Here is a 259,218-nt window from a genome sequence, read left to right on the forward strand (position 1 = left end):
CCCTGTATTACTTTGTGGTATATATATGCAGTATATATCTATCTGAACAGATATTTACAGTAGATAACGTTTGAAATCATATTACGTAGTTATCACAGTTAAATAGCCCAACATATACAATAAACCAAAGAAACACCTTTTCTTATTGACGTCTGTATTTTCCCTGAACGTCCTTCGATGAGTAGCTCGACTGAACCTCTACTGTACCATATGAATCAGTAATGCCACTAAATACTGAATGACGCAGGCATCAAAAGTGGTGCTGAATGAGCTGGGTGGTTGTTCTTGAGCGTTCTCTCACCTTCAACTGTAAGCAGATGAGGTGTTTTGATCTTTACTATTTGACTTTGTCTAGTTGTAATTGCTCCATCAAGATTATTAACACTTTTTTCCCCTTCTATCTCAGTTTAGTGCTCTCTAAATATACCCTTCTCGTTACCTTGGAAACTAAATGGCGCAAGTAACATTCAGCTGTGTCTAAAATTATGTTCTGTTGTAATCTAATAATACGATGCCGTATCTTGACTTTGAATGTCCCTCCCTTTTGACACCAGTGGATGTCAAAATACCGTCTCTGCTGACAGAATATTCCCCAACATTTGATCTTACGGTCTATTTTATTGTCACAAACTCTTGGCTGAATCACAGTTTTTACATGAATCAGGAGGTGAACATGGGTAAGGAAATGTTACTCGTGACTTTATTTCACACTGCACTTTTTCAAAGTCAACATGCTTCTTGAATGATTTCTATACATGTGAAATATCCTTGAACCTTTCTGAGTTGTGTATTTTCATTTTGATATCTTCTTTCATTCTTAACATCTTTTAATATAAAGAAACATCATATTCCTTACACATACTACAGCAGTCACATGATTTGACTGATGTCTATATTTCAGATTTCATGATGATGTGTAAACTGAATAGATCATAACTGCAAGTTTGAAAAAGGAAATTAATCTGAGGATGTGGCATAAAGATCCAAGCCAGACATCTCTGTCCTGCTCTGCATCTATGCTTCAGACTAACAGCTTAAAGTTATATCAGCCGCTCCAGTAATAATGCGGGAAATAAATTTTTTAGAAAAGGCAACGCCGCTGTTTGTTTACGTCAGTTTTGATCTATCAACTATCATGAGGAGAGCAAGGAAAAATCAGTGGAATTTACAGTTATTTCAGAACACCGTGAATTTTGGTACAAATTATTGTGTTCTGGATACAATTTTTACTCCATTAAGGAGCATAGTGGAGTTATGTGACAATCTGTGTATGTTTGTCCTTCCGTCTGTCATTTCGTCTGTTAGCAACGTGACTCAAAAACAGCCTAACAGTTTTGGATGAAATTTTCAGGGAAGGTGAGAAATAACACAAGGACCAATTGATTAGTTTTTTACAGTGATGCGGTTTATAGTCTGGATCCACAGATTTGTCAAAGATTTCCGTATCATTGTGAGATAGCGACATGGAGCCACTGTAACTATGACAAGAAGTGAGCACTACATCTGCTGCCTGCTGACGATCACATGATTCCAATCCTACTACAAATCCACGGCTGTGGACTTCTCTATCGGAAATCAAACAATGACTGGAGGAGCACTGCGTTCTCTGAGTGCTTTTTTTTTTTTTTTGTTAATTAATAAAATTGTCACCCCCCCCCCCCCATTAATTTACATTGAATAACTCATTTCTTTTAAAATGTCTACAAAACAAACATGCATTTGCTTTGTCATTATAGAATATTAAGAGGAAAAGGCCAATTTTATCTTTTCAAAATAAAATCTACAAAAAAGTAACAAGTTCAAGATATTTTCTGAAGCAAGCATACATTACCAAAGTACACCTCTACTTCACTACATTTAAGAGACAGATATTTCAGTTTAACAGCTCATGATGCCACATAATCATTTACTTTGCATGTCAGTACTGCATCTACTGACCTTATAAAGCAGCCGGTCTCCAACATTGTTACCACTTTTAATCCTTTATCAACTGATGTTAGGAAATAATTCAAGTAATTACAGGTATTGCTATTTGCTATTACAAGTAAATTGTAGCAGTGTAATAGGTAAAGATGTACCTGGAAAGGTTTGTACCTATTTAATGCCTTTTTCTATCATGCACTCACACTGCAATGTTTGCTTTAATGGTTTATTTGTGGCAAGAGTGAGATTGTCGATGGTATAATCAGTGTAACTGTTCGATCTCTCTTTTAAATTCTTTTTTTCCCTTCAATTCAGTGTTTTAACTCGTGAAAACAACATTTGCACTCTTTGTCCGCAGGTGAGGACGATAACACAGGTGATTACAAATTACTGTTATCTTTGACTGCAAATTTTGAATCACCATGGAAACAGCATCCCCAGATAACAGTAAATATACTGTAAGAAGATGCTGTTATTGTAGATGAGGATCAATCCATGAATTGACTACGTGGTACATAACTAATAGCTACTGTTGCTGAATCGTGCCTCTGAAACTGCGGGTGGACACAGTGAGCTTCATCCAGCCTGCTGTTTACACACCTGTGGCTGTTGCATACGGCCGTTATTTCACAGCTGGATTCATTGCTAGACTTCAACAAATTAATACAACACTGTAGCGCCTTAGAATGCATATACGTCATTTTAATTTTGCAGGTTTGCATTGCATGCCGTCCGCATTTCAGTTATGAGTGTGTTTTGCTTTTTTGTTGGCCTCAAAAATAGATTTATTTTTTGTTTTTGATGATTGATCGAATGGAACAATCTAGGATTTGAAGAGACATTTTTCTCAGTGTTTTGGCATTCAAATGATTAATCAGGACAATAATCATGTGAATAATCTGCAACAAAAATAATCACAGTGCTGTGTGTTCGGTACTCAGATAATTATCAAGAGACCAAATACCAAAGATGTCGTTTTTTTTATCTTAAAGAAGCAAAAGCAAAACACTCAAAGGGGGGAAAAAACTACTCAGTTTTTCAACATCTTAGACATCTGTAAACTGTCAAAGTGTGTTTTGACAGACACTCAGTTTCTGCCTGAAAGATAAAAAAAAAAAAACAACTATAAAGGCAAATGAATAATGTGGACTGTATTTGATAAGTAAATGTCACTCTTTATCATGTGACAACATGAACTAGACATGGTTTTGGGGGAAATAAAGCAAAAGGAAAACGATGTAATCACTTGGAGATAAAACTGGTTTGTAAACGTGCTAAAAATAATCATAATATTAAAAATAAAAAGGCAATCTGTCAATAATCTGCTAATATTATGTGTCTGCTTGTTGCAGTTTCTCTGGCATGATCAAACACTTCATGACGTCACTTCTGGTAGGTTGAACTGGGAATGTGACTGTATTTGTAAAGTTTTTATAGCAAACACTTTAGAGATTGGAGCAGACTCTTAATAGCTGAAACTTTTGTAAAAATTGCTCAATTTTCCTCTTTCTGTTATAGTACCAGCATTTGTTGCTTTTGAGGGAATACTTTTCTTACTTGAAGAGTTAATGATTTTAGGTTGAAATTTGTACTTAAGGGGAAAAGGTTTTCTCTGATGTGACCACAGCAGAAAGATTTCCAGTCTTTGAATTTCAAATAACATGAAATCAGTTTTGCTGTTACAAGATGATTCTGTCAATGAATGTCATCAACCATCAAAGTAAATAAACAGGCGATAACATTCTACCCGCATCAATTAGTTTCACTTAATGTGTTTTACATGAGATATAGTATTCAGTGTGTGATATATGTGATATATTTTAATATTTAGATATTTTTTAGGAAAATTAAAGAAATCTCTATCGATAAGTATATAATAAACAAATGTTGGAAAACATTTTGCATCCAGATGCTGTATTACCCTCAAAACCTATTCTGTTTAGAGTAGCAATCATTAATTATTTCACCAATAAATAAATAAATAAAAATCGAAAGCACAATCAAAAGCCACAATTACCACCTATGGCTTTATGCCTCCACCAAGCAGTCAGTGACAGTTTAAATCTGTGTATGTCCAGAATTTTATCATATATTTAGTGAAAAGTTTGAAGAAATTTAGGAAAAAATATTCAGTGTACTTTTTTGGCACAATGGAAGTTATCACTGCGTTGACATATATGGATCTAATGATTAGCGTTCAGTGACAAAATGTTGTCTTAACATCACACATTATTTTTACAGAAGAGTACATTGGGCTGATTTAGAGCTTCGTCACACAGTGCGGTGACAATTATCTGAACTTCAAGATGAGCAAAACCAGTGAGTGTGTGGTGGAGGCAGCAAAACTATCTGTAAAATCACCACACTTTAAAGGTGGGCATCAAGATTAGTGTTTATAGTTCCAACCAAATACAAAATATGGTAACAGTCCCTCCTTCTGTCCCTGATTCTTGGTGTTTGTTCACTAATGGCCACAAATGTTTTGGATTTTTTTATTTTTTTTTTTTTGGCAAGACGTGTAAAGTTATAGCTTAGTAATTTTATTCTATTAGACATTTGTGTGTAATTTTCTCATAATTACAGGATGAATTCTTGAGTTATGGTCAAAAATGTGTTCATCCTTGAGTCCAAGTGGATGACTGTGCCGAATCTGAATCTTTACTCCAGGCGTCCAATAAATATTCTCATGAATGGGACAACCCCAAACCAATTATACAATTAGACAACAACAACAATATCCAAACAATCTCTGGTTCCAGCTTCTTGAATGAAAGGAGGTCCTGCTCTTTCCTTAGATCAAAAATCAATGTAAGATGAATATCTCAATCTGAAATTGCATTGATGACACTATTAATCAGTTAATGAAATTGTAAAGAATTGTTAGCTTCAGACATAATACTGTTGATAGAAAATAGTTGCACGCTAACATGAATTGTAGAGGATAAGAGCTGATGGATACACAACTTCAATAGTGTTTATGTTTTAACTTTATTCGTATTATCACATGTTATGCTCAGGTTTAGTGTAATAAAGATTTTTTAATGAAAGAATGATAATTTAATTCTAGCTTTTAAACCAATATCACAAAATTCTAAATGCAGAACTTATACGAATGGTATTTTCTAAAAGCATGACTTTATCTGGGACCTACATGGGACTTGAGTTGAGGTTGGGCTGTCCTGAACCTTTAATTGACCTTTGGGATGAAAAAGAAAAAATAAATTCATATCCTAGATATCAACAGGCTGTGATAATGTATGCAGTGGCAAATTCTGAATTGTTTAAAACTACCAACAAAATGGAAAGAGAGAATTGAATCAGGTGCAAAATGAAATGAGAATAAACAGGACAACTGAAAGAAGAAAAATGGGCTGTGGGCTAAAGCATGAAGCAGTAACTCAGTACATCCTCCTGTCCCCAAATGAATGACTTTGCGCTACCTCTGGATATTCATCTACCCCTGACTGTAGCTTTTTGTTGTCTCCTTCTCTGGCAGAGAGAAGTGAGCCGGGTGCTGTGACCATTAACTCTCAGTGTGAGGAGAGAGACATGCATCAGCCTGTGGCTCCCCCTCTGACAGACTGAAGAATGTATGAGTTTCACAGCGTTCCAACAACAGACCGAGGCAGCCACAGAAAACTCATTCTGTCCACATCTTTACTCCCTCCCTCCTACTTCCACTACCCGCCCATCTCTCCTGCTCCGCCTGCTATAAAAAGATTCCTCAGTGAAAACACGGAGGTCAAAGCTATTTGAATAATTTTTGTGATTGACGCAGGGCCTGCAGGTCTCATGGGAAGCAGATCCAACTGTGAAAGAAGACAGCCATGTTGGATAATAGCGTGAGTGCGCAGCCAGGGGCTACTATTGCGTTTTTGCTGACTTTCAATTTGAAACTTAGTTCAAGGGATTAAAACACGACATTGAAAATATTAATGACAAGTCCTACCCTCTGTAGAGTTCAACCAAATCCATCACCTTTGAGCTGCCAGGAATAAATCGGAGGTGTTTAGTGTATCCTGGAGCAGAAGCTGATCACAGCCTCTTAGTTATGTCTCAGCCATCACCAGAGCACCACTTGCTGTGTCAGGTGGTGTACAGGGTGACCTGATGTCAGCTCACTTACTCAAGAGTCTGGAGCTGAAGGAGACACAACACTGGTTGTCTTGCCTTCTCTGGCAGCCGTTGGGTTTTTTTTTGCACCTGCTTATTTCTGTCTGGCTACAGAACAAAGCCTGCCACAAACTTCCTGTCCAGGGCGAGAAGAAATCCAGAAACTCAGGACAAGTGAGAAGTAAATCATTGACACTCATAGGTGTATTCAGAGAGCTGGATATGGCGCCTTGCTGCAGAGTTACTATGTTGATCACTTGCAATACAGCAACAAAAAAAATCCTCACTATCACTCTGCTGCACGGAGAAACAATGCTTGTTGTATTTCTTTCAATCAGTCACATTGGGTGCACCTATGCGAAGGATGCAGCTTCAGTGTTTCCTCAAAATAGCGTAAGGTGGAAGTTTTGGGGAACATTTGCATGCAGGGAGACGAGCATTGTCATTAAAATAGATAATTCACTGCAACAGAAAAACTGCCTAACTGCTCTACTCAAATCCTCAACAAAACTTGAACTTTTCATTGTGGTAGTTTGCTGCTCAGAGGTTGTTGTTGTTTCCTGTAGTAAAATGGACTTTGAAGAAGTAACATGTAGATAGTAGCAGGCAAGCACAAAGTTGCCTGGAAAGAGCGGCCATTGACACGTTTATGTTCAGTCAGACTACCAACACTATAAACACTTTTGGTTTTTAATCTGTCTAGATGTTAATCTTTAGAAGTTTCATATTTGTGTCTATAAATGCTGTTTTTGATTTCCATTCTCCTAATGTAAAAAAGCTGAGACATTGTAAGATGCTTTTTAGGAGCTCTTCTCTTCAACAGCTTCAGTTTTGTGGTCAGCATTTGCACAAGTGTTTTGTAGCCCAAACTAGGATCTTCTCTGAAACCCTACCCAGTTGTTTTGTTGCATGATCTTACCTCATTTTTGAAAATAAAAGCGACTGAAAACGACATAAAACATCAATTAAAAATGAAAGCAGACATTTGAAGGCTGTCAGGGGAAATGGTACCAAAAACAAGTATAGGGCAGCTGAAAACACAATAAAGTTTAAAAATAATGCAAAATACTATGAAAAAATGGCCCCACACAGGACTAGAGTTGCAGTATCCTTTATTTGGTTAAAGTCACCACAACCCCTCCAACTCTCTAATGTGAACTCTGTTGCTCATTTTTTGTGCAAAGCTAAAGATCAGAAGTCACATTACGGGAAACTTGAAAGTCATCTGATGCGGTCGCAGGTAAGAGCCAAAAAATGTTAGCATCTTACAATTTTACAGTCTTTAACATGGAACTAATGTGTTTTGTACTATTTCGTTGTTAGACTGCATTATTAGGACTAACCTGGTTGCTAAGTGTTTGACTGGATAGGTTTTTGACCCTATTATCCTACAATCAATTATCGAAATATCCCTGTGTTATAAAAACCACGTTGAAGTAAGTTCACTAAAGACTTCAGAGGACATCCAAGTTGGATGGAAACATACCTCCTTTCACCATAACCTCCCAGGATTGGCACCTGGAAAAGTAGCATACTGATGACTTTAGCAGCTCCTTCCAGGTCATAGCGGCTGCTCAAGTGTATCGTGCATCAGTTAACTTGACCTTCATGCTCCATGTTTGCTGATAGGAGTGCCAGCTTTGCCTAGCCAATTTGCATATTGAGATGCAGTCACAATGCACCCAGAGTAGAGATCCTGTGAATGCTTATTAGCACCAGGTGTAAATGCAAATGTCCAAGATCCGATTTTGTTATCTAGATAATAAACCCAGAAACAGCTCATATGTTATGATGCCGACATCCCTGGGGGAAGTCTTTTTTTTGTGTGAATCCAGAAGAATGTTTGGGAAATTTCACTTGTGCACAAATATTATTCCTCATATGCTCAATGTTTTTTTCAAAGATGGAAGCTTCACTGGTGTGTGATTAACTACCACCAGGTGCTGCAAACTAGCAAAGACTAGCATCTGTAATGTCATCTTGACTTTCCCAATGATTTGTGATTCACATTGTCCTCTTCTAAAATCAGATCATGTTTCGTTTCATAGCATGTGCGTTCCCAGGGGAAAAGGCTGGCATTTTTCCTATATACTGGTAAAATAGCAAAACAAATGAGAGAGAGAAAATTATACTGGAAGCACAAAAAAGCCTCTCCAAAAAACAACTACCTTCAAATCGGCTTGTAGGAGGTGAGATGGCAAAACCTAGAAACCAGGAGCTGTCTGTAATCAACACCAATGAGGCGATATATTGGATGGTGGCAGCAGAATAAAATCACCACCCTCCAAGTAGGAGTGCTGTATATGAGTAAATCTTTCCAACCCCCCCACTTACTGCCATTATCCCACCGTAGGGAAAATTGCATGTCTGGGTTCAAGCCTGCAATATTCCCAGCAGTCGTCCATTTGGCTCTTAGAGAGGCTCTGCTCTCTACAACGACAGTGAAACTGAGGTCACGCACCAAACAGTCACCCTGGGGTTAAAATGATTGAGTTTGTGCAAGTGTAAATTACTCTATAACACAGGACACCTTCACTCAGGCCTTTAATGGATGCCCTCCTAATCTTTTTTTATGGTCGTCTTATCAGTGTGAGCCCCGTCGGCTCTGGGAAACTGCTATGACAATGTAAACACCAGACCTTTTTAATTCAGCACATCATCTATCCTGACTTTTTGGCCCATTTTATCTCCCAGCAACTCACAGTTGTACACACGTGGACAAAATTGTTGGTACCCCTCAGTTAAAGAAGGAAAAACCCACAATTCTCACTGAAATCACTTGAAACTCACAAAAGTAACAATAAATAAAAATTTATTGAAAATTAAATCATCAAAATCAGCCATCACTTTTGAATTGTTGATTAACATAATTATTTAAAAAAACAAACTAATGAAATAGGGCTGGACAAAAATGATGGTACCCATAACTTAATATTTTGTTGCACAACCTTTTGAGGCAATCACTGCAATTAAACGATTTCTGTATTTGTCAATGAGCGTTCTGCAGCTGTCAACAGGTATTTTGGCCCACTCCTCATGAGCAAACAGCTCCAGTTGTCTCAGGTTTGATGGGTGTCTTCTCCAAATGGCATGTTTCAGCTCCTTCCACATATGTTCAATGGGATTCAGATCTGGGCTCATAGAAGGCCACTTTAGAATAGTCCAACGCTTTTCTCTCAGCCATTCTTGGGTGTTTTTGGCTGTGTGTTTTGGATCGTTGTCCTGTTGGAAGACCCATGACCTGCGACTGAGACCAAGCTTTCTGACACTAGGCAGCACATTTCTCTCCAGAATGCCTTGATAGTCTTCAGATTTCATCGTACCTTGCACACTTTCAAGACACCCTGTGCCAGATGCAGCAAAGCAGCCCCAAAACATTACTGAGCCTCCTCCATGTTTCACCGTAGGGACAGTGTTCTTTTCTTCATATGCTTGGTTTTGAGTCTATGAACATAGAGTTGATGTGCCTTACCAAAAAGCTCCAGTTTGGTCTCATCTGTCCAAAGGACATTCTCCCAGAAGCTTTGTGGCTTGTCAACATGCATTTTTGCAAATTCCAGTCTCGCTTTTTTATGAGTTTTTTTCAGCAGTGGTGTCCTCCTTGGTCGTCTCCCATGAAGTCCACTTTGGCTCAAACAACGACGAATGGTGCGATCTGACACTGATGTACCTTGGCCTTGGAGTTCACCTTTAATTTCTTTGGAGGTTGCTCTGGGCTCTTTGGATACAATTCCAACGATCCGTCTCTTCAATTTGTCATCAATTTTCCTCTTGCGGCCACGTCCAGGGAGGTTGGCTACTGTCCCGTGGGTCTTGAACTTCTGAATAATATGAGCCACTGTTGTCACAGGAACTTCAAGCTGTTTAGAGATGGTCTTATAGCCTTTACCTTTAAGATGTTTGTCTATAATTTTTTTTCGGATGTCCTGGGACAGTTCTCTCCTTCGCTTTCTGTTGTCCATGTTCAGTGTGGTACACACCTTTTCACCAAACAGCAGGGTGACTACTTGTCTCCCTTTAAATAGGCAGACTGACTGATTATGAGTTTGGAAACACCTGTGATGTCAATTAAATGACACACCTGAGTTAATCATGTCACTCTGGTCAAATAGTTTTCAATCTTTTATAGAGGTACCATCATTTTTGTCCAGGCCTGTTTCATTAGTTTGTTTTTTTAAATAATAATGTTAATCAACAATTCAAAAGTAATGGCTGTTTTTGATTATTTAATTTTCAATAAATTTTTATTTATTGTTACTTTTGTGAGTTTCAAGTGATTTCAGTGAGAATTGTGGGTTTTTCCTTCTTTAACTAAGGGGTACCAACAATTTTGTCCACGTGTGTATATATGTTCTGGCTGTGTCAGAAATCATCCACCTCCCTACTCCCTACTCGCTATCTATGGACCACTATATGGGTCAATATATATTTGTGGGATTTTTTGTAATATCGTAGACAGGTTTCATAGTTGACATTTTTGCTGTTTTCAGGCCTAAAATCAACATGGCCGCCTATAACCAAACACCACATGGTATTCTTACAGAAAGATTCTTCTAAATATGATATATACAATAAATTAAAACTGAAATTGAAAGTTCTTTATAAAGATATTGTAGTAAACCTGTTGATGGACGATAAATCCATACTTGACTCACACACTACTTTATATTAAATAACTCAGAAAGTCTTGGAGTCTTGTCAGCCTTTTCTTCAAGAGGAAGTGACATCATGTGGAGCAGGTCATGTGATCTGGAATTAACACACTTCCTTGAGAGGTGTTTTTGTAATGGGTAACTTAGTTGAAAGTGATTTCTCGGTCACAGATACAATCTATTATTATATTTTCCATATAAAGTTTGATAATTTGCCAAAAAAAAGAAATATCTCTCATGATTATCTCAACTTAAGAAACAGAACGCAATCTAAACAATTTTAGAATAATCTCATTTTATTATTGTTTAGCTAATTAGAAGGTGGTTGTTGTTAAATTTGGACAGTTATTTAGTTGACATTTTAGTGATATCCAGTCATTTTTTTTTATTAATAAATGATTGTTTCCATCATAAATAGTTATGGAATTTGTAAAGACATGATCATATTGAACATAAAAAAACATTAGTTTGTTTACTCTTAATAAAAATATATGCAAGATATATCCCATGGACTTCAAAAGTCCTTCAGTTATATATTGACCCCAATAGTGAACTATGCAGGGAGCACCTCGAGAAAACAGCATTTTGGACACTACTCGGGCTATTAATTATGTCGCTTGTTAGCTGCGGTTTGTGATGTAGCAGCATAGCACAAACACATCAAACCCACAGTTTATTACATGACTATAAAACAGATAAAATCACATCCAACAATACAACCTAAACGAGACATTACTTAAATTTTAATGAAAAATTTTCACGCTCTTGGTCTTGTTCTCCTTTACACAATGCATGATGCTACATATTGCTTGGTTAGTGACCACTGTACACTACTTTTCCTGGTGCATTGTGGGATATTTTGAGAGTGCTATGTAGTAACTGAACATTCAGAAAACACTACAAAATGGCAAACACCCCATGCAGTGCACTATAGAGGGCATAGTGGTTGATTCCAAACAGCCACTGTGTTGCTTTTATCTTCATTTCCCCAAAAGGAAAATGGCAGCTGTTAGGATTCAAACTTGAACTTAGGTGTCAGTTTAATTTTACATTACAAGTGATATCCTTGGAAACAGTAGCTGAATAGAAAGAAAGAAATTTTACAGATATTTGTGGAGGTTTAAAAACTCAGATAGCATCAAATAAATGACTGAAAGTAGTGGCAAGGTGATGTTCTTGGTGGGCTTTTTTTATTGACTAAGAAAGTTTCTCTCAGTTGGACTTTGTCAGAAAAATTCGTATTATCAGCCCTTGTGCAGTCCTTGTAGAGAATTCAACAAGTCCTTCAAGCAGAACAGAAAAATACCAGACCTAATAAGTTTAGGAAGACATTGGGGTTTAGGTGTGTCGTCCTTCACTGTCATGGTGACAGTACCTGTGCTTCCATAAAAATGTCAAGTGAATTTGAGGTGAATTTTTGAAATGTGGCATTTTTCTTAAAGGAAATGTGAAATAGTTTTTTTTTTCATTAACTACTTTGGACTTAATCAGATAGGTTGTGTAATGTTGTCAGAAGGTATCGGTACAGGCTCTGCTGTAATAAACGGAGTAGAAGAAGCAAAACTGGAAACAAAACCAGCTGTTTTACAGCCACCAAAAATCCTCGTAGAAGAAGAACTAACAGACAAAGGTTTGCCCATCAGTGGCAGCAAAATGTAAAGAAATTGTTTTCAGAAAGGCGAGTTGTAATTTTTTCTTTCATGTCAGCTGGTATTGGTCATGTTTAATAATCAGTTATGCAAGCTAAATGTTTGTACATCAGAACACTTTCTTTTTTCCGTTATGGGCATTACCTCTTTTACAAAAAAAAGTACAAAAAAAGTCATCCCAAGAAATTATTTTTGTTCAAATTTTGTTGATTCCATTATTTTTTTCTAATGTGATACTTGCACAAAATGATGCCATAGAAAACTAAATTTTCTCCCCCTTCTGGTGGTGAGACGATTTACACAAGCATTACATTAAATTATAACGTATGCCTGCAGGTGAACTCTTTCTGGATTTTTTCTTAACCCTGAGTTGCGTTTTTATTTTGAGCATCTGAAACTTCACTTGGACACTTCCTAGGTTTATCTGGCCTGCGTTCCAAAACACTCATAGCCCTTCATCAGACAATATTGTGTATACTGTAAATGTAGTGTGTTTTTTAAAAACTTTTTAAAACATTTTTGTTTTGCAAATGCTGCGTTAAAGTCTCGACTTGCATGTACAGATATGACCTTTTACAAGGAATAAGACGTATACTCTGTGTTGCCATTGAGTTAGTGACTTACACTGCAGGCTACATCTCAAACTCTATCTTTCTTAACATATATTTGCTTACATTTTAGGGAATTAAGTACCACTGAATTAGCTATGAAAAGTTCATTTTTACTTTATACAAGTGTATATTCTAACAACTATCACTGAACAACTTTGCTACGAAAGAAAATATGAAATCCTGATGATTTGTGTCATGATTCTGAAGCCTCTTGTTTCTGCAGGGGTCTGAAGTTCATCAGAGAATGATATCTTTGGACAGTCTAAGTCTCACTGAATTAAAAAAGACGTGCTCAGATTACTGTTTCGCCTCCAACTGTTGATGATAGCATCAACAGTAACACGCACTGGAATTCTTTGTCTGATTTACTTCAGTGTCTCTCTTAAAGTGTGAACACCTCTTTGACAATGTGGGTGGAAACCACAATAATGGTGCAAAATTACAACAATCATCCCAAATTATTGTTATGCATTATGTCATAATAACGAGATTGGTAGTCATCTTTCTGTTTTTGCTTTTTTGTAAAGGCAGTGTACTTTTGTATTTTCCATACATAGACTCATGAACAGTTTTCAAACATATTCACTTAAAATGTAAAAGTGTCACTTGTGTATAGGCAGATAACACTAATGCTGGCCATGAATGCTTAATACTTGCATATTACTGCAGGTTGGACCTTTACAGAACAAAATGTGCTCCTGCAAAGATGTTTAATCAAGTGGCCCCTAAATGCATGAATGTCTTTTTAGCTTTTCAGAGCACATTATTACCAATTACAAACACACAGAAGATATAGTTTTTGTAGACGTCAGCGCAGCTCATTATATTTCACGTTTCTGCAGTCTAACTTGCACATATATCACTATAGCTTCACTTAACAGTAATGCTCAATACCCAATGGATAAATAAAGGAACTCCAGTGTTTTAAAGACATTACATTCATGATAAAGTGCTTTTAAAAGCAAAACAAATTGAAGCAGCAGGGAATTAAAGTTGAATGAAAACATTATGGATTGTTTCTGCAATGGGATAAAACCATATTTACACGATATATAAAACAGTATATTGATCATATTTGGGACTTTAATGGAAGAATATACATTCACTTGCCAAGTTTAATAACAGTAATGAGAGCTGCTCTTAATTTCTATATTGTACATGACATTTAATCCATAATCATGCTGATCGCCCACTTCTGCTTCCATTAGAGTAAACACGGTTTTACTGTGGACACCTGGGACCTGTGGGATCCTAATCATGCTGCAGCTCTCCATAAGGGAGGAGCAGGTGATGTACGAGGCTGGCTGTGCTGCTGGATATATACGGCCCACAGCTTCAACATATAGAGGCAGGGGGGACGGGTTAGAGTGTGATGTGTTTGTGACGAGACCACTGGAGAAACAATGTGTGGGTGTGAGAGGTTCTTGGCTGGTGTCTGTGCTGCTATAAAGACGAACATGTGTCAGCCCGGGTATGCTGGCTATTCTTGACAGGTGATGCACTTTTGGGTGGTTGTGTGGCATCAGGAATAGACCTGTGGGTGTGTGTCTTCCACGGCTTTAGAGTGTTGTGTTGGCTCAGGCCCCCAGCATCAAGTGCAAATGGTGCATCCCCTCCTCTCACAGCTTTAGCTTCTGGGTCCAAACAGCTCATTGCACGACTCATGTCTGCCACATGCCAGACACATCAGTGAGGCTTTGGCTCAGCGAGGGCGGATTTTTATTTATTTTTCTCACGCACAGTCTTAAGTTCTCTCAAAAGTACTTATTTTCAAATGCGATAATAAACCAAACCGAGTGCATTTAATCAAGCAGGATGAATAAGTAATTAATGACAATAGAATTGACACATTTTTAAATTATTTAACCTGTTTATAGAGTTTTGAAAGTCTGCAGAGAGTTGAAACGTCACACATTCAAATGATCTGGAGGTTAAACATTGCATCCACAAAATGGTTAAATGCTATCAGATTACACAATTAAAATGATCATTAGCTGGGCCAATATATAATTGAGTGACTTTTGAAGTCCATGGGGTATATTTTGCATATACTTTTATTAAAAGTAAAAAAAAAAATTAAAAAAAAAAAAAACCTTAATGATTTTTATGTTCATTATGATCATTGCTTTACAAATTCCATAATTATTTATTATGGAAACAATCATTTATTAATTAAAAAATAACTAAAATGTCAACTAAATAACCGTCCAAATTTAATAATAACCAATAACCAATTTAATTAGCTAACCAGTAATAAAATGAGCTTATTCAAAATATTTTGATTGTTTTCTTTTTATTAAGTTGAGATAATCATGACAAATATTTGTTTTTCAGCAATATATCAAATTTTATATGGAGTTTTATATGTCCGAGAAATCACTTTCAACTAAGTTACTCATTACAAAAACACCTCTCAAGGAAGTGTGTTAATTCCAGATCACATGACCTGCTCCACATGATGTCATTTCCTCCTGGAGAAAAGAATAACAGCTTAATGTGGCTGCAATATGAATTATCATATACAGTATAATAGGAAAACACTGCCAGAGACTTTTGTACAGCACAATGAATGTGTTTACTTTTCTGACAATTTGTTGATAATACTTGCAAATAGGTTTTAAATGCAATACTTGTACCTGAAATGGAGTATTTTCATTGTGTGATCTTAGTATTTTTATTTGTGTATGCAATCTGAATATTTCTTCCACCTTCATTAGATAAACAACTCTGACAAAACGTCTTTGCAGATGACTGTCCCCTTTTTATCGCCAAGGCTTTCTTAGTTATTTAATATGAAGTAGTGTGTGAATCAAGTGTGGATTTATGGCATATCAACGGGTTTACTACAATATCTTTATAAATAACTTTCAATTTCAGTTTTACTCAATTGTATATATAATGTTTAGAAGAATCTTTCTGTAAAAATACCTTGTGGTGTTTGTTTATAGGCGGCCATGTTGATTTTAGGCCTGAAAACAGCAAAAATGTCAACTATGATACCTGTCAACTCCGTTACAAAAAATCCCACAGTTATACATTGACACACCTGTAGCTGTGAAAAATATTAGTAACGAAACATGTTTTTCCATTTGCTCTTGGTGGTACTTAGAGACTGTTTCGATGACATTTAACCAGGTTTAAAGCTAGAAGTTAGCATTAGTAGTGCTTCATTTTTGCTCATTAGACAGTTATCCAACTAAAACAAAACACACAAAAAACAATCTTATTAAGAATTACTGATTCTAAACAGACACAAACACTGTACTTAAGTGTAAATTGCAGATAAATGTATTTCATTTGAGTATTTCCCTTTGTGCAACTTTATACTTTGACTCCACTCATCATGGAAGCAAATATTTTCCATTACATTTGTTGTCTGTATTTAGTTACTTTTCAGATAACCGTTTTTCTTTACTTTCCTGTCTAGTGAAAAAATATTTGGCTACCGAAGATGAATTATTTAATATCCCTCTTGGATTAGCTTAAAATGTCACAAAGATGAAATTGGGGCTGTTTTTCTGAACTCATGAAAAGTTGACTTTTTTTTTTAGAAACATATGGATTTGACATATAAACATAATGAAGATTTTATAGAATATAGTGCATAGCTGGGCTGCACAGTGGAGTAGTGGTTAGCACTTTCACCTTGCAGCAGGAAGATCCCTGGTTCGTGTCCTGGCTTTCTTGGGATCTTTCTGCATGGAGTTTGCATGTTCTCCTTGTGCATGCGTGGGTTTTCTCCGGGTACTCTGGCTTCCTCCCACAGTCCAAAAATATGCTGAGGTTAATTGAACACTCTAAATTGCCCGTAGGTGTGAATCTGATAGTGATTGTTTGTCTGTATATGTAGCCCTGTGACAGACTGGTGACCTGTCCAGGGTGTCCCCTGCCTTTGCCTGAGTCAGCTGAGATAGGCTCCAGCACCCCCGCGACCCTAGTGAGGATAAAGCGGTGTATAGAGAATGGATGGATGGACAGTGCATAGCTGTAGATTAAAATCATTAAAAATGAATTCAGTTCTAAACATCAGTAAAATGCAACATTAATGTAGCTGTAATATTAATCATCATATACTAGTAGGAAAACACTGCCTGAGACCATTTTACAGCACAATGAATGTGTTTACTTTTCTGACATTGTGTTGATAATACTTGCAAATAGGTGTTTGAATGCAATACTTGAAATAGAGTATTTTCATTTTGTGATGTTAGTACTTTTATTTGTGTAAACAATTGGAATATTTCTTCCACCTTCATTCGATAAACAACTCTGAGAAAACTTCTTGAATCTTGCAGATGACCGTCCCCTTTATATCATTAACGACACATAATAGGGTAATTAGCTTGCTGTCTAATTCAGAACTTTACTGAAATCAGTTGCGATCTTTGCCAATTTACATTAAATGAAGGCCCCAAAAGAGTCCAATAATAGATGCCAGCCATGTCAGAAACCTGTATGTTTCATGTTTGTTGTATCATCTCTTTAATATCTGTAAAATATACTGCTCTGCTGCGATGACAGCTGAATCTCCTGAGCAGCGACAGCTCCATTATTCACCGTTATTAATAAAAATGCACTGAACAGTGCATCGAATTGCATTCACGATCGAAATCCTGTTTCCATTTTCATATGTTTCCAATATGCCATAGTTATGAATGATCTTGCTGTGCCTGTAAAAATAAAATGTTCTCAGTGAATGTTGTGGGAGGTTTTATTTTTCACCTGCCCCACCTTACTGTTGTGTTCAGAGGAGAAAGAATGCAGACAAAAAGAGGTAAAACGCAGTCAGTTTTTAGAGATTTACTCTAACGTGGTGAAAATACAGTTAGTCCAATCAATAATATCGATAATGCACAATGTTATGTTTATTTTTTGGTTGTTTAAATGCAACGACTCGATAGATAGATAGATAGATAGATAGATAGATAGATAGATAGATAGATAGATACTGTACACATAGACAAATGCACACTTTCACAGTCTCTCAGATGTGAGAAAGGCTCAAGTGTGGCTGCGGCACACAAAGAAGTTGAAGCAGAGAAATGCCACAGCGCACACTGAGTGACGTCAACCAGGAGGCCCCGTGGGGATGAGGTGAGTCAGAGCCAGGGCCGCGGCCTCGCCAGCTCTCCGCAGCCATGAGCGCGTCATCACCAGTCTCACTGACACCCTCTCACATTTCTCTGCATCTGCTTCAATGTGCCTCTGCCTCCCTCCATCCCTCCGCCTCCTCAAGAGGATCTTCACATCCCTGGCATACGCCAGTCCTAGCTATGCTTGTCTGTCTTTGTCTCTCTCTCTCCACACTTTGGGGTGGGTGCTCATCAAGCACGAAATGTTTTATATCTAATTATATCTTTCTTTTTATATATAGAGTCAAAGAGGGAGGATGCTAAACAAAATAGGTAACATACAAGAGAAGTTCCGAGGTTTGTCATCAAGTGTTGGCTGAAAAAAGGATGTTTGTTTTTTTTCAACATAACTTGATAATGTGGCAGTAATAGCTTTGTATTGACAATGTTCAGACAGTATCTCGTTTTGGCGGTGTGAGCGCAGTGACTCAAACCTTTGCTGTCTAACTGTTAGTTATACAAAGAACAGCACAGCAGACCGGCATCCTCTTAATATCTGGCGGACCCAGCCATGTTCAGGTTAAGAGAGCAAAAGCTTGTGTATCTCGGCAGTGAAGGTTTATGCTGATAAGGAGCTCATTAATGCAGGCTATACTGTTAGTGATGGATCGGGGCCACCACATCTGAGCTGGGATGATTCACCCATCACTAGCAGAACAACACTTTAAATATGTTTGTTGAACCGCTCAGACACAAAGTACCCCACAAACCTTCATCGCTTAACCCACCCCAGGGCCTTTCCTGGCAGTTGTTGGCCAGTCAGCACTGACTGAAGATAACACGGTAAAAATAAGCAGAAACGTATCTTCAGAAGAGGAATTACTGACTTCTATTGATAACAACTTTCAGGCTGACTGTTCCTTTATAAGACATCCCAATTTACAATAACAAAACAACTTTTGAATAGTTGATAAATATATAAATGTCAATAAATTAGTCGTAATTACAGTCTTGAAATGGCTGCTTTTAGTGTATTTCAGTAACTAACAGGTCACAGCAGCGGCGAAACTGATAATCACTTAATTTGTACAAGTCAATCATTCTCTGTTTCAGCTTCTTTTTTTAAATTCAATTAACTAAATATTACTGGATTTTAATCGCATTATTTCTTGTTCCAATTGTGCATTTGTTTCTTTAGTGTTTTCTAGCCCTTTAGAAACAACTTTAACTGATTTTTCGAGAAAATAATCGCTAATTGCAGACCGAATCTCCTTAAATGTCAAGTTAATGTAGATGTTCACAATGATTAAGACATATGGAGGTAAATCCCCTTTTTGTAAGTGATTCTTACAAGTTTTCTTCCTACCAAAGTGAACATGAGTGTGGTTTTAATTATCAGTTAACACAACCTTTCCCGATGTGAATTTTCTACATTTAACAGTGAGGAGCAGAACATGAGAAAATATCAATTCTGCATCTTGTAGAAAGCAGTTTTCTTGCTTAGCTAGAGGAGAAAATACTCTGAAATAGGCCAGAGATTTTAATCAACAACTGTCAGAATCGGACTTACTGTGATTTCTGTCATAACAAATGAAACTTTCACACAATAGCTTTTCTATATCCAGCATCCTGCTTTTATACTCAAATATACATATATATATGTATATATATGTATATATATATATATATATATATATATATATATATATATATATATACACACGTCGAGCATTTTTGAGATGCATTTTGGCAGAGATACCAGTTGCTCTACGGAACAGCAGTGCTCCGGTGTCACAGCACACACGAGCCTCTGGTGGGGAGGATTGCAGCATGCAGGGGGAGGCTGTCAGATATGGAGAAGCAGACTTAATTTTTGTATTGGTTGACGCCTGTCTGCAAGCCGCCTGCAACGTGTTCAAGTTCCATTCATGCCAGGTGGAGGCATCGGCGATGGGGGAGGAGGGCTGAGGTGCTGGTGCTGGTGCTGGTGGAGGGGGGGGGTGCTGTTGGGTTGAGAGCGGGGTGGGGGAAGTAGCTTGCCCGGAGAAAGAGGTCTGCACCACATACAACATTCAAGCGAACATCTGACGTCAGTACATCAATAATTAACGCATTTTATTCATAGCCTGGGAGAAAAAGAATCAATTGACAAATCACATATTCACTTTGAGTTACTTCAAACGGTGAGACAATTAAAATGCACAATGTGTCTGCAACCCGTGTGTGTGTGTGTGTGTTTGTGTGTGATGCCATTTACACATTTTCTATATATAGCCGCTATGTTATTTAGGATGTGTTTCCTAATATATGGCAGAGGCAGGCATAGAAAATCGTGACTCACTTTATTCCCCTACTCATCTCCCCTCGCTTTCTCATTAGTTATGAGGTGCATTCAGCCATTGTATCTGTCCCATCTATCATTCTTTAACATGGCAACTTCCCCATTTGTTTTTTTCATTTATGGCTGTAAGCATATTCACAGTTTTGTTCTGTTTTTGACCATTTGTGGCTCACTGAAAAAGCTTCACCTGAGAAGTGTTTGTGGAGGTATTTATAAAACACAAAGCAACAACAGGAGATTTTGTTTTAGTTTCAGATGGTTATTTATTTTTAAATAACTTCCAGAAATCCCTCTCAAAGGATCTCAGTTATTTATAATATATCATTTTTTCCGATCAACTAAATAACCAACCACTCAGGATATTGTTTCTCAACATACCTGATAACTTTTTGTCAGCACCATCCTTATTGTAGGGTGTAAATAACTACTAGTGGTGTTGAAAATGAACTAAAGTCTGCTACATATGGACAATTCTGGTAACAATGTTCTCAGAATTGCAGAAAGTAACAACAATGGCAATGAGTGCAATATGCGCACTGTAAAAAAGTATGTAAATTTTTTTATATAACATTTTGGCAGAAAATAAAATAATATAAAATAACCATGCCATAAAAATATAGTTTGTAGCCTGGCTCTGTGCAAAGGTAGCATAATCTGCATGTCAGCCCTCAGCAATTTTGCCAATTAAACCCTTAAACCTTGTTTGCTTTGTCCATACCAACCAAAACGAATAAATGCTGTTTTCACTGGGGGCTATGTGCTTAGAAAATGCCTGCTGCAGTGACATTGTAAACAAATATTTTGGCTATTATGCAAACTTGACAATTGATTTACAGTGCAATGTGTTAATTAATGAGCATTAGAGGTGCTGGTAGGCAGATTTTGTTGCCTTGGGGCAGAGCCCTACTAGATGTTTCCCAATTTCTATGCTAAGCTAAGATAAACAGCTATTGGCAGCCAGCAAGCATAGAAATTAAAAAAAGAAGCTCATGTGTAAAAATGCAACCACAATGGCCACAGCTATTAGTTCTGTGCATGACAAGTCATGACAAGCAAGATGCCAAAATGTCAGTGGTGTTTCAGTAGACTTTTCTAACTAGAGCAAAGCCTGAACATCAAATCAATATTAAAGCTGACTTCATTATCTTGCTGAGCATGTCCTCTGTTTTCCCTTTCTGACTGTCTCTGCCCTCCTCTGACCTAACCTGACCTCAGCTCTGTCTTTGCCAGTCGCTGCATCCTGACCTTTGACTTCTGAACCTCCCAAGACACTTCTGGATGCTCGTTGTGAGGGTTAAGAGCATGTTATTATTAGGGTTAGACTCTGGTACCAAGCTTTGTTTAAAGGAGAGAGAGTCACTGCCTCCTCCAAGCTGCATCAAAACAAGGTTCGAACTGATACCCACAGGGCTAAAGACAACAATACAAAGTACAGAAATGCGGCAGTGACATATATATATATATTAGACAAAATCTAGAGGAATGTGACTTGATTAGAATATATTAGATGAACACAACCACTGTGTTGAATCCTTAAGGAAACTTATTTGGATGTTGAAGGAGAAAAATCTGACTGTTTAATGTGCAACTTCTTTGTGCATCGTAAGATTAAGATCTTACTCTCTGTGATCTTAGTTACAGCTGAAGTTAAAAGTAGTAAATGCTATATATGTTAGGTACTGCATATTATAAATATGTGAATACATTCAGCACGAAACTGCTGCCACACTGAAAATAATAATAAAAATCATTCAGTAAATGTTAAATAGATGGGGGATTATTGTGTGTTCAAAAATGTGAAAAACTGTGCAGTTTGTGATGTGGGAATTATGTATAGTTTTGACGTGTTTTTTAATTAGTATTTTTTACAGTAAACATGTCAATTATAGGTATTTTTCATACTGTTACTTGATATAACTTATAATTTTAAAAAACAGGAATGATCTGTAAATTACTTAGTATTTTACAATCTTTGTAGTAATGTAATGTTTTTTTTCTTTCAAATAGTCACACAAATCTGTAAAATAATGGCATTTTTGTACATGTAAAAAAAACATTAAAGTGTAATTTTAGCGTCATTTCATGGTAAATTGTTCCAAAAAAAAATCAACAAATTACCATTTGCAAAAGTACAGATGTTTGATACTGAGATTACTGTACAGTTTTGGCCTGCAATATCTGTAAAATAACAAGAAAATGTAAACAAAAATTATGATAAAAACCATTTAAACCTTTTTTTGCAGTGCAGGATTATGTTTATACTATATTTGTGGACTGCACTGAAGTCATAGAAAGCCAGTCGGGTTGGTGAAAGATTATCAAAGCTTAAGTTTGGAAGCAGAGAGTTGTGATTTTGGTTAAATACTAAACTTGTGTTTAACTTTGATTTCGACTCTGCCAGTAGTGAACTATGACTACAATCCTTCTCTAAACAAATCCTGTGACCAACATAGAAATATTAATCTTGTTTTAGTGTCCAGTTGAATATTGCAGGGAAAAATAAATGCAATATTCTGTCAGTAAACAGTCTGCAAATTTATCCAATATCAGTATTTTACAAACTGCCATATACTGTATGTTCATTAACATGCTTCCTAACATAATTCGAGCGGTGTTGTATGCTCTTTTGCAAACAGTCAGGGTTGTGTTTAGGTTGCTGGGTTAGTGTCTGTGGATCTCACTCTGCTTTATCTATCCTTCTTGTGGTCTCCTGACATCTTCATGATTGATCCAGTTGGGATTTTGTCGTATCTGGTGTTTGTGAAGGGTCTTAGATTTGTAACTGGTTTTAAGGTGTGAATTAAAGAGCACAAACAAATAAAATGCACCTTTTCTCTTAGAACACTGTCTATGCCTCACCTTTCTGTCTGTCCTGTGTTTGTTTTATGTTTCACTTGGGTGTGCACAGCCCTCAATGGCATAATGTAAGAAACAGCTTGAAATAAACATGATAGGTTAATTTGCCATGAGGACAGGTGATGGTCACAGTCACAAAGAAGAAAATAAAATTGCATGAAGCTTAAGCAATGACACCATGGTTGGTTGGTGTCATTTTTGAGCGGACTTGCAGACAAAAAAAAAAGGGTTGTGTTTTGTCATCACAGTGTTTCTCTCTCTCTTGATTTTGACTGGCATTTGGCACATGTGCTGTGATTGATTTGAACTCTCTTTTCAGCTGCCTTTGCAATCTGGCCTTGCCTTTGATTAAAGTCTGCTGCTGCGTTTACCTGACAAAGCCACCCTGATTTTACTATTCCAATCTGAATCAATAATCTGTGACAACCTCCTAATTTCTGACGGATGCAGAGTGAGATTAAGTCAGTCTCGGACGGAGAGACAGAGGGCGATGGATGAATAATGTGTGAGCTCTGCGACCGGCAGGGTGCCTGTTTGTTTCGTCGGACTGACTGGAGGAATAATAACATCACTCACCTGCCCTTGAAATCTGTCAATTTTGTGCCCTTGACCAATTCCTCCGAGGCTCTGATCGACTGTGGCAGCTTCCAGGTCGTGTTTGCAAACAATAACTTCTAAGTTCATGTGGGAAAGTTTGTTCAATCTATGAATCGGGCTCATCGGGAGGAACTTGTATTCATAAAATTTGGACACTGAGATGAAGTCCAAGCTGTATCTTTGACTCTGTGTGAGGCTGGCCATGCCACTCATGTCAATGTGCCATTCTCTGACTCATGGTGTTGCCTACAGTGGGGGAGGGAAACTCAGGAGGCAGCGAGAGAGAGAGAGAGAAGACCAAGAACTCACATACTGAGAGTGGGATGAAGTGTTTTCTCCCCCTACTGACTGAAAAGCTTGCTGATATTTGCAGAGGAAGATTCACATAGATGCACACGTTTTAAAAGATCCACATTCATTCATTTGTATTGACATTCCCCTTTTTTTAAATTGAAGCTTTGATTTGCCTTTTTTTTTTCTTTTTGCCTTGACCACAACGCGGATTGGTTTTGACAAAGAGATGACACTTGACAAATTATTTTGTGCTTTCAGAGAAACAGGGCTTTTGTGCTGTGTTTTTAAAATGACCAAAGCTAAACTGTGCAAAAGAAAATTGCAAAATTGTTTAGATTTGAAACATCGTCAATGGAAAGAGAGGACTTTATTTAGAATTAATACCTTCAACTGTAATAGTTTAAGACTGCACTTGTATCCTTGACATTTGTGAAAAATAAAAGACTATAACAACCTATTTTATATATTTTTCATTTATCCTGTTGCATTCAGCAGTTTATTAAACATTGCACATTCAGTCACAAAAGTTACCCTAAAATTTCAAATTTCAGCTAAAAAAGCAGAAGCAATGGTATGGAAAGACTGTCTCTGCATGCAGGTGTGATTCATTATAGAGGACCACCTCTATATGTATGTGTGTTTACATATACAGGTGGTCCTCGACTTACGTCACAGTTCCATTCCTACAGATTAATGCAAGTTGAATTTCGTCATAAGTTGGAACTCCAGTGAAAATGTAAACAAAGCCATTACTTGCGTCACCATATGATCAGTTCTTCAGAAAAATCATGAATACCAACGGCTTTAATGCGTGTTGAAGTCATTTTACAAAAATAGCAGCATATTGTAACAGACTGATATTGTTGTTGATGTTGGTGTTTCAATGTTTATTGATCAGTTAGATATTTACCTAATGTCAGTGAACGTGCCATGTTGTGTTAGCTCACCTCTGATTGCCTAAGAGTCACTAGTTAATGTGTGTCCAGTGAGAGAGAGCTGGGGATGGCGGCTAATTCTGGAGCTCAGTTACTGTTTTTTTTAAAAAAATGTAAAGTTATTTTGTCTTTGGCTATGGCCCACAGTATCCTGTGTGAAGGTTCAATAAATGACCAGAGGATGTGATAAAATCTCACTTGTTCATCACTGAGGGTTGCTACAATACGTTGCACTGTTTTTACAACTTGACCGATGTTCGTTGGTGTTTCGCCCTGTTCCAAGCGTTTTATTTTCTCTAATTTCACTTCCATGGAGACGGCTGTCCTTTTCTTCGATGCACTGCCATCAGAAGAGTCTGACTCACACTTGGGAGCCATATTGAAATGCAAAAAAGTTAGCAAATGTAGCACAATCTAAGGTGGTGTACAACCGGAGAATGTAAACAAAGCCGTCTTATAGCGCCGTGTGACAACGCATTTATCTGCTCTGCTTCCCAATGAGTTCCACGTAATCAGTTCTGACATAACGATGAAATTTGTTGAGTGAATTGGCAAAGATGCTAATGTTTTTTTAACTGAATTATATTTAATATGCAGTATTTGAATTCACTTTTGCAACCTACTTGCTGCAAAAACTGGAGGCTGTAATGTAGAACTATTGGCTTGATTGGTTTAAACTGTTTTCATTCAGAGACAAAAGCTTTGCTTAAGTATTAAAAGGGCCCCGGCTAAACATGGCAAATCACAACTGAATATTTTATGTAGGCTGTTTTTAGCTTTACTTATTTTGAGAAGTTGAGAGCTTCTGTGTCCCCTCAATCACCCCATTGCTTAGAAGCATACTGAATTCATTTGAAAATTAGTATAAGATTGCAAAATTTTTCAATATGAATGTGACATGTGTCCATCATTCACGACACAAACTGCAAATTACATTTCCCTTTTTATATTGGCACTCCTGGCCTTCCATACTGGACATGAACAGTAAGATTTCATCAGCTCTGAGCATCAGCTGATGTCAGAGCTGAAGAAAACAATTTAACTCTTACTTGTTTTCCAAAGCTGACTCTGGCAAATAAAACAACATTTAATTCATTGCATTTATTTATTAAAAGCTTAATGTATTCATTTGAACACATACAAACAGTTTGGACCTCATGATGTAACTTATTTTTGTGAAATGCTCTTAAAGTCATTCAATGTTTTTAGTTAATAATATGCTAAATGATTTAACTGTAGAAAATATAAACCAAGAAGAACTGATGGCCACAGTCAAATCCTGTGAGTCAAATCTATAAATTTATTACTTTTAATTTGTTGGCTGTGTTTGAGATAATACGTACTGCAAAGAAGGACAACAGAAATACTTTTGACAGAAGGTGTAACAGAGTAATTAGAGTGAATAAATAGGGCAAAGCAAATATCACAAATGATAACTTTAATTTCGCTTTGCAAGTAAAATATAATCTGGCACAAAACAAATGCTTTTGTTCATAAGACTCTGTTGTTCTGTGTCTGAGGCACCACTTTAATGTATCATATTATAATTTCCCATTTCTACTTAATTGAGCAACAAAAGGAAAGATGAAATCCCCAAGAGCTCGCAAGTTTTCAGGGTTTTTATTTTATGTTTAATAAAATAGCATCGCTGAGTTTATTTAATAAATTTTGTTAATTAAAATCATAAAGAGGAATGTTTTCTTTTTTGTTGTTGAACATTCTGGGGACCTGACTTTGAGAAAAATACATTCAGCAACAACAAAGAAAATCGAGAACAGATAAACAAAAGTAAATCTGGAAAGCCAGTGGTTTGAGACCCAGTCCTATTGATCTGTATGCTGTGTGTGTCATCTATTTTTATATTTAATTTCACTCTGTGAAGACTTCTGCATCCGTTGTTTTGAAAAGCTCTGTACAAATACATTTGTCCAATATTAACTTCAAAGTCAGACAGCAACACATTTCCCTCCAACCGTCCTTCAAATACATTGTTTAGTGATTCTTGCTGCACACATTGCTTGACGTGACTGTTTTTTTTTGTTTTTTTTGTTTTTTTTCAGCATGTTGGATTTTGCACATGTCCATGTGAGCTGAAAGATCTGGATGTCAGTAGAAAACCAGGAGTCAACAGGATAATCCCGGTAAATACTTTCCCCCACTGTGAGGATATTACAGGTGAGAGACGAAAACAAATCTGAAATCCTTCCATGTCTGATGCAATTTCCCCAGATTTTTTAAGTCTTACGCTGTTTCCATTTGGCTTCCGCACATAAACACAGCAGTCCCTTTGTGCTGCTGCAGACTGGTACACGTGCAAACAAATACAGCTCATCAGCAGGTGTGAATATAAATTTTTTCTGGGATTAGGAGAACAACTCTCATCTACACACAGACACACACACGATTGTCTGCCTGTGTGCTCACGGGCACGTCAATGTGTACGTTACGTGTTTGTATTTCGATTCTAACATGAAAAGGCACTTCCACACCCATATATTACCTTCTAAAAATAAAGCCATGACGTCAAACAACAGTTATTTCAGTTGGTCAGTTAGCGTTCCCCCTCCCCTCTCAAAATGCACTCCATAACAGGGCAACTTTCAGGCTTTAAAAAAAAATGTGCAAAATGTTTCCTAGTAAACAAGCAACACACAGTATAAACATGTTGTGTTTTATATTCTATTAGTGATCCTACAATGCAAAAGCAATTATGTGAATGCACAATTTTAAGACTGAAAGCAACATCTAAATGGATATTTAGAGAGAAATTCACAAAACAATAAACGATAATAAACATTTTCTTTTCTTTCAAAAAAAAATCTACATAGTGTAGCACTGTGCACAGCTGTACATACTAAAAGCATGCATTATGTGCTCCCGTCCTGCTGATTTACTACGAGGCTGAAGTGTGGAAACAAGTTTAGAATTGTTGCCTTGATAAGTATTCACATCACATATAACTCTCTGCAGTGAGGCTTAGATATGAGTCATAGTCTAGAATGGTAGGAGGGCACATTAACAGACTGACTTTTTATTACCACCAAAACAAATGTCTTCAATGAGAGGAGGGATAGCTGTGGACCAATAATGAGGAACCGCCTAATTAAAGAAAATATTATTGTACATACGATTAAATGTTGAATTAAATGATAAGTGGTCAAGCTGGAGCAGTGACCAGGCAGAGGCAGAAAGAGATCCGAGCAGATCAGTGAAGGTTTTATTTCACACCACAGGACAGACTTGTCCACTCACAATGTCATTTTAAAATCATACAATCAGCATGTCAGATTTGTTTTCACAGCATAAAATCAAATTTTAATTACAGATGCTGAAATATGCCAATGGTCAGTGGTTAATATCAATCAGTTATTAATAATTTTATTGATATTACTATTGATGAGGTGAAGCACAAATTTATATTTGAATAATGACATTAAAACAAAATATATTACTAAGGGTTTACATTCAAGATCTTACCTATAAATTATGTAGTGACTTGTTAAAGGAATTCAGTTTTAAATGAAATTCCAAAATACACTTTTACAAGCAAAGTTCTACATTGTGTTACTATATGTAAGATTGACTTTTTTAAAAAAAATTTTACCCACACTTTTAAGAAACCTTTGTTTGACAGAACAACATGCAAATAAATATACAAAATATGCTTTAAATTGCAGGGAGATATTAGGAGTTTGATCATCTTCATTATGAACAGAGCACGTCTGTTGTTTCCTTCACTGAGAGCATGCATTTAAAGGAAAGAATACATAAAAACACAAGCTTGGATGCATTATGTATGTTAGAATATGTCCATGGGAGAAAGTATCATAAAGAATGAGCAAAATGGAACTTAGACCCAAATAGAAATACTTAAACTTTGAATCAGTGAGTGAATTAATGACACTCAACTCAAATTTTTCACATAAAAAGTTGAGCAGGCCTTGAATTGTTGTGATTAAACATCAGTGAGGAGCACAACAAAGCAGAAACTACTGGAATTAGAGAATAACTACAATCTGCTGTGTAGTTGTCTGAATCTGGCCATGGCTATCACTGGTGCTGGATCTTCATTTGCAACTGGCCCTGAAAAAGCTATCTGAGACTAGTTCTGCTCCTTTATTCTTCTTTGACCAGCTTTAAAACAAGAATGTACAGTACTGTTAATCCTTAGTCTAGGCATTTTATCACAACCAGAGCGCTGAATGTGTTTGAAAAGAATGCAAAAAGTTGAGTTAAAACATCTAGTACTCTTTCTTTCCCCATCAAATTTCTTGTCTGCACTTCTTCTCATCTCTACTGTCCAGCTCCTGAGGATTTGCTCTGCAAAAAAAAAAAAAAAAAACACACAGAGATGTGCTCATACCTTCCTAAAGCACAAATATGTGACCCTCAACCTGATTCCACTAATGATCTGCTAAAGCTTCACTCTTGAAGGAAACATCCTTCAGGACTTTAGTATGGAAGCACCACTGTGAACGTGTAATGTCCTGTTTAAGAGGAATTCTCAACTGGACAAAACGGAGAACAAAACATGAAGACAGGGAGACGTAATCCAGACACTTAATTGTTGACTTCTGTCCAGACAACTGTTGAACAAGACACATCTGCCTCCAGATATGCAGAACATGCAGATGTTTTAGAAAACTAAAAATGAAGTGAGGATGCTATAAAAAACAAAGCAAATCATTTTATTTAGCACTTAGCTTTATGCACACTGCACTAAACAGAATAAAATGTTCATCCGTTCATCTTCTTCCAGTTCTTTGAGGTTGGGTCATGGTGGTAGCAGACTATGCAAGTCATTCCAGACTTTCCTCTCCACATCAACACTTGTCCTTGTGGTAGATTCAATGGTGTTCCCAGGCCAGATGAGATATGCCATCCCTCAAATGAGTTCTGGGTCTACCTCAGGATCTCCTCTTAGTTACACATGCCTGAAAAGTCTCCAAAGGAAGGCACTCAGGAGGCATCTGTATCAGATGTCCAAATCACCTCAGCTGGTTCCTTTCAACGTGAAGGGGCAAAGACACTGAGCCGAGCTACCCTACAGAAGAACATTATTTTGGCTCCTTGTATGTGCAGTGTTATTGTTTTGGATGCTACCAAGAACTAATGACCACAGGTGAGGGTTGGAATGCAGATCAGGTAGTAAATCAAGAGCTTTGCCTTGCTGCTCAGCTTCCATCCATCCATCCATTTTCTATGCACCGCTTTATCCTCACTAGGGTCGCGGGGGTGGGGGGTGGGGGGTTGCTAACCACTTACTACGCTGTGCAGCCCCTGCTCAACTTCCTTTTCACCAAAATTCTTTGGTCCAGTGCCTATATTACTTCTACAATCCATATAAGCCATCTCACCCTCCACTTTGTAATCACTTGTGAACAAGAACCCAAGATTCTCGAACTCCTTTGCTTGAGGTAGCAGCTCCCCCCTCAGCATGGCCTCAGACTTGGAGGTGCTGATCTCATCTTCACACTTGGCTCCAGAGTTCCCCAGTGTGCCCTTAAGGCCTCAGCTTGATGAAGCAAACAGAACCATGTCATCTGCAAAAAGCAAAGATGCAACTCTGAGGTTTTCAAAACTGACCATCCCTCCCACTCCAGCTATACCTTAAGATTAGGTCCATTAATATCATAAACAGTGGAGACACAGGGCAAGTTTGATAAAGATCAGCACAGACTGACATTATGCTGAGAATGTGAACACAGCTCCTGGTTCAGTTGTACAAGGACCAGATAGATCGTAATAATTACCCTGGTGCAACCTACCCCTACAGTACCCACCACAGGTTTCCCAGAGATACGTGGTTGTAGACCTTCTCCACGTCTACAAAACACATGTGAACTGGATGGTCAAAATCCCATTAAGCCCTCAGCAATTCCCCAGAGTAGAGCTGGTCCATTGTTCCACAGCCAGGATGAAATCTACATTGCTCTTCCAGAATCCAAGGTTTGACAGTAGATTAGAGGTTTCTGTCAAGCATCCTGGAATGAACTTTTCCATATAGGGTAAGTAATGTGATACCCCAGTAATTGGAGCACACTGTCCAGTCTCCAACCAAAACAGGCCAACAGAGCCTTCAGCAACTCCAGGCCAACCATATCCCCACCTGAGAAAGTGCCCTTTTTGTCGTCCAGGTCAGCAGTTCTCCCTCCATTCTGTGTGAAAATTATTTGCCATTGAAGCACCAGTGTCCCCTGAAACAAATACAAACAGTTTTTTTTCGACAGGTAGGCCAAGAATATTAGAAAACCTGCCTCACTTCTTCTATGAACTTGGCTGCCTCAGTGTCTTGTCTCCTCGTAAATCCAGACTGATTCCATGATGTACAGATTTGGTCTCTGTGTGCATTAAACCATCTGTGGCAGGATATCTTATTCTTCTTCCCATTGAAAATTCTGCAATTCTTTATGACTCTGTTAGGTTTGGAGTAGGTGCCATAGTGCAGAATGAATTTGGGATCAGTTAGATGCCTATCTGATGGTAAATGTAAGCTGACTATCCACCACTGGACTGTCGGTCCACCCCCACCCATCATATTCTTTGACCTGTCACTAACCCATCATCATACATGCTGAAATTTACCAAATAAAGAAATAGAATTAATCTTATTTCCATTCTGTTGATTTTACTTCTGCAGCCACAGCACAGCCCCCCAGTGAGGATCAAGCTCTGTTTTGTCTTCATTCACCACCAAACACACCACCCAAAAGATTGAAGAAAGCATTAGATGCCTGGATTTGAAGCTGGATTTTATAATAAACTGCTACCAAACACCTTCCCTTTTGTTGATATGAGAACTAGCTTTAGATCTGAGTCTGACAGTTGTTTTACCCTCAGGGGAACAGACAGGATTTAAGTGCAGAAAAGCATTTGATTTTACAAACTGTAAAAACACTTTCACCAGTCTCAGTCTTCAGTTTTAGTATTACAGAACCAAAACATTTATTCAGTAAATCAAATGACTGAAAATTATTCTGCAGACATGTTATAATCAGTTAATCCACTTCAACAACTTTTCCCATTTGACTTTTTTTCATGTAACTCCATAAACACAAGAGGATACAGTGATGGCAGAGCAGGTATTCCAAACAGTGATGACAGTGACCCTCAACACTTAGCATTTTGACAGTTACAAGACGGAGCCTGTAAACGTTTAAATTCCTCTGAGCCCATGTAATAGCGCCTCAGATATTTAAGAGATCAGAACCTGTTTCCTTTTGTAGAACAAAGGAAGAGCTCTGCTCCATATTCATCACTGTTTTGTTAAGTCTACTGCAATTTGATGCCACAGAAAAATGTAAATAGTGAAACCTGCTATGAACTGCAGGAGTCAAAGCCAACAGCAAATGGCAGTTTACATATTTTAGCTGTGAGAAACATATTTCTGAATGAGTCTTAAGTAAATATGTCACGTCACATGCGTCAAAATGACACATTATAGTGGAGCATGTTCAATGGCCTAACTGACTACAATAAAACAGTAGGCCTGACGTCTTCCTAATGTTTTCCGGTAACTTCTTTTGCAGGTAAGTCTTACTGGATGGCAGCTATATACACCCCACCCTCCTGGGACTGTGAGCTCATCCTACAACTGCTGCAATTATTTCCTTTGAGGGTTTTTTTTCTGCCAGTTTTAATGAAGTGAGATCATTTTGAATTGAATTACGTGTGTTTGAAAGTCAAACCACTCTACAGTGAACATCAAGATGAAAGTAATGATCCATACACAAACAGCCAACGGTATAATCCTTAAAAGTGCCATCTAATCCACATTGTTCACATCCCATAACAACACATAAAATCACAACTTTAATTTGCACATTTTCTTGCCATAAGTTTTCTTCACAACATACTAAAACACAAAACATTACTGACCTGGATGACAAATCACTGGAAAAAACACTGAAAAGACTACTAAAGCACTGCTAAACACTGTAAAATGAGATTCAGAAAGACAGCTGACTAAAAGTTCCTCTCCAGGCATTCATGAAACCCCCAAGAACACATCTCTGTGTTCAAAAAGTACACATTTAAATGTATTTTTCTGCCTTAAACTGGTTTAGATCTAAATCTACACCAATGTAGACTTTAGAGTGTCCCCATCAGTGAAGTTCCTGCTTCTCTTTCCACCCCACCGCTGCAGCTCTATGACACCAGCTCACCTACAGCTCTGCTCAAATGCTGTAAAAATATTTGGCTACAAGACTAAAATATGCATCAATCTCATAAACTGTTTATCACCTTTTTTGTGGAGTTTAACAATGAGAATAAAGGCAGACAAATTAGAAAAAAACAAACAAAAAAAAACCCAAATGCTATGAAACTAGTCTGCACTTCATAGTGGCAAGCTGCAATATTGGAGTAATTCAGCTGTACGTGTTAGAATCTGAAGCTGATTCCAAAGTAATATAAGGACACGGAAAGCTCCACCTGTGAGTTGACAGATCGGGTTCTTAGGTTTGCTATGTATGAAATCCTGGTCATCTGAATCTAGATTTTGGAATCGTTGCTACACTGCAGCTTTAAATTAGCTCAGCCATCACACTGATTGCTTATTTTACTCATGATGTGTCGTCTAGCATATAAAAAACACCACATGGATGTGCAAATAAGATAAAAGAAAACAGCTTGATTTTTATTGAGTGGGGTCAAAAACACAGTTAACATGCACAGTGGAGCAACAGTGGGCGGTGTATTGACACCTTTAAAGGATCGCTTCATTACAAAGGTGGTTTTGAATGTCTGTTGCGTAAGAGTAGTGACGTATGAACTGACTGGGCGTCTATGTTCAATTGGCAGGACACATGGCTGGTTGTTTTTCTTCCACTATACTGTTTGCATCAGAAGAAGCTGGGGAAACGACCAGACGGAAGGGCAACTTGTGAAACACACTTTGCTTTGACCTGGATAGCTGGTTATGTGTATACGTTGTACATGCAATGGGAAACGTGTCTTTGTATATGCGACCGGAGCAGTTGTAGCAAGACTGTGAATGAAAAAAAGAGCTTGTAGCTACAGGAGGAGAGGAAGTAATAACTCTTACCGTCGGGCACTTGGGAGATGCGCGAGGCCTCATTATCTCCCTAAACGCCTGAGGCTTTCCGATGTTCTCACCTTACACCCACCGCTGACCTATGACTCACCAGCCCCGCTGTCCTCATGGTAAAGCACTATGACATTACCTTAATCGCGAAGCATCGTGTTGGAAGGTTGGAGGGCAAACCCCCGGCTCCTCGTCATTTATCATTTCCCCCTCTTCTTATAAGTGACGTATACACCACTTGGACCGTGTTCATTTGGGGAAATACTGCAAATACTATGCATTCTTCAAGGGTGACGAACAAAAAGAGCCACTTCGCTTTTATTTATATTCGCCAGGCTGCGCGTTGGCAGCAAACGTCACTGAATGACGGAACACAGACATGCATAGAGACTGAAATCACGCCACAGAGATAATCAGTGGAGCGACTTTTGTCAGAGAACTGGTATGTCCCTGCACAATAATGTTTCATTAGCTGTTCGAGTTGAAGTGCGTGCGTATTCTCCTTTTACCACCTTTTACTAAGCGAGGCTCCAGACTCACAAAGCAGCAAAGGAAAAACTTTCAACTTTCAAATCTCAGTTTTAGGCCGACAAATTCTTACACTGCAGCCTTAAAGATTTGGGTCACTATTTTTTATTGATTTTAGGCATAGAACATCCTTTAATCCAGTCAGGAACTGCATCTTTCAATCTGTATGCCACATTTCCTAATATTCTTTGTTCAAATCACACCAACACAGTTAATGGAATTAAAAAGTAACACGAATAATTTATCTTGAGACTGTTAAGAGTAATTGCTCTTGACAAAAAAAAAGTAAAAGGAAAAAAAACAACACCAAAAAAGGCACACTAGCAGTTATTGCTGGCAATTAGGTCAAATGCAAAACTGGTTAAATTCTATATTTATTCAAAATGAAATCCAATGTGTCTCTGTAAACGTCACACAGTAACAACAACTGAATTGGTGATTTATACAGTTATTTAATTAAAGAATATCTACTATATTTACCCATTTTTCATCACACAGGCCAAATTTTACTGGCATTCTGCGATAAAACAGAGCTGAATTATTTCCTTCAGGTATGTGAGAGGTAAAATTATATTTCTACCAAAATGGCAATCAGCTTTTTGAAACTACAAGCGAGTCCTGACATCTCTTGACCACTCTGTTTCTAAATGTGAATTTATTCCATTTTCCTCTAAAACATTAAGTTGCTCAGCCTTCATGAAGTGATCATCTTTTGAGTACCATCACACACTCCTGCAGACTTGAAAAGAGGCTGCGAAAAAATGTAGTTTTATCATTGATGGAAAACCGAGGCTACAGTCACCTTGAGCTCAGGCAAAAATAAGTTGCAATGGTGACAAATTCTCACGGGAAAAAAAAACACATTCATACACAACCTCTCAAATAAATCCTGGTACATAATCCACTTCTTCACTCTCCATCCGTTTAGCACAGAATGCTCACAAGGTTGCAAACAGGATCGTTTGAAGGCCGCGTCCTCTTATGCAGAAAACCTTAGGGCCAGAAGTGCTTTTTGTATCATTTATAGTGCCAAAACATGTATCGGTATGGTTGTTTAGACATGGAGCCTTTAGTTGTGACAATTTTATGGCAGTAAAGTTTGAAAGAAATGATTACATACAGCAATTTATTCCTCAATTAAGAAAACCCTACAGAAGTGATTTTTGGAATGTCATGCAGACAAACTACTCACTATTTTAAAGAAATATAATGTTACAGAAGATGTAAGATGGTTTAGTGAAGTAAATTTAAAAAGCATAGCTAGTCTAATGAAATATTTGCTGTCTTTATAAACTTGTCTGGGGATGGTAAAGCTCATGTAATTTAATATGACTTTAAAAGAACGTGTCTTGGTTGTAGTCCTTTTCTGTATTTGCCAGTACACTGCAAGTCTGTATGTCTCTGCTGGAAGTTGTAAAGAAAAAAAACAACAACTAATAAGTACACAACATATCTGACATACTAATGGACAATAAAAATGTGATTATGCTTGATTTAAGCTGACTAATGTTCGTAGACTGTGTTCTGAAGTTCAGTTCTTCATTCAAAACATTACAACTGCAGTTTTCACACCTTTATTCATTACAAAAGAGAATCGTTCTGTTGGTGAGGAGTTATTACAATAGCCGCTAAATGAGATGCAACAAGGGATCCAGCCATCTTTGTGGGTCACCTTGCACAGGAGTGTGTCTGTTTCTCAGAACCAGAGGTTTTCATCTCAGCCAGAGGCCACAGACTCCACATTCCTTATTTCCAAACCTCAATTCTGCTGATGACTCATCCCCCCCCTGCCTTATTACAGGGAGCTGCTCTCATCGTCGGACTACAGGATTGCTTTACTGCACACACCTTATAATGAAATGGAGAGGCCGATGCAAAAAAGGTGGAGAGCGGCGACAAATTGATTGTAAACTGCTTCTGAATATCTGTTTATACGACAAAGGGATTCGGATGTCATAAAGAAAAATATGCTGATCAGATCATGCAGATGAAATGAGAACTAATATTTCTGAATCCTGTAAACGAAGCAGGCAGTCGGATCCGTGTTACAGAAATACCTGGAAACGTATAGGAGCTGCTATTTTGGGACTGTTTATTATGTTACTCAGATTATAACAGAGACACAAAGATATGAAAAGCCAGAGGTGTTCCCAGAATCAAAGCACTACCGTTGTCTGCGCAAATCACTGTAGACACACCCTCGATTTACGTCGCACTGCCGTCACAAGCCTCCAAAACTCCTCACCAAATATAACCTCCTCAGAATGGCAATTTCATGTTATTTTGAGACCTCCTGTGGAGTTTTTAAACATGAGATACAAGCCAAGGCTGTGGATTGTGAGCTGAATATGAGATGAGTTGGTGGAGACCAAACCGGAGTTTAAATGAATTGAAATTCATCTAGTGCTCAGAAAAGACATGCAGAGATTTTGATATTTAAGCAACTAAAGCCTTATTCACACAGGATTAGTATTACCTCAGGGCCGATGGTGATTTTTAAAAACTGTGGAGGATGTCTGTGATCTTAATCCTTTGCGAATGCGCCATGTCTGTATTTTGTAAAGTAAGAATTCCACCACAAATTACTTACCATGTCCTGTTTTCTGCCTCTTTCCCGGTTAAATTATGGACGCTGCGGTGGAAATTATTGACAGCATTTTAGGTGCAAATGCTGGAGTAGGTCTATACACAACAGGCCTATGGACCATTTGCAGAAATGGCAAAATCAGATGAACAAGAAGATTGAAATTTTGGAGGATATTGAGATGGATGACGTGCGTAGCAACATGCGATAAGATACATTTTTCTAGGCCTGTCTTTGAACAGGCTTAGTACAAACTCTCTGATGGCCCATTATCCCGACAACGCTGCCCACCATTCTCAAGTCACATTGCTGCTTTGACATATTTACTGTTGCCATGACAACTACATACCATGTTAAAAGTGATCATTTTACCCCCAACCACAAACTTTCCATGAACCTACCCAAGTGTTTTTTGTGCCTAAACCTAACAAGACCCTAACAATAGCGTTCTTAACACATAGTCTTTTAACAGTGACATATAGGCCTAAGGGTTTTGGAAAGCACAAATTACGTCGTCCTGGCGACACTGTCGGTTGGACAGAGCAGGTGTCACATCTGTGACCCATCAAACGTGCACAGATTTGACACCATATCTGGGCTGTAATGTCAGTAAATTTAAGTAAAATGCAGACTTCGCTTATCAAGTTACAATGCACTGCAGGAAACATAGACATGGGAGGATGATTCACAAATTGCCAGAAATCCCCTGGTAATTCTAATCCCATGTGAACAGTACATAAGTCCCTTATTATTATTATGAAAGGAGCAAAGGAAGAAATCAGGTCATACTAGAGTTACAAAGGTGTCCCAAGCATGAGGTTGAGGTGGATGGATGGATCAATAAAACGTCACACTTCACCTTGACAGACTCCTCTTCATTTCACATTCCACCGACTCTCAGTGTTGTTTCTCCAGAACCAGAATTAGTTTTCTTCCCAAGTAGATTCTCACACACACGTAATACTAAGTGTTAATTATATTTTGAGGCATGAATCATTAATCATGTAGTAACTGATTTTTCTCACCACTTGAGGGCAATGGAAGCAAACTGTGAACACAATGAGGTCAAACTGACAGGAAATTGCTTAGTTTTTTTAGTTAACAAGACAAACTGGTTGGCAAAATGTTACTTAATAAACATTTAGGAACTGCAGAGAAACGTTTTCTTTTTTCTTTTCAATCTGAACTCTGCTAACCAGCGAGTTTCTAACTTTATCTGTGTGGGAATTGGTGCCAAGCAAAACAAGAATGCTACAAAGTTATAAAGACGGCACAACGATGAGCTGAAAGTCGCTAGAAATCTCTGTAAAAGTTGGTTGATTCAGATGACAATTCTCTCTACGTTTATCTCTCTTCATCTGTGAGTATGAGACACTGTCGTTTTATCCATTACTGATATAAAAGCATAAATTCTAACCACTTTAACCATGTTTGTTATCATACATACACAGAAAAATAATGTTGCTAGCCCCACCAATAAGAACATCCGCTCAGAAAATGCATTTATTGTCTAAATTTGAGGATTTAAGCCAGGAATAAAACTTTGATTGATTAATAATAGTGTTCAGTATTTGCTGTCTGTGTAATTATCCAATAAAAGTCAGCAACACTAGCCAAATTTACAATATACTTGGGCTGTGTCTGTTTTGGGGTTTCTTCTGCCCTCTAGTGGTCAGAAATTGAATAGTGCAGCTTTAAGTGCAGAACTCATCATGTCTGTGATCACCATTAAATCAATGCAGCCAAAATTAACATCCACATCTGCTGTCCACTCTGCGTACATCTATTATTCATGTTATATAGTACTCAGACATGAGAGAATTCAACTTTCCAGATATGCTTTAAACACACTGCTAGCTGCTGCCTGCATCGGTTTTATCGTCTTGTTTACTGTATTCTCTTTATTTATCACTGGCACATGCATAGGGCCCAGTATGCTCAATAACCCTCATTTTTCTCTTCCTTTATGATTTAATCAGTGAGTGTTGGCAGGAGCCTAATAGCAAGGCCAGTGATGAGTCAGCCAGGCTGCAGTTTTGGGAGCTGGAGGTGAGAATAACACTGAGGGGAGGAGGAAGGCAGGGACAGAAAGAAAACACAAGCAGAAAGGAAGACAAGGAATGAAAGATATCATTGTGAATAACACTGAATTTGGAAACAGTTTTTTTTTTTTTTTGACTCTCGAGTACAGCTTCTAAATTGTTGGAAAGCAAAAGGAGTGTTACCTCCCCGAACACCTCATTAATAGTCCTCCTTGAAATGTTTAACATCATGATGACCGGTAACCTTTGAAATGAGCAGATGTGCTCCATACATAGATCACTTTCCACTCCAAGGATGCCTTTCCTTAATCAGTAGTCTGGGCCGGACCCGCTCTCATGTTCTGTGTTAACAAAAACAGCCGGACTCGTTTAGGATTACATGAACGTAAATGTCAGTGAAAATGTTTCCTTCTGTACGCAGCTCGACACGCTTATATACCTCGCCCTGATTGATGAGCCAGACTTGTTGCGTTCCTTCCATATCCCAGCAAATACCATCATGACAGGAGTGCTTTCCATGCCTGTGTTTACTCTGCAGCCCGAGGTCTTTATTCCCAAACATTACAATAAATGTAATGTTAAATATGGAGCCATTTAATAGCTGACTGTATTTTCACTGCCAGAGGCGTCTAGTGACATTGTTTGGGTGTGACGCGACACAGTTTAGACAGTGTGGTATTTTCATTCATAACACTCCACCTTTTCCCGCTCCTGTTATTCAAGTGAAGAATTCAAATATGTTCGAAGAGACCCCTCAGCTGTTCCGCTTTATAAAAGACTATTTTTATATTTCACTGACAACTAAAACTCAAAACACAAATTTGGAAATCACTCAGAGCGCCCATTCGTTAATCTGTACACAGACAATAAAGCTGCACCTTAAACTACATGGATTTAAGAAAACTGTATCTCTTATTTCAAAGAATGTAAGGAGATATACCTCAATATCATTTAAAAATTGCCAATTTTTAAGCAAGTAAGGTATAACATAGGTGTAAATAAATTAACCAAATGATGACTGATTTACATTTAGTTGGTTTAGTTTCAGGGTCCTGGTTTTGTTAATGATGGGCCACTGTCATAGCAAACAGCAGCATTATTGGGTCAATATGTAATTGAGAGACTTTTGAAGTCCATGGAATATATCTTGCATATATTTTAATTAACAGTAAAAGAACTAATGTTTTTTATCTTCATTATAATCATGTTTTCAAAAATTCCATCATTGTTTATTATGGAAACAATCACTTATTAATAAAAATGACTGGATATCACTAAAATGTCAACTAAATAATCATCTAAATTTAATAACAACCACCTTCTATTTACCTAAACAATAACAAAATGAGCTTATTCAAAAATGTTTTGATTGTGTTCTATTTTGTAAGTTGAGATAATCGTGACAGATATTTCCTTTTTGGCAATATGTCAAATTTTATATGGAAAACAGTTAATTGTATCTGTGTCCAAGAAATCACTTTCCACTAAGTTCCCCATTACAAAACACCTCTCAAGGAAGTGTGTTAACTCCAGATCACATGACCTGCTCCACATGATGTCATTTCCTCCTGTAGAAAAAACTGGCAAGGCTTTCTGACTTATTTAATATAAAGTAGTGTATGAGTCAAGTGTGGATTTATCGCATGTCAACAGGTTTACTACAATATCCTTATAAATAGCTTTCAAATTCAACTGTACTCAATTATGTACATAATATTTAGAAGAATCTTTCTGTAAAAATGCCATGTGGTGTTTGGTTATAGGCGGCCATGTTGATTTTATGCCTGAAAACAGCAAAAATGTCAACTAAGTTACAGAAAGTCCCGCAATTATATATTGACCCTGTTGTTAAAAGTAACAACTGTACTTTTTACTTCTATGACACGCCGAAATGTCCTTCAATATTTATGGGCTTATTTAATTAAATGTAAGCTGTGTTTAATGGAGGGAAAAAAATAGTAAAGAGTCTGATTGCACATTTCTATAGACAATTTTCACAACAGACATTTGAATTTGTTATACAGGAAAAAACACACTTGTAACTGCAGTGGGTTTTTCACTCCTTTAACGCAATTTGGTCTAAATTTATCTGCACTTTCATTCACTTCATTTTATTTCCTTTATTTATTATTTTATTGCATTTGCCTTTATCTCTTGCTTGCTTTTATTTTTCTCATTCTTTGCCTTTTAAAGCTGTTTTAGTCAATGATTGTTAATTATTTTATAAATCTGCATACGTTTGATTCAACTCATCTGTGCTGTTTTTTTTTATAATTTATTTTTTCAATGACATTTTTATTTCACTTCATTTCTTACATTTGCCTGTAAAGCACCTTGAATAACTCCTGTGTATGACAACGTGTCGTATAAATAAACTTGCTGTGCCTCTTCTGCTATGACACATCAAAATGTTTCTTGTGAAAAAGGTCTGCGAGCTGCAATCAGAATTCTGTAAACAGGTTAATCATGGCACTTGCTTGAGAAACAGTGAGCAAAGGAGTTATTTGCACTGATTTTTGTTTCTGCAAATGCCCAAATAAAGCCCTTAAATCCTGTTAGATGCTTCAGGATCCTACAATAGAACTCTGTCTTGATGCCAAGATATACCATCAAAATGACCAGCATGATCTTTGTTGTGATACAGACCTGATACACTTGAGTTTGAAGACTGTGGGCTCTTCCACTGTGATGGCTGCTGTTTGGTCTTTGAGTTGGAGCCACAGAGCCACATCTGGTCACCAGTGATGATCCTCAAAGTGAAGGTTGACTCAACTGATTCTTACCTTTGTTTTAGATTGAACTCTTTCAAGCTTTTGTCTCTCAGATAATGTTGTGTGGTTTCTGACCCTTTTTAAACACACGATGTGTTGCCAGCCTCGTGGACAAAGTGTATTAATCCGCCATTGAATACGTCGTTTCTTTTCAATATTCTTCTATTTTGACATTTGGATCCAGGATCTACTGTGCATAAACTTCTTCAGTCTACAGCCATCAGTCCCTCCAGTTAAATATCAATCAATACTAGACCAATAGATGATGATAGATGATAAATAGATCTGTATGGATACCATACCTGTCCATCCTATAGACTGTATATACAGTGGACATAGCATCTGGCTCCAGAATTGAAGCCAACCCGGAAGTATCAAAAACTTGCAATATCACGCCGTCCGCTAGGGTTGGCTCCAAAAAGCTTTTTCTCCATAGACCCCAATTCATTTTTGGAAAAAATAAAATTTGATAGACGGATTTTCTACAGCTCAGGATTTTTTCCCGTTAGTTTTCATGATCAAAATGAGAGATCAGGTGGCCGATCTTAAAATAAATCAATACTGAATTTTAAATAAATCGTCAAAGTTGACAGAGCAAGGGGGCGTGGCTATACTTGATAGACAGCAACAGAAGCCTCTGCAGTAAAATGTGGGCGGGATAAGAGAGTCCTCAGCCAATCCTGCCCCGAGTTGCTCTCCGGTCCAGTCTGTTTGATGACGCTTTTTACGTCACTGGCTCCAAAAAAATCCAAAACGGCGACCAGGAAGTAGCAAAATCCGGGCTTCATTTTCTCGGCATTGAAACCAACAGGTGACGTCACGGTTAGTTTACGCCTGGTCCATCCACACAGAAAGATGTCCAGACATACCAATGTATCCATCATTTATAATGGGTGGAAAGAGATAGATGGATAGATAATATTTATATGTGTCTATCATCTATGTATCGATCTTTCCATTAATGATAGATGAAATGTTGTATGTTTCACTGTTGTGCTTTCTTTGTGTACTTGTTGTAATGTGCTTTTATTGTGACCAATTGTCCGAAGTTTCACTGTTAAGTTTTTTTTTTTTTTTTTTTACATACCTAGGGACTGTGGATGCAAATTAGCATTGTTGCTATTTACGTCTATTGCTGTCTAAATAGATGTTCATTAATCAGTCCTTCCAGGATGAATTCACAGCAGCTTTTCTAAAAAACTTTGCGATGTAAGTTCCGATGTTTTAAGCGTATTTGTTGTGATGGAATTGCGGGAGACGGTGACGATTATTAACAAGTTGCATTTTTTCAGCTTTTAGAACACGTTTCAACATTTTAATTGACAATATTTATTCAGAAACTGCTTCTTTAACATGCTCCAACACAAGCTGGTACACCACAGTGGGAAATTAGCTGCAGCCAGATACTATTTGAACATGAAGTGGTTGGTAGATTTAAGCCACAAAATGATGATTTACTATTGAATGAATCACATTTGGACGTATCTGTCAGTGGCCTATAAAGTTAATTTCACATCCTGACACACACATACTCACACACACACGCTCACAGCTTGTCACGTCAATTAATTAATCTAAGTTCCCTTCATTCTTTCAGAGCTCTATCAGATCTGGATGCAACAGTTTCTGTCACAGTGATTTGTCTGGTCTGTGGTCCGCTCGTTTCACCATTCTCCTAATATGTTTCATGGCAGAAAAAGATTGTTTCTAAATTGATGATTTTTGCTTGTATTACACCACAAGATCGCATGGGTGCAAAACAGTTTACCTCCGCTTACTTGAAGAACATCAGGGAATTGTGTTTCACGGTCTTTAGCAGTAATTTTGTTGGTAAATGAGAGACATTAGTATTGCACATGTCTACATCTTCAAACCATAAACAAGGAAGTGAATTCGGTGACATATGTGCATTGCATTTGCGCTGGGGGCTGCTATGATTGGTGGAACTCATGGGAGACTGACCAAAATAATGGAAAAGTTGCGGTGATTGGACAAAACTGCAAGGTCGCGCAAAATTCACGGAGACTGGTTGAATTTGCGTAGACGGTTGCATTTCTGGGGGGACTGATTAATGCGCACTGTCCCTATCCAATAAATAAATAAATTGGCAAAGAGATGTGTAGATATCGATCAGTTATGGGAAAATCCACATAGAGGATCCATTTGTATTGAATAAATGGTTTTCAAAATAATTTTCTAGCAAGTTTTAGTTATGGTCTTAAATAACCATCTGCCTGTCACAATCAACCCCACGAGTGTCTAAGTTTCTTTCAACCATTTTTGGTGAAACTGCACAAGAACTATATGCCCTAGAAACAAACTTTGAGTATAACACAGCTATGCTTGTGCAGAAATGTGATTCATTTAATTCTAATATTTTAAAAACCATTTAGCCAAAACTAAAATATCTTAGGTTGTGTCTCACTCTTTTACAATATACTATAAAATTATAATCAGTGCAAAAGAACTCAAGCTTCTCTTCATTCATCAGGCATGCACAATGACAATTTTAAGGATTTTTTTGTTTTTCATTGTTTCTGACTGAAAAGGTCTGAAATAAGGTTAAATAAGAACAGCATCATTATGACGGCAGCAGCTCTCTTGTCCAGGTGAGAGCCTCCTTCTCACTCAGCCTGCACATTTCAGGGTAAAAAACTCCTACTTTGTCCTTGAATTTTGTTTCTTTTTCCTGTTCAGTAGCTAACTTACCACCACCCCAATGAGCCAAACCAGATTTCTTACACTTATTATAAGGTGGTGCTTGCTCATTTTAAAGCAGCCAGAACACTTTATGGTGAATTTCTTATCCGTGCAGCCAGTGTTCACAGGGACCTGCATGTAGCAGCTGTTTGTAAATTGATATGAACCACGTTAAATCTGGCTGTTATGCAACTCCAAGCTGAATATCATAGTTTTTTTCATTATTGATAAAACGTTGCTGACTTATAGGAGTAAAAATAGCGTGAAAACATCTGAATTCTAATTAATTACGTATCCAGTATGTGAGCATGAAATGTCATCACGACATGCAGTGCCTGTGAGCTGACTTTCAAAGAAAAGGAGGATGACGCATGAGTCTAGGTGCTGAGTGACGGACAGAAGTACCAAAAGATGAGATTGAGAGAAAAGGTTCAGTGAGTTGTGAAGGAGGCAGCTGGAAAATATCTGAGCGTGAAGAGACGGAGTGACGCTGATTATTCTGTAACTTTGATGTCTAACTTTAGCTGTTATTCAAATGTAATATGTCGCTCCAAAAACATCCACCCTAACCAGCCGTTCAGCACCTCTTTCAAGACTTTGGTGGAACAAGAAAATCTCCAGTTAAACACAGGAAACAACACCACTTATTTCCCAGATTTCCTTCTTCCAGGAATATAATAGAAGTGATTGTCAATAACTTGAAACGAGACAGAGTACAAACAAGTACAAAAACATCTCACTCCTCTGCAGGTGTCTCTTTTTTTTTTTCCAGTAATGTTAAGAAATAACCCTGTTATACTTCTTCATGGGAAATTGCTCATTAACACTGATGTTTGTGGACTAACACAGATACATTACCTTTCACAAGCTTGATCGTATGACGGAGGCAACACATAGAGGTTTTGACTTTGAAATGAAGCTGAACAGTGTGTTTGGTCAGAATACACCACAACTGTACTGATGAAAAGCACATATGCAAATAATGTTGCTGTAACAGCCAGGTCAATATATAATTGTGGGACTTTTGTATCATAGTTGACATTTTTGCTGTTTTCAGGCATAAAATCAACATGGCTGCCTATAACCAAACACCACATGGCATTTTTAGAGAAAGATTCTTCTAAAATATTTTATATACAATTTAGTAAAACCGAAATTGAAAGTTATTTATAAAGATATTGTGGTCAACCTGTTGGCATGCGATAAATCCACGTCTTTATATTAAATAACTCAGAAAGCCTTGGAGTCTTGCCAGTCTGTTCTTCAGGAGGAAATGACATCATGTGGAGCAGGTCATGTGATCTGGAATTAACACACTTCCTTGAGAGGTGTTTTTTTAATGAGTAACTTAGTTGTGAGTGATTTCTCAGACACAGATACAATTAGTTATTTTCCATATAAAATTTGATAAATTGCCAAAAAGAAGTATCTGTCATGATCATCTGAACATAAAAGGAACACAATCAAAACTTTTTTTGAATAAGCTCATTTTTTATTGTTTAGCTAATTAGAAGGTGGTTGTTACTAAATTCAGACAGTTATTTAGTTGACATTTTAGTGATATGCAGTCACTTTTTTTAAATGATTTTTTCTATAATAAATAATTATGGATTTAAAAAAAAAAAGACTTGATCATAATGAACTTAAAAAATATTAAATTTTTAATTTTTTTTTACTTTTGATAAAAATGTAGTCAAGATATATCCCATCGACTTCAAAAGACCCTCTAAAAATGCCATGTGGTGTTTGGTTATAGGCGGCCATGTTGATTTTAGGCCTATCAAAGCAAAAATGTCAACTATGTTACAAAAAGTCATATATTGACCCGGGTGTTTGAAAAGTTTTACAGTTGGAATGGAGTGTTTTGCAATATCAGCAGCTGTCTGATTATTACGTTAAGATCAAATCAAATACTATATGGAGTTTGAAAACTCATCATTTCATTCCTCTCTCTTTTTCTGCTGCATTTTTCTCATGTGTGCCTGGGAAAATGTCCCAACATGCACTGTTTGGTAAATACTTCAGTGGTGCTTGTCTGTCAAGTTCTTTCTTTCATTGCTGCTCTTAATTGTCTGTCTTGCACATGCAAAAATACAAAAAATAACAAGAGCTTCAATGGGAGATACATACAGCAGAGCTCGTAAAAAACAATCAAATATAATAAATATTGCTTTCCATTTTGTGAACATGTGCACCTGTGTGCATATTTTTCAGTAGCATCAATAGGAGCATTCAGATCTGACACTGAGAGTGTAGCTCACATAATAACACCGTCATATTTACGTCTTTGCTGAACAAATGCCACCTGACCACCTGGGACAGCAGCAGGTCCCAGCACTCCTGAGGCAGCCCACAGATACAGCAGAGCCAGGTAGTCGTGGCAACAGGTGGACCTCCAGGTTGTTTGTTAGTAGCTATACAACATTGGAATACACCAAAAGACAGTGAACATATTGTATGTATCGATGATTTATTGTCTTTTTGTTTAAGGGGGCTTTAAAGTGAGCAAAGTTACACAGGAGGTGTCCCAGTGTCGGTGCTTTATCTGTGTCTCTAATTTTATTTTATTGCAGTAATTACCTCGACCACTGCTGTTAAGTTAGTGTGATTTCTTTGCAATTTTTGCAAATGTGGCATTGAAATATGTCCCATATAAAAACACTGATAATGTTCATTAAAGAGGCCAGCAGTCAGTGTGGGTCAAAATGCCATCACAGGCTACTTTATTAAAAATTAACATAAAAAATTCAAGGGTTTTGCTGCAGGGGGTGATGACACACCAAACAGCAGGTCGATGCAGTGGGAGTGTGCTAGTAATCAAAATTACCTACAAAATAAATCCACATTCACACCAACAAGCAACTGAACCTCAAGTCTAGTTGAACTGAAACCTATGTTGCCATGGGGACAACATGCAAACTCTACACAGGACCCAGGACCTTCTTGCTATGAGCAACGATGCTAATGACTGTGCTGCTGTGTGTCCAAAGGACTCACTGGATGAATCCTCAATCCCACGTCCCTTATTAAACCTGCTGCCCATCCACATTGGTGTATTCTCTTGTTTATCCTGATTGGTCTGTGTGGGTAGATTGTACGTCGCTGACAACCTCATCTCTCTCTTGTTAGTTTGGTTGCACCTATTAGGACAATGAATCTATGCTTTCTGCTTTACCTGTGTGTAGACTTTGCTCTGATACTTTATTTTCCATCATAGATTCACTCAACTGCAACGTAAACAGAAGTGTAATCGTCCAGCGTAACTAAAAAATACCTAAAAACACCTGCAACCTGAGTGGAGCCTTTATTTGAAATTCTTGCATAACCTGATGTGTTCATATTAAAGCTGCGTATCTGGTTCTGTCGGACATATGCTGATAAAACAACACATTCTGTCACTTAACTGAAAGTAATGTTATTCGGATGGGTTGCTCATACAGTGGTGTGAATTATGCCAAGTGAACCCACATATTTTATGTGGGTTCACTTGGCACAGCTTGGTTTTTTAAACATCCTCTGCACTTCTCATCATTAGAGGGCAGAGAGAGTTGTGGGTCCAGAGCAGACACGCAGTGAACAAGTTTTTGCTCTACGGGAGCAGCTTGCTCACTGAAGAACTCATTAAAATTCAACAGTCAACTGCAACAATTTACTTCACTTATACTGTGCTGCTCATATGTGCGATCCACCATTTGAACAAATCAGATCAGTCTTTTCACATCACGATGGCTTTCCCTTTCAAAGCGATGCTGTTTTTATTTTTTCTTCTTCTAAAATTTACCCACCTCTTCATGGCTAACAGATAAATAAATCACTGTGTTAAACTCCCAGAATGAGGGATGTTCTCACATGGAACCATACAAGTCCTTTATTTCGATCTGTTTGTGCTTTTGACTTGTGGTAATCCAAAACACTGCTGCTGGGCATCTTTAGAATTCCAAAATTCCTTGCATATATTTCACCAGAATTTTGGAAAATATGTAACTTTTTTTTTTCCTAGAAGCACATTTTTTGACTATTACCATCAAAAACCCAACGCAAGACTAAATTCTGAGTCTCAAAAGATAAACTTTATTAATGTGTTATCAGAGAAACTCCCATTACAGCAGCTAGATACAAATAAAACATAGTAATAAACATATGTACGCTACCAGTCAAAAGTTTGGACAGACCTTCTCATTCAATGTTTTTTCTTTATTTTCATGACTGTTTGCATTGTAGAATCTCACTGAAGGCAGCAAAACTATGAATGGACACTTATGGAATTATGTAGTAAACAAAATAGTGTAAAATAAGTCAAAACATGTTTTATATTTTAGATTCTTTAAAATAACCACCCTTTGCTTTGATTACTGTTTCGCTGTTTCTTTGCATTCTCTCCATGAGCTTCATGAGGGAGTCACCTGAAATGGTTTTCCAACAGTCTTGAAGGAGGTCCCAGAGATGCTGAGCACTCGTTGGCCCTTTTCAGCCCGATCTCACGAGGATTCGTGAAACTGTCACGTAAATTTTTGTTTCGGCTTCGTGCGCACCAACACGATTTCGTCATGTTTTTCGTGCCGCTCACCAGGAAATGCACACCAATGTATTTTAAACGGCGGACTTTTCGTGCCACTCAGAACGTATTTCAAAAGAATGTGTATATTATATTTTTAATGTAAAACCGCGGCGAATCCAATGCTATATTTTGCATGACATCGTCCCTAAACATAACCCTAACCATAATCCTAACCATAACCATAACCATAACCTAACCATAAGCCGGTGGTACACTTACCAATTTGCATAGGAATTTCAAGAATGTCCGGCGGCCGGCGGCCGCAAACGCGATCACACAAGCAGTATACGCCGATGGACAGCTTAGATCGCCATGAATCCGCCGGTATAAACCACTTTCAGATGTGATTACCACAGCGAAAAACATTTCGTGGTGAGCGGCACGAAAAACATGACGAAATCGTGTTGGTGCACACGAAACCGAAACTAAAACTTACGTGACAGTTTCACGAATCCCCGTGAGACCGGGTTGCCCTTTTGCCTTCACTCTGTGGTCCATCTCATCCCAGACCATCTGGGTTGGTTTAGGTCAGGTGACTGTGGAGACCAGCTCATCTGACGTAGCACTCCATCACTCCATCACTCCATCACTCCATCACTCCATCACTCTCCTTCTTGGTCAGATAGTCCTTACACAGCCTGGAGGTGTGTTGGGGATCATTGTCCTGTTGAAAAATAAATGATGGTCCATGTTTTGACTTAATTCACACTTTTTTGTTTACTACATAATCCCACGTGTCCATTCATAGTTTTGATGCCTTCAGTGAGAATGTACAAAGTAAATAGTAGCAAAAATAAAGAAAAAACATTGAATGAGAAGGTCTGTCCAAACTTTTGACTGGTAGTGTGTACGTACAGATAAAACATGATGAGTAATGTACCCAAGTGCAGCCATGGTGTGAAGAATTGCACTTAAATTTATACAGTGACAGTGCTACATTTGTGTTATTGCACTTGAAAGTTTTATAGAGAAAAGACCAGCACTGTTGCACATTAAGAGCTTTAGAAAAAACACTGTGACATTTTGCCCTGAGAAAAACACAAACACAAATTCTGTAATGCAACTCTGCAAAATCACTTGAAGTTCACCTCAGTTTAGAATCCTAATGCCATTCAGCAGTAATTGCTTATTCCAGCTCGAGTAAATGCAGTCAGTACTAACAATGTACATAAACTTTGATTAAATTTATCAGCTGATTATGACGTAGCCCAGCTCCCTTTTCCATGAGGTCTACTGGTGTAACCGCGTCACAGTCGATGGGCTTTCAGTCTCTCAACACAATGAATAAAGACGTAAAATGTGAGAGAATGCGCTGTACAATGCTTAGAAAATGCACAGATATTCTAAATGAAACATTGTTGTGAACTTTGAAAGGTCAGTTAGACAAACCAAGTACGTTCTGCAGGTTTAGAGCGGGGCGATCTACTTTTGTTGTTTTCTCTATATTCAAAAGGCTATTGACAGCTGAAATCCTGACCTTCTTCAGTCTACTGAAATTCAGCGTTGATGGGGTATTTCATAATGCTGTGGAAGCTCTTTATAGAACAGACTGGTTTCCTTTTGGTGTGAAACAAGAGTACGTGCTGTTAGACTTGTGGATTTTGCAGTCGGTTTGTTGTTGAATTAGTTCTTCTGGCAGAGACTGAACACGATCATCGGGGCCGGTAAATCAATCAGATCATGCATTTTATTTATATAAAAACAGATATCAAAGAGTCAGTTTGTGCTTTTCAGTTCTCAGAGAGGTGCTACATTTAAGCTTTGCCTTAAAAATCTCACTTCTCCTTGTAGGGCTCAGAGTGGCTTTTTCTAAATAAGGTTAAGCCCTGAGAAGCTGCCGATGACACTACATTTAAATATATTAAATATACACCCACATCTTGTACTTGTGCAACAGTGAAACAATAAGAATAAAATGTCCCATAAAATTGTCATTACATGGCGATCCGGGAAGCATGTGACATCAAGATAAAGGGCGACATGTTGTGTTTATTGGCTCACAACAGACTTATTAAACAAATCTTTTACTGGGATTGCTTAAATAACTGTCCATGGGCAAGGAAGTTCGAGGAAATATTTAGATTATCATAGTGTTTAATAAGTAAAATAGTCAGAAGAAATAGTGAGCAAACTGAGAACATACTGTGTCATTAGTAACTTACCATCCTGAGCAATATGTCACCGTGAACCTGGGCAGAGCTCAGAGGTCTGTTTGTGCTCAGTTCAAATCTGGCGTCCGGCCGTTGGCTGTGCAAACTGGACGCTTCATTCAGTCCCAGAGGAGGACAGACAGTATCATCTGTGTGATTTGGATGAGGTTGAAAATGAACTGCATTTTATATTCTGCTGTCCTGTTTTTTTTATTTATCATGAACTTTGAGTTAAACTTAGCAAATGAGCAAAAATGTCAGCTCAGTTTTTCTTAAATGCCTTCAATTTGCTCAGTTTAAATTTCATATAATGTGATTGCCTCATTTTCCTGTTTATGACACCTAAATTTAAAACATTTTTCAGAATTTTTATACTTTATTAGCATGAAATAGAAGCCGTTTGTTAGATTTTACCTTCTCCTTTCAGTGATTTTAAAGGCTGTTTTTGTGTGAATATTTTTCCTCTGACCTAAACAAATCATGAAAAGCTTGAGTAAGAAAAAAAAAAAGCATTAGCAGGCCAGATCTTGCTTACCAGCTGACTATTGGTGATGCCTGTTCTAGGAACACAGGGACTTGTTACATCTGTTGTTTGGATGCTGTCACATTTAACTTTGCAGCCTCCACTATTTCTTGCGTGTAATGCCAGCAACGTGGGGATTCAAGTATTTCACATTTCTATACTCTATAATTTTGGATAAAGCATTAAAAATTGGAATTATTAGGAGCTGTAAAAACCTGAATTGTTGGAGCTGCACAATGGAACAGAAACAACAAGAAGAAGCAGTGCAGCAGATTATGTCTTTAGGTTTCTTTCTGCCACAGAGGGGAACATAATCACCATCAAAACTTCCTCTATGGCTCGTGTGGGGACCATTCTTTGGTATAGCAATCTGCTGCAAGCTTCACTGTTTCAATTTTACAGCACAGAAATAAAGGTTTCATTCTCCTATCAATCCGTGTGAAATGAGCTCATGTATTACCACTTACTGGCTGCTCACAGGCTTGATTCACTGCAGAAACATGCCACTAATAATCAATATTTCCACAGGTAACGCCATCATTATCTGCATGTGGAAAGGATTGCTCATGTAGTGACAAACCAACTGAGATTTGTCAGTTCAAATGTGAAAATGAGCTTCACATAACCTTGTGTACGGGGAGACTGCTGTGCAAAATGTGTGTGTGTGTGTGTGTGTGTGTGTGTGTTGTGGGTGTATGCATTTGTGCTGAATGACGCAGATCATCGGTTGTGAGAAGCAACTTCCAGAAAATCTTGCAGAGAAAGAAAAACAAAGGAGCCCTTCTTGCGATTAACAGCTGCAGATATGAAAGCAGACTGATTAAAGCGTGCAATGCTCTGCGTTATTGCAAAATGTGCAGTTGATTAAACTACCGTGTTGAATATATGCATGGTGCTCATCATCTCGCATGCCGTTCTTGCCTTCTTTAGTCCCTCTGCATTTCCTAGCTTCACGATTCCTTTGTTAACAGCACCTCATCAAAAACAGAAATGCCTAGAGGTCTTTGGGAAAGCCTTGCTTAACGGTGCTGGCAGAAATGTGTGCGCAAGAGAGATCCAGTGACGTGTTTCAACCCTCTGATGTCTCTCATGGAGGACATCAGCTGAGAAATTATTAATTAGTTTTGCACATGAGTGGTGGGCTGGGAATACTTTCTGCTATACTTAGGGCTGTAAACTTTGGCTTCTATAGAGTTCTATGTTTTTCTCTCAGTGGACAGTGTGGCTTGTTTACAGCTTTTATATTTAACCTGTACACCCCTTTCTGTTGTATTACTGTAATAGTTTATGGTAATATTAGTTATTTTTACATAGAGTGATGCCTGGCTGAGAGAAGAAATCAGTCTATTTTTTTTTATGTGGCAGACAAAATAACACTGAATGACAAAGGAATGGAACTTTGCAGCAAGTCACAACAGCCAAACTGGCCACAGGAGTGACTCATGTCAGTCTTGGTTTAAATAAAGATAACACATTAACAGAGACGTTTTCGACACGAAGCAACTAACGACGGTCCAAATTAAAAACTGCAAAATGATTCAATGTGTGTCACCGAGACAAATCTCAAAAGTCTGCATGAGCCAAAATTGGACAAACTGTTCTGGCAAAGAGGTAGAGCAGCGACATGTTGAAGCCTGAAACAAAATAATCTCACCCAGACAACATTTTTCAGTTATATTTCTGTGGCTATTTCTGTCATTACTATCATGTTTTTATGTTTTACTAGGGTTGCAGCTGAATGCTATTTTACCCATGTTGATATATTTTAACTGTTGTACTATTTTATAAACACACTGAGCTGCATTTTATGTACAAAATATAATAAAATAAATTGGTGGCTAAAGTATATTAAATTATTAGTTACTTCTTTTAATTTGTTGTTTGTTTTTAAAAAAAAATTGACTATCTAAAAAACATTGGCATATCGGCCCCTCTTTGTCACCAAGTTATTTTCTTGTAATTATAGAGCTTCGGCATTGCCATAGCTAATGGGGATCCAAACAAATCAAATCAAAAAATAGAGACTGAAATTGAGACTTAAGAAAAGGCAGTCGGAGGCACTTGGTTGTTATATAATTGGTGCTAATGTAAAAAGTTGTACCTGATGTTCACAACTGACTAAATTATGTCAATGGTGCAAGTAGCACCTGCATTGCCTAAACCATCTAAGATTATTATGTATTAGGAACAGTGTCTTTAAAGAAAAATGACACCCCTGTACAACTGAACTTAATTCACATTTATGATTGAAATAAATGTAAGATTATGTTGTGGTAGGAAATATTTCAAATTTGAAAGAACCACAAAGACCATGTTGAAGGTCGGAAGGGTGGAGGAGTCATAAGTCTGGGATGGGACCCTCACACAGAAGATCGGCTTCACATCCCATGTGTGACCATTATTCTTCCCCTCACATTTCGTTCTGACTTTCTATTTACTTATGTTTTCCACTTGTTGTTTAATTTTGGTTCAGCCTGAAAACTTGTTTATTTGATTTGATTTGATTTGATTTGATTTATTTCTTCTGTAAAGTTGGGCATTTTAACCAGGCGTGAACTAACCGTGACGTCACCCGTTGGTTTCAATGCTGAGAAAATGAAGCCCGGATTTTGCTACTTCCTGGTCGCCATTTTGGATTTTTTGGAGCCAGTGACGTAAAAAGCGTCATCAAACAGGCTGGATCGGAGAACAACTAGGGGCAGGACCAGTCTATGGGCGGGCCAGACTGAAGCCAGCCTGCTGAAAGCCTCGCCCTAAAGGATCCATCAATCATTCCAGACAAGACTGTCTATCAAGTATAGCCACGCCCCCTGGCTCCGCCAACTTTAACGATTTATTTAAAATTCAGTATTGATTTATTTTAAGATCGGCCACCTGATCTCTCATTTTGACCATGAAAACTAACGGGAAAAAAATCCTGAGCTGTAGAAAATCAGTCTATCAAATTTTTTTTTTCCGGTGATGAATTGGGGTCTATGGAGCAAAAGCTTTTTGGAGTCAACCCTAGCGGACGGCGAGATATTGCAAGTTTTTGACATTTCCGGGTGGGCTTCATTTTTGGAGCCAGATGCTACGTCCATCTTTATATCCAGTCTATGATTTTAACATGTGGGTCCGTGAGGATGAACTAATTTTTGAAGCAAGGCTGAAGTGGTCATTTAAGGAATTGCAGTTTTTGGTACATGAGTGATGGCCTCATTTTTCAACCCTGAAGGTTGCAGAACAAAAACTATCTGGTAAGGTTTTGGAAAACATATAGATTGAGTTAAAACTGAGTCTTGTACAGCATTAACTATAATTTAAAAGCCCGGTTTAGGCCACAGACTGCATATAAAGACAAACAAAGCCTCTGTGATGTCACTCTGGATTCATTGTTTTAAGCCCGGAGGTTGTCACATATTAAAACTACTAGGTTTAGAAAAAAATACCATTGTTTAACATACAATCCTTTTACAAGATGTTTAAAACTTCTCAAACATTTTCTGGGGCATCATCATATCTAATAAATTATTTGTTTGGCTAAAAAGGAGCAACAGAAATCAATGAAATGAATAGAAAAGATATGCTGATTAGACACGTTGGCAATATGTCACAAATGAAATGAAAATACGTTCTCCTTAAAATATAATTTAGAGTGCAGGTTTTTAGGAGACAGGGCTGGAGGCACAGACGAGTGATGCTACTCTGCCTATAAGGGGCATCAGATCATCACTGTATGTGTTGTTTGAGCAAGCATCAGTGCATTCTGTCATTTATAGACATTGGAGACATGAAAAATACACACAAAACACCCCATCGGCTGGCATATTTGAACCCCACAACCTTCCCTCTGTGAGGTGCCAGGGCTAACTGCTGAGCTGCCTGCAACAATTAAGATGATGTATTAATCAAAATGTTTGATGGCACTGTGCAGTCAAACAAAGGTGACATTTTTGCATAGATAGATAGATAGATAGACATACAGATAGACAGATAGATAGATAGATAGATAGATAGATAGATAGATAGATAGATAGATGGATAGATGGATAGATGGATAGACGGATAGATAGATGGATAGATAGATAATTTATAGCACAAAACATGAGTCTTTTCTTGGCAAATAAGAAATGTATATGTAATCTATACATATAAGCTTCCAGGACACATGCACACACACACACACGCACACACTATGTTTTTCTATCATTGTGGGGAAATACCATTGACTCCCATTCATATCTAACCCCTAACCCTAACCCAGACCAAAACAATGCCTAACCCTAAAGAAACGTTTTTGCACTTTTACTTTTTTCAGTAACAACAATATGGCGAAGAAAACACTGTTTAAACTTGTGGGGACCGAAATGAGGTCCCCACAAGTGACATTGTTTTCGGTTTTCCTACAGTTGTGGGGACATTTGGTCCCCACAAGTATAGCCAGCACCTGAGCACACCCACACACACACACACACACACACACACACACACACACACACACACACACACACACACAGTCTGTTATCCTATATTTTGTTTGCTGAAAGTGCTTTACCAGCAGCATGTAAAAATAGGTTTGTCTCCTTCAGAGGAAAATGCCTACAGTGCGATACTTTGTTCAGATGTTCAAGTAGTTTTATTCATCTTCACATCACTGGGCCAGCTGTTCGAATCGAGCATGATTGACACACAGTGATATGTGAACACACTAAATGGACTGGCTGATTCCTATATTAATAGTAGTATGTTTTAGCGATTGTGTCCACGTGTTTGGAGGGTGTGGTGACTCATATCTTGTTGACATGGAGACCAAAATAGCAGCCAAATGGAGGAGGACATTCAGTCTACCCTTGAGACTTTGCACGATGGTGAAGAAAATGGAGAAAGATAGAATGAGAGGAGTGACAGAAGGAGAGAGGATAGGAGAGGAGAGCTTAGAGAACTATGAAGGTTTGTGTTGTATAAGCCAACGGTGAGTCACACTCACTGTTTGAATCTTGAGAACTAATAGAAAATCGTTTGTTTTCTCTCACTAGGGAGTGGGTTAACTCTGCAAGGACAAAAAAGGAAATAGGGTGATTTGAGAAACAAGAAGGAGTTGTCTTATGCAATGTATGTCAGGGTCATTGCAGAACGATGGGATTTGGTACACTGTGTGCATTAAATGCACTTCTGAGGCAAGTATTGTATTCATGTAATGCAATATGTCAGTACTGCAGTAGACTTTACCACAACAACGAAGAACAGCAGTCGAACCATTTTCAAGTCGTAGGCAAAACATATTTAGCCTTGATAGCAGAATGGCTATATGGATGGTAATGCTGATCTGACACTCACAATACATCCACATTTAGTACATGAGTTGAATTCTGGTGATCGGCTGGCTTTTCTTCAAGTGCCATCACAAAATTATTCACATGTATGGTTTTAAGTGAAATATCTTCAAAAATATTGGATGGATTATGTCAGTTATGTCAGTTATCTGTAAGATGCATGTAACAGGCAAAGATGTCGCCTGTTGGTTCGTATTGGAACTGAACTGAAACTGATGAAATCTTTTTTTGTTGTTTTTCTTTTCTGAAACCCTTGTTTTTATTTTTGTAAAAAACGATTAATCCTGGGGTCCACTTGTCTACTCCACTATGTAATATTAATGACTCCCCAGTAATTCACATACCCACCTAGCTACCTTGCTCACTGCAATCCTTTAAACTGCATCTCCTTAAGCATGCTAGTTTCATGCTTTCATGTTGTGCACTCTCTCATTTATACACTTGAAAGACAACATGCATCATACCAGTCTTGAGTTTCCAATGACTCTGAAAACTCTGAATTTTCAATGATGGAATCAGTGAAACACATGCGTCTTTGTCACAAAATCACTCAAATATCAGTTGTGTATTTCGGTTCTGATACAGATTTATTAAAGGCCTGCAGAAAATGTGACAAAATCTGCTGGGTCAAAAATATATATACAAAAATACTAATATTTGGTTAAATATCTTTTGGTCATTGTTACCTCAACAAGGCACTTTTGTCAGCCGTCCACAAGATTCTGGTTGTATTTTGGACCATTTGTCTTGACAGAATTGATGCATTTAAACTAAATTTGTTGGCTTTCTGACAGAGGCCTATTTCTTCCAAAGGCTCTTGATGGCTTTTAAGTTAGGATTCTCAATTCTGGCCTAATTAAACCATTTCTTTACCATTTTTTATGCATAGTTTGGGTCCATGTCTTGTTGGAACACCCAGCTGGGACCAAGACCCAACCTTCTGACTGATGATTTAAGGTTTTCTTCAAGACTGTGGAAGTAGCCCCCCTTTATCATTTTTCAATTTACTTTGTGTAAAGCACCAGTTGCACTGACAGTAGAAGAGCACCACAACATAATTTTCATTTTTCATTTCATTTCATTTTTTAATATACATAATACTGCCACCACCATGCTTGGCAGTATTATAGGTTTGGTATCCTTATGGTAAAGGGCCTCCCTCACCTTCTCTCTTCCAAACATATTCCTGGTCATTGAGGTCAAATAGCCCAGTTTTAGTTTCATCTGACCATGGAAATGTCTTCCAGGAGGCTTTTTCGTTGTAGTTCTTTGACTATGAACACTGACAGATGTTTTCCAGCAGCTTCTAATTCATTGCTGACCTGCTTTTTCATAATTCTTGGTTGACTCTTGGCCGTCCTGACCAATTGTTTCAGCAGCAGGTGATAGTTTGCATTTTCCTTCTGATCAGGGCAGTGATACAACTGTACCATGTACTTAATACTTACAAGCAATGGTTTGTGTAGATAATTGTGGGATGTGTAGCTCCTTTGAAAAAGGGACTTTCCTGACTTGTTCAAGTCAATGTTTGCTTTTTCAGATCTTTGCTGAGCTCCTCAGATTTTCTCACTGTAGTGCTTTTGGCTGAATCTAATGATTCACTCAAATGGGCCTCAGAGGAGTCACCAGCGGTAGTCAATCGTAGTAACTCTCGAGAAGTTATAAGTTCATGCCACTAAGAAATTTTGATGAAAACAGCTTTCTACATCACTAAAACTGATTTTTGGCCCTAGTAGGAACACAGTACTGCAAGGTGCATACGTAGTGTTTTTTGATCAATATGTCCTGCAGTTTACATTAAAGTTCAGAGATAGCTGGGTTCTGCATTATTGCACGAACCAAGTGATACACTGGTAACAAAAGTTAAGGTTTGTTTTGCTAGAAAGGATGATAATGTGTACTTGTTATATACGACGTTCTTCAAACTTTCTCAGGTATTTCATTTCAATATTTCCAATCATGGAGAAATTTAGAACATTTTACACTTACAATTTTACTAAACAACATCAGAAAATGTAATTGCAAAAAATTTAGATAAGTGGAAGTCATTCTAAAATATTATATATTGTATTTATCTGCACAGTATTGATGAGTCTAACTTTGTACATCTTCCACTGAAAAACCAGGAGATCCTCCACAATGTCAACCTCAGAGAGTTTACTAGACAGCTTTTGCTTCTATTACTTCCATCCATCGATAGTAAACAACTAAATAAGATTGGCATTTCCATTGTCAATAATTTTAGCCCAAACTTATAACAACCTTTTAACTGATTTTCATTCCCCACCCCCTACGTACCGCAGCGCTCAAATTACAGCACTATTTCTTTTCATTGTCTACAGCCAGACTTTGTGGGTATACAAAAGGAAAGCAGCATGGTTTTCTGGTGCTCCATCAATCGCAAATGTAGCTCCACAATGAACAAGCAGGATAAGCCAAACCTCGCCATCAGCAGGACTTTCAGATTGAGAGGTTGAAAATTAATCTGACAGCATGCTTTCAAAAGACGGCCTGGAGCTGCAGGACACACATAGGCTAATATGTGTTTCTATGTTTCTCTTGCCTCTGTGGTTTTCAGTTATTATGTTTTGGGACTGTTTGGGCAGAATTTCACACTGGGCTGGTCTTTGTGGCTGAAAGGGTCCACATTTATTTTATTATCAGCTGGGTGTTTTTTCTGGTTGTACACTATGAATATTTTTGACTGGTGGCAGCTTGTATTGAATCCTGTTGCCAGAAAATGTGGCAGAGCTGATTTATTTAAAAGCACAGATATTGGAGTGTAAGAACTAAATCACATATCAAATGGCTGTCAGGTGCCATACAGAGGTAAAAATTCAGTTTGTCAGTTACAACTGAAACAATAAATTAACTGATTGGCTGATTGACAGAATATAACATTAAAAATTAGTTTGTTCCTTTTTTAAAAAAGAAAAAGTGCAAAAAAAAATAAACTTCTTCAGACTGTTCAAATAGGAAAAATTGCTGGTTTTGTCAGTCATGTATGATCACAAATTGTGATGGGCATTTTCCCCTATTGTCTGTCATTTTATAGACCAACTTTAATCACTTTTAATTAACTGAAAATTAAGCTAGCCCCCATTATAAATAAACTGTTGTAGCATATTTTACATTGAATAGTTTTATCTGCTATGGATGCAGGAAAATAAAATTGGATGGCACCACTTTCACAATAGAAAATTTTGGAGTAAATTAAGGGTCACCAGAGGGCCAGTCAACTCCATCATGGATTTTACTGTCTTTTTTTCAAAATTTACAGCAGTGAGCGTGATGAAGGCCCATCTTGTTCATCTGACAGGATACTCTAAATCAGATATGTGTCACCAAGTGGTGAGAAACAACAGCGAGCACTGTACTGATGCTAGCTTGCTCAGATACTAGAAGATAGCTTGAGGGGACAGTATCACAATGAGCATTTATACAGACAGAATGGATGAATGACGAGACCACATGGACTGATCATGCAAGAATGCCATCGCTGGACATGCATTCTGGAAGATTTCAAAGGCTAATTTGGGGATAAAACATTTTAACTTTGTGTCACCATGTTCTTTCGCTGAGAGCCTTTATGCAAACTGACGATGGAAAGATATGCGCTAATACGTGAGAGTGTCTTCATCAACTTATATCCACTGTTTTCAGATTAAAAACCTAGAACAATTTGTCCTCTTTTGCTGGTAAGGCATTATATCCATGAGTAACTTTTAATGAGAGTGGTAGCTTTAGGCCTTAAGACTTAGACGCTTCTTTAGAGCAATTTGTCCTCCATTGCTGCTGAGGAATTATATCCATGAGTAACCTTTAATATGAGAATGTTAGCTGTAGGCCTTAATAATTAACATTTCTAGGTCACCATATCCACACGCCTCATCTATCTGAGTCAGTACAACCCAATCCATTTTCTGTTTGGTTCCATGACTACAGTTTTATACTAAACGTGGTAACTCTTGGTTGGGCAATATAAAATTGGTGTAAATGACACTTATGAGCATCAACAGCACATTGAAACTTGAATGGCTTCAACTGTGTGTGTCCTCAAAGCTCCCTTTCTTGGACTCCAAAACACAGCAATGTCCCAAGGTTATTTATATAATACTGTCTGAACAAAATGACAAGTGCTTCATTACCTTGAAACGCCAATGAAGACCTTATTTTCATGTGTTCACTTCACAGCCTGCACTGTTTCTGTGATCCTTTGCCTGACATGCTCCTTATTTGTCTCAAATACGGTCACCAGACAAAAGATGCTTTATTATGGCCTGGAAATGACGAACATCGCGCATCCAAGGCTGTTCTGGAAGAAGGTGATCATTGTGACCACTGACACTCCTCCAAGGACAGATAGATAGCGTCATCTGGCGTTATGGTCACACTATCCCATAGTTGCTAAATAACTGTTCAAGCCTTAGCATCAAATTGTCCCTTAGGGCTTGCTTTTCTTATTGAGCATCGGAGGTAAAAGGAACAGCCTAGCGGACAGACACAAAAGGTGAAAATCATTGACATTTTTTTTTACAGCATACAGTATCTTGTGCAATAGCAAGACAAATAAGTCCAGCTTGACCTCAGCAGAAGAAGATAGGCCTGTGTGAAAACCAAGGTTGTGGTGTGAATGACCAAGAAATAAGAACGATAAGACATACTTATCTCACGCTGGAATCTTAGTCATGAAACAATTATGGCAAATTGGATGCACATATTGCACTGTATATTCAGTGGTAGCCATCGGCATTATTGTTGGATGACTGAAATTATGTTCTTCTATTTGAATGGCCACACTGTATAGGCTGTTTGTCCCTGTACCTTTTAATATGGCCCATATGAGTGTACTGGTGTCAAGGAATGGGCCATAGATTTCACATCTGAAAAATGATGGAAAATAAATAATTAATCTTCTTATGATGTGACAGGTTTGGTTAGCTTTAAAAAAAAAAAAAAAAAAGGTCATGGTTTCGATTAAATTAGGTAGTTTGTTAAGGTTAGAAACAACAACACTTTTGGTTTGAAATGGATCTCTTGGGCTAAAGACAAATGTTTTTGTTGACCCATCCATCCACCTTGACCTCCTCAAGTGACATTTGTGGCTCTATAACAGTTTCACCAACACCCTCCTCCCTGTTACCCACCATAATTGCTACAGCTTTGTAATGTAACGTGATTTTGCGAAGCTGCTTAATGTTGTAACGATTGATGGGACGCTTTTTAAAAAATCATCTCACTAATTAGATTCTTTACATTTAATTAATGGTGATTAATGACATTTTTGTCAAATAGCAATATTTGACACAATAAGCAAAGTTTATTGATTTAAACCAATTTTGGTTGACAAATGAATCAATAATTAGACATATGTATTTAAAATTTTTAAATTTATAAAAAATTTTAAATGGTACATATAGACAAAAGTGATTTTGATGATTTGAAGCCTAGATTTAGCTAGGTTCTTCCACCGTATGGCACATAATATAAGCATAAATAGATCAGGGACCTTCAAAACGTTTAAAATATTTTCTTTAAAAGCTTTTCAGATTTTGACCACTAGAGGTATAAAACTGCAAAGTTGACACGACCATGGTACAAGAGCAAAGGCAATGTTAAACTCTCATGGTTTACTGCCTGTATCTAGGCTCAGCTTTAGAATCTATAGGCAACACCTGCCTCGCTTTTACAAGCAGTGCTCTGGACTTCGACCACTTTTTCATGAAACAGATCCGTCTACATTTTTACAATGAAAAAAACCCACACCCATTCTGGTATGCAAATTTCTTGCTACCCAACCCCCTTTTCATTTGCACTACATTTTAAAAAAAGAAAAAATTAAATCGTAACTAACTGTCCTTGTGCTGATCACATGGATTTCATTACATGTGAATCCACGTGAACATGCAATTTATTATTTTTTTCTGCTTTTACTGGCCTGTCATTTCCCTGTAAAGTTTACAGAGAGATTATTTAACAGTTACATACCCAGCGAATGCAGAACAACATTCATTTTTTATTTGGAGGCTTTCTGGTGACCTTATGAACACAAATTCATATTCACTACCTTATTTTTCATCAGAATTATCTGTCTCTTTAAGCTGCTAAATACTCGATGTGTGTGTTCACCAGCTAGTCACTAACTGTGGCTGCTGTGGCCAAAAACAACACTGTTGAGAGTGTTGACAGTAAACCTAAACAAAGAGGCTACAAAGCCCTGCAAAACTGAAGACAACTGCAGAATTAGGTGATAATTTTCTGTGTGTTGGACTCTACAATCAACAACTTTCACTACGTGTAATGCGATGACACATGCTTAACGTGAAAATATTAATTAGAGCATCTTTAACGTCAAAATGTTGCTAATCTGTTGAAGATTAGCTTCTCAGCAGTTTAATCTAGAGCAACAGCTGATCGTGTTTAATAGGATTAACAAATGTTATATGTGAATTTTTAAGATATAAAATAATGACTAAAAATGTTACATAAATGTAGTGGAATTAAACAAGCAACATATGAAGAGTTGATAGAGTCAAAGTAGGTACAAGTAAGTGCAGTTACTTTCTGTCACTGGATGTTCTTTATTAATATATTGTAATCATTACAGTAGTTTTATCACTATTTTAATCTGTTTGATTTTCCAGTTTATTTTGGATGTGTATGGCTTAAAATAATCATCCATTCCCTCTTGTCCTGTTTCTTCTCGTGCATGGCTGTTTCTTTATGAGGACACAGATGAGTCTTTCTGACAACAGAGGTGACATTTGCTACATATGACTTAACCGTGCCTTAATCTTAATTTCTCATGTGGAACATATTAGCATAATGTTTTCCTCTCATTGTATACTCCTGGGGGGCAAAAGTCATTACAACCAAGTGTGAAAGGAAAACAGTTGGGAGCACTGAGAAAATCTAACCACTGTGGGGTACTGTTTCTCTTCATAAGAATTTGACTATACCCACAACTGTGTTAATAAAGAAACTATTAAAAGAAAATAATGGCAACTTTCAGCTTAATATATGTGTGACTTCACAGAGATATTACAGCACATCCATATGATATTCTACACATATTAAATAATTGTGGATCTTAGTGCTTGCTGACATATAGGCAGAGAAACTCTCAAAGCATTTTTTTATTTACATCTTCACACATGCATCTTTCACATGTATTTCTTAGTAAAAGTGACAAATTAAATATTTTTGTTACGTGAAATCTGCGTTTAGAAGATATAAAAGTATAATTGCTGATCTAAAGGAAATACATTCTGATATTTAGCCAACATACCTTACCTGTGATCACCAGATAATGCAGTTTAGTTGAATGGTCACAGAGTGTGTTTCTATTCAAAAAGCCTAAGTGGAGAAATTTAAGGAAATAACATAAATAAGTAGTTCTATCACACCTGACCAACATCCACAATAAGCTGTACAACCAGATTCTGTGTATTTTGTTCCTATTTCCCTCCCCCAAACTGTATGTTCACGTCTGAACCAGTGCCCGTCTTTCACAAAATCTAAATAGATTATTAAATAAGTAACAATGGGTTGCTGACAGTGTTCAGTGAGATTATATAAAGAAACACTGCCCCTCAGTGCATGTTTTTGTCCATGCCAATAGACACAAACATTATTTCACAATTTCACAGTAATAATGTTCTATTAATGACAGAATTTACAGTGGATTCCTTTGGATCATTTGGAGAAAAATGATAACCTATTGATAACTTGTGTCTGTGGCACAATGTTCTCCATGCAGTTGCCTAAAACCCCAGTCTAGTGGGATAGTCATTGTGTTTTGGTCTTATACCTAATTTCTCACTCAGTTCAACTCAAGTGTGAGAGCTTTACCTACAACTGCAGTGTTTGAACATTAAATAAATGCTGACTTTTACAAAAAACAGTGAAGTGAATAAGTGAAGATTTTGTGTTTTTTCCTAATGTAAAAAGCACATATATTGGTCATGGGTTAGCATTGCTGTAATAAATCGATTCTTTCTTACATCTTCAGACATCAACAACTAGATTATGCTCGTTTGTCTACTTAGATCTAAATAAAGCTGATGTGAAAACCATATTTTTGGGTTGAGTGAGGAGGTGCAGTATTTATATTTATATGCATTTTGAGCTGCTGTGTGTTTTTTGTTTGTTTTACATCTTGCATGTTGTTTGCTAGTGAGGAAAGCTTTCGAGACTTACTGGATCACAGCACAACCCTTTAAAAGCAAACGTGCAGGGCTGATTATTTGACTGGCCATGATTGATGTCACACTGCAAAGCACCCCACTGATAAGGTGTTGCTGGTAATCCAATACCAGTTTCTATAAGTGCTGCAGGTGCACCATATGCCTCTGGCTACAAGAATACCAAACATAGTCACCACACCCTGTGCACCTTGTGCCTTATCTGGTTGACTGTCCTTTCCTCTATGCACCACTGATTATCCCATAATGTGAAATGGAGAGATGCTTTGAGTGTCAGGTACTGTAAAAGTAAGTAAAGTGTGAATAAGAGCAGTTTGTTCATGGTGGAATTTTTAATTTCGTGACTGATGGAAATCAAGTATAAAAAGACGAATTACTGTTGACAAGGGGTGAATGCACTAAAGTTTCTTGTCCTATTTTATGCTTGCAGTTAGCATTGTGCAATCAAGTGCAATCACTATCTATCACTATTTTCAAATGTATGTACAGGCATGCATCTAATGCAATAAAGTTACACAGCATGTCAGAAAACTGGTATAGTTTACTCTGGCACAAAAGAAGAAGAAAAAATGAGGAAAAAACACATAGAAGTTGTTGTTGCTACATTTTTAGGAAACAACAGATGCCATTAGATCAGAACAATGAATGCAAAACCATGCCTTTCCATAGCTAAGTAAAATTTTGATGATATCCATTTTATCCCCCAACATGTAACTGCCAATGAAAAATTCTCCGATGTGTGTACTACAAGATTCAGTTTGTCTAGTCCATGGTTCATATTTTGTTGGTTGGCCTCTTTGGTAACATCAAGACTTCAAGCTGTCAGACATCACGTTGGACCTCGTTGTCTTCCAATCCTGTAGAGGATCACTAAGATTCTGCATTAAATTCTTAAAGTTGTGACATGTAGTCATCAAGAGTAGAAAAGATTTCTATGATCATTTAATGTTTTAGTCAATTAATGATAACAGTGCTGTTTTATTTAAGTGGAGGTGTGAGTTAGTGCATATTGCCATAAATTTGTGTAAAAGTGATGTTTTACTATTACTTCGTTAAGTGTTGTATACGTAGGTATCCACTACTATTCAAAAGCTTTAGCTCTAAATCTGAAGACACTTTTGATGTATAGATTCTTCTCCATCACCCAGTATGATCAGGAGATCATCTGACCCACAGACTGGTCTGACCAGTTCCAAATTCATTCTGCAGCTGAAGACAGCAACCTCAAACAAACCGCCAGAGTCCTGAAGAACTAATTTTAGCAAGAAGAAGAATGAAGAGTCTTGCAACAGACGGTTCAGCTCCCACAGAGTCCTGATCTTAACATTATCGAGCCGGTCTGAAATCACATGAAGAGATGGACGACACTTAGATGGCCTAAAGCCACATATGTACTGTGGCAAGTCCAAAAAGCAGAAAATCTGCTGAAGAGAAATGGTGTGGTCTCAAAAAGAAAGACTGGTTAGACCGAATAATAATTTGATTTAGGTTTTTTTCTGTTTCCTGCACTGTGTATGCAGTTAAAGCTGGGATAGGCAGTATTTTTTTTCCGTCAAAGTGCAAAAATTTCACACTAACCTTTGAGCATATTCTAATTCAAGTTGTCCGAGAGGAAACGAGATCTCTTCCTTTGTTTTAAGGCTTTAGAAAATCTAGCCTGTGTCATGAGACTTTGGCAAATCACAGTTCTTTTCACCCAGATCAGATGACATAAGAGCAACAAAGTCGACAGTAGGAGTATGACATGGTAACGTAAAAGCTTCAACAGAGGACGATCATTTGGGAGATCAGGGTTTGAATCCCATGTGAAGCAGTTAGTGAATGTTGACTTTTAGCTTGACAATTTTTGCCTGTTTGAAATGCGTCCCCATGCTCCTCTGGTGGGAGGGGTTAGAATAGACAGGAGGGAAGAAAGAGCTGCAAGAGAAACTGCTCTTTCCAGATTTCTGCCAAATACAGCATTAAATGACAAATAAATGCATTTAGAAGTATCCTGAATTTACAATCCAGTACCATTTTATATGCTATGTTACATAAACTGTGAAATACTTTAAACTATTAGTAGTCAGTGCACATGTGCCTACTGGAATGATGTTAAGTTTCTGCAAAATATTCTGTAGAAAATCTGGTTGTCCAAATTGAATACATCACGTGTAGCTGGTTGGCTCTTTAGAGCAAGCTTATGGTGAATTAAATCTTTATTTAAATAACGCACAACACAAAACACATCTTAGACCCGAAGCCAGCATTTAGTTTAACAGTTCAGCAGGAGCAGTTGGGGGTTGACTGTCTTCTTAACCAGATGTCTTTGATGTCAGCTGTTGATTCATTAAGCTCTTCATTATTGTGCTTTCCTGTCTGTTGTGGGTTAAAGGAAGTAAAAGGTAACCCTAAAAACAACAATATGTAATCCCTCGAGGCAGGAAATGTTAGACCGTGCATTCTTCGCTTTGGTGTATCTTTAATCTTGAGCACCTTCCTTAAGTTTAACAAAGCCAGAGCAATTTTTGTTACATGTCATGTCAAAATACCACTGGAAAGTCATGACCACAAGGCGCTGGTGTTTGGAACTGACTGTCATCCTATAAAGCACTACAACATGTATTTATGTATTAGTATTTTGATATTTCCTGACATTCCCACTGATATAGCATTTATGGATGCCTGGGTCATCTGTGCATATTTCAAGTGATGAAAACTCAATTTTATATGTTGCAAATCTCTTTGTTAAGCATCCAACCAGTCAGTTCTCATCACATCAGATTAGTGAGGAACCGTAGCATTAGAAGCACAATATTATAAAAATAGTTTTGTTACATTCTTGAACCAGCAGAGAATATGGAGATTCTGTCCTATAGAGTCCTCTACACTTTCTGCATTACATAATATCTACCAGAAAAAAAAAGATTTAATTTAATAAACATGAAAATTAAATCCTGTGTTGCAAATGTTGATTGCGTTTTGAGCAACCGGCACATTTAAAGTTGTCACACAGAGCAGCACAGACTTTATTATCAACTTTCTTATACTCTGTACTTTAGAACTTCAATGGGCCTTCACTTTGCTGCTGTTCAGGTCAGTTCTGTTTCCAGTAGAGAAGCCAAATCTAAAGCCCCAGTGTGCTGTAGGTAAGAGTCCTCGCCAACACAGTCATATGATTTATTCTAAAAATGCATGGTCTGTCATTTCAGAGGTTCTTTTATACAAATCAAAAGTAGATAGACAATGGAGTAAACAGTCTGCAATACTCATCTCTGTATTGAGTTAATGTCCTTATGTTTGAACACTGAACTTGATATTATATTTACGCACCTTACACACCTATAATGAAGTGCACACTTTCATATTATATTATGAAATTTCTACTATTCTATTAAAGTGACACCTTTTATCTCGTGTACTGGCTAATATTATTCAAGCTTTAATAAATACTATGTGAATCTGTTTAAGCAAGAACTGAACTGGGCAAATGTGTTTCAAGATCTGGACTGTACAATGAAATGTCAGTTATGTGGGTTTCTGTATTATTACCTACTATAACTGTAGCTATTGTAAACGCCAACGGAACTGATAGAAACTACTTTGAAGGTTGATTTTTTTTCCTGTTCTCAAATAAAGTTGCGCAATCAGTCATAAACTAACTGACACACTTAATAACCTGTATGGTGTAATATTTTATATGCATGAGAGGTGAAATGTGGCCTACAACTGCTACCACACAGCAGAAAGTGCACTCAAAACCCACTACAAGAGCAACATTTGAAATTGGTAAACAATTGTTTATCCAAAAATTAGCTGATAATTATCCACATTCACCCTCCATACATATATGAGCAGTTTAACCTGACCTTTTTTGTGTAACTCATATAATGCAGTGTTTAGCAGGCTTAACTTTATTCTATGTAATGCAATCATGATACATGAACTCGAACTTGAATGTGACTTGAATTGTGTTAATACTTATGCACAACGGCTTTTAATACGTGTGTGAGCGGTTGTAACTGTTTTTTTAAGTAACTCGGAGGTTGCAGTGCTTGGCCGGCTCACTTTGATTCTATGTGAAGTCAGCATGGTGCATTTATTTCCAAATGAAGCTGCTTAAGCAGTCACAAACTAACTGAAAGACTAAAACCTGCATGATATAATATTTTATATGCATGAGAGGTCAGATGTGGCCTACAACTGCTAAGGCACAGTAGCTAGTGCACACAAAACTCACTGTAAGAGCCACATTTTCACTTGTAAACAACCGATTAGCAAAAAATGAGCCAACAGTTTTCCACATTGACTTTCCACACTTGTGTGAGCAGATTTAGCTGACTTTTGTTAGTAACTGCTGGAGTGCAGTTGGCAGGCTGCAGACTGGCTCTATTTTAACCTATGCTATGTGAAAATGGTGCATATTCATAAATAAAGTTGCTTAATCAGTATCAAACTAATTGACATACTTAAAAACCAGCACAGTGCAATATTTTATGTCGATTAGAGGTGACATGTCGCCCATAAGTGCACAGAAAACACACTATAAGACCTATATTTGGACTTGGTAAACAATTGTGTAACCAGAAATCATCCATACATCTATAATCTATACACTGCTTAATCCTCATTAGGCTGGAGACTACCCTAGCTGACATGGGTGCACAGAGAGACAAACAATCACACTCACACCTGCAGACAATTTACAATTACCAATTAACTGTAGTATCCAGGCCAGGATGTGAACCAGTGATCTTTTAGCTGCGCGGCGACACTGCAAACCACCAAACTGCTGTGAGATTCCCACCCACACCAAATAGCTAATATTTATTTATTCACTTTTACCTTCATACTTGTGTGAGCAGTTTTACCTCACTTTCTTTTAGTAAGCAGTAGGTTGAACGATAGGTTACACTATATTGTATTCTCTGTCATGCAAACATGATGTATTTCATCCAATAAAGTCGTGTAATCACTAAAAATCTAACTGACACTGCATGTTGTATTTTATGTGCATGGGAGGTGACATGTGGCCTACAACTGCTAATGCACAGCAGCAAGTGGACACAAAACCTACTACAAGAGCCACATTTGGACTTGGTAAACAATTGTGTAGCCAGAAATCAACTAATATTTATTCACATTGACGTTCCATACGTGTCTGAGCAGTTTTACCTGACTTTTTTTTAAGCAACTGCTGAAGTGCAATGCTTGGCAAGCTGACGCTGTGGTGCAGGTCTCACCGCTGCACAGGCCGGGCCCAGTGCTGCAGGTTGTCCGGTAGGGTGCCTGCCGAGCTACAAGCATGCTGTTGATGTCAGGAGCAGAGGAGGGGAACGTGAGGAATGGCTGAAAACTGACGGTGATCTCCTGCAAGGAAACAGACCTGATTCCACTGCGTCCGACACGCCGAGGATTTCACCGCCGCCGGAGCAGTCTGTTTTTCGGAACGACGCACCGCTTTATTAGTATTATTTATCGGTTATTTAATGGGACAACGAAAACGTAAAAAAACGCAAGGTAGGCTACCGCTCCTGTCGCCCGACGCTGCTACTTTATTTTCATGGACTAATACGACACACTGGGGTTTGAGAAATGCTCCACAGAAAGGTAAAAGTGCTCGTCTTCGAAGCGGCCGTTTGCTTTTTAAGCTAGCTCGACGTTAGCCTGCGCGTGTTCCCTGAATGTATGAAGTGTTCGGACGTTAGATTTTCTTGTGAAAAAGCGTCGCTTCATCTCTGCAACAACCACATGAGAAGTCGACGTCCGGAATAGATTCAGCAACAAACAATAGGCCCCCCCTCTGCTTTTTGACAAACATTGTTATTACTGCTTTCACCTGAACCGACGATGAGAGAGAGGGGGGTGAAAATGGATTTGTTTTGGATATGTTTGTGGTGTTTGCTACGTCCCGGTGCCGCCGGTCAAGGGCAGTCGACGGCCGTTTGTTCGCCCTCATGCAGCTGCGATGAAGATGGGGGTGCAGACTGCTCCGGGAGAGGACTCGCCGCCGTCCCGACCGGGCTCAGTACTTTCACCTACTACCTGTGAGTACCAACCCGACACCACACAGTGAAATACAAGCACGTAGAGAAAACGTTTGTGCGCCCAGAAGTGCCTCCGCCACAGAGGCCTGAGAGTTGGGATGTTGCTGTGTTTACAAAGCAAGTGAATGATGAGCGTTGAACATCCCAATGTAAACTTTCTGCAGAGGAAATGTCCTAATGGAGATATTGGGGAGAGTCTCTAGCTTAGCAAAGCTTTCTAATTCTGACTGATAAACGTAACTCTCTCCTAAGCTACACACTAGAAGCCTGGCAACTTATTGACAGTTATTAAAGTTATTAACAGATAAAACTAAGTCTGCACACATGTTGTGATAATCACATGTAGGGCTGCAACTAATGATTGTATGCATTAGCAGTTATTTTACTGCTGAGACTAAGAAAAGTATAATGCATTATCATTTCAGATTGATTTGTAATAGGGCTGCAAAAGTGACTCCATTAGTTGACTGCTTTGATAATGATTACATTTTCAGAAACAAAAGCCCTACAAATACCCAAAGCTTCTCTTCCTATGAGAATGAAATGAATATCTTTGGGTTGTGGACAAAACAAGACATTAAAGAATGTCATCTTTGGCTTTTGGAAACACAGATCGCCATTTTTCTAGACATTTTCAAGACCATACAATGAATCTATAGATCCAAAAACCCATTGACAGTTACAGCCAAAATTTTTAAATGAAAATAAAACAGGACAATTGTTCGTTCCAAAGTTGCAAATGCACAGATTTGCTTCCTCTCTTTTGTCAAATTTTATAGTAAACTGAATGTTTTGTGATTTTAGTTGTTTTTTTGGGGCCAAAAAAACAGTAGGTCACCTTGGACTTGAGAGAGCTATAATGAACATTTCTCACTATTTTTCAACAATTATACTGAATTGTTAGTTGGAAAACTATCTGGCAAAATATTTGACTGTTAATAGTTGTCACTTGATGCATGTAGTCTAGAAAATGTCTAAATAATAGAAAAATGTCCACCTGGTGCTCCTAAAACCAAGCTAATGTCTTCAAAATATCTGCTTTTGCTCACCAAAAGTGCTGAATAAAAGTTGCTGCAATCTTGAAAAATTTAAGAAGCATTGGAGGATTCGGGGCATTTTGAACATTTTTAAAGACTTAGTGGTTAATAGTTCTGCAAACAAATCATTTCAGCTCCACACATGTTGTATTGATAAGATTGTTTTCTAATTTTGTCCAATGTGATTAGCTTTATTTGTGATTTCAGCACGTCATACATTTTCTAAGTGAGCTAAGTGAATATTATTGTTTTCACCTGTCATCCGGCAGCGTGGTGTGTCTTGTGATGTACTCGTGTAAACACATAGAGCCCTGCTTTGTGCCATAAATGATAAAATGCTTTTTTTCAGAGGCCAGATCAGCCTTTAAAATCAATATTTTCAAAGTTTGAGTGTCTTTAGTCTGCTCTTTTCTATTCCGGGATGTACGTTAAGTCTTCCATGCGAGCTGCAGCATGAGTCTTGCCGTCTGTGGAAATAATAGATCTAAACATTAGTTCGGCTCCATACAAATGTTTTATTTTCACCGGTAAACAGATGTTTAAGTGAAGATATGTTGGGGCATCAGAAAAAGCAGGCAGATCACAGGTAAAAACATTACTTTTTGAGTTTTTTCCCCAAAGATAAGTGTAGAAATTGTTCTATGACTGAATCACTGAGTAATGTTCAAAGTGCTCAGGTCACAAATAGGGATAGATTTGCATGAGTAATGCATGGATAGTAGCCAGCAGTGCCTTGTTCCCAGTACTGTTAGTTTTGTACATAAAATTTAGGAGTCAAGCTTGTGCCGTTATCACATTCTCTTCTTGAAGTTGCACACAGGAGTTCACTGCTTCAAGTCAGGGAATTCATTTTTGTAGAAAGTTGAGGAAATGGACAGCAGGTAGGTTAGGTCTGCATGGAGTGGTGCAGATACAGTTGATGATTGCCCCATGATGACATAATTTGTTACACAACCTCTGGGTTAATCACAAACTAAAGTAACCAGCTCTGACTGTGCTCCCTTCAAAAACAGGGTGAAGAAATTAAGACTTTAATTACACATAGGTACTTATTTATTTCAAACTCATTTAAGAAAATCCTCTTTATTTGACTTCATGAGAGTGTAAAAGTTTTCTTTTGTTTGTGGAATCTTCTCTGGTGTTCTGCCACCTTTTAAGAATGGTGGCCCAAACCTCGCTGCACCAGAGCCAACAGTGTGCCACTTGAAATCACCATTGTTAAGAAAGTGTGAGCTAACCTAAACAGAGGAAGTGGATACATGTCACGCTGGGCCTTCTGCTCAACGCTGAAGCTCTCAGCGTACTCCTTCCACTGGGATAAAGTACTTCCAGATATTATAGACAGTCTGACATCTCAATCACAACATGAACCTTTGTTTTCACAAAATGATATCACAGCCGGGCTGCACAGTGGAGTAGTGGTTAGCACTTTTCGCCTTCGTTCAAATCCCGGGGTGGGCCTGGGATCTTTCTGCATGGAGTTTGCATGTTCTCCCTGTGCATGCGTGGGTTTTCTCCGAGTACTCCGGCTTCCTCCCACAGTCCAAAAACATGCTGAGGTTAATTGATTATTCTAAATTGCCCGTAGGTGTGAATGTGAGTGTGCTTGTTTGTCTCTATATTTAGCCCTGCGACAGACTGGTGACCTGTCCAGGGCGTCCCCTGCCTTCGCCCGAGTCAGCTGAGATAGGCTCCAGCCCCCCCTGCGACCCTAGTGAGGATGAAGCGGTGTATAGAGAATGGATGGATGGATGGATGGATATCACAGCCTTACTGCCATTCTACAAGCCAGTTTTATGCCAAAATGGAAAACAGTGTGTTGTTTTTAAGATTGTGCTGTCTTGTGTTCTCGCAGTCTGCCCTGCACATAGTAATCTAAATGCTCTGTGACAGCTTTTAAACACTAAACTGCTTAATGGATTCACTTCAGACTTTTAAAAGTATGTGAAAGGTTGTTTGTCCCTCTCTCTGTCCTACTCTCATTTGTTCTCCTGGTCTCTTGAACTTTAGTTGTCCTCTTCCACTCCCTCTGTCTTTTGTATGTGGAGCAGTGGGGTTAGGGATCATGATGGATTAGTGAGACATATTGCAGCTGCAAGGGCTCCTTCTTTCAGGGCTAACACGTCCGCAGTGGTCTACTGATGCGTTGTGGTTTATCATTGCAATACTTGGAATTTGTTTTTCTCTGTTGAGAATCAGTGTGATGGCACAGAGACACTCAAAGTAAAGAGTGATTAGAAAAATCTTTTCTTGCCAGTGTGAATCTACCTCATTACAAGGATGAGTAGTGCAGACTGTTTATTGTATTATTGTCTATCTGCTGTTGATTTGTTGGAAAAAAAATGTTGGAAAATGGAAGATGATGCATTTTTACCATAAATCATATGACAGTGTTGGCATGGACTCTTACCTGCAGCCCACAGGGGCTTGAGATTTGGCTTCTGTCATGGAAACAGCCCTGCTGCAGAAAAGCAGATGAGGGAAAGGCCCCTCAGCCAACAACAAAGCAAACACTCCTTTTGAAAGTATGTAGTTTACCTGTCGCTGACTGTCTGTATAGGTTTTGTTTTTGGGTGTAACGCCTGCACGAGCTATGGTGCATTTTATGGTAACGTAAGGGTGTTATTACAGTTAGCATCTCAGTTATGTTAGGTCCTTTCACAGTGTGGATGAAGCTGAGACTTAGGGGAAAACAGAGGGGTGGCGTCAGGGGTCTTGCACTCTGCTGGTAGAGCTTGCCGGCTTCACCATTGGTGCCCCCAATCCATTTTTAACTGAATGATACTTTTGTTCTTGGTCAGCAGAGGTGAAAGGAGCCAGTCAGTGGTTCCCGCTCCCAAACAGGATGAGCCGTGGATGGGAGAATATTAACGCTCTCGCCCCCCCTCTTTCTGAGTCCTTAACTCTGTCCTCCATTTATACACCTATTCCCATCCCCCCAACCACACTGCTTCTGCTAATGATTTCAAGTTTTCTGAACCTTGTGGCCACTTTTCAGAAATTAAATATTATCTAAAGCTGAATTTTGTAGAAATTCAGAACTTTGTTGTTGTTGTTTTTTTAAATGTGGGATATTTTTAATCTTTAGTAGTATTAACGAGCAAAATCTTCAGACATTGTAGTTTATTTTTAACAGTAACTGCAACTCACCTCTTAAAGAATCTTGAATATAAATCTGTAGAAGAAATCTGTAATGCCAGAGAAGGCTGTTGTATGGCACATGTCCCATCCCTCCCCTGAAAAACATCAACTACTGATTAAACAACAGATGAACCATTAAACACCAATCAAGTTGTTGCACTGATGCATGCATGGTGTTGGGAAAATGTGCACGTGTACTGGAAGTACAAACTGTGGGAATATAAGCTTCAAATCTGAATTGTGGCAAAGTTGTTTCCGTCAGATTTGACTGCTGATTCTAGACATGCAGTTTCTATGTCACACTGACCATTGAAATTGCAGATATGGCGCTCTCCCCATTCATTTAGATGGTTACCTGGTCTTGTTAGCCTGACATAATGGCCAAATTGTCTTACCAGGATGGCTGATGACTGACAAGACTTGCCTAGAAGGACTTTGGGGTTGCTAATGTGTATGTGAGCATTGTAAAAATGGTGGCCAGATCCTTGGAAGTTAGTATGAACCATGCAAATATCCATTATATGCAACATATGGGTATGATATAGAGGGCATATCAAAGACGTTTGACCATAATTTTGTGTAATTGATGTATTAAAAAGTTATTTAGAGTATGAAGAAATTTATCCCTAAAATAGAGCATAAGAAAGATTTTATGTCCCACCATTCAACCATTACAGAACTTATTAATGCAATAATGATTACATTGTTTGCCGATGAAATCAAACTAATTCTGCTAATATGCTTTGTTATGGAAACGAATGTTTACCAGATGGAAATGCTTAGATTCTGTATTTGTTGAAGTTGAAAGAATGGCGTTTATGAAGGTCCTTTTAGTTCTAGCACAAAATGAATAAACTAGTAATGGTGATCAAGGGCGATCACGCTGTGTTTACATGCATTTTGTTACCATCAAAATAGCAAGGCAGAATTTGAGGCCGTATTTGCATCCTGCTCAGGCATAACCTTGTAATTAAAAATTCTTGCCTAAATTTGCATTTCCTTATTAATGCAGATTACATTTTAATATATTTCATTCTCATTTTAATTGCTTCAGGAATTCAACATTTCTATGCATGAATTCGCTATCTGCTTTGTGTTTTCGCATTATTCAGTCTCTATAACCAAAGAAAATAGTTGAAAAGTGACACAATCCTTTACAGAGGAATATTATGAGTTGAAGGGGAAATAAAAATAGTGGTTGAACTCCATGTGAGCAGATAAAATGCTTCTCGCACCTGACCAGATGAAAACACTTGAACCATCTAAGTGACCAGGTGATGCAGGGGTGACCTTTACTTTCCTTACTGTCCTTATATTCCTTGTGAACGTGCTTCGTCAGAAACATGAATGGGAGCATGTGACAGACTGTCTCTGTTAGTGATCCTGTAGCGTATTTATAACTTACATATAAGCTGTATATTTTTCTGGAAACACAGTCAATATTAGTCCTTTCTGACTGGCTAGCTGGGGGCGTATTAAACGATATAACGGGCCTTAAAACACCGTTTTGGTCAACAGTTTAACCACTGTGTGCAGGATTATTGAACTGTGTGTAGCCATAGCAACAGGTCTGCTGCTTTGTGGTCTACTATAAGTTAACCTCAGTTAAACCGCCTTAACCATGTGTGTAGCTGATGTGCTTGTGCTATTGTATGTTTTGTGATATATAAATTACAATGACATATTTTTGAATCAAATAAGGTTAGTTATGAGTCTTCATATGAAATGGTATTGTAAATAGTTGTCCACAGTATTAGTGATTTCATGCTTTTTGCTTGAAATGTGCAGTTACTGTAGAGCATGACACATCTTTCTAGCAGCTTGATACAGGTGTTTTTGTGTAATGTTAAGGTTTTGGCTGGCATTTTGTCATTTGTAAACTACTGTAGAGGTTTACAGCTCTGAACACTACAAAAAAGATACAGATTAGTCACTTCTACCGACTGAGAAAAGATGTGACATGAAGATGCTGTGTTTTCCCCCCTTGGCTTTCACAACCAGAGATTTTGTCTGGTACAGTCTAAGCAGTAGAATAGTTAGCAATTAATACCAACAGTAATGTTTTTTGTTTTGGGCTTTTGGATTGTGTGTGTGTGTTTTTAAAAAAAAATTTATTACTCATTCAACTTTTTCATGTCGTACTGTTTACCACTCCTGTTAAGCAATTTGGGTTAGGAATTACACCTTGCATTATAGATGAAATGTTAGCTTTTACTTGCATCGGACCTCAGGATCACATTTTCTATAGATGTGTCTGTTTTGACCACTTTCCTGTGCAGGCACTCATTGTTGTCCTACTGGTGCATCCTCTTCTGGGAACCAGTGACATCTCTTGGTCTGCTACAGTGGTTCTTAGTTTACGACCTCAATGTAAGTCCTTTACTGGTTCTTTCTTTGGTTTGGTCATGCACTAGCTTTAGGAAGGATCAGGATAGCTGATGTTTTCTTGTCCTGACAATGAATCCTATTGTGCTCTCAGAAAATGTTTTACACAGTTTCACAACAAGTGGGATTTATCAAGTGGTTTAAGTGGCTGTGGAACAGTTACACCCAGTATTTTGCAGGTGTAAGTGCGTGTGTAGTAATGCTTATGCTTATTGTTAAATCCTAGTTTGTGGGGTTTTTTTCTAGCGATGTGTACATCTGTACTTAGCTTTAAATGAGAAGTGCCTGATGCAACAAGCTGCAGTTTTGTGCTCATTTCTGTGCTTAAGTTCTGCTGATGGTTGTCTTTTGTGGAACCTAATGTGGATGTTTTATTTGTGTTCAGATAAGTTAAATTGGTCGTAGGCTTTCTTGCGAATGTCTCGTGGAAAATGTATGATCTGTTGTCTACAGATGTTTGGTAGAAAACTTATTTTTACATCACAATGTAGGATGTTTCATTCATGTAATAGAAATAAATATACATGGTTTGTATCAGGGCAAAAGCTCAATTGTGTAAATGCACAAACCTTGTAACTTCATGACTAAAACATCTGCATCCACACAAGCAAAAATATGCATAGTTAAAAGACAGATTTATAAAGCCCAGTGTGTATGGTCATCTGATTCATTCATGGCACATTTACCAAAAATTGATTTTCTATCAAGATGAATAAATCAAACTGGTCTTTTTGAAGCCAAACTGCCAAAAAAATCTATAGCAGTTGCTTCTTAGTTGTGGTAATTTGCTGCTTTTCTTTTATTTGTTCTTGATAGAAACTGAATGTGTTTGGGGTTTGGACTGTTGCACCTACATAACCTCCATGCGAGTTAGGGAGCTTTGGAAGTTGTGGTTTTTCAGTATTTAGTAACATTTTACAGACCAAACAGAAATTGAATAAATGTGCATGCTAGAAGAATTGTAAATTTCTTAAGTATTCCGGCAAATTATTATTTTTTAAAATTAGAAATAAAGATTACTTGGCTGCCAAACTGTAGCAGACACTTACTGCCCATTGAGGAACAGGAAACTATTTTGAATTTGATTAATTTACAGATTGATTAGAGAGCATGTCTAAAAACAAAAATGTTGTCATTGTGCATTTAAAAGCAGCTTTTTAGTTCATTGCTTCATGCAGTGTTTGAATGTTTGTGTGTGCTAATGCTTCCAAAAGTGTCATATTTAGTATTCCTGAGTTAACTAACTTATAAATTGAGAATGTGTTTTTTAAACAAGTTATGTTTTGACTTTTAGAATATGTTCATGCTTCACGTCTGCAGCAATATTTTCCCTTTCTCTTAGTATGTCATGTACCTTTCTCAGATCATCTGCTTCCTCTCTGCTAGAATGAAGCCAAATGGCACATGGGATAGGAATTTACGGATACCTGTTTTTAGAAGCGTTTAGGCTTGTCACCATTTATCACAGCTGCATTTTTAGTGTCCTCTTCAATCTGTCTTGGGGGGACAGGCCAAGACCTTGATGAGTAAAGCAGCCAGATGCAGAGGGAGGGAGGAAGTGTGACAGAGTCATGCAGGCCTGTTGTACTCCCCAGCCCTGCATGTGGTTTTAGACCAGTCAACGGTCTGTGAAAGATTTAGTCAAACGGTTTAAAATGTGGTTAGGGATGTATCCATCTGACCACCAGCGGTGGCAGATCTGTAGCAGTGGTTGCAGAACACCACCAGAGATGTTGTCAGGGAAGGAAAAAAAAACCATAAGGAGTATGTGGATGTTGATTGAAGTGCTGTTGTAGCTGCTTAGTCTATATAGTAATAGGATAACCAGGTATGTGGAGATGGGACGTAGGTTGCAGGGATGATGAGGGTTCTGTCAGGGCCCGCCTTTTAAGGCTTCTGTGCAAGTGTGTGCTTGTGTATGTGTGTGTTTGTGTGTGTGTGTTCGGGTCTGCAGAGGAAGGGCAATATGATCCTTGCAGGATTCAGGGGCCCACACACAAGGTCTGAGAGAGATCTGGCAGTGAAATTCAAGATGGCCAGTTGGAGAGTGAAAGGGGGAGAAAGAGGTACAGGGGGTATCTTCATTTGTGAATCCCGGATGTTTTTTTTCAGTCTTGATTGTGCCACCTCTTTACATATGGCATCTAGGGGCCATTTTTTTGAAGCAGGTTAGTGAATGCCTAATCAAGATTAGGGCTCCAGACCTGGGTTTGCTCCCACTGCATAGGTCTCCTCAGTAGGGCTCAGACAGCCTTTTGTCCTGTCTTTTGTTGTGGCAATCCTTTACTTTTCAAAGCCATTTGAAAACACCACACAGCTTTCCCAAAAGCAGTAAGCATGTACATATTAATGTCTTTTTTCGATTGTCATTATGAAGATGTAAACGCATACGCACACATTAGGTTTGGCGGGGAAGCAAATCAAGTCCCGTGTGCATATTTTTCATGCTGCTACATGCCTATCTTTACTTGTTGATTTGTAAAATGAAGATCCCTGGGGCTAGAGAGAAGGGCTTTTTCAAGGTTTTTTTTTTTTGGTTGAGGTTAGACTCATGCAGGCACAGTCAGAAACCTAAGGCTAGAGACCTAATAAGAGATGGGTAATCCAGCTGCCCTAATGTTTGTATGTATAATTTACAATCATAGTTGAAAACGTAAGTGTGTTAATGTTAATTGCATGTCAATTATAGTTTTTTTTTTTAATATAAAGGCTTCATACAATAGTGATTTTGTTTTGAGGATTGATATCTACAGAATAAGAGCAAAATCGCGACAAGAAAGCACTAAGAAGTTATTTTACAGAAGTGATCTGTTGTTGTGAACATTTTAATGATTTTTTTAAAGATATTTTACTAACTTGTTTTTTTGTTTTCACAGTGACCTGAGCATGAACAACATCACTGAGCTTCCAGCATATGTGTTCAAGAACTTCCCCTATCTGGAAGAACTGTGAGTACAAGTCCCCTTTTTTCCTCTTGTTAATGATGTATTTACTCTGCACAGTGTTGACATGAGGGCCAGTCTTTATGATATGCACCTGGGTATTTGAGTCTGTGCTGTAAAACACACAGTATAGGTGCACAACATGCCCTTCTTCTCAGCTGGGGAAGATAAGCACGACGTTACGTGAGGTTACGAATCACTCGCCATTCATGAATTGAACAAGGGCGGTTATGAAAGGTGCAGTAAAGCTCGATTTTAAAAAAAGGCAAGGTGAGACAACACGTATTGAAGCAATAATCATGTGACATCCTGTGTGGATTTTTGCTTTTAAGGGATTATCAGGGTGGCAACAGCCCATCTACGCTGTGGGGCTTTGTTGAGCAGTGTACATCTAATCTTGGTGGGTGTTATTTCTTTACTCTTTAAATACTCTGCTGTCTGGCTCAGAGCTGCTGGGAGTCAGAGATAAAAATCTGTCTACCTGATATCAGGTAACATGCAACCCTGAGAATGCAAAATGACCAGCAAGTGAACACACTCCAGCAGCTCCAGCTCCACTTGGCCTGAGCAGGCGTGTTTTTTCAACTCTTGTGCGTCTTTCAGCCGGTCGAGTCTTCACCCTCTTCTTTTCCATACACCACTCCAATCTGCTTTGTTGAAGGGCAATTTACTTTTCATCGCATTGTGTGGAGGAATGCACGGCAGGAAGGAAGAGGGCAAAACAATGGTTTCCATGGCAACAAGGCTAAAAAACCCACCCAGTCTTGCCGTCTTTCTAGTTTAGTACGTCAAATTTGATGCCGCTGTCATTGATGTGTCTGGTTTTTTTTAAGAAAGATATTTTGATTGACATAAACCCTTAGTTCATTTCTGTATTTGTTTAACCTTTTTCTCTGGGAACAAATCAGCAGGCTTGTCTTGGTGAACTTTGCCGGATGACTTTTTTGCTCTCAGGCTGCAGCAGTGTCAGTGAACTGGAGCATGGGCCCTGAGGGTAGAAGCAAGGAGAGAAAGAGTTGCCAGAGAAAGAGCTCAGGGAAAGAAAAGAGAGCAGGCCATCATCATACAGGACAGCAGCAGAGACAAGGGAGGAATATTCCCTCCTTCTTAGTCACGCAATCTCCTCCACTCTTTTTCTTTCTTGCCAAAGGCACAACAAAGCTCAACAGACGTGATGACAGAAGTATTCTCTGTCTTCTTTGCAGTTTGTTTATATTCCTGAAAGCAACCTGTGACTGATAGGCTCGCTGTATATCAACAAGGAATTGTGGTCATCCCAGTCAGTCTTCTGTTGACGATATTTTCTGTTTTGTTGACAGAATTATATTATTTTATTAATGATTTTTAATACTTTTTAAATTTTTTATTGCAACTGTGTAGTCGGTGCATCTGTTTTTGTGTGTGAAAAATGCTCTTTATAGTGTGTTTCTGTCTTTCTTGCTATTTTTATCAGTAAGGCGGTCTCAAAATGTTATGCCACAATATGTATATATCAGGTTTAATAGTCACGTTACCTTATTAACAATAAATGTTCTTAAATAAGAACATATGGGACATCAGTTTTTGGTGTTGACTCGCATCTAATTGTTTTTTCGGACTTGCAGACAGAATGATAGGCATATTGTTTGGATTTTGTTATTGGTTTACTCTGTTGACCCATTACAACATTTTTCTTTAAAATTCACTAAGCAATTTCAGAACAATTTTTACTCCTGTCACATTTCTGCTCACCGTGGACTCATTTTTGTCTGCGACATAGAGTCACGAACCTCTATGGAAACAGCACAATCATGGCTAGAAGTAGAGAGATTTTCCAAAATGTCTTTGGTGCAGTAAACAAAATTATACTGCCATTAATCGTAAAACGAGAAAAAGTGAAAGGTGGAATTCTTGACAACCTGAAATCGACATGAGCAGCATTCATCCAGGTGTTTAAAAGTGTTACTGATGCTGGAAAAAACAAACTGTAGATATCTTTCCAAATATATCTCTTATTCGCTCAGTGTAAACACTGCCTGCAGTTCAGCCCAGTTCAGCTGAGAGGTTTCAGAATGTTTGTCATGTGACCATAGGCTCCTCTGTAATATTGTAGGGTGTGGACCTTTGTAGGAGATGACTGATGTTGTGATTTGTTGCAGTGTTATATAATGCAGTTTACTGTGAGAATAACTTCTGAAAAATCAAACTTTGCCTCTATTTAAAGGCTTTAATTTGACTGTAAAGCACTTCATTGTTGCTATTGGAAACAGAATAACTACATTGTAGTTGCTGATTTCATCCAAAATTTACCCACATTATCAGAATAAACGGATTTATCTGTTGACTGTAACAACTTTAAGCTTTCACTGTAACTTTTAACTCAAAGCTGTTATGTTTGCAGCCTTTTACCTTAAACTTTTTTCGAAATTAAAGAGCTATATTTTTATTTACAACACAGCTGTTGATCATTTGTACAGCCAGCAGAGTTTTATCCTAATCCAATACATAGGATTTCTTTGGTTATAAGCCCTGCAACATTGTGTATGAGAAAGATGAGGACAACTTTTACTGCTGAAATGGCTCCTTTCAAATCACAGCTTTGTTATTATTATTCATTAGAAATTGTCACATGAACATTTCCATTGCCAACATACACAGAGGAAGTGAAGTCATAGGCTTATCATAACAACTACCTGTACCAACAGTGGTACAAAAAGGTGTGCATTACACATGTGGGAGCATGTTGTGGGGGGAAGGGTCCTTGTTTGGATTTGCCCAGAGTGATTTCCCAAATGGAGTTAATTTGTGTTGTTATAACATAAATTTTGACCTAAAAGTGCTGCTTTTTTTGGCATTCTAAGAAAATTGTGTTCATTCACTGCTGTCTGTTTCAGTTTTTCTTTTATCCTTTGTGAATTTACTGTTGACAGAGGTAGACCTGTGGGAGTGGTGTTGCACAAGGAGAGGATTTAGCCTTTCCTCAATGAGATCCATCAAAGGCCTGGGGGGACATGTGCTGAATTTGCTGAAAGATGCGAGAGGAGGAGGAGAAGCTCTTGGTGTTGTGAAACCTGTTGGATATCTGAATGATTTGTCAAACCGTGTTTTCGTGTGGTGATTAGCAGTTTGACAATTGTGCGACTGCTAAAGCGGTTACTCGTAATTAATTAGCCATGTTGGTATCTGATGGAAATGAACATGACTGACTCAGCAGCTACAGATGAAATTCATGTCAGTTTGAATTTGTAGACATCCATATGCATGTGGCAGCTTGTACTGCAGTCAGGACTAAAAATGCAAGATCATGGTCTTTATTAATTACTTTCAAATCTAATTTCAAAAAGCTGTTTCAAGACATCTGTTGGACAGATTGTGGCTGAGTAGAGACGCAAAAGCTCACAGTCGCTAGGGGTGTTGTGAATTGTGGATTTCAGCCTGGTGGTTGTTCGTTGGCTTTGCCTCAGAGTCAGTCTAAATTGACTGCCTGTTTATAGTGCTGGTGAGCATTCACGTTCTAGTGTGAAAGCTTTGATCAGCCACAACAAATTACACCGTAAACAGGGTCTGTGATTAGGCAAAGATCTTTTTTTTGTGTCCTGTCCGGCAACAGAGCAGGCAGAATGAGGAGCTGGCTGCTGCATTGTGCCATACAGGTTTGCTTTTCCAAGAGGAGTTCGTAAGTATAAGACTCCCCTTGATACTGTACAGTAATTTATTTAGATTGAATACTTGTTGATTAGTTAAATATACATAAATTTGCCGGACCTGACGGGAAAGGCAGGAAGAAAGAAACGAGAAAAGGAGAAAAAACAACAACAATAGGGGATAGTGAAGAGAAAAGGAAAAGTGCAAGAATACAATTATCTTTCAATTGAAACCGACACAACAGATAACAAGCTAGTACACCTTAACAAAGACACACCGGAACGCATCCTACGGGTTTTGTTACGAAACACAGCTAGTAATTATTCAAATCATTTATGTGAAACACACAAACTGAGGAAACATGTCTTTTGATATTTTGGCACCAGGACAAACTTAACACCCCCCAAGACAACATGGTTGCTATGTTCACATGCAGAGTATGGTGCAATTGTGACTGTGATCATGCAACTATGACCTCTGACCTCCGTGAAGGCCAGAAGCGGGCCTGAGAGCCCACAAGACCCAGGCGAGCCGGCAGCAATCCCAGAGCAGAGATCCGAGCCACCAAACCACGAGGACGACCACGGACCGGCCCGGAAGGGGGCAGAGGGAGAACCCGGCCAGGACCTCCAGCGCCCAGCAGGGCCGGGCCCCAGGCGACCAAGATCGGTGGCCGCCGACCCCGCCAGGGGCCGGAGGCCCAGGGCGGACCCAGCACAGGACCCCGGGCGCCAAAGAGGCAACCCCCGCCCCCCTAGGCAGAGGGTCAACATCGCCAGGGGAACCAGCCACCCCAGACGGCCACCCGGCATGGGCCGGCGCCCCCGCCGCAGCCCAAGATCCAGGGCACCCCTCCCCACCACCCACCAACCCCACCAACCACCAACCCCCCATAACATCCATCATCATTCACCCACTCACCCTCCCATAGTGCCCCATGAGGGCACGCCCAGAAGGCCGGGGGACACCGGGCCACAAAACCCAGGCGCCCTCCAGCAAAGATCTATTTTAATGTGTGTTCAGAGCAGTTGGTCTGCTACTGATGGAGGCTGTTGATGAGACCATAAAAAGTTGTTAGTAATTTGCTGCTGTCTCTGTTTCCATCCTGATATAGGAGGCATTTTACCAAATTTCCAAGAAACAATCTGCAGAAGACAATGAGAATTAATATCCATTTGGATCCTCTAAATTTATGCAAAATAAGGAATTGGGTCTTTGTAATAAACAGCTCAGCGTGGTAATTTTTCAATCAGATGTTAATGCAGAAGAAGATACTAAAAGAAGAGCATACCTCAAACAGTGAATAAATGTAGAAAACATAATGGAAAGTTTCTATGGACATTTAATTTATGTGCCTCATGTACCTCCGGATTCATCTGAGGTAGGATAAAGGGTGAGATAAAAATGCAAAGGGTGGTCAAACATCTAATAGGGCGACACACTGATATTATGGTCTTTGCCTACAGCGAAAGTCAGCTGTGGGCCACTTAAATCTTGCATTGTTCAGGGCTAAAATGATTTAAAGGTGATGTGACCCTTTATACTGTTGATTATTAAGGTGTTTATTTTTTACATTTTGTGTCTCTTAGGAAAACAGATTCGTAAAACTTGATACGATAGATTTGTTAATCGTTTTTTTATTGAAGAGCCAGATTTGGATCATGGAGAGCTCTTTGCCTCCCACAAATATAGAGTATACCAATGAAACAGACTAGTATTTTGGTCTTACGAAGGAGTCAAGGCTATTTGTATTTTGCTACTTAAATGCCTCACAGTGGACCAGCGCTTTGATTCAGTAAAATTTATGGCATACAAACAAAAGACCCGTTTTAAGTCTACATAACCGACAAGTTGTCTTCTAACACAGCCAGCCTTGATTCTCAGGCTCACACCCAGCAGCTCTTGTTGCAGGGAATTCAGCCTGGCCTGACTCACGTTGCAGAGTGATAAATCTGTTGCTAATCTCACAGGCCAGATAGAATACTTGGGCTGTGTGTCCTAGTCAGTCTGTCCCATGCTTATTTACACCCCTATTTCCTATACACTTCCTGTTCCCAACAGGAAAGGGAGGTGTCCCCTCTTCCTCAAATAATTCATATGTGGACTGAAGCAGCTGTCTGTTGATAAATGTTACAAAGCAGGATTTCTTGGGTTGGGGGGGGAGTTATATTCATAAGCTGCTTGTTAGCCGCAGAGAAGCAAATTATTTTTCACTCTCTGTAAAGAGAGCACTTAATGGTGATGGTTGGGGGGGCTCAGAAAGGGATCTTCGGAGGCGATGTCCAGGAACAGCTCTAATCTCTCGTGGGTGACAGACCAAGTGACAACAGGCCATGACACCAACACATGTCTTTGACACCCCAGGCCTCGTGTTTAGCTCAAGAACTGGAACCTAATCCACTGAGACGCTACATGGGAGGAAGTTTATAACCCACTGCATTGCTTTATTCACATATAGAATACAGTCTGTAGTTTTGGTGGTCGGTGCTCCTATTTTTCTGACATGTCTCCACTGGCTTTTGAACATTTGAGAAATGTCTAAAATAGAAGTTGGACTCTTTGTCTCACACAGGCGACTTGCGGGAAACGACCTGTCATTCATCCACCCTGAAGCCCTGTCTGGACTGCATCAGCTCAAAGTCCTGTAAGCACACACCCTCCCTGCCAATGTCAACGCACACGCACACACACTTACGGCCGTGATGGTGTGAAGTTTTCCACACACTGGGGGAGAGAGAGTAAATATTGCAGTTTGTGGTAACATTGTGGTGCTGTCAGTTATTGCCACCCTAGACATCCTCTTGGAGAACACTAAATGCACTTTTCCATTCCTGCTCCAACTGAGAGTCACATACAAGGTCTGCTAAAAACCACTACTGCATAATTTACGCCAGGCAGCACACCCTTGTATACTCGCACAAAGTCGGACACGCTGAGCGACACAAACACCGTCTTGTTGATTGTGCACTGAGCCAAAAGTTCAAAGTCCTGTTGATCTACAGGTGAGGCCTTAGGTACAACACTGAAAACAACACAAGTGATTTTTTTTTATGTTTAACTACACATGTGAAAGCAAGTGGAAGTATTTGGGCTTCAGACTGTAAGGGCATACACAATTTTACCTTCTTTAAAGAACCTGACTCATAAAAGTGACAGTGAGATACCAAATAACTCTGTTAAAAATTTCTTTATCACCTTGGCAACTGTTTGTGGGAGTCTTCACTGATAGTCTCTAAGTTTTCTGCAGTTGTTCAAGAAACTAAATTGAGACAGTATGTTTTAAGTGTCGAGCCACATTAACAATGAAAACAAACAGAGCACAGCTTCAGAAAGTTCACATAATCAGCTTTGAGTGATGCATATTGTTTAGATTCACAGTTCAAGAAAATTGTCATGACTCGAGTTGAAATATTGTTTTGTAATTTTCCCCTCAGGATGCTCCAGAATAATCAGCTGAAAACTGTGCCCAGTCCGGCACTGAAGAACCTCCACTCTCTCCAGTCTCTGTAAGTCATTGGCAAGAACAGACACGCATATGCATGCATAGGCACGTGTGGGTTATTGTCTACTCAGAAAGCCTTTTAGTTTGAAGTGGCCTTTCCTGTCCTGCGTTTACCCCACAGAGGAAGCACTCAATGCTGCTGCTGAAATTGTAGTATTTGTCAATGTCACCACAGTGGCCAGAACCTATTCAAACATTAAAGAGAAACTGTAGCCTAAGCTCTAGACTGCAAAATTACCTTTTTAAATTTCTGACGGAACATGTAAATTATCAGCATAGGGTGCTGCTGCAGCAAAAACAGAGTTCATTCATATTTATGCACAAGAAGCCACTCTGCTATGACGGTCTCTATCCCTAATACAACAGTGTTGGTTAGTTCTATGAGAAGCCCCTGTTTTCTCTCAAAGTTGCAGTTAATGAGAACAGTATTTATCCTGAATATCTGGACAGGAAGATAAACTGCAGTCATCTTGGCTCCTGTCAGAAAAAGCACTGTTGGTGTATTTACTTAGCCTTCAATCCAAAGTGGAATTCAGTGTGCTTGTGCCAAACTAACAAACCCATTCTAGACAGTTACTCACAAAGATAATATAAAAGCAACAGCAATAACAGTACTGCAGAACAGTTTATCTACTAATGTATGTAAAGATCTAAACGTTTGGTGCAGAAAATTTGATAAACAAATGTATGCAAATACAGACTACAGGTGAGTTGTTAGGTTGATGGTGTGAACTACTGACAAAATGCACATGGACTGTCAGACAAGGTTTCTTTCTGGCGGGTGGTGAAATTCTTGTGTTGTCGTTACTTTCTGTGTCGCTTAACTGATCCACCATTTTGATCCAGTGAAAAATGTCTAAACAACTGCTGGATGGATTGTTTTTAAACTTTGTGCCGACATTCCTGATCACTAGATGAGTCCCAACGAATGTGACGATCTTTTCGTTTTTCCTCAGCACCACAATGTGCTTCACACTAATAGTTTGGGGTTAAATGTCTCAGCAACTTTTGAATAAATTGCTCTCTGAGTCCAGTACTTGGACTACACTTTGTGTCCAGTATTAATGAATAAATGTTAGAATGAAAAGCCTCTAAAGTAAGATGACCATGTTAGCCTTGTCAGTATGAGGATGTTTCCGTTTGCATTTAGCTAAAAGCCTAAGTATAACCTCATTATGAGTCATACAAAGTCTCATCACCTCATAACAGTTCTCAGCAGATGATTGCTGATAGAAAAAAACCCTCTTATTTCAGGTGTTACTATGCGTCAAGCACACAATAAGTTAGATGTTACACTGCTGTAAATAGAATTAGTGTAAATGCTTTGCTCGTCCTCTAAGTTGAGCAAAACAGCTCGGTTATTTACGCTAATGTGTTTTGTGGCTGATTTCATTCATATCACATACTTGATGCCTGCTGTATTTGCTGTGCGCTAAGCCCGGATAAAGCAAATGTAGGTCAGCCTTATTCAGCAGATCTGTAACAAACTTTTATTGTTTTGTTTGTTTGTTTGACTTTTCCAGGAGTTTGTGTGTTTCCATGTGCTTACTTGTAACTGTCAGCCCCCTCACTAGTTCCTGCCCCGCTTGCCCTTGTGTGTAGCATTGTTTCTCTGCGACTGCTAAATGTCAGTTTCATTGAAACCGTGACATGTACACGGTTTTATTTATGCATCCTCCCTCCATCACCATGCCTTTGAGTTTGACAGCAATGAATGGGGGGATGGATACAGCTGGAGAAACGTGCTGAAAATTCAGCTTTGAGCTATTATCACTCCTCTGTAGCCCTCCCCTGGTCCTTCCCTTCCTTCGTCTTTTTTCTGTCTCTCTTCCTTCTTTTTAACAGATGTCTTTTCTCTGTGAGGGTTGTAAGGTCTGTAGCTGAAGTGATATACTTTGGTAGAGTGAGGACTTGGTTTGCATTAAGCCTTAGAGAGCTAAATGTCAATCAAGACTGTTTTTCTTCCAGCCCAGACATTTGAGGAATTTTGAGGGAGGGTGAGACTCTCAGTTAGGGAGGATAGCAGGAGAAAGCGGTGAGGTGATGGTGAAAAGAACGGTTGTGCTTTCATATTACTGCTTAAAGAAAAAATTTCCTTTTTTACCACCAAACCATTAGTGATCAGAATTTCATCTGTTTGTGCGGGTCACAGCTTTAGTAATTTATTGTTCATAAGGAACTCTCAAACACTGGATATCCATGGCACGAAACTTGAGAATATTGTTCCGTTTTATAGTTAATTTTTGAACACACTAGCAACAACAAATTCAAATATATGGCTACATTAGAATGATCTATGCTGTCCTGCTTGGAATATTTACAACTATGAGTGTGTGTTAATTTGAAGAATTTCAATTGTCGTACTAATTCTCACAAGTGAGGGATAAAAAGACAGTAACCATTTGCAGTCATTGCAGTAGCGCTTGCAAACAGGGAGTGGAGCTACAGAGTAAAGTTCCTGAATATTCACTCGTGTGCGTTTTTCAAACTCTGGCCTGCTTTAGCAAGATGTTTGCACATGACCAAAAATCTGATGAGTCCTGTTTGCCATTAAGACGAGTTGAGCTACACTGTGATGAATGATGTGACATTAAATACCACATTAGGTGGCTTTTTTAGACACATTCTGGATGAGCTGAAGGGTGGAGTAGGTTCACACCAAAAATGTTGCACTGGTGATTGCAGTTGAACCACCTGTAGTGAAATAAGGAGAAAATTAGTATATGGTTAGTGTGTCTTGGAGGATTATCTCCATGCACTGAGAACATCTTGGATTCTGTAGGAAGTGGTACAGGTACTTTGGCACCATAGTAACACTCATAGAAAAGAGTGACCATGTCAGGAAAAGATAGAATGAAAATTTTTTCATATGGAGTCACATATGGTGCAGATATCAACTGCATGCAAGAATGTATTAAGAATAATGTGTAGAAGTCAAATAAAGTAAATTAAGGACTAGTTTTTCCAATCAGGGGATTGCTGATTTCAAGGCATTCATGACAGTGTCAAATGTCTTAGTCTTCCATTTTGTAACTGTCCTTTTTATTTTTTTTCTCTGTTCTGCAGTCGCCTGGATGCAAACCATATTACAGCAGTTCCAGATGACAGTTTCGAAGGCCTTCAGCAGCTGCGCCACCTCTGGTTGGATGATAACAACCTGACGGAGGTCCCCATCAGCTCTCTGAGACACCAGGCAAACCTTCAGGCTCTAACACTGGCACTCAACCGTATCCTGTACATACCAGACAACGCCTTTGCAAATCTCACCAGTCTTGTTGTGCTGTAAGTTAAATTAAGCTTCTGTTCAATTATGGATTAGATGGAAAATCCAAACAGTCGTGTTGACACGCAAATGTTCCAGGATATCCCACTAATGTTGCTTCAGATGGGCCTCAAGCGCTCTGTGAAGGGTCTACAGAGTTCAGTCAATTCAATAATCTACTAATATTAATATAAAACTGGATGCCATACCGTGAGGCACTTCCCATCACCGCTAAATGAAAGTAGAAAAATTCTCAGGAGGACAACATTTGCAAGTAGCAATGTTATGAAACCACAATTCACCAGAATAATTGCCCCAAACTACATAATTGCACGCCATGGCATTTCAATCAAGGCTTTTAGTGAGAAGTTTTCCAAAAACTACAGTATTAGTAGTTGTAAACAGTCATTAAAGTCAACTTCCACAGAACAGCCAGAAGAACTTTGCAGTCTTGGTATGGAAAATAACACGGCAGGAACAACCTGCTGGTGTACTTTTTAGAACCCCTAATTAAGCAGACACACTGTCTGAGAACATTCTCATGTTTGCTAACATGACCTGAGGGAGTAGCTGAAGAAGGGACGATCTCTGGGTGTTAAGATCAGGATGTTTCTCAGGTCGAAATGCCAGCATATATCAATCAAATGTGTGTGTAGGACACAGCATAGTTTCATGTCTGTTTAGTTTCTGAGCCTCAGCATGTAATTAATTTTTTGGACCCAAAATTTGGATATTTTTACAAGGTATTTTTCTAATGAACTAATTTAACCAACTGGGTAGATTAACATCTAGTTAGTAAAATATGAATGTACTGCTTGTGCTCACATCCAGTTAAGGAAGCCGTAATGCCTTTACGGTTTTCCAAATATCTCCAGCATTATTCTGTCACCACAAATCAATGCAAAGTACCTCTTCTTGTGCTCAGCTCTGAATGTATCCTCAGAGCGACTGCAAATCAGATTCCAAACACAAACATACTGTAGCATTTATTTCCACAGCTTACAGTTAATAAGTCAACAAAACGGGTTGCTTACCAATGCCCCGCTGTGTTTCTGCACGAAAGCACTTTTCCAGCGAAATGTGCTGTTGGGGTTTGAATTTGAATGTTAATGAAATTTTGAAAAAGTTGCTGCTCGGCTCTGAGCAGCAACGTTGAATCAAGATTATCTCGTTGTTTTATGTATGGAGGGAAAAGCTGAAACCTTCCATGACAGGAGCTTGTTACAAATATGTGGTGCATTAGCAATGTGAAGGATTGTTTTTTCCCCCCGCTGCTGCTGTTATACGTTCTCACAAACACACACGAGCACATGCACGTTGAGTGGTATTGCTGCAGGGTTAGTATAAACACATCGGAATAAACAGGAAAGAAAGACCTTGAATCTATTAGGCAAAGAGGGCCTTCTGCTTATACACGTAGAGTACAAACACCTAATTCAGGTCACATTCTAAAAAAACATTTGTGGAAGTGAAGATGAAAACTCAAACTGGATTCAAACCCATAATGAATGTGAACAATTATTTCATATCTGTTGTTATACGAAGATCTGACACATGTATGTGAAACTGCTTTTCCTTCTCTAGGCATCTTCATAACAACAGAATCAAGGAGATTGGAGACAACTGTTTTGCCGGACTTGTAAACTTGGAGACACTGTAAGTGCACAGTTGTACAGTGGTTGTGTGTCTGTATAAGCGTGTTTGTTCTCATGTTTGTGTGTGTTAACCGTTCCCCCACCCACCTCTGCTCCAGTCCTCCAGACATCATTGTGTCCACTTCCTCCTTTAATTGCTCTAGGATAAATAGAGCAAAGTACATGATGCTTATCATATCTGCCCTCCCACTGTTCACTTCCTCCTGCCACACAACCCCGACTAGTCCTTCAGTGACAGATTTACCAAATGGCAAATGGCTACTGTACAACACACAGACCTTTGGAGGAGACTGGTGATGTTCTAATGCATTATAATTCCATTATTTTTTGTTTTATTTATTGTAACTAACATAATAGTGTAGTAGAAGGGGCAAACACTCCTGCCACTTTTCAGCAGACTCCCAAAGTACTGATGTCCAAATGCACTTTTACACCAACAGGAGTAGATTTGAAGTGAGCACTATCTTCCTTGAACTCAAAACAGACTGAAAAATAATCAGTCGGTTGCTGTTAGCATGGACGCTCACGGATTCCTAAAAATGCTGGCCTTCTGTTCATTTACTTGTACTGAAGTGATGTCCATTCATTTGTACGTTGAGACGCAGTCAGTTAATTAACGCTTACATGCATAAGTGGTTTGTAGTGAAAAGTTGTCATTTCATATTCCAGGTGTTCCCCAAAAAACAGGTTTTTGATATCATTCCATTAACATTTTAAGTTACTTTTTATACTTTTAAAGGGACATGTCATACAAGAGGTGATGCAGTGCACAAACTTAGAGGGATGGAGAGTAACAACAGCTAGAGGAAAAGAGTGGAAAAATGTCAACAAAATGGATGTTGACATTCTTCTATTGCTGTTTTGTGTAATATTCTTCTTTCTCAATTATTAAAATGTTCAAATCTGTTATAAAGAGAAAAATAAACATATTTCAAATATGAAATCATTCTTGTGTGGACAAAAATCATATATTATTGAAAATTAATATTATTAACCAAAATGGTATAAAAACACATTGATTCTTATCTGGGTCATTTTTGACCTACTTATGAAAGTGTGCAGGGTTAAGACGATTGCCATAGGTGACATTAACATAAATGCCCTGAAATTTCCCTCTACTGCTTCTCAAAGGGCTTTATTTTCTGCTTCGCTTTGTTTCTTTTCAATGTAAACTGAATATATTTCAATCTTGGATACAAATCAGACTGTAAAGTTGGACTCTGAGAACAGTTTCATTCTTCTGGACATTAATAAAGTAACAATCAGAAATGGAAATAATTATGCAGTGATTTGCAGCAAAATGTGTTTCAAAACATTCAAGTTTTTAATATATGTATTTGTATTTTGCTTTATAATTGGCTCTGACTTTCATAAAACAAATACAGATGAGTTATTAAAATGATGCAGTAATATTGAATATTTTTGTACTAGTCTGTTTATTGGTTAGTTCTGATAAGAGTGAATCATTCAACATTGCTTGGCAATTATGTGCTTTATCAACATTGTAGCCACAACAGTAAGCCTGAATATCAGTAATTAGTGTGTGACTTTGTGCTGACACATTCACAGCACCACATAACTGAACCCTCCTTTTATTAAAGCCCAATTGTTGACATTTTGGTTTGAATGTTCTATTAACTGGCGAGCATAGAAGGATGGATTTGTTATGTTATAATGCAAGAAAACCACACTTACTTCCTGTGTCTCCCTGTCTAGAGATCTTAATGTCAACAACCTGATGGTTTTTCCCAAAGCGATAGAAGCCTTGCCCAAACTGAAGGAGCTGTGAGTGTACTGCCTTATTTCTGTTTGTAGGAAGCTTTCATTGTCTTTTACGTAACTAAAAAACACAAATGTCTGATAAAGAAGCTATAAATAAAAGGAATACACGAGCACACATGCAAAACAGCAAATAGTTTATCATCTGCTGTCTTTAAGTGAATCTTAATGAGTTATTTAAATGCAAATTATGGTTTGTTTCTGTTCACATAGACGCATTAGGTTAAACAAAACTAAAATTCTATTTACCACAATATATCACGACATTGCTATTCATGAGCTCTTATTTTATTGATATGGTGGTTTACAAGGAATTAGCTAGTTGAAATCATCTGCAACACATAATTTAACTGAAAGACGTTTTGTCGAGTAGACTCTGAAAGTCAGTTGATTGTTTGAACTGTCTGTGCTTATTGTGTTATTACAGTTAGTTCTTTCCTAAACCTTTAGTTTTCCATACATCAGATTAACTTACCTATATGCGAGGTGTTGACCAACATGTTTTCACACTGTCTCCTTGACCTTCTTCCTGTAGCGGCTTTCACAGCAACGATATTGCCTCCATACCGGAAGGGGCCTTTCATAACAACCCCCTGCTGCGAACCATGTAAGGTCAAACTCCCCCTCTGCTTCACTCACACTACTTAGAAACAGACATGGCACACTAATGACTCACATTTATACAAATACCGCCGTGCACAGTGCGGAGCGCTTTCCGATAAGCTCACATACAGTACGAGCTGATGTAGGAGACACGCTTCAGAAGGTGAATGTCCAGAAGATGGTGCCATTTTCGCATAGTGAATCATTTTGCTTTGAACTGTCCCCCTCTGTTCTCTCTGTCCTCCCAGACATCTTTATGACAACCCTCTGTCGTTTGTGGGCGCTTCAGCTTTCCAGAATCTGTCTGACCTGCACTCGCTGTAAGTCCCGCAGCCAGACACCACTCCTGACAAATCACTGTTGACAAGTTCTGTCTCAACTCCTCAAGTCAGCGCCGACTTAAATATTTTAACTCGCTGTTTAAATGTGTTTTGCATCGATGTTTATAGCAGTGATTTCACTGTTGGTCGCATGTGTGTTTCAGGGTGTTGCGTGGGGCCAGCATGATGCAGGACTTTCCCATCCTTACTTGGACAAATAATCTTGAGAGTCTGTGAGTAAACTTTGATGTAGAATCTCTTTCCTGCTTGTGCTTTTATGTTTCTCAGGAGTGACTGGTTTGGTTTTTTCATCTCCAGGACCCTGTCAGGAACTAAGATATCATCCATACCCAGTGATCTGTGCGAGGATCTCAAGTTGCTTCGGACGCTGTAAGACACTTTTTCACGTGCAGTAGTAAAAGCAAACAATTGTACCTGGTGACATTTTTAGATCATAAGAAGCACACAGGGGCAGTAAAAATTGTTCCAGTATAACATGGTGGGTAAACAGTGGTTTTGACATTGCTACAGAAAAAAATAAACTTTCTAAGTAGTGTTAAAGAGTAGTATTTTAGAATATACACTTAGATACAGGGAATTCATTTGCAGACCAATTATAGAGTGGAACAATCCGACCTTTTGTCGTCCTTCCTTCGTTGTAATTTGTCCCTGTTATCTAGTCGTTGAAGCCGTCTGCTTTCCTCCATCAGAGACCTGTCCTACAATGAGATACAGCAGTTGCCATCCTTCCATGGCTGCATCCGGCTGCAGGAGATGTGAGTATTGATCATGTAAAAGTCATTTCACAAATCCTTTCAGACAGGAATGGTAAAGCTTAAAAGATTCTGTCTAAACTCGAAAACTCATTTACGATTTTAATGTAATAAATTGGTGAAGTATTGAGGGATCAGTTATTTTTTTACAGTCTTTTGTGTTCTCTTTTTCAATCTGCAGAAGCTTCCAGCACAACCATATTCAACAAATCGACAGGGACACTTTCCAAGGCCTCTCAGCTCTCCGTTTACTGTAAGTCCACTCAGTCACATACACTCAGTTACACACACAGTCACTCAGTGATCGCTGTAAAAACACGTCTTATGTCTGGACTGTGAGTTCACTGCTTTGTGTTCTTACAGAGACCTGAGTAGAAATGAAATCCGAGTTATTCACAGAGATGCTTTCCTCACCCTCACAGCACTCACCAACCTGTGAGTAAAACCTGTGCATTATTATACCACATTTCACCAAAATAAACACAGTTGTGTTGTTTTGTTTCAGTGTCTGTGTTGGTACAGGATTAACCTGCTTGTGTGTAACAATGTTTGCAGAGATCTGAGTATGAACTCTCTGACTGTGATTCCAACAACCGGACTGAGCTCTCTGAGTCAGCTGAAACTCTCAGGGAACCCACAGATGAAAAAAGTGCTGACTGCAAAAAACCTTCCCAAACTCAGGTGAGAGAGAGCTTCTGTGAAGTGTTCTGGAGAGAATGTGGCACCTGGAGGTGTTGTGACCTTCGAGTGTAAAGCCCTAATTATACTACGGCAACATCCCAGATATTTGAGTCAAACCGTTGTTGCTCATAATTCTCTCTTTGCCCCTGTTTTGTTGTTTCACTGCAGCTGTAACAAAAAATATTTTAATGAACTAGTCATGTTATTTGTAATTTATGAAAACGACTGTAGTCATCCCCAGGAGGAGTCGCTGATGTTCTGCAGTAGTTTATTGGGGTCTTGATAAAATCATTTAATGTGTTTAACCTTCTGAACCCAAGCACTTTCTCAGTCTTTATTGCTCCTGTCGGATTTTCACTCACTGTGGGCTCATTTTTCACTGCACCTCTATGGAAGTAGCACAACAATGATTCTGCATACTACAGATACTTTTATTTGCATTTTCAGTTTGTTTCCACACTTGTTTCTTGTCTGTTCTGTGTAAACACATCCTGCAGTTCATCTGAAAGGTCTCTGACGTTTTGTCACAACTGAGTAACTCCTGACTGGCTGTAGAAAATGAGTTATTTTTAATTGTTGTTTAAACAAGACGTAGAATGCAGTGACTGGATAAATGTCACTATTCCAAACTCAGCGCTGGTTACGTGAGTAGTTCAAGAACCATCAGAAAGTTAAGAATACAGTAATTCTTTCTGTTTGTACAAGTTCTGTCTCTGATAAGTGGTTTCATATTGATGATCTTTTTAATATGATGAGATAATGGGCTTTCCAAACATGCTGGTTTGGGGGCTCTAAGGGTTGAAAGAAATATTATATTAAGCAAAAATATATATATAAGTATTTTTAAAGAGTTGGTTTCAGAAAGAAAGGTTATCTTACTGAAGGATGTAGTCCACTGTAAATCATCAGGGTCCAGTTCAAATCGAGGATTTCTGACCCCTTTTCTGTTTAAAAACTCTGGCTTTTCTGAAATCAACCCACCAAAGTACTAAACTGTGTTTGAATAGAACTTTTCTTACAGGTTAGAACAATTCCAAGAGCTTTAAAGATGAAAAAGAAGGCAAATAATGACTACAAACAGGCTATGGGAAAGTTTATCAGCATCACAACAATATCTTTGCAGTGTTCTTGCATCTAAAATATATTTACTGTAACACAAACAAGCTGAGCGACTGAGTTCAAGTGGTGATGTAGAAAACACAGCACGCATGCTGCACAAACTCCAACCCAGCAGATGAGCTGCTCTAATTTAGTCCCACAGATGAACTGAAAACAATTGAACAGATGTTGTACAGAAAGAAAAAGAACCAAATTCCACCTCTTACTTTTAAGGAGAAAGCCAGATCTGTTTTCTTCAGAATTCTGAACAAAATACAGAAACATCCAATAATCAAAAGGGCAAAATATCTGTAGACAGACACATTCGGTATACTTTGGCCCGATTATCAACAGTGGACCTCAGCAGGACTTTTTTCTAAATGACTGTTTGTTTCTAGGTCCATCTCTGTCCCGTACGCCTACCAGTGCTGTGCATTTGTTGGATGTGACTCATTGACGAGTTCCTCTGAGGAAAATGACCTCAAAAAATCTACAGGTGGGAAAATGCTGCAGTCATGTATTTTCTTTGGAACTGAATAGTTGACACGTTAACAAGTTTTCTTTTTAATTGTATTTAAATAACAAAGTTGAAATAGTTTTACATAGTCTTTATTTTACGGGTTGTGTGGTACTGATACGTTTTTTTGCTTTAGACATCACTTACAAAATGTGACCAAACTATCCTGTATTTCCTACTTTACCAGTCATTTAACTGAAAGTTGTATTTTCCCTGAATGTCTGCGGTTGGGCTGGTTTATAGTATTTGATCTGTAGTTGATAAAATCATACCTGATATTTTAAAAAAAGAAAATATTTGGTGTGCTTTAATTGGTCCAAAACTCAGTTTGCCAAAACACTGTAATGGAAAATGAAGTTCAGATTTTGGAAAATTGTAGCCTCAGACAGTAAGGTCTGTAGTAACTATTTTTACATCCTGTTGAGCAGAAACAAGAGTTCTAACAATCAGTTTTAAAAAAAACCACACTTCCTACTGAAAACAGCTGACTGCTTTTGTGGCAGACTGTTATTTTGTATTAAGTTTGCCTTTTATCTTTTTTGCTTCTTACATCAGTTTTGTTATTTCAGGTGGGGAGGATGTGGAAAGAATCTCAATGATTATGCATTGCTCTCCTTCACCAGGTAAACGGCTTCTTACACCTTTGTATTTCTGTGTGTTTACCAGTAAGCATTAAATAATCCAAAAATAAATGGTAAATGAATTGGCTTTTCACCAACTCATTGTTTCTGTCTTCAGGAGCCTTCAAGCCTTGTGAGCACCTCCTGGGTAACTGGATGATTCGTCTGACCGTCTGGTTCATCTGCCTGGTGTCGCTGGTCTTTAACAGTCTGGTGCTGGTGGCCACCTTCTCCTCCACCTACCGAGCGCTCGGTCATTCCCACTCCATGGCTCCGTCTCTTTCTCCGGCCCGGCTGCTGATGGGGCTCCTGGCTCTGGCCAACCTGCTCACGGCCGTGTATGTCTGTGTGCTGTCTGTGCTCGACCTCGCCACGTGGGGATCCTTCGCTGAGTTCGGCGTGTGGTGGGAGATGGGACCCGGCTGTCAGGTCACAGGAGCTCTGGCCGTCTTCTCATCAGAGTGGTCGGTGTTGTTGCTGTCGCTGGCGGCGGTGGAGCGCAGCGTGGCCGTGCGGATGATTCTCGGCAAAGCGTTGATGTCGCCCAGGAGGAACGGCAGCGGCCATCGCGGATGCTTGAGAGGAGATCGGCGCTTCAGCCTGGCTGCGGGGCTGCTGGGGCTGCTGGCTGCCGGCGGAGCCTGCCTGCCTCTCCTGACCTTCAGTGACCAGTCCTCGTCTCCGCTCTGCCTGCCATTTGCTGGGGGCAACACTCCAGCTCTGAGTGTTACAGTCATTCTGGTGCTGCTCAACGCGCTGGCTTACCTGTTCACCGCGGCCGTGTACACCCAGCTGTACTGCCACCTCGGCAGGGTGGAGCTGGCCGATCCGGAGCAGACGGGCGCCCTACGACACGTAGCCTGGCTCATCTTCACCAACTGCATCTTCTTCTGTCCCGTCGCTGCTTTCTCCTTCGCCCCTCTCTTGACCGGCTCCACAGCTGGCAGTCTGGAGATCGCCAAATCTGTCACCCTCATTTTCTTCCCGCTGCCTGCGTGCCTGAACCCGGTGCTGTACGTGTTCTTCAGCCCGGCCTTCAGGGAGGACTGGTTGAGGCTGCGTGGCCGTGGAGGTCTGTCCAGGGAGGTGAAGGCCGGCGCTGAAAGTCACCGAGACGACGGTGGCGGAGGGTCAGAGCTCACAGACGGAGGCTCCACCCACCTGGGCTTTGACTGTGGGGTGTACTCTCAGCTTTGTGGAGAGACAGTTGTGTGCGAGCAGTGCGAGGCAGCGCTGCGTGCCAGGACCTGCTCTTCCCCCTCGTCCTCCACAGTCTGTAGACACTTAGTGAAGTCTCACAGCTGTCCCACCCTCCTAGCTGGAGCTGCAGTGTGCCAGCGCTCTGAGGGGTTTTGGGCAGACGGCGGCACACCCTCCGCTCAGTCTGAGTACGCCGACGAGGGCGACTCATTCGTATCAGACAGCTCGGACCAGGTTCAGGCCTGTGGCAGAGCGTGTTTCTGTCAGAGCAGAGGCCTTCCTCTCGTACACTACTCATACAACATACCTCGAGTCAAGGACTAAGGACGCTTCAGAGCTCCAGTACGTCTGCGTGCACAGATCTGTCATGTGAATTTAGATTCTACAAGAACATATGAACACTTTTATATTAAGACAAGTCGTGCCAACTGCCCTGCGATTCAGCAAGCACTTATATTTGTTATTACTGTGTTAGCAGAGATGCAACCAATCATTTAAAGGGAACTTGGCTTTTTGAACTGAGAGACCGTTTCTAAGCAAGCTGAACTGAGCACATCACGTTACAAACTGGTCGACAAAGGATTTTGCAGAGGAAAATCTTGCCACCAGTGCCTGCCTCTTGCTTTCAATTGGCCGTCATGATGATGTGAGCCTCAGTGCGTAGGTGTCAAACGTTTTGTGGTGTCTCTGTTTTACCTGTATTTGTAAGCTTCTAAAATTTTAATTACACGTCTTGCCATTTTTTGAAGCTTCTCCACAGCAACCGTTGATTTTATACTTTGATTTTTTTTACATAAATGTAGCAGATGTAATAATCACTCTAGACTTTTTTCGTGTGAATGTAACTTTCAGGCGGTTTTCAGTGAGCGGGGAGGAGAACAGAACATCAGCAATAACTTCGGCCCTACCTGCTAATGTTTCAGTGTGATAATGGCAAACAACAGTCTGTAATAAACACATCTTTGCTTTCAGTTCCTAAGACTAAGAATGTGATAAAAGTAGCAGATATCACTGTTTCAGCAACAGATACGCTTGGTGGTTTTGAAAGAGGTTATTTATTGTTTGAGCAGCAGGAGTGTCTGGGTGGAGACTGTTTCAGGTGTGTGAAAGGTGGCTTCTGAATGGTAAATACACCTGAAAATGTAACGCAGAGCATTCACAAAAACAGCAGCACCTCTCTTTGTTTATTTCTTCGCTAAAAGTCCGTACGCACGTCCAGATTTAGGTCATTACTTTCATTTGTCTGAAGGAGAGTTCCAGTTATTTTTAAAACCTGGGCCTTATTGTCTGAGTTTTTGCCGTCATGCTGTTTGATTTGGATCAAGGTGAGTGTTTCTTTGCTGCGGAGCTACGTATTCTGTTTGTCAGCGAGCCAAAAGGCACATCAAACATTCAGCACAGCAACATGAATGAGATCTGCTTTTATCTGACTTTCAGGTTGCTTTTGGCTCACGGAACATTTGTGGACTCCTTACTCTGTTGAATACAGCCTGTTTTAATGTGCAAAAACGGTCTAAAATGAGAATTGAGAATGAGGAAAATTATTGAATTAATGCAACATTTCAGGAAACGTGCTTAACACTTGTCGTCCTGCGGGTCAGACTGACTTGTTATAAAGTTTAAAAATGTGGGAAAAAAAATCTATTTTCACGGTGAAACCTCTGTCCACATTTTCAGCATTTTTGAGAAATTTTTGAACATTTTCTAAAAAAAGAACATTCACAGAAATTTCACTTAAAGAAAATAGAAGTTTTACTGATATATAAGTAATCACTTTAGATGTTTTCGGGAAATTTTTTGGAATTCAGCTCATTTAAAGAGTTTTCTTGCCAAATTTGGGGGATTTTTCTTTTTTTTAACAAAACTTTAAAGGGAAATATTTAAGGAATTACTGGAATTTTCTTCTTGAAGGTTTTGCAAATTTTCAGAAATTTGGGGATTTTTTTTGCTGAACTTTTTTTTGGGGCTTCTTTCAGACAAGGAAAAATAATTTCTGATGCTGTAAATGAAGACAACAGCAGGGTTAAATGTTGTTTTGCAGAAAGTGAGATACTGCTTATCACATGTCTGTAGCTAAATATGAAGCTATACTGAGCTCAGATTTGCATCAAGATTGGAAGCAGAAGGAAATAGGAGTCCTGTTTCCAGACTTTATTCTACGCTGAACTAAACCAAACAAGTGCTGGCTCCACGTTCAGCTCACAGATATTACTGACAAAATTACCCAAAATGCCTCAAAAACCAAAAATACCGTAAACGGACATTGGAAAAAGCCCAGGAAATCCCAAATCTAAATCAACGATATTCACTCTTGCTGAGGTTACGAGGAGGCCGTGTGACGTACGTCTAAAACTTATGAAACAGATTTTTGGCTTGTGAGCAACGACTAATAGCATCCAAATTAAACACATGAATGTAATCCCGCTTTCCTTTCACGTGATCCGAACGCAGGAGAAGACCGGCAACCAGCTGAGTCAACAAGATGGTGTGTGAGCCATGCCAAAAGAAATCTGAAGTGAACGAGCCTAATTTGAAAGTGGTTGATTATTATTCACCCACAGACATTTAAAGACAAATATCTGCAGTTTGGACCAAGTTTTTGGTGTTTGTGTGACCATAAATGTATACATGATGGTACAAAAGTTAGAAAATAAGGCTCACGGTGGGAATAGGAGGAATTATCTTTAAGCAAATTTACCATCTTAACTGTCTTTGCAATCCTCAGACACTTTGTTTGGTCATTTCAGTCCAGTTTAATTCACAGTGCAGGTCAGCAGAAGAGCATTATTGTGATATTTTCGAGTAAATGTGCGTCTTTTGATCCTGAGAGCTGACCTGGGTTGAGGCGGTGTGAGTCGAGGAATTGACTGATGATTGGTGTGCTGGAGCGTGACTGTACACATTAAAGGTGGATACGCCCTCGGAGCGTGTATCCACAAGTGCACATCATGCGAGTGCTCAGGAATTTAGGCAATGTAGGGAAACGTTTTCCTTCCACCAGCGAGACGTTCTCGTGTCTTTCATATAAATGCACCGTTTCATTTTAATGTGTTTTCTGTTTAAAACGTTGTGCACTTTCTTGCACCGAAAACCAAAATGTCCTTTGATTGTTTGAGATGTCCCATCTGGTGAGAGTGTACACATTTTTAGTTTTTTTTAAATGTAAATTATTTGAAAACAAGTAATCAAGAATGGGATGCTAACTAAGGAAGCTACCTCCTCAACTGTAGTGGCTACCAGCAGTGCTTTGTAAATGAAAAAAAAATCCGTTTTCATTTGTTGTTACTCTTTGTTTGCATTCTTGGCTTTATGTTGACATATGTGCAAATTGTGGGAGGAATCTATGTACTGTATACTGTGATTTTTTTTTTTGTTTTTTTTAACCACCAAACTATAAACTATGAAAATGTTTTATCTTTTATAGATACAAACCTGCAGAATAATACAGATTATATAAAATATCTCACGTAATTTCAGTTTTAATTAAATCTTATTTGTAGTTTTTCATGTGAGATCTCCCCAAATTGTTTTTATTCTGTTCAAATAATTCTTTAAATTGTGAATGAATAAAATTAGAAGAACACGAACATTTTCATGTAGAGTTATTGTATCTTTAGGTTATTGAAACTTTTCCTGAGTTTGTCACATCACAGGTTTCTCACGAATGCTGCTAGAAACTGAATATCTCAAGAACTGCTGTCAGAATGGCCTTGAATTTTTCTACATTCATGATTCCTGAGTGATGTTGATCCTCTGATTCTCCTCAATGACATTCATATTGACATTTAGTGAATTATTAATTTAATAACTCGCACTGTCATTGCGTCAAAAAAGCCTGCAAAGCTAATGCTAACATGCTATGCAGGAAAGTAAACATGAGAGACATAATTGCTTCGCATCAGCATGTTAGCGTTTTTATAAGAGTGTTCAGTGGTAGAAATTAGGAATATTAAGCTACGTATTTTACAGCACGTTCCACAGGGAAACACTGCGTCATTTTCACTGTTGCTCTTTCATGTGCAGCAGTATGAATGTGCAAAGTCAGATTATTGATTCAAATATTTAAAAATGCGTACAGGCACTTGAGTCTGTACATTAAAGCTGCAGTAGGCTGAAATGTGGAAACATTGAAATACTCTTTCCTCTCTACACTAAGTTCTTCCCATCAGATAAGTGTGTGCCTCAAATGCATAAAAGCCAAAAATCTGCATCAAGCTGTGGCTCCATCTAGTCCTCTGCTGACCCGCTGCAGGGCCACATCCTGCTGTCACTGCAGATTTTGATGTTATTTATACTATTCCATCATCTGTAGGTGAAATGAGCTGTGACTGGTTCTAAAGCCTGACAACAGAGAAACCAAAATACTGCCTACCTCAGCTTTAAGGTAAAAATGATGTGCAGTACTGTGAGGCAGTTTTAGGCACTAGATTATCCGTTGAGTGATACCATCAGAGGCGTCTTATCAACTTGCATTCATTCAGACAACGACCTGAAACATCCAGAGAATCATAAAGAGAACCATGAGTCCTGCAGCAGATGGTTTTGTCCTCACGGTTCTGATCTAAACATTGAGGAGTAACTGAATGCATGAATAAACGGAAGATTCTGAGGCAAGATGCTTAGGACAATCTACACTGTATAAAAAAAATACTATGAAATGGTCAGAAATGTATTAAAAATAATTAGCCATACTATACATTTCCAGGTCAGTTTAGATGAGATTGATTGTCATTTTGGGGGGTTAAGTATTACAAAGGATGTCAACATGTGTTAAAATTTCTTTAATTATACATGAGATCACTCATTTAATCCGAAAAAGCGATACTTTAATATATTTTAAATATGTGGGAAAGCAATCTGTAAAATTAAAAAACTACTGTTTTTGGAGCTGACCTTCCCAGCATCTTAAAAACACACACAAGTGAACTATTTTAAAGGAAAAGCTGCTTTTTGAATGCATTTCATTGATTAATTTAAAATACAAAAGAAAGTTTGGGAACAATTGATTCTTTTTCGTCTGTTTTTGTACTTGAAGCCCGTGTCAATGCCAGTACTTTTGCTCCAGTTCCAGGATGTTGACCGTGACTTCAGCTTCTAGCAAAGTGTTTCTGCTTCGCTGTGCTCAAAGTTTGGCTTCACAGAGCTGCTACTATCGACGTTCACTGTTGTTAGACTGTTTTCTATTGAAGCTGCTCATCAATACGAGCATAAAAGTGAAAATTCCGAGTGCGTCATCATGGCCATTCGTGCCATTCAGCAACGTTTTTCCGCTTCCACCTCCCTCCCACTCATGTTCTCCACCGCTGCTGCCTCCCTCCTCGTTTGTAGCGAGCTGTAACTTTGGTGACGAGTGAAAAATAACGTCTGGGATTACATAAAGAAAGCAGACGTGATATTTGATCGGTCAAATTTAGTTTTGAACCGTGCTGCCTTTGCGCTTGTAATTTGTGGCCTTTGGCGAAGTCCAGTGTCAAAACACCTGGAAGCAGCAGTGAGACATTCGTCACGTGTGTCGGCTGGTGACCCTGAGACACGAACGAGGCTCTCTGGATGTTGTGCAGCTGTATGTTGAGAGGAGATATGTACATTCAGGGCATCATAGGAATAACTGTCCAGTGATGCTGCGGCGGCCTTTGCTAGACGAAAGCCACCATGTGTTCCACTTCACTGACACTCGTCCTCGGTGGTAAAAGGACATCTCAGCCATTCCAGCCCTTCGTACACCCCCCCACCCCACCCCCCCCTGTGCTGCAGTCATTAGCCACATGCCTCACACCTCGAGCTTTAGCGAGGCTTTGTTACAATAAAGCTAAGCTCTCAACAAGTCTTGTCCATTCCACTGGACTGTTGGGTATCAGTGGCATGCTTTCTGGATTTTCTGTGTGCAGCTCTCATGATGAGCTCCACCTTTGCACCGTCCTCCCTGTAACACAATGCCACTAGCATGACTGAATGAAATCACTCCGTCTTTGTGGTTTTAAGCAGTTTTTATGCACACAAAGCAAACACAATAATTAATTTTTACTCTATTCGCTGAAACAAGTGAGAAACAGGACAGCAAGTCACCATTTAGTTCCACACATATTGCTACTTTGATTGTCTGTATTTACCAAACACCATGACCATTACACGTGATCTTTGAAATGAGCGAAATCCAGAGCGATAAAACCACGACTTACTTTTTAAATAATCCTGACAGTTCCTTACTAATCAAGCAGTCAGGTCAGTAATCTAAACTCTGAGGGGGATTTGATGCAAGATGCCTGCAGAGGAGAAATAAGGTGCTGAGCTGAACACGGTTTGTGATGCAGCGGAAGAGTTTCCCACGACACAAACACGTAGGAGACGAATCGATCCTCTCAGTCCGCAGCTTGTAGCTTTACTTCTTGGCATCTTTCTTTTCATCCTTTGCAATTTGAGCTGCAAGCCAGGAATAAAAATATACAATCATTGAAGCAGAAGAGTCAAAAAATAACAACACAAGCTGTTAGCATATTATCACATTTTCACTTAATGTGGTTAGCATGTTAGCGAACAGCTAACGGATAATTGAGGGACTTTTGAAGTCCATGGGATATATCTTGCATACATTTTCATTAAAAGTCTTGTCTTTATAAATAACTTTCAATTCTAATTTTACTCAATTGTATATATACACTTTATAAGAATGTTCTGTAAAAATGCCATGTGTTGTTTGGTTATAAGCGGACATGTTGATTTTAGGCCTGAAAACAGCAAAAATGTCAACTATGCTACAAAAAATCCCACAGTTGTATATTGACCCTGTCAATAGTTTTTGCTCTGCTTCTGGTCTCCACCATGCTTTGAGAGAAATATTTGTCGCTTTACCTTCTAAATGCTCCACTATGTTCACCAATTAGACTCTAACTTTATCTTCTTGCTGCTGAGTAGGTTAAGTCTTGTAGTGTTAAGTTTACTGGATTTTCACAGAAGACTGAAAGTAAGCAAAAAACAACTGAACACTATGAATCATGGCGAGAAAAACAGTGCTGATAATCTGAATTCATCACTGTGAAGGATGAGTCATAAAATCAGTACTTTTTCCACAAGAATATCAATTATGGGTCTTATAAGAACTCAATCTTTTAAATGTTACATATACACACGTGGACAAAATTGTTGGTACCCCTCAGTTAAAGAAGGAAAAACCCACAATTCTCACTGAAATCACTTGAAACTCACAAAAGTAACAATAAATAAAAATTTATTGAAAATTAAATAATCAAAAACAGCCATTACTTTTGAATTGTTGATTAACATAATTATTTAAAAAAACAAACTAATGAAACAGGCCTGGACAAAAATGATGGTACCTCTATAAAAGATTGAAAACTATTTGACCAGAGTGACATGATTAACTCAGGTGTGTCATTTAATTGACATCACAGGTGTTTCCAAACTCATAATCAGTCAGTCTGCCTATTTAAAGGGAGACAAGTAGTCACCCTGCTGTTTGGTGAAAAGGTGTGTACCACACTGAACATGGACAACAGAAAGCGAAGGAGAGAATTGTCCCAGGACATCCGAAAAAAAATTATAGACAAACATCTTAAAGGTAAAGGCTATAAGACCATCTCTAAACAGCTTGAAGTTCCTGTGACAACAGTGGCTCATATTATTCAGAAGTTCAAGACCCACGGGACAGTAGCCAACCTCCCTGGACGTGGCCGCAAGAGGAAAATTGATGACAAATTGAAGAGACGGATCGTTCGAATTGTATCCAAAGAGCCCAGAGCAACCTCCAAAGAAATTAAAGGTGAACTCCAAGGCCAAGGTACATCAGTGTCAGATCGCACCATTCGTCGTTGTTTGAGCCAAAGTGGACTTCATGGGAGACGACCAAGGAGGACACCACTGCTAAAAAAAACTCATAAAAAAGCGAGACTGGAATTTGCAAAAATGCATGTTGACAAGCCACAAAGCTTCTGGGAGAATGTCCTTTGGACAGATGAGACCAAACTGGAGCTTTTTGGTAAGGCACATCAACTCTATGTTCATAGACTCAAAAACCAAGCATACGAAGAAAAGAACACTGTCCCTACGGTGAAACATGGAGGAGGCTCAGTAATGTTTTGGGGCTGCTTTGCTGCATCTGGCACAGGGTGTCTTGAAAGTGTGCAAGGTACGATGAAATCTGAAGACTATCAAGGCATTCTGGAGAGAAATGTGCTGCCTGGTGTCAGAAAGCTTGGTCTCAGTCGCAGGTCATGGGTCTTCCAACAGGACAACGATCCAAAACACACAGCCAAAAACACCCAAGAATGGCTGAGAGAAAAGCGTTGGACTATTCTAAAGTGGCCTTCTATGAGCCCAGATCTGAATCCCATTGAACATATGTGGAAGGAGCTGAAACATGCCATTTGGAGAAGACACCCATCAAACCTGAGACAACTGGAGCTGTTTGCTCATGAGGAGTGGGCCAAAATACCTGTTGACAGCTGCAGAACGCTCATTGACAAATACAGAAATCGTTTAATTGCAGTGATTGCCTCAAAAGGTTGTGCAACAAAATATTAAGTTATGGGTACCATCATTTTTGTCCAGCCCTATTTCATTAGTTTGTTTTTTTAAATAATTATGTTAATCAACAATTCAAAAGTGATGGCTGATTTTGATTATTTAATTTTCAATAAATTTTTATTTATTGTTACTTTTGTGAGTTTCAAGTGATTTCAGTGAGAATTGTGGGTTTTTCCTTCTTTAACTGAGGGGTACCAACAATTTTGTCCACGTGTGTATATAGACACACACAAACATGTGGGGAGAACACAGAAGTACAATGTAAGAAAAGACTTAACAAATCCCTCTAAAGTACCTATAACAAGTTGATTTAAAGCATGAGGGGATAAAATATCAGCCAGTAAATAAATACATATGTGATTTTGACTAGTTAATGATCTGCTTTTATGTGTGTATTTATTGTTAAATAGGTACAGCAAGGGAGGTATTTATTTTTTAAAAAGAGGAAGAATCAATTTGATCTCCACTTCAGGTCTGTAATTTCCCAGAAATCTGAGAAGTTATAAAGAGAACTACATAAGATGTTATTATTTATAGGGAAATAGAGAAAGAACTATGCTGTTACACCTATAATTCACACATTTCAATGAATTGCTTTAGTGCAGACAATCGAGCATGTGTTGAGAGCAAATTTGCCACCAATAAACAAAATACCGAAACAACATTTATTTGATTAATGTGAATGTTCATTCATAAAACAAATACAACAGGACCCAGACCACCCACTTTATGTCACTTTTAGCCACATCTTGAGGCCTGAGGTATTATAATTAGTACCAACTGTGCAACCACATGAGGAAGGCCACAAAATGTGAAACAACAAATTAGTTAAATCTTGTGTGGGGAATTTTATTTGTTTGGGTTTACTGTATGGTTTCCAGTCACTCTTGGGGAAATTCCTTTTTCTCCTGTAATCAGAAACACACAGTTCTCTCCTGGAAACCTTTTAGAAATTATTATACAAAGCATCCACCACAGGAAAAGTGTGTGTTGTAATTTAATATGTTTTTTACTGTAGTGTCTAATGAAATACACCAAAATACATCCATCTTTAGCCCTTTATTCCTCACTGGCTGGACTGATACAATGTGTTATATTTAAGGGATGAAAAAGGGGGAGGATGGGGTGAAAAGGAGGATGCCAGAGAAAGGATGGAGCCTAAGTGGGTCATGAAAACGAGGACAGACGAGCTGCAGCAGGATACTTACGGCGAACCTCCAGTTTACACTCCACTATGTCCTCCCCGCTGTCGTTGACCGCCTTGCACATGTAGACGCCTCCGTCGAACGGACAGGGCTTACGGATCTCCAGCGTCAGGACGCCCTGCTTGCTGAGCATTCGGTACTTGGCCTCATTCGAGATGTCCATTTTGTTTTTGTACCAGGTCACTTTGGGCTAACAAGGTAGGACAAAGTGTAACAGCGTGTCAGGGGATATTTTAATACTGCTGTTGTTGTACGATTAGCCCACTATTTGGTCCAATGGTAACAGTCCTAACCAGTGGATTTGACTGGTGGATCCTGTTTCACTGAGGATAGGGTGTTTATCGCTCGCTACTAATCCCCAAATGTCAGCAAGAATAGGGGTCAGACAGCATGTGTGTGTGTGTGTGAGGGTAATTATAAGTTCTCATTGGTATTTTTCCTTTGCTTTGTCTTGTTATCTTCACTCAGTTAATTCTTTGCTCTCAGCAGTAAGGTGGAAAACTCTGGACAAAAGCCAGTAAATGGACTTTAAGTTTGGTGAAGAGTTTAGAGTTACTGTTCATCTTTAACCTGTTAGGAAGCGTGGAAAGGCCTAAAAGTTTGCTGAATCAAATCCTGAGAGTGATTCTAACAGGCCGAATGCTCGGTGAGACAAAAAGACTAATCACAGAATGTATTCATACTGCTTATTTAAGTATCAAGTATTAAAAAGTCTCAAAATTGACAACCAGCAACTGCATGAAAGGAAGCCATGAACTAAACAACAGTTTGGACATGCTTTCATATTTAAGCATTTCATTTGGGAACATGTTACGGTTTTATTTAACATATTTTTATAAAATTTGTAGGAAATTAGCAGTTCCAAAGCTTTGCAATAACATTCCTCTTGCAATAAAAAGTTCCAGTTCCACAAGAAAAATCTCAAGATATACATGTTTTCAGTGGCTTTTAGCAGCTCTTAATTTCCAGATTTTTATCATTTTACATTTGCTTGATGCTACACTTTGATCTTATAACTTTTAATCCTGTTTTGCCGTGTTTTAAGAATTCATTTTTCATTAGAAACTGATTTATTTTTAGAGCACTTGTTTTAAGCATGTTGCATAAATAATTTTTTATTTCATTTGATTAGATTGAAACGGTTTTATCCAAATTTCATCAGAACCCCCTCCCCTTTATCACAATTACATTTCTGATAGTAGCTACTGTCATCCAACCTTTGACCACAGTTGTCAGTTTTCGCTACTGTGATCGAATTTGATCACAAATATTCCTTACAAATTTTCACCTCCACTGACCTTCGGTATGCCTCTCACTGAGCAGCTGAGCGTGGCGTTGTATCCCGCTATGACGGAGCGATTCATCAGAGGATGTGTGAACTTGGGAGCCTCTGAGAAGTCGTGTTCCTTGTAGCTGGGCGGCTTGTACACGATACCTGAGGAGACAGACAACTTTTCCACTTTCCTGCATTTATGATGACTATTGATCATAAATAAATCTAAAACTAGTTATGCTATTTATACACTGTCGGTCCAGAAAAAAAAAGTCGCACACTCTAATATTTCACTGGACCGCCTTTCGCTCTAATACCGACACCCATTCGCCGTGGCATCGTTTCAATAAGCTTCTGCAATGTCACAGCATTTATTTCTGTTCAGAGTTGGATTAATTTTCTATCAAGATCTTCTATTGATGATGGGAGACTCAGACCGCTGTACAAGTCTCCTCTAGAACTATTATTATTGTTTATTATTTACTATTTATTATTTATTTATTTGTCTATTTTATCTCTACATTTTTTACTTTCTTAAAGCTTTTATTTTTTATGCATTAGACCTGCTTTTTTTTTTCGTTCGTCTTTTAGTTTTTAGCTTCAGTGTTTCCTCATGGGAGGCCTCCACACTGGGATGTATGCCCGGTCTGCCCGTGGGGGGCGTTGCCCTGGAGGCCTCCTGGGCCCGAGGGGCTGGGGCGGCTCTGCATTTAGTGCGGGGTCTGCCCCTGCCCATCAGCGTCTGAGTGGTCTCTGTGGCGGCGCTCTCTGTGGGCTGTGGCGCATGTAGGTGTGGAGGGCTCCCATAGGTGTTTCCCCACATGGTTCCTCAGTGCCCTGCCGTGTCTCAGCACCGTGTTGTGTGTATGTGTGTGTGTGTTTTGTGAGTGTGTGCATGAGCGCATGTGTATATATATCTCGATGCGGGATATTGTTGGTTTTACTATGTTTTTTATTCTCTCTGTTGTTTTATTCTTTTTTTTGTGAAGCACTTTGTGTTGCATTTTAAATGGATGAAAAGTGCTATATAAATAAAGTTTGATTTGATTTGATTTAGAACATCCTTAAGATTCTCAACAGGGCTGAATTCTGATCCACTCATTCTCAGTGTGAGCCCCATGAATCCTGGCATCATCATCGTGGAACATGCCATCAGGGAAGAAAAACTCCACTGATGTAAAGACCTGGTCATTCAGTATATTCAGGTAGTCAGCTGACCTCATTCTTTGGGAACATAACGGTGCTGAACCTGACCAACTCCAGATCATAACCCTAACCCCCACAGGCTGGTAGGCACTAGCCATGATGAGTTCATCACTTCATCCGTCTCTCTTCTTACACTGATGCACCCTTCACTTTGGAACAGGATCAATCTGGACTCATCAGACCACATGACCTTCTTTCATTGCACCAGAGTCCAATCTCTATGCTCGATAGCAAATTGAAGCCTTTTTCTGATTAGCCTCACTGATCAGTGGTTTTCTTAGAGCTACAGCTGTTTAGTCCCAAGCCTTTGAGTTTCCTTTGCATCGTGCATGTGGAAATGTTATTATGTCACTATTAACCATAGTCATGAGTTCTACTGTTGATTTCATCTAATAGTTTGTTGCGGCCAAATTTATTCCTTGAAGACGAAGGTCCACCACTATCCTTCAGGTTTTAATAATGCGTTACACAGTTCTGAACCCGATTTTAGTAGTTTGAGAAATCTCCTTAGTTGTTTTCTTTGCTTGATGCCAATAGTTTGACACTTCAGAAACAGATTAATATCCTTTCCACGATCACAGAATATGTCTTCTCACATGGTTCTTTAAGAAATGAAAAGCTCTTCACTGCATCAGCTAGGATTAATAAGTTGTTGCAGCTGAAGCATATTCATCACTGCAGTAATTATCCAGTGGAAGACATATTTGCTTTGTTAAATCTTTTTTTTTTTTTTTTTTGGACAGGCAGTGTATACGAGCAGTCACAGCTCACCTGTTTTTTGGATGTAAACGCTGTCTTTGGTTTGGCAGGGATCTGTGCTGAAGCCCACCAGGTTGATGGAAAAGACTCGGAAGACGTACTCGTTCCCCATGATGAGGTCGGACACGACACAGTGGGTTCGCCTGTACTGCTCGTAGACTGTATACCACTCCTTCATGTGAATCACAAAAAAAATCACAGATTCAGTCTTTCTGCTTCGATAAATAACTTATGTTGTACAGGCAGATGACAAATTACATGAAAATGTGAAGAAATGAGTGAAGAAACACACTGAATACTTCCATTTAGGGCATAATGGGGTTTTATAACTGGTTTTATGTGGTGTCCAGACTGGTGTCATCCCTAGAGTAGTGTTTCGTTTACTTAAGGAGTTTATTCAGACCACTGAATGACCACTGTATTAACTTTTATTGGTTTTCTTAAAATTTGTGACCCATCTCTATGCACAGTCTAAAAAAGATCCACTGTTTAAATAAGGCAAGAAAACATCCACTCACCTTCATAATGTACCTGAAACTGAAGGAGTTGCGTAATTGTTCACATTTTATTTATTTCGGTACAGGAGTGAAACAGAATCCGGGTGGATTTGACGTACATGTGTCCTCAGCACTTTTATCTCTGCCATGATAATCAGCATCTCTAAGCTCACCGTGTAGCAAGTAAAATTAATTTGATCTAATAATGCCTACAGTGAAACATGAACCATGGGCCAGGCTGGCAGGAGAACAATGGCCCTGCGTCACCGCGCAGACAATCCGGACCGGGTCAAGGCTACAAGGATAAGATTAGGACATTCCAGGCCGACACTGTTCCTGGCAGCTCGAGGTGGAGGATGGTGGCAGTCGGAGCGCTTTGCCAGCAGCCCCATAATGCATCACTACTGGCCCATAGAGGAGACTATGCGCTCTGCATCGGGTAACGACAGAATATGGGTCACAAGGGAGGCTAAAATCTCAATCTGTCATTGTGAAGCTCTCCTCCTGCGATAGTCTGGTCCATGATTGGAGACGGGAATGAGTCCAGAATTACTTTCAGTTTACATGCTGGAGGGCTGGTGGTGTTCTGATGAGTCTAATTTTTAGCTGGAATCTTGCAGACTTGCTGCTAACTGCGATCATGTGATGCATCAATGACATGACGAGAGAAAAGTGCGTTTTGCAGTGACAGAGACAGCTACAACTGCAGTGAAAAATATAATTTTTACCTTCAGTTTCATTATTTTTGACTTATTTTGCTCATAAATTACCACCCTTTTCAGATTTTCTATAATGTCATATTAACCTAACCACTCAGAGGGTTTATTCTGTCTAATTACGGTAAAAAAAAAAAAAAACTAAACATCAATAAATGCCTGCTGCCAAAGTCAGAAGCTGGTTCTCAGCTCCTCCTGAGCGTAATATAAAACCAGGACCCATGGGTGTAGAGACTCACCATGGTCTTCTTGTCAGCTTTCTGAATGTTGTACCCAACTATTTCACAGTTACCGTTGTCCTTCGGTGGCTTCCACTCGAGCGCCACGTTGAATCCCCAGATATCTACGATCTTCAGAGCCTCTGGAGGCCCTGGGAGATCTGCAGAGGAGAAACAGCCCATGGGAAAACTCAACAGAGACTGCATTTATTCCTGTTCATTGTCACAGGCAGCTCTCTATGCTTTCATTCCTGCTCACCAACAATCTGCAGCATGATTTTAGCTGTATCTTCCACGTTCTCTATCTGCACCTGGAGGTCGTACTGGCCCGAGTGTTTCCGCTCTGTCTTGCGGATGAAGAGGATCGTATCTACTTCACTGTTCCTCACACTTGCAAACTGGGGGCTCAGTGGCTCCCCGTCTTTACTCCATGTAACCTTCGGCCTGGGTTTGCCCTGCAAGACAGAAAGACAAAGGAAGGCTCGCAGCTTAAAATGCATCAATGTGTCAGACTGTAAATTACAAATACCTAAACAGCAATATAGCATATGATTACCTCAAAGTGCATACAGTAGGTACACCTAATTTTTGTTTTATGGTGTGTGAGAGGTTTAATGTGAAATATGCTGTTAGATCATTTGGTTTCCACTGTGTCTGAAATTCTAACTTTACAAGAAAGACAATTATGTTGTTCCTTTTTAAGTGAAAGCAGTCAGTTAAATTCCTGAAATACAGTAAGACATATTATGGTAACAAATATTCAAAACCAGAAGGAATTAATTGAAAAACTATCTGTACATCTACATATTAGTTGGCATACGGTATGTACAGTGCTGCTAATATCAGGGCTACTAAATATTAGTATGATGATTTGATGGTTTATTTATTTTTTGTTCAGTTTTGAACAAATTCTGTTATTTGTTGACTTTGATACCGACAATGTTGAGAACTGACCTATTGGAACGGTCAAAAATGTAGTTTTGTTGGTTTTTCTTGTAAACAACAAACAAAAAATGTATATATTGTGTTTGTTTGTCTGTCTAATGCAGCCACACTTTTTGAAACACAAAAAAGATTTTTCCACAAATATTTAATGCTAATATTTGAGATTGTGTAAAAAAAATTTTGATGTGCAAAATTAAAATACTGTTTTGATTAATGTTGTAGAATTTAAATTTTCTGCATTACTCAGACCAACAACACTTACTGCTCAGTCTTTCTCAGTGTTTGTACATCATTTATGTTTAATTTATATATTATATCTTGTGTTTAACAACATCAGATTTTCAGTTTACGATTATTGTGGCCAATAATATTGTGATTTTTAAAAAAGCAAAATTTATCTTTAACCTTGTTTATTGTGTGTTTTGCCTCTTTTTTGACAAATAAATTACATTTAAAATATGTGTGTAGAGTGATGAAGACTTCTACTGTATGTTGTTCTAATGTTCTGGCTTATTCATGATATCATCGTACGCATATTAAGATAATATCAATATTTGATTTTCTAAAAATGACGGTTATCTTCCGTACCAGTACAGCACGACATCCCTGCTGTACACAGACATAAGTTCTACCTGTCTGGTTGATTTAGATTGATTTATACGCCACCTGGAATGGAATCACAATGTTGACAGTGTCTCCAACTTTCTTGATGAGAGTCTGGCGGAGGTTTCTGGGGAGCCAAATTTTCGGGCGTTCTGAAGAAAAAACACCAAAATTAGATTCATGGAGAAAGTTTAAATTACTATTATGTCTTGATAACCCCAAACAGCCAATTAGGACGCTAGATGAGCAGAGAGTTGTCAAAACTATAAAAATCTATAAATACTGACGCATGATCTCTCTGATGGTGACGGGTTGAGCCAGAGTGGCGGGAGCGCTGGGACCCGCCATGTTGTAGGCTCGAACACGGAACTGCAGTTTGTCTCCGGTGGTGAGATTTTTAACAATCATTGATGTCCTGTCTGTCAGACCGTCAATGGCTGGAATCCATTCATCAGCTGTCACCAGAAAACACACAGAGGATTAAAATGGCACGAACCACTCGTTACAAAGGAACTAAAGTTAAACATCACATCCTCTGTCTCTGGTTTGACTATTTTAATTTGTAGAGAGAGAGAAGTACGACATCTGTTAATAATCTGACCTCTGAATGCCCCACATCTGACCATTGATTAAGTTATGTAAAATCTGGAGTCCTATGAAGCATTATATACAGTTTTTGAGTTAAAAATCATTTAAAAAGTTGTGAGGTCACTGTGATGACCCTGGGTCATTTTGTGTAGTGTTCATGTTGAGAAACTTGGTCTCCTCTCCTCCTCCTGTGTGAGTGGGTGTGGCTGTCCAGCGGAGTCAGTAGCTGTCTGTGGATCTGCAGCAGTGATTAGATCCTGGTGCTGAGGCTGATTGGACTGCTGGGAGGATTGCTGCCACCTGAGAGCCTGCCTGGAGGCTACAAAAACCAGCTGCTGCAACCTGCTCATTCTCTCCCGATCCAGTCACCCTTGATGAAGCAGCCTGTTGTCAGCTCTGTGTGTCCATGTGATAGACTTGGAGACTGACCCTGTGGTAGGGGCAGGAAGCCCAAATACCTGTTAGTGACTAAGTTTGTTAATTGTTTATTCTGGGAACCCCAGTTTGGAGTTTGCTTTATAAAATTAGAATTTTATGTTACTGGGAGTTTTAAGTTACCTTTGTTTGCTTTGTTTGAAAAATAAACCTTTTGTGCACTTTTGAGAATTTTCCAGGCTGACTTCATCGGGGGTGGCTGAGTCCAGAGCATTATCATGTTGCGTTCATGGTTCCCCTAGACTAGGGATGTAACAGTCACATTGATTTTTGTATATTTTCTTCGTACTAATCTCCAGAGCAATGTTGAAATGCAATGGGAAATAAGGTAGCTTGAGTCCTGATATTTGGTAGCCTCATTGATATGTACAAAGGGTCTTCAATGGTACAACTTTTACAGTTTTTTCTTTTATCCCAGTAGCAATATTATGCAACTCTTCCAGTTGGGTTCACTTTTGGAGTAGTTTCACCATCATATGTGCCTTTTCAGATATTGGCCAAAGATGCAAAAACTGATTTTTTTTCTTACAGAGCATGCCTCTGATTGGCACCACACTCTAAATTTTTGAAGCTCCTATTGGTGCCAATAACAGGGGAAAAAATCTGCCTCTTAGGGCGAAAAATAAAGGTTTTATTGTTGATGGAATATTGAAACAGAAAAAACTTTTTGACCAAATTTGCATATAACTGGTTTGTATTCTTCTATCAAAGCAGGGTTGTACCATTGAAGACCACATGGGCATATCAGTGGTTACAGTATATCTCCAGTTATGGCACTTCAAGCATCGTTCCACATATTGGTGCCAAGAAAACAATGCAAAAATGGACATGACCCCCTCTTCTTTAAGAGTTTTAACTCAAAAATTAATGTTACCTATGACCCCACATTGTCAACCCAATCAGTATTCACCACTTTTTTTTAAAGTCCAATTCCAGGTGGTTAGGCGTGAACTTTTTTGTTTTTTTTGAAAAATTTGGTGAATTGAAGTGGAATGACTCAGAAGTTTGGACAGATATCGCTGCTTCACTCTAATTAACTGATTTTTGATGCTGTATGCTATAAAAAACTTCTCTAATCAAGAGCATGCAGGTGGCCGGCTCCAGCACTTACTGCCCTCCTTGCAGTACTCGACCCCGTAGCCCTCGAGTTCAGCCGAGCCGATCCTCTCAGGCCGCCGCCACTTCAGCGTAATGGAGGTGTCGCTGACGTCGTCCACACACAGTCCGATGGGCTCACTCGTAGGGGCTGAGAGAGAGGCAGAGGGCAGATAAACAACCCTTTTAGTCAGTTAGAGCATTAAATGCAATAAATACACGCTGAGTTACTCAACGGATGAACGAACAGATCGGGAATAATTTAAAATGACCCTCTGTAACAGCAGAACAAGGCCTCAGAGCTGTCATCATCTCCTGTTCTATCCAGTATTCACTTGAAGGTTTGTTTCATACACACACTAACATCATCAGAATCATAATTATGTGTGCCATCTGGCAGATGACTCAAGATTTCAAAATGTCTTTTGAGGCTCCAGTAGTTTCAGCAGCAGCTGGGTCAATATATAATTGTGTGACTTTATGTAACATTGTGGACATTTTTGCTGTTTTCAGGCCTAAAATCAACATGGAAGCCTATAAACAAACACCACATGGCATTTTTACAGAAACATAGAGTAAAATTGAAAGTTATTTATAAAGATATTGTAGTAAACCTGTTGATATGCCATAAATCCACACTTGACTCACACACTACTTTATATTAAATAACTAAGAAAGCCTTGGAGTCTTGTCAGTCTTTTCTTCAAGAAGAACATCATGTGGAGCAGGTCATGTGATCTGGAATGAACACACTTCCTTGAGAGGTGTTTTTGTAATGGGTAACTTAGTTGAAAGTGATTTCTCGGGCACAATTTGTTACTTTTCATATAAAATTTGATATATTGCCCAAAAAGAAACATGTCATAATTATCTCAAGTTAATAAAAAGAACAATCAAAACAAATTTTAATAAACTCATTTTGTTATTTTTTAGCTAATTAGAAAGTGGTTGTTTTTACATTTGGACGGTTATTTAGTTGACATTTTAGTGATACCCAGTCATTTTTTATTAATTAATTATTGTTTCCATAATAAGTAAATATGGAATTCATAAAGACATGATCATTATAGCTTTTTATTTTTTTTTACTTTTAATAAAAATGTATGTAAGATATATCCCATGGACTTCAAAAGTCCCTCAGTTATATATTGACCCAGTTACTGCACATAAAGGATGACGTTCCTCTATCATGTGACTCATACGGTATATTATTGGATGCCTGTAGTGATGCCAGTGAAAACTAATTATTAGATTTACAAGGATGACATCATGTTGAAAGTAGACCAGATGAATTGTGGTTGAAGAGCTGAATCTGTGTTCTCTACACAGTAAATGTTGAACTGTATTACATTATTTCTCAGCGATAATTCCACCTGTGGTCGAGATTACTAATTTTACAAAAGTGGCAGAATGTAGATGGAGGTCTGCATCGCAGCACATTATCAACACGTTTTACAAGCCACATCTTGAGCTCCATTTTATCAGTGTTCTGCTGTCATACAGTACAACATTTCTGGAGGCATCACACTCTCTTGTTGGTGATATTTTTCCAAATCAACATTATGATTATTGTAATCTTTACTCGGTCAGTTAGACCTTTTGAGCTCAGTGAGACAGCAGAGATAAAGATAAAACAGACACATGCTGCATCTGTAAAAGCTCAAAATCTAAAATTTTACTGGATTAGCTGTTTGTAAATGTCATACTTAATCAGTGATGATTGTATGCCTGTATGTTTAACTTTGCTGCTTTAGGAAGCACTTTGTAACTTGCATTTTAAATTGGCCATTCTGTACAAGTGAGTGTTTGTATGTATTTTTTTTTACAACAGACTGTTAAAAGTGCTATTTCTAATGACAGCAATTATTAAATATATGTGGGTGTGTTATCAGTTATTAAGCAGTCTATCAGCCTGTAAGCCTGTGTGAAGCATCTTTTTAAATCCAGTGAAATACGAGTTGTCTGTCTGACCTGGAGTTTGCTGTTCGGCTGAAGCACCTGTTCTACTTTGTGTCCCGTAGAGATAAAACAACATGATTTCAGTTTATATTAAATGACTTTGGTTAATCGGTTGCGACCCACACAATGTTCTCACAACAGAAAAAAAAAACAAAAGAATGAAAAACAGTGTCGCAACAAATTCTAAATACTAAAATGGACTAGCTCTCATTTAAAATCCACATAACAAATCAATACTATCGTCATTACAGCTTTTGAGCCTTAATGTTAAACCTCTACTTACACTCCAATCCCTCTTCGGTCTGTTGTGAAAGTGTAGGTGTCACAAGGAATTATGGAATAGAAAAGCTGTATGTACGCCTGCTGATGGGGAAAAGTAAATGTTACAGATCACTGAATGATCCTTCAAATCTCATTTTGTCAGAGAACAGAAGATGATTTTGGAGTGCAACATTTTGAGATTGTGCAAGTGAGTCAGTCATCTGAGCAGTGAACTCCGTCAGCACATACACGTTATAACTGTTGAGCCATTCGTGCTGCTTGGCTTTAAAGAAGCAAAAACCAAATATGTTGGGTGACCCAAGATAAACTGAAACCAGTGTTATCACATCAAAGCTCAGTCTCTCTTGCAAATCTTTCTCTACACTGACAGTTTCAAAGCCCCTTTTCAGTCGATGCAAACTTCATCAAAGTTACAGATTTAGAACTTTTTCCATGAAAATAATCTCTTCCTACCTTAAAATGGTCAAGATGTAACTCTGCACAGCTGCTTCCTTCTCTAGAATAAGCCGATCCTGACCTCTCTACTCTAAACCCTAACCACTCACAGCAGCCTGAGCACACCAGCTCACTCTGCTTGAACACTGTAACACAACTCCCTACAACACGACGACAAGTTGTAATACGGGAATAATTCATCCACACGTATGAGCTGGAAATAACTTTTGTAGAAGAAAAACAAGATGGCAAGCCCATCTCTGAATCCATGTTTTTGAGACTGTCAATGTGAAGCCATTACCATCCTATTTAGCTCCCGATTTGGATATAAACAACATCAAATAAACATATTAACAAGGTAGAAACACCCATTGGTGGAGATGAGGGGATACCGACTCAATATTTTGTGCTTTTGCCCCAGATCCATATATATGCCAGAATTTTGTGTTTCACTTCCGATAAATAAAGACATTTCCAGCAGAAACTGGTTCATAAAAATTCCTAGAATGCAATGAATGAAGTGCTAGATGCTCAACATGTCACGATGTAGAATCCCTAGTTGTGTCTCTCCTTATACTAAAACTTACACAAAGGTTTTTACTGGAAGTTTTAAAAAAAAACAAAAAAAATAAACATTTGATTATTTTCACATGCGTTACACAGCCATGAATCACTCTGAGATGTTTGGGAATGACTCACTGACCAATTAGTGCACCAACAAGCCACTGAAACCGAAATGATTTAAGCAAAAAAAAAAAAATCACTGCTAAGACACACTAAATACAAATCATCAGCCACTAAAACTAATCTGGAAACAAATGCAAAGCTTTTTCTGAGAGACTCACGAGCAGCTTTGTGTAAAGCGCGTGTGAACATCACATCGTCCCTCCCTGGTAATATTTAGTCAACCGTATATTTTATGCTGTTGCAACACCTTGTTGACAACATGTGGAAAGGATTTAAGGTGTCAAATTTTTGATGGGACCTATTTGTCACTGAGGTCAGGACTCTTCTGTCACGAGACACAAGCTAATTATACGATGCAGGCGAATGATGGCCGCTCGTGTCAAAGGTCAAGTGTTTGCATGTGCGTAGAAAGTCAAAGCAGCAGGTGACGGATATATTTGTAAAAATCAAATTGGAAGCTTAAAAAACTCACAATGAGACTCCTGAAACATCAACACCTATATTAGTAAACCAAACTTTCATGCACCGAAGCAATACAAACAAGATTAAGCTTGATTTGTTGTTGTACATAATAACACAGCATCTGATAATAAATAACGCCTACTGCCAACAGGCTCTGGCTCTGGCTCTGGCTCAGCAGCAGGAACCGGCTCGGTGGGGGTCTCCTCTGCTGGGGGAGCAGCTCCCTCCTCTGCAGGAGGACCGCTGTCTGTCGGGGGGGCACCTTCCTCAGGCGGAGCCTCATTCTCAGCTTGAGCTCCCTCCTCTCCGCTGGGGCTTTCCTCTACAGGGGCGGCCGCTGGAGGTTCACTGCTGGCTTCTGGCTCCGGAGGTGCAGGTGCCTCTGGTTCAGCCTTGCTGGCTTCAGGCTCAGCTGGAGCATCAGCTGGCGCTTCTTCCACAGGTTTCTTTTCTTCCACTGGCTTCTTCTCAGCCGTCTTTGGCAGCTTCGGCTTTGTCATTCTCTCTCAGTGTGTTGCAGGTGATTGAAGCTCACGGTTGTTTGTGTCTGTCTTCCTCTGGCCTCGCTCTCTCTCTCTGTCTCTCTCTCTCTCTGTCACTCACAGCCCCCCTTTTTTGTCTTCCTCCCTAGTAAGAACAATACTTCTTCTCCGCACAGTAGCGACGGACCCTCTGTGTTAAGCAGCTGGTCCCAGCAGAGTCGAGGGCTTCCAGGCCAATATTTATAGAAAGGGATGCCATGGATAGTTTCCTAATCAGCTGTCTTACAAGCGATTGGCCATCTGGATACAATGATGTTCCCTCTTAAATCAACAAGTGGAGGATGAGATGGTAGTTAAAAAATCAACGCCGAAGTAAGAGACAATCAGAACGTGAGCTCCTGAATTATACAACTCAAACACAGAGTACATCTCACTACAAACCATGTTCCAGACTTCCAGATTGCTGCACATACAGCATCCCTGATTTGATTGTAATTCATGCCGAATTATGCAAAATGAAATTGCAATTCAAGCTCATGTTCATCAGCTTGTGTTTATATACTCAGTCCCAGAATGACAGATGTCAGAGTGCCCAGGTGGTTCTGCACAGCATACTTTTCTTTGACATATGTACAGCATATTTATGGCTCGAATCAGATCATAAACAAGAGAAGTGCAGTAGAGTCTGAGGAAATGATCAATAGAAAACAAAAACAAAACCCTTCATTGTATTTCTACCTGATTTTAAAGAGACATGTCTCAATAAAAACAAATGAATTGTTGTGAATTGTTTTAGGTTTAATCTCAGGTGTTATTTTATCTTAATAAAACAACAAACCAGCTGTATGAATACAATACTCAAAAATCTAATTAATAAAAACAAAAAACCCGTAATAATCCGGTTGATTTTGGTCATTGTCATATTTGCAGACATTAGAGGGCTCAAGTTGCGCTCTGGGTTATAGAGGCACCAGGTTTAAACATGGACAAATATCTGTTGCTTTGCTGTGTCAATTCTTAACCTTTGTCCCAGGAGCACAATGCTGAATTGGTGGAACACTATCACGACCAATAAACAGATGGCTGGTATCTTGTTCAAGGATCTCGACATATTGGCAGAAGAAGTCGTGGATCAAATCACCACCGCTGCTCTTTCTGACCTACAATCGCACCTCTTTAACAGGTAAGTCAACACTTTATGACTTTGGTCTGATACTTTCTCATCATCAGTGACACAGCATTTGCACTGCGAATGCAAACAATGTCCTTACTTAGATTAAATACTGTGTTTAAATGAGTTCATAATTTCAGATACATTTTATTTGTCATTTTTGCTTGCATACTTGCTTCAGGTATGCTATCAGTTTGACAGTTGTGACAGTTTTGCTGTTATGAGTGCAAAGACTCATGGGTTAGTGTGCAAGTTTCAGTTTTACATTTAGTTGTGTTGTCATTGTGTAGCCAGGTTAAAATTTCCATACATTATAGTGTAATGGTTTTGGAATAAGGTTTGATAAGATTAGGGATAAAAAGTACATTTGAATAAATAAATATTAAATAGCCTACCATGAATAGTTTAGTAAACAGTTGTTAAAATCCATACATTTCATTGTGATTAAAATTGTTAAGTTCATGGTTAAAATGTTTAATTGTGAATATTTTATTTCATGGTTAAATTGTTTAATTGCGAATATTTTATTTCATGGTTAAAATGTTTAATTGTGAATATTGTGTTTCATAGTTAAAATGTTTAATTGTAATCCTGTTTATTTTTTGAACTGTAACCTCTGAACTGTGAGTGTGGAAGTGACCTACATGCAGTGAGGAAAAAAAAAAAGACCGCGCAGACTGCAGAGAGAGACGCACACCTTTTCCGACAGCAAGCGCTAATGCTGGAGTTTTATGCTCACATTGCTGAGTTTGTTTGCATGTTTCTGTACTATCGATCGTCAATGAGATAGTCTGTGAAAGGACGTGCAATGAGACTGCTGATTACACGACAGATAATTTCTACTCCAAGTTAAGTTGTGTTACGTATCCTTTAGTTCATTAGCTAAGTGAGTGGCTAAGCTAATATAGCATTACAATCGGACTGTGGCTTCAGTTAGCTAACGCAGCTAGCCGCATAGCCTATCCTGGATTGTTTCCGACCTGGAGATGGCGAGAAGGATACCAGATAGCGCTCTGAGTGACCGGAAAATCTCAGACTTCCTCTGGCAACGTGGGAGAATAAGACGACAGCTCCGCTGGGTGTGTCTTCGACCGATCTGCTTACAGATTGAGGCTAAAGGACTGGTAGGAGTCACTGGACGCTGACAGTTCACTGGACAAAGGTATCACTCTTACTGTTTTTGTTTTGCTCATTATTGAGTGAAGAACTGTGGAGCTTGCTTTGTGGAATCCCGGGCAGCACATCAGGCCTGCACCTTGGTCTTTTTTTGGTTATATTGCCAGTTTAAGTGACTAATTATTGGCGTGCACACCATAGGTAAAGGGACAGCTTCAAAGAAGGTAAAGACTGTTAACCTGATCCTTCCAATTGTTTGTTATTATTATTGTGAAGTTGGGTTGCTGTGAAAGTAACTTGTGACTGTGTGTGCTGTTTATGCACATTTCCCACAAATCTGGGGTTAATTGAAATGGGATTGTTGTAGTTAGACTATTTCTGGTACGGTTATTTATTTAAATGGTCAATAAATTTGTATATTTTTCATTTTGCACTGAATAATGTAGCTCAGGGATTAAAGTGTTGCAGTCGCTGTATAGACCCAAGAACTAAATGGAGTCAAGACTTCATGCAAGAGTATAACTGTAAAAAGAACTCAGGGGTAGGTGGGCTACAATTGCTATTTTAGTTTGGAATTAGATTGTTGTGGATTTGTTTTTCAGTAGGTTTAGGTAAGAAGAGGCCACCATGACAAGACTCCTGTAGCGATTAATGACGTCTGGCAAGTGCTAAAGTGCAAGGTCGTTGCTTAAATGTTAAACAATGCAGCATTTTGTAACTTTGCAATATATGAGATGCAGATTCCACAACATTTAATGTCTCCCAGCACCTAATGTCAATATTGTGTATGCTGAACTTTATAAATTGCTTTTTTTAAAATTACATTTTGTAAGTTGTTGTACTTTTAAGTCAGCTAAATTGAGATATATAAATTGCATTTAGTTCTGATTTAAGTAGAGTTTACTTATTTTGGCACAGTATAGAGTTAGAACTGTAGAGCTTGATTGAATTTGACAAGGCTGAGGTACATCAAGCACTCACATCTTTGAAAAATGTATATACTGAAATAATCCATATTTATTTTTGACACATAATCATTTTACACAACTTGACACATTTACGTAATTTTGTAAACCTAAAATTTACACTGCAGTGCTAATTCCTCTACTTGCTCCATGCGGTCATGTAACACACACATGCCTCCCCTCATGATTAATGTTTCTCATTTATGTGCGACCTATATTTTTATTACACCCACAACCTACACACGTGAATTACAACAAAGACCCATTAAACATGACCCATCCTGTCACAGCCACAAGTAAATCAGAAGCTGTGACCTTAGTGAAGCACTTGAAGCACTTTTTGCACTTACTACAGGTTTTTCCTTATGTCTGAATTCTTGCTTGTGTTGTACGTCGTTTTGGACAAAAGCGTCTGCTAAATGAAATTGTAGAATTGTAGAATTTTAGTGAAACCTTAGACTGACTGAACCAGGCACCACCGAACTCAGACATGTCGACTTTATCGCGTCAACCACTGCAGCAGAGAACAACCTAGTCCCGATACTGTGGTCCATCAGAAAGAGTCCATTTGGCTCATTTAATCTAACATACATGACGTTCAATGGGTCAATATATAATTGAGGGACTTTTGAAGTCTGTGGGATATATCTTATGTACATTTTTATTAAAAGTAACAAAAACCCCAAAAAGGTATTTTATGTTCATTATCATTATGTCTTTACAAATTTCATAATTATTTATTATAGAAACAATCATTTATTAATCAAAAAAAATGACTGGATATCACTAAATGTCAATTAAACAACCGTCCGAATTTAATAACAACTACCTTCTATTTAGCCAAACAATAATAAAATGAGGTTTTTAAAAAGATTTTTGATTGTGTTCTTTTTATTAAGTTGAGGTAATCATGACAGATATTTCGTTTTTGGAAATATATCAAATTTGATATGGAAAATAACAAATTGTATCTGTGTGTTCAACTAAGTTACCCATTACAAAAACACCTTTCAAGGAAGTTTGTTAATTCCAGATCACATGACCTGCTCCACATGATGTCATTTCCTCCTGAAGAAAAGACTGGCAGGTCTCCAAGACTTTCTTAACTATTTAATATAAAGTAGTGTGTGAGAGTAGTGTGGATTTATCACGTCAACAGGTTTACTACAGTATCTTTATGAATAACTTTCTTTTATTAATCAATTGTATATATAATATTTAGAAGAATGTTTCTGTAAAAATGCCATGTGGTGTTTTGTTATAGGCGGCCATGTTGATTTTAGGGCTGAAAACAGCAAAAATGTCAACTATGTTACAAAAAGCTCCCTAATTATATATCAGTCCCCTTTGCTGAATATGTGATTGAGTGATGCATGCAGCAGCTAATGAAAGACTCACCGACTGGCACGAACGACTTTGAGGCGGGACTGTGGCGAGACATGCCGATGCTGTTGACGGCGTAAACTCGCATCTCGTACGCTACGCCTTCAATCATCCTCCGGGCTTCATAGGTGGTTTGAGGGTAGGGGTCGAAGTTCAGCCTCATCCACCTGTAGCTCTTGATCTTCTTCCTCTCCAGCACATAACCTGAGAGTTCAAACGGAATTAAATTGTGTTGCTGGTGTCATCAGTGTGGCAAAATCTTAGCACATAATGAGGCGTTTTCCTGCGTTTTTACCAATGATTGGCTGTCCGCCGTCAAACAGAGGAGGCTCCCAGGTGACGACGCAGGAGTCCTCGCCCACGCTGATGATTGTGGGAGTCTGAGGAGGGTCTGGAACATCTTGGTGGGGAAAAATAGTTCATGTGATTAGTGCTTTCACAGTTTTTTTTAAAGAATTGGAATCAGTTTCGTGACTGTATGTGGCAGAACTCAGGGTTTTATTTGCACAGTGATGATAAAAACTGACATCACTGCTCTTGAGTTCACTGCGGACAAGCTCTGTCTTACCGACAACTTTCACATTGATATCAGCAGTGTCTTCCCCAGCTGGGTTTCGAACCACAACAGAGTAGATTCCCTCGTCCTGCCTTTCCGCCCCCTCGATGGTGAAGATACAGTGACCCTTGGTGGTTTCCACATGGACCCTGCCATCTCCTTCTGTGATGACCTACACAGTGAAGTCTCAAAATTGACAGTTGCACGTACAAAAGATGCGGTGCAGTCAATGTCAGTCCTCGTCTTACAGGTTCTGACAAACATGTCACCTTCCAGCACAGAGTTTCTGAAATATCATGCTTTCCAGAGCGAACAACACGTGTTGATTTGAAAATATATCTCAAGATATCAACGTGCAAATGCAGTACCAGTGTTGGTTTCATGATTTGGATATATTGTCGCATCCATGAGGTGATACTCTGCAGCTTGAAAAAAAATATTCCTGTCAATGCATGTATTGATTGAGCTGACCGGAAAATGACCCCAAGAGAAAGTTGCACAGCTACGGCAGTGTCCTTTATTGAGTTTCACAGCACAAAGGGATGAATTTTTTTACACTGTTGGAAAGAGGTATTTAATTCAAATGGCTTCAGAATATTTCTCACCTTAATTTATTTGATTACATAATCACATGTGTGTATTTATGTGTATGTGTAGTTATGTTAGCACATGAATAAAAGTGTGAGTTTTCATGAAAAACATGAAATTTGGGTGACCCCAAACTTTTTTTTTACTTTATAAAACCATTTTAAAAGAAGTACTTACTGCTCAGTGTCCTCTGACCTGTCTGTCTGAGAGAAGATCCACAACATGCTCTTACCTTAGTGGCATGGACAGATGCTACAAGCAGTTTTTATTCCTTTTCTTAACTGACACACAAATGTAAAAGAAACGTGTGCAGTGATAGCCGCAGGCGAAGGTGTTTCTCATGTTGTTTAGCTGTTACTACTTCAGTGTGTTCTTCCTCAAGCAGCTAATCAATACAACAGACGACCTATTGAATTGCAAGATCAATTCTTTAGGGTTATCATGGCATTATCTCTTCAAAGGTCAAGTGGTAACACGATCACAAGTGTACCTTACACTTCTCCACCAGCTACATTTCTAATCCCAGTACATGTGAGTCTACCTATCATGTCAGAAAGATAGCAAACGTGATGACAGTGCTGTCAGTTTGGATTACAGAGTCAGTAAACAGGTGTGTACATGCATATTTGCGCACTTACTTCCCCATTGCTCGTGGTCCAAGAAGTTGCGCCCCCTTCTGGCTCTCCTTCCTCAGGCTTTACAGAGCTAGCCTACATTTGAGCAGAGCAAAGCAGTAAAAAGCCAAGCGAGGCCATGAAACCTCTCCTCCTCCTCCAATCAAGGACCAGCAAGCTAGTTAGCATAATTGTTTTGAACTGTTAGAAGCACCGGTAGTATTCCAGCCAAGTACATGAGTTTGCATTTGTGATAGTTATTTCAGCCTCAGAATAGTTACTTGATAAAAACACATCTCCTCAGCTTGTTTTATATTATATTAGAGCTTCATTGTTTAATTGTGCCCACATTCATCAGGCTTGCAAGTATGTATTTTGTGACTAAAGAAGCGTCAGTTTTTCAGCTCTTACCTGCTGCGCTCTGGACAGGTGGAACTGGTGTTAATAATGTGAGCCTTCATATCTGTTTTACCTTTTCTCCTTTGGTCCAGATCACTGTGGGTGCTGGGTCTCCGGTGATGGGGACATCCAGACGCAGTTTGTTTCCAGCCACCACTATGATGGTTGAGTCGGACGTGCGACCCATGCAGTCCAGGTGGATCTTAGGAGGATCTTAGAAAGTGATGTAAATGGTTAGAATGGACTTACTTCTGCTTTGTATCTGGTATAATCAGAGTAGGTTTGTGGCTGGGTACCTTGACGTGGTACAAAATCGATCTTCACCTCTAGGATATCCAGAAAAAAACAGAATGAGGAATCATTTAAGTTTCATTTTTTTGATATGGTGTTGATTTTAACAAAGCAAAACTGCCAATATTACCCAAGAAGTTGAGTTTAGCAGAAAGGTTGAAAGCGTGGCCATCTGGCACAAACGTGTAGTCGCCCTCATCCTCAGGTTTGACTTCATCAATGGTCAGTTTATGGATCCTACATGCATAGAAGTTTAGTTTGTGGAGTCCTGGCACATAAGCAGTGAAATGAATACATGTAAAAGTGTCCTCACCTGCCAATGTGCGTGATATTTATCCTGGCGTCAGCCTTGACTTCCACACCATTCTTGTACCATGTTCCCTTCACGTTCTCATCCGACACCTCGCACTTGAAAACCGCCTGATCCTTCGCCTTCACCGTGAGGTCTGCAATGCTCTGGTAGACCTCCAGCTCTTTCTCTGCACAGTCAGGAAAAACACACAAGCTCAAAGAGGAGACAACTCAAACGGTCGAGGCCTTCAGATGTGAGAGGAGGCGCTCTCTTCACGAGACGATGGAGGAGGAAGCAGCCAAATGATGATGTGTGAGGATAATTTGATCAAAAAGAAAAATTAGATGAAGCTATTGTTCACGTGGATAATGTGGTAATAATTTTCGAGCATGAGGCGTTCCTTTGTGTGTTGTAGCTTAGCAACAGACACAAGGGGAATAGTTAATTGGATTTATGGCCGAAAATAAAGTGGGAGGATATGAAGAGACCAGATGGAGGACCTTCAGGTTATTACTGTATATCACAGGAAATAATGTAAATGAGAGTTATTAAAGTTATCCCAAAGAAATTATCTGGGCAAGATAAGTCACACCACGCTCCTTGTAAAGGTTACACCAGTTTTACGTCAGCTCGCCGCCGGGGGGGAGAACAAATACGACGGGAATGGCATTATAATGGGAGTTCTGCTGCGGACTGAGGTGTTGATCCCTGCTGCACGATGGCAGCTGGTAATTCTTGGCAGGCTGGATGTTCGATTAACAGATCGGATAAACTTAAATGGAAGGCGAGCAAGATCCACACACAACAACCCCTGGGACAAAACACACATATATATATCACACACATGAATATATATGCAAATGTGAGAGGATACGTTCTCGGTGGAGCCAGGACGAAATGATAGCTGCTGTAAGATATTAATTTTGTTTCGTGATGAATATTTCTGCTCTGTGAGGTGAAAAGGTTACTGGGGGGAAACTAGCTGGAGTTCATTTGTTGCCTACGTCCATGTACGGATGAGTTTGAATCGTCCCCATCCATCATTTTTAGATCACCTGTAGATTGAAATTAAGACGTCTAAGCATATCCACCACACTATAAACATATACAACATCTGACTAATATCTCAGGAAAAGGAACTTACAAAACTCTGATGTGTTCTTTGAAGAGGTTTCATCAGCATCAGCGGCCAACTTGGTACTAGAGGGAAAACTATCTTCTAGTAATAAAACATACAACTCTCTTTATTTATTGACTTGATTTTATACTCTCATGGAAAATTTGCTTCTGAAATATTGCATATTTTTGAAGCAAATAAAAGATGAGGGTGTAGCATTTAAAACAGGAATAATTGATCTTATTTATTTATTTTTGCTTTTGTTTGTACGTATAGGTAGCAGCTCTTGAAAAAAAATGTGACAAACAGACATTTAATCAAGCAGGGAAAAAACAAAGATCAGAGAGGCCATTTGAGCAGACCTGTGCCCTTCAGGTGAAATATACATCTTCTAACTTTAGCTGGCATGCAGACTTACGTCGCTGCAGCAACCTTGGCAGAATGATGCGGGCTACGTCCCAAAGATAGACAGCATGCCAAGAGAGGCAAGGCCGTGCAGCTATTGGTAGGGCACGAGAATGCGTGCTGGGAGAATTCCTCACTGACAACAGTGGTTCATACTTTACTCACACCATGACCGACACTCACCCTGCACCAGGAGTTCAGCCATGGACTCGCCGCCATTTGTTTTAACCTTGTAGTGGCCACAGTCTTCCTTGGAAGCCTCGTTGATGATCAGCACGTGTTTGCAGCCGTCTTTCTTGAAGCGATACTTGAAGGACTCGTCTCTCGTCAGTTCCACGCCGTCTTTCTCCCTGCACAGATGTTCACCAGAATTATTCTGATCGGTATCACGATGGAGGAGTGTACCTTTAAGAGCCGCTTTTACACTCGTTGAAAAACATTAGATGATAAAGTGAATCCAAGCTCAAAGGTCCTGCGGACTATTTTTGGAGCTTTCAAACACATCTCAGTTTGTTATAAACACCTGCCCATGCAGTATTTGACCACTTGTTTTGTTCACATTTAGATCACATAATCAAAGTGACACAAGCTCCATTTGCTGAATCAACAATGCAAAACGTGAATAAAAGCTTGTACACAAGTCAACAAATTGACCTTCACATGTACTATTCCCAAAACAAACATCAATGCACAGATTAATCACATAATCATAGCAACCTAGAGTCCAGATAGATTTATAACAATTATCACATTGGGTTCACTGATGTTTTCACTGTAATTTTTTACTTCCAGCCTGTTGCTATTCTGTACTCCTCTTTGCTTCAATCATTTGACTTTTTCCGGCGCATGTTGATCTTTGGCCCACATTCTAACAACTACAACTGAAATAACAGCACCGTATACATTTGCAGCAACTTTCTCCTTCAGAAAAAGGTCACGTGGGACACACTGAAGTGCTGATGTGACCTTTTCATGGAGGTGATAATTTACAGCTTGCAGCATTACTTTAGGCCGTCGCTGTGCTCAGAGGTCTGGCATCTGTCTGAAGACACGACAACCTCAAATGCCATCTGCTGGGTGTCTGAGCAACTGTTTCAGAGTGCCTGAAAATTGAATGAAAGGCTGATTTGAACCCGATTTGATTAGATTTTTTTGACACTTAACTTGGCAGTCATTGATTTTATTTATTAACGCACACAAATGGAACATTTTCGGGATGTTTAGCTTGAATTTGATCTGCGCTGGCTGTTTTATTTTAGGATTTCTGATCCAAGGCCATTTCAAAACCACCACCTGACAGCTGGGTTATTAAAAGAAAATCTAACCATTTAACATTGGCTCCTTCCTCTGAGACTTCACACTCCAGCTCCACCCGCTCACCCTTCATGACCATTTGATCCTCCAGATTTTTCACAATTGTCACAGGAGGCTCTGCAGTAAACAGATAAGGAGGAGAGATTTAACTGCAAGCCGTATTACTCTTGTTGTGCTGCAAATTCCCTCCAAACCTTAAATACCTTTAACAAAGAGCTCGGTGGTGCATTTCTCCTCTCCCACAATACAGCAATATGCTGCATCATCAGCCAGAGAGCAGTTGTTGATGGTGAGGTAGCGCATGTTGCCGACACTCTCAAATATGTACCTGAACATGGAACAGAGTGATTATTACACACTGAACACAATATTTAGAGTTTTTTCTTCAAAAAGTCTGAATCTATTAATGTAGCTCAATTGTTAAAATGCATTGCACTTACTTGCTGGTAATGGGATGAAGACAAGGTAGAAAGTCATAGAAAAGCAGAGGAAGGAGAGAGAATTAAAGAACATTTGGTAACAAAGTTGTGAATTTTTGCTGGATGCATGAAGATCTGCAGGTACAGCTGAACTCAAACCTTCCAGTTGGTCGGATTTCCTGTCCGTTCTTCAGCCACTTCACCTCAACGTTTTCATTGGCGACCTCGACCGCCAGTTTGATTTTCTGCCCTTTTGTTACTTGGTAGGCAGGATCCAGCTTCTTGAGGAAAGCTGCGTTTCAGTGCATAAATAAAACACAGTCATCTGTCACTCTCAGGTCTTTATTTGCGTTTTGTTAGCATCAGATCAAGCGGTGCCTGTTACAAACCCTGAACACCAACCTTCACTCTTCTTCTCCTCTTTCTTCATCTTCTTCAGTCTCTTGAGCATCCCTCGCAGGTCGGTAATACCGTGTTGAAACGCAATCTTTTCATATTCTGAGGGGGGAGCGCCGCTGAGAATCTTCCACACGTCAACGTCCGGATCTGAATTCGCCTGAACAGCTCTGACACACAGAAAGCAGCCAAACACACGTTTAAAGCCATCACGAATATAAATTACATCAGGCATATGCAGTACAAAAGATGCAGTCACCCAAACATTGATAGATTCATGATTATCTCACATCATACTCACTATTATTCATTATTTTCACAGTTTATTCAAAGATTATAATTGATGAATATTAAAATCCTTCCACTGCTTACTCATTTCAAGTGATGTAAACAGTCAGAAGACTGATAATCTTAGGCTATAAATGCTTCTAATTTTGAACAGTAACGTGTTCCATCATATATTTTTTGTTTTTGATTGTATTATTGTGTTCTTTTATATGGTGAAGTGAAAATATAATTTTATACAGGGTTGTTTGATTATGATTGTATCTGTTTATATGATTGTTAGCTAGCTAATGCTATTTATATGAAATCTGAGTTAAATATTTCATATTTTTTTCTTATGGAAATAATCTTTCCTGCCTAAAAATGACTTGAGCACACCAGCTCACCTTCTGCTCTATACTACATATTGTATAAACGTTTAATATTGGCGTAATTCAGTCATATGCGACATGAACCAGAAACCAAATCTGAAGAAAGAAAGCTAAATCTAAACAAGTCAACAGGACTGTTTCCGCAAGTTTGTCACGTATGAAACCCCATAATTCTGAATCTGTGTTTTTTTGAGACTATCATTGCTCAGATTTGGTGTTGACTGCTCATTTTGCACAATATGTCTTCCACAATATTATATAAAAAAAAAATCGTGTTTAAATGTCAAGGTAAAAAACAAAAACAGAGATACAGAAAACAACACCAACTTTATATTCATCTGAGTATTGTTTTTATTTCAGTAGTAAATACATATTCCATTTGACCTCAGTTATTTTCCCCAGGTTTTATTCTTATTTTTTGACTTTTCTATTATTGTTTGAGCAGTTTCATTACATTTGTGAGCTGCTCCTCCCTTCCATAGACCACAGTTTATTCTTCTAGACCATCAGTGTTTAAAGTTCCTGTTGCCTATTTTCTTGTTGTCTCTCTCTTGTATCCAGGAGTTTGGCTTCAAGATCACATTATGTGCAATTTTTTCATATTTGTTTAATATTGTAAGAATCTTAGTGTGCTTGGATACAAAGAAATGAACAGTATTGTGCTTGTTGATGGACATTTGTTAATTAAATACTCACCTAAAGTACTTTATTAACAGTCAAAGTAAAACTTACTGTAAACAATATTGACTGATTTGTGCAAACATGATTAATGAATTCTTATTATGTCATTTATGTTGTAGATTTTCAGTTAATTAGTAATAAATTACACCTAATAATGGTTCCAGCATTAGTATGAAATGATAGTGGAGAATTCATTGTTGTCAAGCAAATTAAACAACGCTAAACATAAAACCACAAAACCACCCAGACAGCATGTCAGCAGTATCTCACTTACTTTGAGGATTTTACGAAACTGCTGCTCATTCAGAAGTAGAACCCAAGAGGCAAATACGGCAAAGCAAACCAGACACGTTAAAACACAACGTTTCAAAAGCAACGCAGTCAGCATATTCAAAATATGCTCTTAAAACAAATATTACAACAAAGGTCAGACTGCACAAAAGCAGGCAGACACGCATTAAATGTCAGTAGCAGTCAAACACAAACCGTTGGGCTTTGTGTGGAGTTTGATGTGACGTGCAGTTTTTTTGTGGATAGGTATCTGATAATAGTGTGTCGTAAATAAAAGTGACGTTTGATATGAGTTAAATGTGTTTCATTGGGTGAATTCCTGACAGAGAATTCCAGTATCTATACTAAACAAATACCTGGCAGCTATTAAAGAAGTATTGTGTGAGTTAGAGTACACAGGATGATATACTGTGTGTGATCAGGGGAGTAATCTAAAGTGGGATTAGTTTCATTACAAAGGTGAGATCAGAGAGGGTGACGAGATTTTCAGGACCACATAATATAAAAATCTGAGCTGTGAAAGAAATTGCTGAGTACATGCAGCACCTGGAATCCTTTTATTGCTTTTCAACATTGAATCATGGTCAATATAAGTTGACTTTTTTTGATAAGAATTTACAAAAAAAGTGTCAAAGATTTCACCAGCTTTTAGTCAATAATTAGTGAATTGACCTTTAGCAGCAATTACACCATCCTCACATCATGATGCTGCCACCACCGTGCTTTAAATAGTAAATGGATTTGCGATGGTATACAATGTTTAGTGTCCGCCAACATCGCATCTATTCTGATGGTCAGAAAGCTCCTTTTGGTCTCATCACACCAAAGAACCTTCTTTCACATGACTTCAGAGTCTCTCACAAGCCATCTGGTGAATTCTAAATAAGATTTATTATCTTTTTTTTTTCCATGGTGGCTTTCCCATTGCCACTGTCCCATAAAGCGTAACAGGTTAGGAACAGGTAACAACTGCAGTAAAAGAAAAATTAGTACATTGACCACAATTCAGTGTTTAAAAGCAATAAACAGTAAAAACCTAAAAGCGTGTTGAATACTTTTATGGCCATATGTACTAGTATGAATATAAAATAGAATGTAATTTCAGTGGACAAGAGCCAAAGAAGTATTTGTAAATTTCAAATTAAAGTCCAAATTAAAATCCAGATACAACTGATACGATGTCGCCCTCGCTTGTCACTATGCATTGTGAGTTAATATTCAAATGTCTCTGCCTGAAAATCAGTGCCATTAGTTCATTCATCATCATTCCAACTTTTAGTTTGCAAAGGCAGAAGTGGCTTACTCTCTGAAGACACAGGATAGTCCAGAAAGAAAAGAGAGTGTGGGAAAGATTCATTTTAAAATGTGTCCTTACACTTAAAGTCTTCAAATTACTGCAATTATTTGTTTATTATTTTACAAGCGCTTACCTCTTTTTTAATAAGGCGCTGAAGTCCAGTTCTCCTGAATCTTCATTTCCATCTGTGCTACTGCAGAAATCACAGCACATTAACAGCACAAGTTGCCTTTTGCTTATTATTCCTCAGCAGAAACATGCTAATACACAGACATGGTTTGTTTTTTTAACAACCCACATTCCCCAAACTGTACACAAGATTAATCATCACCTGTTTACTCCTGTTCCAATATGCAAGTCTTTGGGAATATCGAATCGCACAACACAAGTATGCAAATACCAAAGTTAGGCTCATATTAGAACAGACTCATTGGATTGGACAGGATGACTCTGTAGAACTGGAAGGAAACAAGTGGATTGATGCATCGGAGAAGTGCATGTACAGGCAGGTGTTTTGCTGGACGGGCAGGTGTTGCCATGTTAAAGGAAACCGTCATGATTTTGGGAAATATGAGAATTTATTTATGCAATATTTTTGTCCTATTCTTGGAAGCAGAATCAGGACTAGCGCTTTTAGAAGCTGCATGGTCCTCAGTCTTTGGTACTACTTATAACAACACAATTTAACTACACTTTATTTGCTCCTTTTTCCTCTTCCTTTCAACACATAGACAGGCAATTATTTTGTACTTAATTTTCATCTGTGCTTCTACAGAAATCGCAACACATTAACGGCACAACAGGCAGCATTTTGGATGCTTGGATGGCCTTCTTTTAGAGGCACTTTGATCCTTATTGGAGAGTTTTGGTGAAAAGGGAGGCTTTAAAGAAAAGAGAGAACTACGACCTAACAAAGGTCTGCTGCAAGAATGAAACCAAGGATAACTGCTGTTTCTCTTTTGCATTTTATTACAGCTTCAAACTGAATGAGCAGAGCATTGAAAATCTCCTTTAATTATTGGAAATTACACATAGAATGTATTTCCCCCCAAAATACAGAACTGCTCCTTCAGAGCATTAGCAACAGCAGCCATCCAAACAAGAACAATGCAAAAACACTCAAGGTTAAGGAAAACACGCAGCCCCTATGGAGCGGGTTCTGCTGGTCGCTAATCAGTAGGATGAAAGATAAAGACAAGGTCATAGACTGGACTGTGTGCTTGTCTCCTGCCTCTGATCCGACTGCAGGATTAGAAGGTGAGTGTCTGGTTTATGCGGTGATGTTACAACACACAAGAGCTGCACTTCCTCTGTGTGTGGAAACCCCGTGGAAGAGCTCGTCTACTGAAAAGCCCGTGTGTCTTAGCACATCCTGCACTTTCAGTATGATCAAACCACCGTCAAAGCTCACGCTGCCGGGTAGCTGTTTGTGCAGCTGGCTCTTTGCTTTTGATTGAGACCCAGGAGGAGATCAGAGAGAGCTGACAGATGCAGCTACTACAACATGTTACTTGACAGTTTAATAAAGCAAATCTGCACACATGGAGTCGGAGGTTAACACAATTACAGCTGCTATAATTACGGAAGTCCTGCACTGAGCTCTCTCATGGTCTTCCTTCTGTGGTCATCCTCTCAAAAATTCAACAAAACAGAGAAGAAACAGGCCACAGAAGAGAGAAAAAGTCTCTGATCTTGGTCCTGGTTTTTCTGTTCTTCAACAATCAGAGTCCTCGGAGTTTGAGTACGAGCCTCCGTTGTTGCTACAAACCCCTTTACTACCTTGATCCTGGTCCACTTCTCTTCTTACCGGCTTCACTCCTGATGGGTTAGCATTTCCAGTTATTTTTCACGTACAACATGGTAATAATCCACCTTAGTTCAGTGGTATGTTTGTAATTTTCTAACCTACTTTAATCAATTAAATTCTTATAATGTAATATAACGAACAATGTGTTAAGTTTGACAGCAAATTAACAGTTACAGTTTTGCTCCTCATTAAATTTAAAAGCATAGAAGAGTCTCTTGGAGGTTAGATTTTCGAGTTATACTGTCGCTGGCCAAAAAATGAATTCATCTTTCAAAGCCAACAAAATATATGTAATAAAATACAAATTAAATAAACCTAAAGTATAGTTTAAATCCACCTCAACTTTAACAAAGTGATTCATGCTTGCATGTAGTGAATAATCCCTGCAGAATCAAGCAAATTTCTGTCAGTTTTTTTCTTTCTTGATTTTTGTTTTCACCTTATAGTTTATTGTGAAGAAAAAAAACATTTTTACATTGATTTAAGAGTATGGAAAGAGATGACAATAGATGGTAGAAGTTGAAAAACGTATTGTATTTGTATATCCTACTCAAATGAGTTCATATTGACTAAACACACCATCAGCACAACATCGTGATTCTCATAATTTGTGCATGTGACTGCTTGTGGTGTTGATAAGAAACAGAATAATGTGATGTCAAACTCCACAATTGTGGATTAAAGTAGAATTATTGTTCAAACAGTACTTGCTAACATGCATTACATTACGTCTTGCAGAATTACAGGATGCATTTAAAATACAATTTGATGTAAATAAATTAGCTAACCTATCAAGGATTCCCTCATATATGATAAAATGCTTGCATGAGCCCTGTGAAGGAAACATTTTAAGCATTATCATCATTAGTTGGTAATGGAACAATGAGAATCAACAGCATCATGAACTCTTTATCAAACTTACGTGCGCCTAAAAGCTGCTCTAATGTCCAAACCTTCAGCAGCACGGGCCTCTGAAAGATCAATCACAGTAGCCATGAATCTAATTATCTTGAAGAAACATGGATGAAATTTTTAAAAACACAGTTGTAAACCCACTCACCGTGTACAGTCAGGTCAAAGTTGCAGCTGTCGAACTTGTTCCTGGATGCAACTTCACATCTGTAAGCTCCAGCAAAGTTAGCTTTAGCCTCAATGATCTGCATCTCAAATGTGTAGACCTGCAAACACATGGATGAAGAGAGATGTTAAAGAGATGTGCTTCATGCATCAAAACATGTGCCCTGTTTCCACTGCTCATTTGAAATCGTTTCGCTCGCCTTGTTGCTCTGAATTAATGCGACCTTTGTAGGTTTGATGTGTCTTTGCCCCGACTTTACCCTTAAGGTAGCGTGCCTGAGGTTCATCATGTTTTCAGGATGACTGTCTGAGGCAAGAACTTGCCCAACTGAGAGCGAGAAGAGCAGCACTTGCAAAACACTTCTGTTGCCTCAGTGAAAAATGTTCCATATTGCACGTTTCAGCTTGTTTTTAATGACAAACATGAACAACAGACACTTGCTCACGTGTCATTTAAGAGAAATCATAAAATGTACCAGGTGTAATGTCTTTACTGATGCCAGATTTTTCTTCTTCTACCTTTGTTCCTGCTTTAGTTTCTTTAACATTCGTCTACCTTGGTGTTGCGGTCGTATGTCTCCTTTAGCTGCAGGTGTTTTCCAGACTTGCTGGCGAGGTCCATCCACTTCCCTTTAAACCATTTGACGGTGGGTTTTTTCAGCAACGACTCGGCGTTCACTTTTGCTACAAATGTGATGTTTTCACCTGCACAAAGAAACATTTTGCACAGACTTCCCATATCAGATGAAGCTTTGTCTTTTTCCCGTCGGGTTGTTATTCATTCTACAACTAAATTCTACATACAAACCATCACTAAAGATAGTGTTTATTTCAACCATTCACTCTTATTCTGTGCATGGATGCGCAGTTATATCACCTTTTATTGTTAACATAAATTATTTTTGAATTCCCCAATACATTGTCTGAATCCGTAAGCTGTAAAATGCCGCAGCAGATACTGTTTATATATTTTAGATCGTTTATAGCATATATGAAGAATTTCTGTATTGTGCAGCCACTCACCCATTGTGACTTCTCCACTCTGAGGTTTCTCTGTGAAGAGTCCCGTCAGGTCCTGCCTGGTGTCCGGAGTATGAGCATCTGAAAATCCAGTAGGGCCATTTAGCATCAAAGCTCCTGTCATTCAAGACACTTTGAGTAGAAAGTACAGCATGCAAGGCCTTTAAAAAGTCACCTTACATCACCCTCATGCTTGAAATTAAATTATTTCCGTCTTTATTTGGGATTGACAGGCACCCAGGAGTTTGTAGGCCACATGGGCTAATAAGACACGTCCTATACCACATATAGCATTGACATCTCACATTGCAAATGAGATATAAATGCACCTAATTTATCTCATAATGTTTTTCCGCCTGAATGGCAGCTATGTTTGACATCATGGGTGCAAAGTCGTGCTGTAATGTGATGGACACTTAGACTGCTTGTCAACCACGCTGGGATGTTTTTGGCATGTGTCAGGAGAAGTTCACCCCCAGATCTTGATGAAATAGACACTAACGACTGAATGGATGAATTCTGACAGAGAAACTCACCCTCAGCCGGAGGAGCATCTTGTGCCGGGGCAGTGGGCTCCACCGGTGCTGGTTCTGCTGCAGGCGGTGCTGGCTTCTCTCCTGGTTTTACCTCGGACTCCACGGATCCCTCAGCAGGGGCCTCCGCTGGAGCTTCTGTGTTACCATCAGCACAGAGATAAAAAGGCACGAGTTAGAGGTGTTTAAAATGATGAAAGATCCAGACACTGTAGTCCCCAGCTTCAAAAAGCAAGTGTTTTGTTTTAATTTATATTCGTGCAAATTAATATTTTGTGTATCAAGATGCATAATCAGTGAAATTTAAACATTGTTTTGTCAGAATGATAAAATTCTCTGGCCAGCATTTATCGCCCCAAATATTTCTCGTGTGTTATCATTTCTGAGCGGCCGACTGATTTTCCATGTGTTATCAGCTGCCTCTCATGCCTGTCCTCAGCGCCAGTCAAGTGGTGGTTACTCATGAGGAAATAATGTGCTGGTGTGAGGGTCAAGGTCGCCGTTCAGACAGCAGCAAGGGTGGCTGTGATACGAGCCACAGACAGCTGTGGGCAGACGCTTGTAGCACACTGGGAACATTAGTCTGCTGCCTTTCTTCAGGATTTGTTTAGTCCTTATCAAATTCAAACAGACGGCCGCAGCAAGTCTGACAGACTAATGGGGGGACACTTAACACACACTGCAGTAGACATGACCGAGCTGCAGAAAACAATGTGGTTAAAGCAGTGACTCAGTGTGTTCACAGCCTTAAAGGAAGGGTTTACGGGGAAACAAGCATTTTCACTAATTACAAATGAAGAGCTTGAAATATAATACAAATATTAAATTAAGTAGAGAATAATATCAGTCTGTAGTTGCTTTTTGTAACTCCCCATTGCCTATTGGCAGCTTTGGTTGCCAGTATTTTTACCTTATTTTTTTTTACAGTATCGCTATTGTATTTAAGCAGCAACAGATTGTTGTAAAAGTCATCACCCTGTTGTTGTTGTTTTCGGTTTAGATTTTACTATTTGTAACCTGTATTTTGGAAAAGCAATACACTGCTTACAGAAATGCATTGCGGTGTAGATGCAGACATGTACAAAGAAGTGAATACTGGATGACAGCAACAATTCATTTCCATAAAAAATGATCACAAAGGTCATTTTCTAGGAATTTTTTTTCACATGGCGTCTACCTTATGCACTTTAGTCTTTATCTCTGTAGCTCATAGGCTTTGTATTAGAAAGACATTGTGTAGGTAAAAAATGCTTCTCTTGGCTCTGGGAAAGTCTTACACACCTGAAATACATATATCATAATATGAAAAGTAATGATTGATTGTTTTGAAAGTTGTCTTTATCTTTGAATTTGGTTGCAATACCATTTGTGGCCTCTAGGACAGAAATTGGCAGCATAGTAAAATGGAAGTGCAGTATTCAGCTCTCTTCATACCTGCATTGGTTCTGTGTTTTTTGGTGAAGATTTGGGGTTTCTTGGCAACCTCACAGTGGTGACACAGCATCATTTCATACTTTTAGATGTGATCAGTTCATTAGTGACTTTTTTCAAATCTCTGGTCAGAGCTAGGCTAGCTGTTTCCCCGTTTCCAGTCTTTATGCTAAGCTAAGCTAACTGTCTGCTTCCTGATGATAAACAGTCAAGTAAGACAGCTTTATCTGCCTTTTCATTTAACTCCTGGCAAGGAAACATATGAGGCATTTCCCAACATGTCAAACCAAGCCTTTAAAAGCAAACATTTCAGTCACAGAAAGCTGTTTCAGAGATTTGGATGTAAGCAGCTGTCAGAGAGTGCAGAAAGTGAGTTCATGTGCAGAAACATCAAGTGCATGCAGTGCATCATCTCTTTACTGCCTCAGTGGTTTTTCTGCATTGAGTGCTCCATTTTGCTTTGTGCTCCGTGATGACTACACTGCCTGTAGGTGAGGTCTCAGATGCACAGCTGCACCATCAAAGTCTCCCACCTGGCTTTGATACGACCTTCAGTTCAAATTTGACCTTTGATCCACCAGCAATCACTGCATAGACATTGGCGTCTTCCTTGGTAATGGCTTTTATAGCGAGGGAGTGCTTGTTCCCGTCAGCCGTGATAACATATTTGCCGCCGCTGGCAATGTCCTTAGAGTTGCACTGCCATTTTACTTTAGCGTCAGGCTTCTCAGTATCGGCTTCAAAGACCACCGAGGACCCCTCTTCTGCCTCCTGAGTCTTTGGTTTCTTGGCAAATGCTGAAACTGAAGAAGGTGAGTTGAAAATGAAAAGTAAACCCTGTGAAATGTCAGGCCTTTTAAACAAGTATGCCGTTGGGCTGCAGTCAGATCATCTTCAGGAGTAAACACAGATGATTGTCTCAGTGAGAGCTCATTGGTGAGACTTTTATCTCTTAGCGAGAACATCAAATTACATCAACCACGTAGACTTACTCTGTGCGCATTAATGAACTAATGCTGTTGCTTTAAACAGAGAGAGACAGACAGCGAGTGATAAAGGGTGAGGGTTCATTAATATTTCAATAAAAGAAGAAGCTCACAAGCTCAGCGGAGCAGCTCGTGTTGAAAAGTACAGTGTTGTACAGTCTGCAGCACACTGGGTGGGGCTAACTGAAAACCAGTGAATTTGCCTTTTTGCTGCTTCCCACAGAATCTCTTCAAGCACAAACATCTGACTTCATAATAAGTCACATTCATACAGTTTTGGTTTTTTGACATAGTTTTTGTACTTACAAGAGAAAGCTGAAGTCTGGAGTCGAAGGAGTAAATGTAAACATAATTGGAGGAACTGCCTCATTCACATTAATAGATCTTAAGACAACTTAAAAAGCAGCAGCTGTTACATATTGAACAATTTTCTAAGGCTGTGGACTAGACTACACTTTTAAAAAGACCTGGATTCAAAGAAATATTTCTGTAGGTCAGAAGAAATATCAACTAGACATGTTTTAATATACAGCAAAGACAAAAGTGCTCATTGTGGAGACTACTGTTCCATTGCAGGTGTCATATTTATATAGGATTGTCACATATACATGGAGGGGTTGTTGTCTGGTAAATGTTGAATTAATCTTATGTAATATGTGTTTCCTGGTAGTTTAATCTACAGCTGTGTATGAACCTAAAAACTGATCATATATTTTATACATATATGTGTGTGTATATTATTATTCTGCAAACTAACTCAACTGTCAGTAAAATGCAAGAGCAATAAGTAATCTATCTATCTATCTATCTATCTATCTATCTATCTATCTATCTATCTATCTATCTATCTATCTATCTATCTATCTATCTATCTATCTATCTTTTATCTATCTATCTATCTTTTATCTATCTGTTCATAATACCTTCCTAATCAGGTGGATCCATTATTAAAATGTAATTAAAACATTAGCTAAATGTAACTAAACTAAGCCAGAAATCTGATGCAAATTAACCCAAATAGCACAAAACTAAACCAAAGATAATCAGAGAAAGACCTTGATCATTCAGGACAAACTGATCATCAGCACAAAATTACGCACATCACCAGCAGCATCACCACAGCACTACTATGGAGAAAAAATACACCACTGGTATCAAAAACTGCCTACAGTAAGTGTATGCAAAAGACAGCTGTTGCCTGTCCTGTTTGTTTAGTTGTTGTTCATAAAAAGAAATCAGCAATGTCCTTCCTAAACATTTGTCATCTTTTAAAAATAGTGAGTTAAACTGACGGCTCTGACAGCAAACGCAATGTGTTTGGAATCACGAAGCGCTCGCTGGTGTGAGACGGATACATGCTATTTCCAGGTTTGAATTATGAGCATTACAGAATCACACAATACAACAGGAGCCTTTGTGTTGCCGGATGACCCTGCAAGTATGAGTTTAAATTTAGGAAGCATATGCACCGGCTTCAGCTGCAGCGGGGCAGCAGGTATCATAGTCCAGGGATTAGTCTGACACTATTTTTGTGACCCCGGAGGCAGAAGAAGAATGATGTGCCCTTCTTGTCATGTTGTCATACATAACCATTCACACCTTTATCTGTATTTAAAAATGTAAAGTCGCATACATTCATGATAATTTTATTAAACACAGGGCTAAGTGACAGTAAACCTAATTTCACCTTATAGTTTTTTGTTAACTATCACAACTGAATGAGAAAATACACACTAGTCCTTTCTAATTAAATGTTTGGCTGTTTACTGCTTTGTGTGGTAAAATTTCAACAAAACTTGATCATATTTGTGACTTATTGGTGCTGGTAGTAAGTTTTATGTAACACTAGAACACAAAAACAACTGAATATTTCTTGGTGGGAAACCATTGTCTCAAAATCATGGTGCCAACATGATATAAACAAATATAAATTCTTCCAAGCCTGATGAATATTTGAGGTTTGTTCAAATTCATTTCAAGTGGCGGAGAACTGATTTCTCAATTTTTATACATGGATCAGAATCTTAGGCTGTTTTGATCTAATGTGCTTTTATTTTGCTAAATGAAGCTGTTGAATCATTGCTGAAAACACTGGCAGCCACATTTTTTGGTTTTTCTCTTTCTTTTCTTTAAATAGGTGAAACATTCCTTTTTATTGTAGTCAAAGTGACTGTAAATGAGCTTATTAACCGCAGGCCATTGGTAATAATTGTTATTAATGCCACAGGCTCAAGGCGACCATAACTGTTATTGTCCCGAGCAAATCCTTGACACTAAAGGTCTTAGCAACAAACAAGCTGACCATTCGGGCTCCACCGTGTCATCCGATATGTGGGGCTTCTCGCAGCACAAACAGCTATTCATTCTCACTCAAGAGCACGAAAGAAAAACTATGGAGGGTCATTTGTCAAGCCGGAATCCTGTTTGACATTTTTGGAATCAGCGGATCACTTTGTGAATGCAGTGATGCTGGAAATGTGACAGTGTGGATTTCACATCACCACCGTGTTTCCAGCTGGACCGTGTGACGTGGGTCTGAGTTCCTGACACTTCCAAGAGGCTTTAGCATAAATATGAGACCACTGGAAACACTCTGGATGGAGGACACACGTGGCATATTCTGGTTTTGAGTCCAGGCTACGTGAGTGTTTAGTGAGTTGCATTACGAAGCAATTTACGGCACTTTATGAAGCCGCTGTAAATACTTAAATTAGAGCCACTGGAAGCACACTGTAGATGCCACTTATGACTTTAATTGAAGCTGCAGAAACAAGAGATTTCACCCAATACATTACATTTCAGCTAACACATAGCATTTTGTATGTTTTATAAAATAAATGTTAAATGTATTCTCTCGATAGTACACATCTTGCAGTTTTTTTCCTAAGTGGAATGTCTGACAACCAGCTTTAAATTGTGAAAAACTGACAAAAAATCAGACAAAATGAACACCGCGGTTGTAAGATTCATAACAGAAATGTCACACAAATCCATGTTGGTAAAACTGCCACATACAGCCACATCATGAAAGCCATTCACAGGTCTGAAGTGAGCGGCTTGGTCGTGGTTTAATGTGTCTTCAGAGAGGTGTGGCCCGGCTCAGTGGAGTGTTTTCTCACACATGTTAAATCACCTTGTTAGTGCTTGAAAACTGATCAAACAAGGCTGAATTTTTGATTGGTGGACTTTCTAAATTATTACTTTTGCTGACATGTGATCTTACAGCAAGAATACACCTGAAATCAAAAGCTTAAAAGGCTTTTTAAGACAATCCACAATAGATTTTCCCGTTTTCACAAGCTCTGGTAGTAGGATGAGGTCGCTTACCTGGTTTTTTGATTGGCTCTGGCATCCTGAATGATTTCCTTTCCTCGACAGCGTGACTCGGTGTTCCTGAACAGTCTGCCGTCTATCCCGACCCTCTGGCTTTAAAAGGGGTCGCGGGCCCAACACAATGTCCAAAAAAACAACAACCACCCACTCCTCATCAAAGCTCATCCCATCCCAGCAGCAACCCGGCCTCCCGCCCCCCACCACCCCCGTCACATCCGACCCCCCCGGGCTATATTTCAACCATCCTTTTCTCCGGCACCTTGGCTGAGTGACAGGCCTTAAGAGGGAGGGGAAGGGATGTAAGGCAGCAGTTAAATATAGAACTTTGAATCCCCCCCTAAAAAAAATAAGCGTATTTGCCTCTCACCACGTCTGTGCTGCTCCCGGTCGCCCTGTAGGTACATGAGTGAAGAGTACAATAGGTGAAGGTGAGAGATCTGCTTTCTTTTTTCATCTGTTGGCAGAGATGTGACCGTTATTCCCCCTGAGGATAAGAGGTCTTTAAAATATTTAGTCTTCCCTTAGTTTCTGTGTTTACCCCACATTCATGGTGCATTTTCAACCAGCAGATACAAGTGTATCTAGCAAGTATAAAGTGGAATTAAATGAAACAACTCAAGTAAATATATAGCACTCTACTACATTCCACTACACTACTACAACTATTTGATATTTCTGTTGCGTTATACAGATTTTTGCAGTATAACTGTCCATTACTGCACAGCTTGTATGTGCATGTTACTATTATTTTTTCAAACTAAATGAAGACACTGTATCTGCTCTGGTTCAGTTCTATTCTATTGTCCTGTATTCAAAGCTGTTTCTTTTATCTTCTCACCTGTTATTTATGGATATCAATTACAACTTGACCATTGTGGGGAGCTGTTGGCTCTTGGGACACCAGGTGCTGGAGGGTTTTTTACATTTGCACACTGCACATTATATAGTAGCAAATGGTTACTCCTCCTTTGATATACAAGTTTGTTTTTTTAACATATAGCGTATTTTACATCCTTTCTATCTGAGGGTTTTAGTAGTGGCCTATTTTATTGACCTGAAACTTGCGTATCAGTGAGATCAATTGTGAAATATAAATAAATGCAGTTCATTTCCTTACTTCCTATTTTTCTGTTTAAATGGATGTGTGGTGGTGGTAAAGTTGACAAACTGCCCCACTGACAGTTTGCTAAAATTTCCGTAGTTTTGGAAGATTATGAAGGGGACACTAATGAGCAAGAAGAGACAACACAGGGACAAACAAACAAACATGGAACTGAGTTACATGAAAATTCCAGATGTGTCACAGCAGACGGTTACGCCCACACTGAGAGCTGGTGTCTGCAGTGTGTCAGGACGATTGTATGTGTGTGTGTGTGTATAAGTAGTAGGTGGCAAGACACGCCACCCCTTACAGCCCTATATTAACCTCCGAGAGCCTCATACTTCACCAATTATCTTCAAAGCTGTAAACAAACCTGACAGTGCTATCTCTACTTCTTCTTTTTCTTTTTTTGCGTTATAATTCTTGTGTATGTTGAGCTCACCTCCCAGTGACCTTTGCAAAACTTACAAGACATGTACATTGTTGAACAATTTATTTAATTTTTACAGGCAATTCTTAATGACAGCATACACATTTCCGTCTCCGTACACAGAGTACAAACCATTTCTCAGCATGTAAATAACTGTGGTTATAGTTTTATATACTATATTGTGATATATTATGGTCTTATACACCATAATAGCTAACCTAATCACAAAAGATGTGCCTCCTCGTTGTTTTAAATATATAGTAGCAACGTGAACATGTATGTACAGTAGTAACACTCACAATTAAAAGAGAACTTAAGTTTGTCCAACACAAGGAAGAAGGTTGCATGTCCTGGAACAGCATTTGGACTTTAACAGACATTTCAAAAAAATAAAAATAAGAAATAGAATATTTACTGCTGTCTCTGTGAACCACTTGTTGCTTTTGGATTGTACACTATTAATTCTAGTCATTCACCTTTAAAGACTGATGCAAAACCCTCATATCTACATATTAATATGAAACCGTCTCAGTAGAAGTCAGGTATATTTAAAACCTTCAGGAAGTCTATGATCCTAAGTGCAAATAGTTTTTAAAATACAGTTTAGACTTTTGTACCTATTAAACACAAAAAATGTAATGTTTGTTAGTGAGATTAAGAGGTGATGGTAGACAGATTTTCCTCCTGGTTCCAGCCTTCATGCACTGATCTCCTGCTGGTCATAGTTTTATATGCGTCTTGCATACATGAGAGTGGTAGCAGTCAAGCAATAACCTTAAAAAAACAGTAAGACAAATTTCACGTTGTATAATAACAAGAAAAAACTGATTCTGATTCTGAAAACAGACAAACCAAACAAACAAACAAACAAGCAATGTTAGAATAAAGATTTGCAAATCTTTATCTGGATTTAAAAACGGTTGCGGTTTGTAGTTTACTGTCACTATGAGTGGGTTTGCAGTTTCAAAGGCGAAGTTCAACGTCATTCCCATTTTTGTGAATCTATTTTTTAATTCATCATTTAATCATTATTGATAAATTAAACTGAATTTTTTGCATTTTATGAATTTTATCCTAATGTAGCAAATACATTTTACACTATTTGGTTTGGTTTAAGCTATTCAGAGCAGCTGACTTTGCGTGATTCTTAGTGGTCTCTTTAACATCACATGACTTGCAGTTCCAACTTTGACCACCACATGTTAAATACGACAAATCTCTGTACACATTTGTAACGAAATGTTACACATTTTCAAAAATCTGGTCCTTACTATCTGTTCTTATCCAGACATTCAGACAGACAAACTAAACTGAGCTGTCTATGGTTTCCCTTCAGTACTAACTGGTCTCCCAACACGTCTTTGAAGGAAGAGTTTTGGGATCTTGGTCCATAGTTTCATGCTTCGTTTGTGAGTATCTTCAAAGAACTGGTCTCGCTGTACAGCAGTACTGACGCTATTCCTACAATGCTATTTACCACATCAGTAAAGTTGATTAAGTATCTACAGTAACATCAGAAACTACTGCTCTAATGTCACACTTTTCCACTCCGACATTTCCCTCCCTGCCTAGCTGTACACTTTTCTCTCTAAATGACTCTTCCCCAGCACCTCGTCGCTGAACTGGTATGTCAGCTTCTTCTTGATCTTTTTCACCTCTCCAGTTTTGCCGTAGTTGCGCAAAGCCCGAGCCATCTTCTGATAGGTCATTTTCTTGCGGTTTCCCTTCTGGATTCCCCAGCGGTGTGCGAGAGCCTCTTTGTGTTTGGAAGAAAACTGGAATGTCCCCTTGTCTCTGTCCACCCACCAGATACTGTCCTTCATATCGCCATTCCTTAAAAGGTCCAACAGGAACTGGTACAGACGGATCTTCTTCTTATTGCCTTTGGAAACAGAGTGTTGCATCATTAGAACTGTCGTATTGCAGCTCTTTTTGTTGTTTACAAACTGTTTTATTTTCTACAAAGATGATACAGAAAAGACTAAATTTAGAGGGTCAATCTTGTCTCTTCGCTTGCTTCAGATCAATCCATGAAATCATGTCAGTTATACAGAGTTTAAGTAGAAGACGTCAGCCATCATTGTTTGTTTTTTATGTTGTTTTTTGTTTTGTTTTTTTGAAAATTGACTACATGTCCTTAAGGTCCTTTATTAATCTCTTTAATATGGAGTCAGTATGCACAAGAAAACGCCTTCCGATTCTAAGAAACGCCGGCATGAGTCATTCTAGCGTTTTCCACACTGTAACTGTCAAACATGATAAACCGAGCTGATGACATATTAACTGACACTGATGCAAGTTGATCAATACTTACGTAATGCATTTATGATAGGTGGTGTGTAAGGCTATTCAGATCACTTTACGCTTTCTCGCTAAACTCTTTTATAGGTGTGTAGCGACACATTATAGCCGATGAGATGGTAACACTGCACATCTCACAGGGAGAAAAAAATCCTATTTTTTCACCTAATTTTAACCTTGCATAGTTTTCACATTCACTGGCTTTTAAAATTCTTGGTCGGAGATCATAAATGCAGTCTAACTGTATTCAGAGGAAAGACTATTGTAACCTTTTTGGTTAAGAAAATTGGTTTAAGAAGTCATTTGTAAGTAAGTAAGCATGCTTCTTACAGTTACATTGGAGACCTTAGTTCACATACGCTCTGTACTACTTATGAGGTCATATCTGGATAGTATGGGCAAGAGGACTCTCTTTCAGACACCTTATGGTTGCTTGTATTTGTAGTATGTGGTAATTTAATGAGCATGCATGTTGTTCTTCTGGGTAATCTTGACTAGAAGATGTTAATGAGGTGGACTAAAGAACTGTGCTCACTCAGTCCGTCCTCTATTCATCTCCACTCCCACATATTCCAAAGGTAAACGGACCTTGTGAGGCCACGTTCTGATGAAAAATGACATTGCGTTCACAGAAATGCAAAGACCAAGGTACTGTAAGTACCAGTGAACATGAAGTCACTGTCGCTGAAGTGCTCACCTTGGAGCTCGGATGAAAAAAAATAACCTCCTGAACCTACATGAAAAGGTGCACCATATTCTGTGTGAACCACTCGACTAGAGGCTCTGCACACATTCTGTACCAGACACCATTCAGGCTCTGCTAGTCCTGTCAAATCCTAAGCAGGCCAAAAGAGGAAGTGTGGAGGCCATTTAATAAGCCAGGAAACCAATGTTAGCTTAAAAGAGAAAAGAACACCACCATGAAATGAGGTCTGCCGACATAGAGGCTCTGCAGCTCTGGTGGAGCAGTGAGCCAGAGCTGGGCTTAACAAATGCTGCTGACTGCCACATTTATGCAGAAGAACCTGGTGAAAACAGACAGGATGGTCTAAAACAGCACTTCACAGATCCCTCACATGGAGCCACCTCAATAAAACCTCTTGTATACAGACTGCATTGGTTCCTCAATCCAGTATAAAAATCCAGCTTTGAAGATCAAGTGCATCCAAATATATAAAAGACTTTGTCGTTTTATCGCCCACTTCTGTTGAAGATGCAACAGCAGCAATGTAAAAGCTGTTGTGCAACTCAAAGCGTAACTTAAGTTGTCAGCAGAACACAAAGCTGACAAGACTCAATGACAAACCTCAGCCAGCCCAGTTCAAGGAAAACGAGACTCATCCATAATCCAGACGGAGGCCTTTCGAGCAGATTTCTCGCTTACATGGTGTGTTTGTGGTACTGATGGTGTTTATTAATGCAAACTCACACACTTCACCTTTTGTAGTTTAGGTATGGGTATTGTTAGGTTTTTCATGAATCCGATTCCAGTTCTGCTTATCGATTCCGGTGCCAAACGATTCCTTAATACAATCGTTTGGCACCAGAATTGATAAACGGAACCGGAATCGGATTCATGAAAAACCTAACGATACCCATACCTAGTTGAGCTAATTTTAAACAATTTTTGTTTAAAGCTGAATTCTTAACTGAACAAATCCTTTAAGTTCTTCCTATGTTTCATGTGCAACAGTGTGTAAACGTGTCTAAATCTGTAAGATAAATGTAGTGAAGTAAAAAGTACAAGTATTTCCACCTGACTTGTAGAAGCTTAAAGTGTCATCAAAAAGAAAAGACTCGAGAGGTTTAAGTGTCTGAAATTCCTACTTAAGTTATTACAGTTAGTAAAATGGCACCAGTCTACAGTGTAGACACATTTTCACAGTACGTGTATGGGCAGATAGGGTAAAAGATCAAAGGCAACTTGATCTTCTTTAGATCTTCAAGAGTCAAGAATCAAGCAAGTGCAATGACTTAGCGCTTCTCTATATACAGTGACCTGGATGATCCTCCACATAGCTGACACAGTTGGTGTATCTTAAAGTGTCTGCGTTTACTGCTACTGAGGGAACAAACAGTATGAAATATAAACCTGGTTACTCACCCAGCTCCCCTGACGTGATGTAAGGGACTCGATCCCTCAAACACTCCTCATCAGACACCTCCAGAGGGGGACTTCTTCCTCCGTGATCCTCATCGTCAGAGCTGCGTTGGGACACGTGTGGTTGATACACGGACCGAGGGAAGAACGCTACCTGCAAAATACGAACCAATGCTGATTAGTTTTGTATGGAATAATTTGACTTTTTGAAATGTAAAATGCCCCTTCATGTTGCTCTGCGGTTAAAAAAACGAGCAGCCACACAATGAGGCCAAAACAAAAGCATAGTCATGGATCATTTCATTGAATCTAACACAACCAGTTTGGATTTTTTTTATATATTTGGAAGATACAATAAAATACATTATCATTCTCAAATCATGACCTTAATATGAGCTTGCACTTAAACATAAAACAGGTAAAATCAGTTCCACTATGACCAGCTACAACACATTTTCGTACGTCACTAATACTGATCCAGCCATGTTGTCATGTAAAACTGCCCTGCATTAAAAGCCCTTTTGCTTTTGATGCTCTAAAGCATGTGTCACTGCAGTTTGTAAGAGTGGTATTTCACTTAGGTATTTAGAGCTCTCTCTCACATCTCACACACTGCGACCATTCAGAATTTAAGTGGGGACTTAATGGAACAAGTATCTTCCTACCAGTACTTGGTATCTGGGAGGTCTTTTAGAGTGCATATTGAGCCCTTAGTGAAAAGTCTGAAGGCTAGGCAGGTTTTTATTACTGGAATAAGGCCTTGCTTTAAATTAGCAGTGAGGAAAACACTGGCACAGGCTACCATCTGAAGTGTCTTAGACTATGGGAACATATGAAAAGAATCTATGTATCACAGCTCTCCATGTTTTATACCCGACTTATTGTCCAGAACACATCACTGTGCACTTCATAATCTGATTTCGTAGTGTTTATTAAACTTAAAGAGCCAGCGTCACCGGTTTGCTTTCGTTTACAAGGTGATGCTGGCAAAATTCCCTGTAATTTTCTGTTGCTCACCAACAGCTGTTTTGGTTTTCACTCATCTAAATGGCTGCTAAAAAAGGCTCCTTGGTCCTGTAATAACCCTCAGAGCAAACTACAGCGTCATGATTTTCTCTTACAGGCAGAATTCAGCTCTGATCAGAAGATGTGTCGCTGAAGATTGCATTTGCTAGTCTTTGCAACTTTATAAAGTCATTTAGTTTTGACCACACCTCCTTCAAAAATAGAGGTTTTAATCTCATGAGACTTCCTGGTTAAACTAAACCTCAAAAAATGAACCTAGTAAAATGTGAAAGTCCTCCATCATATTTATACTTTATCATCCACATTAAATTTTCAAGCAAGTACCATCTCTATGCTTTTATTTTGTAACTCCCAACTGCACCATGTCTGACACCTTGGGCGTTTTGGGAGGTCTTGAAACGATGAAGATGATTTTAAAGAGAGATTGTAATTCTGAGAAACACAATTTCTCCATTTATGATCTATGATGTGGGACTCTGTTTTATCTGTTTGCCTGACTGGACAACACTTGTCACATCTTCATTACATCCTTTAAAGAGAGAATCGGCAATGGATGCCTCCATGTGACTTCCATGTGTCAAGTGTGGTTTCCATGTCACTTTTTAATTGATATATCAACACCTTATCTTTGTTTTCCCACACATGCGAACACATTTTCCCCACATTGTAGCAACGACAGACCTTTTTTTTTAAAGGGGAATTTTTCACCCGGTCTCAATTGAAAAGCATCATGTGATGTAAAAGCATATGCTGTAAATGACAAACAGCTAAAAACACAAGTTGTGCTTTTGGAGATAAGCGTTAGTGTTTGTAAAATTCCAAGTTGCTCAAAATATGTTGTTTGTTTAATACGAAGAAGTATGTTTGTGGGTTTCACATGTACTGTAACAGTTTGTTCCAACTCTTTGCTTCTCTTTTCTACTTTAAGTGAAATATTTAAATCTATAATACCTTTGGCCTCAATGTTACATAATGTGGAGACATTTATTTAGTAGATAAACTCACATGTGCGTTTCTATTTCTGTTAACTTCTCTTCTTAAGTGTTTTTCTTTTCTTTCAAATACATCTGTCCATGTTGTCTAATTTATGTCATATATATGAGTTCCCTTGTGTTTTTCTGCTCGACATGAGCCTCCTGTGAGAAACACAAATGAAGTGAGGAGGTTTCAAACTGAAAACGTTGACGTGGTTAGACTGAACTGTTGTCCAAAACCATCAGATCTGTGTTCTAGTTCACTGGCTCACGACTGGAGGGCTGAAGCATGCAGTCGTGACTTTAAATGATCTTAGCTGAGTCTTCAGAGTCTATTCAAAGAAAATGTTCTTTTTTAGCTGAATAAAGAGACAAACCCTAAAATTATAGTGTTTCTTGTAACTTGTAAAGATTCACTTCCTGATTTTTGTCACCGGACCTTAAAATGGTTTCAGCTCCTTGAATGTCCTTTCTGATTACAATCCCAGCCATTAAAATGTCTTCAATGAGGATATTTTGGGATTCTGAGACATTATTGAAGACGAAACTAAAATCAGTGTGTCTCCTGAAGCTTCTATGTGATGTTTTCTACCAATCAACAGATCAGTCAGTCTTTTTTGTGCATAGTTTTGATTAGTCAAAATTAAACTGCAAAGGGAAGACTTACATTAGTTATCATGACTTCAGAAATGACTGATTCCGTTAATGACATTGCAGCCCCTGTGTGTTTTTAAGTACATGTGGGTGGCAGAGGGACTTACTGGTTGCTGTAACACATGTGGATGAGCTCCAAGATTTGGATCGAGCAGGTTTTCTGCTTCGTATCTTATGGGTTCGTGTCGTATGAGTCCAGACGGGTGGAGAGCCTGCACACTCTGCAGCTCTGTGAAATTGGCCTCTTGGAGATTTTCGAACTCTACAGGGTGAACATGAGGGTGAGGATGGTAGTCCCAGTGATCTAAACAGAGGAACAGAGAAGCTGCATAATGTCTGACCATCTCTACTTTGCTGTCTTCATTTTTTTTTAACAAAAAAGGTCAAAATGAACTTCAGTTACAGTGATTTAAACACACAGTTTCTAAAAAACCTCCCTAACATGATTTGATGTAGTAGAAATACACGTCCAGAGATGACTCATGTGAAAACCCACACAGTATTTCTGTGAAAATTCTTCTTTGTGGAACTTTAAAGTACAAAATCAAAAGAAGCTGGACTTGACAACAAGCTGCCAGCTCACACTGTAGTGCCTGAGTTTGCATCAACTGCGTGAAATGGGGAGAATAATAAAGAATCCAGCATGAAGCTCTTTCCTGTTTGTTGCCACACGAGCAAAGTTACCACAGTCGCTTTGAGCTGTCTTTTTCATGTTGTCCTTGGCTGTTTCTTTTCTCTCTCCTCTTTTTCCAAAATGTATTGAATAAATAAATAAGAAAATTAACTTTTTAAAGTTCAACTTTCACATATTTTAAGTGTAACCATGGAAATAGAAGAGAGCTAAAAGAAGCATCTCACAGGGAAAATACAATGTGTAGTCTTAAAAGTAATGAACCAGGTCAGATTAAAAGCCACATCACTCATCCACTGTAACAATGTAGGATTTCTAAATCGTCTATCAGCATTTGCAGCATCTTCATGTCAAAAAATCCAGGGGTGTATGTGTGTAGATATGAGACATCCGATAATTTTTCTTATAAAGACATCCGAGCCTGTTTTGGTGCAACATTCAAAACAGTTTGATTACAAGAGAAAGTAAAGCACCTCTCTTGTATCAACAAAACCCCATGGGGCGAAAGTTGTTCTATGTCTGTAGTTGAAGCCGCCGAAAGAAATGGCATCTGTTTCCTGTGTTCCATACACGCTAATGTGGTGCGCTCCAGCTGCACACACTGCAGTCTTTTTATGTACAAGACACCAGAAAAGTCTGTGATACCACATTAGGCCGTGAAATGACAGAAGAATAGATGACTAAAATGAGTAAATTCTCCCTCTCTGTTTTTTTTCTTTCAAATAAAATGGAATGTATTGAAGATAGGACTTAATTTCAGTAGATTTAATATGTGGCATCATGATGTTCCATTAGATTCATTACTATTTATCTGCATTTTAAGCTGTTTTTAAATTAAATATTACTCAAAATGGCTTTTTAGATGTAAACGGTGTTCACAAGAGAGAGAAAATGTTGTTGAAGTAGAACTCACCTGCCTGGATATCTGCATCTAGGACATATGGATTATAATATTCTGCTGCAATTTGATGTCTGTAGATCTCAGGATCGTACATTTCTTCTGTGTGCTGCGGAAGTCAATTTAAAAAATATATATTAAAAAAGAAAGGGAAAAATTCAAAAACAGCCTTATCATAAAAGAAAACTCTGCACTGAGGGTGAATGTGGTGCAGACAGCATATCTCTGCCATCTGATCCTTTCAAAAGAAAATAATTCTCAGTTTTCTCTGTGTTTTCTAACATTATCTAACAGCCTTTAAATGTGCTAACGTTTACTCAGATGAAGCAGCATTCGTCTTAGAATAGTGACAATTTCTTTTCTTGCCTCTACAGTTCTGAAACTCTCAAGAACTTTTGAGTTTCATTTTCATGTCGTCCTTAGTATAAAAGACTCTTACAGTTTGTGTCCTGTATTCAAATCGAAGTCGACACCACATTAAGTCATCTAATTTGAAATAATATGCGTGTTTCATACTTAAGAGTATAAAGGTGTTTCTGTTCACTGCTGCATTATGAACAAATCATTCAAGGAGCTCTTTCTTTTAAGCTTCTGATGCTGAAAAGTCTCCTGAGAGTTTAGATGAGAATAAAATAAATGTACTTACAGGCGGGATGAGATAGCTCTCCATTCTGTACGGATGCAACATGGAGACCTCCAACAGACCGACTCTCCGACGCTTTGCTGGCAAAACGCTCTCACAACCTTTCAAAACTTTTGCGGCACCATTGCACAATGTTTCAAAATTTCCTCTCACTCAACGAAAACTAAAAATGTCTCCCTCTCTCTTATTGTAAAGCAGTGTGACCTTAACTAGTCTCGGAAGGCCTTCAGCTGTGTTAGATAAAAATGAAATAAACAAGGCCCGCTGTTTGACTGTAAAATGAAAAAGGAACTTTTGACTTCTGTAAAATTTGTGTGGGTGGGAGCAATGGAGTGTGTCTGCTAAAGGTTCCTGGCCATTGATGATTTGTCAGGAGAGACCATGAAACTTCACGTTTATCAGGGCCTCTATACTGTCCCCTCCCTAAGCAGCCAGTCATCAAGGGCTTTCCTCATTGTTAGTTTCTCCCCCCAAAATATCCTACAGGTGATAAACTAAGATTGCAATTAACTGTTTATGAAATGCTCCGTATTTTAAGTTTTGTAGACTTTTTTCATTCTTTTTGGCTTTTAAAATATGTTTTATATTGTAGCAAACATTTATAGAACTGGTTTCCTGCACACAATAATGTAAATATGCACAGCTACAAGAACATTTTAAGTTTTAATTAATGTATTAATGCTAATGCTAGTGTGTAAAGTTAATGAGTGACAATTGCAATCATGCAAAACATGCTTTTTTTTAACATGAAAATTACATGACTCTGTGCTATAAACATTTATTTCTTGTTTATAAAGTGTTCATAAATGCTAAACTGCTACCAATTCACACTACACATAAAATATACTCTCATTTGTAACCGTTAATTTGCATTTCAGTCTGCTTCACTGGTCATTTTTGTTTAAGCCAGCAATAAATTTGACTCTACCTTCCGGTCGTTCTCAGTGTATTCACACACTGTGCAGGAAGAACTTTAAGAAAACAGACACAAGATGATTCCAGAAAATTCTATTTGCTTTAAAGAAATGATTAATTTCACAGTTTTCCGTGCACAACAACAACAACAGCGTGATCTTATTTTTAGCGTGTGTGATCCACCACACCGTGTGTCCGGGCTCTGACAGAGGACCTGAAACTTACTCTGTACCAAAATGACTAAAACGGGTTGTTATTAAAAATGTAAACAGAAGTTTGTTGAGGAAAATGTTGCCCACATCCGCACCCACATTCACACACACTCACACACACTGTCACACACAGCTGGAAGATAAGATGAAGGTACAGTATCTGTGCAGCAGATAAATGGAGATTCTGACCGTCACACAGAGAAGATACTGTTAGAACGATTCCTGACGAGAACCGAGCTCCTCTGCAGCCAAACAGAAAAGTTGCTGCATCTGAATTGTTGTTCAGTGATCTACATTAAATTACTTCTACTGTAAGCTTAAAATACATTAGGTAAGTTAAATATGTTGGTCATCAGATTCAACTGTAGAAACTGAAAAATACACGCAATATGTTTCCCAGATGCTGAAATACTGTAACTGTTAAAAAGCACAGTAACAGCGAAGCACAAATCTGAGAGCCTATTGTTAGAGCTGCCTGTTTAAGAGGAAGAATGCGGCATTGTGATAAGGCAGCGAGCTGAAAATATTACATGCTTTAAGATCAAAATACTGAGGTTATCTTTATCCTCTCACCGGAGTCAGTTGAGGTGGAAAGATCTCAGCTGCATGTCAAAAACATTAAAAAAAAACATATTCAAAGCCTCTAAAAACCCCACTTCACACATGCGTGCACTGATAATGAAGCGCATTGTTGGAACTGTTCCCTGATAGTTGTGCAGATTTATGTACAGCATTTGTCTTTTTTTATATGTTATAAGCTGTCCTAGAGATGATTTTATACATTCAAAGATCAATAATCAATCAGGTCGCCTCTTTTTCCCTCCTAACTGATCGTAATTGCCACAGTCTGTGTTTGAGGAGCTGTTAAAACCACACAGACTGTGGCCAAGCCCCCCCCCCCCCCCGAACAGCCCCCCGTCTTAATCACAGCTGCCTGAGCACAACCGATGACATATACAGTAGCATTTTCCGAGAGTATTAATACACAGATCTGTGAGCTGCAGCAGCACTATTTCTATCGCAACTATTTTCAGTGAAGCCAAAAGAAAATGTCTGATTCTTTCATGCTGAAGCAACAAAATGGTCTACAAGTGACTTACATAAGCTAAATAAATGAAGTTTTAGCGAGTAAAGTTCAACTTAGAGTATAAAACTGAGGCAAATTTGATGATTTATTGTATAGTACTTGTCAGCATAGATCCAGTGTTGACAAGTACAGCGTTAATATTAACTCAGATTAATTGGTAATAAAAATATTATCTTTATAAGAAGTGGAAAAAAATACTTCAATTTACTTGAATAAAAGTAGTAATACCATATAGTCAGTATATTCCATGACAAGTAAAACCTGCATTCAAAGTATTGACATCAGTGCACAATAGTCTATTTGTGAATATGTTTTCTTCTATTAATTTGCAATAATGTGCGCTCCACTTTAATATTGTAGCTTGTAAAGGAAAGCCTAGTTTATCTGTAACATTAAGTATTCTCTACCAATGTATGGAAGAGTGAGAGGGCCAAATTACAAAAATAAATCTATAAAAGAATAAGCAAATAAAAGTGGAAATATAAAGATGAGTAAATAAAATAAAAGATAAATAATGTTGCTATTTAAAGAAATATTATTCCAAAAATGAATCCATAAAAGAAAAGGCTAATTAAAGTAGAAATATAAAGACAAATAAATAAAATATTTAAAAAAAATAAGAATAAATGTGCTTAGAAATAAAATAAAAATAAAAATATGTGACAATGCAAAATAATATTAATCAAAAAATGAATCCATGAAAGAAAAGGGTAAAAACGTAGAAATATAAAGTCAAATGGATAAGAAGTGTCCTTTTCCTTTGCTTTTAAAGTGACATTTAATTTTAAATTTGAAACACACATTAATGCTATACATTAAAATATGCACAGAAGGTAAATAAAGAGTATAAAAAAAATATGCACAGAAAAATGTGCACAGTAGGAATATCGCTGTGTGCAGGCCCAGAAGGAATCTCGATCAAGGAGAAACATGGCCACAAATTTGACGAGAGAATTTTTAAGACTTGCTGAAGTTACAGAACAAGATGAATGTGATGGAGAACATGTGTTGAGGACAGTAGTTACGAGTCGAGTGGCTTCACAACTGAGCGTCTTCTAACACGCGACTTTTGCTGCACTTCTGCCGTGAGAGAGATTCGTATCTGAGACGTCAGGGTTTCTGTTCCCCGAGCTCAGGCATGATTTAATTTCTAAACACATTTCTTCTTCTTTTTTCAAACTATTTGATTTATTTGTCTTTATATTCCTATTTTCATTCGCCTTTTCTTTCATGGATTCATTCTTTGATTAATATTTCTTTGTATAGCAACATTATTTATTTTTCATTTTATTTGTTTGTCTTTATATTTCCACTTTTATTTGCTTATTCTTTTATAGATTTAGCTTTTTAATTTGGCACTCTCAGTACTCCACACCAATGACTTTTGCTTTGAAATAAAAACGGTAAATACAAATATTTACAAATATTTTTGCCTCAAAGACAATCCTAAATACTGAAACAACATTTTTGTTTTTACAGTCAGAATTTATAACCTTGTTTACAAGACAAGGGCCTTGTATTAGACGAGTATTAAACAGAATTCAAGCAAAAACCTCATATTTCATGACAAATGGCATTGATTTTCACTGAAATTTAAATAAATCAGTTTGATTGTAAAGTAGCAGGACAGATGATGCTTAGCTGAGAAATGCATTAGTTTACCCAGTGTGGCTAAAGCAACAGTACTGACTGAAGAGACGGTCGCTAACTAACTACTGCTGTAAATTTAAACCGTATTAAAGTCACGCGATGTTCAGTTCTGTTGTAATAATTATCATATCAGCATTATGTCTTTCTTAGTAGACTCATAATCAGTTATCTGCTTTGTTTCTCGCTTTGTTCCTGCGATATCTTTTTGCTATGAAGTCTGTTTTTTTTTTAATGCACAAATCTACACTTGTGTGTTTGTTTTCCTTCTGGCCTGAGAGATGAAGTACGCACACAACAGTGACATAGATTAAATGAGGAACTGGGAACTCGTCTTTCAGATTCAGTTCCTTGAAGGTTGCCTTTAAATGAATCCATGTATGTGTCACATGGTCAGGATGATCCAGGCCTTGATAAGAGCCGGTTACATCGCTTCTGTATCTTCCTTTTGATTTGTGTGTGGCCTAGCAGGTTAAATCCACAGTTTTTTAGTCTCAGTAGCAGGTTTGTTCTGCTGAAATGTCTCTGAATCTATTACAGGTCCTGGTGCGGCATTAAAACTGTATCGTGTACAATTTTAAAGAAGTTTTAAGAAGAGAAAAAGACACTGTTAAACAATGCAAATTACACATGTGAATTCTCCAACAGAGCTGTTCACACAATTGACATTATTGCGTAAAACGTAGAAACTACAGTGAACAGATGGTGGCAGATAACACGTCGGACTTTATTACACCAAAATCATTTCCACACAACTCAGCATTTTGTTACTGACATGCAGATCAGCTACAAGGCCAGCCACAAAGTGATTAAAGGTTTTTTGTCTTCTTCTTGTCATTCTGCGTTCATTCTGTCACAGTCTGCAGGCAGATTGCAACATCACAAAAACAACAGCAAAGCCCTTATCCTGACAGATCACATGCGATCCACCGGTGTCTGAAACACTCCGGTTTGTCATGTGGAAATGAGTTTACAGTGACTAATGATACCGTATAACTTGTTTATTTGATCTCAGGTGTTTTTAATTGTTCGTGTTTTTATTCCTGACCCTGCATTGGCATTTAGTTCTAAAGTACATCTCTAATGTAATTTACCTGAATGACATTAAAGTAATCTGATTTTGATTCAATATACACGCAGAAGCTGTGTTAGGAGGTGGAATCTAACAATGCAGCCATCTGTGTACACAGTTAATGCTCACTTCCATTTGACAGTTCCAGTAATATTAACTGAAGTATATATTGCATGTATTTACTGGGTTTGTATTAAATCAATGACAGATACGACTGACCATGTGATAGACCACAGTGGTGGACATAAGAATACAGATACGTGCAAAATATAACCCCTCCCAACACAAACAACGTCCAGTTTCTGTTCAATCTGTGTCAAAGATGTGTTGATTAGTTTCAACTCTAGTAAAAAATGCACCCACATCAGTTCACATTGGACAAAATAACAAAAAGGCCCAATGCAAGAGCTGGAACTTAACTAAGCAGACTTTGGATGCACCTTCTGGTGCTACTTGGACACATCATCAGTGAAGAACCCGGGGTCATAGGGTGTTTCGGGTCTTTAATCTTCATGTACCCTCGACCAGGCGACCCAGCCGGTGTTGATCAGTGCCTGACTTGTGTCTGAGTAGTGAGTTGCTCCATGGAACCAACCTACGGATCTACAGCCACCGTGAGGAACTTTCTGAGGCCTCTCGGATGTTCCCGATGGCTCTCTTCAATTGCAGTCCTTTTATTCCATGGAGTTTGAGGGTTTACAGAAGAGAATAGCCAATGATGCCTCGGCGCCCGACCTTGACTGTGCTTAGCCCTCTTTCACTCTGGAGTCTCTTCAATCCTGTCTTCCCGGAGTACAGTCAGATCCAGGAAAACCACTTGCTTGGATGTTAGCACCACATCTGGAGGGAGAGAAGTGGCTGTGATGATGGCTGGGAACTTTAGCTGTCTTTCAGAGTACATTTACTCACGCGTATGATTTGTCTTCTTCCATTAGATGCTGCTATATAACTTGCAATGAGCTCGTAAAATAGGATGCATTGTTACAGATTAAAGTAACAAATCAGCAGTCGGTGTCCTTTTTCTGCACTGGGTACTAATGGATGTATTTAATCTTGTAAAAAAACAGTTTCTTGGACTCTTATAGGGAAAATAATGTCCACAACACAGCGAATCAACAAATATGTGCCCACGCAAAGGACAAAAAAGTGAGAACCTGATGTTTTGCTCTGCACACTCCTATTACAAAGCAGACTAACGCTGTCTGAATCATGAGACGCTGTGTTTTCAAATGATTTATAATTTGTCACATCTGACTCAGAAAAGGCTGCTGCCACAAAATGCAGCAGAAAAATTTTCCTTTGGCTTATATTCGTGGCCTATGAGTGTTCAGTGGCTGAAGCCAGACTTTTGCTGAGCAATAATGGTGACAACTGGCAGATAAGACAGAATGCAGGGCAAGCAGGGAGAAAATCATATAGTCACGCTGCAAGGTAGCATTTGTTTTACTGAATCTCATTGCCACTTAAAGGTTCAACATTTTGGGAAAATAAAAACTTACTTATTGAGACTTCTGTCGTTAGAGTGAATATGAAGCTGTAGCCAGCAGAGTTTACTTTTTTTTTTTTTTTTTAGCAGAAAGAGTGTGCTTAAGCTGCACGCAAACCCAAGTGTGATTATGTGGGGTTATGTGCCGGACTATACAAACAAGATCTAGCATGTAACTCTTTTTTTTTTTAAGGCGCTGGTAGGTAGATTTTGTTTGCTTTGGACAGAGCCAGGCTTGGTATTTCTCCACTGTTTAGCTGCCAGATAGCGACACATTCAGTGATTCATTGTACAAATGTGACAGCCGATCTTTACATCTCATTTGGGAATGAAGCAAATACACATATTTCTGAAAATATAAAGAAGTAAAGGATGTCAACCTTTCTACTGTGACTAAACACAAAGACGCATACAACACCCTGAAATACTACTAAAGGACAAGCTGTAGACTTTTCTGTGGCAGACATGTTGGAATGAAAACGGCTCTGTTCAGTTTTGTGTTTAGCTATAACAGTGAACCAGCAGCACCTCTCCTAAGAGAAAGTAGCTTCCTGTGTTCTGAGAAATCACAACTTCTGCCTTGAAAATGGTCTATTGCGTGAGAATACTTGATCCTGAAGAGGTTATTGTGTCAGCTTCTTTGCAACTGACTCATCTTATTCTAATAAAAACAGGTTTAATGTGAAAGACTACATAAAATAAACCTGCTAGCTTTGATATATTTGTTTGAAGTGTATGTGGGAGTGTGAAATTACATATTTGTGACATGCAGTAGCTCTGAACGAGAACTATTTTTATTATGAGTTCACTTCTTTTATGGCACTTATGCGGGTTGTTTTCTTCTCACTGGATCCTTGCTTGTGTTGAATCTACTCTCAGATGTGCGTTGCTTCGGATAAAAGCGTCTGCTAAATGAAACGGCAGAATTGTGGAACTACATTCTGGTTTTGGGTGTAACTGGGCACTTCACAGTTTTCAGTCTGAATGCATTCACAAGATGCATATCTGTAGCAGCTCAAGCCACACAAACAGTTAAATTTGCACCTCTTCATTCACGGTTACAGTTTGGCCTCTCGAGTATTTGGGCCTGATGTGTGGAGGTGGCACTGTTCTCACCACTGTTTTTATGAACTTATTTTAAGGTGGTACTAACAATCTGAAGGGAGCTCAGTCAGGTGGTTATCAAACTGTACTGCTGCAGCTTACACAACACCACAAAACACACTATACAATGACAAATCAGCAAGTTTTAGCAAAGACTGAAGTCGTTGAGTTGAATGCATCTGTTGTGCTGTTTTAAATATTTTTTTGCTGATGTTGAGCTTTTCGCAGACATGTGGAGTCCCCCTCGATTCAGTCACGAAAAAATTCACAGTGCAGGGTCACAAGATTGTGCCCACACAGCCTCGCAGAGGGGAATGACACGCATGACCACTGACTGTGGAAAACAGGATACAGGGTACGTCGCAACAGGAAGTGTTGCACTCCTCCTCTGCAGAACATCAGTTTGACCAGAATGACAGCAGGTTGATGTCCACACTCTGTAACTCCTGCGGCAGTAGTCAAATTTCGTAATCGTCTTCGCTCACCATTTCTTCTGAGCCAGTTGAGTAACTCAGTTGAAAAAAAAGAAAAAGAAAAGTTTAATCCAAAAGAAAAAAGAGCCCTGTGACAGACTGCACTATTCTTTATTTGGGTAAACGTAAATAATAACTTACTTTGGGTAATTGTTTAAAGCAAAAACATTGACTCGTCCAAGGCTGAATAAACTTTACACTTAGAAGGTTCTTAAATAAAACTAACACAACAATTGCCATCTCAAAATAGCTGAAACAAACCCGGCTTTATGCATTTCTTGTATATTAGGCCATTTCAGTAAGTAAAACAGGACTGCATGCATGACAAGCAAGAAATAAAGATATAGATTTTGCTAACTTTTTGCCTGCATTTAAATTTTTGCTTTGTTGAAGCCGCCATAAACAAAAATTAATTCAATTTTGAGTGAATTCCTTAAAAAAGACTAAACACAAACAAACAAGGAGCAAATATAGTTCTAGAAATGCTAAATTATTAGTAAATAATGCATGTTTTGTGTTGAATCTATGGACTGATAAACGCTAGCATCTACAAAAACCAGAGTAATGCTAAAACACATTCTCATTTCAGCGTGGTTGAATAAGGAAAGTAAGGAAACGCCCACAGTCTCTTTCAGAGAACAGATCTGCTCAGCTCTTACCGTCACGCTCCGTCCAACATCCAGCAGCGAGCAGTAAAGGTGTCCACTGGGGAGTTGTTGAACTACCGAAAGCAAATTGCCAAAGGTGGTTGAAAAATGCAGGCTTTCTATATATCTCTGAATTAGCAGGGGAACTAAAAACTTCCTTAATTCTACCAATTTAGGTTGGTACCATAAGGCTTCTTCTTCTTCTCCTTCTTCTTCTTCCTTATTAAAACAAGAAGGTGACAAACTCTTCCTACTAAACAAGCTGTTAAAGCGGTGAATCCAGTGTGAACTATTGACGCCGATCAGGTCACATCCACTCAGTTTCTGACATTAGACTTAAATGCTGAACCTGTTCTTATTATTTAGATTACTGAAAAACTATTAGAGGAAAATGGAAGTGAGCTTTTATTTGATTTTCAAGCTTTGTTTTCAAACTCTTGCATATTTCTGAGAATGCTAAATACCCAAATTATGCTTACAGTTCAAAATTATATGGATTGAGTGTAAGTAACTGAAGGTTTTCCACTATTTGAATTTAATTTCTACAAGCTAAATTATTAGAAGTTTCCATTTTGTCATTCAATAGAATTCAGTACAAGGCTAAGTGGAGTGGCAGAAGGTTAAATAGAATTCCACATGTAGTTACATATTCAGTATTTTATATATATATATATATATATTGTGAAACAAGGCCTGCATTCGTCAGATGTCTTTGATAATTTTGTTAGCAGGAATATCAAAGCAGCAGTGGCATACAAAGCTTGAATGAGTAACAAACACTGACATCAGCTCATTCATTTTCATTTGTTCTCACCGAATGAATGAGGAGACCTCATTTTCAAAAACAGAGCATCTGCTACATGTGGATTGTGTCACATTAAACAAATCCCACTGAGATTTTAAGTGACTCTATAACTTGTAATCACATAAACAGATAAAGGAACTTTTTCATCGATAATTAAATATGCATGTTGTTTGTTTCGTGTATAAATTAAACTGAAAAGTTCAGTTTAATTACTGATGTAATTATGTGATAGGATCTTTTTAAATATACACATGCAACAGAGAAAATGAAGCGTTTCTGCACAGAGCTGGCTGCAAATTTAATTCATTTTAAAAGAAGAAAAATATATGTGTAAGATGATTTATTGCCGGCCTGATTGCAGTGTGAGCCTCAATTTACCAGCAGACCGGAGAAATTGTCATTTTGACATGGAATGCAATTTTGCACTGCATGATCTGAGCCTTCGAGAGGCGAGACATCCTCACTCTGACAAGCAGTCCTGCAGTTTTGCGCAGTGCTATATTAGCCTAAAAAAGTGGCTCCCCATTTATGATTTGGACCGACAAGTAGGGTTTTTCTTTTTTTTTTGAAAGCAAAATGCATTCAGCTTTACATACACATTTCTACTGAATTCTGGAAAAAAACAAGAGAATATGACACAAAATATTTCACTTCTGTGGGTGGACAGTCCACAGAGGGGGCCTATGTTTCCTAGTCGATAGTCTCCCGAGGTTTCAGTGGCCATCATGCGTTTCACAATGACATGGAACGGTCGCTTGACATGCATGCGAGGGGACATCCAGCCCTCTCACTTCTTATTCCTGATTCCTCATTTCTCTGGACTCCACGAGCTTCAAGTATCAGACTGGGCTGTGGGTATTATTAGACGAGGGGTGAATCACAAGGCACATGGACATACGCACACACACCAAACAGGACCTTTGGCAGTTTTGTTTACATTATCTGGCATCTCAATCAGTTTAACAGCATTTGAGCTTAGTGTTTTCTGAAACTATTTATTCCCAAACTGCACACAGAAAACTCACACATTTACTGACAGAGAGCCATATAAGGCTTCAGGCCTCCATCCCACCAAACAACCAAGTTCCTCTTTCTTTATGTGTTGCTCAAGTCAGACAAGGATGACTCAGTGCGGATATTAATCATGTTTTTTTGTGTGTTATCTTCACATCTCACTCTGCTAAGTCCGCCTGTCCGAGCCACAGTTGGTCTATTTTTAAAAAAAACTGAGAACTAAAACATTGCTTTGACTTCAAATGTCAAAAACAGTGCTCCTAGAACATATTGACAGTTCAGCTTGAATAAAATGTTTCTGACAAGAGCTGAGACTGTAATATGTTTTTAAAACCATTTTTACTTTATTGATCATTATAGTGGCAAATTTTCCCAAAAATGTCGATTATAACTCCCTTTACAGCTTGTACAAACTGCCTTTAAACATCTTAGTCTTATTTACCGTTGATCCAAACTCAAAACGTGTGAGATGATGGCCGACAAATTGATCTTCTGCTCGGAAGAGTTACCCATGTGCAAAACAAGTTCAAAAAGCAGATAAGCTGAGCCAGAAATTACAATGTAATTTAACTGTTCACACTATATGAGGACATCTTTAGCTTGACAGTTGTCAGGGCAAATGTCACACCATAATTTATGCAGTAAACCCCTGTCAAATGCACCACCTGCTGGTGAGGCAGCTTATTAAGGAAACTTGTTGCACAGTTGGGCCTCAGCGACTCCAGAGGTGAAGTAAGGTTACATGAACTGACCACACAGGAGTCCAACCACTGGAGGAATCCTTGCAAAGTGAATGCTAAACACCTGTTGTGGACCTTGACAGACTGTATATTTGAAATAGATCGAATGTTTTTATTATTCCGTCTTTAGAGCTGCTTTAATCTGAACAATGTCAAAAAAAAGTATTTACATAATTTTTACTTGGCAGTATTATCAATAAATGTGCTCATTCTGAAGATTGTCAACACTTATGCAGGCTTATGAATCTTCACGGACATACGTATGCATTTAGCAGTAGGACTAGTTTTATTGTGCTAGTTGGATTAACTCATAATACTGCAGAGGGTCATGCCCCATTCTGCAACACAAATGTGGATTAAATATCTTATTTTTCTCTGATCTTTGCTTTTCTTATGAGCTATAAAATAGCTTTGACTTTAGAGACCTCAGCTATTGATATGTCACAAGGAAAATCTCTCTTCCAGGAAACTGCCAACAACTTATTGAAATGTCAAACACGACGCTGTAATTTTTAAAGGGGTCACAGGCTACAGAGTTTGCAAACCACTGGTTTAATTTTTAACAGCATACTGCACTAATTAATCTTATCAAATGTGACTTTACTTTAATATTAAACCTCAAAAGCAAAAACTAACTACAGCTGTCAAATCAATCTTGTGAAGTACAAACAGAACAGCACTTTGCTCTCCAGTGTAGTGGATAGAACTGTGAAGGGCCTGAAAATTAAAATGCTTATTTTATTTTCCAACAAATCAAATCTGAAATCTCTATTTTATACAACACATTAACAAAACAGGACATAATAATTTTACTTTATGACATTAACAGTGGTCCAAAGCTTGACATGGAACTTTTAATGCTGGTTTTATAGTTTTGCTTTGTGGCTTTGACTTTGATTCTATAATAAAACACAAAAGGAATGTAAAAAGTACGAACAACATTTAGGGTCTAATTTCAGGTTAATATATTTTTTTTGAGCTGAGATTTTGGAGAGAACAATGCAAATAACCTGCTTCTTTTTACTTTCTAGAAACCATTTTTGCTTTTTCTCTCCTTTTCTTTGAAGAATTGATCTCATGAGGACAATATTAACAGTACGGATCTCTGTTTACTGTCTGTTGGCATTCAGGTTTTTTGGTTTGATCTAATAGCAGGTGGCTCTTAAGTACTTTTAAATACAGTGTTTTGCAGTCATCTTCAGCCAATGCTACTCATATGAAATTTAATATAGAGACAGTTAAACATGTCATGATTTAGAAGATGTCAGTGCTGCAGTGCAACACAATCGCATAGAAAGGTCAAACACCCGCTGACTGCACCCCCTTCTGCTGATGCTCTGTTGCTCCCTCAGTTGGTGTCCTTTGACTTCACTGCTCCCCTGAGTCACTCAAACTGCTAAAATGAGCAACATTATGCTTTTATGACTTTGCCTGAAAATAGTTAGAGGTACTTATATTCCTGTAACAGCATTTTATACTGTGGTTAAAGCTGTGAATTTAAAAGAGATGCAGAGATGGCAGCCAATCCTGGTGCAACTGCTCCTAATATGAAACACTCCTTCACAGCAGACATCCTTTTATTATTATTATTATTATTATTACAACACACACACACACACACACACACACACACACACACACACACACACACACACACACACACACACACACACACACACACACACACACATATATATGAATCAAATTAGAATCTTAATTTTTCCAAAATGTTTAAATTTTACTGCAGACTTATATTAAGTTCATCAACTACTCAGTTAATAGTCATTTTGTCTGTAGGCTGCCTGGAAATCAGTTTTAACTGTATGTAGAAAAATGCATATATGCCACAATATTACTAAGAAACAACATGTAGAAATATGCATTACTATTGAATTTACCTCGAGATTAATGATCTATCTATCTATCTATGACATGGATTTTGAAATAAAAGATCTCTTGTATTACTCTTTAAGGCTTTATGCTCAAGTTAAAGTACAATCCAGTAATTCAGACACAACCTTGATGCAGTGGTTCCCAAGATAGGGGAACACAAACTACTGGAATTATATAAAATCTGTTTTAGGAACGACTGTGATGCTTTTTGTGTGTGTATGTGTGTGTGTGATTTTGTCAGTTAATTGTTCCTACTGGGTGGCATTTTTGTTACTTTGATGGCCTCCTCTTTTTTTTTTTTTTTTTTTTTTTTACAGAAATATAAGAAATATGATTTTCAATTGATGTTAATGTTTCTGATCATTAATAAAAACATATAATATGCAATTTGCAGAAAAAATCCAAATAAATGGGTTTATATAATATATTAATTTTATTTAAAAAACATATCATTTTAGTCATATAACATCTTTTCTAACAAATTCTAGTTATGGGAACTGTATAATGAGAATATGTTAAAATCACATGTTTTGCATTCAGTCTCATGTAAATGCCATATGATGCTTTACAAACAACTCAGATATTGCTCTGAATTTACATTTGTACTTTTTCTTAAAAAAATTTAGCGGTTTTGAAGTTTACAAAAATCAGATTCCACATTTCATCGCACTATTTTGGACTTGGCGTCAGGTTAAATTATTTTTGCTACTTTCATGAACAAGTTGAAAGTTCTTATGTGGTTTTAACAATGTCACAACCTGGCTCAGAGGCAGGACAAAAGATGGAGATGGCGCATGGCAAATTAAAGTTAAACGCAATTTATGAATGAAGCGCAGTTAAATGTGCAATCAGTTCACCAGTAATGTGTGTGGTGAATGGCAGCTCAAGAGGAAGTAGAGGATGAGAGAGATTGCCAGCTTAAACACCGGTTTATATAGAGGTGAGCAGTCAACCCAGGTGTCAGCCATCATGGCCAGTGAGCCACTCTCCCAACTCCCTAGCAACCAGCTAAACAGGAATAGGTCCTGAGGAGGCGCTGGCACAACAATGCTACTGGACTGTTGAAGCTGTCTGTTTAAGTTAAATGGAAGGCCACTGAAATTAGCACAGAGTAAAATAGATAAATAGTAACTGAGAAAGTTCCCTCCTTTGTACAGATTTAAAAACTGACATTTAAAGGAGGAATGATAATAGAATATAGAGGCATTTTTCAGATCTTTTGCCATGATGTGAATCAGAACAATGTCCTGGCTGGTTTTAGAGGCGGTTGGAGAAAATGCAGTGTTTTATATTAATATGGAACATACATGCAGCCTACAGGGGATTTTTAAGGATTTTGGATTATATTAAGCTACTTGTAACATCAATAACAATTTAAAGCTCAGAAAGTTACAGTTCATGAATCTGACAGGCTTTGTGTCTCTATTCTTGTTTACAGTAATGTCACGAAGAAGTCCTCGACTGGCCACAAACGGCTATTATCAGGAGGATGGACATCTGCTACAAGAGAACCCATTCAGGGTGTTCAGGAGGCAAAGGAACAGTCGAAGATTTGAGGGTGGAACCGGAGATATCTCTGAGACCCCCGGTGTCAGGAAAACCCTCTTTCTCCTCTTAATCTTAGGACTTCTGCTATGGATTCTGACACAGAGCAAAATCTCTTCCTTCTCTGTACCTTCGGATTTGCCTGAGTCACATGTCACCCATGGCCAACCGGACATCTCCTACAAGGAGGTCACATACACGGTTTTCAGGAGGTGAAAAAATCATCACCGATCTGAGGTGGAACTGGAGATATCTCTGAGACCCCCGGTGACCAGAGAAGCTCGGGTTTCTCTTTCAGGAAACCCCCCCCTCTCCTCTTAGTCTTAGGACTTCTGTTATGGATTCTGACACAGAGCAAAATCTCTTCCCCTCCTGTACCTTCGGGTTTCCCTGATTCAGTCATCACGGTAGATACGGTATGAGCCATAAAAGCCGCTTCATTTTCCATTTTAAAAGTCCCTTCTCTGGTGAAAATTAAGTTTTTTACTCTGTTAATGTGTCCCTTCTGGGCTTTTTCAGGTAGGCAGGGACATTTATCCATCGCCCTGTCTCACCGAGCTGCCATCAGCCATATGTGACACTGGGTCATATTCCAAAGGCCTCGTCTCCAGCTGGCTCCATCTCCGGTGCTCCCAAGGAGTTCTCAGTCTATGTAAGTCATAATTTCTCATACTTAAAGCGCAGATACCCTGAGTATCACTGTTTATTTTTCACACCATGTAAACAGAACAAGAATATGTTCAACTGGATGTTTATCTCTTTCTGTCTCTCAGGGAAGGAAGAACTTGGATGACGAGAGCATCCACTTGGGAAACTTTTCTTTATGATGAGGATGGAGACTCACTAACAGTAAGTATACATTCTGTAAAACCCATTAACATCCATGTTTTTTTAATGTTAGCAGCTCATTTTGTTTTCCTTCTTATCTCTGTGGATCCTTGTTGCACTCAGCATATCCATGATTTCCCGCTTTTTACACAAAAAATATTATTGCTGTTATTGTTTTTTGAGCATCCACCTAACTATCTTCATTTGTCTTTTTTATCTCTCAGGATCCTAAAAAGGGTTAATTCAGGTATGCAACTTTGCAGGTCCACAGCAACTGGGGCAGCCCTGAATACACCTGTCTGTACAGCTTCAGAGTTCATGGGAAGCTGGCAGACTGAAGAGGACAACAATTATAATAAGGATTTTTATAGGGCTGCACAGTGGAGTGGTGGTTAGCACTTTCGCCTTGCAGCTACAAGATCCTTGGTTTGCATCCCGGCCTTCTCGGGATCTTTCTGCATGTAGTTTGCATGTTCTCCCTGTGTATGCGTGGGTTTTCTCCAGGTACTCCGGTTTCCTCCCACAATCCAAAAATATGCTGAGGTTAAATGATTGTTCTGGCAGTGTATAAATAAAGTATGGATGAATAATAATAATATTAATAATAGTGATAATAATGATAATCATAATAATAATTAAAGCTGCAAGCAGCGATGGACGGGTCCTCGCATCCACGCTGGTCGTGAATCCACGCACGTCCACCAGGTGGCGCTGTGACTGAGAGTGTATGTCGGCCTCTGAATCGCATCTGGACCAGAGTCCAATCATACATTTAAAATTTCAGCCAGACTGTAGCATGTTCAGAGCAGTTATAGAGCATTTCCTGTCTATCCACCAGGTGGCGCTGTAACTCAGAGTGTATTTCACACAGTGGATGTGATGAGGGTTGGACTCTGATCACTCATGAAAAGTTTCAGGCTGATTTGATCATGTAGAGGCCAGTTATACAGCATTTACTGTCCCTCCATCAGGTGGCGCTGCGACTGAGAGTGTCTGTTGGCCTGTAGATGTGATCAGGATTGGATTGTGATCACACATGGAAAGTTTGAGGCAGATTGGAGCATGCAGAGGAGAGTTATACAGCAGTTGATGTTTCATGGCGAAGCATCAAAACGCTGATGGTCGCCATGGCCACGCCATTTGGCTTCTGGTTAAACTTTTGATAACTTTTCATCACCAAGTCCTGCTGTGTGGACTGACAAAATTTCAGGTCTCCTGGAATTATCCCCTAGGAGGTATTAACTCTCAAAAATGAGAAAAATCATCAAAAATCTCACAATTAATCCAAGATGGCCGACTTCCTGTTGGGTTTAGGACATGGCTCCAAGAGGCTTTTTTGTGCGTCCTGATGTGCTCTATAAGCCTCCCAAATTTCATGGATGTAGGTGAAACGTGCTGGGGGGGCTGTTTGTTAAAAATACTGTAGGGGGCGCTATAGCATGTGCAGTGCCGAGATGCATACAGTGTTGTTCCTTGGGTCAATGGTGATGTGTGTGGTAATTTTTGTGAGCATTGGAGTATTCCTAACCTGTCAGAAAGGGCTTTGTTTTTCATGGCGATATTTGGTTGCTACGGCAACAGCGTTACATGAAATGTCACACCCTTCACAGTGTGTGATTGTCAAGAGGTGAAGACTCGACTGACCAATTTCCAGCATGATATCACCAAGTTTGGGGCCATTGTACCTGAAAATATAAGGCCTTAAACTTACTATTACCAACAGGTGGCGCTATGACTTTTTCAAAATTTATGAGTGTGGATGTGTTCAGACTGGACCTGGTATCCAGCATGTGAAGTCTGAGGCAGATAGGATGTTGTTCAGCTGAGATATGAATCGTTACATTTTCATGGCGAAACATCGAAATTGGTTTGGCCGCCACAGACACGCCCTTTGATGACAAGTCACCATTTTCACTGGGATGCATCATCAATGTGTTTAGGCTGTTGTCACTGCATTTGAAGTGAATATGATCAACCGGGTAACAATAGGGCATGAAAGTGTAAAAGATGTCTATTTCCTGAAACCACAAGGTGGCGCTATGACTGTCAATGAATATCCCTATGTGGATGACATCAGGACAGGACTGTCATCATACATGTAAAGTTTCAGGCAGATTGGAGCATGTTGAGAAGAATTAGACACCACTTCCTGTTTCATGGCGAAGGATCAGTTGTTTGAGGCTCCGCCATGGCCACACCTTTTGGCTTCTGGTTGAGTTTTTGATAACTTTTCATCAGAAAGGTCTGGTGCATGTACTGGCCAAATTTCAGTTCTCTCAGACTTATCCACTAGGAGCTATAAATTTTGACAAATGTACAGCAAATTCAAGATGGCCGACTTCCTGTTGGGTTTAGGGTGTGGCTGTGATTGACTTTTTGGTGTGTCCTGATGTGGTGCATATGCCCACCAAATATTGTAGCTGTAAATAAAACATTGTGGAAGTTGGCCTAATGACCACTGTTTCAATTTTGCAGGTGGCGCTATAGAGCCATTTTTTCACACATATGCGCAACTCCCATAAAATATCAAATTTTTCGCCAGTCCTGATGTGCACGCCAAATTGCACGCGTTTTGGTTCATGATAAGGCCGCCAAAAAGGCAAGTCATTTCCCGAGGAGCGATTAAGTTTGAAAAATTTACAGCAAATTGAAGGTGGCCGACTTCCTGTTGGGTTTAGGGCGTGGCTGTAATTGACTTTTTGGTGTGTCCAGATGTTCTGCATATGCCCACCAAATATTGTAGCTGTACATGAAACATTGTGGCAGTTGGCCTAATGACTACTTTTTCAACTTTGCAGGTGGCGCTATAGAGCCATTTTGCCACGCACATGCGCAACTCCCATAAAATATCAAATTTTTCGCCAGTCCTGATGTGCATGCCAAATTTCACGCGTTTTGGAGTATGATAAGGCCGCCAAAAAGCCAATTTACTTTACGGGAGAAAAAAAAAAAATAATAATAATAATAATAATAATAATAATAATAATAAACCCTAGGGTTTCAATAGGGTCCTTGGCACCGCTGGTGCCTTGGACAGTCGGTGCCCTGGCACCGCCTGTCCTTCGCACCCTCGGTGCTCGGACCCTAACAAGAAGAAGAATTTAAAATGAATATACATATCTTAGCAAACAAAAAAATATAAAATGTATGTATATATGTATATAAACAAACTTTTTAGGATGTAACTATTTCAAATAATGCCACAGACCATCTTGTCTTTGAATGGTGTAGCCTGTAGATTCAAGAACTTTGTCACAAACACATTTATACCAATAACAAGAATGAAAACATACAAGGATCAAAAATAAATTGTATATATGAAGAGTTCATTTGCACAAACAGATTTTTAGAAATTTTCATGAAACTTATTTTTTATTGTTTGTTTACTGTAAGCCTTACATCTTATTACTGTAAACCTTTATTTGCTTTAAAATAACAGCTGAAATGTGAACTTGTTGATAATAAACTATTTTCAAACAGTCTGTTACAGTTACAGTTTGTGTGAAGAAAAACAGGAAAACTGTATGATTCAAGATTCAAGTCCTTTATTTGTCACAAACACATTTATACATTGTATAATGTAGAGTGATATGTATTGAGCACCTGTTCCAGACTGAAACAAAAACAAGAATAAAAGCACACAACAATACAAAAATAAATTATATATATGAAGAGTTCATTTGCACAAACAGACAACTCTATTTTTTTGTAAATTTTCAGAAAATGTCTAGTTGATGTGATAAATCCACATTTAACACATGCTACTTTATATTAAATAATGAAGAAAGCCTTGGAGTTTTGCCAGTCTTTTCTTCAGGAGGAAATGACATCATGTGGAGCAGGTCATGTGATCTGGAATTTTAAGAGTAACTTAGCTGAAAGTGATTTCTAGGACACAGATACAATTTGTTATTTTGCATATAAAATTTGATATATTGCCAAAAAATACCTGTCATGATGATCTCAGCTCAATAAAAAGAACACAATCAAAACATTTTTTGATAAAGCTCATTTTATTGTTTAGCTAATTAGAATGCGGTTGTTATTACATCTGGACAGTTATTTAGTTGACATTTTAGTGATATCTAGTCATTTTTTATTAATAAATTATTGTTTCCCACAATAAATAACTGGAATTTGTAAAGACATGATCATAATGAACATCTATCTATCCATCCATCCATCCATCCTCTATACACCGCATTATCCTCACTAGGGTCACGTGGGGTGCTGGAGCCTATCCCAGCTGACTCGTGCGAAGGCAGGGGACATCCTGGACAGGTCACTAGTCTGTCACAGGGCTATAATGAACATAGAAAGCATTACATTTTTATACGTGTTATAAAAATGTATGTAAAATATATCAAGTGGATTTCAAAGCCTCTCACTTTCATGTTGACCCATATGTTAAGAGAATACGACTATCAAACATATGTGGGGTGGTCATATGTGTGTGTCCTCATGAGTCAGTTAGAGTCTTGGGTGAGAGTTAAAACCAAAAAACAGATGTGAAGTTACTGAAACTCTTGGATGACCTAGAATCTACACAGACATTTTTATGAACTAACCTGATTTTTTTTAAATCTTTTTAAAAAATCTCCTGGGTTTAGTCTGTGATGTGGGTCAGTTTCAGGATCCTGGGGTTAGAGAGGAGGGGAGTAAAGTTACTTCCTGATATTTCTGGTGGGGCGGGATCAGTGCTGTGACTCGCCTGTGCTGTTTATATTTTTTTCCCTCCAGGATCCTGATACGTGGCTGTCTGGGGGAAGCCGTGGTGACCGACAGCTACTGGTGCGCTGCAGCGAGCGGATTCCAGCCCGCAGCAGCTGGGAGTCCGGAGGAACTCAGCGGAAGCCTGCCTTCATCAAGCCGGCCTGGATGGCAGGGACACACTGGTGCAAAGACAGCCGAAATCACAAGGTAGGTGAAGATTAAACGCCACATTCACGCTGTTATTTGATGTTAATATTAACCAATGGGATTTTTTCTGGCCGGTGTCGACAGCAGTAAGTTTGTGAAAGTGATGCTAGTTGTAGCCGTTAGCACTAATTTGCTAACGTTTTTTAGGAAGCCACGTCCGTCCGCAGCATCGGCTAACGTTAGCTTGCTAACTTTTACCCGCAGACGTGAGAGTTTAGCTAGTTCACAGTTTTTTTTAAATGTTTTTTTTTCACTACAGTTTTTGTCACTTTAACACCACGACATTTAAATAAAATTCTCTATTATTCTGCTCAGAAGCACTCTGCTAACTCAGAAAGGAAAATGATGAACTGCGTGCCTTGTAAATACCTCTGCGTAATGTGAATTTTGTGTTGCTGTAAGTTAAAGGCAATGCTGCCACAACTTTTCACAGCCACTCTTTCAGAGGCGTGGACAAACATCACTTGGCTGCTGCCAAAAGACAGTTTGCCTGCTGTTTCAGGAGTTTTCTCTCGCTGCTGCCAAAGCTGAACTTTTAACTCAGCTGCAGCATCTGAACAAAGAAGACTGGTGTGAGAATAAACTAAGCAATTCTTGATTTTAGCTAGTTTGTTGGACAGTGAAACGCTTCTGCTGTGTCCAACATGTGAAGTGTTTTATTCAATAATGTATACTAGAAGCAGAGTGATAAATGAAATGGTCTGAGATGTTGGCCAATATTTCATACAACAGTATATTGGTACTGGTTTATTTGACAGGCAATAGGATGTAAAATGATGGGTATATATGATGGCAATAGACACTGTATCAATTATGAGCATTGTGTAAATTTATAAACTTTGTGTAGTGTAATTTTACTGCACAAATCTGTGCAGTGTCAGTATTTTTTTCTGCTTGTAAACAAACCTCTGCGATGTAGATATAAATCTGTGTCAGCTTTTCTTCTCACGAGAGGATACCAGTGATACATACAGCATTGTTATTTTCACATCCTGAGATGAAACTGAACCAGTTGTACTTGTTCCCAGCTATGTATTTAATGAAGGCGTATTGTGTTTTAATGGCACGACGACATTTTTTTGATAGGATGCTCAGTAGTTTCATCTAATTGCATCAGACACTCCCATGAAAGCGTGTAGCAAAAAGCAAAGCTCAGTTTCATGAACAAACTCTAAGCTGGCTTCCTACCTGGATCATAAACAGACAATCATACCTTGATAATGGAGCCCCTTTGTCATTTTCACCGTGGCGTCCATACAGGCCTCCTAAGACGCTCTTATCTGTGGCTGCCTGGACCACGTCTCCTCCTTTTTTACACCTAGTCTTAGAAGGAGATCATTAAAAATTATCAATAATGATCAGTATCTGGTGAAAGGAAACTTTTCACCATGATAGAACATATATTACCTTTTCCTAAAACCCAACAACATGAAAGAAATTGTGGTACAGAAATGATCAAAATATCTTAGAAATATTTTTCTCTAACATAATTTGTTTGCTAATTTATGGTTAATTATTTTAGAGCTGTAAAATGCCTGATTTTATGTGACTATAAAGCAATTTTTAAAAAAGTAAATGTAATGTATCCCTTGTAAAGATCATTGTAAAGTATGTATATCGATAGGCGACAAGGTGTTGGGCCACCATGTGCTGCCACAACAGCTTCAGTACTCCCAAGTATTTGATTTTCCAATCCTTTGAACTCTACTGGGGAGATGGAATTTCATTTGTCTGGTATATATACTGGCGAGGAACTTGTTTGGTTTTTTAGTGATGATGATGTTGGAGAGCCCTGTCTTTTACAAAAGTCTGAATTGTTCCATAGGTATTTAATTGGGTTGAGATTTTTTGACTCTGAAAGCCACAGCATGTGGTTCACATCATTTTCTTCAAACCATTGTGTGACCCTCATGCCCTATGGATGGGATCATTGTCATCCTGAAGGAGGCCACTCTTATCAAAATAGGAATGTTTCATCATAGGATCAAGATGATCACCCAGTACAACTTTGTATTGATTTGCAGTGACCATTTCCTCTAAGGGGACAAGTAGACCCAGACTATGGCAGCAAAATGCCCCACACAGTGTAACCCTTTAAATTGTAGGTGTATAAATATGGTGAATGATGACTCATCTGACCATATAACATTTTCCCCATGTCCCTTCAGACCAGTGAACTCTCACATGTATATTTATCTTGGTAATGAGGGATTCATGCACTGCATCCTCACAATAGTATTCCTCATTATGTAATTGTCGACAGACTGTTCTTGCTTTTATTTTGTTGTATGGACTTTCTCTATCAACCGAAGTAGAGTTTCAGTTTTGTTATTCCTTAAATGTCACACTAATGCATAAGACATCATGATCATTAAATGTGCACTGTTGACCACAATTTGCAACCCTCTTAACTCCTTCTGTATGACGATGTCACTTTAGTCACCGTTCCTATTAAAACACTTCAGTTAAACAGCCTTGGTGACTGAAACTCCTGCCATTTGTGCCTCAACAGTAAAGTCTCTTTCAAAGTCACTTGTTTTTTTTTCATCTTGCGCTCTTGATAGACAAGCAGAATCAACTGGTGCTACTCAGCTTTTTCATAAATGTGACAGTATGATTGGATGTTTTTTGTTCTTTGTGGCATGCTGTGCACCTGCATGAAAGGATCTGTGCAGGTGATTCATTGTGTTTCTCTACTCATTTATTCAGGTTTTTCTTTTCATTTCACACCTGTCTGTATTGGCCACTATTGTACCTCTGAAAGCCACTGTTAGCTGGGCTACAGTTTCTGTTAGCATCTGTAATTCTGTTTTTTTTTAACGATGATGAACATTTATTTGCAACGTTTTTGACAGTCTGCTTATCGTTGAAGTCATTTTTTATGCAAAAATACAACTGCAATGTTTCGTGTTGTATTTATTATGGAAAATGCATGAAACAAAAAGACATCGCTGTGGGTTTTAGGAAATTCTGACAGTTGCCGTTTGTATATAAAGTATATTTACAAGATGAACGGTGCAGGAGAGGCCAGTTTGTCTCAAAGTGTGCTCTTCTTACAGCATTACTGGTGGCAAGTGCTTTTTGGACCGTGGGACGGATGAAAGGTGGAAGCTGTCGGAAGCCCAGCTGGGCTGTAGCTGCTCTCTTTATCCCAGTTACCCTGCTGATGCTGACCTCCAGAGGGGGATCAAGCAGCCAGAAAATGACACAAGCAGCAATGGCTCATGCAACAGCCACGGCTGCAGGACCAGGCCCCAGCCTGACAGATGACCTCCCAGGCCTCCAGGCGGTAGCAGACTTCCTAGCCAGTGAGCATACTCATGTTTGGCTCCTGTCCCTGGTGGGCTCTGTTGCTGTAGGCCTCAGTGGGGTTTTTCCTCTGCTTGTCATTCCCATTGAAGCTGGAGCAGCCCTCAAAACAGAAGGTATAAACTCACAATATGTTACCTAAACATGCCTGCTAAATGTTTGGCGTACGCCATACTATGCTATTACAGTATTTATCTTATTTCTGTTACATGCATTATTGTGCAAGAAAAAACATGATATCTGTGTCAACACAGTGAAACAATGACCTTTAAATGGCAAAATCAGTTTTCAAAAGCAGGAATCAATCATCTGCGGTATTTGTGTACTACATTATGAAGAGCTAGTTATAGCAGCAATATGACTGTTTTTGATTTCAGCATAAAACTAGGTTAAGTGTCTTTAATATATCTGCATCAACATGAACACAGATTGCACCATGTCAATGGTACGCGGCTAGAAACTGACAGTGTTGAAAGCACAACACTTCAGAGTGCAAATGTCTCCAGTAAAACAAGAAAATATCTCCGCCTCATTAGCCCAGCAGAGCGTATCATGTTCTAGGGTCATGCTTTCTCTGTCACCGATACTACAAACAAGCAATCCATCTGTCCTGGCATTGACAATTCATCGTACGTCTCTCAACTATATTCCCTGAAAACTCCAGCTTTTCACTGACTCTGTATTAAGCCTCAGCTCTCAATAGAAGAAAACAACATCCAGTGAGATCAACAAGTTGCTCTGCTGGATCTTCGTCTGCCAGTCCTAATGAGACTGAGTGCTTTGAAAGAAGGCTGCTGCAGAAGTTTTTTTTATTAAAATGACAAAAACTGCTACAAGAGCGATAGGAAGAATATCTGACTGTCAGTTAAAAGGTTGTCTGCTTGCACACTAAATACAATTAAAACAAAAAAATGCTCTGGTTAAAAAATTATTGAAAGACAGCGGTGTAATTAAAGGTTCAATACATAGAAGAAGCTCAAAGAATCTACAGCTAAATGATAACACCACCATGCCAGTGTTTAGCTTGACAACATGTGTTAATTAGAACCAAACTAATGTAGACCTGAGGCAGATATGCCATTAGTTTTGCAAGAAATAATTGGTGAGAAACTCAGTTTTGTACAAGTTGTTATTTTGATCATGTCACAGCAGTGAATTAAAAGTCTGAGAACCACAAAACTTGGTAGGATTTCTTGTTTTGGGGCCACAAATGTGTGTACAAGATATTCTGGCAATCCAGCTAATAGTTGCTGTGTTTAAATCTCAAGAGACAGACAGTAATACACACCAATGATAAACGGTACAAACGTCACCTAGTTCATGTTTTTATCAATTTCTCTGATGTATGTTTCTTATTTATTAGCAGAACTGTTGGAAATAAGAATGGTTTAGGTGACCACATCAGCTTTCTATGCAACATTTAAACAACAACAATAATGTGATGTATCTTAATTCCTACTATTAGACTTTAGTAATCAGGCCTATGTTGCTACAGGTCAGCCTTAGATTTGAGGCCTCCTTAGGAGCCCCACCCTAAGGGATGTGGCATTCCAGATGTATTTTAGGCTGTGGGTTGTCAAGTGCAGTCTTGACCAGAGGTTAGTCATTACCAAAGGAACTCCTTTAGAATAAAAGTGAGCATGAGTAATCCCAGCTAATATTAGTAAGGTGTGTCAGAGACAGTTCAATGATGAAATGATTCATTAATTTGTAGAAAAGGGAAAGGAGCTACAGAGCTGTAGATTTGTCATCATTTATTTGTGGGTTTGATGTCAGACCAAAATGAACGATCCCGTGGCTAATCATACTTTACAATGATTGTTACCTTGTTTGTGTTTTGTCAGCTGGGTGCCAGAAGCTGAAGCAGCTCTTGAGCTTTGCTATTGGTGGTCTCCTTGGTGATGTATTCCTTCACCTCCTTCCTGAGGCGTGGGCGCTCTCTAGCTCTTCAGGTGGGTCTTTTTTTGCTACCTTTCTATAGAAAGCTGTTTTACCCATTTGCCACTCTAAAGAACTGAAAGTTATTGCGATATGCAAGGGATATTTTATTATTGCACTATTCCTACTACATTGCCTGACCTAACAGTCTATTTTGTCATAGACCTTGCGGAGTGAGGATATTTCAGGTGCATGAAGCATACTTTGGGACAGCAGTTGTTGCTCAATTAACCGAGTACTACTTACTTCCAAAATTTCAAATTTTTTATGACAGGATTGCATTAATCTGTTCCTGTAGCATCACACAAGCCAAGTGAAGAAGAAATATTAGGAATTCAATGTTTCTCTTGACAGTAGTTAATAAAAACACAAATGTTTGCAGTAATCCCTCTCACATACCTATTGTTCTGGTATTATGCTGTAGGCCACCTGCCACTTACTGTATTTGCACTCTGTCTTATTTACAATCTGTCTGCTACCCTTTTAGCTGGTAAACAAAACCACTACATGACCCAGGGCTTGTGGGTAATCATCGGTCTGCTGTCCTTCCTACTCCTTGAGAAAATGTTTCCAGACCAAGACAGCATCGAGGATCCTGCTTCAGATTCAGATCTAAATTTTAACTCTGCTGTAAGTGTTTCTGGTGAAATAATGTGTGCTTAGAAGAGTCTGCTCGCTCCTGATCAAAAGCGTCTCACTGCACACACGCATGTCAATACAAGCCTTCTCATAGTTTTTTTTCATCGGTATGCATAGTGCAGACTGCTGTTTTGCTCAGTCTGCATATTTCTGTCGGTTGTGACATTTTGGGGAAATATGTTTAGTGACGTTCTTGTGCAGATAAACATATAAAGATTTATATTACTCCTACATTTGTCTTCAGGAAATAGTCTGTCACATAGCTCTACTGAAAGCTCAGTGTGTTGTTGCTTTGCTTTGGTTTCTGTATGGTTGAAACAGGCAAGATGTTAATATTTTAATTAGTGAGCCTTGGAAGTAACGGTTGTTGAATTTTCCAATTGGACAGAGCCAGAGTAGTCGCTTCGCTGTATTTCCAGTGTTTATGCCAAGCGAAGTGGCTGCTGGCTCTGTACATGTTTACCATACGTGGATGAGAGTGGCATCAATCTTCTTATCCAAGTATGAAAAAAGAATGAGTATATTCTCCAAATATGCAAGCTATTTATTTTATGCTCCCTTACTGCAAAAGCATACCGAGTCGATCGATATAAAACCTATCCACGTGATCCTTAGTGTTTACTGTAGGACTGAACGATTTGGGAATATCTAACTGCAGACTTATACTTTTTAGTGTATAATATATTTTTTTTAGTCCAGTATCAGTTCAATATTCACTGTTAAATGTATTTAAAATATGTATGCCATACAATGAGATACATACCATGCAACTGTTTATAATTTGTCACATTTTCAGCTCCATCTAAACATTGTTCTTACATGCTATACACAGTTAGGGTAACTTGACTGAAGTATATCTAGTGGTAATTCTGTGTCTTTTGTCTAGTGTCTTTTATCATTGTCTTGTCTTTAGTGGGTTAGTGCATTTTGGCTTGTGAGGCCTGTTCATAAAGGTAACAGTCACAAACGACACTAACACAGTATGCTAGACTGGGTTAAGACATCACTACTTTCACTTGACTTTTCGGCCATACACGATCTTGCTCAATGCCTTCTTTTGTTACACATGTATCATCATAAACCTGAAATACTCCCACACCATCTTACTGCTGCTTTTCTGCAGGACTAAATTGTCCACTTCTGGCTCAGTGAAGCCATTTTTCTGCACCATGAATATAAGGTGTTCCTTTTGTTTGGTTTTGGTGGTTGTATATACGGATTCTTTGTGCCAGTTCTGACTGGTGAGCTTGACTGTAGGCCAAAAGCTATGACATGAACAGCAGTGTCACCGCACAACATATATTCCAAATTACAGCCTTTTCTGATTTCCAAATTGCATTGATTAAAATTGCGATTTTGATTTGAAATCAATTAAATGTTCTGCCTTAGTTTATTGTGCTCTGTTTGAAACACGAGGATCAAAATGAGATGGAGGTTCTAAATTGCATCAAAACAGAAGCTTATTGTTTAGAAATGATTTTCCTATGAAGGGAGGACTCTTTGTGTACATGTGTCGGTCTGTTTTTCCCTTTTCTCGACAATCATTTGTTTGATCTGTTTCACACTTGGTGGCTGTACTATGTTGGACCCAAGAAAGTGCCGTATTGAGTCTAAAGGTCTTTGAATGAGCAGTCCTCATATTTTGACCAAAAGTTGTTTTTTGTTTGGTTATTTTAGAACTGTATGTTTTCAGTGACAACAGCGTCCTTCGCCATCAATAGGTGTTGAAAGTACATTCACAAAAGCTCACTGGCTGAACTCATTCAAAACTGTATCTAAGCTTTTTACTGCCTGTTTTGTTTTGTGTGCGATCTTTAGTATTAATCAGCTTTCCGTCTATATATTATATCAACATGGTTGCCTCAAAGCAAGAGACTAATACACGTTGAGTTTCTATTTGTTAGGGAATGGCTGACTCAGTTAGCATTAGCTCTGCTCCTCAAACACACACATTGCTCTGCTCAGTGAGTAGAGCAATGTTTTGGGCTGTCATATTTTCCAAAATGGTGACAATATGTGTGTGTGTGTGTGTGTCCGTTGTAGCTCTGCTCCTCCGCCTCGCTTTTATTTTCTGTATATTATAGTGACACACAAATGGCATACTATGCAAATTAACGCTAGCCATTAGCCTATGCATATTATATTACTTTGAATTATGTCACATATCTGTTCTGCAGTCCCAGAACAATGTTGTCAAATCACTACAGCTAAATGTGGGAATCAGGAATCAGCTGTGACTTTGTTGGAACACCCAGTTCCTTCTGTGACGAATGATTTCAATCACTCACTCATGCCGCAATTGGCCCGTCTCGAAGAGGCACAGTTCTTCTTTGTAGACAATGAGCGGCTGGTTGCTGTGTGTTTGTAAAGGCGCTCTCATCCTCCCTCCTGTCTTTCTAATGCCATTGAGGGAGAAGATTGGAATCCACGGCTCAGCTCCTCCACCAGTGTCTATTTATAGTGCTGGGGTGAAGCAGCTGCTTTAGCCATTTCAGTGTCCACAGGAGAACACTCGGCTTATAGACAGAGGCAACAATAGACGGGGACAGAGTGTGACACTGCATGTGAAAGACAGAGAGGGATGTTTTAAGTTTGTTTTTTCTAAAAGTCTTGTGTTGAGGCTAAGAGATGCAAGAACTGTAACAAGCTGAATGTATTTTCATCAGAAGTGGGTCAGTTTGTTGGTGGATGTGTCATGCAGAGAATTGTAATGCTTAATGTGATAAATGTGAAGAAGATATTTTATTACTTTCTTTCTTAAGATCATTTTACATTTGTAATGAAGCAAACTTGCACTCTGTTCCGCAATGACAATTTGTCTCCAATCAGTTTGAGGAGATTGATGGCGCTGAAAATTCATCCCACTTTATTACTTCCTCATGCTTCAATCGTAGACATGCAGCAAACATTTCCAGAAGACAGCAGGCTATTTCCCTCACGCGTAATTTGACCATCAGTGCAAATGGCAACGTAAGTGGTTTCTGAGTGATGGAACAGGGAAGTTGACTGTTCTGGGAAAGCAGAAGCTGCAGCGTGAGATGAATGGGTCTCTTCTGTTATATTTAAAATGTAGGCATGTTGAACAGTGCTGGAATTCAGGAGTCGTGTGTTATATCTGAGAAACAAAGCAAGTACAAGTGAGTGCTGATTACAGCATATGTAGGAAGGTAGAAAAATAATGAGAATGTTTGAGCAGCTGTTCTGCTGCCAGTGGGTGAACCCTTTGACACACAGCGGGAGCGACAGTAAAATGTCCATTTATTGCACTGTGGGATTCAGGCATTACCATTAACAAACTGTTTTTAGCATGACTGGCATTAGTGGCCAAGACGAGCAATATGGTTACACTGGGGAGACATTCCTTCCAAGTTAATGGCATATTACTGATAGTAGACACTTACAAGTAATAGGAACATAAAGATGATTCATTTAACACCAAAAAAAGAAAATGTACTTGCATTTAAAACATGCGGGGACAGCATGTTCATTTTTGCCTTGTTTTTCTTCCTTTTTCCTTCACAGACGCAGTCTAATTCAGTTTTCAATGAAAAAGCAGTCGTATCACTCAGAAATGGGCACCATGCTGAGTCATGGAAATCCTCCAAGCAACAGAGTCTGCAGGAAAGATCAGAGAAAATCAAGGTAATGCTGACAACCAAAATATATCACAGTTCACACAAAGACAGAAAATTCTGAAGAAGGGGTCCACCACTGGGGGTAAACATTTGACATGGTTTGCTTATGTAAGAGATGTTTTTTTTTTTTTCTTTGTGGCTTCTTAAGTCTTCCAAACTGAGTCATAAACAGCGACTCACTTCAGGGCTTCACAGTATAAGTATTTCTTTTGCATTTGTGACTAAAAATAGATGTATGCAGACTAAAATTTATTTAGAAGCATGTGTGCTAATTAAAAGTTTGATACCGCTGCTCGTTGCATGCAACCGTTGGCACTGTTTTCACTCCATCTAAATCATTGTCTGTATGTTCATATTGGAATAGTGATTAATACATTATTGTTATGCAACCATTTAGTGTCTACAAGAAAGTGAATCTGAAAGATGTTGCTGCTCTGTAATGAACAAGTTGTTGTGGTAATGCTATTTCGGGGGGGGGAAAGGAGAGAGAGAGAGAGAGAGAGGAGGGAGAGAGTCAGGAAATGGTTTTACTAGTTAAAACTGCTAAAAAATATTTACAAAATCTCCAAAGTATGAGCAGTCCAAAGTCAGCAAAGACACATTTTGGAGCATAAATGCTAGCAAGCTACAAACTATGCCAGCACAATTTTAGCCACTAATAATAGCTGGTCAACCATACATGAGAATACCAAATGACATCAATAAATCTGATATTCTTTTATTTAAAACTTTGACAGTCTTTACCCGCTTATTCTGCTCAGGGTTGCAGACACTGATTTTAGAGAGACTCAGCAGGCAATAAATGAGTCACTGGTTTATTATGGGGAAAAGAAAAAAGAAAAAATCATGCTACATCACCAGAAGCTGCTGTTTATGTTGTTGAATTTGTCCTCTTGTGCCGTATTAAAGGAGCAGATCATTTAAAGGTGTTTTTTGATAGGGTCTGACTTCAAAGCTGAAATAACCTGAGCTCACATTGTAAGACTTGCATAGGAATTAAAGTTACAATCTATACGAGCTTAGGTTCTGGATGTTGAGGCGCAGCTCAGCAAATTCAGCATAATTTAATAAAAATGTTCTCTGACTGATAATTATATTCTTGTTGTTTTTGCAGTTCTGACTCATCTCAGATTAATGTGAGTAACAGTGGCATTCTTTCTGTGTGTCACAGACTAGTGGGTACTTAAACCTACTGGCCAACTGCATTGACAACTTCACTCATGGACTGGCAGTCGCTGGGAGTTTCTTGGTTAGTAAAAAGGTAAGAAAATGTGACAACCTCGACACTACAAGGACTAAAAACTGCTATCTTGGAGTGTTTCTCTTTCATATGTGATTTACACACAAAAATTAATGAGAGTTTATTTCGATCTGTGCTACATTTAGTGAGTAGTATGCATGTAGTGTGTGTATTACTGATTTGTCTAGCTTAGATACTTTGTCTTTATTTTTCATTTGAATAAACGTACAGTCAAGAGTTTGTTTTAAAAGGGTGTTGTAGCTCAAATTACAAATCTGTTCCAGTCAGTAAATATTACAGTAAAGTCTGGACAGTCTCAGAATGCAGCATATCTAATTCAAGCCGTTTAATGCCAGATAGTGAGTCAAGAGTAAGTTTCATGGTGGAAAAAAAATGTCTGCTACCTGCTTTAAAACAAAGGCAACAGTAGAGTGAAATTGCGCTTCAAAACAGAGATATTTTCCTTAGGGCTGCAACAACGAATCGATAAAATCTATAATAATCGATTATTATAAGCGTTGGTAACGAATTGCATTATCGATTCGTTGTGTCACGTGATTCATACGTCACTCACCATGTCGCGGAGCCGTCATCGCAGTTGAACAGAAAAAAAAAAAAAAAATCGCAGTTGAACAGAGCGAGGTGGATGCAGAGCAGAGGCGGTGTTTTCAAAGGAAGAGTAAATTAAACAAATGAAACATGACTGACACGGAGAAAACAGTTTCTCAAAACAAAAAAACATGCCGCTTGTCCACTAAATGCGATTTTCCAGCACGGCAACGGACGCATCTGAAAATCGCACGGATTGCGGACGGTCACGAGCGGGCTGCTACATGGTCATGTGACTGCGCTTTCAGCTTGACCGTCTGACAGATGAGTGTGATAAACACAGCGGCTCAGCGGCAAACTTTCCGTTTTATTTCGAAAACACTTAAGCAAAAAATATTTCTGAAATCATTTGAAGGTGAATAAGCTGCAGCAGCTGATGCTGTCCTTGTTTTAGTTCACCAAAGGCTAGTTTAGATGTTTAAGGACAGTAGAAGTAGAGTCTACTTTATGCAAATGAGCTGCAGGTAAACGCACCGGATCGCAGCTGGAAACGCACCGCAACCGGACCAGCATGCCACAAATGGTGTGTGTCATCTAGTGGACACACACTTTCAGTCACTACATTATCCTGTGTTTGTTCCACTTTTAAATGAGGAAATGTAACGTCAGTATCCTATTTCTGTTAGCTCACCTGATGCTAGCTTCTGCTTGTTAGCTGATTAATAACAGTGATAGGGCGTGTGTGACTGTGAGCGATGCTTTTTATGTCACTTTAATCAGCTTAAGCATGGTTTGGATATGCATTATAAATAAATGTAACTTGCACACATTGGCGGTAATAATTTGAAGGTTAAGCCTCAAGTTTTAAATTTTCAGACAAACTCAGAGTGAAGACACTGGTCTGTGTTGGAGTGAGGCAGGATGGATTGCACTGATAGGCTTTATGATGAGAAAGACATCATGTCCACCGCAGCAAGCAGCTGTCTGACTGAGAGCATCCTCAACATGACCGTCACTGACATGAGGCCTCTGTTGATGGTTGAAGACAAAGGCTTCACTACAATGATCTTATTTGCTCTGTCATTCCAAATCTTCTATTTCTGAATAAAGAGGCAGAAATTAAAAATGTGTTTTTTTTTATCCGACTGATCGATTAATCGAAAAAATAATCGACTGATTAATCGATTATTAAAATAATCGTTAGTTGCAGCCCTAATTGTCCTGCAGTATTGGATTTAGAACTTCAGTTATGAACAGAGAAAACTCCAACTTGTAGGAAAGTCAGAGCACAGTGGCAGCCAGGGCCTTGCTGAAGGCAGTCACCCTGGCAGTGCTGGCGCTTGAATCTCCAACTTTCTAATCAGTAACCTGGAGCCCTCAGTGCCCTTTTATGAGGTTAAACAGCACTTTACAATGTTCCCACTCTTACACATGCACGCAGTCAGTCACAGCAATTCATGATGACAAAACCGCAGTGAATTGGAGTAGCTGCCAGCATGAGCAGCTTGGTGTTAAGTGTCTTGCCCAAGGACTCTTCGGCAAGCGGCCAGGAGGCCATTGAACCGACAACCCTGTGATTAGTGGACACCCTGTTTTACAGCCTGAGGCACAGCCACCCTGACAGCAGATTAGCAAACTTGTGTGAGAATGTGATTACATTTACACCTCGTCCTCGCTGTGCATATTTCTAAAGAAACTCCTGGGTTTTGTGAACTATAATTTCAGGTGCTCGCTGTGGTTTCAGACCAGACTGGCCCAGTCATAAACTAACATTCATTTCTTCTGAATACAGTACATCAGCTGACACTGCAATGTCTGTCATATGAGCATGTTGGACAATTGAGGTGTGAAATATAGAACTTAAAGTGGCAGTTTTCATTATTGATAGCTGAGCAAGCAAAAAAAAAAAAATGCCCTAATCTAACTGCATAGTGAGATACCTCAATATTTTCAGCTGTGCCGTATGCCAGTGGTCAGTGAATAACATCTCAGATCCTGTCATGAAAGAGTACATGGCTGACAAGCAGACAACGTCAGACTGAATAATAAACACGATGTCCATCGAGTGTGACTATGTGTGAATGCAAATTTGGTTGTTTGCACTTTAAAAGGTTGAATATTAAGAACTGCAGGAGAGCTAGAAAACGATCAAAGCAAACTACTGCAATGCTAAATGAAAGCAAAGGGCTCAAATACGGTGAATTTAGACATATAACACCTCCCTTGTGAGTACAGTGTTTGGCAGCATATAAGGCTCCCTGGCAGAGCTGCAGACCTGTCGTACCAGCTTTCCCACTGTCTTAAAAAGACCACTCAGTGGGAACTCATTGCAGGATACAACGGTCTCTTTGAGTTTGAACCTTTTTTGTGTTTTATAGTGTTACCGGCTTGTTGAAAAATGTTCACTTCAAACTGCAGTAGCTTGGATTTGTGTCGCTTCAGTAGGTTACTGTATATTTGTAGCTGTGGGAAGAGAGTCCAGCTGGAGAGACATAAGGCTAGCAGCATGAACCATGGATCAATGTGCCAGAGAGGAAGTTAACTAGATGTCTCAAACATGCACATACAAGACATCTCACCAGTGTTTTCTGTTTACTCATTGTGCGTTCGTCACTATGTAATTTTTGCCACCTTGAAATGCAGTAGGAAAATGTTCTGCATCGACACAATGTTGATTAAACATGAAGGACTTCACAGTTCTTAATTCTGAATGGCTGATAAACATACTTGAACTTTTTTTCATGTTTATAGTAGAACTTAAAGGATATTAAATAATATCAATGTGTCAATTTTGTCTCGGATCAGAAAGTCTTAAAGGCACGTGGTCATTACTTGTGCAAAATGAGCTTGTAGTGGTTTACATAAATATTAATTTTTTTAGCATATTTTCAAAGCTGTTTACTTAGTGTTTTGACAGACAAGCCACAAAAACAGTTAGACAATATTTCAACAGAAAGAAAATTCATATGGAAAGGGGAAAAAAACACCTGAGAAGCAAAAAGTGGAGAATTATGCAGAAGTTTATAATAAATAAATTATAATTTAACAGAACAAACACCAATTGATACAAACAGAATCCAAACATTCCATAGTGCATTAAAGGAAAGAAAAAAATATAATTCAAGGGCAAAAGAAAAAGGATAAATCACACCAAATGAAATAGAGTACAACCTTTGTTTACAGAATGAAAGAGAATCTGTTATTGAACCAAAGAGACAACAATAACTGTTTGAATCATTTCATCATTTTGTTTTGTTCAGTTACGTTCACCTTATCATATTTACTTGATAACTGAACTTTTAAATCCGTGAGCATTTGAGTTTTTTACACCTCCTCTTGGACAAACAGTGATCTGCTAAATTTAACTTGATGTCAAGAGATTTTTAAACACATTTTCATTTACTATAATGAAGTCGTTGGTGATTATCTCAAAATTTTTAAGCTTAATTAAAAGAAAAGGTTAAAATATTTTTGGGAAAACAATCATTAGGCTGCACTATCACTTATGAGCATTTTGTCTTTTTCCTAAGGGGAAAAGTTCTTTAATAAATTAGACGGTAAATAAAACTGTTCAGGGTGGCTCATCAAGGTTTGTTTTGCATTTAGATTACCTCTCTCCCAGAATTACGCTAACGTTATGCTAACAGAACAATGGGCTTACACCTGCCTGTGACGTCTTTACATTTATGCTTCTTTACGTGGGACATTTCTTCAGACAAAGCAGCACTTATGAGACGTTTCTTGCAGGTCGGCTTTCTCACCACCTTCGCCATCCTGCTCCATGAAATCCCCCATGAGGTGAGATAACGGAGCTCTTTCTAAATTCTTTAATACCATTTCTAAATTTGGAGGTTCAGGTTCATGCTTGCAGAGTTGACGGCATACAGGAGGAATCTAACTGTAAACTCGTTTTAGTGTTGTGAACAATGTCACCGTCTGCAGGTGGGAGATTTTGCCATTCTGCTGAGGGCCGGCTTTGATAGATGGAGTGCTGCTCGCATGCAGCTGTCTACAGCGCTCGTCGGTGTTTTGGGAGCTTGCTTCGCTCTGTGTGCTCAGTCACCAAAAGGCTCAGGTAGAGTGGGACCAACACGCACACAGCTTAACACATTACTGTTAACATGAGACCATTTCACAGCTGAAGTAATCACTCATAAGTCTTTCAAAACGTTTCTAGAAAATGTCAGCAGCTGGATATTGCCATTCACTTCTGGAGGCTTCCTCTACATAGCTTTGGTGAATGTGGTGCCTGACCTGCTGGAGGAGTCCAGTTTAAGGTGTGTTTATACGTGCATTGCTGCATGTTGAATGGATTTCTGTACTCAAAACATTGTGCAGAAGTGATTTTCAAAAACACTTTGATATCTCACTTGAATCGCATTTATTTACAGTCATGGAAAAAATATTAGACCACCGTTGTATTTTCATTTTCTTTTTCTTTTTAATGGCTGGTACCACAAAAGGTATATTACCTGAAGAATACGGCAGAACAATGTCAGAAGCTGGTGGAGAGCGTGCCAAGATGCATGTCTGCGTCATCAAAAACAATGATTATGCAATCAAGTGCTAACTCCTGTGTGCATCGTGTGACTAAATCAGACAGAAAAGAAAACAAGGAAGGCCTAAAAGCACTGTTTTTGGCAGAACAGTGCCATGGCTATTGATTCAAGAACTTCAGTGATTTTGGTTATCAAGAAAACCATGAAAAATATCCAGATATCAGCTCTTAAGTTAAGCTCTTAAGGAGCTGTTTTGTTATTATATTTGTCCAAACAATGTACCTTTAGTGGTACCAGGCATTAAAATGAAGAAAACAAGGGTGGTCTAATCATTTTTTCCATCACTGTATGTCCATGTTAAGTCACTGTCGGTGTCCCTCTATGCTGCCTTTGGTGAAGATTGTTACTATGTGCATTAAAATGTTACTGTGATTATTTTGCCTGATAATGCAGTTGCAATTTGAGTCACAACTGTAGTGGGACAGGTAACGTTTTCATTTCTGTACCAAACAAGCATGCTTCCTTGTGTCTAGAAAATCTAATTTTGCAGGCAGCATGATATAAAATTTTTATAATTCCACATTGTTACGCATTTTATCTTCATCAAAACACCACAGCTCCTGTGATTTAATAATGTTTCAATCAACTGTTCCGTTGTAATTGTTGCATTGGTTTGTGTGCCGTCACCACCAACTGTTGATCACTGGAGTAGCAGTAAACCGGGTCTGAATCAAACCGCCTGCAATGCGATTCGTTGTGTGTGTGTTCACATTAAAAATAAAACAAAATGTGACCCCATGGCATTATTAGGGGCCAAAACCTCTGCAGGAAACCCTGTTCTTGTTTGTTGGAGTTCAGCTGTGGTGACTGTGAGTGAAGGCCGTAGTAGAAGAGAACTTGGTGAGAAATAAATTGAAAATGCGTGATGAGCTCTGTGGTGTGAAAAAGAGCAGATGGCATTATTGCTTTAATGTCCTTGAATCAGTCTGAATCTGTAACCTTTGTTCTTTCTTCCAGGCACTCCCTACTGCAGATACTGCTCATTTTCTGTGGCGTAGCCATCATGGCTCTGCTCTCGGTCATCGTTGACTGAATGAGGAGGAAGCGGCCCTCTTGCCTTACCAAACACTAAAACTCAGCAGCGGAAAGAAATCCTTTTCTTCACCAAACCCCTCATATTACTCATGAAAGCCTCATCTTGATCAGGTGGTTTTGAAGAGATTTTTATTGTCATCTCCATTTTACACAAAGACCAGCATCTGACAAAAGAACGGCACTTTATGGAGGGATGACTAAAAGGAAAGCCTTGATAAGCTGACAGGACGTTTGTGTGGACACTGAAATGTGCCGTGCTTAAGTATAAAGGGGGAATTAAAGGGGTTTGTATGAATTTCTGTTACCAAATTGTCTTTGTTGATCAGACAATCATGATGATTTGCACATATATTTACAAAGGTACACCTGCTGTACCTATTCACAACAGTAATAATAGTATATTTTCTCATCGGAGCAGGTAATACTGGCCCTGTAAGGACCTCCTTCTTTACAATGTACTCCAACAACTATTGTTTAAATGTTGTATGTATTGTTGCTGTTGCGCATCTTCTCTTTGTGGTATAGATGCTGCATATTTATTGAAATATGAGAGCAGAGTTTCGTCAGTCTCAGTGTTTTGTCTTGTTAAGAAATAAGTGCCCAGAATTCAGGGTGGTCTGTTTCACTCATGTCGGCTCCACACCAAAGTATACTTTATCTGTTTGTATCTCCCTCACTCCGTGCAGTCTGCACCTTTCAAGCACAGGTTGGTGCTCAGGCAAAGCTCTGCTTGAGTAAATAATTGTGATTAAGTTGAAATTAATTGAGGATAATGATTGGTACTGTTTGTCAGCATCCTGTTTTTACTTAATGCTCGTTGCTAGCGATCTTTTTCCTGCCTGACTGACTCTTGGAAAGTTCACCATGCAGTATTATTTGTGTCATGTTTGTTTGATACACCTCTTGGTTATAGTTTTCTGCGCTGAAGAAATAAACTCTAAATTTCAGACATGTATAGAAAAGGATGGCTGTTTGTTTTTATTATTAGGGCAAAATGACATCATGCATGAGCATGAGGAAGTAGAATCTCAGTGGAATTAGGGTGTCCTGATACTGTTAGATCTGTTTAAAGGCCGCTTTAAACTGACCTCGCTGCACGAAAACCTGTCCACCGTGCACAAGATTTTACTGCAAAGGTCCTATGCCTGAAATGTCATATGGGAGTGGGGGGAGGGGGGCATCGATTGTGTGTTCACACTTGTCCAATTTCAGCACAGTCTATTTGGCAAACTTCTGTTGCCATAACGACTCCGCCGCGGGTTGCCTTCCTTAGTCATCAGCCTGTGAGCAGCTTATTGTCTGTGGGAGCCTTCCTCACTCGCAGCACAGAAGGACAACAAACAACCACTATTTACACTGTAGTGGAAGGAATTCAGGAGGAAACGGTGCAAACATGTGAATGGCAAATCTTACATCCTCATGACTTCACGGTTTAATCCAAGCTTTTAATTCCTGGAGTCTGGATTAAAAGATTTCACTCATGGATGACAAATATAATTATTTGCTGAGGATGAGAATTTTGTGGTAAATATTATGCAAGATTCATTTAATATGTAGTGAGAAGTTAACTTTTTTTTTTTTAACATTTCTGGAGTGCAATTTTACGGTCGTACTGCTAAAAAAAAATCCTAAAATTCTGCATCAGCGTCTTGATTTAATGCCTGTGCTGAAGTCCACATCATAGCAACATTTCATATCACACAGCTGTCAACGTGAACGAAGCTTAACAAGTCGTGCGCACATCAAAACAGCCATGTCGGTGCCGAATGCGCCAACGTGGAGCTGTGCTGTCCGAGCGGGTTCCGTGCTCCGTAACAGATGGTTTGTCATTTGCCGAGTCTCGTTTAAGTATGGGTCAGTCACAAATAATGAATTAAAGGTGTGTGGGAGAAGTCATCAGATTTTAAATTTGCTTTGTCACATGAAGCCATGTTTATATACAGTGGACAACAAAAGCAAGTTTGGAAAATCACTTAAATTTCAAGCCATTAAAACAGTATGACCTCTAAACAATGGCAATATTTCTGTTTCAGATAGCAGGATATTTGCTCTTATGTTAAATTAAAAGCTGTAAGTTTAGATTTACTGTGTTAAAATGCAGGCTCAACAGTAGAAAATAAGTGCAACAACTGTACAACTTTAAGGACTGAAATTCCTGTACAGTCTTAGTATGTTCACCTTTTATTTTTGATGACAGCCAGTCCTGCACAGGATGGATTACACCGGTGTTGAGTGAGTTCCGGAGAGATGTTCAGCTGGATTTTGTTGCCGGGGTTGTGTCGCTCTACATTTTTCTCTAAAATGCTCCAGATACTCAAGTGACGCCTTGGTCAGGTCATATTTTTGACTTTTTTCCCTTCAAAACTACTGAAGCTTTTGGTAGTGTGCTTTGGATTGTTGTCACGCTGAAATATTCTTAGTCTGCAAGCTTCTACAGATTGAGATTCACTCGTCTGCCAGTGTTTTGGTGTACCCACGTGCATTCTGGGTGCTATCTATAAATATCCTCTCCCCAGCAGATTGTGCACCATCTCATCACGCTTCCTTCATTTGTGCTTCACTGTCAGGACTGTGCACTCACTACAGCCGCTCTGGTCAGGTTCATGCCAAACATGCAGGACCACATATGAAAGAAACAAATTGATTTTGCTCTCATCTGACCAAAGAATATGTTTCCAATAAGAATCTGACATCCTTTCATATTCCTTAGCAAAGTTTAATCTTGCAGTTTTATGTCTAAGAGAATGCCTGACTTTTTATCTAGAACACTGTATATAGAGGTTGACATTATGCGCTGTCCTTCGCACTGTCTTAGCTGACACAGAAAATCCAATTTCCATTGATAACCTCTGTGCCAAGTCTGAAACACTTGCCTGTCAGTTTTTCAGAGGTGGATTGTGGAAGCAGCACACTGCCTTGGGTGTCATTTTAGGACAGTCGCTGCAGCTCTGATTAGCATTCTATACCTTCTGATTACTGCTGCAACCGTGTGTGCGTAAGCTGATTTTTAGTTCTTCGCCAGTCTCCCTGTATCCTTTTCCATCTTTGCAAAGTGTTAAAATCAGTTAGTTTTTGTCTTCAATCCCTTTAGAAAGGATTTTCTGCATGGATGTAAGACAGACAGTCCACAGGTCCAAAATGGAGAAAGTTCTGGTGCTCACAGATCATTTTATAACCAGGTTCATGCAGGTAGGCTTGTTGGAAAATATGAATGCACTCAGTTTGTTTTTTAATGTCAACAGATTGTCTAACTTGTGTGTCTGTGGTCACAGGTGTGTTCACTTTTGTTGCACTGAATTTGTATTTTGGATGCAGATACAGTTGTGCAACAGACATTGTGTTGTTGCATGATTATACCACAGACTATAGCTGGGTCATTATAGAACTGAGGGACTTTTGGAGTCCATGGGATATATTTTGCATACATTTTTATTAAAAGTAAAAAGAACTAATTTTTTTATGGAATAACTTTGTCTGTTCCAAGTAAAAACAGAAATTCGTCTTTTGTCATGGCTGTAAGACAAAAATTTAAACACCGCACATTTAAAACACCTCCACACATTAAAAACAGTTTACTAAATAAAAACAAACACATAAAATAACTAAAAACACAGTGTACTCAATAAAAACAAACACATAAAATAACTAAAAACAGTGTACTAAATAAAAACAAACACATAAAATAACTAAACACAGTGTACTAAATAAAAACAAACACATAAAATAACTAAAAACAGTGTACTAAATAAAAACAAACACATAAAATAACTAAAAACAGTGTACTAAATAAAAACAAACACATAAAATAACTAAAAACAGTGTACTAAATAAAAACAAACACATAAAATAACTAAAAACAGTGTACTAAATAAAAACAAACACAAAATAACTAAAAACACAGTGTACTAAATAAAAACAAATAAACACATAAAATAACTAAAAACACAGTGTATTAAATAAAAACAAATAAACACATAAAATAACTAAAAACACAGTGTATTAAATAAAAACAAATAAACACATAAAATAACTAAAAACACAGTGTATTAAATAAAAACAAATAAACACATAAAATAACTAAAAACACTGTACTAAATAAAAACAAACACATAAAATAACTAAAAACACAGTGTACTAAATAAAAACAAATAAACACATAAAATAACTAAAAACACAGTGTACTAAATAAAACAAATAAACACATAAAATAACTAAAAACACAGTGTATTAAATAAAAACAAATAAACACATAAAATAACTAAAAACACTGTACTAAATAAAAACAAACACATAAAATAACTAAAAACACAGTGTATTAAATAAAAACAAATAAACACATAAAATAACTAAAAACACAGTGTACTAAATAAAAACAAATAAACACATAAAATAACTAAAAACACAGTGTATTAAATAAAAACAAATAAACACATAAAATAACTAAAAACACAGTGTATTAAATAAAAACAAATAAACACATAAAATAACTAAAAACACTGTACTAAATAAAAACAAACAAACACATAAAATAACTAAAAACACTGTACTAAATAAAAACAAATAAACACATAAAATAACTAAAAACACAGTGTACTAAATAAAAACAAATAAACACATAAAATAACTAAAAACACAGTGTACTAAATAAAAACAAATAAACACATAAAATAACTAAAAACACTGTACTAAATAAAAACAAACACATAAAATAACTAAAAACACAGTGTATTAAATAAAAACAAATAAACACATAAAATAACTAAAAACACAGTGTACTAAATAAAAACAAATAAACACATAAAATAACTAAAAACACAGTGTATTAAATAAAAACAAATAAACACATAAAATAACTAAAAACACAGTGTACTAAATAAAAACAAATAAACACATAAAATAACTAAAAACACAGTGTATTAAATAAAAACAAATAAACACATAAAATAACTAAAAACACAGTGTATTAAATAAAAACAAATAAACACATAAAATAACTAAAAACACTGTACTAAATAAAAACAAACAAACACATAAAATAACTAAAAACACTGTACTAAATAAAAACAAATAAACACATAAAATAACTAAAAACACAGTGTACTAAATAAAAACAAATAAACACATAAAATAACTAAAAACACAGTGTACTAAATAAAAACAAATAAACACATAAAATAACTAAAAACACTGTACTAAATAAAAACAAACACATAAAATAACTAAAAACACAGTGTATTAAATAAAAACAAATAAACACATAAAATAACTAAAAACACAGTGTACTAAATAAAAACAAATAAACACATAAAATAACTAAAAACAGTGTATTAAATAAAAACAAATAAACACATAAAATAACTAAAAACACTGTACTAAATAAAAACAAACAAACACATAAAATAACTAAAAACACTGTACTAAATAAAAACAAATAAACACATAAAATAACTAAAAACACAGTGTACTAAATAAAAACAAACACATAAAATAACTAAAAACACAGTGTACTCAATAAAAACAAATACACATAAAATAACTAAAAACACATAAAATAACTAAAAACAGTGCAGCCTATTTTGTGTTGTTATACTCATTATGATCATGTCTTTACAAATTCTATGTCTGTTATGGAAACAGTCACTTATTAATAAAGAAAATAACTGGATACCATGAAAATGTCGAGTCAATAACCATCAGAATTTAACAACAACCACTTTCTAATTAGCTATAAAAACACCCATGTACAATATTAACCATTTTAATAATCTTACCAGATCTCAGAACTGTCTGTTTTTTTCTGGACATGCCCAAATTTGAATATGAGACAGAAAGTCCACTCGGATATAGATTTCTTTGTCAGTAAAATCTTAATTCTCACAGTTTTAGCCTGCATGCAGCAGATTGTACTGAGACGGTTCTATCTTATACTGTTGCATTCTTCTTTTTCTTTTCACTGTTTTCATCTGTTAGCTGCAGTTTTGTATGTTTGACTTTGATGTGTTTCTTTGCTGACTGTTGCAACTTTTCTATTGTGCACAACAGCCTGAACTGCTCTCACTGGACCATCCTAGTTCATATGTCAACTTGTCATTCACTGCCATTTCATCAGTTCATGACATTTTATTTAAAATTCAAACAGATAAAAAAATAGACTTTTATCACACAAAAATGTGATGCTCCATAAACTGGTGTCTGGTATGAGACAAAACAAACCCATCACCAATAATGTGCCTCATAATTTACAGCCACCACTTTGTTTTGCTGCTCTTCCACAATTCACCTGTGCTTCACATGTTTACCAAAAAAAGCTCAGAGGTGACCAGTGAAGCTTCACAAATGACCACTCCCCCATAACAGAGCACATTTGTGTCTGCAGCTCCCCATCCCGCAGCAACCTGGAGGAGAGAGAGCGCAACTACATCCCTGCCCCTGCCTCCTCCTCACAGCGTTGGTCGCCATCCATCCCCTCTCCTCCTCCTGTACCATAACAGATGGTGGGAACAACATTGCATCCACCGGGCACCACAACAATAGACCGCAGCATCCAGTCCGGACTCCGCTGGCCTTGCACCACCATGCTCCCAGTGCAGGACTGCGTGAGGCTGTGAGTGCCGTCGTGATTTATTTCACGCGGTACCACCACCGCCACGGCCACGGAGGAACCTTCTTGCGACTGTTTGGGCTCTCCATCGAGCGGGGAAGATGGCCGCTATGAAAATATTAACCAGCACGGGGCTCTTCTTGGCTTTCTGTGCGCTCGGGCTGCTCGCCATGGCGATCTGCACCGACTACTGGTACGAGACCGACGCGAGGAGACACCGGGAGAGGTGTAAAAACTATGCCAACAAGCGAAACGACCCGGGTTACATCTACATTTCAAACCACAACCTCCCCCTCCAGATGCCTCCAAAGAGCCTGGAGAGGAAAGGTAGCGGCCCAGATGCTGCTCCCCTCGTCAGGGGGAAGCGCCACTTTCTGGCCGCCGCGTCCGCCATGGAGTCCCACTGCAGCCGCCAGTTCAACTCCACCATCTCCGGGCTTTGGAGGAAATGTCACCGGGAGGGATTCGACCTGGAGACCGAGGACCTTATCTACAAAGGTAAACATGAACCGTCTGAAAAGCCTGGCGCTTCTGGTGCGCACCAGGCCGTGCAGCTCAGCGATGAGCTCACACCAAAGCTGACACAAACACAGGAGGATCCACCGACCTCTTTTGTTCACATATGTCTGCTTTTACACCTCTGAGCTGATAAAACCTGATTAAGATGCTTTTATTGGAGAAGCTTGTGGTGGATTTCGCTGTCCATGGTGCTGAGTGAACCTCCTCTCTGACACAATGGCCGGTCTCTGGTGTTATTTATACCACTTTCTCGAGACTAAAACGCCGTCTTGTAACGTTTAATGTTTTTACGTTCAGAAATACCTGCATCGTTGATAAATCCGGTTTGAATGCGAGCAGAGGCTACACAATGCCTCCTCAGAGAACAACAATGAGGAGCCATATTTCAGGCCTCAGTCACTGATGCCATGAGGCTGAGGTCCTAAAACTGAGCGGATACACCAGGGAAAAAAAAAGGAATTTCACTGTGTAGGAAATATGAGTGTCACCATTTGTGACCGTGAGAGTAGAAGAAGATGAACCCTCCCAGACAGCAGACCTTATTTCAACCCAAATTCATAGCAGTTTTCTCCACCAGGACCTGAAAATACCTAAAAATCCACCAGTATTAAATCTTACACCCCTTTGTTTACCTAAAAGTAACAATGAATTCCCATTTTTGTTCATCTCACCACTAAAAGCTGCAACCTTGTAACATTATAAATGTACTCTACTAAAAGTAATTTTACACCCATTTATGGAAAAACACCTTCATTTCTGCTTTTTGAAAAGTCTTCTGTAGGGACAGCAAGGTTCTGCTGTTTTTGTAGTTGACTTTAGGGCCTGAACACATCACTGAAAGGCACCACATACAACCTTCAGACAGCTTGTTTTCAGGAGTTTGTGGTCATTTTGAAGCCGTGCTATTCTAACCAGACTGTATTCATTCGGAATACATTTAATTCTTACTCAGACTGTTAACAAAAACATTAATCAGCAGCTTTCTAAAGGTAATATTTTCATCGTGCTACTGCACTGACTGTGACCTGTGCAAGAGTTCATGGTACCGTATCCACACTTTGCACTGTATAGACTGAACAAAAAAACATTTAGAAGACGTGACTAGAGCATATTTAACTGCTATTAAAAGGTCTTTCTCCTGCTGCCTCCTCCTGCCTCGGGGTTATTTAACATTCGGAGCTCCAAGCAGCCGGAGCGGAGGTGCAGATTAGAATTTGGCTTGTTTTCAAATAAAATAGCTTCTATTTACTATTAGTTTTAGTGGCCGCAGGAGTAAATACTGTAAGCAGTCCTGAGCGAACACATGTTAGTATTGAATTTACACAACCTTGTCAGATTCTGAAGATCAAATTTCGCCAAATTTCATGTTTCGTTTCCTTCTCAGTAACTGTATTTAGTGCAAATATTGGCACTGATAACTGAGCAGTATGGTGTCATGGATTAATACCTATTTCAGAGATTATTTATGTTGGTCATTGGGTATTTAGAGCCAGAACTGTGTAGGAATTAATGCCATTTTAAAACAAACAAAACCAAGCTGTTGTTTTTGTTCCAACTACTACCATTAGTGATTTCACTAGGTACACTGTTATGACATTTACACACATAACGAGATCAAATGTCAAAACTCAGCCAGATTTTTCAAAGTTCCTTTTATCAAACTCCATCACTGGAACAGTAAATACACAGCTTTAAGGTGATGCAAAACATACAGTCATATTTAGATAGGCAATTACATGTGTCTCATCAGGGAACATGATTAGTTGTATAATTTTCTCAATGAATGCATGTTGTAGAAGTTATTAGTGCACAAATATGATTACAGTCCTGGCATAACTGCTGTTACTGTGTTGAAGAATTTTAGCTTGTATAGACTTATATGCTCAGTCATATAGTCTTAAATGAAAACTTAGAGTTTTGAAGACATTTTCCAAATATTATGGTTCAGTAAATGTTGATCTTTGAGTGTTTTTGTGCTCAAAGTGTTGATATCTGCTTTGTTTTTGAATATGTACACAGGTTTAGACTCTCAATTTAAGCCTTGCACACCCACAAAGGTGTTTTTCACTCACTTTTCTTGCTCAGACTGAAGGTGGGTGGGGATATGCTCACATGAAATCCCCAAAGTCGATGTACCAATAGCAGTGACAAAAGGCTGATTGTCCATTCTGCACAGAAGCAACAAAGCTAGCAGCAGAGTCAGCAAGATGTCAATCAGCCACTGTAGATTTCCACAACATCCCGAGAGGAGCTCTAATCATGCAAGAGAGTAGAAATATTCTTTCTGGGTATACCACATGTGTGTGGGCCCTTTAAGGGTTTGCTAAGAAGCTACTATCTTTTTCCAAAGATGTAAAATTGAAGCTGCATTCAGAGCAGCTTGCTATGAGAAGAAGCTGAAGTAAAGAATTAGCTAGCTAGATGCAGTTTTGCATCACTTATTGGCTTGGCAATCTCACAGTCTGTGGGGAGAATTTGAACTAAAAACAACAGCCTGATGTAAAAACAACTCTTCAGTTGTAGCCAAACAAAGAACATTGATATCAAAGCCTTGAAGATCACAAACATGAACAAAAGAGCTTTAAAATCCCCCAAAATGCAATAGAGGCAGAGGCTTTGACATACAGAAGTTGTTTGATTTTCTGTGTTGTATCATCTAATTTGTGATATTTCATTAAAAAACATCTTAGATTGCTGTAGTGACATTAGACAGCTGCTGTAGAGCAGTTTGTAGAAATCACTCTCTAAAGTAGGAACAGTGATGGGATGCGAGGAGACTAATGTAAAAAGTTGGAGCTGGATAACAGACTCAGGTTTCATTTTAATTCAGATCAATTAAGTTCTGTATGTGGCCTTTCAGTGGACTAATCCATGTTCCATATTGTTTCTTAATCCCTCCCTTAATAACAATGCAGGAGTCATTGGGAAAACAAGGTTAATAAGGCCAACTCGGAAAATTAAAACTCAGGCGGAAAATAAATAAGAAGTGTGCACACGTATTATCTTCTGGTCCCAGATGTGGGGCGGAGGTTTCACAATGCAATTCTTCCTTCATTTTCTTCTTTGTTACCTCTCTCACCTACTTCAATTAAGGGTATTTATGCTCCAGTTGTAATTCTCTCCATCGTTCTGTTTTTGCCAGGAATCATTCAAAGATGTACCCCGGTGAAGTATCACTATTCTTCGTCCATCCTACCACGAAATTTACCCGTCAACATCACAAAGACTATACGTCAGGATGAGTGGCACGCACTCCGTAAGTCTCAAAGTGCTTTTCTGTCTTTGTGGAGCTGGTTGGACTTGCTGGTTTAGTGTCACTTATTGTCTATTTTTTTGCTGGTTTTCTGTTAATCTGCACCTATTTTTCTGCTTTTACTGTATTCAGTTAGAAGACTATTGGAGCAATAAAGGAAGGAAGAAAGAAAAACAGACAACTGATTTGCTTTTTTCATAAAAATTTAAAAATTGGATTTCCTAGACAGTCTCTCTCTTGGCCTTTAAGGGTTTTGTTGAGTGAGTATATGTGAAAGTTGTTGTTTTCAAGACATGATTTTGGGTCTTATGTTTTGTTTTAGCAAGTTGACGGCAACAGTTAGCCAGTAGTCTATGTAGTTTATATTAAAACACACAGATCTGTTGCTATTTGACTCTAAACATGATGTAAAATGATGAAACAGTACAGTGCTGTTTGTTTTTGGTAGTGTGGGTCAATATATAATTGAGGGATTTTTGAAGTCCATGGGATATATCTTACATACATTTTTATTAAAAGTAAAAAAAAATGTTATGTTCATTTGATCACGTCTTTACAAATTCCATAATTATTTCTTATGGAAACAATCACTTATTAATAAAAATGATTGGATATCACTAAAATATCAACTAAATAACCGTCCAAATCTAACAACAACCACCTTCTAATTAGCTAAACAATAATAAAATGAGCTTATTCGAAGATTGTTTTGATTGTGTCTTTTTATTCTTCATTAAAAAAACACCTCTGAAGGAAGTGTGTTCATTCCAGATCACATGACCTGCTCCACATGATGTCATTTCCTCCTGAAGAAAAGACTGGAAGACTCCAAGGCTTTCTGAGTTATTTAATATAAAGTAGTGTGTGAGTCAAGTGTGGATTTATGGCATGCCAACAGGTTTACTACAATATCTTTATAAATAACTTTCAATTTCAATTTTGCTCAATTGCATATATAATATTTAGAAGAATCTTTCTGTAAAAATGGCATGTGGTGTTTGGTTATAATCGGCCATGTTGATTTTAGGCCTGAAAACAGCAAAAAAAATGTCAACTATGATACAAAAAGTCTCACAATTATATATTGACTTGTGTAACATTTAATACACTTTGCTACAGGATTAATCTAATCATCTGAATTACATGCACATTGTAACAATACAATTGGATTTAAAAATAAGAGCACATAATGCTGTTATTGTTCCAAACACAAATTTAATTTATCAACATGATGCACTTTGACAGATGACACAACCTCATCTATTCCACTTAGCATCAACAAGTTATTTAAAAGACTCTAGAATATACAGTCTGTGAAGTAATGTACAGTACAGAGTACATAATTATAAAACATGCAGTACTCTGGTGGGCTTCCATTAATCTTAAAAGTGATCCTAAAACTGTTATACAGGCATTGAATCTGAAAGGAAACATTGAAGTTCATATTTAATGGAAATGAGAAAATCAAAAGCCTCTAGCTCTATAGTTTTTTAAAAGCCTTTTTTTTTAAAGTGATTGTTTCTGGCAGTTTCTGTCTGATTCAGTGTGTCAGGCAGCAGAAATCCTCTGCACACTGGCGGCTCAGCACCAAACAGCACACCGACACAGTTAGCGATGAGCTAATGAACACAGTGGAGGATTCAGCAGCTCTTAAGCCAGGCGTTTCCCTCAGGAGTTGATGGAGACCCAAACCAGAGCTAAAAGAGAGCTATTACTGGACTTAAGTTGATCGATAGACACAAACACGTGGTTTTTTTTTTAAATGTTGTTTCACTTGTTTGATGGGTCCTGTTGCCTGCCATTAGTTGGGTTATAAAAGTTGAACTGCAAGTGAACTGCTGGGTGACAGATAAAATGTGAAAATTCGCTTCCCTGTTCTTTTGTTGTCATTCCTTTAGTCCTCTCACTTGCAGGGAGCATGCCATGAGGTTTTTCCTGTCTCGGTATTTGTCCTCAGAAAACATGCACACAGGCACAAAAAGCAGAGTGGGAAAATTAAACAGCTTTGAGAAATGAAAGGGAGCTTAAGCTGCTCTCAGAGTCTAAACCTAATGCACAGTACAGAATGGTAAATAAGCATGATGTGTTCTAGAAAATGACAGCCACAATCTCAGGCAAATTTGCAACTATAAAATCTTTTTCATTTCATCAAACATCATCGTTTCAAGTTTTCATTTGCTTGCAAGATGTTATCAAATATATAGAAAGCTGTAACTGTTACTGTATTGTGTTTGTTGTGGTTGCTGTTCTTCATCCGTTTTTGCAGCCAAGGAGCAATGAATATCTACAACTGTGTAAAATACCAACAGCAAATCACTAACATCATTTTTCAAATCAGCACAGTTTGAAATTCCTGTCTGCTTTTTACCATTTCAGAGACATTTGTGAAACACATGCTTTCCTTTTCAGCCAGAGAGCCTTTTATCCACAGTTGCAGCCTCATCTACATAATGCTAGCCTCTTTGCTGTGGTCACCTGCTAATTGCTGAATTGTTTAAAAGGTTAAATTTACCACTTCTAAGGCACAGCTGCCGCTACTGAATGCATCACTGCCCTTATAAGCGCTTCTTTCTCACTCATGACCAGAGGTTATTAGGTCATCGCTGCTAGAGAGTCACTGGTTTGTATAATGGTTTATCTGAGGACATAAGGTCAGACAGATCAGTGTCTGCTTTTAAATCTCTCCTTAAAGCACTTGGATCAGCCCGTATTTCTGACTTGATCTCTTTGCTTGGAGAGAGATGGAGTCAGAGAGTTTCTTGACCTTGGATTGCATCAGCAGGGATGATGTACGTTTGTCTTATTGCCTCTAGGTGTGTTGTTTTATACTCGGTACAGGTGTTACAGTGCATTGACAATGCTGCTATGTTCAGTACAGATGTGTCTGTCATTTACTTAGAAAAAGACTAAATTCCTTATTGTGATTCTGGTGTGATGTGTTCCGCTTTAAACCCGCCGTACTGTGAGATTATGGAAGCTTTCTTCTTATTCTTAGTCTACATGAAAATATACACCATAAATAATGAACATTTTGAGCATCAAATTAGTAGAGAATTAACATATGCTTGAGCTTTTCTTTCAAAGATAGTTCTGTTACGTCCTAAAAACATTAAATTGCATTTATTACAAATAATGGACACATTGAATTTAATGTAAATGTGTTGGTTTTCTGTTATTGTTTGACATTACCTTATTATAATCTACAATATCAGAAGATTGGTGCCTCTTAAAGCTTAAACTGGGCTGTTGGTTACCATATCACACCTGTTATGAATTCCATGCACTTTGTGACAGTACAATTGAATTTCAAAGTAAGAGCACATTATGCTGTTTTTGTTCCAAACATGAATTTCATTTATCAACATGATGCACTTTGACAGATGACACAATCTAATCTATTCCACTTAGCATCAACAACTAGCGCAAGTTATGAACAGACTCTAGAATGTACGATCTATTGAAACAAGTAATGTACAGTAAATATAAAACATGCAGTACTCGGGTAGCTTCTGTTGATCTTAAAAGTGATCCTAAAACTGTTATAGTGATATTGAAGTGAAAATTACTTATATTACAAACAACGGCTGTATTGAATTTAATGTAAATTCATTGGTTTTCTGTTAATTCTTTGACATTATCTTGTTATAATAGACCTTATTGGAAGACTGGTGCCTCTTACAGCTTAAACTGGGCTGTTTGTTACAATATCCCACCTTTTATGACTGCTGATAATACAATCAGTGTCATCGTATGTATGTTTTTATGTAACCTGGTAGTTTTAAACCATTTATTATGCTTTAAACAATAATCCTCAGTATCTGTAAAGTTCCCTTGGTGATGTTTTCATCTCTGCCTGCAGATCTAAGAAGAATGACGGCTGGCTTTGTGGGAATGGCTGTGTCCATCATTCTCTTCGGTTGGATCATTGGAGTGCTGGGATGCTGCCAGCAGCATGACCTCATGCAATATGTAGCTGGGCTACTCTTTCTCATGGGAGGTACTGTGAGAACACATATGCCCACATCCACACACGAGCATGCAAACAGAATCCAATTTTATTCAATTTCTGCATTAATTTGGTGACAGCTGAGAGCATCTTTGGGTTATCGTGAGATAGCCGATCAATGTCCTGCAGTAACATGACTCCTGTCCTGCAGTAAGATGCACATTACATGTAGGAATTTGATCATCGATCAGGAGCCATTTCAAATCACTGCTGCTCTCCTCTGCTCACACAGGAACGTGCTGCATCATCTCCTTGTGCACATGTGTGGCAGGAATCAACTTTGAGTTGTCCCGCTACCCTCGCTCCATGTACGGCCTCCCTGAAGACATTAGCCATGGCTATGGCTGGTCCATGTTTTGTGCCTGGGGGGGCCTCGGTCTCACATTGCTGGCTGGCTTCCTCTGCACCTTGGCCCCCTCTCTGAGCACGCCTGCTCGCACGACGACCCACAAGCCGAGGCAGGAGAATGGAACCGTGTGACAGAAGCGTCGTGAAGCGGGTTGACCCACCGAACGCACAAACCACACCCTTCCAACCTTGATGTTTAACTCTGAGACAGTTTCTGTCTGGTCACCATCTCACAACCCCCCGTCATCATCGCCATTTCCCCCTTCAGTGTTCAGTGTGCCTGAGTTGTGACAGAAGGAGCAAAGTGACGACAAACTTCACACACCTGATCTTGAGAATCCATGAGGGACCTCCAGGAACACAAAGAGTAACACCTACAGTAACGTATGACTGAGGCATGGCTCTCATAGCACAAATAAGACATTTTTTATTTTGGTTTCGACTTTTGACACGCTGACTCTATGGTGATCTAAAGGTGACTGTTTTCTCTGACGAGAATTTGTCTTAAAATGGTGCTCTCTTAAATACATAAAGCCACACACACTTCCACACAGGATGCACACATGCAAACACACACACAGGACACACTCTCTCACACACAACACACTCCCACACACAACACACACACATCAGCTTTTGCACACATTCTCAATTACTCCGGATGAATCATGAGAGAAATCTTCTAAAAGGAGCAAACACAAACATCAGGCCAGAGCATCCTGTCAGCATTCCTTTTTCAGTCGAGTGATGTGTGCTGTGTTATTGTTCGTAATGAAAAAATAATGATTCTGGCGCTGACTGCCCATTGCTTATCTTTAGTGTAGCACACTAACTGATATCAAACATGAGCCCCGGGGTCGACGTCTGCAGCCTAGAATGGATCTAGCAGCAGTGTGGTCAGTACGATAAAATACACAGAAGTCAAATTTCCCCGGAAGAAGCAAATTGTTTGATACTTCTTTAAAGATTCAACATGTACAAATGCATCTCTGTGTAGATCCAGATCATCGTTTGTGTAAAGTAGATTTTGAATAAGATTGTTTGTTTTCCGTTTGCTCAGAGGTGATGGTGGCTGATAGTGTGCAGAGGATAAAGACTCGGATCTGTTAGTGGATTCAGCAACACAAAGGTATTTTTGTGGTACCAAATGAAAAGAATTTAAAGTAAAAGAAAGCATTAAAACATAGCAGCTGCTGAGCTGTGACTTAATGCTGCTGTGCTGTTACTGCTCTGACAGACCCAGTTGTTTGCTGACGGCTGAATCACAACCTGACGAGAGCAAAACATCAAACCAAACTGTGAAGGAAGTATTTGATTTCTCCATTGTTTGCCCTAAATATTGCTAGGCCTTTATTTGTGTTAATACTCTGAATACAAGCAAGTTAAGCAATTTTACAAGCGAAAAAAAAAAAAATGCAACTTCAGCACAAGCTGCGCTCAAAATCCTCATCCACACAAAGTGCAGTAACATAGAGGCATCAAACACTGGCAGAGGGCCAGCGTATCATATTGTGTTCTAAAACGTGACTCTGGAAACAAAGAGCCAAACAGAATTAGATTTTTTTAATGTGATGAACATTATTATCTAACAATCAAATACATATCGTAAATGGTCAGCTCATCACTCTTAAAACCAAAAATGAAACGATAAAAAAAAAGTACTGAATCCATGAAACATGTTTAAAACTCCAAGTTAAATACTTTCCATTTCAGCAAAAGACACATCCATTGCCAGAAAACGACTCACTGTAAATTATGTAGTTTGTGAGAGAAACTTGGCAACAATTATTCAGTATTTTTTCTTATTTTCTTACTTTTTGGATTCAATCTTTAGATTAAAAAATACCTCCGAAAAAGCACAAATAGGAATCTGACTGCAGCAACATATGGTACACTTTATGCTCATTTTGCATTTTATTTGTTCTAATTTATGCATAAAAAATGACAAATTGTGACAAATATCCATATTAAATGCTGGATTTTTTTGGTGTTAAGTTAATGGATGCTAAAGTCCAGTGGTTACATAAGAAAACACACTTTTTCTGACATTTTCAACAAAAAGTAAGAGTAACAATAACATAATTAGTTCTTGGGAAAATATTTTGGATTTCAAATTGGAGGTGTTATTTCAAAATAAAATTTGGACTGATGTGTGACATAAACCTTAAATTCATAGTACAAATCAGTAAATACACTTACAAAATGGTGTGTTTCATATTATGTATTTTCGGATGGAAATTTGCTTAATTTAAAAGGTAAAAAGATTCCACTGGTGATGCTTTTGGTCAAAGAATAAGTCACAGCAGCCATTTTTTTTTAAAATTTCACAGATGGGATTTGTTTTCTTTCCCCTCAGTCACTAGAGCTAATTTATTTTGAAATGATGAAACTCACCAAGGGTTCATGAAACAAGAATATTACAGCCATGTGTGATGAAGTTTTTATAAGTGTTGATTGCCTGAGATGAATCATGAGATATTCTATCAGCTATGTCAATTAACTTTCTTAGAGAAAAAAAAAGGTGTTATAGTGTGTTAACGACACTGTGTGTGATGTTCAGTCCTTTCACCATCACCATTAACGAGGAAATTAACTGAGGCATGATTGAAAACTGTATCTTCAGTGTCTTGTTGAATCTTTGCACTTTGCTGCGTCTCATAAAAGACAGTGAACCTGAAGTCTGATGTTTGCAAGGTCACACAAGGGAGCAAAAGATGATCAGAGCATGTAGTAAGCACCCTGTTGTGTCTTTTACAAAGAGTTTGGGTTTATACAACATTGTGTGTTCGGGGTCAGTCGGTCCAGGCTCTCACCAGGACATACTATAAATATGAAAATATTTATATCTGTGGTCAGTTCACTGGCTAATTGACAGAATGCAATGCTGTTTGGTGTTTTGGTTTTATAAAGTTTATAGTTCACACCCAAACTGATGCGCAGTAATAGAAGTATTACTGTAAGCAGTAAACTGTAATGTATAAGTACTTTGGTGCAAGTATAATGTGTTGTTAGGACTGATGCACAAATGCACACAACTCTTGTTTTTTGTGTATAATAGGTGGGGAAATCCAGCGCTGACACGCCACCACTAAGTCAAAAAGTATTACGAGCTAAAAAAAAATTTCAAAGCACAAATTTGCACCCCTGTATCTCAAAATTTCAAGACCACCAACATATACAATGTCTGTATTTCGAAACTAAAGTTTTGTCATTGACTCAAAACAGAAGAACAGTAGCACACAGTAGCAAGATCAACAAAACATGAAAACACAACAAACCTTCGAGGACAAATGAGGTCAGCACAGTGCGACAGTGTATTTTAAAAAATAGTTGTAAAATCCCTTCTGGAGTGGCGACGTCCTGTGTTTCATGAGGAACTTAGAAATGTGCAATGAGAGATGCCCTGTGAAAATGCCACCGTTTCGAGTGGCACTCGTTTCAGTAGCACAGCTATTATTTTCTACAAGTCATTTCTACTGGTTCCATCCACTGCAGATGTTGTGTGGAGATAAAAAAGACATTACAGTCTTGCATGATCTCATTACAGTTAGTTTCTTTCAATATATTAAAAACTTGTGTCCATTTTTAATTAATTTATTTTACTGAAATAAAACATGTAATTATTAATATCTTGTGATTTTGAGTCTTCGTTGTTGCACATGTCCTCACCCGGCTGACGAGGCAGCAGAATGTTCCACGCTGAATTTATGGCGATGAGACGGTTTGTGGAGTTGAAAATGAAAAGAGATTTCTAGATGTGAACGTTCAGGAGAGGTAAGACACGATCACAGCGGCAGTGTTGACAGCAGCTCCCCCTTCCAAAGGAGGCGAGGATTGGCCTTTTGTCACTTAGGACATGGTGCCATCTAGAGGGAGAACTGGAGGTTTTATGTCCCTGCTGGTGTCTTTTTTTTTCAAGCTGGTGACTTAAAATCTCTGCTCCAGGCTCATAAAGTGCTTTAAATTCTTCATGTTTGACAGAATATTAAGCACAAAAAACTAAATATGATGCATAATGTTAACACAAAACTTGTTTAAACTGATTTATTGTAAGATTTTTCCCCTCAAATCTCCCTCATGTTTAACATTTACAAAAGGATTCAGATACATATTTAAAACAATTTCCTTTATTTCAAACAGAAACCGAAACGGCTTTTATCCAGTAAAATACAGAAAAAGTATTTGTACACATTAAAAGTTTCTGCGCATGGATCTTTAGGACTATTAGGGACACTTGGGCATCCCAAATACAAAAGCTCAGTCATACAAATTACAGTACCGTGATGCATAAACACAAAGCAGTATGTTTAATAATGGCACTAAAAAAGTACAAATCAGAGTAGATAATTTAGCTCCATCTACATTATTGCATAGAATATTATACAAAAGCTCACCTGAAAGGATATCTGATGATAATTGCATCATGATATGAATGTTTACACTAACAACTGGTGTTCCAAGCAGCTTCAGGTTTCTTGTTTTAGTCAGTCAACAATCAGAGATATTCCAGTTTGCTACCAAATATAACAAAGAAAAACTGCAAATCCTCTCACTGAACTGCTGGAACCAGGAAATGTTTTTCATGAAATGTGACTGAGATGATTAACCGATTGTTAAAACTGACTAATTATTGCATAGACACTTTTTTTTTTGATAGCTTTGCTGCCCAATCATCACAGTGAGTCGGGTAAGAACAGTCATAGCCACAGCTTTTCAACAGCAAACTTTGGGTTTCCTTTTAAACGTGAGGTAAAAGAGATTCTAGCTATATTTTAAATCATTGACCTTGTATGGTTTCAGCGGTTTAAACGAGTGTTCACACTTTTCGCCTGCAGCCAGGAGCAGTTGGAGAGCGGAGGCCTACTTCTTACCACGATAATGGGCGCCGACCACCATGTAGCTGTCAGATGAGATGTTCAGGCTGCTTGGCTTGGCTTTGTCCCGACAGACCCTGACCTCAGATCTGCCTCCCAGCCCTCCTCCTCCTCCTCCTCCTCTGCAGGGGTCGTGTTTCTGTAGGTAACTTAGAAAGGTCTCCCATCCTCCACCCACACGCACCATCACATGACGCTCATTCAGCATCTGCAAAGAGGCAACGAGAGACTGAACCGTCAGGGATGCAGGGAAATAAACTGTGCATGTATTTTCTTGCCGATATATTACGGGGATGTTTATGAATTCTCAATTAAATGAAAAGTGAAGCCTCCCTCCACACCCACATCACTCTAATATTTACAAGCTTCTTGTGCATGTGCTGCTCCGGCTATGAAAGGCAAATGATGTCTTGGATAGCTTTGTCAAAATCTCATTAAACAAAATGAAACGGCACCTCATGGCACCAGCTGAGCACACACTAATCCACATATGAGCATGCATACACACACACACATGCAGTGACGCACAAAGGCACGCCCACCGCACAGATCTGCAACACAAAACGCCCAAGAAGCACTGTTTTAAATGCATAATAACTGCTGCACAGCCAGTCTGTGCATTAGCAGCAGTTCCAGTGAGGTCAGTCGTATCTGAATCAACACATCCTTTACAGATAGCCGTCCTTACAGCTGAAAAACCAACTGCTGCCATAGCAACTGCTGCCACAATATAAATCCTGGGGAAGAGGGTGAAAAAAATGAAAGGAGAAATTGAGATGAGTTCAGAGCAGACCCTCGACTCCCAGCAGACATTAACATTCCCAAGAGGCCTTGCAAAGCCATCCGTTGTTCTGTCAGCGTGCAACCCACCACCCCCTCCTGCCTTATCGCCAATAAACCCTTCATTATGGAGCCATTAACAATGTGATAATACAAGCAGATCTACTCGTCTTATTGTGGGGAGGTGTGTGTCACGTGTAGGGGATAAAAAAACAATAAATCAATGTGCACGCAGGCAGGCGACACGGCCGGCTATGGAGGAAACTCCAGACATGGTCCGTCTCAGCTGTCATCCTGCAGATTAAAATGTTTGAGGCTGACAGGGGTCAAGTCTGACACCCCGAATAAACCACTTTCCTGTCAGACGTGGAGGGAATGTCAATCTGACAGGTCTTCATTCACAAAAATTCGGTTGCCAGGCAAAGTCTCTTTTCCAAAGAAGCAAATATTTTAGGAAATGATCCAAATTCTCTTAGTCTTTTTTACAGACGCCTCCCATGTTCATTCATAATTTCCAAATAAGATGCTCAATTGTTTTAAAATTATAATCTCGCATGCCTCATTGAAATAAGCAGTGAATATTAATTTGCATGTCTTTCTATTTTTTAACAGGTAGATCCTACTGCACTTTTAAAGCAGCTGCCAATACACCAACCTGATCATCTCACATAAATATCAGATTCAGCGTCTTTCTGCAGTGAAATATCCTACAGAAGCCCTCTTTGTCAGCCAGACTCCTTTATTTCTGTCTCTACAACTCCCCCTCCTCCTCCTCCTCCTCCTCCTCCCCCTCCTCCTCCTCCTCCTCCAGGTCTCCGTACAAAGTGCGCTACGTCTGCAGCCCATAAACTACCGTCTGGATTCCCTTGTGTCCTCCCTGGCAGCTTCATTGATTCCCTCTCTCTCCTCTCCTCTCCTGCTGAAAGATGCATGAGTGTACTCAGGGAGGAGGACGCTTCCAAACACTGGCCAGTAGGAGGCAGGCTTTAGCCACATCCCCACTTAGCTTTTGATGCTGTTTTTAGAGTACACTCAGTACCAAAAATTTTCCAGTAGAGAGACAAGCTGAGGACCATTACAGGGTGCAGTATGTGTGTGCGTCTCATTCTGTTTCTGACTTTAACCCTAATGCTGTTTGACAGCTGCTGTGATGGTACATTCATGAGACTGTGGATGCATAATTGCAGTTTCTGAAAGATACTGTGTGCTCTTAGTTGTTGCTTTTCCTTTCTCATGGAAATTTTTTAAGGGCATAATTTTAATTTGTGATAGCAAACTCAGGACTCTTATTTAATACAGCGTATTGGCACATTAATAGAGTGTTACAGCCCCCAGAATATGCAGCTTTCTGACTGGTGGTCCCCTAAATTTCCCTTTAATGAAATATTAAGCATCTACAGTAAGGGTTTCTATCAGATTTGGCACAAACAGTCAAGGTCCCTGGAGGATAAATCCTAAAGATCTTGGATCTTCTGAATTTTGATGTGCTTTATGTGATTCTGAATGAAATGCCATCAGATTTTGCATAGTCTTTGAAGCTACCGTCAGCATGAAATGTAATGATTTTAACGAATATGTTTGTTTTCGACAAAATACCTGCAAAGCGAAGCTACTTCTCAAAGCACAGCTACATCTTAGTTTGTTCATTCACATGTCTACTTCATAGATTTCAGGAAATTCAGGGGGAAAAAATTAAGCTTCTATTGAGTCAATGTCTTGCTCAAGGACACCAACCTTTTTTAAAAACAATCCCATCAACCTGATTTTGATGATTTTGCCCAGCCGTACCTCACCTCCTGAACAAGACTAATTTTCAGGTTTATTTTTAATTTAAGTAGCATTATAACGCCGCACTGATGGACTGATGATATTGTGAGATGTTTGAATGCCTTTTCCTCCTACTGACACTTTCAGACAGCGCCCCTGCTACAAAGCTGAAGGAGAGCCTAATTGGGCACAGAGAAGAAAGAAAAGCCTTCCTCTTTTTTAACACCAAAGAATGGCAAAAGCACTCCAGGGCCAGTGTGATTGAATAGTCTCCAGAGGGAATAGAGATGGAAGGAGGGGGGAAAGTTTACATGTTAGGAGGGGCGGTCATGCTCAGTTGCTCATTAACAAGCTGTCTGATTAAACCCCTCGCTAATGACTTTGTCTCGGTAATCAATAGTATCTGCTCTTTAAAAAGGTCTGCACACACTGAATGGAGCGCTGTGCTAGGAGCAGCACGGGGGTTATCATGGTGTACGGTGAAGGAGGTTTGAGGCGTGTTTCCCTGTAGGCGGCTGTGAGCTTCAAGGTAAATGGATGAAGGGTGATGGGTCACTCTGTTCAAACAGCTGAGCTGTGTTTGCTTGTCAGAAGGAAGAAGTGCAAGTAGTATCTGCAAACTGATAATTTAGCTGAACACTGACAGAGTTATGGTTCTACATAGAGAAGGTGTGAGAACAAAAGGTCACGATGCACAGAAAACTTTTTTTTCAAGATTTTTCTTTCCCACCATACTGTTACATTGGAATTCCCCTAAGAGTCCGTCCCTTTCCCAGTGGCTTAGAGAAGTCATGTTTTTTCTGAAATTGGAGAAAATAAAGTACACTATCAGGGGCTCCAGGGGCGATTTTTTTCATATATGGCAACCCTTCATATCCCATTTTTATGCCATGCACCATTTACCCTCTGACTAATCAGAGCGCTACCAGAGTAGATAGTTTAGGTTTCATCTTATACCTAATGGTATCCACCCCTTCACAGTGAGGCACATAATGAGTGTGTGTGTGTGTGTGTGTGTGTGTGTGTGTGTGTGTGTGTGTGTGTGTGTGTATGTGTATGTGTGTGTGTGTGTGTGTGTGTGTGTGTGTGTGTGTGTGCGTGTGTGCGTGTACGTGTGTCTGTTCGGGGTTTGGGCTTAGGTGGTCGCTTCCAGGGCTTATAATTTACCATCTCTAGGCCAGAGATCATACGGTACGAGTTCTGTCTGTTTTGAAATCTAATTTGTCACTATGGTCAAATATATATTTAAAGTAATATCCATTTCAGAGTAATGAATATTGACTGGTATATGTATGTGTATACATGTATGTACATATGTGTATGTGTATTATGTATATATATATATATATATATATATATATATATGTTGTTTTTTTTCGTCTACTACTACTGTACCAATATATTTTCATCTATATTTATACATAGACATCAATGATTATTGTTTTGTGAAAGCCTGGATGTCATACCCCATTGTTCTAAATAAAAGTTTAAAAAAAAATTATTAGTATGGATAAAAGGTCATATCATCAATTATTTTCTTTCAATAAAACTGGTCGATTGTTTAAAAAAAAAAAAGATTTTTCTTTCCGCATTCAGCTAAAACTGACCATAAACACGCAACATGCTTTGAGTATGACATTTTTATTGCCTCAGGTTTCTTTGATGTTGTGTTCACATGTGTGCTTTGGTGTTACTGACAGTTCTGCTGTGGAGAAACAGGTGTTCTGTGACTAAATGGACAGTAAAGATATGACGTCTGTCAGCCAGTCAAAATGTAGCTGTGACAAAGGAGCGCTGACAGCATTGATTTATTAGAGAGTTTTGGCTCAATGGGGTTTTTAATGCAATTAACAAAGCATTTAATGGGTTTCAGTCAGTGACCAACACTGTAATACAGCCCTCATTTAGTGGTGAAGATTTACACTGTGAATTTAATCATATGCTGTCAGTCTGTTTCCACAGATTCAGTTCACAGAGTCCTCACTAAACATGCACTGAAACTGTTATGTTTTCTCTTTCTATAGAGCGATGGATGTAGAATTCAGCTGAGTGAAAACTTCTCCTCTCACTCAAAACCCTCCTCACACAGATGGACCTCGACTCCCGGGTGAGCTGCCATTTAAACCGCACACCAAGGTCATATCTTCACACAATCATCCTGAAAGAGACGTGTTTGTTTTTCCTTCCAGGTTTGAACTCTTCGCTGAAGGTCTATGTACTGAATACAATCATTGTCAGCCCGGTCTTATCCTGACCGTTGGTTGCCAAGCAACCCTGCCTCCCCTTCCTTGAGCCTTCATACAGACGCATACGGGTGGAGCATGACTCAGGGAGCCTGAAATGTACCAACGTCTCCATCCCAGTGATGGCAAATCAGTCACTTTGACTCATTGTACCTGTTGCTGATTCAATCACTGATAAATAATTTGACTTTGCACATCACATCTTATTATGCGTTGTAGCATCTATGACTCATCTTCATTGGGTAAGCTGTTAAGTAGAGATTATAATATACAAGTTATGGCATTACACATCCTCATTTCACAATATTATAAGTTTCCGCAAGTGTAGCATGAATTAATTAATTTCATTTACTACTTTGACATCTTGTTACATGGGGTTTGATGCCTGTATTATGATGGTGGTGTCTTCTAAAGCCACAGGGAGGAGGCTGGGGTGGAAGAATCTAGGATGCAATGCTTACCCGAAAATACAGAACTTTATCCCCGACACGGTAGCAGCCTTTAGGTTGCTTCTCAACGAGGAACTTGGTGGGGCAGCTGCAAGGAGGGTTTTCAATGATGTTTCTCACCTGCAGCAGAGTAAAAAAAGAGTCAAATCCAGTGCAAATGTGTTTTCTGCACCTGGAAACTCAAATAAGATACATACAATATCATCCAAAATGTTGCTGGTGCCTGGGCTCCTCCGGCTCGAGGATTTGTTTGATGACCGTGGGGTCTGTGCTGCAGGTGGGGAGGTGATGGGAGGTGGGGTAGCTGCAGCCGGAGTGTGGCTGTTCACTGTGGGAGGGCAGAGTTTGGAAGGCGGGGTTTGGCCCATCGAAGGCACCGACAGCGGCAGCGTCGATGCAGATGTGCTTGTGGTGCAGGACAAGGAGAACAAAGGCGTTTGTGTTGAGACTGTGGTTGTACAGGGGTTAGAGGCTGAGAGCGAGCACTGAGGAGGGGATAAACATGTAGGCACCGGGTTTGTTGTGGCTGATGGAAGATCAGAGGCGAGGGAGGTGGCGAGGGGTTCAGACAGGCAGGCTGCGCTCGGAGTCGGGGGAGACGGGGCCGGGGGCAGCGACGGTAGTGATGGTGAATACAATGATGTGGGAGGAAAAAAGGAGAGGGGAGATGATGGAGATAAGCAGCCCGCCTCCTCCCTCTCTATCTCCCTCTCTAACTTCACCAGCCCCGGTGGCTCCACTCCATACCTGAAAGTGAGGTTTGACAAAAACATATCAGTAATCTTACGGATAAATCAGTACAGGTAAGAATAGTGATTATCAGTCAGGACTACTTTTTGAATCTCAGTGGATACTTCTGCAGCTTCTATCTGAGTCAACCAAAAGTAAACACATGCTGCAGTTAAGAGTGAGTAGTTGAAACAGAGGTTAACGTCCAGCGTGAAAGTAATAGGAACTGATAAAAAAATATTTGAAATGAATGAATGGTTTAAACTAAATAGATAAAAGTATGTCAAAATCAGTAATGTTAAAAACAACATTAAGTGTGAAAGAGAAGGATGAATAGAATAGTCATTGCAAATTTGCAATAAAATGAATTAATAATCTCTGTGTACAATAAATGCATAAGGGTCAATATATAATTGAGGAACCTTTGAAGTCCACGGCATATATCTTGCATGCATTTTTATTCAAAGTAAAAAACAAAAAATTATGTTCATTATGATCATGCTTTTACGAATTCCGTAATTATTTAGTATGGAAACAATCATTTATGAATATAAAATGACTGGATATCACTAAAATGTCAAATAAATAACCGTCCGAATTTAACAGCAACCACCTTCTAATTAGCTAAACAATAATAACATGAGCTTATCTTTTTATCAAGTTGAGATAATCATGACATGTTTCTTTTTTGGCAATATATCAAATTTTATATTAAAAATAACAAATTGTATCTCTGTCTGAGAAATCACTGTCAACTAAGTTACCCATTACAAAAACACCTCTCAAGGAAGTGTGTTAATTCCAGATCACATGACCTGCTCCACATGATGTCATTTCCTCCTGAAGAAAACACTGGAAAAACTCCAAGGCTTTCTGAGATATTTAATATAAAGTAGTGTATGAGTCAAGTGTAGACTGTGTTAAATAACTTTCAATTTCACTCAATTGTATATATAATATTTAGAAGAATCTTTCTGTAAAAATGCCATGTGGTGTTTGGTTATAGGCGGCCATGTTGATTTTAGGCCTGAAAACAGCAAAAATGTCAACTATGATACTAAAAGTCCCACAATTATATATTGACCCATATAAAGTGCATAAATGGGTAGTAGGTAGTAGTAAATAGTTAAAAAAAAATCCAGTTAGTGGTAGAAGTGGGAAGGCACACGTAACCTAACTGACACAAACAAAAATATTTTAACAATATAAACTATTAACAGAGTTTAATAACAACATCAAGTTCAAAGTGCTTTTCGTTGATTACATCTGCAGCCTGGTGGTTGGTGTTGGTGGAAGGTTTAAGCTGATAAATGCTGATAGAAAAAAGGTTTGGAACCACTGGAGTTAAAAAAAACACTGCTTGATGGTTTCATTTTGGTTTTGTTTAACATTTTACTTCATTTACAATTCAACTGATAAAGAAATAGCACAAAAGTTATCTTGCAAATGTGATGCCACTCTGATTTACTGTTCAGCAGGTGGACAGTTGTTCATTTGTGGTTACCTGGCGGCAATCCGACCCAGCTCCATCAGGCACAGACACACCTCCCGAGGCTGCTTGTGGAGGACTTCACACAGCAACATGTAGGACGAAGAAAACAAAGAGGACGAAGGGGTAGAAAAGAAAAAGTCACTCGTATGAAAGAAAAGATGTTTCCGGAGATAAACGTTCTTGTCTTTGTCAAAAGAAAACGGGAGCTGAACGGAGAGGTCACGTTGTGGGAGGTTCTCTATTGTGCATCTCTACCTTTGAAGCTGAGCAGGAATTCCTGTGGGTCTCTGGATGTGCTGCTGAGGGCATGAGGGCATGAAAGCTTCATCAGCAAGTCCTGCCTCCATTTTTTTTAAGTGAGTTTTAGTACACACAGTTTGGTCCAGACAAGGTCCTAGTTAATTTAAAATGACAACTAGTTGAGCATGGAAGCATGTTTTTATTCATTCGTCCGTATTTGACGTCCACTAGACAAGAGAGAAAAGAAAGAATATCATCTGTGCCTTGGTGGCGCTGACAGTGCAAACTAAAACCTGTCAGAGAGCAGTAAGTTTTCTCTCCCCGTCACTGAATTAGTCAAGTGAAGTACGGGACTCTGCCTGCAGGGGGGACGCATTGTTGGTGGGGATTAACCTGCACATTATCGTTCTCACGCATCTGCGTCCCTGCATAGACATGCCCCAGGAGGAAGTGTATGTTTAGTGTTTTCTGGTCGGATACATAAAGCATCAATACAGAACAAGGAAACATAATGAATGGCTCAGTTTCCTCCAGGGGGATCGTTGTGACCCACAAGTTCAGCTTTCAGTTCAAGAATAAGATGTTCACTTTTATAAAGACTAAATGAGCAAAATTGTCCAAAAATGTTACAGTTGATCCAATACCCAAATCAAAAATCCTGCTCTGAATAACATTTTCTTTTGCCATCCACCTTTACCTTCACAGGTATCTCAACTTAGAACTTATTTGAGTATTAGAGGTAAATGATAAAGTAAAACAGCTAATGGAGGTAAATTCATAAAGGTAAATGTATTATTTCTTTTCAACAACTAGCAAATGCATTATTACAGAGTTTTTGGCTGTTATGTGTCTGGGATATGTATTCAGATATAAGCAGAAGGTCAAACTTAGAAAGAAAGAGTGGAAAAAATGAGGATTAAAGGATTACAGAAGGACAAATAGACACAATTACACAAAGTAGATCTTAGTTTAACCAACAACATCCAACACTTTCTGGATGACATGACTCACTTGAGGCCTTCATTGGAAAAAGGGAAAAAAAAGGCCAATGCTCCTTGATTCTATAAAACACAATTTCCAGTCCTAACTCACCCAAATCCTCAGACTCAAAGAGATAAGCCTCATCAACGCCGATCTTTCGACACCAGTACAGGAAGTTGGCTGTGTTGTCTCGGGCGAAAAATGATCCAGAAGTCGCATCGGCTCGCCAGTGGATCACTCTTCTTATGAAAGGCTGAGATTGTTTTCAACACGCACAATTAGTGAGTCTGCAGTAGAAACATGTTCTCTTTATTTCTGCAGCAACACATTAATGGATTAATGCTTCAGGCTACAGACTGGAACCTCATGATAAACAATAGCTGTGCCGTCTTCAGATTACACCTGTGTTTGAGTATAAACACACTGTCACTGGCAGAGACATCCTCTTCCATCATAGTTTTTGTGTGTGCATGAAGGACACACTAAAAAGGAATAAATCTTGTCAAAACATCACTGTAGCAAAGAGAGTATTAGTGAAAGAAGGCAACTGAATACACCACCTGATGTTGTTATTGTCAAACTTACGTTCTAAAAAACTCCCAATTCTACAGTTGAGTAATTCTTGACAATTGGATGGAAACAGGTCTTTGAAAACTTAATACATCTATTGTACATAAAACGGACATCTTTTTCAGCTATTTTCATTTTTTTATTGATTGAGTTTCTGCACCTGCATGTTTGTGTGTGAAAGTGCACATTGCTGAGTGTTGTAGGATCACCTTGCCGTTGTTGGCGTGAAGCATTTTCTCCTGAAGCAGCTGTGCCAGCTGACAGAGCAGAACACCGGTATCCAACCTTTCCATCAGACTGTCTGCTGTGAGTTCCACACCTGAGAAGAACACACACATTACATACCGTCATGTGTTAGTACTTACTTCACTTGCGCATTTTACTTTATGCTAGTTTTTACTGAAAAATACCAAGATCTTAGTACTACATCCGCTTTTTGTCTACATTTTCTCGAAGTAATCATCACATAGTTGTTATAATTCTTGCTCCAAGAGGAATTAATCCTAATAAGATATGATGGCAATTCAAAAAGTTTTCAGCCTCAACAGAAAATATCAGGGGGAAAGGGGAAAGATTATTCTTGCATTTTTCAGCATAGTCTCATTTAACTTCAATGCACTTGGTCCAATGATACTCAGGCTTCACTGTCCCTTCATGGAGGTCACATCTTGAGACTTCAGATTCTCTTCAAAAGCATGCAGGATTTTATTATCACTCTGAAAATGGTGACCATGCAAGTGGGATTTTACTTTGAAAAAGATAGAAGTCAGACGATGCATGTTTGACTGGTGATTACGTGCACGGGGAAACAGTTTAAAGTCACATTTGGCTCCTTCTGCCACTTGTGTGAACCAACGTATTGTCTTGGAGCAACAACTGGTGAGCTCAAAGTTTTCCTCTACTTTTTCCTTTTCTTCAAACAGTTGAGTTTCAATAGATAGATAGATAGATAGATAGATAGATAGATAGATAGATAGATAGATAGATAGATAGATAGGCTAAATACAAAAGGGATCTTGATTATGCTGCACTTTTTAAACACAACATCTGATGAAAATCCAAGTTTTCACCTTTTTAGCATGTCTGTATGGTGTTTTTAAATGCTGGAAGACATCATGAACAAAATAGATAGTCAATGCCATGACTGAGCCTTTCCGCCTTAAAAGTGCAGTTTATTAATGACTGTCTCAAAGACATGGACCAATCCTAAGAACTTAGGGGTTTGGGTTTCTGTATCATTATTCATTGGAATTGGTTTCCAGATCAAACATATTGCTGAAAAATGTAAATATTACCATTTGCCATTGAGCCATAGAGTAGTTTTACACTCTAGAAAAGAATTGTAGGTGAGCTGGTGTGTTTGAGCTGCAGCAAATAGCAGAGGTCTGCATAGAGAGAGGCATGACTTTATGAATCTATGACTTTTAACAGAAGCAAAGGTTTGGGATTGCATCAAAGCTATTTTAAGGCATGAAGGGCTTTTTTTTTTAGGGCTGTGCAGTGGAGTAGTGGTTAGCACTTTCACCTTAGAGCAAGAAGATCCCCGGTTCAAATCCCAGCCTGGGCCTGGGATCTTTCTGCATGGAGTTTGCATGTTCTCCCTGTGCATGCGTGGGTTTTCTCCGGGCACTCCGGCTTCCTCCCACAGTCCAAAAAATATGCTGAGGTTAATTGATCACTCTAAATTGCCCGTAGGTGTGAATGTGAGTGTGATTGTTTGTCTGTATATGTAGCCCTGCGACAGACTGGCGACCTGTCCAGGGTGTCCCCTGCCTTCACCCGAGTCAGCTGGGATAGACTCCAGCACCCCCCGTGACCCTAGTGAGGATAAAGTGGTTTATAGAGAATGGAGACAGAGGGCTTTTTTGAAGGGAAAAAAAATCTAAATATTTACTTTGATACACAGAGAAGAGTTTTTAGTGGATTAATCAATGATTGGAGTGGCTTTAACAACGACAAAATATTCTAAGTTTTATCTATTTTTCCTGAAGGTATTGAAATTCATCTATTATCTGGCTTTAAATATTAAAACAAAAAGAAAAAGTTTTAAAAATTAAAAATACATACTTTTAATGTATGTAACTATTATATTAAAGTAATTGAGGGCTCTACAGAAAGTAAATGTAAGTATGTGCAAAAATAAGTCATATGTATCTAACATAAACTGTCTTTTGCAAATGTTACTGTGCTGTTGCACACAAAACCTTAAGTGCAAAGGCAACACACAGTTCCTCAAACCGCTTTTTGATTTATAGATTTATAAAATGTAGCCACAGGAATGTTTCATCTGAGCAAAGCTTTGAAGTGTGCAGGAACAACAAACAGTTTCATTTCTAACACACTGAAACTGGCTCTTTGTCATCAGAACACTTTTCTGCTTTCAAACAAATCACTCACACTGCCACACAAGCTGTTTTGACATATTGTTTTTTTCCTTTTTTTGACGTAGCATCAGTCAGAAATTCATCATGTTTGAGTCACTTTCCAGACATCTTCCAACAGGTCGTGGCATGTGCAGACCCTTTATGTTTTGCAGCAAAGTGGGACCAAACATCCCTTTTCCTGGAACCCCAGCACAGTTCCCCTTTTGGGGAAGTGTTTCAGGGGTTTTGGATAATAAGTAGGTTAATGTGCCTTTGTGTTAAACATGACTGCAGCTATTTTAAACCTTTTCTTCAAAATAAAAGCCCCAGTAGAATTATCAAGTCTTGCTCATCTGTGGATAGCCGTGACAAAAGACAACCTGAGGTGAATCTAGGACATCCTGTCTTGTCATTTAGCAACTTCAAAACATATTTCCTTAAAGAAAAGGCACGAATCCAGTTGTTCATTTGACAGACTTCAGCAATCCACACATTCTTGGATTACAGTGAAACTGCCTCACCCATCATAGTGTTGAGCCAGAAGGCCAGGTCCTCCTTCATGGGCAGCAGGCTGGCGTCGTGGCGATAAGGCAGCCACTGGTTGTACTCCTGAGGACTGGCCAGGCCCGGCCCTGAGTGGCGGTACTTTGGGGAGAGCAGACAGTTCATCCCCAACCCGGTCAGGTGCCTCGGGCTCAGAGGACTGTCGCTTATCGTTTCCACTTCACTGTCCATGTTTCAGCTCCAGCTGGTCTTTAATCAACCCTGGTGGGGAAAAAACAGATTTATTTTTATTTTTTAATTAATTGACATCTTTTAATTAATCTAAGTCAAACAGATTTGGAAGACTGAGAAATATCTGCCTTTTTCATCTATTTTTCATGCACATATTTAACTTAAAGATGATCCTTATTTTTCGCTGCACATCTGTTTGTTCCAATAAGGAGGGTTTGGTTTAAGATCTTCACGTGACAAATCAAGACCTGAACTTGGCACAGCAGTAGTTTTTCATAATTACCCACTTAACTGTGCCTTAAATGAGTCTGTGTAACCTGCCAAAGTTGGGTTAAAGCAAATAAAAAATGGAACAATGAGATAACATTTACCCTAATAAAACTAAACTTTCATGTTTTAAATCCAAATAGTTTTCACAGTAAGTTTTTCTTGTAAATATTCTTATTCTGTAAAAATGTAATGTAATAATAGGCCATCTTGAGACAAAGGATAGGTTCACATTTTTATAAGTCTGTCTCTGAACATTACTTTCATGCCCATAAATGAGAAAGTTCATATAGCATTGTATCCAAGAATGAAAAACACAGTTGTTTTTTTAGGCAAAAGTTTAGTCAAGTTCATATTGAGAATCTGTCTTTTTTGTTGTTGTTTCTCTATGTCGAGGAAACGGATACGGACTTTGGTGAACTTTGCAAACCACCGTTCAAGTTAATTATCAAATCAATTAACTGTGTGTCATTGTGGCGTAAAACATAACGTTATGTAATTTAAATAATAGTATGATGCGACCACATAACTGGGAAACTTTGTCCTGCATCCCCTCAGAGTCAGAAGAAAGAGCCAGCACCAAGCAGCAGCCAAGAGCCACAAGTCCAGAGTGGGAGGTAGGATTGTTCATTGAGTGAATATTATTAGAATGAATTTAATGAAGAGTCTGGTGTAGACCTGCTCTATATGAGAAGATGATTCAGCTCTACATTAATGAAACTGACCTGATGGCTTTGTAAAAAGTACAGCTTTGTGCTGAGAATTTTGGCCATTATAAAAATGTGATTTAGTGTCAGAGGCAGAGCCAGTAGTGATGAGGGGATTACTGCTGTCAGTATGGAAGGAACAGGTGAGCTGTTGGAACAGAGTGAACAAGCAAATATTACTTCCAATACTTTCTATGCCTTAACAATAGTAGTGACCCATTTTATTTTTTAATCATTAAAAGATAGTAAGTACACAAAGCCCACAGTTGAAAGGGAATAGGATGAGATAAAAACATTTACTTTCATTACTGATGTTGTCCAGTTTTAATAAAGTTCATGCTACTTTTATAAAATGATGAAAGTGAATAAATTGTATTTCTGTGATCTGTGTTTGATTTCTGTCTTTTCTCCTGTCATCCAGATGTTCAGAGGGAGCTGGTGCCACATCTGGTCCAGGTGATGGAAGGTCTTGAAGTTCTCTGACTGGCCTCGACTGAAGATGGTCCTCTCACTGTATTTAAGGTTCAGATGCTCAGGAACAAACTCCACCAATGAGCCAACAAGGAAGCTTTAGGTTTATTAAATGTTACTATGAAGCATGAAGACTAAACTCTCCACAAGGATCCAAAATAAGGTGGACTTCTACATGAGAGCTTTAATTATTCTTTATCTACTTCCTGAAAAGTTTGGTCAATAAAAAAGACAAAAACTAATATTTTCAGCTGAACTAAAGACAGATTTTGTGATTTTTCTGCTCACATGTTGTGTTGTTGTAAACTTACTCTTTCAAATAAATAGTCCCCTAACCCCCTGGAAACCAGTGTTTGTCCTGTTTTTGTGTCGCTCCTCGGTGACCCTACACAGCTGGGTTGTAATGTTTTTTGAGCAACACACCATACTATGACATTTTTACAGTGAAGGTTCTACTATGGAACCAGTTTGACATGTGTGAAAACTCAGAGATTTCAGGTATCAGAAGGTGGTTTTCAACTTTCTCTGTTTACTTTCTGCTTCAACTTTAAACTAAATTTACTTCACTAAGCCAGCCCTCTGGACTTCCAGTAAGCTGTGTTTCTATTGCCTGTCCAGGTGGCTGCTTGGTGTTATCAGGAACACCTGAGCAGCTAAATGTCTTCCTGCTTTATGTCTGCAGTCAAACATTTCCTCTGCTTCTCTTCACTGAACCGGGTTCAGCTCTGTTGCTTTAGTTTGTTTTTTCTAGGCGTTGGCTTGCAGCGTCCAGCAGTAAAATCATCTTTAATGTGTTTCTTGGTGTGTTTTAGGGCTTTGTACTTGATAGTTGTCTTGGTAAATGTGGTTCTTTAGCCACAGTTAGCACATGGTGCTGATGTGTGCAGTGATTAGTGGATTTGGTGCAGCTGAGTTGTGTCTTTATCTTGCCTGTAGTGAGTCTTTAGAGGTTTTTGGTCAGAGACATTCTGTATTCTTGTTTGTGAACCAACGTTGGTAGTCCAGAAGGTAAGAGTTCCTGTCCTGATTCTCTGTTTAGAGCTTCTCTGGTAGGCTGCAGGAGACTTGAGCGTTTGGATTGTGCTAGTTTGGTTTTTGTATGGTTTTATTTGGATGACTATCTTGAGTCCCCTCCATGTGGTTTAGTGAGGTTTTCTGTAACAGTTCTACAAAGTAGCCTGCAGCAGAAGAGACTTGGATAGTTTTTAGGAAGTTCTGGAGACCAGACTTTAGAGCAGCAGAAACATTTGTCAGCAGTTTGAGCAGGAGAAGGTGAGCTTCAGAGTAGAAATGAGAAGGAAACCTTCTTGACCTGTGTGGTGAGGTCCTGTACAAAGCGTTTGAGCAGTTTGTGAAGAGTCTGTAGTTCTTTGGTCTGAACGCACCAGAAGAGTCGACTCATTAAAGGAGAAAACAGGAGATACTGCTGGTTCTTCTGTCGCTCTGCTGTTTCCACTTTCCTTAGACTGAATATCAAGTTTCTATTTTAAATGATTTACCGTGTGAGCCCAAGAAGACTTCAATAAACTCCGTCCATCCCCTGGACTCCACATATTTTATTGCCATGTTAGTTTTTTTTTTTTTGTAAGTATTTTTTTGAGTTTTAGCAGGGTTTTTTTTTCTTTGCTTGTTTTGTCATCTGTGTGAAAGGTGCTAAAGAAATAAAGTTGAATTGATAAACTGAATAATTGACGAACTCATGATTGTGACAACAGAAGTATTTTCATTGTGGTTGAAGGGTTTGTTTCATTTTCAAGGTTGGGGTTAAAATCTTGACAGGAAAAAATAATAAAAGAAATAAATTACATCAAAACAATTAAATCAAAGGACAAAACATTTAATACAATAAAACTTGTAAAAAGAAAATTAAACAATTAAATTATATTAAACAGACAAAATTTAATTAGATAATTAAACAGAAGATACAAAACGTGTAATTATGAAATTAAACAAATTTTTGGACAAAAGTATTAAACACTAGAGATGAAATACTTTAGATAGTTAAACATTTAAAAAATACAATGAAACAAGAAGAATATTAAACATTTTAAAAAATACAACACATTTAATTACATTATTAAACCTTTAAAAAGACAAAAAATTCAGTTAAATTAAATGTTTACTTAAAAAATTAAATTTTAAAGACAAAACTTTAAATAGGAATTAAACAGAAAATACAATGAAGCATTTAAAAAGAGAATTAAACATTGAAAGGTGGTAAAACATTTAAACAGAACAACCTTAAAGATTTAATCTAAACATTATTACCGTAAATCATTAAAAAATAAAATACTGAATCAGTAAATCAGTCAGTCCACAATTACTACAATTCTACAATGCATGTCTCTTTCCTTTGATTTATTTGTACAATATACGATATATGATGGCGTTTTCTGAACCAAAGGCTAACACTAGCTGCACTTCCATTACCTTTAGATATGCGCAAAATGTAAATAGCCAGCCCGATCTCACGAGCATTCGTGAAACTGTCACGTAAATTTTTGTTTCGGCTTCGTGTGCACCAACACGATTTCGTCATGTTTTTGGTGCCGCTCACCACGAAATGCGCACCAATGTATTTTAAACGGCGGACTTTTCGTGCCACTCAGAACGTATTTCAAAAGAATGTGTATATTATATTTTTAATGTAAAACCGCGGCGAATCCAACACTATATTTTGCATGACATCGTCCCTAAACATAACCCTAACCATAATCCTAACCATAACCTAACCATAAGCCGGTGGTACACTTACCAATTTGCATAGGAATTTCAAGAATGTCCGGCGGCCGGCGGCCCCAAACGCGATCACACAAGCAGTATACGCCGATGGACAGCTTAGATCGCCATGAATCCGCCGGTATAAACCACTTTCAGATGTGATTACGACAGCGAAAAACATTTCGTGGTGAGCGGCACGAAAAACATGACGAAATCGTGTTGGTGCGCACGAAACCGAAACTAAAACTTACGTGACAGTTTCACGAATCCCCGTGAGACCGGGTTGAAATAGCGCAATAAAAAACAGTAATGGAAACACCTGAATTTCGAAAAAAGGACTAAAATATCGCTAAAAAGTTTTTACGCTCTCATGAGGTGGTTTTTCAGACGTTTTGCCCAAAACGCAAAAACGCAATGGAAACACTTTTTCCACAATTATATGTCACCGGACGTGACGTACCTGGTCACATGACCAGTTCTCTTGGAGTAAACATGGCGCAGTATGTGGACAGAAGAGGAGACCGAGACTTTTCTTGCCATTATTCTTGAGAAAAACATCTCTGCCATACTAGACAGCAAACAGCAGAAGAATTCAGAGTGTTATAAGGAGACAGAAGCGGAAATGAGGGTTTTGGTTTTGGTTTTGGGCGTTCATCTTCCTGCAGTGAAATCTTGCGGGATGATATTTTACGAGAGTTACGATGCTTCTGCCCAGAACAACCTTCAATGGAAACACGTTCAAAGCGCAAATATACTTTGTTAAAATTTTAGAAATATCGCTTTTATTTTGCAAAAAACTGTAATGGAAACCCAGCTTCTGATGTTTTCTCAGATACATACTATGCTACTCTGTTGTTCTGGCCCTGGGCCGCTGCACTCCTTCTCTGGTGTTTTCTGGATTGTACTCAGCTGCATGTCTTCGTCCACCCGGCCTCCGTTGACTCGTCCTGCCTGCCGTCTCTGGAGCTGAAGCTGGATTGGAACAGACCAAAGTACAGTCTAATCACGATGCCACCTGCCTCTCAAAAGGTTCCTTTATCTGGCGGGACTTCTTCTGAGGGGACGCTGAGCTTCACCAGAACTTTGGAGATGTGTTCCAGTGGTTGGTGGATGTGTGAGGAGATAGAGAGGGACCTTTGAATTGTTCAGAAAGGAAAACAGGAAACCCATTGGTAGTTTTAGTTTAGAGTGCTGCTGCGGTGTGTTTTGGGGTTTTAAGAGGTGAACAGGAAGAGATTTTTTTTTGTATTGATGATCTTTTACTTTGTTCCTGGTTGGAATGCCCATCAATGTCAATGCCATCAATGTCATGTGAAGTTCATTTTTAGTTCTGTTTATTTATTTTTATTTTACTAACACCCATTTCCTTTTAACCCCCTCACATGTTGTGTTGTTGTAAACTTACTCTTTCAAATAAATACTCGTCTAACCCTCTGGAAACCAGCGCTTGGACTGTCTTTGTGTTGCTCCTCACCTACTTCAGACAGGCAGGACAGAACAACGTTTTGGGACTTATGGGCTCGACACACGAGGAGCGACAGTTGAGGGGGAAATGTGAAAGTCATCGCAATAGGAGATAAATTCAACACACGGTGCGCAATACTTGGCAGCGGCAAGCGACAGCGACACACGTCGCGTTGTGCAAAAGCACAGATCGCTTGTGTCCCTCACGTCTGACTGGCTGTGAAATTGGAGGGATTTTTTACATTTTCAAAGAGTTTCATGACAGAAGAGCATAAAGATGATGAGCCAGAAGATATTGCTTGATTTAGCTGAAATTTTACGATTGACATTGGCTTATAAACGAAAGAAACGACCCTGGGTCCATGCCATATTGCAAACTAGGAAAGAGCATGGAGAATACCACCATTTGATGCCAGATCTCAGAAAAGATCGTCATTAAGGGAAGGATCATAAAGAATCGGGAAAGCCATCACGGCTAAAATAATTTGCTCCTTCATGCTGAAAAGGACTGAAAACAATGGTTGAAAACCGGAGCGGACCATTAATGTACAGGAGCAGACTGTACTGTGTAACATGCTGTAAGCTCATTGGTCAGTGAGTGAAACCCTCGCTGATTGGTTGAAGCTCCAGGCAACAGCGACAAAAGTTGAACATTTTTCAACTTTCTTGTATTGCGTCGCAAGCCAGCGGGTGCACGTCTACATGAACGCACACAAAATTTCACATGCACGAATGTCTCCGTCGCGTTGTTGGGAGGGGGAAAAGCAATGTTCGTCTCGTCGCACAACAGCCATAGAAAATGAATGGAGCGCGACTGTTGTCGCCTCACGTGTGTCGAGCCCATAAAGGCTAAACTCTGACGTTTGTAGAGTGACATGCTGTACTATAGTCTTTTTTAATTGACATATTACTATGACATTTTTTTGTTTTAGTATTTTTTTGTTGTTTTTTAGCAACATTTAAGAATTTGAACAGTTTTAAAAATTTGTATACTTTTACTTGTGCAATGAAATATTCTATGGCATTTTTTAGATGACATTATACTCTGTTTTCTTGAATGACATTCTATTTTGACAATATACTGCACTATGACATTTTTTGAACCACATCATACATGACAATTTTAGGCAACATCCTATCATTTTGTGCTTTTTGAACCACATAATAATTTATGTGTTGGTTTTTTTGCCGACATGCTATACTATGAACTCCAGGCCATACTATGTTATTCTAAAAAAGTATACTATACTTTGACATTTTCTGAACTACATCCTATACTGTGGCGTTATACACAGAGTGCTTTGGTTACATGTTGATTTATAATCTAGATTTTTTTCTGTTTTGTTTTTTGACAGGATTACCACAGACCTGAACGTGAACACCGTTGACACCCACCTGAGGGAGACACTGCCTTAGATCTCCAGACTGCTTGGTCGTGGTCTTTCTGGTCCTGCTCCAGAACGTCTTCATCAATTTCGTCTTCTTTTGAAGAGGCCCTCAGATGCTGCAATCTCTGACCTTAAGGAGGAACTGCTACTTTCACTCTATAACGAGACGGCGGTTATTTTAAAGACCCAGCTCCTGGCAGCCTTGAGTGAAAATTTAACATCCATCAAAACAGAACTACAGACAGTTAAATCTGAGCTGTCGGTCAGTATTTCAAACATCAAGTCCGACCCAGGTGCCCTAAAGCACACTGGGAGTGAAACGGAAACTATCACCGACGACATTGTCACACGCCAAAGCAGAGCACCTGTCTGCTGAACAGAGAATAATAAACTGCTCAAACAGTTGGTCTGTCCTTCTGTAAGTGAAAGCTAAACAGGAAGTGGTTCACTGAGGATGTCGTCCATTCAGTGTCCTTCTTCAAAACCAGATGAGGTTTTCCTTTTGTTGGCTTCACTCAGAAGATCCTCACAGTGAATATGACACACCTGAGATGAAGACAGACGTCACAGCATCAGCATCAACAGCAGAGGTTCATTTTAAAGCATCCCTGGAAAGATTTCCTCTGTCATATATATTTTCCAAGCACTGAAAGACAGAAAGGCCTGTCATCACCTTAGCTTTAGAGGAGAGGATTTTATTATCCATCTTATCTGTGGTGCTATTTAAATATAATAACTGTAGCGTTCATCATTACTTTGGACACATTCTGGGAGGTTATTTTTCCAATCTACACTGCAGGAATACATACTACAACATGTGAATCAGTCATTAAATAATGTTAAAGACTAGAGAGTAGATTTACTGATTTCTCCAGTTTAACTTCAGAGACTCAGCAGATATTCAGGACTACTGACAACACAGAACCTTAACCTTACTGTTTTAATCACATTTAAGTTATCTAAACATTACATTAATGTGAACCAGCGTCTCCATGAACAGTTTTAATAACTAAATGCACCACATTACAGTAACACAACACACTTCAGCTGTTTACATGAAACACAACACAGACATTGTTAGCTTAATGCTACGTTAGCTTTAATCAGGCTACGACTGAGCAGCTAGCTCGGTTAGCATCGCTGACATAAAAACTAATATTTACCGGATGCTAACTTTCTTCTCTGGTCAGCACACACTGAAATAAATTCCACCAACATCTGGAGTGCATGGCACACATTATATTTGACACTAAAGTTACATATAAAGTGCAGTAAAAGACTGCGGTCACGCCAGCTGCGCTTTAAAATAGAGTGCGCGTTTACAACGCTTCATACGGTAAAGCGAGGAAGACGCTTCGTGGGGCATTCAGGCACACGTCTTAAACTAAGGAATCTGTCGTCAAGTGTTTTGGGCAAATTCAATTAATAATTTAAAAGTCAAAAACAAAATGTTTTCTGCAAACTTTACCAGATTGTTGTTCTAAACGTTCTCAACTACCTCTGTAGTAAATTTCAACTCATTTCACTATAGGATTTTGGAGTAATCTGTGCTTGAAGTTATCCACCACATATAGCATAAAAGCTGCTTTCATGTGCAAATTAAAATATTAATTAAAAAAATAAATGAAATTGTTTTCTGCAACCTCCACTAGATTCTTGTTCGATTAAAAGCGGCGCTGATAAGAAAATAAACACTTACCGAACAATCAGAGTCCTTTCAGTGTCTGCTGGTAGAATCAGCTGAAGGTAGAAAACTGGTTAAAACAAGCCAACAGGCAGAAAAACTGTTTGTGGAAGAGGTCCTGCTGCTCCACCAACAAGTAAACAAACAGTGATCATATCAGAATTAATCCAAACGAGGAGAGCAGAGCCTGGGCTTCCACCTCCATAGGACCTGTCAATTATTCCGGACCGGACTGTCAATAAAGTAACCCCGCCCTCTGACTTCTCAAAACTTTAACACTCTATTAAAAAAAATCAATATTGATTTATTTCAAGATTGGCCACCTGCTCTCTTATTTTGACCTTGAAAACTAACGAAAAAAAAATCATATGTAGTCTATGCACCGTACTCTGTTTGGCTCCACACTTGCTGATGACCACTTCCGGTCTCAGAAAATGAAAAAACTGACCTTTTTCCGTTTCTGTCTCTTGCTGATTTTATTTTCTTGTTGTTGTAAATATAAAATGAAAATCAAAGCATTTTAAAAATTTCATTAGCAAGTTATGTTATACTGTGAATAACAAACTTGCAGACAACAGTGCAATAATTATTCTTTATTCATGAGGATTAGCTATCTGTGAACACTAATTTGCTTGATATTTGATATTGCAAAAAAGGACATTGTGATGTTGTAAAGACTAGTGTTGGAGATCAGCCCTTTAACCAATGTTCTCATATTTGTGAATTTTAAGTTGTGATGGAACTGTTTCCTTGCAGAGGAAAAATAGATAATAGTGTTATTAGAAAGTGCAACACCTTATTTTATTTATTTTATTTTTTAAATTTAATATTTTTATTTCTTATTCTATTTCATTTTTAAGGTTTGGATATCCTTGAACACTTATTTGAACAGAATATAGATTCTGATATTGTTGTAAAGAATAATGTTGGAGATGTGCACTCATGTTGGAATAAATCCTCATTGTGAAGCAACCCTTGCACTGAATTGGAAATATTTTAGAAAAACACACTGAATTACAAGACAAGGCTAGAATTACATGATTTTAATCGTAATAGGTCGTGATCTAAAGTGGGCCGGTCTGAGGCACGAAAGTCCAGGGCTGAAAATGAGTCCCACTCTGGCTCTGGTAGAAATTTTCTGCTGTGTTCAGCTGCAACTATAGGATGACAAATCAGAATGCATTTTCATGCAAAATTCCATCTTTGCTTCATGTTTTTTTAGCTGAGCTGTGTCATAATATTCAAACAAAAAGGGAATTTTGCTCAGAAATGGTGCAACTTTGTCTTATCTGATATGTCTTATCTGGCTACTGAAACTCCATATTCAAGGACAGAAGATTATCCCCCGAATCTACACAAAAGAAGTAACTCTTCCCAGTGGGCACGATATGAACAAAGGGAAGAATGAGTATGTTTTCAAGTCAGCTTTGAAAAATGCTAAAATATCCTTTAAGAAAACAAAAAAGTGACAAGAACAGTTTTCAGAGCAAATGCTAGCATATTCTTTGACGTGAATGCACAAAAACAACAATGTCTGTTAAAATCTATGGCACTGCAACACTGGCTACCATGTGCAGAACTGATATCCACCAGCAAACAATACACACAGTCATTTATCAAAGGGATTAAAGTGACTGAGTGCAGGCAGCTTGTGTTTAATAAGATGTACAGCCGCAGCCCTGAGCCAGTCTCCTGGTGCTGCTGCATGGCTCATTTGTCCTGTTCCCAGAGCAGCCTCCATCGTAAAGCTCAGCCCCATGCAGAGACTTGCTCTGACTGCCAGTAAGGCTCGCTGCTAATCAGCTGGAATTAAGACGACAACATATGCACTGGGTCACTGGGTCTGCTGAGTAATATACAGGAGAAACCGAGGCTCAGCTTGTGCCAGATGACTGACTTGAAAGTTTCAATAGAAAGTAACATGACTAATCAACAATTAAGGTGGAAAACAGCATAAAAACAACACAAAGTGCTGTGATGGTGGTGTGTTGCTTGTTGTCTGATGTACATGTGTGAGGCAAATGATCTGGGCAGGTTGGTTTGAGTAGTGGATCAGTCCATTTCAAGGCTTTTCAGATACCAAAACACTGCACATAGAGGAAAGTGTGGAAATAATTATATCTTTTGTTTCGATGTAAACAGTCAGGAATGTGAGCAACAGCTTGCTGGATGATGCTACGTTGCCATAAAAGTTGAGTCAGGTCATACAATCCTACAACTTGTGTTGCCACTTGTGCTGCATCACAAAACTGACCTGATTCATACATATGAGAGGGCAGCGTGGCTACAGTCGGTCTGAATGTGGCCACATGTAATTGTGTGCCGTCTTGTTCGTTGGATGGGTTCCTTCTTGGCCTTTGTAAGGGGAGACTGCATGTGTAGGTCCAGCTGAGGCTGGTTTGGGAGCCTCTCTGCAACCTCAGCTGCCACTCACCTCAGCTGATGAGTCTGGAGCAGAAGATCTGCACTCTGGCCCTTGATCTCCCCGTCTCCTCTCCTGACACAAAAGATTATCAGATTGGTCCACCACCACCTCCTTCCAGAAGACCCCAGCAACTGCACACACCAGTACATCTGCAACCAAGACTGTCGGTGATGGCGACTGGTATTTGTGACCAGTCCGTCCTGGTGCCTTTGTGTGTTGGTTTTGTTTGTGTTCATATGTGGTCTGTAGATACTTATAGTGGGTACTACAGACAATTCAAGCTTCTGTTGGCGGCTGCTAATTTGGTGTGGAGACTGAGGCTCCAGTTAGCAGTCCACCAGCATAGTGAAGAAGCCGTTTAGTATTTTGAGTCTTTGAGAACTGTGTTCAGAGGCACCAGTTTTGTTTAGTTCATTCTGTGCACTCCTTGTGTTAGTTTTTGTTACTTGTGGTGGGTGTTACTACTGTTCTCAAGTTTAGCTAGGGAGTTTATTTGTTTTGTTTGTGTTCAGCTAAGTTGCAAACTCCGTTAGCCTTCATTTTGTTATATTCTGTTCTTTGATTTGGCAGCACACACCAGTCTTGTATTCTTTGCATGATCACTTTTTTGTTCAATTACCTACTGAACAATAGATTAATTTACTGGAACCAAGTAACATCTGGTTATTTTGTTGCATCCAGCCAACCTTAGAAGATGGAATGGTGGTCAACGAGTCTGCTGTGGATATGCTGTGTTCTATGATGTAATGATTGAAATGTGTCTGTCACAAAAATACTATCATGCATTTGGTTTTGGCATTTGAAATCGCTTGAAGTTAAGAGGCCATGCCACTGAGACAATTGTACAGAACACAAATTTTTATATCACTAAAACTGTCACTTAAAGTTGATGAATGTATATTTCTGACCAAGCAGATTTCCAAAAGTCATATAATAAATCTATGAAAGAACCAAAATGAATGATTGTTTTTTATGACGAGCATAGATGTGTTTCATAATTCCGTCATAGAAATTTGAGAATTCTAGGAGTCACTGGAAGCTCAAGACTGCCATGACATACATGGTCTTTACAAGTCTATTAAAACTTTCGTTCACAACCATATATTGCCTGCCATATTCATTATCTTGGCTTTTCTAAATTGTAAGTTAGGCAATATCAAAGTCATTTACTTTTATCAGGGATATTCAGGGATCGATCGACTAATCTACTCAGAGACAGAAGGTTGCCACCTCTTAACCCTTTGATGCACAACATGGGTCAAGAGATTCTCATTTTCCACAGGATTTGGGTCACTTTTGACCCATGTTGTACATCAAAGAGTTAAACCATGGTGATGACATGGCAACAAAAGTTCTTATCTCTAACAAAGACTTTCTCTTTAGTAGAAATATCAAGCAAATGCACAGCTGGATGGTCGATGTCTGGGACAGAGTGGCAGCATCACAGCTGGCTTTTTCAGTTTATGCATAGTCTGCATTAAAGAACCTGAAGCTCAGTGTTGCAGATAAGCATTACAAGTTCAAAAGTAGCTTGTCATAAAGTTTCCCTCCATCAGCAAAAGGTTCCCTCTTGTCGTGATTACAGGGGAAGTAGGGCAACGGCATACATATGGAATGTATGTCAGTGAATCCTGGCGTCAGACATGAATGTGAAGATGTTGTTCTGAGTGGACGCGGTGAAAAGGCTCTTTTGTAAACACACCATGCAGACGTGGGACGGAGACGAGGTACATGTGGAGGGCACAGCCTGCCAAGTTTGAGGCTGGTTTACAGGTTGACCAGCAGGGCGGGAGAGCCTCTGTCTCTAACAAAACATCCAGGTGCAATATTCACACCTCCGCTACAGGACGGCTCTGCTGGGAAGGGAAGGCAAAGGTCACCCAGTGGCCCAGCTCTCAGACACTAGCAGCCTTTATATCCCCGCAGAGCTCACTGTCCATGTGTGTAAACATTCACTCACACAGGCCCATGCATGTATCAGTGTTTCTATTCCACCTCATTTACTTTGCCTTTAATGCATCCCAACGTAAGATTTGCTTCAGCGATACTCCACAACCTTTAATTGTGTTTTTTCTGGCAATAAAAGCAAGCATCTTCACACCCAGCTATTAGGGGGGGGGGGGACAGGTAAAATTACAAAGCAGAAAGATGTGTGTAAAATGACGGAGCTGAACGTGTGCTGCTCATATGGAAGATGACAGAGTGATTGATGATTTGCGTGCATGCGGCCTTCAGCACGGCTCCAGAGAATGAAACCGAAGCTTGTTTCTGGTAAAGAACTAACTTCACAACCAGTTAAGAAAATTCTGCCTCCTTACATGTTAGCCACAGAAAGACTGAATGTGTTTTACACAATCAATGCCCAGTAAAATCTGAGGCTCCTGTAACCTGCAGCGTTCTGCTTTTGTCTTCAAAGTCTGTTCAGCATCCACGTCAAGTGTTTGAACAAACTATTCATGAAACATCAAGATTAATAACTACAAGTGGATGTCTGAAAGCGCTGCTGGTAGCTTTCTCCATCAGCTTCGAGTCAGTCTCAGGTGTCAATTGTTGGCTTGTAGCAGCTTAAAAGAGCTCATGTAAAACTAGTGGAAGAATAGCAGGTATTGAATGGATACAACTGCACAGCCGAGGTATAGATTTCAGTTATAGCTGCGCTCTCACCCCACGGCTCCCCGTCAGCTGCCTCTAGACTAAATAAACTTCATATCAACACAGGATGGAAAAGGTCTATCGCCTGCTGCTGTTTACACGCCCTGAACAGTGGAGACATGCTGTATTTCAGTACCGGCAAAACCCAATAAAATACAATTCTGGCAGCAAGACTTACAAAGAAAATAAAATAAAAGCTTCCATTGATTGTTTTGAGAAAAATCAAATAAACCACCTATGAACAGTCAGTTCACTGAGGGAGTTCTGACTCAGTGGAACATGTTGGAAGATTTCCTTTCTGCATTGATTTAACAAGTAATGTGATGACTGCTTCACAGAACAGACATTCAAACACATTTCTTTTTCTGTCTATACGCGATTCTTTTATGTTTATCAGTGTAGAAAAAGACAAAAAGTCTCTAAGTTAAACTCAAAAGGTTGTGTTGGAGTAGTTATTCAAAATTTAGACAAGATTTTCATTTTAAAGGCAAATGTGTATCAGTTATCCATCTCCTCGATTACTAATAATTAGTGTCACCTCTGAAAAAAACATAAAGCTGAGCCCTAGCTGGTACAGTTGTCTTTATCCAGTAGCCTGCTTCATAATTAGGGTAAAGGGCCTCCAGGGCGTTATTAGGAAAAGAGATGGTTCCATGCAAAGGAATAAAATACCCATGGGATAAATGGAAGAACTGTACCATTTTTTCCTTATTTTAAATCCTAAAAGTATAGTGTTATGCCTGCCATAAACAAAAAGTTGAACATTGGCAATGTAATGAAAAAAACCTGTAGAAACGGTGAAGTTGAGTCAGCATTAAGTTGGAGATAATCTATATTTTCTTAATCACTGTGTTTCTGCCTTTGTCGTTTCATCCACTGCCAACACTATTCCCACAATATAAATATGAAATTGTAAAAATACACTTACAAAATTCTGCAAGATTCTCCCCAAAAGCTCCTTTTTCAAAAAACATAAAACTTTCTTCACAGCGTCTCCTCGCCCGTATTTCTTCTTCTCATACATGCATCTCTCCTGACCAGATGTTCATCGCCCTCAGCTTTGCCACATGTAAGAACACAACAGTGAAACAGGGCTTCACTTTTCCAAACTAACTCTGCTGTGCACGCTGGAGGTGTCAGCTTACAGCCAGCGGATTCACGTTAGATGGGGAAAAAAAGGAAAGAGAGAGAGAGAAAAAAAGTCATTACAGCGGTTGTTCGCTGCTAAAGTTTCCCACTTTTTAGAGAGTTTTGGAGGAAATTTAAATTAAGTAAACTAAAACCCCTAAAACGTGGTAAAAGTTGAGTTTTCATTCTCTTAGCGGCTGATGTGGACAGCGAATAGAAGTCAAACTATTTGCATTGAATAAAACGTTATGTGATGACTTTTATTGTGAAAATTGTTCAGTATAAATACATATATTTTAAAGTTGGTCAATAAAGGTTTTCTTTTTAAAGATAAAGAACTTTTAGGAGATTTTCAATGAAAGTGCAGGACATTAAATATTATAAAGTTGCCAATAATCCAATAATCTTACATTAAATGACTTTGGGTCGATAAAGCCTGGATTGGAAGGGTACAAATTGTATTATTAGGCGTTCTTATAATTTTATTTCGATACTTGTGGCTATAGATGTTGGAAAATGTTCAAAAATGTAAAAAAAAAAAAAAAAAAAAGTAAGAAAAAAGAATAAAATTAAAGATGCCAGCAGCGTTGGTCAGGTCCTCGCATCCTTGCTGGTCAGCGATATCAAGCATGTCCAGCAGATGGCGCTACGACTGAGAGTGTATTTTGGCTCGTGGTTGTCATCACGGCCGAACACTGATCACACTTTTAAAGTTTCAGGCAGATTGGATCTTGTACAGGCCAGTTTGAGAGCACTTCCTGTTTCACAGCAAATCATCAAAAATGTCCACCTGGTGGCGCTATCCTTGTGACTGTATATTAGCCTATGGGTGTCATCAGGGCCGGACTCTGATCACACATGTAAAGTGTGACTGAGATTGGAGCATGTACAATGCAGTTAAACCAGAGCCCTAGAGATAGTAAGAGTTGCGACACTCCCATAGGGTGCCGTTGTACGCTTTCTTCCAGTCTACTTCCGGGTTGTGGAGGCTTGTTTAGTTCCAAACACCGCTTCGACAGTGATAGCCACCGTTCATTTGCACTGCAGGTCGTTGTGTATATGTGGAGGTAAGTTGATGAAATGCCTACCTCTTTTGAATTGTCAACTGCCTATATCTTATCAGAGGCTCTTTATGATGCATATGCTGAGCTTTATTTGTATTTGCGCAGCGTAATTATATATATTTTTTATCTTGGTAGACGACCGAATTTCTGCTACTTTTTTAGCTCGACTCTGCTGTTAGCTGTGAAGTTATCTCCAGGGATATATTGACGGATTAATTGTTGATGAGTTGCTACCTCTTTTTAATTTTAACGTCTTTATATTATATCAGAAGCCCTTTGTGGTGCATACATTTATCTGTATTTGTGAATATTGGCAGATGACCGACTTTCAGGCATTGCCATGTGCTTGTTAGCTCTTCTTTGAAAGCTACCTAGCTACATCGCTACCTCTTTTTAATTGTCAAGACTACGTCCTTTATATGAGACCCTTTATAATGCATAAACTTATACTTGTAAGTATTTAACAAATATATTTATTAATATCTATCGTATCTATCTATCCGCCAGTATCACGAGAGCTCTCACTGAAGACATGAAGACCCTCATTGTTTCTCCCATTGTCAATAAAACATACTATTTCATTCATCAAAGCATAATGAGTTGTTATTCTTGAATATATATTTTGTGTATGTCTTAAAATGGTTATAGTGAGTCAACTCCTGACTCATCAGAAGTGGCTGGACACTATCTGCTGAATGGACTGTTGTTACTCTGCTTTTCAATAACTCCCAGACTAGGGGTAAGTGAATCAGAGAAATATAGACATTGTCTGGAAATACAATAATCCAGCTGGGCAAAAATTAACATCTTCAATCATCTTACATTTCTGTGTAAAAGTCGATTTTCCATGCTAACACAAATGTGAAACATTCCCTCCATAACCCCAAAAGTGTCTTTAATATGTCACCTTATGGCTCAAAATGTAAAACTGACATTTACATACTCCAATGAATTAATAATCAAACAAGTACTTGGAGGTGTGATTTTATTCCTTTTTTACCGTGAAATCGCCGCTCTCAGTCCCATAGAAGGAAATGACAGCGCTGCCTGTTTGGAACTATTCAGGCTTACATGAACCACGTGACCGCCCCGCTGCGAGAGCATGAGTGTCGCAACTCTTATTATCTCTAGGGCTCTGAGTTAAACGTCGAAATTCCGGGAGCCAACATTTTCATGCCCTCAGAGTTTTCCAGGACATTTTGATAATTTTTGATCACCCACATCCTGGCCAAATTTGAACTCTGTTGGGGTTACCCCCTTTGAGTTTATAGATTTTGACAATGTGCAAAAATTCGTCCAAAATCATCCAAAATATGGCACAAAATGCAAAATGGCTGACTTCTTGTTGTGTTTGGGCATGGTTGCCATAGACTTTTTTTGTGCGTCTTGATGAATTAAGTATGTGTACCAAATTTAATAGCTGTAGGTAATGCATACTGGCTGTAGTTCCTGTTTGAAAATTTCTAGGTGGCGCTAATGAGCCATTTTGGAACACAGCTATGCATTTCCCTTTTTTTAACCGGTCCTGATGTGTGTGATTTCAAGTGTTTTTAGACCTTCAAAAGTCCAATTCAAAAAGCAGATGACTGATTAAAAACAGTAAAAAAAAAAAAACATGCATTCCAGAGGTTTTTTGCACTGTTGGTGCTTGAACCCTAAAAAGACCACATGAAGCAGAAAAATGAATTCATATTAGTGATAATATGTAATGTATCATATTTTAGTTAGGTTCCAAGCAGTAGGGCGGTTGGGATGTGATGCAATAGTTTCACAAAAATGCACACGTTTCAGACTAATTTAATACGAAAACGTTTAACCACCTTAACATGTGGCACCAGTATCAGTGAGAACATCATCAATCACTTCTATTTTTAAGAAAACTATCCTGAAAATGACTAACCCATTATCAGAAGTGGTGAACTTTGATTTTAAGCTACTGGGGCTCAGGGGCGGAGCTAGACCATTTTCAGGGGTGCTTGAGCACCCATTAATTTTTTAAGCACCCCTAGAATTATTGGGCATTATTTATTTATGTTTATAATAAATGCTGAAATAATTATTAACAGTGTTATTTATTTTACCGTTTCAAACCAAATGTCAAATCTGGCAAATTTGACCACCCGCTTTTGGATAATGGTTTGATCCATTAAGAGAGCGCAAGTTCCCCTCTACTCTGCCGCTGCACTGAATGCTGCTCCCATGGATGTGTGTGTGATGGATCGGAACAGAGCCAGTGACTGCAACATTTACTTGGTATTTATACCCTGAAGTGAACTCACAAGTTTGTCCATGAAATCTGCATTTATAAGCCTGAGTTGTCTAAACAAACAATCCAGCTAGCTAGCTTGCCTTCTAGCTAACGAATTTTACTCGTTTAGCCTCGCAAATCACAAAATGAAGCAAGCAATGCTTATGGCATGCCAAACATGAAGGTGAAAAAAGGCTATTGTAATTTCACACTGGTGCCATATCATTGTTTTATCAATGTGTTGTTTGTAGGCCGACCGTCACAATGGATATTAGGGCATTTTTTTCCAAGAAAACTCCAGCAAAAGCTTCAGGTAAGGTTTGGGGGGCAAAGCACAGAACACGAGCCACGTTACTGCATGTGTTCAAATGTTTATTTTGTGGCATTAACTCAATTGCTAGCAGACATATTTTGAATATCAAACATCAAACGGTCAGCATTTTGAGAAGGAGTATTTTGACTGTTTCTTGAACCAACGAATAGTATCTAAGAGAATGACTGAGCTCTGTTATTAATGCAGAAGAGCTGGGTGAGCTGTCGCCCCCCCCCCGGGCGCCCAACCAGGTGCTAAGCACCTCTAGAGCTAAAAGTTTAAAACCGCCCCTGCTGGGGCTTTTTTCCATTGTTGTCTCATTCATTCATTCATTGTTTCATTGAGTTTAGTCAAATCTGTAAATGTTGAATTCTTCCATATTACAAATGTTTTCTGACAGAATGAGGAGCAAGAATGTCCAACTAAAAATCAGGAAGCTAAAGTCCAACTTTTGACACTGTAGTCGTAAAACCTTTCTCTCGTCATACCCAGTGATAAACCTCTATCTCCACTTATTCAGCACCATGTCCCGTCTGTTTACCTGTTTAACCAACAGCTTCCTCTGTATTGACTCGTTCCAGATCTCTCCTCAGATTGAAACAAAAATTACTCATTCTCTTTACTTTTAGCAAATTTTAATTGAATTATTTCTTGCTCATTATCATATTTTAATTATTTCTGCCAGAACGGAGTGGGTGTTAATTACATCTCCTCAAAGGGACGTGGTGTTTAGTCTGTATTTAATAGGAGGCCTATAAGAAGCCAGCCTCAGGGCTTCAATCAATCAGGTAGGTGTGAAGGCAGCGACCAGCGAAGCCCAATATTGTCATCTTCAGTGTGGTTCAGTCCCAGCTGTGGCTGCTGGTTCATTTGCAGCTTCCCCCAAAGGACGAATCCCTCGTGTCAGCACGTCTATCAGACACTCCCCTCTGCTCCCAGAAGTACACCTCCCTGCTGCTCATTTGCACTGCTTAGCATTCATCTGACCTGCGTTGTTGTGAATATTAATCAATGTGTGTATTTCATGCCACAGTCACACACGACTAGATGTCAACAAAATCAAAACAGTGGCGTTCTGAGTTGTTTTTAGAGAAGCTTCTGACACAGTGAACTGAGAGTGAATCACATCCTGTCTCTGCTGGAGAAGCTGAATGAGCCTTTGAGCAGGTATGGTACAGCGGACATACTGATGGCTGTTTTAAAGAGCTGTTAAACCAATTTAACAATGACTCAGAAGCACCCACAGAGTTAATAAATAGTCTCTCAGCATCTGGAACGCAGGCTGGATAGTAAAATGAAGCCAGACAACACGGCGGTTCATTTGTTTTACTTATAAAACTCCCAAGTTAAAGGATAAAGTCCTTATTATTCTATATCGTTCTCATTGTCAAGGAATTCTGCAGTTTTTTCATCTTTTTGCTAAGCTAAGCTGCCAGCTGTAGAGTGATATCAGTTACTTTATTAAATTCCTGGCCTTATAGTGAAAAATTGGCTATATTTTTGCATGAAGGATCCAGTTACAGTCTCCTGGTGATGTGTTTTAAAAGCCTACATGTTACAAGATATGCTTCCAAATATGAGATTTCCATGAAAATCCATGTTGTAGTGCTGTTGACAGGACTTTAAATGCTAATGTATTGTTAGCATTTGACATATTTTAGTGCATTTTTCTAATTTTATAAGTCATACTATATTTTACACTTTATTGTGCATTTTGTAGCTGAGTATATTTTTTCTAATTATTTTACCCTTTCTGCTTGGTAATCAATAAAGTATGTCTATTCTATTCTATTCAGAAATCCATTTTATAACTCTAGTTAAATACATGCTGGCATGAGTTCCTGTATTTTAACAGGGGGTCTGTCTGGCATTGAGAAAATGATTGAATTAAAACAATGTCTCAGCTACACGATGTGGATCAGCACACACATGACAGATGGCATCTTAGGTTGCCAAGACAACTGAGTCCTAATCCGCCTCCCTCTTCGCCCCTCCGCTATGGCGGTGGTAGTTGGGGGGTGTCGATAATTCAGCAGTGCACCATGTGCTGTGTACCACTCAAATTGGTCCCCTGGGTCAAGAGGACCCCAGGCCCATCAGATGGGGACACACTTATTAGAGACTCACAAGTGTTTTATCATTCTGTCAGATTAAAGCAGATCACATTTTGAGGTGGAATGAGGTGCCTTCATGTAATTGAATGTTTTCTCTTGTGGGTCCTGCTGCATACTAGACATGTTCATGCGACTTTATTTTCCTAAGATTTTGAATTTGAATAATGTCACCTGCAAAATCTCAAAGCGGATCTTGATTTTCACGCAGTACAATGACATTTATTCAGTGTGTCATTCAGATCAGGTATGAAGGTTAAGTTGGCTTTTTCACCAAATGTTAGCATTTTATGTCTTCATTAGTTTCTATTTAATTTGGATTTTATTTGGAAGAAAGGGAAATTCCATGAATTTTGCACTTCAAGGTCAGGTCATCTGTCATGGTGAACCACTCAGCCTGTGAAAACAGTAAAACGTCTTCTGTGGCTCTGGAGGAATGTCATCAGGGAACAAGCTAGACTTGGAAACAGCTAGCTAATTCTGAAAGTCCTGTGTGACAATTAAAAGGCATAATTGTGAAAACATGTGAGCCTTTACAAGGCAGGCAGAGAGTGATGAAAAGGCACAACTAGTTTGCAATAAATTTAGGATCTAGTGAGTTATTTTTTAACAAGTTTTAGCTTTTTTATTTTTGAACTGTTTATCTCTGAGAAAGCCAGGCTTATGAAATGGATTCAAAACTACAGTATTTTTTTTTTGCATTAGCCTTACAATCAACATATAAGAAACTGCTCCAATTACAGATGCGGGCAGTGGTTTGGATGTCTGAAGCAGACCATTTTTTACAAGTCTCATGAAACCACACTGGCTTTCAAATCACGTGTCTTTTATTCAAATTGTCGCTGTTACTCACGACTCTCTGACTTACATGAAATACTTTCTATCCTGAAAAATATGATGTTTTAAATGTGGGCAAAAGTGCTGTAAAAGCATTCAAAGAAGCAAAGGGAGTTCACTAAAGTTTCCATTGTATCATCATCATCAGGTTATCTAATGTGAGAAAATTCTCCAGTCTGCTTTAGTTGATGTCAAAGGAATTTTATTGTAATTTTAATCCTGGCATTACACCATCCAATAGTGATCCTGCCAAAGTATGAAACCCGTCTCGCAGCCACAGCCCGTCGGCGGCTGTGTGGCTGTGAGCTGTTCATATAAATGACTAATAAATAACATGTCAGCCAGTTGTGCACATGACAAATGATTGCTGGTTACCTCGGCTCAGGCTGGCAGGCCAGGCAGTCAGTAGCTGCAGGGCAGACCTTTACTTTAATTAAACTACCTGTCACACTGAGCATCTAAATGTGGAACCAGAAATTACTGCGCTGTTCTTCTGAGTCTACAACTGGAAATAAGGAACTCTAAAGACAGATTTATTTACAGTAATGTCCTGTATATATATGTATATATATATATATATATATATATATATATATATATATATATATATTTACAATAAAACAAGGCAAACATGCAGCATCCTGATACATCAACATATTTTCTGTGGAATGGCAACAGATGACCACCAGAGGGCAGCATAGCAACTTAATCACAAGGCCTTGAAGCTGAAAAGGAAAAAAGGGGAAGCCATGTTTACTTATATTGGAGAAGCAGCCATTGTTCAGTGATGTCAAGTGTCTGTGTGTTTAAGTCAAATAATCCAACACTGTGCAGGTAATTCTCTTCTCTCTTAATCTGTAAACACCACATGGACTGATTTTTGGATCGCCTATATTCTTGTATGTCAGTACCTGTGCGCCTGTGCAGCTCCATGGTTACCTGACAAAAGCTTAATGCACTTCAAAACCTTCAGCCAGACATGGAGAGGGCTCGGCTCCACAGGCGGCCGACTCGCTGTCGTTCGTCTCTGTCATTGTGATTCCAATCACTGGGATTTTAACAAGATTACTGGGAGCGAGTGGAAGCAATGGAGTACCAGTGTAATGTAATTATCCAGTGATGGAGTGCCTGAAACGGCTGTATTATCACTGGCGAGTTGCTTAACCCCTGTCAACACTTGAAAGATCACAGCCTCGCTCCCTGTGTGATGATGAACAAAGGTTTATCAGCATACAGGGGTATGTAGCTGTGGCTTATTGTTTTCATTATAATCTGCAAATCATTTGCAAACACAAGCAACAGTGGGGCGGTCGGGTGGACGTCTGTCTTTGTGTATGTGTGTCTAAGAAATATAAATGTACCTGAACCTTGAGTCTTACATGCATATTCTGCAGACACACTCTGGAAGCTCATTCTTTCAGCCTCAACCTCACGGTCTCAGAGTGTCTCCTGACAACCACATTTCTCTCTTTTGCCACTTACTTCCTTTTTACACATGTATCCCGGTCTCCATAGCAACTCATTTCAGTTTTAGAAACATGGACAAAAGGCACCAAAAAAAAATAGAAAGAAACTAGGCAAGGACATACAGAAATAATACATATAGACTCGCATTAATGAAAGCGACATGCACAGAAGTGCACACACATACTCTATTAGAACACACACAGAAACACAAACACACAGATGGAGGCAGAAGCAGAAATGCAAACAAATATCACTGTAACGCTCATTTTTCACCATCCACACAGAAAATAGGGAGGGAAAGCACAGCAGTAATATTTTGGGTTTGGATAAGCTGACATAAAGCTGCTCAGAAATGCTGTGTTTTCTCTGTTATTATGACAAATAATATTTCTCAGCATGTTGGCATCTACAAAAAAATGTTTTATTTAGCCACACGCTGATCTAATATCATTATCACTGACACTTTTTATGACCCCAACATGAAAAACACCTGGATACAATGGCTTTGCTTCTATTTCTTTCCAAAATAAGATGCTGTGTCATGTTAATCGTTAAGCATTTCTCTTTGTTAATTTCTGTAAATGCATCCAGTGCTTTATAAATGACTTTTAACAAGTCAAGTCTGCCCTTTTCTTTTGTAATTCTTGAACTGAACAGTTTTTGAATAACAAATCTGTGATCAGATGTCATGCGTGTCAACACAGTTTTATGAAACAAGGAACTGCAGACTCACTTTCGGACAGTAGCAGGAAAAGCACTGAGCTCATTTATTCCACAAATTTAGTGGCTAGTTTGAGAAAAAATTAATGCAACAGAATCAAGTATATCATTTTTTGAATGGGATAAGATAAGATAAGATAAGATAAGATAAGATAAGATAATCCTTTATTGTTCCCCAAGCCAGGGGAAATTCACATTGTTACAGCAGCAACAATGTTAATTTTTCTCATTTGTACGTACTGTAAAAACCTGAATAGTGCATTACCCACAATTCAACTCAACAACTAACATGATTCAGATGTTATACTAGTAACTGCCATCAGCACTGACTCAGGTGGCTTCACTTGAGACATTTTGCCAAATTTCACACAAACTATTCAACTTTTTTCATCTGCATTAGTGATCTAGATGATGTGAACAGGCTTTGATAGGCAAAAGCCACTGAGTAAAGAGCAAATCTAGACATGCGGAAGTATTCCATCATGCAGCAGAATAAAAACACAGCTGAGAAATTATTTTAAAGTAGTAAAGAATGTAAAAACTGAAATGAAGTTCTTTCAGTTTGTGCAGTACTTGAGTAAATGTTCATAGCTGCTTTCCTCCACTGCTTGCAGGTAGTTGTTGTTGAGCTTCACTTACTTGTTGAAGCTCCTTGAAGCAAAGACTTTGCATGTGTTTGTGTTTGTGTTTGTGTGTGAGGCCAGAGAATAAAGTGTTCAAGTGGTTTAAAACCTTAAATACCAAGTCTGTCGACTCTCCGTTTGAGCAGAAGGGAGAAAGACTGACAGATGGACAGAGAGAGTGACAGGATGAACCAAAATCATGGCCCTCTGTGGAGCAGTGGATTGACAGATTTACTGCATGTGTGCACGCTCCTTGAGCAGCGGCAGGTCAGAGTGGTGTGAAGGGAACACCATTAAAATCAGCTTGTTTGTTTACTGCTGAGCGTCGGTGCAGAGGAGAGCCTGCAAACAAGTGTTTGATGCGTCCATCATGACAGCTCGCTGTCTGTAAAGCCAAATCTGCTGGAGTTTGAGTGGATATTCTGTACAACCGGTTCAGAGGTTGCAACCTGCCGGTGCTCGTTTGTGCAGCATTTGTGCATTTCTACGTGCAGGAAAAAACTTTTCAGAAATGGACAGTGTCCGATCTATGTGTGACTCATCCGGCATATCATTCAGATGTAGCATCTCTGCAGTGTCTGAGTCACCATGCAGCAGTGACAGAGTGAGGAAGAGCACGAGGGAGGGAGCGAGAGCCAAAGGAAGAAAGCACGTAACAAAGGAAGCTGATATGATGAAAGAAAGATCATGACATTATCTTATCCTTTTCATCTGACTCTTTTCTGCAGCCCTCACTTAGCTTGCATTAGTCTGAGAGGTGTTATCTAGTCGCACAACTGATATTGTGTCAATCTGGAGCTGGGAGGTAAAGCTTTTGTGGATGTTTTGACTGGATTTCCAGCATCAAGCTCAAATAATGCACTCTGAGTTAGTAATGTCTGATGTTTGGATCACACAGAGTGTTTCATTTGCATTAAACGAATTTGCAGAAGTAAAAGATTTCCTACAATGCAGAGAAAAAAAGTCATTAATGCAGACAGCAGTATAGATGCAAGTAGTATTTTGTATTTTAAAGCAAAAATAAATTTATTTTCTAGTAATCCTCACTCATAACTAAATCTCTCAACAAACATGCAATGTAAAATGACATTGAAACGTAGATAATCTTTGTTTAACTTTCTAGTAGCAGCTTTAGCTCCCTGCCTTTGTGTGAAATATCAAGCTGCTCAATTTTCCATGATCTTTTCCACAGCAAATATCAGAGCCAGCGTCTCCTGTGTGTTTTATCCTATTTGTTTATTGTCTGTCCCTTTTCTCCCACACACTCGTCCCAAGGTGTCTGCTCTCACAGGCTCGGCTCTTAAAGGCACCGCACATCAATTTTTTATCACTGCAGTGACACAAAACAAAATCCATTAGGTGAATGCAAATACGTGCCGTTAAATCCTCATTAAAAATGGCTGCAGGAAGTCAATAACAGAGAGCGAAACAAGCTCGGATTCAGCAGTTTGGTTCAATTGAGGAGCAAGTGTGCGGTTTCTGCTGCAGATGAGAAGTAATTGCCTGCAATTTTAAAGCAATTTCTAGCCCTAATGGGTAAATTGCAGGATGTACAATGGGGGCTTGGTGTGGTGCCATTCATACTGGCAATTATGGTAAATGGTAAATTATGGTTAAACATGAGATAATAAAAGGCCTGTTCTGAAGATTTTAGATTGTTTACCAAAGTGTTGCTGTCAGGGTTGTTTTTATTTAATACAAGAGATAGCCATAGAGAATGGATTGATGTGGGCAGGTCTAGCAATGAAGTGTGTGTTCCGTCTAAATGCAGAACAAAAGGGCAGGCGGTGATACTGTCATCCTCGTCTTATCCCTCTGCTTTGAGATCTCTCTATCAGATGTGTCACATCACTGTATCTAATGAAATCAGATGTGCAAGAACTGGTGACAACATGAAATCAATAAAGCACCAAAGGAGGTGTGTTTGTGTTTCGGTTTTGTGGTCTGAGTCCATGTGGAAATATACACTATTCACACAAATCATCTTAACAAAAGATGCATTTATACATTTACACCTCAATATAGCTTGTACCAACTTGGACTTAGTGCTCTATGTTTCCTGCAGACCCATTAGACATGAAGCCCTCCCCCCATCTCTCACTTTTTAATGAGATTTGGAGTGTGTTTGTCGCCCCACTGTGAAGCCATCGGTGACAGGGTAGAGGACAAAAGGAGGCCTGATGCTCGGGTTTTGGGAAATACCCCCTCCTTCTAACCACACTCACGTCTGTGGCTCGCTCCCATCTGGTGACAGGGCACTAAGAGGCAAGGCTGAATGAGGAAGTACTGCCACACACACACACACATGCATGCATGTCTGTGCACACATAAACACATTATAATTCAGGTGCCTTAGCTGCAGAAAAAAAAAGCGTCCCTTTCTCTTCCACTCCATGTTCACAATGAACTCTGCTCTGTGGTTTTGTCCAAATATGAATCTATATCAGCACCAGATGGGGCGTAATTCGATTCAGTTCGATTTTATTTATATAGTGCTGATTTATCATATATGTCGTCTAAAAGCACTTCACATAATTAGGTAAATATCGTACAAATTTAAAACAGAGAAACAAAACAAATCCAAACTTTCCTTTTGATTCCCTTTGAGCAAGCACTTAGTGGCAGTTGGAAGGAACAAAAAAAAAAAAAACTGCTGAAGAGAAAATAAGCCAACAAGTGTTTTTTTCTTTTCTGTTTGAGTACAACACTATTCTTGTGTAACATTCAATTACAGTCTCAAAGTTAAATTTGAAAGCAGGAATGCTTCACAGAGGTCAGATTTCCACTTCGCGTCCCGGCAGACATCAAATGCATGTCTTGCTCTGAGTAATAGGCGACTCTGTCAATTTGTGAACTCATTTTAAGATGTGCTCATGATTCATCTTCTTCAAAGAGCTAGAAATAGCTCCATTTTGAAGTCGGTCAACTTGGACAAAGAAAAGAAGAAGACAAAGAAACAAGCAATGTGTGCACTACACACACATATTTGCATGTGCAGAACTCTTGGCTACGTGCACGTAGTCTTACATCACACTGTGCATGCGTGTCTGTGCGTGTGACGCTGAAGGAGGCCTGATGAAGGAGAGTTTCTGACTTGCTAATATTAGATTGCCTCACCCCAGAGGCTCCCCCTTGACAAGCCGATGACGCACTTCCTGGCGAGGTGGTAGGAGGTGTGTGGGGAGAGGAGACAGAGGTGTGGGGAGGGAGAAGGGGGCTGACGGAGGGGTGGGGAGGAGGGTGGCGGCCGGCTAAATATACACCAGCTGTGGTGATAGTGCTGAAGGCTGGCATGTGCAACCAATCATGCTTCCTGACTCGTGCAGGAGGAGGATCCTGCTGCTGTTTTCCAAACCAATCGCCGCTTATCCGGAGTCTGTTGTGGGGGGATTGTTGCCCAGTATTCGTGTAGAAGTGCGACTTATAGAAAATTTCAACATCTTGGTTGCCATGACGCCACGTTGGGTGTTTTCTGCATCCTGCATATCTGCGTGCAGCATAGTGAACACGCCCGTGGTCATGTTACGCAGTGATCCTTCATTGAGCACCATGGACAGCTCACATGTGGGTGTATGTGACTTCACAGAGCAGGTGGAGGCTGCATTTAGACAAAACTAGTTTTCAACCCCAAAACAAACAAAAAAAAATTCTGTGTTTGAAGTTAAATTTAAAGGAGCAACTCCTCTGGGGTTCTGCTTTGTTTGTCCTACTTTGCGGACAGTAATTCCAATCATGACTCCAAAAGTGTAGAGTCTTGCGTGTCCTTAAATCAATATCCCATCTGAAGAAATACGTTCTCATCATCCTGAGTTGCTGGAGGCGCATTGTGCAAATAAGGAGCTTATTTATGAGCCACATAGGATCTCAGGGGCCCGAGCACGACAGGAGCACAGCCCCCGAGTCATTAAAGAGTGATTTTGGCATCCACTTCCACTCCTCACACACACCCCTCAGCTCCCTTGAGGCTGTAGCAGCACCTGCCCCCCACCCACATTTGAACAGCCATTTAAGATGCTGAACATATGCGCACTCATTCTCCCAGTTTAGCATCCATGCTGTCAGACACGCACGACTACACGGTGTATTTATATAGCGTGGGATGCAAGTGAAAACATTAAAACTCCAAAGGACATTTGAAGAGCTGCTGGGTGACGTGTTTCCGCTCCAAACTTGCATCAGTGCACAAACGAAGAGGTTGCTTTTACCTTGAAGAAGTGACAATTTTTTGTTCTGTCATTAGTGGATTGATGGTCACAAAAGGTTAAGGGTCACCTCCCTCACTTGTACTGGGACGGGATGACGGTTCAGGCTGGTTGGCTCTGAGAAAATACCATTTAAGGGTGACTGGTGACACGTTTATTGGGCCTGTCAAATTAACTAAAGCAGTGAACTGGAGCTGGGACGCAGACACACGATAACACACAAACGCAGACGCTGTTGGAGGCAGAGAGCGTGTTTTTAATATCACCTGATTCAGAAGCTGTGCATCAATCAAACACTGATCTCTGTGTCACCTTGGGCTTTTCAGAGCTCCTGCAGAGTTGTTTGACGTCAGCGTTGTTAGGAAAGAGAATGTGGACTGAATTTTACCTCACTAATGCTGCTCTACAGAGTGCAGGAATCCATATAAAACAGCTTTAAAGTCACACGTTGATGTTCAAATAGAAAAAGGAGATTAGCAGGTAGACAGGGTACAAAGAGTTTAAAAGTTATGTGATGATGGACTGTGTTTTATATTGTATATGGCTGCTGTAATTCATTACAGTCTGCATCAGTTGACATGAATGATACAGCTACGTCTCTGGTTTGTTAAAAAGTCACCTTCTCCTTCATTAAGTAAATCCACAATCTGTGAGTGTATTCTACATGTGAGCTGATGATTCATGGATCTACATCACACTTGTGCAACCTGCAAATTGAACCAGGATTGGCTTCCCGACCGGTTCTGGTGTCACAATATGAGGTGCGTACACGTGTTGAACTCGGGTGAGCTCAGAGAAACTTTTCCCTCTTCAACAAAGTCACATAAAAACAAGTTTTCTCGTGTCAAACTTTGTCACATTCCTCATTTTGCAAGGTGAAGGTCAAACTCCCACGGGAAGCAACAACAAGCAAAACACGTTATAAAGTGAATATAAACCTACGGCTGGTTCTTTAATAGAATAAAATGAGCGTATCATATATAATCAAAACATCCTGCGTTACATGAGGCAACACATGATCTAGCAACTTCTAATAATTAGACGCTGATTTTTTGTTTTGCTGCATCATATTTATCAGAGCTGATATCACCCATCCAGCCATCATCTATACACCGCTTTATCCTCATTAGGGTCGCGGGGGGTGCTGGAGCCTATCCCAGCTGACTTGAGCGAAGGCAGGGGACACCCTGGACAGGTCGCCAGTCTGTCACAGGGCTACATATACAGACAAACAAGCACACTCACATTCACACCTACGGACAATTTAGAGTGATCAATTAACCTCAGCATATTTTTGGACTGTGGGAGGAAGCCGGAGTGCCCGGAGAAAACCCACGCATGCACAGGGAGAACATGCAAACTCCATGCAGAAAGATCCCAGGCCCACCCCAGGATTCAAACCGGGATCTTCTCGCTGCAAGGCGAAAGTGCTAACCACTACGCCGCTGTGCAGCCGAGCTGATATCAAGAGACTATAATTGGAAAAGTTGCAAAAAATTGCACATTGACAAAGTAAGAAGACTCTTAAGAAGAAGAGTTTTTGGATTTTACTCTCAGATGAACTTCATTCATGGCTGAGCTAACATGACAGAGAGTAAATGTTTTAATTAGTGAGCACAATTAGGCTTTAAAGCCACAAATAAGGATTGCTGTCTTACTGGACAAGTGTCTCTTTACCCTTTTAGTTAATTAGTTGTACTGAGCCAATCCTGACTGAACCATCTTGGAATCTCTGTTGAAGTTTTTTGACCACAACAGGTCCCGGGATGCACTGCAGTTCTCAAAACCGAATCTTTGACTAATTCTATATTCTTTTTAGTTTAACTTTGAATGGATGTATGATGGCTTGTTTTTCAAAACTATGTTCTACTTGTTATTTCAAATGTTTAGAGTTTTATTTATTTATTCACAACAGCTAAATATTGTCATGAAATCTCAAGTGTTCCTTTATCATTTTTGTAAGTTTGACAAGTCTTATGTTATTCCACTGTGTGCGTGCTGTTTCATTTTCAATGAAAATATAGTCAGTGGGTAAACACAATGTGATTCTATTACCAATTTATTATGACCATATTGTGGATGTTCTTTTACTTTGTGTATTTTGAAGCTTTTTTTAACCTGTTATGCTCTAATGCTATAGAAATGAAATAAATGTGTAACTGGAAAATCCTAATCTAATCACAATAACGGTTTTGGAAACACTTTGGATCCTGCAACTCCTGTCCAAAGAATGAAGTGTGTCCAAAAATATGATGTTTTTATTGTTTTAGAATTATTCTTATTTGATGTATTTTAAATGCTTCCTGTTTATGTTGCTTTCTGTTTTATTTTTGCGGTATCACACAGGAGAAGTTATCATTAAGTCTCTACTATTTGATGGTGAGTCATACATTTAAAAAAGTACTGCTCTCAGAATGGGATGTTAATGTCAGTGTGATATTTGCACGTAAAAAAACTAAATCTCTCCTATCTGCACACAAATTGGGGTGCACTATTTTGTTTTGTTGTATCTCCTCTGATGGTCAGAATGGTGTGTTGAAGATTTGTGGGTGGAGGCAGGAGTCGGCTCTTAAATCGAAATAACACCTCCAAATAGCTCAATAAGTGCTCCTCCTCCCTCTCATCTCCATTAAGAGGTTAGAACAGTCAATAGGTCCAGCCGAACACTGGGGACTGACCCTATTGATTTCATAGAGGGGGAAGGAGGGCAGCCATTAACTGTGCACTTCCTTCGGCCTTGGTGGAACTGCTAAAACTCACTCTGCTAAAAGCTCCTGTTGTAATATTACCAGCAGATCTTTTTTTTTTTTTTTTTAAAGAAAATGGAAATACGTTTTATTTTGCTTGCATTTTAGTGGCTTAATTTAGAATATTCAGCAGAGAAACAGATATGTCTTATTCATGACTCTTCTGGCAGAAAAGCAGCATGTTTATGACAAAATGCAGGGTTATAGTGTTTATCTTACCATATAATGAGAGACAATGCATTTATATGAGCATATAATAATAAAGAAGGGAAGTTAAATAAACCTCATAAAAGTACAAAAAGGGTTTTATATTCAGGTACAGTGTTCTTTTTATTCAGTTTTCTCTGGTGAAATTTAGCGCTAGGTAAAAAATGTGGCTATGTTTTTGCTGTTGGGTGTCAAATACTCCTTCAGGTCCGTGTTTTGAGTCTTTTTTTTTTTTTAACCAACAATCAGTGTCAATCAACAGTTGGCTACCAGTTATTAGAGGCCTCCCTTTAATAGAAAACAAAACCCACAAACTTTTAACACCCAGATTATTTCCATTAGAATTCAAGCTAAAGTTCTGGGGGCTTGAATTATTTGACTGCACTGCATGACTTGACTGAACTATCGGTCCCTGGTGTTTGTTAGGTAGGGTTTCAGAGATTAAACTTAAATCAGCGCCCACACAAGAAGCCTTAAATCACACTAAGTTAGTTTCTGGATGTAGAAGTTGAGTCATCCACCGAGACACTGAGTGCATCAGCTGAACTGCAGATAAAGGGCTGCTATAATATCGACTATACACAGAGGCGCTTTCAACAACCAATAATATTGTATATT

At 38.8% G+C, this 259,218-nt stretch overlaps 6 protein-coding genes and 3 long non-coding RNA genes across 12 annotated transcripts; 5 read left to right on the top strand and 4 right to left on the bottom strand.

Moving 5' to 3' along the window:
- Positions 1-27,162: 27,162 nt before the first annotated feature.
- On the top strand, positions 27,163-104,213 carry lgr4 (leucine-rich repeat containing G protein-coupled receptor 4). 2 transcript variants are annotated; one of them, XM_051959944.1, is made up of 18 exons: positions 27,163-27,218; positions 80,927-80,998; positions 87,189-87,260; positions 88,051-88,122; positions 91,185-91,400; positions 92,965-93,036; positions 94,752-94,820; positions 95,350-95,421; positions 95,666-95,737; positions 95,902-95,970; positions 96,056-96,127; positions 96,448-96,513; positions 96,692-96,763; positions 96,874-96,945; positions 97,066-97,191; positions 98,688-98,785; positions 99,376-99,429; positions 99,545-104,213. In XM_051959944.1, the coding sequence occupies exons 2-18, from the start codon at positions 80,937-80,939 to the stop codon at positions 100,948-100,950; spliced, it is 2,742 nt and encodes a 913-aa protein (XP_051815904.1). In that variant the 5' UTR covers positions 27,163-27,218; positions 80,927-80,936; the 3' UTR covers positions 100,951-104,213. The 2 variants fall into 2 exon arrangements, with proteins under 2 accessions (XP_051815904.1, XP_022056732.1); XM_022201040.2 differs by lacking the exon at positions 27,163-27,218 and adding an exon at positions 70,380-71,487.
- Positions 104,214-106,451: 2,238 nt separating this feature from the next.
- mybpc3 (myosin binding protein C3) lies at positions 106,452-147,251 on the bottom strand. Its single transcript, XM_051959953.1, is given in 30 exon segments — positions 106,452-107,046; positions 110,376-110,562; positions 111,671-111,807; positions 113,623-113,782; positions 115,063-115,202; positions 115,301-115,496; positions 116,653-116,741; positions 116,877-117,044; positions 118,724-118,858; positions 127,665-127,853; positions 127,945-128,049; positions 128,218-128,377; positions 129,432-129,503; positions 129,880-130,019; positions 130,103-130,132; positions 130,228-130,334; positions 130,411-130,576; positions 132,095-132,261; positions 133,237-133,342; positions 133,429-133,553; positions 133,666-133,668; positions 133,804-133,936; positions 134,047-134,208; positions 137,064-137,158; positions 139,695-139,743; positions 139,833-139,950; positions 140,406-140,554; positions 140,873-140,950; positions 141,406-141,540; positions 147,147-147,251. Coding segments are annotated over 30 exon segments (3,567 nt in total). The 5' UTR covers positions 147,172-147,251; the 3' UTR covers positions 106,452-107,005.
- Positions 147,252-148,732: 1,481 nt separating this feature from the next.
- Positions 148,733-158,455, bottom strand: spi1b (Spi-1 proto-oncogene b). 2 transcript variants are annotated; one of them, XM_022201028.2, is made up of 5 exons: positions 157,916-158,455; positions 157,285-157,378; positions 155,848-156,002; positions 153,090-153,240; positions 148,733-150,566 (listed from the first exon to the last, which is right to left on the bottom strand). In XM_022201028.2, the coding sequence occupies exons 1-5, from the start codon at positions 157,955-157,957 to the stop codon at positions 150,253-150,255; spliced, it is 756 nt and encodes a 251-aa protein (XP_022056720.1). In that variant the 5' UTR covers positions 157,958-158,455; the 3' UTR covers positions 148,733-150,252. The 2 variants fall into 2 exon arrangements, with proteins under 2 accessions (XP_022056720.1, XP_022056711.1); XM_022201019.2 differs by having other exon boundaries at positions 155,848-156,044; positions 157,916-158,449.
- Positions 158,456-162,479: 4,024 nt separating this feature from the next.
- On the bottom strand, positions 162,480-166,771 carry LOC110955865 (uncharacterized). Its single transcript, XR_002596014.2, has 2 exons — positions 166,568-166,771; positions 162,480-163,685 (listed from the first exon to the last, which is right to left on the bottom strand). It is a non-coding gene; the product is annotated as an uncharacterized LOC110955865 (long non-coding RNA).
- Positions 166,772-178,036: 11,265 nt separating this feature from the next.
- On the top strand, positions 178,037-196,166 carry slc39a13 (solute carrier family 39 member 13). The gene is made up of 10 exons (XM_022201002.2): positions 178,037-178,300; positions 181,360-181,725; positions 183,454-183,561; positions 184,035-184,177; positions 187,709-187,828; positions 188,993-189,082; positions 193,358-193,408; positions 193,553-193,685; positions 193,788-193,887; positions 195,127-196,166. The coding sequence occupies exons 2-10, from the start codon at positions 181,398-181,400 to the stop codon at positions 195,200-195,202; spliced, it is 1,149 nt and encodes a 382-aa protein (XP_022056694.2). The 5' UTR covers positions 178,037-178,300; positions 181,360-181,397; the 3' UTR covers positions 195,203-196,166.
- A 5,392-nt stretch (positions 196,167-201,558) lies between these two features.
- tmem276b (transmembrane protein 276b) lies at positions 201,559-213,558 on the top strand. The gene is made up of 4 exons (XM_022200982.2): positions 201,559-202,303; positions 205,467-205,580; positions 209,437-209,574; positions 209,816-213,558. Exons 1-4 carry the CDS (start codon positions 201,907-201,909, stop codon positions 210,061-210,063), a joined length of 897 nt encoding a protein of 298 aa, XP_022056674.1. The 5' UTR covers positions 201,559-201,906; the 3' UTR covers positions 210,064-213,558.
- Positions 213,559-214,038: 480 nt separating this feature from the next.
- Positions 214,039-228,033, bottom strand: gas2b (growth arrest-specific 2b). Its single transcript, XM_051939405.1, has 7 exons — positions 226,941-228,033; positions 224,266-224,375; positions 223,598-223,739; positions 222,278-222,341; positions 220,242-220,791; positions 220,057-220,164; positions 214,039-215,013 (listed from the first exon to the last, which is right to left on the bottom strand). Exons 1-7 carry the CDS (start codon positions 227,152-227,154, stop codon positions 214,792-214,794), a joined length of 1,410 nt encoding a protein of 469 aa, XP_051795365.1. The 5' UTR covers positions 227,155-228,033; the 3' UTR covers positions 214,039-214,791.
- LOC127531070 (uncharacterized) lies at positions 214,997-219,794 on the top strand. 2 transcript variants are annotated; one of them, XR_007937941.1, is made up of 3 exons: positions 214,997-217,881; positions 219,377-219,459; positions 219,542-219,794. It is a non-coding gene; the product is annotated as an uncharacterized LOC127531070 (long non-coding RNA). The 2 variants fall into 2 exon arrangements; XR_007937940.1 differs by having other exon boundaries at positions 214,997-219,459.
- Positions 220,754-229,398, top strand: LOC127531071 (uncharacterized). Its single transcript, XR_007937942.1, has 4 exons — positions 220,754-222,621; positions 224,260-224,362; positions 227,980-228,038; positions 228,550-229,398. It is a non-coding gene; the product is annotated as an uncharacterized LOC127531071 (long non-coding RNA).
- Positions 229,399-259,218: the final 29,820 nt, after the last annotated feature.

The sequence above is a fragment of the Acanthochromis polyacanthus genome, chromosome 2 (genome assembly GCF_021347895.1).
Source record: "Acanthochromis polyacanthus isolate Apoly-LR-REF ecotype Palm Island chromosome 2, KAUST_Apoly_ChrSc, whole genome shotgun sequence".
Taxonomy (NCBI): domain Eukaryota; kingdom Metazoa; phylum Chordata; class Actinopteri; family Pomacentridae; genus Acanthochromis; species Acanthochromis polyacanthus.

What these genes read in the sequence shown, in the direction of transcription:
- lgr4 (XM_022201040.2), top strand. Translation starts at nt 71,291, where the DNA reads ATGAGAGAGAGGGGGGTGAAAATGGATTTGTTTTGGATATGTTTGTGG. An exon ending in CTGCATCAGCTCAAAGTCCT is followed by an intron (nt 87,261 to 88,050) that starts GTAAGCACACAC and finishes TTTTCCCCTCAG; the next exon opens with GATGCTCCAGAATAATCAGC. An exon ending in CTCCACTCTCTCCAGTCTCT is followed by an intron (nt 88,123 to 91,184) that starts GTAAGTCATTGG and finishes TCTGTTCTGCAG; the next exon opens with TCGCCTGGATGCAAACCATA.
- spi1b (XM_022201019.2), bottom strand. Translation starts at nt 157,957, where the DNA reads ATGTTGCATCCGTACAGAATGGAGAGCTATCTCATCCCGCCT. An exon ending in AGATGCAGATATCCAGGCAG is followed by an intron (nt 156,045 to 157,284) that starts GTGAGTTCTACT and finishes TCCTCTGTTTAG; the next exon opens with ATCACTGGGACTACCATCCT. An exon ending in CACATGTGTTACAGCAACCA is followed by an intron (nt 153,241 to 155,847) that starts GTAAGTCCCTCT and finishes CGTATTTTGCAG; the next exon opens with GTAGCGTTCTTCCCTCGGTC.
- slc39a13 (XM_022201002.2), top strand. Translation starts at nt 181,398, where the DNA reads ATGAAAGGTGGAAGCTGTCGGAAGCCCAGCTGGGCTGTAGCTGCTCTC. An exon ending in GGCGCTCTCTAGCTCTTCAG is followed by an intron (nt 183,562 to 184,034) that starts GTGGGTCTTTTT and finishes CTACCCTTTTAG; the next exon opens with CTGGTAAACAAAACCACTAC. An exon ending in TCAGTCACCAAAAGGCTCAG is followed by an intron (nt 193,686 to 193,787) that starts GTAGAGTGGGAC and finishes AAACGTTTCTAG; the next exon opens with AAAATGTCAGCAGCTGGATA.
- tmem276b (XM_022200982.2), top strand. Translation starts at nt 201,907, where the DNA reads ATGGCCGCTATGAAAATATTAACCAGCACGGGGCTCTTCTTGGCTTTC. An exon ending in CGAGGACCTTATCTACAAAG is followed by an intron (nt 202,304 to 205,466) that starts GTAAACATGAAC and finishes TGTTTTTGCCAG; the next exon opens with GAATCATTCAAAGATGTACC. An exon ending in GGATGAGTGGCACGCACTCC is followed by an intron (nt 205,581 to 209,436) that starts GTAAGTCTCAAA and finishes CTCTGCCTGCAG; the next exon opens with ATCTAAGAAGAATGACGGCT.
- gas2b (XM_051939405.1), bottom strand. Translation starts at nt 227,154, where the DNA reads ATGGACAGTGAAGTGGAAACGATAAGCGACAGTCCTCTGAGCCCGAGG. An exon ending in CTGGCTCAACACTATGATGG is followed by an intron (nt 224,376 to 226,940) that starts GTGAGGCAGTTT and finishes TGTTCTTCTCAG; the next exon opens with GTGTGGAACTCACAGCAGAC. An exon ending in GCAACATTTTGGATGATATT is followed by an intron (nt 220,165 to 220,241) that starts GTATGTATCTTA and finishes ACTCTGCTGCAG; the next exon opens with GTGAGAAACATCATTGAAAA.